This window comes from Sebastes umbrosus, chromosome 2, assembly GCF_015220745.1.
Source record: "Sebastes umbrosus isolate fSebUmb1 chromosome 2, fSebUmb1.pri, whole genome shotgun sequence".
NCBI lineage: Eukaryota > Metazoa > Chordata > Actinopteri > Perciformes > Sebastidae > Sebastes > Sebastes umbrosus.
This window is the reverse complement of record NC_051270.1, coordinates 11,332,915-11,612,914: the sequence shown is the minus strand read 5'-3', so window position 1 is coordinate 11,612,914 and position 280,000 is coordinate 11,332,915. Positions and strand designations below refer to the sequence as shown.

At 42.7% G+C, this 280,000-nt stretch overlaps 2 protein-coding genes and 1 long non-coding RNA gene across 7 annotated transcripts in view; 1 reads left to right on the top strand and 2 right to left on the bottom strand.

The window, feature by feature from the left end:
• LOC119479853 overlaps positions 1-45,452 on the bottom strand; it is a 128,030-nt gene extending 82,578 nt beyond the window's left edge. For both annotated transcript variants that reach the window (XR_005204765.1, XR_005204766.1), the window contains exons 1-2: positions 45,400-45,452; positions 44,681-44,841 (exon numbers count right to left, since the gene is read on the bottom strand). This is a non-coding gene — a long non-coding RNA (uncharacterized LOC119479853). The remainder of the gene's footprint in view (positions 1-44,680; positions 44,842-45,399) is intronic.
• irx3a (iroquois homeobox 3a) lies at positions 13,410-16,959 on the top strand. Of its 2 annotated transcripts, XM_037755814.1 has the most exons (3): positions 13,410-13,951; positions 14,585-15,650; positions 16,600-16,959. In XM_037755814.1, the coding sequence occupies exons 1-3, from the start codon at positions 13,733-13,735 to the stop codon at positions 16,608-16,610; spliced, it is 1,296 nt and encodes a 431-aa protein (XP_037611742.1). In that variant the 5' UTR covers positions 13,410-13,732; the 3' UTR covers positions 16,611-16,959. The 2 variants fall into 2 exon arrangements, with proteins under 2 accessions (XP_037611742.1, XP_037611734.1); XM_037755806.1 differs by having other exon boundaries at positions 13,411-13,951; positions 14,585-16,959.
• Positions 45,453-65,973: 20,521 nt separating the features above from the next.
• On the bottom strand, positions 65,974-236,311 carry fto (FTO alpha-ketoglutarate dependent dioxygenase). Of its 3 annotated transcripts, none has more exons than XR_005203673.1 (10): positions 236,107-236,311; positions 185,426-185,503; positions 184,282-185,317; positions 181,080-181,205; positions 176,527-176,606; positions 174,278-174,421; positions 166,338-166,457; positions 144,939-145,066; positions 69,628-69,838; positions 65,974-67,404 (listed from the first exon to the last, which is right to left on the bottom strand). XR_005203673.1 is itself a non-coding variant. In XM_037747127.1 (10 exons), the coding sequence occupies exons 1-10, from the start codon at positions 210,551-210,553 to the stop codon at positions 67,398-67,400; spliced, it is 1,938 nt and encodes a 645-aa protein (XP_037603055.1). In that variant the 5' UTR covers positions 210,554-210,715; the 3' UTR covers positions 65,974-67,397. The 3 variants fall into 3 exon arrangements, 1 of the variants encoding a protein (XP_037603055.1); XR_005203672.1 differs by lacking the exon at positions 236,107-236,311 and adding an exon at positions 210,476-210,718; XM_037747127.1 differs by lacking the exon at positions 236,107-236,311 and adding an exon at positions 210,476-210,715 and having other exon boundaries at positions 69,698-69,838.
• Positions 236,312-280,000: the final 43,689 nt, after the last annotated feature.

The following is a 280,000-nucleotide window of genomic DNA, read 5'->3' as shown; positions in this document are numbered from 1 at the left end:
TCACCTTAAATGAAACAAATAAGAGACGAAGCCTGGATACACAATGTGATCTCGTTCGCGGAACACTGAAAACAAGATGGGAAAAATGGGTGACAGGGGGAGGGAGAGTTAATGATTGTGCTTTTATCTTCGTGAGGAGACTTAATCCACACTTTTCCCTTACATTGACTCTAATAGGATTATTGATAGGAGCGTCTTTGTTTTTCTCAGCTACATAGCACACGATACAACAATGTCTCCCCTCGTTTGTAATATTTTAAATATGTTTTTGCATATTTACCAACTTCTTATCAATACATAACATTGGATAAATAAATAATAAAATACTATACAAATGTTTCACTGCTAATATTTATAGAATATTTTCCTTAGCGTGGCAGCATGTCCGCCAGCTTGTGGCATTTCTACATGGCACATACTGTAGTTCATTTTTGTTTCTGCTCCGGTGGTTGCTAACAATTTATCCCGGCGACTCAGCCACCATTTAGCATTAACCCAGCTGGGGCAACAAAACGGAGCACAATCGATGTTGGATCAATGCGGAAGGCGAATCAATCACATGGTTTTCTTCTCCAAATATTTAATTAAACATGGTGGCAAATAACTTCAGGATTTATTGTTTGATGCTAAGAGCATTAGTGATTTTCCTCTTCCGCCTTCCCACACGGGGCCTGAATGCTTTGCCGGTCAGGAGGCTTAAAGGGACCTGGGGAATAGCATGCAGACACTTTTCCAATATATAATCATGTGTATATATACATGAATATATACTCTCTTGCCTGTGTTCCTAATCCACTGCTGCTCTGGGGCGCTCATTTCATTAGACGTGGGCAGGCAAGGCTGACAGGCTACGAGGCCTCTTTAATATATGCTCTAATGGCTACCCAATCCCACCAAATGATGCCGATGAGCGATGTGCATATTGTTTAAGTCTGCTAATGTGGCTGCTCGAGAAGTGTGTTGGAGAAGGCTGACGTATGCTGAACTCTGTGTCCTTTTGAGTCATGGATTATTAAAAAAAAAGAAAGCCAGGGAGTTCAACGTAACTCTCTTCACGATTTACGCCAACTTAACTGCGTGGGAGCGTCGTTTGAAGAGTTTTGTGCTTTATAAAAATCTGCAGACCATATGTATTGATTGGTATATAATCTGCCAGCGCCAGAAGGGCTTGAATCATTCTGGGTCTGGAGAGAGAATGTCGGGCCAGTGGTGCTCATTGGAAAAATCTGACAGATACACAAAGATTAGCAGATATCCACACACACACACAGCGAGAGAGATGGGGTCTGGCGGGCCCTCAGAGGGCTGATAAGAGTAGGCTTGGGCGATGATGAGGCCCACTCATGGATGCATTGTTCTCCTAAAAGGGGCGGATCTCCCCTGCGTTGGTGGTTATGAAGCAGGAATTGAGGAGCAGGGAGAGGGTAATCATTATTGGTTGTGACAGCGGTGGCCTGACAGCTGGGTCCAGTCTTGCTCCAGTGCTTGTTGTACAACAGACAGGCTAACACACACACACACACACACACACACACTCGAAAGCACACACATACACATGTCTGTGAGCACATGTGTGTTTGACTGTGCATGTGCTTACACAAATACGAAAGCCAAACAAGACTAAAAGACATGTTTGTTCGGGATTGTTTCTCTTTGGGAGGATATAGTGTTCATTACACCTGGAAATATGAAACTATTGGACTGAGAGAACGCCAGGCTGACAATTTAGATGTTCTTAGAGTTTTCGAGCCAGAGGTGGGGCTAAAAATGTAGTCTATCCTGAGGGGGGCGGGGGGTGCTAGAGGAAAACCCATGACATTAAAATCAAAAGGAATTATCCTATCAGGTACAGGAATGTGCTTAAATCATTTCATGGCAATTAGATTAGATTATGTATCATTTTGTCCTAAGGTAAAGCTTATGGGGTTTCCAAAATGGAAATATATGGATTCATCCTCTGGGGGCTTTAAATATCAACATCAAATTTAGGCTACATCCACACTAATTTGTTTTTGTTTTAAAACGGAAACGATCTCCGTACACACAAGCGTTTTAGCACTGATTTAGAAATAATATCAATCCATACTAACACACCTGAAAATGCCTATTACATGACTATTCTGCGGTGATTGCTTAACTGCACATGCAGGCTATAGTAGCATTATAAAATGCAGAATTTAATTGCACAACAGCTGGTAGCATGTAATTCGTTATCAATGTTGAATTAAACATTGGCAGTCAGATAGTCGCTGAAATCATTTATTTTCTTCCGGAAAAGTGTCACGTGTTAGGGGCGTGAAGAATCAGGGAAGGACAAGTCATGACTGATAAGACCCAATTGAGAAGTGAACGTGGGTGTCTGCGTCATCGTTTTCAAAAGGTCTCCGTTTCTGCCCGTCCAGACTAAAACGCAACCCCAGAGTTTTAAAACTAAAACTGGCTCAGCAGCGCTTTCAAACGTCTCAGTTTTAGAGGCTCGAAAAGGCCGCAGTAGTGTGGACGCAAGACATAAATGTAGCAAAAGTTTTAAAACGAAAATGCAATTAGTGTGGATGAAGCCTTAGTAAAAATGCCGCCTATACATTTTTTTGGATACAAACTTTGGGCTGCAGACAGACCCTATGTGGACATGGGCAGATGACGACATTTAGGTCACACGGACCAAAGTTGACCTCTCGCAGACATGCGGACGCAGAAAGTATGAACTGGCCTTTATGAGGTACATACTTACACCTTGACCAAGCGGTGGTGCTAAACAAAAGGTCAGGGGGTCCAACATCACCATGATCCATCCTCTGGGAACCATGAATGTTCATGTTAATGCTCAATCCATTGGATAGATACTGAGATATCCTTCTCTGGACGAGTGTTGGAAGAACCAGCAGATGAAGGAACAAAAAGCGCACCAATCCACAGACACCTGCACACACCCAAAAGAAGAAAAAAAAAAAAACACATACTGGAAAAAAAATAGCTAGCGTATGCTCTTTTTCACTTGTCACTTGGTGCTTCCTAAAACTACAGACAATTACTGTTGGATGCAAATAAAAAGGAAGCAGCGCAGGCCAAACAGACAGCTTAAAAAAGCTGAGTTGGCCGATCTGCTGAGGTGTTACCCAGGCTTTGTTTCCATGTTTTTGATTAAACAGGTACAGCTTTGCCAACTATAGCTTTTGTTTACAGTGGTAACATGTATGCATCGTGCATGGTGAGAGCGGCACTTTGTCTTCACCATTAATGTCTATTTCCCACATAGGCTTATTAGTTGGTGCTTTAAGCATAATAGGCTAATAATAACAAAGTGTGTTTCAAGTGCCAAGACAACGCCTGTATGTGGGCGTGCACATACACAAGACACGGACACATAATGTGCTCACAGGTATTCACTGTGTCACTCACTGCTTGGCACCATCTTCATTAATAAGTGCAGTGTTTGGTTGGGTAAATCCGTATCAAAGCTGCCCTGCTGAGGTTTAAGTGTTTGCTTGTAAAGTCTCCTCTGACCTCAGTCCGTTGGCATGCTGAGCCACTCAATAGGGCTGATTATAAAAGCAAGGTCCGCAGCCTCCGACCTCCATAACATACCATCACAGGATCTGATGCCACTCATGAAAATGGAGTGCTAGATTGTGAAATACAAGGTGACGGAGATACCGGTGAGGAAAAAAAATATTTTCTCATGATGCCATTGTTAAAGCTGCTCATCCGTCACAAGGTAATGTTTCCAGGAAGTATTTTCACATTTTTCCATCTTCCCCAATAGCTCTCTCTTTGCAATAATTGCTTAACTTCACCACAGAGACTTGCTGGGTTTTTTTCTGTATGGGAAGCGAAGTCTGTCACAACCTTGCAGTTCTCCCAAGGTGATTGAATCCTATTTGAATCCTAAAAAGAACAAAGCAGAACCGTTTGGTAAATAATTAATAAGGAAATGCTAATTATAAAACCAAGACAAATGAGTTGAAAGTTTACACTGGGGTAAAATCATGATGCAGATGGATATATATAGACCTAGAAATCAAATATGACTATTGACTTCCCATCTAAACAGTGCCTACGTTTACATGCACAAAATATTTTGTTTTTTGCCATTTTGCCAAAAACGACAATATTCCTAATAAGCTGTTTATATGACTGATGAAAATGAATATTCCACTAATATTCCCATTTACATGCAGCAGTGTATACTCTGATTAACGTAACCAGTGGTGTACTTGTTCAACTGTGCAAACACAGCCTCCTTCTTTCATTCCTTCAACCACCTTCTTGAAAAGGTTGATGTTGCGATATTTCAGCAAATCCAAAAACCTGTAGATACCCAAGTCTTTCATAATGTTTAAAAATAGGTGTGTTTCTCCTTCCAACCAGAAATGTGGGCTTTTCTTGTGGGCATGCATCTCTATCCCAGCCTTGCAAGCTATCGGCTAGTGGGTTTGTGTACAACGCACAGAGCTGGCCATAACCGGGCAAGAGGCCATGTGTCACAAACTGCCGTAAAAATCTCAATTGAGGCGCAATTACGCTGTATATGTCCAAAGAATGCTACTAAAACCTGAATAAAATCGGCATATTCCACGTTTCTTAATCGGAAAATGCTCCATTCAGTATTAGGCCTAATTCAGAATATCCAAACGAAATATGCTGTTTACATGACCCATATCAAATTCGTAATTATTGTCATATTCGGAATAATAGTGGAATATTAGTGCACATGTAAACGTTGTCAGTGTTGTTGTTTCCTGTTGGTTGATGTTATTGTTGACCCTCAAACTGATCTGGCTTCTTGACAAACCATGCTGATGATGGCTTCTAGCTGAAACACGTTCGGTTGTGCCCACAATAAATAAGATGACCCTTTATCTGTGTGTGCCGGGGTTTTGTTTCTTTGATTCTTGACAAACCACATCATCAATATGGATTTTTACCGTGACTAAAACAGACTGATTCGGAATGGTATTAATACGGCAATTATATATAGTGACAAGTTGTTTGACAATAAGGCTGCAACTAACGATTATTTTCATTGCCGATTAAACTGTTGATTATTTTCTTGATTAATCAAACACTTTTTTGGTCTATAAAATGTCAGAAAATTGTGAAAAATGTTGATCAATGTTTCACAAATCCCAAGACGACGTCCTCAAATGTCTTGTTTTGTCCACAACTCAAAGATATTCAGTTTACTGTCATAGAGGAGTAAAGAAACCGGAAAATATTCACATTTAAGAAGCTGGAATCAGAAAATGTTGACTCTTTTTTTCCAAAAAAAAATCATCAATTGATTAACAAAATAGTTGCCGATTAATTTGATAATTGATAACTAATTGATTAATCATTGCAGCTCTATTTGACAACACTGACACTGTAAATTTTAAGAGTGTAAAATGAACATGTGCAACCACACAGAAGACAGACATACTGTAGATAATTCCTATGCTTCAAAAGAATGGCCAAAACACTTCCTGCAACTCCTGTAATGTAATACTCTCTGAACACTTTACTATCATGGCTTACGTATGTGAGAGATGGCGTCAGTCCAATCTCAGCACTGTTGTTACAGTCAAGTCAACTTTTCCAGACTTGTAATGCAACCAAATAGTCACTTCAATGTCTTCTATGGCTATCCATCTTTGATTATGTGTGGTCTGTAGCATCATGGAAAGAGTCGGTTTCATAGCAGCTGATGTCCCGATTTTGAATCCCTCCTTGGCTTCATCACCGTGCCACCTACTATCTACCCTGCACCCCCTGCAAAGTCCAGGCCAGCACACGGATGAGGAGGCTCTGCTCACCCGTGTTGGTACAGCTGCCTCTTCTCCGGCCTCAAACCAGCAGCAGCAACAGCTGGAAAGACTGAGGCTTTGTCTGGCTCAGTAGGCCAAAAGTGCTGGGAAACTGATATTTGTCTGGCCGCAGTGTTGAGCTATGGGGCCACGAAAGGGCATCATTGGCTACCACTGGATCAAGACACTCCATAATAGACAAACCATGTTATGCTTTCTTGAGCGAAACAGATCATGGGTTGCGATAGGCCTTTTGTTGGATAGCCGTGGTAAATAGCTGGTGTTTCCTAGAGAGGATGTGCCACTTTGTGAATGGATGGATGGTGGTTTGGCTCCACGGACCGTTAAGTGCAAATCTGGGAAAGTATAGTAGAATAGTATGAATGCTCTGGGATACTATATAACTGTACAGCTTATAGACTGTGTTCTGTGTGACCCATACTAGAAATGTAAACAGTAAAAGAATCAAGAAAAATGTTTGAGTGACCTGCTGAAATCAATGGACAATTAAAAAATAAATAAATAAAAGAATTTTCAAAAATATCTTCATTTTAATTTCTTCATCTAGAGGCAACATCATTCATCAATATCATCTGCTTACTATGATGTCAGGGGGACTATAATGGGATATTGGTGAGTTATTCCTTTCAAATAAATAGGCCAGCCAAATCATAGATTGGGTCAATTTAAAGGGATACCTAAATTAAGAATTCCAATATGTTATTTCAATGGCCTAGTAAAGTTCAATCAATATTTTGATTGAACTTATACTTATACATACTCTCTCTCAAAGCCAGAAAGCAGAGAAGTAAGTCTTAAACTTGTGATGTCATCGGGTATAAAGTCTGGAGCTGCTCCATAGACAATGAATGGGAGACATTGAATGTTTGTTTTCTTTTTTATACCCAAATGAGCTTTATTCTATTGTAGTGTTGTCAGTTGTGAAACAGAAAATGTTCCCATATATACTCAGATCATTCCCCTGGATGCTCTCAGTGTCATCTATAACATCTCTCCCCATTCATTGTCTATGGAGCAGTTCCAGACTTTATACCCGATGACATCACAAGTTTGAGTTTTATCACTCCAATTTCTGGATTTGGGAGAGAGTTGTTTATGTTTAATAATATTTTTTTAGACTATATTAGACCATAAGAATAACATATGAATTTTGGAAATTTTGAAAACTTCCCTTTAAATCAGATTTAGACAGAAAAAACAGTTTCTAGATTTCAAACTAAAATATTTCAGATTGAAAGTGACTTGACTGCAACCTGGCCACAACAGTGTACGCCTATAGGCAGGACATAGAGTATGACTGTGCAGGAGTGATATTAGACAGTATTTGGGGATGCAAGCTAAACCTCATAATCATTGATTGTAAGGTCACAGTTTCACAATATAATGTAATTTGTGGTTTTGTTAAGAAAAGATTAGCTACTCCGAGGACACCCCAGCTATCACTGTCATTATCATCATTAACATCCTCACTACATCGTCATCACTGTGTGCAGGGAACTCTCTTTGGCCACCAGCTCGTAGTCTTTCTCTCTCCCCCCTCTCTCTCTCTCTCTCTCTCTCTGCCTTTCCCCTCTCCCTCCCTCTTCTTCCCTCTCCCCTGCTGTCACCTCTCACAGAGACTGGCAGCATCAAGCCAGCTTGCATTTTAATTTGGCCCTGAAGTTACTTATTTCATTATCGATCATCCGTAATGCTGAATCAATGTTCATCTTGTTACGTGGGCCATACCCGTGTAATACAGTGATAGTGGGGCCCAGAGTTACTCATTCCCTTTACAAAGTGACTTTACCGTAAAATCAATGCCTTGTGTTACTGATACAGGGGGGAAACTGCAGCAGATGGAGTGAGGGTGAGTGGGCAGAGAGGAAACAAAAAAAAACAACTCACCTTCAATGCAGCATTGTTAAAGGCACTCACAAAGCATAGCAAATCTCTACAGCGGGAGTATTGTGTTATAATACAGTAGTTTAAGCCGTGATTCCTTGCTAAGGTGCTATTAATAATATGAATGATAGTGATAACATATTCATATTCAGCTGATATCAGTTGGATTAGATGTTTATGAATAATGTGTGCTGCAGACTGTCGCTGGGAAAATGTAGCCTATGCATTAATGACATTTTACATGTTTTGCACAGGCATGTGTTGGAAAAAAAATACTAATTTAGTTCAGTTCCATCCAGATTTGTTAGCTTAATAATGACAGTTTAAAGTGACTTTATACTAGGAAGTATACTGTAGGAATCCCTCAGGGCAGTATGCATGATTTCTATGTCCATATGACAGCACTGGGAGTAAAACAATGCTGAGAAAGGAATAAGACTCTGTGCTATTATGGCCTGTCCAGTCAGTTTTGGTAACCAAACTAGAAAATAATACCAGAATGATTCTTTGCATGGGTTTTGTCCTTCAATTGTTTACCACTTCTCCCCCAGTCTCCCAGTGCAAAATGAACTAGTATCCCAGTAATATGTTTTGTAGGGTATTTGAATATAGGCAAAGTGTAAACTATATCTAATATTCAACAAAGACATTAAAGGAACATTATAGTCGGAAATTGAAGGGTAATATAATGCTATAACCCTACTACTGAGTAAAATGGGCCCACAAAGTCTATATAACAATATAAGATTTTGTGATGGGGCAGATATTCATTCGTGGATACTATATAGACAAATATTAAAGGCCTATAAGCAACTAGCTATGGATGCAGTATTTTGAAGCACATATAGTCTATAATCTCAGTTGTTCATATAATTGTTAACACCCTGCCCAGGTCTATAGAAACAGTATTTAGGTTAATACGCCTATATGCACATTGTATAAAACTAATAAGCTGCTTGGTTAAAGCTCTGTTCAAGGCCTAAATCTAAAATGGATCTCCCACTGAATCCATGTGCATAGCTTTGAATGACTGACTGTTTAAATTTAGTAGTAGCCTACAACCTGAAGTTAACAAGTTAATGTAAAACATTTGCGAGGCAACGCGTTAATTCACGCTTTGATCCGCTGTCATAACCCACTTTAATAAGTTGCAGTCCATTGACTATTAATTTGTTTCCAAATGGTGTGAGCAGGAGGAACGGTTCCAAAATGCTTTACTTTGCCACTAATGCAAATCAAAGTTAGCCTATCTATTTAATATGCATGATTGGTTGGTGTAATGTAATTAAAATCATACCATTTAAATTATCCTAACAGTAAAAAAAAAATTAAACTTTAAATGTATTTCAAAGTACACTTGCTTCTGCTGCTAAGAACAATTAATTTTAGAAACTAATTCATTTATTGGATTAAGCTCCACTGTTCTTTAAACACTGCAAGATTTATTGGACCTTTATTTCACCCTAATGGGACATGAGTTTGAAAGAGCTTATTTGGAGATTGAATGTGTTGCACAGTTAGTTTTTTAGGTTACCCGCAGATTTAAGTTTGAACCCGCTGAGGAACATTTCTGATTAACAACAACAGTATGTATATTCCCAACAGCTTAGAATAATTGCTTGGTAATAAGATAGGATAATACCAATAGTCACTTTTATGAATCACACTGGGACTTTTTTCCTATATGTTTTGTCATTTAGTTTCATTATTCGGACAGATGTCAAATATATTGTAGCTTATATATTTGGCTTCAGCTGACTGGTAGTTTTTCTTGATCACATCGAAGAAGCTGTAAATCACTCCACTTCACTATATAACATTTACAGCAGCAGTTCCTGCTTGTGAAACTGAAGATGCCAATTTCTGGTGAGTAACAAACTCTGCAAATACTACTGTACTGCATTTTGGCTCTGGTTCCCTTTCAAGAACTGCTTAGCAAAATGAGAGCTGGTTTGTCAAGCAAGTAGAGAAATCTCAAATCTCTCTCTCCTTCTTTCCCACACCCACGCACACCCACGCACACACACACACACACACACACACACACACACACACACACACACACACACACACACACACACACACACACACACACACTTCAAACTACCAAAAGCATCCAACGGTCATTAATTGCGTTTTCTTTTCAAATCCCCATTCGTCACTGTAATTAATTGATCAGCAAGGGCTCCCTTAAAATTGATTCCATGTGTGATAAGAGATGTTTTTTTTTCTTCTTCTGTCACCGGAGCGTTGTATGGGAAAGATCTAAATGTGTAATTTGAAGTGCCTCTGTTTGAAGCCTTTGATCTCGCCTGTTTTTGCACAGCCTCGGTTCATCATTTGAGACGTGTCGCTGGTGCCCTGTGTATTGCATAAGGAACTACTGTTGAGCGATAGGCCGTGTATGTTTGCTTATGAGAATGTGAAATTGTGTCATCTGCATAATTACCGTCAAAGAGCTGCTCTCTACAAAACAGCCCTCAAGTCACTCTGTGTGTGTGTGCGTGTGTGTGTGTGTGTGTGATTGCCCTCTTTTTACAGCACCTACAAATTAAATTGGCTCCAGCGTGCTCCCCAGCATGCTTCCACAAGAATTAAGAAAAGTTAGGCTATATAAAGTAGGTATAAGAAATACAAAAATAATAATAATAAATAAAATAATAAAAATAATATTAATAATAATAATAATAGGTTACTAATATAATAATAATAATAATAATAATAATAGGTTATTAATATAAATATTAATAATATATTACTAATATAATAATCATAATAATAGGTTACTAATATAATAATAATCATAATAATAGGTTACTAATAATATGATTTGCAGCAAATAAATAAAAAATAATTGTCTTTTGTTCTCTTGCTGTGTTGAATTTTGGCCTATTCTAGTGTGTGTGTGTGTGTGTGTGTGTGTGTGTGTGTGTGTGTGTATACGGAAGTCAAGCAGAGGTTAGTTTACTGTTTACTGAGACTCTCTTTAGGAGAGAAAGAGAGAGAGAGAGAGAGAGAGAGAGAGAGAGGGGAGCGGCGTCTTAATGCTTTTATGGCTACGCCAGTTTCCCGGGTCGGTGTGAAAGTGTTAAGTTAGTGCGTGGTGCGTTTGATTGGAGGCAATAAATCAGACGCAGTGTTTGGCCGTGGGTGGAGTGGAGAGGAGAGGAGAGGAGAGGAGGAGGAGGTGTCCGAGCGACGTGGTCCCGAGGATGAGACACGTGTCCATCCGGACTAGGAGCGCTGCTTAGCGGACACCAACAGACAGACACCTCGCTGGACTTCCAGATTTATACTCTCACTTCTAACGCGTATCTCTCTCTCTCTCTCTCTCTGTCTCTCTCTCTCTCTCTCTCTTTCTCTTTCTCTATCTCTCTCTCTCTCTCTACCTCTCTCTCTCTCTCTACCCCTCTCTCTCTTTCTCTATCTCTCTCTCTCTCTCTACCTCTCTCTCTCATAAACTTCTCTTTCTAATAACTTATTTGTTGATTTCATTTATTATTACTCTCGTATTTTTGTACTATTATTGTTTTTTTGTGTGTTTTTTTTGTTCTCTTTCTTTTTGTCATTATTAGTATTGTTATTTCTTTTCTTGGTTTTGAATGTTGAGGTTGTTTTCTCTATAGTGTACTTGATAAGGTTTGTCTGTAAGCTTATCTGACTTAAAAGTTGGTTTATAAACTGTTGTAATTACAAACAGTGGATTGTATATATATGAAAACAGCCTTGAAAAAAGGGAAAAAATAAAGTATTAAAAAAAACAAAAAAAACTTCTCTTTCTTCTTTACACTTATTATGCTGCTGTGTATCTAAATGTCAACTAACATCCACTTATCTTTAACCACCCTTCACTTCACTGTCTGGACCCCCTCAGTTTGCAGGTCGATCTGATGTGTGTGTGCGTGCGTGTGTGTGTGTGTGTGTGTGTGTGTGTGCGTGTGTGTGTGTATGTGTGTGTGCTATTGACTGCTATGTAGTGATTACCATTCCGGTCGGATGGCACCAGCAAGCCGCTGTAATTAATAACCCCATAATCCGGGTTGGTTGGGGTGGATGTCGGAGAAGAACACACACACAGATCCAGGACAGAGAGTTGTACAGAAACAAGGCGGATCCTTATGGGTAGCAGCTCCATATAAGAAATTATAGCTGCTATTATCCCTCCCAGACAATGATAACTATCTGCTCCCAAAAAGAAGATTAAAGGTTTAAACAAGTTCTTGGAAACCTGGATCGCATTATGAAAAAACTGAGACTGATGAGATTTTCATCTCCCATGTCAATAATACATTATATTCAAATAATAAAGTGCGTGGAATAATAATAATTCAACCTCTGGAGTTTGTTTTGCAAACGATTAACAAAACAGATGCTGGTACAAAATCGGGTTGCAATGCGATTATCGTTGTCCCCTTATATACACACTTTTATGTATTGATTCGTGGAATTTCAATTCTGACTCCCTTGTTTTGTTTTTAATCCGTATTATTTACAAGAAACATCAGGTTGCATCTAAATTATCAAATGGATTTATTAAAGTGCAGTCTGTCCGGATGATCGTTTTGTTTTGTAGTGGATTAAGAAAGAGAATTTATTAAAAAAAAACACTAAAATATTTGTTGATTTAAGATTTTCTGTTTAAGATCTGTTTATTTACCCGGTATTACAATTATTATTATTTGTATTATCATTATTTTTTATTATTGTTGTTATCCTTGTGGTTATTTTTAATAATAATAATGTTGATTTGTATTTATTATTTTTTTTACTCGTGCTTATTGAAGTCAGAGTGTTGTTTCCCAGAATATACATCCCAATCCACAAAAAATGTTTATTCCTAAGCATTGTTGGTACTTTGCACTTAGTCTTCATTAATGCGCCTATCATCATCAGCTCTCTCTCTCTGATGTCAAGTGGCTACATGCGACCCGTTTGATGTCTCAAATTAAAGACTGAATTGACTCCGAGTCGCCTGCCACCAAGAGCCCATAACACCTCAGAACCGGTGTAAGAAAACACAGCTTGCACCCAGTGATGTGGCGATAAATAAAAAAGGTGTGTATAGCCTGTGATCCGAGGTCATTACAAGGCATGACCACCGTCGGTAGTTAGAAAACCATTAATTATTCATTTATTTATTTTTGCTTGTGATTTTGCCCCACACATTTTTTGACACCGTCCATTTAGATATTTTAAAAAATATATATTATAGAAGTCAATATATATATGTCAATTCAAAAAGGTGTGCGTAAACTCTTGTGCGTAAAAAATGGCTTTAAAAAGTAAAAGTGGCTTTAATTGATCATAAAGGTAACCTTTGCTTTCCGATTTTACTTTTTTTTTAACCTATATCCTCTTATAGGCCAGTTTCAAAGTTTCTTCTGCATTTGTGTATTAAAAAGGAAACCGCACACAAAAAAAAGTTAATCAGTCACTGACACCAAAAATGCTTACTGTTGTGCAAATTGGCAAAAATTGTGAATTAACACAAAAAAATGTGGTATAGGACAGACGCGGACAAATATAACAAATGAAATAGATTGGCGAGCCATAAAATGAGATTTGAAACTCCCATTCAAATAAGAGCTGGCGACGTCAATGCACTTAGAGAGAGAGAGAGAGAGAAAGAGAGAGAGAAAGAGAGAGAGAGAGAGGGAGGTGGAGTGAGAGAAAGAGAGAGAGGCTGTTTGGTGTGCTTGGTGTATGAGAAGGGGTGAGATTTGAGAAATAGGAGGGGCTTCTAAACGACTAGAAATGTCAATCTGAGCAAGGGAGTCCCAATAATCTAAAGCAATCTGTAAGGACCTGACCTTAGTCCATCCAGATCAATAGGGAAGTGAGGCTGGAAAGAAGAAGAAGAAGAAGAAGAGGGAGAAATAACCGGATCGTTTCCACTGGAGGAAATATAGACTTCCCTTCTTGCTTTGCACCCTTTTGTTGCTCACATGCTCACACTGTAAAGAAGTGGATATCGAGGCAATTCCCCTTTGCTTTGTGTGGTTGCAGCAGCAGACTTTTTCCCCCTTCCTTTTTCCTATACCACCATGTCTTTCCCTCAGCTGGGATATCAGTACATCCGACCGATATACCCTCCGGAGCGCCAGGGGATCGCCAGCAATGCCCGGGCCGGAGCAGAGCTCAGTCCGTCCGGCGCGCTCTCCAACGTCCTCTCCACTATGTATGGATCTCCTTTCGCCGCAGCAGCGCAGGGCTATGGAGCGTTTCTGCCCTACTCAAACGATATATCCATTTTCAATCAATTGGTGAGTCACTCTCTCTTAACTCATCCATAACTTTCAGGTGAAAAAAAGAAAAGAAATAAGCCTTTAAGGAGAGAGGTTTATTGGCACTTTTTTTTAAGAGAAAACTTTTGGTGGAGGCTGTGTGTGTCGCTGAATCTTTTGTGAAATTTGGTTAAAAGTGGTTAAAAAGTAACACATTAACAAGCTTTTAAGCTTATTGTTAGCACATCATTTCCTGAAACTGATATCCCAAAGAGTTGATACAATTCTGTGATGTGGGAGGTTTACATGTAAAGTGGGGAATAAGTGCGTAAAAGTATAAAGTCTTCTCTGCAAGTGTTTGGCTTTAAATATAAATGAAAAAATAGCTGATTTTTTTCATTCATAAATTTGAGTTGTGACAAAAATACAATAATCCTTTTGTTTGTTTACACTTTAATAACAGGCCTAACCTTATTTTTATTACTGTAAATCTCGCATATCATATACTGTGAGGCATGATTCTATTTATCATGAAGATTCCAGATTCCAGATTCTAGATTCTATTTATCATGAAGAAGGATTCTAGAACTTTAAATCCAGATTCCAGATTCCAGATTTTAAATCCAATAAAAATCCCTTCTGACTCTTTTGATTCTTTGTGTCTTTCTGCAGGGTGCTCAGTATGAACTGAAAGACAGTCCCGGTGTCCAGCACCCAGGTTTCGCCCACCATCACCCTGCTTTTTACCCATATGGCCAATACCAGTTCGGTGACCCGTCCAGACCCAAAAACGCCACCAGGGAGAGCACCAGCACCCTGAAGGCCTGGCTCAGCGAGCACCGCAAGAACCCCTACCCGACCAAGGGCGAGAAGATCATGCTGGCCATCATCACCAAGATGACCCTCACCCAGGTGTCCACCTGGTTCGCCAACGCCAGGAGGAGGCTAAAGAAGGAGAACAAGATGACCTGGGCTCCTCGGAACCGCACCGACGAAGAGGGGAATGTGTACGAGGGTGAGGAGGAGGACGAGGAGAGGGACAAGAGGGAGGACGAGGAGGAGATCGACCTGGAGAACATCGACACGGAGAATATCGAGAACAAGGACGACTTGGACGACCAGGACGACCTGCATTCAGATATTAAACTAGACGGGAGGAGTGACTCGGAGATTTCGGACGGCTATGAGGATTTACAAGACCAGAGGTTTCTAAAAGTGGTGAGCAAAGAGGGCAAAGGAGAATCGGAGAGAGTTGGAGAGCACTTCCACACTCCTCATCATCATCATCTCCATCACTCTTTGGACACCAAACCGTCCCAAGTAAACCCGGTGTCCGTGAGCTCGCCTCCCTCAGAGAACAACCCTGCACCTGCACCACAAAAGCCAAAGATCTGGTCTTTGGCAGAGACAGCCACTGCGCCAGACAATCCGCGCAAATCGCCGCACATGAACGGCAGCAGCAGCGGCGGCGGCGGTCACTCTGCAGGGACGGCAGCCGCGCACCAGCAGACCCAATTAATCGCAGCTCCTCACAGACTCATCTCTTCTTCTTGTCCAGTTGGGAAAATCCAGAACTGGACGAACCGAGCCTTCTCGGCCCATCAGCTGGCTTTACTGAACTCCAATCACTATCTGGGACTGGCAAACCATCAGGCCACTGCTGTCACCGGCCTGGCTCTCTACAGCAGCAGCAGGCAACAGGACAACAAGAGTCATAGTTCAGAGACTTCAGTCACAGGTACATGTCCCCGACACTGAGACGCAGCATGTATATAAAATAACTACAAAAGACAAAACAAAAAAGACACTAGTCCATTGCCCGTCATTCATTTCTATTATTTTTAGACCTCTTTTTGCCTTCTTATGGATTTTTATTTCCCACCCTCCTCTCTCTCTCTATAGGCCACACAGATGAACAGTGTTACAATGTTAAAGCTTACAGTGTGTGTGATGTATGCGAGTGTGTGTGTGTGTGTCTGCTTTGAAAAAAAATGTCCTCCTCAGAAAGCATTTAAGAAAAATGTTGAATTGGGTGAAAACTTGTTCTTAATTTTTTCCCCCGTTCTTCTTTTTTTTATTTGTATTGTTATGATATTGTATTCAATGGTTTACATAAATCCCCTCAAATAGTTTGCAACACTAAATTCTGCTTCTGAGACCCAGGATGGGCTCTGAAAATAAGCAGTTCAATATTAATAACGCATTTTTTCTTTTTAATTTTCATTAAAACACTTTCAGAGAGATCTAGTGCCTTGGATGCAGAGATAAAAAAAAAAAGTTGTTAAAAACAGCTTTCCACCCAGTTCAAAGATAGCGAGGCTGTCAATTAATGACATTTGGGAATTTTCTTTTTTGATGCCATATCATTTTCTTTCTTTTTTTAAAAAAACAAACCCTCATATTTACCCAAATTAGCTTTTATTCTAAGATTTGTTTTTTTTTATCCTTGTGTGTGTGTGAGCGCTTGTGTTATTTCGTCAAGGCCTATGTTACACTTACTTGTTTGGTCATGCAAATGAGCTCAATGCAAATTCACTACAGGCTCGTATTTGAAAGGCAATTGTCACTTTTATATCACTTTGTTTTTTTAGCTCTTCCTGAGGCTATTATTAGTAGGATTTATTTTATTATTTTTTTTTAAGATCACTACATTTTTTTTTCTGTTATACTACCCCTGTGTATTTCAGGCCTCAACTAGAAGCAGCGGTGGTTCTTTTCGGCTCTCTCTCTCTCTCTCCTCTCCATTATCTCTCACACATCCTCTTTATTCTTTTTTTATTTTAATTTGAATATGGAATGTAAAATAAGAATAATACATCTCTGTATACTTACATTGTAAGCATGTCCTGTGTAAAACTGCTAATGTAATAATGTATGAACCTGTAGTCTGTGAGTTTTTTTTTCTTTTCTTTTTTGTAAGTTCTGTGAGGATTTGATGTTTCAAATGTTTTTTTGTATATAAAGTTAAGAATATGTACATACTTGTGAACCAAATTGTACAAGAAAAGTCTATATTTTGGCTAATAAATGAACTGCTGCAACTTTAATAAGGAATCGTTGCTTTTTGGGCCGAGGTATATTTTGACAGCTGCTTTTGATGGTGGCTGTTATTGTGCATTGCAGCTTGGATTGCTTTTGGTTTGTTTTTTTTCTTTTCTGTATGTGTGTTAGTGGACAGCCTGAGGCGCAGACTTCATCCTCCGTGGCAGTGATAAGTAAATATTCGAGAGGGATTTATCACACTTTTGTAGTGGAGGGACTTAAGGCTAATTAGCCAGTATTGCGGCATACATTTGGATATTAATGTTGTGGGATTATCCTTATATAGAGGCGTATAGCGGTCGTATTAAAATGAATACTTCTTTCATTAATTTCCCTCTGAAATTGTATGGTCTATAAAGAGACTTTAGGTAATGAATGGCTGTTATAGATGATAGTTGGTATTTTGGTGAGTGCTTAAGCTGATCCTAAAGATGGATTTTTGTCTTCGCAGTGCAACTCCTGCAGATATCTCATCATGCTCAATTTCTAATGCTTTTTGCTCTTCACTATACATCATACATTTTTCCCTCAACTAACTGCTGCTCTTTGGTGTAATTGTAATATATGGTCGCTGTACAACTAATAATAACATCATTTATTTTCTTTGCCCCCGTTGATGTGATCATTTGCATGTGTGAGCTCCTTATCAGAGGAAGTTTATGTAAACTTAGTGTTGGAGCTCCCTCTACAGTCACATGCGCTCGGCCATGTTCACATACACACACACACACAACCTGCTCATCAGTCGTCATCTCGGTTGTTTTTTTGGTCCCATTCTTAATTTATTTATCAGTTGTTGATACAAGATTCGATAGTAACATTTTTGCTCTTAGAAATATGTCACAATATCATTCTTTTTAAGGTGTTTTCAGGCCTTTAGTGTTGTGATTTGATGATGTACAAACGCAGTGCATGTGTCCAAATGAATCAGTAGAGTTGTTTTTAATGCGCCAACAAATAAGCATATATTTGTTTTTAAAAGGCATGTAAAAATATATTTAATGTTAATTTTGGCCTAAATGATCAAAAAATATTTTATCAAAAAACCAAAGAGGTGTTTTCAGTTGGTGTCACATGCAACAATTAGGCTTAAATATTGTGCAAATATTTACCAAAAAGGCGCAATAATAAAGCAAAACTGGTAACATATAACAAGTAGATCAAATTGAGCTTTTTTTTTTACACTCGCCAATTGCTGAACAATCTTTCATGGCTGCCATGCTGCATAACTTAAGGATTACAGGACTTCTCAGTTATCCTTGAAAGCGCATCCAGTCGTTTGATTTCTTTTTTTAAAAAAATCAGGTATGAGATAAAAGATTTTTAAAAAATTAAGGTAAAAAGGGAAGAAAGAAAAACAAGAAAGGGAAAAGAAATGCCGTCAATATTAAAATTTTGCCGATTATAAAAAAATCTCCAGTCTCAGATGAGACATGAAAGTCTTAGTAATGCAAATTATTATGTTTTATCAATTTTATTTAACAGCTGAAAAAAATATAAATGTTTAAAACATTTAAAAAATGTATTTTGGAAGACAAACTCGATTTCTTCATTTATCCTACTCTAAACGAAAAGCACCCATTTTCGTTTCTATTTTAATTATTTATTAATTTCAGATTTGTATTTCTTTCCTTAGTTAAAATTTTAAAGGACTTTATGATTTGCATTTATATTTAAAAATAAAAACTCAAAAACAGAACCGTCGCACATTCCTCGACTGTATAGACTCAGATGGTCAACGAGGACAATATCTTTTAATGTCTGTCTTCCATTGAGGAAAGGAAGAGGCAGATGAAAAGCGCTGATTCGCTGGAGCCGTATCCTCTCTAGGTTTTAGGATGTGCTTTAAAACAAACCCCAAGTCAGCCGAGGGAAAGACTCCGGAGCCTTTTGGAGCTCCTCTCACCATGTTGCCTTCCTGTCTAATCAATTATCTTCCTTGAGAGCCCCATCTAACTGCGCGATGCATATTCATAAGTGGCGTCAGCCAGCTGATTGATACAATAGGTTTTTTTTTGTAGACATTCTTGCCCACTTCCTTTTGTTAAAGGAAGTGGCTTTTGAATGACCAGCATCACACTAACCCTGAAAATTCATTATTAAAAACAATACAAAGGAAAATTAGGTGCTCCTATGAAATGTTAACACTCAAATCAGAATAAAAAAAACAAACATTATAAACCCTTTATAAATTTAAAAGCACCAGTTTGAAATGACTTACCTTGCTATGTATTATAAATCTGTGTTATAAAGATTTATGTCAGCTTAAAAAAACTACTCTATAAATAAAAAAGGTGGGCTGTAAAGCTGCATGTGAGCACAGTGAACTTTATAAATAATGATGCTTATTTCCTCACTGTTCCTGCTCCTGAGGGGCCCAGAACAAGCCCCCTCTTGATCATGAGGATCCAATTGAAATGCTACTGAAGGGCCAGTGATCATGTCTAGAGGCTCAGGGCCTCTCCTCTGATCAGTGCATGAAATTAGGGATTAAAATGCCTCGGCAGAAACAAAGTAATCATGGCTGCTTATGTCGCCATACGTGTCCAACCTGCTCCCGGTTACAAAGAGCAAATGGAATGCATTAGCTAACATTTCGCTCTGAGCTACATGGGGACCATTTCCAGTGGGGCATGGTGTGTCACTCGTTTCCTCGCACGTTAAGTGGATGTTCTCCTGGCTAATGAGCAATAATCAACATTGACTCCTCTTCTTATTTCTGAGGTCCATGCTGCGTTAAATGCTCAGAGTCTGCGGGGCACACTGTAGCACTCGACCGCCTAAAAAAAGCACAGGGTAATCTACTCCACATGAGAAGTAAAGCAGTTAAGATGGAATTAAAAATATTAGGGAGTACTAGCTAGAGGCTTAACAACAGCTACAAAACAAACAGAATGTGACATCATGGATTTTTCACATTCAGATATCCCACATTATAAAGCAATAGATCCTCAATTATACTCACTGTCTTGTAATTATTTACAAATGAAATGGATGGAAGAGTGTGGGAAAGCGTTTGACATAGTTGAAATTAGTTATACTTCATTTCAAATCACATTGCTTATGTTGTCCTGTTGCTCCCTTTTTGCCCTCAATACTCTGAGACATACAGCTAAAAAGCAATGTGCTGTTAAACAGCCATTCAGATGGGGGAAAAAATCTGAGAAAGATGGAATCATTAAAAGGAAATCTAATCTGTCTTTCCAAGTGTTCATTGATCTGGGAAGAAGGTGGACGACGGTACCGGGCGGCTGAAAGGGTCTGGCCAATGGAGCCATCAGAGGTTCATGTGTGAATGGAGAGAAACCATGGAGTAAATAAACACTGAAGCAGCCCATTGGAGAAGGCCAGAGGTGCCCTGTGAAAGAGGAGGCCGCTGCAAATAAAGGGGGTCAGTCTTGTGTTTTCACCTCATCCTCCCCTTCTGTCATTGTAGCCCCACCACCAGTGCCACCTCCTCCTCCTCCTATACCCCAGGCTGGCCCGTCCTGCCACACCCCCTCCTGCCACCGAGACAGACAAATGTCACCTCCTTTGTGGACCTAGTCAGGCTTAGAAGCGGCCCACTGTCTTTGTGCGGTGGACTAATCCTTTTATGAGCCACTGTCGACCGCGCCCCCCACCCAGGGCTTCGCCCGGGCCAAGAGAGGGGCTGCCCTTTTGCAAGCGCTAGGCCTGTGTGTTAGCTGACCGCAGGAGCTGCTCTCTGGAACACATGTCCCACACTCCGCCACATACCTTCATACACAGGCTTACAGGGCCGCGGCACTCCACGGCAACTTGTTATAGTGCTCGCACTCTGGAGCCGAAAGAAGAGAAGGTGGAAAGCTCAGCTTTGCCCTCCGTCGAAGATATGTGACTTCTGTGTCTCCTGCATGTTTTACGGCACATTCATTATTGAGAATGTGAGTGAAAGTGCAGCAGCAACACGTTAAAGAATAGCCAGGGAGCAAGGAGAGAGGGGTTGTTGTGCTTCCCTGGGCCGAGCAAAGGACAAAAGGCCCAGAAGGAGTGACATTCTCTGGGGCCGAAGCGGGAGAGAGGGAGGGCACTGATTTCATGCCTTTTGTTGATGGAGGTTAGAGAGAGGAATTCTTTCACTGAATCCGAAAGGCAACAAGTGGGGAAGGGGGCGACAGGCCGACAGGCCAGAGGGAGAGGCGTTGGGGCTTTTGCCGTTCACCCAGCTGAAAGATTGTGCTTTTCTCAGCCCCCTTCAGATCCCTCAGACAGGCCAGAGTTACAGGGCAATTATGGAAATGCAGCTTTGAAGCCAAGCATAGCCGTCTTTCAGCTCTTCCTCAGGACAAAGCAAAGGCAATAAGGGCTTTTTATGCACCCTCCTCTATAAAACATGTTTCAGCCCCTGTATATGTTCCCAACTTTTCTTCTCTAACTCACACAATATTGTAGTGTTGATATTTGTGATTATGTTTTTTTTGTAAAAGAAAATAATAGGAACTTTGACTTTATTTAGGAACATTTTCACATGTTTCTGGTGCATTCCCTCATCTCTTTACAATGTCAATTTGCCTGTAAAGCATTTACCAAGGAGATGAGCAGCACAGGGGCTGGGTTTATAAAAAAAAAAACGCCTGGCCTCATAGCTGCTTCCAACAGCTGCACGCTTTTACCAGCCTGATGTCCCCTCTCCGCACCCTCTCCGCTCACACGTCACTAACAGAGGCCCAGCAAACCATCAGCCCTGCGCTTTCTCAGCTTTGTACATTAGTCAGCGGTGTAGCACAGAATTTCACCACCTCGCGTGAACTAATAAGACACATTTTCTCCGGCTTTTGAGAGGATCGCAGGAGAGTGATGTCTCGACATCACCCGACACAGCGGAGGCCTTGTACGACAGTGCCTTTACACTCCGAGCATATCTGAGAAATGCCAATACTCTGGCTTTCGCTCATCACTGTTAATGAGAGGACATATTTTGGACGTTTCCAATATTTGTACAGACTTCATACATTATGAAGGCTCTTTTATTCGCAGTACCAGGCGGAGAGGACAAGGGTGAGGTAGGGTGGGGGTGGGGGTGGGGGGGGGTGTATTCATGACTCCTCAGGATTGGCTGACTGGTGGAGGGAACTTAATAAATTCTTCCTCCTTGGAACACTGTCAAACAAGTCCTTTCTTACATCTCCCATGAATACATTACCAGCGAGCTTGATTGATTAGAGACCCTCACAAGAGGGTGAACCGATGAACCGACTCCCCCGGTGTGATTAATAGACTTTATTAAGAGAGTCCTCTCCTTTTTAATAATGGTAATGTAAAGGAAGGCGTCGTGGGGGTGGGGGGGTGCGCAGGAAGTCTAACGATGATCACTGGCGCTGTCCCTCTCTTTGATCCACATCCCCTTTTAGTTTGAGTTCATTTTCTCAACCTCCAACTGGCTATATCCATCACCTCCCTATCAGTGCCACACGCCGCAGATATGAGCTTCCTTTTATATACTGTTTTCACTTTTGTGCCTGCACACTGCCAATATGAAACTCTTTAAAAAGTCTCCCCTGGGTAATGGGAGAGGCGGGATTGATTTGGATTCCAACTCGCAGTTTACAGCTAAATGAAATTGGCTCGGTATCCATGAAACATTTTTAATAGACCTTAGATCAGAAACTAAGTGATGACTGTATAACTCGGCACCTGATGCCTGTATCGTGGTAGAGTAGTGGATTTGACAGTATGCTTTTTAAAGCATGTGTATCTCTACTTTTTTATGTTCAAAGGGAATGAAAAAAGAAAAGAAAGCACTTCTCAACCAATTCCTCTTATTTTTATCCATCTTACATAATCATTCTAAAGTCTAGGGGTACTATGACCCTTGACCTCCTTACGCTTGGTTGCTTGTAAAGTTATTGATTTAGGAATTGAGCAATACTCTGTTTTGTACTAATTTTAAGTTGTTGAGGATAAGACATTTAAATTAGGGCTGTCAAAGTTAACGCAATAATAACACGTTAAGGCAAATTCATTTTAACGCCACTAATTTCTTTAACGCGTTAACTTGTGATTTTTAGGTTGTAGCGGGCTCAGTTTTATAGAGTAAAGATACTGGTTTCATATGAAACTAAAAAACCTAAGGAATCCAGCCATCCATGTCATACTAGCTTGTCGTGAAGGAGGCTAAATAACGCTCCAAACGTGTGCTAAATGGCATGGCCACTTTCAAAGGGGTCCCTTGACCTCTGACCTCGAGATATGTAAATGAAAATGGGTTCTATGGGTACCCACGAGTCTCCCCTTTACAGACATGCCCACTTTATGATAATCACATGCAGTTTGGGGCAAGTCAAAGTCAAGTCAGCACACTGACACACTGGCAGCTGTTGTTGCCTGTTGTGCTTGAGTTTGCCATGTTATGATTTGAGCATATTTTTTATGCTAAATGCAGTACCTGTGAGGGTTTCTGGACAATAGTTTTAATTGTTTTGTGTTGTTAATTGATTTCTAATAATAAATATATACATACATTTGCATAAAGTAAACATATTTACCCACTCCCATGTTGATAAGAGTATTAAATACTAGAAAAATCGCCCTTTAAGTTACATTTTGAACAGATAAAAAATGTATGATTAATTTGTGATTAATCAACTATGGACAATCATGCGATTAATCACGATTAAATATTTTAATTGATTGACAGCCCTAATTTACATATAAATGTATACCAAATATCAAATATATATATACATTCCTATGTGTGCATGTGTGTTTAAGTCGAAGCTTCCATGTGGTCGGTGTGTGTATCCAAACCGCTCGCTGGCTAATCATTGTTCTTGAGAGCTAGCGTGGTGTTAGGTAGGGGGGGTAAACCATGTACAGGAAATTGTTTAGCCACCCAGAGCTGAGCCTGCTTATCAGCACAACACAGGAACAACAGAGACTTTACCAGCACTGGACACAGCAGCTCCAACTTATCATCATGCCGTATTTTGCAACACACCACCACAAGTGATTTATTCAAACACGGATACCACAGATAGGGCTATTCACGTCCCGGCGCATTACTGCATGACCCAGACAGGTTCTGTTTGCTTTGCTGCTACAAACCAGACTCTCGCACACACACACACAACCGTATATGACATCACCAGACAAGCCAAGTGTTGCTCACTGCTGCTGCTGTAAACCTGAGAGGGAGGTCGATAACAGCAGGTGAGAGGGCTTCGCTGTGTAATGATGATGCCTACCAGTGTCTAAGTTGTAAAAACCCTGCTATTGATTCTCCTCAGTTCAGCCAATAGTCTCCGCAATCTTCCATGCCGGAAAGTCTGCAGTAATGTGTCTGCATAGAATCCAATATCCGCCACTATTAATGAATACTGACAAGCAGCTCAACCTCTGTATTTTTTATTTTTTATCTAACCAAGTTAGTCCCACTGAGAGCTCATATCCTGTTTCCAAAGAAAGACCTAGGCAAGACCGCAGCAGCACATTTAGTTGCAGTAATTTACAGAAGCGTTAATAAAAATAAACACATTTTATATTAAGAAAAAAAAATAGAGGTTGATTGAGAAACCTAACACAGACTAAGAAAGGCACAGTATTAAAACAGTAAATATATGTCTATACTAAGTGTTTACTACAGGTTTTACCATAATGGATTTGCCAGTCTATCACCCAGGATGAGGCTGGGTGACATGCTTCCTCGTACTCCACGGGGAGTTTTAAAAGTATACATGTATATGTTAAAGCCAGAGAGGAAAAGAGGAGGCAGAGAATGTACTCCATTCTTCTCAACTTTTCTTTGTGCTTAGATAAACTTGTTGTCAGGCACATTGTCAGCCACTCCAGCGTGACACCTCGCAGCCAGATAATGGCATTGCCATGCAAATGAGAGATGGTGAGAGCTATACCACCAGTGTGTGTGTGTGTGTGTATGTGCATGTGTGTGCATTCATGCATGCGACTGTTTTGTTAGTGTTTATTAGAGAATGAAAGGGTAGGCGACAGAGTGATTCAGTGGCGGCATGAGGATAGATTGGTGCCTTGTCTATAATAAGGAAACTAAATGCATGCTGAAGGAGGATTGTTGAGCCAAATTCAGTTCTGTTCCAACTCTCTCATCTACTCCTGGGAAATCTCCCTCATCTAGTCAAGACAAGTTGCCTTAAGACATCACAGAGAGAAATTAAAGATGACAGGTTGTCACAACCAGAGTCGCCTAAATTGCCAAGTAGAATAAGTGTGCAATAATATGTCCTGCAAGAGTTTAGATTATAGAATCAAACAAGACAAGTTTACAAGACAACAGGACTTCACTACGGTGTAAAGGGACCGTGAAAGCATGCTGTGGACACCAAACAATATGTTGGTAATTTAAAATACACCATGCAATTACAGAAAAAGAAGAAAGCCACTGACGTGTGTGGTCAGGGAGGAATAATTATTGGTATTTTAAGTTAATAATTAGCAATTACAAGCAATCATTGCACCATCCAGAGAAGACTCAATCTAGACAATATGAAGTAACACTGTCCCGTCTCTTGTCAGAGACAGGACGGGAAGTAGGAAGTTCCTTCTTGCGAGACACAGGGCACAAAAGTGCTTGAACAAGCCAAGCATTCAGTATGAATGCTCCCTGCCATCTCCAGCTGTGTAGGCCCTCTAGGTTTTGTCCCTTAGTGGCGACTGGGCACAATGAAGTGGCGCTCTCACAAACAGAGAGGGGTGGGCGCTGTGTCAGGAGGGCCAGTACAGCCCGCCCCCTCCTGTTGTCATGCTAAGACAGCAGCGCTCACTGGAACTGTACCCCTATTCACACGTCAACCTCAAATCCACGCCGACCCAGGGCAGCCACGTTCGGATTCCTCCTAGTAGCATCCTCTGAAAGACAAAAACCCACGCGATTCTTGAAGAAATCAACATCCTTCGGATCTGTGAATACGCTCAGTTAGCTGATGACTTTTAAGGGCAGGGAGTGTGGACCCCGAGCTCCCGCGGGCCTCATCACCGAGAAGCACAGCCTTAATCTGTAAAAGACCATGAGAACAGGCATGTCTAATGTCATTTTACAGGTAGATAGAGCGGGAGATTGGGGAGTAATTGGAAGTAATAACAGATAGCTCTCTTTCAATCCCACAGGACTTCTCTCCTCCTACGCGCCCCCCCCCCCCCCACCAAAATTCCCAGAAGACTCCTCGGTATATTTGCTGTCGTTGGAAAAGAAATATACTGCAGATGAACTGTGACCTTTGTTCCCCTTCCATGAAGGTCACCTGTCCACTTTACATACACAGATGAGGTCCTCTTCGCCGGAAATGATAAGACAAACAGCGGAGAAGAGGTAAGGTCAGCAAGTTAAACCAACAGCTAGAATGACAGTTAATTGGCCGGAGGGTAGTGTAACTGTCATCCATTTCCCCTGGGCTGACTTGGGAAGACTCCCCCCGGCTGCCTCCGCTCGCTCTCCAGAGACCTCCACTCCGCACAAGAACGCTCACTTATCAGCTGTCTCCCACAGGTTCAACCAGTGGACATTGGCGCGTGGGAAAACAGAAATGATTATATTGCCTCCGTTTTGATTATTACTTCATCATTATTGTTTGTATTGTGGTAATACACAATAAAGACTGTGACAAGTGAGGAGATGAAATGTCAAACTGAATTACAGGCATATGCAGAAACTGGCCGCAAATCAGCTGGCAGAGCTAAAAGGTCTCTCTTGCTAATTGCTCATATCCTACCAGCAGTGAGAGAGGCGTCCAGCCGCTGTGCAAATAGGCTGGCTGACTGAGAGCAGACAGATAAGACTATGTGTATGGATGATTCGACCCATGCTCTAATGACTTGTTTAGTCCTGTGTGTCAGAAGCAGTGACACATAGAGGGTGGCACGGGGAGCTCTTGGGCCTTCTGCGCATCTGTGTGTATGTGTGTGTGTGTGTGTGTATGTGTGTGTGTGTGTGTGTGTGTGTGTGCAAAGACAAGGGCAGAAAAAGGAAAATAACTCCCGGCACAGCACTTAGAATAAGTGTGTGTGCGGGAGGAGACCACATGCATGTATAAGGAGGAGTGATGGTTTTAGCAGAATCTGTCTGCCTGATTTCGCAGGGCCAGGGTTTGGGGTGTGAAAGGCGAGAGAGAGAGAGAGAGAGAGTGTGTGTGCATGTGGGAGATAATAGGCCTTTCTCCACGCCACTCAGCGTTCCACTGGCACACAGCTGGCACACAGCTGGCCATCCAACTAAACTGTCCCAGCCCCTTATTCCCCTTCTGCACCCTCCGCCTCCTCCTACAGCACCATCACACAGCCCCCCTACAGAATGCCAGACACGCAGGGTAAGGGAATACGAGGGGGAAGAGGCTTTAAGATAGAAAAAAAAAAACATTAGCGTTAATGGGGAGGAGGAAGGAGGAAGTTATGATGGGGCCCACGGCTCCTAAGATCCATCTGGGGCTTGGCAGGAGGGGATCCGTCAGTGACAGACAGGTGTTCCTCAGCAGTCACACTAATCCCCGTCCAGCCCCTCTGCTCTGAGGCCCGCCGGGGCTCAACTCCTGCTTCCACTGCTCCTCCTGTCCTGATATAGCAGCTACTCTTTCTGTCCCTGCTCAGAGTCACTTTAACTGTCAGGTACAATGTACAAAGAAGAAAGCTGTCCTGATAGATCAATACAAAAAGGAAAAGAGTCACACAGCATCTTCATATCTTACACTAAAGGTGATTTTGCTGTAATGGCCAACTGAACACAATTTACTGACATTGAGCTGGGGGGAAATCTGGAAAATTGGAGGCGTAATTGAGCAAAATCACAGTGTGCCTTTAACTTATCTCACAAATGTATTATTTGCTTGGTCTCACAACTGGATAGACTGAAATATAAACACCTGACTAAGTGCTCAAAACAGCTTCTGTGTTAGTTCCCGCTAGAGTAAGGTGTCTGCAGGACCGCATTCTGCCATGATGACACACACACGACTCACAAGGTGAAAACAATACCAGTGAGGTAACTACCATGTATTTCCATTGTCAAAGTAATGATTGATGACATAGTCACATTAATAACTGCAATAAAGTTTTGCACCTCTTGCCAACTGATACATAACACAACCGTTTCAGCCCATTAAATCATGAGTCACAAAGGCTTTTACATCGGCTCTTGTCAACGCCTGGTGATGGGTGGAGCTTTCCGAGGAAACATCCTCAGGTGTAAAGGATGTTTTAGGTTCCCAGCATTAGCAACAACAATTTACAATTGTGCTATACAAAACAGAGAGGTACCAAAAGGGGCACCAGCATCTGTTTTGCTTGAGGGAACTGGCCTATTTCCACATTGACTAAACCATGATGACCTTATTTTATTTTATTGAATCAATCTTTTCTTTTTCTTTGGTGTCATGGTTTGGAAATTAATCTTTAAAGAACAGAAATGATCTGAATCAGATTGTAAAATGGTCTAGTAGGTTGATTGGTGAATCACAGCTTAACCCAGGGTCCCTGTACAACAGAAAGTTACAGCGGATAACCGGCTCTATTTTAAATGATGACTCCCACCCTTTGCACAGTTGTAGCAACACTGTACAGATGTTATAGAAGCAACGCTTGCTTACTTATTTATTTCATATTTATTCATTGTATTTTGGTGGTTTTAGTGATCAGTGGAGCTTTGAATTTTTTTTTTATAATGTTTGTCTATTGTCTGTGTTTGTAAAATGTGTGGACGCAATGGATACCTTGTCTTTTTAATTGCAAACCAAATTTACCTGTGGGTACAAATAAAGAAACCTGAACCTGAACTTGAACCTGTACCTACAGAAATGTAACCTTCCATATCATGAAAAAAGGCATCACAGCGCGAGACACATGGCTTCATTGTCAAAGGACAAAGTAAAAGAAAGAAAAAAAGCAACATTTATGTCTCAAGCGCATATCTGCCTGCATACATGCAGTCCGTATAATAATTTTCTTCCCTTTATAAAGGTTACAATGTAAAGAAAAAAGGAGTAAACTGTAAAAAAGACAAGTTGCTCTCATGCCTTATATGTATGTAGCTTTCCAAAGCATCCGGCATAGTTTTTTTAATGCAGTATAAATGTGGTATTTTCGCCAATTCTAAAATGGTGAGTTTGAATATTTCTGTTTACTGGGGTCCCTAAACAGTCCTGGAATTTCATAAATTGGTTATGACTGGAGATGAGTCCAACTGTGTTCAGCAGGTGGGTTTTAAGGGGTTAACTATGTAAAAGTTAAAAGAATATTCAATTAGGGGAACTTGGGATCCTAGTACCATTTTGCATTTTATCTTATTTTGCAGCTTTTGGTCCATGGTCCACCAGTTTTGGCCCTCCAAAGGAAAAAGTTTGGGCAACCCTGGTCTAGACGGCAGGTAACCAACCATCACTTTGAGGTGCTGCTTAGCGCTAACAATCTTTTTGGCTGGTAAAAAGCAAAAATGCAAAAATAGTGTTGTCTTGTTCAAATAGTGGGCAACATATCCTTTGACCAATACAAATGACTACTTACTTCTTGTCTTGAATATCAGTTGATATTTTTCAATGTATAGTATAATACATAAACAAGAAATAAGTTAAGAGACTTTAAAGGAATAGAAAAGAAACTGTCACTCATACCAAGTGAGACATGGTGTGTATCTAAAATTGTGGAGGTGTTACCTGTCTGTCACCTGTCAACCTGTTTCCACTCAACCTGTATACTCCAGGTTTTGGAGTGTGTGAAAAGGGCAATTCAGAAATCCTCAGATGTCCCTCTCTCATCACTAAACTGATTTACGGTGCAAGCAAGAAGCTCATAACATTCCAGTTTGTCCATCTAGTGCCGTCAGCAATTGTGAGATAAAATGCAGAACAGAAAATATCTGGTTGAATCTATCACTAAAAAGTAGCAGGGTTAAGTAAACACTTAATATCTTAGCACTTAGCATCTTTTATTACAAAGTGCAAAGAGAACGAGCGCTATAATGTCAGTATGCATACATTCATGTATTTGCATGCGGGTGTTTACTTGTAAGCTGTAATGTACACTAATGTTGTAGACACTGTTATACTATTAATACACAGAGTCGTGCCTATCGGCACCTATTTTGATAACAAGTTAACAGACAACTGAGGAATCAAAGTTATCACAAAGCTTTGCATATGTACTTCCACCTGTGCTATCAATAGTATGCAAAAGACGGGGAATATAATGTATAATTACAACTCTGCAAACAAATGGCCCACTTTGCTGTTTTTGTCATTGGGCAAAGTAGACGAACCACATGATCGTGAGGTTGTGGGTTGGGATGTAGATAAGGAGTGTGCTCTGTTGAGGACAGCAAAGCACATCCAGATGACTGGGACACAGCGCTGTTACACAATGTAACCCTTATAGACGACACTGAGCAGCACGGTTTACACAGGGCTATAATCTAAAATGAGATGACTCCATGCAGAGCTACAAATTAAATAAAGCCAAAATCTGGATTCCATTATCATGTCTCCCAATGCCTACATTTTTGTAACATTTAAATGGCAAAATAAATACGAGCGTTGCCGTATCAAACAGAGCTCTAACCAGTATTTGTTTTGTGGGAACGCTCTGAGAAATGAAAAGCTAGCACGGTAAACACAGCCCTTTCTGCCTAAAAAATTGCGAGTGGCACCAAATGTTTCTGGGTGTAGTAATTGCTGGCAGATTTGTAGATGTGTGTTTTAATTAGCCTCGACAGGCTGCTGATGGCATTACACAAGTTGTTCCCGTCAAACAGGCCCCAGAGATGGAAAACCAACAGAGATCAACCGTGTGGACACGGCACAGTGGATGCGAATAAGCCCAGAGTGAATACTTACAACCAACACCTATATGACCACACATCTGAACAGCTGCCCAAATGTTGTTAATAAGGTCATTCTTAAAGGTTCTGAAATAAAAATCTGAAAGCAACAGTTCTCAAAATGTTTCTTGAATTAAAATATCAACTTTTTGTATTTTACTTTTCTTCATTTAAAGTGGCAGGAGGCAGAATGTTTTTTGCATCACTGGGCAACAATTCCATAATAACCTTTCAGCATATTGTAATTCAAGTCTTCTGAGAGATAACTAGACTTCTGCACCTCTTCATGGCTCTGTTTTCAGGCTTTGAAAAATCTGAAAAAAGACTTTGGCCAATCAGAGGTCATTTCAGAGACAGAGCGTTCCTATTGGCTGTGCTCCGGCTGGTGGGCGGTGCTTGGTATTTCCTCAACTGATCTCAACATGGCGGTCGGATCACAAACTTTTGCATTTTACTGCAAACTTTCTAATTTTACAGCTAAACAATACACTACAAGATGTTTCTGAAAACATTTGAGGCGAGAAATAGGCATTACAGTAACATAATATTGATTAATATTTGATCAGCGCTGCCTAGTTTGACCGTTTGATCGGAGTTTGTAAGTGATTGACGGCAGCTTAGAGACGGCAGACTCCAGCTCGGCTCTGATTGGTTGTTTTCTTCCGGTCTGTGAAATCTTGCAGATGCCATTAGGAGCCCCGGAGGACACAGAGGAACATGATTTTCTTCAGATTACCTGTCTCATGCACTACTGTCAGGATATAGTGTTTTATAAAAATAACTTCTTTTAATCATATTTCCTCCAGTTCTACCAACTGCTTCTTTAAAGTGACTTGGGACTCTCTTCATTCTGAAATGAGCAATCATCTCCATGCCTTTGAAATTGTAGATCATAATAGACCTCTGTTATCTGAACACAAATCTCAAGAGCTCCTCGCCTTGCGCACACACGCACTCGACATTAGAGTTATCACTCCCTATAATCCGCGAGCACTTTTTAGGCCTTGTACGCTCCCGCCGACTCCCCTCGCACCTCATCTACCCCGTGCTAACACAAACCTCCTCTTATGTGGCTTCCCCTTTTCCCCAGCGCGGGATCCACATCACTGAGACGGCAGCCGTCTCGGAGGGCCTTTTTCCACTTCTGCAGCCAGGTTCGGCCAAGATTTATTCGACTCTTCAACCAAAATGTAATTTTCACCATGTTGGTTTTTGAGAGTGAGGGGAGAGGGGAAGGGTTTTTTGGTGCTTTGAGAGTCTACTCAGCTGGGACAGCTCGCTCCAACACCAATACCCCAAACCCACAGAGACAGCTAAGTGATTTATTGGCCTCTTTTTATTGAGAGGGCCGGAGAGAGAATGAGAGAGAAACATAAGTAAGAATAACAGTGTAATTGAGCCCGTCTACAATGTTGCACAGCACAAAGGTAACACAGGTGGAGGCATTTAAACGGGTTTTAGGTTTTATGGCAAATTAAAGGAAAGAACTTTTGTTGTCTAACAGGATTTCCTGTGGCTTATCAAAACATGTCCTTTAATTTCTTTCATAGAGTTACTTGCTTGGTTGTTACGCTTTCATTGAACCACTTTTAAACCATTTAGATTATAACAGAATGTCATTTCATGATGGATTTCTATTTTGTGGAAGTGGACTTACTGCAGTTTATCTCTGAGAAATAGTAAGTATGGCACTTTTGTCTTATCATGATATTACAATTCAAACAACTCTGGAAAGGATTTTGACTTTTATATTAATCCAAGTTTCAAAATATTACCCGGAGACAAACTTTGCAGCCTAATCTTGGCACATTCCCACGCCAGATAATGGTTTCCATGAACAGGGCCGTGGTGCAAGAGACAGATACTCTGAACTCTGGCTATAGAAGAGAACAGTCTTCACCGTTGTAGAGTTGAGTAAATGTACCTTATAAAACCCAAGAAAATTACATGTAATAGAAGTGATGTACCATTCTGTGGTTGTGCTCAGGAGACACACAGACTTCAAGGAGACAGCTCACACAGATCACCGCCAGTGAATCATAACATTTCAAAGAAAAGGCAGGATAGACAGATGCAGAAAAGAAGAAAGAGACAGACAGAGTGAATGACGGAGAGATAAGGCAAATTGGATAGAAAGACGGGAGCAAAGGGAAGGCGAGAGGGTCGAGATAAAAATCACACGCTGAATCTCGTTCCCTTTGCCAAGACAGATGTCTATAGTGAATAAATAATGAATGGTAACAGTTTCACAACATCATGTTATTGCCAGTTCTAAACCGGGGCTCTGACTGCTCCTGCCTGTTCTCTGGCTATGACTCAGGTCGCCCTCTGCCCCAGGGGAACCTTCCAGACCCGTCACTTCACGTCTCCACGAAAATCAAGCCCAAAGGATAGGCCTGGCGAACACATGGGGATGTGTGACTCTCGGTGGCTGAGTTACGTGTGTCGCACCACTCTGAGAAGTTGTGTCCCTCCCTCATGACTGACCGGGCTAAATATACACACTTCAGCAAGCACTTGCACACCGTTTCCTCTCTTGGTCGAGCATCAGTGTTGTGTTACTGGATTTGAGGTAATAGTGCGGACTCTGTAGCTTAGCTTAGCATAGTTTAGCTCAGCTTAGATTTAGCAGGGCCATGTGGAGGAGGGCCAGCCCGGCCAGTTGTGTTCACAGTTTAATTTCATAATACTAAAATGCATTATGAACATGTTACTCAAAACTTCCTGATATCACAGCCCGTTCTCATTCCCAGAGGGTCAAATACCGAGGCTTTGTCACGGCCTTCAGCGTTCGGTACCGGCGGACAAGGCAACCTTTAACACCAGTATGAGGCGCACCGGGCTTTCCACTAACTAGACTGTAAACCCATCCACAGCAACAGTAAAACCTCAGAGAAAGTGCGCCAGAAGTGACAGTGGTGACGTAGTTTAAAGAGTGAAAAGACACACTATGGGGCTGATCACATTGAGACGTGATGCTATAAATGCGTCGTTCAAAACAGCTGATGCGCCTGTGGAGCGGGACCGTGAGCTTAATCAGGTGAGCAAATGTGATTGATGAACGATAAAAATCACTCTCGCTCAAATACAGTAGCCTACATGAAACTATCATGACATGAGATTTGAATTCCCTCTTCCATCTCACAGTCCAACAGCTAACTAGCCCTACCATATCTACCGGCATCAACACAGGAAGGAAGTGACATTGACGCGGTGCGACTATGTGCCTGGCGATGAAAGATTGAGAAAATTTCAACTTTTATGCGCGTCTAAAAAACGCAAAAAAACACAATGCACGGCACTAGAGAGGAGCACACAGCAGGCGCGCCGTACCATAGCAAAACAATGGTTTTGTGGCCGACACATTAATAGCGTTTCCTCAGTGTGATCAGGAACAAAGGGTGGGAGGAAGGTGAGGTGGATGGGCCCAACAAACACGAGGCTTTCATCCAAGAGACCGCTGCTCATGTCCTGTGCGTAAAGTTTCACTTTTACGTTACAATCAGCTGTTCGTTCGTGTCCCCTAATACAACGTTCAGTTTCACTTTACAAATGTAGTAGTTTTAATGCCAAACATGTATTTTTTTCCCTAAACCTAACTAAGTGGTTTTGTTGCCTAAACCTAAAGTGACGCCAAGGGGTGTAACAAAGGCGTGACAGTATGTGACGAGTTGGGATGAGAACGTGTTGGATACCGTCTATATATACACACAGTATGTGAAGAATACCACTATAGGGACAATTGGCGTATGACAAGCCAAGCTGTCAATATTGCTACAAGTTTTACTGTCCAATTACACTGTCATAACAAATAAAAAGGTAGATGTAAAAGAAGTTTTCATAATTTGCCATTTGTGAAAGAGCATCCAAGGCTTATAATCCAAAGAGGAATGAAATAGAAAAGCTTTGGCCTAACGTCCCAGCTCTGCTGTCAACACCACTTCACCAAACTTCAGTAGTGTTATTGTGAGAGGGAGCTTTTAAGTGACTGTAAGTGCACTGTACATCCCTTTAAAGTGAGCGGAATGACTCAGAAACTTGCTCCTGTGCAGTATACCTCTAAGAAAGAGTGAAGGGACTTGAAAGTTTACACACATACACACTTAAATGCACACACACACACAACTTCGCAAACATGCATATACACTCCTGCAGACATGTGCTCCGTCTTCTTATTTGTGCAAACTCAATCAAATGATTTTCTGAATAGCAATAAAGCAGTCTTTATTTTGCTTGGCTGGGCGTCCCTCCCGTGCCCCCCCCCCTCCACTCCACCACTCCCCCTCCTAGCCCTCCAACCGCACCACAGCAGGATCAGTTTTCCCCCCAGAATCCCACTGAAGCGCTGCCATGTCGGCTGGAGACAATCAGCTGAAATGCTCCTTAGATATTCCTGCTCCTTTTCAAAAAGCCCCAAATTCAATTTATGGACACATTTATTACCATGTCTGTCAGTGACTAAAGGGGGAGTTTCATAATCAGGAGCACACATCTGATCTGGTCACAGCAGGCCGCCTCGCTTGGCCAATATGCGCTCTATTACACGGTCAGAGCCAGCCGATCCACAGAGGAAAAGGAAAACATGAGCAAACAAAAGACTAGGTAGTTAGACATGGGATGGGGGCCCTTTAGATGTAGCATTTTGAAAAAAGCTGATCTGATTTAGGAGCGGGGCCGTAGGGAGAAAATCCTTTAACTCAGTACCAGAGCAGGGGCCTTGACCATGTGATGAGAGATCACATACCACCCTCCCAAAACTACACAGTATTCCCACTTTGCCTTTCTGGTGTTATTGAAAACATAAATGGGATATTTTTGTTGTCTAATGATGTTTCTGTCAGTCTCTAAGTAGCAGAGGGCTTGGAAACCTAAAGGGCTTCTTTGAAAGATTGAACAAGTTTTCATCATGTTGCGGTCTTGTCTCTTACACCAATAGTTTCCATTGTTTGTCATATTTTTTCAAAGTTGCCAAAAACTACATGAAATCCACTTTTAAACTCCAATAAAGTAGACAGAGAGTGGCTTGTTGGGGCCAGCTATAACAACACTGAGGCTTGAACGATTTACTATCCCTGCTCTGCTTGTGAAACATAGATTCTAATGAGTGCTCTGCAGGCAGCGCGTCACTCAACTCTGGAAGACGGGGGCATGGACTGGACCAAGACCCAGTGATTGAGGGCTTTAGCCCGTCTGTGGTGTGTGTGTGTGTGTGTGTATGAGACACACACACACACCACAGACCGCAGACTCCAATCAGTGGTTCTTGGTCCGGTGGTTGGACAGAGTGTCAGTGATGTCTGAGAGCCACTGTTCACACACGCTTGTGTCCAGGCGGGCTGAATACCCCTGGAGAGATGCACACCTCAGGCCCGGGCCATAAATCAGTTTACTCACAAAGCTCCACCTAAACTCTTGCCAGTGCTCACTGCAGTAAAAACAGGAAAAAAAGTAGGCTAAGCTCCCCCTAGAGGCCGAAACTGGAGGGTGATTCAGTTAAGGAAACGAAGCGTGTCCTTCATTAGCTGAAAGATCACATTTTTACCACAGGAGCAACACATTTACTGGTGCGGAGGGCTCTGTGAAATCTCAACGAAAAAGATTCTCTGTTTGCCTTCCAGGGTAATTAGGGAGGCTATCACCTGACACTCACGCAGGTAATGTCCTGGATTCGAGCCAGAGCCGAGTTTCATCATGGTCAGCCCGACTGCAGCACCCTTGGAAAATATGTGCAGAAACTGAAAACCGCATTTCCAAAAATTGCCTGCTTGTCCCCTGTGTTGGTTTTGGATGAGGACTCTGGGCTGGAGCTTAGGGGTTCCTGGAGCCCGTGCCAGGATCCTTAAAAACTAGTAACTGATATCTCCTTTTTTTCTCCCCCCCACACGGCCTGAAATGCTCTGTTATTAAAATGGGAGCAAATCCCACTGGAATGTTTTACACGTTTACTAGGTGTATGTCGAGGTGAGAGACAACACTAGTGAATTATGGGTTGGATTTGGACCTGGGGAATTAAGGCTAGGGGCAGGCTGAAAGCAAGAGAGACTGGGGAGGTATTACTGAGGGTGACAGTTCTGACTGCCAGGATATAAATCTACCCCCCCCCTCACCCCCCAGCATGTTGCACAGAAACCACAGTGCCCCCTACAGTTAAAACCCACACATGTCAAACTTTATTGGCCTTAATAGTAAATGCCAGAATGATAAATAAAACAGTATCAAGAGTCCTGCTGGGGGGAGTTTAGTATGAAAGATCAATGAGTGGCTGTCTACAGGGAGTAGGCTAAAAGCATCCGTGCCATCTGCGGAAGCAGTGGGTTGACATGGCACACTAATCTCTTCTGGTTTGTGTGTTTGGGGTCCAGGACGTCCAACAGGCTCAGTGACAGCTGCGCGTAGAAGCAAATTTGAAGCATGCTTGCGAACAGAGCAACTGCAAACCGATGACAAACGCTTTGTTTGGGTAAAAGAATTTTTTTCTTCTCTTGCCTGTTTTAGTGGGATCACAAGTCTGGATGTACTAATGGGAGAAAAAGAGCACCAATTAGGGATGTAGACCACGCTGGCCTCAGTTATTTCCAAACCACTTAAAATGTGTAATAAATGATCAAATGAGACAACTCCGTTTTAAGCTCACAGTCGGATTTTGTTTTCCTCAAAAGCACATTGGCTCTAATAACAGAGCGGGCCTTTGATTTAGCTCTCAGTAACAGGCAAGTGGGCTGCAGACACAAAACTTTCTGCTGCTTGCGGTGGTTAATCAGAGAGTTGGAGGCATGTGGGTGGATCCCCCTCCTTGGCTTGAGGCTGCTGGCTGGTGTGAGGTGGGTTGTAGCTGGCAGACGGATCACCTTGATCCCCGAAACTGCTCACTTTTATGATTTATGTCCCAAACTTGGACACTAGAATTTGCTCAGTCTGTGACTGTGAGACATGAAGTAGATATGGTATGAAAAAAGTCACTCATCCATCACTGCACTGGGGCTGTATGCATGTGGTTATGGCAAATTCCCAGAATCCACTGCAGCTACCGAGGGCGCCTCCTGCAGAAATGTGCAGAGAGGAGAAGGGATAAGGAAACATGTGTCCTATGTCAAGGCTTGAGACAAATCTCTGTGTATTAGGATCAAAAACAGTGTCTACTTCTAGCCCTATGTCTTTACATAATTTGATACTTTGACCACAGCCAAACATGGAAAGTGGACCAATTTGGTTATCTATTGGCATAAAGACTGAAAAAATCCCTCCTGGGTCAATGCTATGTTGGGCTCTGATAACAGCTCATCCAGCATGACCTTCTCCCACCACTCCCGTTCCCTCAAGAAATCACCATCAGTTCCACGCCTGACTTTCGCATGCTGTGACCGAGTTTTACAAACAGCAACAGACGGGCACATGCAGGACGGTCTGGAAAGCAGAATGGATGGGAGGTATAATGGGATAAAAAGGTAAAAGTGGAAAGACTGAAGAAAGTACAGAAGTTGTATGGTTCTACCAAGGGCCTCTGCATGGTTCTTGAGCAGGTCTTAGCACGCTCACATGCTCACCCACAAGCCTCCGCATTTATGTAACTGCGGCTGGTGTGCAGACTCGGCGCGTGCCTCTTGAAATCTGAAACATTGGGGTCCGTGGTTTCGCCAACAGTGCGCAGCTTCTCTTTGATGATTGGTTTCTGCTTTTTGTGACCAACAGTTGTAATCAGCCGGTGGTCACACAGTGTTCTTTTGTCTTGGGGGGGAAAAAAAAACGTTGTTTTATTTAAATGGCACAAAAGGATGAGCACTGTATAAAAACAATTCCTGGTTATACACATGTTTTTTTTTCACTTTGCGGTTAGTCTCCCAGTCCGTTTGCTGTAGATTTGTCCACAGCGCAAACTAGAGTGCCAAACTGCAATACTAACTTCTGCACATACAAAAGTACAAGGACGTCTATATATCAGTGGTTGCAAACAGTGTGCACATTGTCGTAGATGAGATGGCATGTGGATTTGCTTGAAGACCATGCTGAGCCCTTAAAGGGATAGTTTGGGGGTTTTTTTTCAGTGGGGACATGATGTACTTATCCACAGTCAGTGTATTACCTACAGTAGATGATGGTCGGCACACCCCCAGGTTAGAGAAGCATACAGGAGTTACCACACGGGAGCAAAGCGACGGGGAACTGAAGCTGTTATCTATGCTCTCACCAAGACAACCAGACTTCATTGAAAAAAACAGTAATTTTACCTTGCAGAATATAGAGGTTGCTGGTCTACCGCTGCCTTGATCGATTAGTTTGTTTGTGCTATTGTGTGACTTTGGTGAATCCAAACTAACCAAAGCAAGGTAAAACTACAGTTTTTTTCAATGGAGTCTGGTTGCTTTGGCGAGAGCATAGGTGGATACAAAGAAAGCGCTGTCTGACGGCAAGGTAAACCAACAAAAATATTGTAAATATAGCATACACTTAAACTGATATTGATTTTTTTAGGTGAGCCTTTCTTTTAGGAGCTAAAATACGTTTTGCTGCTGGCTCCGTCCACACAAGTACATTACTTTGGTTCTGTGCAATAACTCCTGTCGGTTTCTCCAAACTGGGGGCGTTCCGACCGCCATCTACTCTAGGTAATACACCGACTATGGATAAGTACATCATACTACCCCACTTCAAAACACCCAAACTATCCCTTTAAGATGTGTCCTGTAGTCAAGTCTGCTACTAATTGGTTAGGATCCCTATTCCAACTAGGAGAAATTAATGTGTTTTTGGAATGACAGTATTCACCAAAAGACGTGATTTTTTTTCTCATCTCTTTACAGAGTCCAAATGAGATTCCTCATATCCTTCAAGCCCACCCTCTTAAGTCCAACCTCCATATACCATACCCCCACTCTTGACTCCTCATGGCATCCATCCTGAGGACAAGCACATGGTTCTACTTTCTCCCGTCTAGATCAGCCAATTCATGTGTGTGTTTCCAAACAGAGGACGTCACCACCGCAGATCACTTTACAGGGATCACAGGGACATCTGTTAGGAAAATGGAATAACAAAACTGAACCAGGTTTTTACATGTTCGCCGGAATTCAATTAAAATCTGATTAGCGGGAGTATTAGAGGGACAGCTTGGTCCACCATTGCACGGTTGGTTACCACTATTCTCTGGCCTGGTCAGGTTACGGTGGGGATTACCCCTAACAGGATGACCTCTGACCTCTAGACAGGTGCCAGTGGGAAGGATGGGATGGCGTTCATGTCACCATACCAAGTGGGATTCACAGGCCCAGTGGCAGACAGGGGTCTCCCCATGCCATTCCACAGGACATTCCCGCTTTGTAATTGCACATGCAAGCACGCACATACTCCAATTACTCAAAAATAATAGATTGCATGTACTGGGAAAACAATAACCTGATTAGAAATTTCAGTTATTCAAATGTAATATAAATTCTTATCAAGTCCGTCACAGTTTGCAAATACTAAACATAAAAAAACCTGTGTCTTTCCATAAAAAAAGGTTTAGTTTATAAAATTATATATACTGAACACGAGGATACCAAAATTAAATATAATGAACACTTCAACTTCACACTTTAACAATTAGATTATGTTTATGACTTCAATTTTACGCATGTCAACACTAATCAGGACCAGATCACCATGTGAAAACAACCGTTCCAACCGGTATGACATGCAGGGCATAGATGGTAGAAACAACGCATCGATGTCCTAATCCTGCGAAAAAGCAATATAATTTATTGATTCTCAACATGTTGGAATCATCATGCTTGGAAACTTGTGCGTACACTAACTGTAACCATTTACATAATGGCATTCCCGCAAAGTGGAGTCCGACCGAGTTTACACATGTGGTAAAGCTCAAAGATCAAACTACAATTCTGTCATTATATGTTGCGGTGAACACAAAACAGTATGTATGGAGAAAAAAAGTGCTTTCATTGTAATATTCTCCATCACCAGAATAAAAAGAGTCTGGTCTGTTCTTACTTGATCATCACAGAAAATCCATTATATTCCCCAGCCCAGAGTGATGGTGTAGAAACAGGAGCATTTAACTAAAAAAAAAAAGAAAACATGAAAACAAAAATCCCCAGCTGCTTCCATTCTGCTCTGTTTACCATGGTTTTCCCCACCAGACTAAATAGGCCTGTGTTTGTCTTCACCATGCGCTACACAGCCGCTCCAACCCCAAGACCTCTACTTAGGCAGCGTGTGGAATAAACAGCTTTCCTCTGAGGGCCCGAGAGTGGAACCGGTGGTGGATTCGCTAGGCGACGGGAGAGGTGAGCGGAGGTCTTATTGGATGAGCCGTTATCACAGCCCAACACAGCACAGATGCTGGAACACTTCTTGTTTTTATTTATATATATATTTTCTTTCTGTTGCGACATTATTGGATAATCGCAGTGGTCTACTTTCCATGCCTGGCTGCAGCTCACATTACAAAATTATGTAAAGACATAGGGAAAGAAGTAGACACTGTTTTTGATCCTAATACACAGAGATTTGGTTCAAGCCTTGAGGTAGGACATACGTGGAAGCGTTTCCAAACAGCATCAGCACCACCGGCTCTTTGCTGAGGCCATTTGCCGCGGAGCATGCCGTGGCGAGAGGGTGGGGGAGCTGCAGAAATGTAGAAAAACAAAGTCAATCTGTACTTTCCAGCAGTTTGGAAATGCTTCTGAAGGACGGTAGATACGCCATGGCAAATACACTGGAGTGAAATTCCCTCATTTAGGGATCATGACCTGTTCTCACAAGTGCATTATCTCTGGAAGAAAGCCTCCGTGCTGCAGAATCAATTAAAAACAACGAGACAGAATGGAAGGATTAAAAAAAACACAACTGCGAGTGCACGGCTGATAAGAGTGTTTGAAATCCTCATTTATCAGATAAAATGATTATCCTCGAAAGGAGTTGATGTGGCCATTAAAAACAATGGAGCCAGATTATGGGTGTCTTTTAAAGTTTACAGTCAAATGCCAAACCTTATCGATTGCCGCAGTTGAAGCCCACATATGCTAAATGAAAAAAAACTGACTGAGAAGTCTAGTTATGTTCGATGGAGTTTTTGTTGTCTAACAAACTTAACATTTGTGTGTTTTCTGTCCCTTTTGTTCCATGCATTGCTGGCTCAAAGCTGTGCAGCATCAAGGACAATTGTAGATTATTTGAATGAGTGGAAAAAAAAAACTGCGAAGCAATCATCCGTAGCCCTCTTCAAGGAAGTGAAATATCCATATAATAAGAAGCAGATTATGTTTTAGTCTTTATCAACACAAACAGACACACTCGGGCTCAGCGGAAAATCTATATTCTCTGTACAGTACACAGTTTGATATCCCAGCCATCGTGTCCTTTTGAATCCATTAATCACTTACTGACAAGGCGGGCGAGTGTAACTCCACTCTGAAAGAGGCATCACAGATAAAGTCTCATCAGTCAGACTTTTGCTGTGTGACAGCAGATCACAGCTGAAAAGCGTCACACTTTACAAAGTCTTGATGCATGAGCAGGTTCTGTAATGCGCTGTGGAGATCGACGTGTCACATTATGCTTTCATTTTTGGCAAAGAATATATCATCAGCGTTCAGCGAGAGAATAAAGTCGCATTGGATCATTTTCTCCTCAGTCATGCGGCTTCACAGTGACCCTTCAGATTGCATTAGAGGGAAACAGGCTGACTAATGGGAGGGAGTTTTCCAGCTGTGATCTGCTAACAGGAGGTTGTAGTAAATATGACTGTAGATCTGGTGATTTTAGTGCAGCCTGGTAGAGCTCTGACCAAAGACATATGATTGTACATCATATATCTAATCTAAATCACATTAAACTAAGTCAGATGAAACAAGCCCTTTCAAATATGTCATTGATTTTTTTACTTTTTATTCTGGAAACAATGTGATACCAACATCATAACTATCCAACGTATTCTCATACAGCGGTTCGTATGATATCTTACGAAAAAAATATTCCTCCTTTTTCAGTCGTTTTCCTACAAATGTCCAGCTACGTGTCAATTTCCGCTTGTTACATGCATGCAGGCAGTCTTTTTTAAATAAACTTCCGTCTTCACAGGAAACAAGTTCATTAGGTTTAGGCAAGAAAATGACTTAGTTAGGTTTAGGAAAAGATTGTAGTGTGTCAATTACGTGACAAATATATCAACGCTGACTTCTGGTTTCACACAGGTTACAAACAGCGGTGTCCTGGGCAAAAGTCCGGTATTTTTTGACCCACCCATCCACCCCAATCTCCTCCCTACGCGGCATTCATTGCTCTTTATACTTCCTGGTTCCTGAATACGTGAATTACACACAAATTGATTTTGTGGGAAATATGCAAATCACAGTGCATTACTTTTCATAGCTACAAACAGTGTATGAGAACAGCCTGAATTATCATATGATACCCTAAGTAATAATAACAATATTTTAAGGCATGAAAGCAAAGCACATTTACATTTCCTGTAGTCAAAGAAGTGGAAGCTATGCTACACAGCAAGTTGGTTTGAACACTCTTTGTAGCTTGTACACTATACAGCACAGTGTTACTGCAACATGCCACTGCAACAAAAAACACTGAAGGAAAAAAAAAAGAAGCCAAATCTCTTTTCTCCACAGTGCAGGCTGACCAGGCCCATCACTCTATTCCATTCATTTAATTCACTCTGGGATACTATACTGTGGTACAGACATGTGGCCATCTGACATCTGACCTCCCTCACATAACAGACCCTTTGATTTAAGAGCAGCAATTGAAAACAGAAAAATATCCCATTTTCAAACATGTGCCACAACACAGAGTTTTGCTTGTGATGCGTAAAATATTGAATAATGACATTTGAAAAAACTCAACAGCTACGCCTATTACCACCAACAGCGTCCCTATAAATTAGGATAATCCACAAACCACACTGTCAACAGTTTAGATCGGGACTATTTCCTCTGTAGAAAGTAGCACCATTAAAATTGATGAGAGCAATGTGTCTGTGGATTATCTTGTGGATTACTGTTGCAGCTGTATTGGACAGTTGACAGATATACTGTACAGTAGATTTTTAGTCCTAACAATGTATTTCTGTGTTAAGAAATCTCGAAAAAAGGACTCCGTGTTGGTGCTGATTGACGATCATCCCATTACCTGAAATAACCTGAACATCAGCTATATCACTATGTTATTTTACCCCCAGGAGAAGATGCCAACTAAGTGTCTGTCCCAACACCTAGTTGAAGCTTATGCGATTTAAAAGTTGTGTTGCGCACACACATAATATCAACACCTGTCTTGATACCTTTGGACAGCATCCAGAAAACTTGCATGGGCTTGCATCAAGCAGGCGGTTATACACGCACATGGAGAGAAACACAGATGCAGTGAAAGCAACATCAAAAGAGGATCTGTTTTTGTTTTAAGTTATTGGGAGCAACTGCTGATTTTTCCAATAGGAAAGGCCTATTCTAATTTAATGTGATGTCACCTGACATCAATGTTTGCCATTTTCCCAAAGGAACAAGAAAACATATCAAATAGAAATAAGTTTTGGAAACACAGTTACCCATTCCTGGGTAAGTACACCTCGCTCTAGGTTCGGAAGGAGCCACATTTTGAATGCAATAACCATAAACACAACACAAGTGCATTCAGTTAACTGCAACTTTAGTTTAGCAAAGCAAATGCAACATTTACATGGATATGAAAACTTAAAACATGGTGCCCTTTAAACCAAATTGTCCTTTAAAAAAAGCTTGGTTTGGTGGCGATCACCTTAAATCATTATGCGTATTTGTCCTTATGTGGGATTTATCCACAGTATAACTTCCAAGTCAGTGTCGGCTGACCATATAGAAAATTATCAACTTTGTTTGAGTTCAGATCATATGGAGGTCTGATGAGTCAGAGTGCACTCAAAGTATATTGTATGTTGGAGCTGGTACCTGTCCGGGTGACTGGCAGGATCCCACCACAAAGCTGATGCGATTCTTTCAGTGGCAATGTAGATCTGGGGGTTCCTGGAAATCAAGCTCAGAGGCTCGTCATCGACTGGAATCGTTGGATCTTCTTCACCGAATCTCCTCATTTCGATAAAAGACCTGACCTGCATTCACAAACAGGCTTATAGTCTCTATTCTGTTTTCAAAGTAAGCGCTGACTGAATGCAAATCTTTAACATATTGAAAGTTATGTGTTACTCTCTAGTTCAAATCCCAAATTATCAAATGCTATTAGACTTATTTTGTTCTAAGAAAATATGCTTAACATTAAACAATACAAATATTAGACATGAAAAAAAGAATTAAACTTTTTCAGCTTGGCCAATATTTGAGCAAGCAATAAAACACATCTTACACATTAAACCTACAAACCTTACTCTCTAGCTCTCTAAGAAACACAGCAAACAAACACAATCATGTTGACAAATACTCTTAGCAGCAAGAGCAAAACAGAAGTGAGAAGCTAACGTTAGTTTACCTGTTGGACAGGTGAGTGAAGAGCAACTAATTGAGATTAAACTGGCACTTCCGGCGGTCTCGTGGCTCCTGCGGGCAAACCTTTTCACTGTCATCAGATAATTGACTTAAATAACTGTTTTGACTTGTAGTTCCTGCCGTTTCTTAACGTTTGTGAAGCTCACATTGTGACATGGAACATCTACTTCCAGCTTAACATGGAGACTTGGGATGCACCCGGAGACAACACGGATTTCCGACTTCCTGTTGTGCTCGCAAATGCACCATGCACTGCAAAACTTCCGGTTCATTTTAGTTAGGGATGGGAATTAAAAAAAAAATATTTTATTATTAATTTTTAATTTATCACTACTGTAGTGTCTAATAATAACCAACAGAAATAAAAGCATTAAGTTAAAATTTTAATTTTAATTAATAGAAACATCTGTCTTTCTGATATATTTACCGATCAGCACTGGGTAACATTTTTCCAAAACAGATAGGCTACACAGCACATTGGAACAAAGCTCTTCCTAAAACTATACATTTTTTATAACGGTGGATGTTGGCATTGTGATCATCTTTTGACGTTCATCTTAGTTTACCCACCTTTTGATTTACCACTGCATCAGCTGGCCGTCAGGGAGCTGATGTGGGCCAGAGAGGTGAGGGGCTGCTTTGTTCTGAGGCGAGGCTGACAGCCTCTTTATCTCCTCCTGTCAGACAGAATACTGTTTGATCTGCAGCTTCTCCGTGTCTTCCATCTCTGGTCAAATGACCTCAGCCCACTAGCAGAGGCTGCTTTAACAGCCCCAACACTCCCAGGCTCGCTGAAAGTGTGAGGAAAGTGTGGTAGCGTTCTAAGTCCATCATGTGGTTGTATTGGCTTAGAGTGTATGTTTAATGCATGGTCCAACATACACGCACATACAGTTTCTTTGCCTTTGCTTGCATCGTACATTGTGTTCAAAGACACACACAATATACAGTATACACACACTGCGCTTGAAGTTTGGCCTTGGCCCTTGCTATAGAACTAGCAAGTGCCGAAGTGAATGTATTTCACTGCCTTTCTCTGTCTCCGTCTCCTGCTCTTTTTACAGGATGGGTGTCTTTTAGCAGCTCACATCACAGAGCCCTACAAACGGCAATTAAAACGGATGTGCTACACTGGCTCTGTATGGGGAGAGAGAGTACAGAGAGAAAGAAAAGAGAAATGAGAGGGGACATGAGCGAGGGAGACGGAGAGAAAGAAAGAAAGAGAGGAAGTATGCGAGGGAAAATGTACAGCACCACCTCTCCTTCAAAACCATGACTGATACCGTGTCTATTGATCTTTATTACAATAGCAGCAAGCTGTAAAATGTTTGATGGTTTTGTACAGATCTTAGTCCCCCTCATTCATAATTACTGCTACACATGTAGAACCAAGGGCAACTTCAGAAGGGGCGCTGTTTGAAAAGCTGCTGCCAGACTGTGGGGATGATGGGAAATCTCGGCGGGGCCTCACCGTAGCTCCGAGCCCTAAGGCTATCATTCCTCCTGCCGAACACCTGCAGCAACTTAAGTTTTACAAAGATCAAATTATGGAGCTGATTTCAAATACGAAATGAGAGCAACCTCGCCCCTTTACCCACAAAGTAACTCTGCTTTATTTTGATTTTCCGACTTTGGCGCTGAGGGTTTCTGAGAAAACTTAGTAGCGCTCATTTTGCAGAAATTCAACAACTGATATTTTGTGCAAAGTGACCTAAAATCATACAAGTTTAAAGAGGACCTGTTGTGCTTTTTTCACATACATACTTGTATTTTGGGTTTCTACTAGAACTTGTTTACATGCTTAAATGTAGAATAGGCTTAATTTTTCTCAAACTAGCTGTGCTGCAGCATGTCTTTTCTGTCTGAAATGCTCCGTTTTAGCACCTGCCCCCAGCTCCCGAAAAGCCCAGTCTGCTCTGATTGGTCAGCTGGCCCACTCTGTTGTGATTGGTCAACCGGACCAAACTCTTCAGACTCCGCTCCAGCTCCGCTCTAACAACACTTTGTTTGAGGGCGTGCCAAACTAGCCACTAGGCAGGTATTATGCAAATGTATTACTTGGTGACATCACCACGTTACAGAAGAAAAGGTGGGACTTCAATCAAGGCATTTCAGACAGTTCAGGAGCAGTGTTTCTGTGGGGGAGAGAACTCCCTTTTGCGTGGACTTTGGGCTTTGTAACTTTGCAGACCTTTTACATGCACAAAAAACGATATAACACACTAAAGGAAAGGGCACAAAAGTATAATAGGTCCTCTCTAAGTTAGGCATTTAATGTTGACAAATGCAAATCTGAGTTTCTTTGCATGTATTATATCTGCATATGTGGACGTTCTCTCCCTCGTCCCCTTGCCTTGCTTTGTCAATTGTGTGTCCCTGCACTCAAAACTACACTGAGAAGAAGTTTGAGCTGAATGCTACAGCAGTAACTATTCTAACTCATAATGTTGGCCTGGAGAAACAGTCTCACTCCAGCCTAAACAAACAAGCAGCCCAGAGTCTTCACAACTTGTCATCCCATGCTCTGTTTTCTGGGACAAAAGTGTGCAGCAGTACACCAGGACCCCCAGGCTGGCCCTGGCTCTCTCTGTCTTCCCTCTCTGCTCAAATTTTAATGTCTTTTCTTGAGTGGGTACCAGGGGAGATACAGAACAGAGGGCCAGGAGACAACAGGCCCAGAATACAAGAAAATATATTTGGATCTCCCGGTGACAGTTCACGTCAACAAGAAACAGAAGCAAAGAGGCTAAATTATGGGACGGCGGTTTGAGTTTAAAGAGATGACAAGAGATGTGTGAGAGGTAGAGAGACGCAACAATGAACAGCCGAGTGCAAGACGGCGGCCAAGGTCAACATCAATAAAAACTTTCACAAAGTGAAATAATCAAAGCGTTTTATAACACAGGCCATTGGATCAACAGGCACCAAAAAGTGTGATAGAATTATGCATGCATACTGTATAGGACAGAGAGATGAAAAAGTAATTCCACGAGGCATTTGGATAAACACCAAGGATGAAAAATCACCATGATGCAACGGAGGTTAAGAGAGGCAAAGACAACAGCCAGAGAGAGGTGAGGACAGAGGGTTTACAGACAGAGAACAGTGTCCTAGCCAGATGATTGTTGCTTCCAGCAGTCGAGAACAGGGAGAACAGTCTAGCCTGGCACACCCTGAATAATGCATCACCCTCTCTGTAGCCGGGCAGATATATGGGCGAGGGGAGCACTGATTTTTTTGCCCTCTGGCATTGTTAGAGATATGAATAATGGATAGGTTAAATGCTTGTGTTAAGAATGAATTAGTATAGGGTCTGTTCAGTAGCTGTATTTATGTAATCATGTGGTTTGGACTCTACAAAGGGAACAAAGATAAGATGCAGTGTATATTCTAGTTGATCTCACTGTGGTCCATGAACATCTGCGGCAGCCCAACATCATCCCAGATGAGATCCGGCCGACCTGCAGTACACCACCAGAAGCTGGAGCCTCTCGTGTCACCCTGCTGCCTGCCACTGATTAACATTTTACAACCAGGGAATACTTTGTCACTGAAAAGAAAAGCAAACTTTGAGCTCTTGAAAGCAACGGTAGAGAGGGAGGGAGGAAGGGGGTTAAAGAAGAAATAGGGGGAGGAGGGGAGAAAAGAGCATGATACACAGTACACAGGAAGCATTTTCACATAGCACGTCATGTATACTTCATGAAGTCCTGACAGAGCAGCGCGCACAGTTCCCATTCCCTTTGGCTGTCTCCGGCCGGCAGTCCGCGCAAGCCGGGATGAACAAGTTGTTCCGGGCCTTTCTCTCTGTCCTTCCTTCTCTTTCCCTCTTTCTGTCTCTCCAGGCTCTGGCACTGCTCCCGCGGGCTAGAGGTTATGGTGATGGAAAAGGGGGGGAGGGCTTAAGGCAGGCAGCCCGGGCCGCGTCCAGCGCCGCAGCCGAGCTGGGCCGCCCTGCTGGTTGCGCTGGTGGAGCTGGCTGTCTGCTCGGTGCCCACTGCTCCAGAGCAGTGCATTACAGTGGGCCTTGTGTTTAGACAGTCTGACAGATCTCAACCTGAACACCCCGAGAACCCGGGGAATCGGCACTCCACGCATACATCACCCAGCCAACATCTACATCCTCTCTCTCTCTCTCTCTACTTGTCTGTTTTGCGAAGCTATCTTGGTTTGTGTCTCTTCATCCTTTCCCCGCTTGGAACCTCTTTCCTGACTCTCTCTCTCGCCTCCCTCTTTCTCCCCCAGTCCCCCTTCAACTCTGCTCTCTCTTATTCTCTCATGTTTCTCTCTCTGTCTCTCCCTCCCTCTCCTTTTGAGATTCAATAAGAGCCCTGGAGGCAGGAGAGAGAAAACAGGGGGGTGTAAAAACATCTATGGCTTTATTTACAAAGGGCCCAGGTATTGCCCGGCGTTAAATCCGGGGGAAATGATTTATTTTCCGCCCATGTGTGGCACTGATCCCCGAGGCGTATAACTCAACGGTGGACCGGCTTCGTGCTTGCAATTTACGGTGGCTGCAGAGGCTCATAAAGGAAGAATGGATTAATCTGGAACACGACATAAACAATATGACTCTGACAGCCCTATTAAAACCTGTGCTACTCAGCATCAATTCTCTTTTGCGCTCTCTCGCTCTATCTTTCTCTCTCCGGGTCTCCGCAGCCTGCTGCTGGTGGGAGGCCGACTGGTAGCTCTGGAAAACTGACCAGAGCTCACAGCCTTGTTATTGTGATTCCCAGAGTATCAGATTCAGAGCAAGAAGAGGGGGGGGTGTTGCGCATCTACATATAGCAACCGGACCTTTTAACTGTTTAGCCTTTGGACATCATCGGGGGTATCGGATGTACCGGGTCCGGAGTGGAGGCTCCCACAGTGCTCGTTAGGGCCGGGCCGAGAAGGCTTCCTGTCCCAGCGCCGGTGGCCTCTCATTTTCCACGAGCTGGGCTTCTTTTGGGAATGTGCTGCGCTCACTTCTGTTGGCGTGGGCCTCCGTCTTTGGATGTGCGCACAAATTTGTGGGGAAAACATGTCGTGCATGTGATACATGATATGCATTAGTAGTGGATGCACATGCGATACACATACATGCACACACAAACAGTTGTCAGCTGCTCCCTGACCCCCCTCGGGAAGAGGTCACTCAGCATCTTCAATGACCCCCAATGGCCGATGGCACACACACACACTCACACACACACACACACAGCTTGTCATTTGGTTAGCTCCATCTCTGTCAAGGACAGGTGTATGCTAAGCCACACAGAAAACACCCAGACAGAGACAGCATCCATCTAACCACAGAAGCTTTTAACACATTTAAAAACAGCATTTCCAAGATAGCAACCTGTCTCCGAGAAACAATCCAAGCGAGCGAGCGAAAGAGACGAGCAAAAAAAAAAAGTCCCCGAACAAGAGACAGAGTTACTAATTTATGTCCAGAAATGGATGAAAGCTTCAGAAAGCGTCAGGCGAGGAGAAAGCAGCCCTGAAATTGAAATCAATAAGTTCATTAGACTGCAGAGCCTGTTCGTGCTGCACCCTCCACTTCCCCTGCAGACAAACACAACAACACGTGAAAAAAAAAAAAAAAAACTGGGGCGAAACAAGGCTTGACCTATGTCCACTAGCCAAGCATTCCATTTATTTAGCCCTTATCGCAGGCCTGATCTGAAGAGGCAGCTACACACTGATAACGCCCCAGGATAATAGCAAGACCAGACAGGGTCTGACCAAAGAAAAGACAGCCAAAAGAAAAGGGAAAGAGAAATAAAGAAAAATGCATTTGGGATCTTCCTGACATTCTTTTTTTTCTTCGTGTACACACACACACAATGCTGAAATGTGAGGGGCTCGTAGGAAACTTTTACAAGGGTTGTTTTCTGCAGCCGCCTCTCTTGTTTGAGCCTGTAATTTAGAGGATCCCCATCAATAAGTGAGGGAATAGCTTTGTGGATGCTCGGCCTGACAGCTAACAAGACCCAGGCCCTATCTGCAACAAACAGACAGAATAACAAACGCCGTTGTCTGCGTGCGCACATTGAGCGAACCGTGAATGCGGCTCATCGCTCATGCAGCGGTATACAGTATTGTCAAAGCGTATACTGTACAAAAGCGATTGTGTGTGGCACAGGCACGCCGAAGAAGAAAAAGTTTTCACCATGTGAGTGACCTGAATGGTGTTTCTTCTTGTTCAGTAGTAATCTCCAGAGCCCTGCAGGGTAGTAAAGATCAGTGCAGCTGATGTCTTCCTCCGACTGAAACAGGGCCCGTTATAGCCCCAGTCCATATCAGCAGGGCCCTGCAGCCTGTGTCACACCATTTCCTATTGCTGATTTATGGCTACAAGGCTCAAGGGTGTTAGCATACTGCATATTCTCACAGTAACACACACACTTAGGCACACACAAAATCAACGAGGCGCAAATTGCTCGTGACCTGCTGCACCAGAGGAAGCCAAACCTGTCTTCAAGGGTGCCTTTATCACAGTCCCCCTTTTCCACCTGCAGATTAGCGCACGAGGCTAAATGGCCTGGCTAGACCGAGACCATATCTCCATTCACACACAAATGAAATACAAATGGACTTTTATGTATCTACAAAAGAAAATCTTCATTCCAATCCCTCTTATCCTAATACCTTCGCTGCTCTGTATGACATTTCTTTTGCCTTTTTTTTCTCCTTTCATTCAAAGTGTTCGCCCCTCCATCCCGGAAGCTCGGGGAGTCACCATCCCAGGGGGTTTCTGGGAACCCAAACACACTGCTACTGTTGGCAAGCCCGCCGTTCGCTAAATAGTTCAACAGAAGCCAAAACATTTGTTACGGACTCATTTCATTTCCTGGTAGAAGTGTCCAACACTGCGAGGCAAATGTGAGAACACGCGTTTACATAGGAAAGCTCAAAGGAAACCAAGCGTCAAGCTTTTCCCTTAACAGAAACAAGAGCGGCTTTGGAGCTTTTGGGGAAAAGGGTTGGGGGGCGGGTGAAAAGAAGAGGGGAGGGGTAAATGGTCAGCTAAGATTATTGGAATGCAAAGGAAAGCACAGCATATGGCGACACTGTTAAACCTGCAGTACGCAGAATATTTTTGGCATCATTGGACAAAAAATCCATAATAACCTTTCAGCATATTATGATTTAAGTGTTCTGAGAGATAACTAGACTTCTGCACCTCCTCTTGGCTCTGTTTTCACTTTGGCCAATCACAGGTCATTTCAAGGAGAGCGTTCTTATTGGCTGTTCATTCAATGGAGGCAGCTGTCAATCACTCCGGCTGGATTGCGCGGTGCTTGGTATTTCCTCAACTGATCTCAACATGGCTGCCAGGTCACAAACTTTCTCATTTTACAGCTAAACAGTACACTACAAGATGTTTTTGAAAGCATTTGAAGTTAGAAATAGGCATTACAGTAACAGAATATTAATTCATATTTGATCAGCGATGCCTAGATGGACTGTTTAATCGGAGTTTGCGAGTGATTGACAGCTGCTCAGAGACGGCAAGGCTCCAGCTCGGCTCTGATTGGTTGTTTTTTCCAGTCTGTGAAATCTTGCAGATGCCATTAGGAGCACCGGAGGACACAGAGGCACATCTTTTTTTTTTTTTCAGATTACCTGTCTCATGCACTACTGTCAGGATATAGTGACTGTCATATTTGCTCTTATCTCACCTACTGCTGTTTTAACTGGTGGTTAGGCTGATTGTAAACAAAGGTTCAATCGTCTTGATGAGTCAGTGTATCCATTAACAACTATTTTTACGGTGGAAATGACAAACAGTGGACACTGAATGTCTGCCCTCCGGATACAAGCATACAATCTGAATGTAAAGAAAACTAATATTACTCATTGCACACCCAACAACCTTGCATTTCCCAAGATGGCATAAAGATTTAACATTTTCTATTCGAGGTCTCTCGACGTGTGTACGGCTGAGCTTTATCCAACATTATACTGACTACATAGGAGCGTGTCCAGAGGTGTTTCACAGCTTATCCATATTTAAGGCCTGGAACTCACTGGCAGGGCTTAGCCCCGGGCACCCGAACAGCTCAGCCCATATATATACAGGAGGCAGGGCAGTCGAAGAGGCCACTGTTGACCATTTATTTATGAAGTCAAAGCTCTGCGGCAACAAGCTATCCACTCTTGAAACAACTTGAAGCGCTTATGCCCGAGCTGAATATTTCATCTCTGGATCGCTACTCCTTTTGAGTCCTTTTTCGAGGTAGGAAGCGGCACGGGGCGAGCAAGAGCACAGAAAGAAAGAGAGGACACTGCAGGTGATGCAAGACCCCTCTCTAACCCAGTCAAAGTAAACAGGTGGGGCTGGCAAAGCAAGAGTAGGAGGAAGGGAGGGAGGGAGAGGAGGGGAGGGAGAGTGGGTGCCGCTTACAGGCCTCTTCAAGGTCAGAAGAAGGAGAAGCTTAGTATTCTCTCTCTCTCTCTCTGTCTGTCTTGTCTTGAGGTTGCGCCGGCTCATTCTTTCGTCTCCCGCTCTTCCCTCCTTTCCCAGCACAACCATCTCGGAAACTAAACCAGCACCTTTTATGTGCCGAGTACAAAAAACGAAATGCTTAGGGCGAAAAAAAAAAAAGGTGGGCCTCAGAAAACAAAACGTTGTTGGGCACAGATTTGACAACATCCAGGGAATCTTTCCATCTTTTGAAAGGACTCGGTCTGTTATGAAGCCAGGATACAGAGCAGAGAGCCTCGGCTCACTGAAAATGTAAATGCACACTAGGCAGGCAGAGTCTCCTTCTCCCTTTCTCTCATTCCACCTCCTCCTCCTCCTCCTCCTCCTCCTCCTACTCCTCCGCCTTCACTTTGCTCTCTTTCATTTTGATCTGTCTATCCATGGTCTGTGTGCGAGAGGAGAGGCGGCTGGCAGGTGGCTGTGTGCACAGGTATTGAGGCCTATGAAATATTTACCAAAGCAATAATGACTCCCTGGACGGAGTGAGTGGAGGAAGAAGGCGAGGAGAGGAGAGGGGGGAAAAAAGAGTGAAGAGTGCCTGTCTTCTTTTTCGTCAGAAGCAAGGATGAACAAAGATGAAAGAAGCAGACCTGAGACTTTCAAACTTTAGTTGTTCTCTGAATGAAGAATAAAGATTAGTGGTGTCACACTATAGTGCTTAAAAATGTCAAAGTGCAGACGGCAGTGATAACAAAATAAACTGCAGTGGTGATATTTATCCCCTTTTTATGACTTTTGACGACAAAAAATAAAAAAGTTAAATACAAAACCCTGCAGCAATCTGCTCCAAAACATCATTTCTAGTAAAACCATGCATAAATAAGCCTTCATTGGAATTTTATACAGTGAACATTTTAAAGTGGTAGTCATTGGTTCAAGTTTTTTTTTTGTTATTTTAATAATCAATCATTGCTGTGGTGTCCAGTTCTTCTTCTGTGCTCCTGGTGGAAACAAGCACACCATTTTATGTGTCAGATGATTTCCTCCAGGATCACCTTGATGAGGGAATGTGCTTCTGTGACTTGGTATCATCTATAGATAGAGTAGCATATTGGATAAATAAATGAAAAAACTAAACTTAAAGCAGGGGTAAGCAGAATGTTTTTGGCATCACTGAGGAAAAAACTCCATAATAACCTTTCATATTTTCCATATTTTATATTTCCTTTCATATTGTAATTCAACTACTCCGAGAAAAAAACACTAGACTTCTGCAGCAACTCCTCATGACATGTTTTCAGGCTTTAAAAAATCTACATCTTTGGCCAATCACAGGTCATTTTAGAGAGAGAGAGCATTCCTATTGGCTGTTCATTCAATGGAAGCAGCTGTCAATCACTCGTGAACTCCAATCAAACAGTCAAACTAGGCACTAACCAAATATTAATTAATATTCTTTCACTGTAATGCCTATTTCTCATCTAAAATGTTTCAGAAACATCTAGTAGTGTACCGTTTAACTGTAAAATTAGAAAGTTTGCTCCAGCTGGTGGGCGGTGCTTGGCATTTCATCAAGTTATCTCAACATGGCGACTGGGTCACAGCTAAACAGTACACTAAAAAATGTTTCTAAAAACATTTGAGGTGAGAAATAGGCATTAGAGTAACAGAATATTGATTCATATTTCATTTTTTTCAGATTACCTGTCTCATGCACTCTTTTTTTAATCATATTTGCTCCAATTCTTCCCACCGCAGCTTTAAAAAGAAGAGCCTTTAGCGCACACTCAGGTGCATACACACGCATGAACTCTCCTTGTAATACTACCCTCTCCAGGGCTGCTGGAGAGTAAAACTTGGAGAGTAGGACGCGTTTCCCCCCGTGACGAGTCTTTAATGCACGGGCCTCCTCTTGTTTGCAGACACGACTCAGCACCACACTGTTGGGCTGGTTTGATCCGGACAACCAGCAGAGCCTGCTTGAGATGAGACAGGGGAAGGAAACTCCACTGCGGTGCTGCTGTTTTCCCTTCATAGCACTACCAGGATGCTGGGTCGACTCAGAACAACAGTGAGCTCTCTAACCCAAGACTCTGGGTGAAGGATGGAAGGAAGGACGGCCTCAGCATGGCGGAGGCAGGGGGTCCGTTTGGATGTGTCTACAATGGGAGTGAGCCGCAGATAGAGAGCAAGGGTTGGGACAAACAAACATGAACCTTTGCACTGTTTGACTCCGTATGAGACCGCCACAGATGGGAGAAGATATATGAATACTCTTAGTAGAAATGCTCTTCAGTTTGAGTTTGAGTGAGAGTTTTTTCGTCTAGAAAAGTAAAATAGAATTAATTAAATCAAATTAGACAAAAGAAAGTAAGAGTAGCTTGCTAAAAATACAAAATGTACCAAATTTCAAGAATTTATTTTAATCAAATCAAAGATCATATTAGTTATAGCAGGTTTCTGGTTGTATTTGTTTAATTCAAAGCATTTTACAGTAGTGTAGTAGCGAGTACACATGCATTTTCAGTTGTCTCAGTGGCAACTAAACCATTAATTCCTGCAGTAATATTAATTATGATCTGCCCTCTGAGCCGCAAACACCAATCAGCACTAAAAGTCCAATAATCAGCTCTTGCACAGTCACTTTGAGTAGTTGCTACTGGCATCTTCCCACCACTTTCCTGCAGCGCACTGACTTAGCTGGGAGCTCCGCCGCATGTAAGCACGGAAGATTTATGTCAGGCTGCGGGTATGTGTCCAAAACATGACACTCCCTGTGTACTCCCCGAAGCGAGAGGCTACACTTCCTGATCAGCAAGCCTGACACACTGGACAGCTGACCTTTGACCCCCTCATTTCACCTGAGTTGCACAGCGACCCCGCCGGCCCATTCTCTGGCTCCTGCGGGGTCGCCGGGGTCACAGTTGACACAGCAGTACTGTGTTATGCTGAGCTATGAGAGCAGCACCACCCCTTCACTCAGGAAATCAGTGTCAAGCCAAATGGACTATACGTCCATGTGTGTGTGTGTAAATGTTTTGTTTTACTTCTTCTTCTGAATCTTCTTCAAATAATAATAATTATGATGCTGTTAATGATGATTGTATGTCAGTGTGTGTATTAAGCTTTTCCCACCTTCACATGAGGAATTTCCTTCAATCCAAATATTGATTTTTCCCCTCCTCCACATATATTTATTAAAGCTTCAAGTGTTCTGAGAGATAACTAGACATCTGCAGCTCCTCATGGCTCTGTTTTCAGACTTCAGAAATCCAATCACAGGTCATTTCAGAGAGAGAGCGTTCCTGTTGGCTGTGCTCCGGCTGGTGGGCGGTGCTTGGCATTTCCTCAACAGATCTCAACATGTGTACCAGGTCACAAACTTTCTCATTTTACAGCTAAACAGTACACTATAAGATGTTTCTGAAAACATTTGAGGCGAGAAATAGGCATTACAGTAACAGAATATTGATTCATATTTGATCAGCGCTGCCTAGTTTGACCGTTTGATCGGAGTTCGCGAGTGATTGACAGCTGCTGAGAGACGGCAGGCTCCAGCTCGGCTCTGATTGGTTGTCTGTGAAATCTTGCAGATGCCATTAGGAGCACCGGAGAACACAGAGGCGCATAATTTTTTTCAGATTACCTGTCTCATGCACTACTGTCAAGATATAGTGACCGTTTTTAATCATATTTGCTTCATTTCTACCCACTGCTGCTTTAATACCAATACTTTCTCTCTATGTAGATATTGCAAAACTAAGAGGAATGGGAGGTGAACAGAAAAAAGATTGAGCGCCTTCTAGAACATATGCGTCATGGGGGCCATTCCAAACAAGCCCATCTGTATGATCCATAATTGATCAGCGTGACGGAGTGTAGCGCGGCGGCGCTCATGGGCCGCATCTGACAAACGACTAGACATGACCTTAAGAGCTGACCTACACACAACTATAGGAGACGGGGGGAGAAAGAAAACAGAATGAACATACAAGAAAGCCTAGGAGAAAAAAATCTATGCAGCTGAAGTGAAACCGCATTTCGTCTGATGAGCGATGTTAAACAACAACTGGACCGGCGGGCAATTACCATGATTGGAGTGCTGTGCCTTGCGAGAGCCATCGAGACAGAGACGGAGAGATGGAGTTAGTGGAGAGGTGGAGTATCCCCACCTCCGTTGGCCACAGAGGCCCAGTGCTCATTAGCATGCATGCTTTTACAGGCCTGGCCAAAGCAGTCGATGCTCTCCACTTTATTTATTAGTAAATAGAGACAGATGGCGATGAGGAGGTGGTATCGACTACCCATAGCCTTTTAAACAAGAATCAATGGCAGGGGTGGAGCACTGAGATGGGGGGCATTAACTCGCTAATATAGCCTTATGAAATGAGCCGGGGTTGTGTTGTGGCTTCTGAGGCTCTCAGTCTGCAAAGCCCATATACAGTACAGTATACAGCTTTTTGTTATGTCAGGGGAAAAAGATGACTTTACCGGTGACTTACAGGACCTGACAGCTGTCAACGCATTTACAAGCGGATACAATACGCCGTTGATCCCATTGATTAGCCGAGCAGCAGTGTTGCGGGTTTTATTTCAGTGGCAGAAAAGCATTAGGGCTTGGATCTTGGATCGAAGCACGCATGTGTTGTGGTTGCGTGTGACAAGTTGAGAGGGTCTTGTAGCCGTCAGACTGACTGATGCACGCACGCTGTTGCAGTTTATCCAGATACAGGGGGGGGGAGTCAGACACTGCAGATGTCCACATTTACATTTACAGCGTGTACAGTTTAAATTCATCCCACTAGTGGGTATTGATTGTGGGCGTGTGGCTGCAGTAAATGTACCAGTGTTTTAAGGAATGGAGCGAGAAAGTGCAGAAAGAGGACAGGGAACGAAGTAATTGAGAGGTGGTAGTGTTAGAGGATAGATAGATAGTAATGCGTTAACGCAAATTAGTTTTAACGCCACTCATTTCTTTAACGCATTAACGCAATCCATCTATCGGCAGTTGTTGCGGGCTCAGTTTTAAAGCTAGAGTGAAGATACTAGCATCACTTAAAACTACAAAACCTAAGGAATCCATTGGTACCAACCATCTCACACTGGCTTGTTGCAAAGACAAAAATAACGCTCCAAACTTGCACTAAGTTTTTTGCTAGGAAAAACTGGCGTGGCCATTTTCAAAGGGGTCCCTTGACCTCTGACCTCAAGATCTGTGAATGAAAATGGGTTCTATGGGTACCCACGAGTCTCCCCTTTACAGACATGCCCACTTTATGATAATCATATGCAGTTTTGGGCAAGTCATAGTCAAGTCAGCACACTGACACACTGACAGCTGTTGTTGCCTGTTGGGCTGCAGTTTGCCATGTTATGATTTGAGCATATTTGTTATGCTAAATGCAGTAACTGTGAGGGTTTCTGGACAATATTTGTCATTGTTTTGTGTTGTTAATTGACCTATAGATAGACAGATAGATAGACAGATAGATAGATAGATAGATAGATAGATAGACAGATAGATAGATAGATAGATAGATAGATAGATAGATAGATAGATAGACAGATAGATAGATAGATAGATAGATAAATAGATAGATAGATAGATAGATAGATAGATAGATAGATAGATAGATAGATAGATAGAGACAGAGGTGTGGGGGCACACAGAGATCATGTCTCGTCTCCTAACGTGCTGCGGAGGCTCGCTGTAGAGCTGCTGTCAGAGGTCATCTCCATCATCTATATTAATAAGTCTTTATCATCTCTCAGCACTGTCTGCCAGCAGCGCACACCAGCCACAATCCAACACAGAACAACTCACCCTACCCAATAACCCCGCAGCCCCCTGCACAGGGACCGGCTGAGCTGCAGTGAGCCGGCGCCTTACACCACCCACCGCCGAGGCAATTAAGAGTTTAACCTGGATGCAGCCCGGGGAATCCAGAGAGAGACTCCAGTCAAATAGAGCGAGGCTCTGCAGAAAGAGCGGGAGGGATGGAGAGAAAAGGCAGGTGAGAGAGGAAAGGAGAAGAGAAGGGAAGGATGATGCAAGAAAGGAAAGAATGGATGGGAAGTGACAGGAGAGCAGGGAAAAAGAGGGAAGGAAACATGTCTGAGTACATAAATAGACCGGAGAAAGGCAGAGAGGCTGGTCGAGGCAGAGCGAGAGCGAATCTCAGCACAGTGTACACAACCCTCTCCTCCACGAGAAGAAGGTCACCGGCTCTCTCCGAGGACTCCCTTAAATAAAGTCCCTTAACCTGCACTTCTCTGGGCAAACAACCTCCTCTGCTCTTTATTAACTAAATATGAGGAGGACTTTGACCGGGGGACAAAAATTCAATATTTTTCCCCCACCAAATATTTAAACCAAGCAAATAAACAGACAAATAAATAGATCTCTCCTCTGCCAGGGGAAGAGGGGGCCAGTCGGTCCCCTGGATGTAATTTGACGGCCCACTTACTTGGAAGGCCAGAGCCCAGTGCTACTCAGACACTCATTTGAAGAGCTGTCAATCACGGGGCAGCAGAGTTGGCGTCAGGGATATGTATATGTGTGTGTGTTTGTGTGTGTGTGTGTGTGTGTGTGTGTGTGTGTGTGTTTGGGAGAGCTGGCCAGCAATTCATCCTCAAGGTTGGAGCAGATAAGGTGAGCGTCTCTCCTGATGAATACATCACACACTCCTGCTCTCCTTACCACCTCCTTTAAACTATCCCTCCGCCCTCCTCATATCCATCCACCTCTACCCTGCCCATCATATCACCTAATATTCACCTTTTTTTCATCTTGTCTGTCTCCTGGTGATGCATTAAACATGGCGGCGGTGTAGGAGTAGAAAGATGCAGTTGTTTGTTCCCTGCTAATCCTGTGCGACTGATTAAGATTTAAGCTGCTGTGTGAAGGCTCCTCACTCTAATTGTTACACCTTTGCTCCTTCTGTTTAAAGCAGCAGTAGGTGGAATTGGAGCAAATGTGATTAAATTAAGTTATTTTTTATAAAACGGTCACTATATCCTGTAGTGCATGAGACAGGTAATCTGAGGACAACCATGTGTCTCTGTGTCCTCCGGTGCTCCTAATGGTATCTGCAAGAGATTCACAGACCGGAGGAAAACAACCAATCAGAGCCGAGCTGGATCCTTGCCGTCTCTGAGCAGCTGTCATCACTCGCGAACTGTGATCAAATGCTCAAACTAGGCAGTGCTGATCAAATATTACACTATGCTGGGAGGTTTTTATGGGATTTTTGCCCAATGATGCCAACAACTTTCTGCCTACCATCACTTTAACTTTCTTTTCTTTTGTAATATTTTAGTTTTTTGTTCCACAGCACTTTTACATTGGGCAAATTTAAGGATTAGTCTTTGTGTCTATGTTTTTTCTTTTGTCCATTTCAAAGAGATTTGGACAAACACATGCATGACACCACTCCAGAACTGAAAGAAGAAAGTTGACACTTTGTCCATTATGGCCTCAAGGTGGAATGCATCACTTGTGGGGTATTTACTGCTGCTTTGTTCTCCCTCTTCTCATCTTGTGCTACCATGCAAAAAGAAACTGCCCTCTCCAGAAAAACAAAAGCATTGGTTGTTTGTGCAAACAGCTTAAAACCATGTTAACGGTCAGTGACAAAGCAGGAAATAGTGTCATGTTCTTTGTAGCACAGAGTAAAGTTACAAGGTAGCTGAAATTAGTAGTTTTATTTGCTCAAACTAAATCACCTGTGCTGATCTGTTTTCCTTTGTTCCTACTGGTTAATCTCTTGTGTTGTCATTCCACAAGTAGCGATGGCTCACAAGGTATTTTTGACTTCTTCTTCTCCTCCCTCTCCTCTTGGTCTGTCTTTCTAGAATGAAGTGATGCTCGCCTAAGCCTCCTCTCCCTCCTGCTGGGTTAGGGAGTGGGGAGGGGCGTGAGCCTGGCGATATCAAAAAGTCCTTTCATCCATTTTAGATGAGATGCAGATGACTCAATTATGCTTGGCCGGACATCAAGACCACTTGGCGGAGAAGCTGCTAACGCTGGAAAACGATCCATTTAATCCCACTGATATGAATGGCAGCGTGCTAACAGGGCTCGCAACTGTAAGAGAGTGAGACAGGTATGAGCAGAGATGCAACAGCGCTCAGTGGATGCGAAGGGTGGGAAAATGGGGAGGGGGGATGAGGCCTTGGTAGCAGAGGAGAAACAGGAGGGAAGAGATGGATTTAAAGATGCTTGGTGCTGTATTTTAGTTTCATAAAATTGAGACCATGATGATAAAACTGATTTTTGTCACTGATAACAGCAGAGAGAGCTGAAATTATGCTAGAATAATGGAAGGGACATAAAGTTGAGCATTATCTGACTAGCAAAACAGACAAATTGGCAGTTTAACTGACAAATCGGCAGTTTAGCCAGCCTGTCTGTCTAACCAGAAATGATTTAATTACCTATATTTATGTGAAAATGCTACTAATGTGACTTTTTAAAGGAGCTCCTTTTGATTGGACTGTAACTGAAGATGGAAAATTTGACCAGAGGTGTGCAAAAATGGGTCAGCCACTTCAGACTGGACTGTGAGAGGGAAAGAGATAAAAAGAGCGAGGTCCTGCAGGACCGATGATATCGGGGCCGCCGCTGGTCACCAGAGCCAGGGCCACAGCGACGACCCACAAACATGCTCTACATTTGATCAGGCGGCTGTTTGATCTGCAAGGCCTCTCTCCCACAAGACCCCCTCTGCACTCTTCAACCACACACTCATCACGCCATATATCCTCTACTCATCAAGGCTGCTCAGCTGCCAGGCTTCCTGACAGCTTCAACATCGGCGTCAGGACTTCACCATCACTTCACTTTCACTCTAATACTAAGTGAACTGGGGGCAGTGAGCACGTCAGCGGTGATCAGCCTGCTAGCAGAGAGGACAGCTGGTTTAGAGGAAGAGATGCTTCAGATTTTAGCAGCTCCAGTGACCCTGGGTTTGGTCTGGCCAAGGCCTGAGGAGAGGAGAGGAGAGGAGAGGAGATGAAAGGAGAGGAGAGAAGAAGAGGAGAGAAGGAGAGGAGAGGAGACAAGAGAAGAGGAGATGAGAGTCATATTGCAGTGTGAAGTGATTATCAGTAATATGCACTAAAAATATTTTTTTAAATATTGGATTGCCTTATAATATATATCAGATGTATTGAGATATAACTGCACAATGTTACTGTATAATAATCTTACTTAATTAGATTTTATTTAACACACTTCATCAAAGTACCTTCATTGATAAATCTAAATCAAACATGGGTTAACACTCACAGTATTACTAAATCAAGCAGAGTGATAAAGATAGCATTCAAAAACATGATTAAAAATATGAATTGTATATTTTGTATGTAAGACAGATAGGAGGAAAATGTTTTAGCATTAAAGAAAAAATGCTATCTTTACATTGTCCATAGCCATAATGTCTGCGTGACCTTTACTGTCACTGTAAATACTGCCTTGTATTTACACTGACGCGAACCTCCTGCGCTCTGCCTGTTTTATGACCTTTAGCGCAATTAACAGTTGCAAAACATTAGGGCTGGTGTTGCTTCACATGTAGTCAATCAAGTCAGTGTTTTGTCGGCGCTGAGTGCTGTTTGTCTGTGTTTGGTGACAAATGAGTGCGGCCCGTCCCACCGCTGACAGCCGCCCCAGAGCTGCGATGCTATCTTCAGCTCCTCAGCCTCCCTCCTTCTACAATTACCACTGCCTCTCTGGCCCCGGGGCCTCCAACACCAGCCTGCACTCTGGAACCTGGGACACATACACACACACAGATACATTACACACACATCTATTCATTTGTACAAACAGGCTCACGGAGAACTTTACACATGTATTCACTCTCGTAGACACACAACACAAATACTGTTGCGTTATTATACAAACACAGAAGAATCAAGCCTGGTACAAAACACAAGTACAGTTTATGCAATCTTAACATTCGGGTTGAGGTCAGCTTTCCTCCATTCTATACATAAAATAAAATTTACTGACATTGATAGTCATTATTCACCCAAATAACCTAATAAATATGTTATGTTTCTTCACCCTTCTTTACAAATTGGATATAAAAACAATTTGGATCCATTTCCTGATTTCATTAAACTGCACTACAATCAAGCCAGGCCTTATAGCCACACACCGGAACATTTGACTGGGATGTGACCCCAAACCGATACCTTTCCCCACCACACACCTGGTTATTTTATCTCTCCCTGCACCTATTGTTGGCCTAATTGAGGGTGGCTCGGCTGGTTGGCTGGCGGCTGACCCCGGTCAGGACAATGCATACCTGTGGCTCTCACCAGCGCTGTGTAATTGTCTCTTCAAGTGGGGCCCTTTTTCCAGTCGGCCCCCGAGGGGAGAGCGCTCCACGCTCATCCATCACTCAGTCACTCAGCCACTACAGGAAGTGGTTAACATGGGCGACCTCTGGGGCGGCGGTCCGCTGTTGGTAGGGGGTGTGGAGTTGAGGTTTTGGAGACACATACAGAACATTAGCCATCACTTCATCACTGGGAGTGACATCACTCAATCAATCAATCCATCAATCAATCTGTCATAGAAGCCGTTTGCTCTGCTAATCCAGCCGCTTCCTTTGAAGTTTAGAGAAAACAGAAACCTGGCAGCTGGACAAAAACAAAACAAGACCAGATGCAAAGGCTTCCTTGTTGAATAGAGCAGATGTAGGCTACGTATGTATTAAACAGACTCTTAAAAGGTTTGTCTTTAATGCCGAAGTCCACAATTCATTCAACAGTGGGTTTTTTTTCAAATTCCGGCAATTATGGCACTTTTTAGACGGACGTTATACTGGCGTCCGGTATGCTGTCAGTCCAAAATGGCGGAAGCGTAGCTTAGCTGCTGGGCGCAGATGTTGCAATGGAACAAACATTTGACTTGGCAATATCCGTTCTTTGGTCTAGAGACATGCTCGCAGCTCTGTGCGGCTGTAGCATACTTTGATACAGCAGTGCTTAGATCCAAATGCTAACATTAGCATGCTAACATACTCACGATAACAATGCTATAGTTGATGCTGCAGGTAGGCCTATAACGTTCAACATATTTAGTTTAGTGTGTTAGTATGCTAACATTTAGCACCCAACACAAAGGGAATGCCATTAGTTTTGCAAGTATTTAGTCAACGTATTTGAGAAATGAAATCATTGACCTTATGATGGTGCTAAATGAAAAGTTAAAGATAGGGTCGGTAATCTCGACAAAATAGCAAGAGTAGCCTACGCTAGATTTAAGATATTATCCAACTGGCAGTTGGCAGTGTTGCCAAACCCAGCCCAGTGTTGGGCTGGGTTTGCCAACACTGCCAACTCTTTTCCAACAACTAGCTCCAAAAGTCCATAAATCTAGCGAGATAGTCGCCAAGTCAGTGACACTGGTTGACAGCTTGTTCCTTCTGGCCTCCCTCCAAAGCCACTCCACCAAAATGATCATTATGAACGTAAACATAACGAACATGGCTATTGTTAGAGCTCACAGCTGTCAAACTAGCAGCTTGTGGAAGATTCCGGTGACTCACAATGAGTGCACGGGCAGAGTGTGCGCAGGCAGGTAACAAATATAACTAAGAATGTTTTTGAAGATGATTACCAACCCTAGCTTTAAGGGATCACCCAGTTATAATAATTCGTCCTGCGGGGGGACATGAATGTGTGTGCCAAATATTATGGCAATCCCTCTTGTGATTGTTGAGACATTTCACTCAAAACCACAATGTGAACCTCATAATTACACAATTAGGATACATCATCCAGAAACCATCGACCAATCCGTATTGTAAATGTTGTTTCTAATATTTATTTGCTTTGGTTTAAATCTCCTTGGAAAACCAAATGTTTCTTGCCCCATGGGAAATTAATCAACTTCATGCAAATATTAGGAATTATTTATAGACCTACTGTGCATGTAAGCACGACTTGACCTTGGTCTGGTGTGGATATATTTGAGCTAATTGTCCTGCCAGAGAGCTGCAGCACTAAATAAGGGATCTTTGTCCACTGATGTCCTCTTTATCTTGAGGGGAGACAGATTCTAGGGAGAGGCTACTTCAGAGCTCAGTAACTCACCTTCACCACAGTGGGAGAGTAATGAGACACATAGCATGGCTCGTCTAGGTTTAAGGTCAGGTCAAAAAATATTAGTAGAAATACAGTCAGGCACCATGTAAACTGAAACACACACACACATGCATGTATGAAGAAATGTTTGCACCTGTCATACATGTGTTATCCATAAAAAGTAATAATGGACAAAAGCACACAGAGAACAGTGTGACGCAGGTCGTTGGATAAAACACTGTTTTTTTTATTTACTGCCATTCCTATTGCTTCAGACAGACAAGCTGTGGCGCAGGGAGCACAGAGTGATTCAAACAAGTCAACGCTACTGCCGATCTACAAACAAATCTCTGACAACAACAAACAAGAGAGGCGCAGCAAAAAGAAGAAGCAAGAAGAACAGCGTTTGGCAACCATTAACATCTTGGAAAAAACCTCAGAAGTAAAAAAAGGAGTGCATTCTGCATTTTTAATAGTAAACAGCGTCTCTACTTCATCATGAACTAGATAGAGAAAAAGGAATCAAACGAGGAGGGCTGCTACACTGCTTTGACGTCGGCCCCCTTTTTTCCAACCCTTCTTAGCTGTTTTGAAAGTGGATTTTGTCAGAAGCGCCGGATCTTTCTCTCGCTCTCTCGGATGGCCCGCAGCATTACAGGGGAACGTGGTGCTCTACACACTTTAAGAGTAATTAAAAGCGATTGAACAGCTGTAATTATGAGAAACGGCGGTTGTGTTCCGGGTCATTCCATCAGTGCTGCCTTTCTTCAGAGCAGAGGCGCAGGGGCCCTGCTGCTAGTCTCTGTTTCTCCATATGCATATCTTCAATAACAAACAACTGGCAGGCTGCCTACAGGCTCACACACACACACACACACACTATCATATTCACACACGCGCGCCTTCATGTAGACGTGTGGGAGAGCGACACAAACACACAGGCCGACGACTGATTACGTGTATATTCACACGGCTAAATGCTCACACACATACATACCTCCATATGGCACAAGCACACTATAAACACTAAACAACACATTCTTCTTGTTCTCCATTGGGTGACATTCATAACTTTCTTATGTTATTCTTTCTTTGGTCACTTCAGGCTCATTTCCATTTCCGAACACAATAAAAGGGGGATTACACTATACACAAGTGAAGAATGCAATACCATGTGAGCAAAGATTAACCATTCTATACTGTATTATAACACTGTGTGACAAATAGAAAGCATATATGTATGTACTGTACTGTGACTACTGAGAATGAGAGTCAATCTATTGATAAAAGCATGTCTGGGTTACATGAGATTAACAGAATACGCTGAAATAATAAATAGTTACACAATGTATGCTAACACTGAAATGCAGGTTCCACTCAGGTTTCGTTAGACCGTTGTGACACTAGTAGCTTGTCGCTAAGCTTTGCGTTGTTGGCATGTTACTGAAGCACTATTCTGGTTCTATTATGGTGGTCTGGGGTGGCTGAGATGCCGGGGTCAGTGGAGCAGGGTTGGGGGTGTAGATGGACCAATCAAAAGGAAATCAATCTTGATGGGATCACAACGAAGGTGTCTTCAGTGGTCTGTTCGCTCAGCTGAAGCGGGGGCCATTCAGAAAAGCTGGTGGGTTTTTTCCCTCTATCCATCCATTACATCCTGTTGGACAAGAAAAAAAATAGGCAGTAGTCAAAATGTATGTATTATGTTATGATTGGCCTCCTGTGAAATGACCCTGACCTTTAAATGTAATTGTGATCTTAATATAGATATAAAAGCTCATTTGAGTTTGTATATTGGCCATTCAAAGATTTGCTATGTGACAACAAGTGGTTGAAATGCCTTAAAGGGTAACTTCGCAATTTTTTAACTAGAGGCCTGTACTACGAAGCAGGATTTGTTAGCGAGGTAACATCAGGATTAACCCGGCATTTTCAGTCCTACGATGGTGGTTCACTTCTTACCGGGGTAGATCGCCATGGTAACTTATGCTGAACACCTAACCTGCTCCGTAGCAGGTTATGTTCCAGATAAGAGATCAACTCGTATAAAAGCACCTCCTACTGACTAATCAAAGCTCAGTGAGCAGATCAAATATGAAGAAGTTACAGTCATAATCCAGGCTAAAAGCAAAAAGGAAGGACAGCTGGCTGTATGCTGTGGGTACTTACCGCTTTGAATCATGTTTTTATATACAGTATATATATTTTTTTACTTGGTCTCAAGTCCGTTTCACACCGCCGTAGTCGGGGATGCAGCTGAAATAAGGCTGAAATAGTCACACACGCTACATTGTTATCAAAGGGCATAATGTAGACTTCTGTAATGTATTCATCCATTCTATTATGAAAGCTATTTATAATATCACTGCCCCATCGAGACGACTGTATCTGATTTTTGAGTATTCCTTTAAATGAATAAATCTGTTAATTTATGCATTCACACATTTTTTTTCTTTTGCCAGCTGTCCTTCCAGCATTCAGCAGCTTCAACTGTGTTACTTTTGATCTGGATTATGTTTAACTTCTTCGTAATTGTCTAATATTACAGTTTGCTCTTCCTTTGTAAAATATTCCGCTCTGCTGACAGTAGACATGTCCAGCTAAGCCAGATAACGAGAAGATACCCTGTGTATGTTGAACTTGCTTCTTAGTACAGGCCTTTGGACCCTATTTTCCCATGTTTTTGTGTCTATTATATTCTATTATGGGGACAACAATTTCTGAAATTGGTCCAGTATTGAGGGATAACGCTTTAACTTGCTGCCGTGAAACGAACGACATTATGGCGACATAACGACAAAAGTTTTTTTTTCCTGCCTTTCTCTTGATCTGGTCTGTTTGTTATTGTGTCCAAGTCCCGCTCAAGGAGAAGTCTCATTGTGAAGTCTGAATATCTGTATACTCTGGCTCAAATAAATATGGGAGGCCGTCGAATTCACAGACCTCATCCACATTGTCGAAATCATCTAAATATACAGCGATGACATTGAAAATATTTTAGATACCACTAAGCTTTCTGTACTGCCCGGCTGGCACTCGCAGTGTTTCCACCATGGATGTATTCCACTATTCCACCGTTGTCTTCCGGCAACACGTCACCTTAACCAGATTTCACAACGAGACTTCTCCTTGAGCGAGACTCTTTCCATAATGTCAGAATAACAGTCATGTCAAAAACCAGCATTTTTAGTGGATGTAAATGATAGCGCCTGCTTGCCCCAATAGCACCACAATTTCAGAAACTGTTGTCGCTATCAGTCAGTTGGACACAAAAACATGGGAAAATAGGGTCCAGGTTGAAGAAGGATACACACTGTACTATGATTGGCCAATAGGGAAGCACACACTGTCTTACTTCACTTAGTGGAATGTATTTGCCACTCCAAATGCCAACACTAATGATTTACTATACATGTACTATTAGAGTCTGTGACAAGACTTGCTGAGCAACTAGGTGGAGTGTGTACTATATGTAAAATATGTGTGACAGCAGGTGTGGGTGTGTTCTGTGCATCTGTACATGATGTCAACAAGGACAGAACAAACTTTTTCAGAGACTTTGAGCAGCTCCCAAAGCTGTAAAAGTGGCTGACAAAGCCATTTGCAATTATTTATTTATCTTTTATATTCCTCTGAGGCCCTAAGTGGCCATTTAGTTTGCTCATATCTGGGCCAGTTTTTCAGCATATGTCACATGGAATACACAACATGCAAAATACTATCCACATTTCTTATTTGACCCTTCATTAACTCTGGAATCACGCATTGGTCTGTAAATAATAACACCATTATCCATGTGTGAATTTATGTGAGAATAAAGACATTATTCAATACTAATAAACTGTCCATTAAAATCATGTGTGAGTAATGAATAAACAACCTGTGACTGGTTGCATGAGTATGTTTATGTACAGAAACAGATTTCCACACTTCAACATCTCCGGGCCCACCTCCAGAGCAGCGACTCCACTCTGTTGATGATGTCGGCCAGATCAAAGGGCAGCGGCATGCCGGGGTCATCCACACCCCAGAAGGGCCGGTCCACCGGGGCCTCCTCGGGGGGTAATGTCTGGGCCAGACTTGAGTGGCACCTGAGGCGACAGGACACAGGAAACAAGAGCACCCATTAACTCCTCCCCTTCCATCAAAACCAACTGGTAGCCACTCGTCAGCATTAGGGCACACGTCTCAGGTCGGTCACTAGACTTTCTACCATTTTTCTTCACCCTTTCTATAACAGCAATAAAAAAAAAATGCAGGATATTCCCTTTAATGCCCAGGAACTAGTGCTAGTTAGCAACAGAGGGATTGTAGATAAATAGAAATCTTTCTTTCTGTATTGACTCATGGGGGCTTTCAAGGGGTCAGTACCAGAAATGTCAAGTTGTTAAGTCAATGATGTGTGTGTGTGTGTGTGTTAACTTGTCCCTAAACACACAGTGGGTAATGTGTGTTTGACCAGGAGGCATTCGGCTTGTGTGTTTCCTCTCCTTTTTATGACTCCTAATAACACTGTGCTCAATTAGAACCTCCAGGATGTGAAGTGTGTCTGTGTGATGTGTGGACAAAGGAGACTGTAATCTCTTCGTTCAAATGCTTCAGATAAAAGTGCCTTTCCCTTACATATTGTTAATGATATTTAAATTATTGATCTTGTACTTCCTTTTTTGTGGCATTTCCGTTTTAAAACCTTCAAGCCTGTGAGCTAAATGGAGCTGAGAGAGTGGGAGAAAGTGATGCATCAGGAAAGTGTTTCCAAACACATAAATGGCAGAAACAGTGACGAGAAACCGTGACATCATGTATCATGATTAATGCCCCATTCGTCTTACACACACACAGCATGGATGCTTTCACGAGAACATCCCTCTCCGTTGTCGCGATCACGCCGGAGCCGTGAGATATCCAGCTTTGCGTGATTTTCCTGTGATTAATAATCTGGGGTTAGTTGTAATTTCTTACAGTGTATGGAACCCCCACAGACCTTCGCCACATCTTTTGTCAGACCAGTGTAAATATTTACTGCGGTGACTTGGTGTTGCTCTCCGCTGTCATTGTAAATCTGCCCTCCCTCTGCCTCTTGACAGATGAGAGTGACCCCTGACCCTGGAGGTGCAAGAGGGAGAGGAGGAGGATGGCATTTGTGTGTTGTGTGTTGTGTGTGTAGTGTGTGTGTGTGTGTGTGTGTGAGTGGTGGCCTAAGATTCCCTTCTAGAGCCACAAGGCCAGTTCTACTCCCCACTCAGTCATTATGCCAGGGTCTGTCCTATCATATCCCTTCATATACACACCCTAAAAAACCTCAAACACACACACACGACCACCACCACCTTGTGGCCGGCGACTAAAGAAGGGGATGGAGAGGACACGGAGAGCTGAAGAGAAGGATATGAGGGCCGGTTATGGATGAGATGAGGGGATGTTAAAGTTGTCAGGGGACAGCCGGGGGCTGCCACAATTTGTGGGTTATATATTTTCACCGGAGCCACTTAATGTTCGACTGGCTCTCGGCCTAAGTGCTGCATTTTGGTGCGGTTAGCCCTTTAAAGAGCCGCTGCATTACGGCGGTGAGGAGCGGCATTAACATCCACTGTTCCAATATATCTTCTGCGCTCCGGATCAGGGCCTGATAATAGCATCTGTTAACATGCACTAAGTACCATTATGTAGCACATCACTTCATAAATAATACGATTAGGCGACCTTGGGGCTTTGCGACGAGCCGTGTGTTTAAATGTTCTCATCATTTATTTAGGGTGCGAATTAAAGGAAGCGCCACTTCAGAGAAGGAGGAGGAGGAGGAGGACATGGCTGGCATACATATCTAGAGTGTGCAAGAAAGAGAGAGAGTGCAAACTGACCTAGACAGCACACACACACACACACACACACACTGTGTGGTTCTGCTGACATCAGCTTGAGGACACCACAGGCCAAGGGAACCCAGGCCTTTGATTTGGTGTGATTAAGTATTCATTCAGTAGAGCTATGAGAGAAAACACTTGCCTCTTTTCTGCCGCCCTGACTCATTCTGAAAGGCTACACACACATCGTAAAAAAAAAAAAAAACACCCTGACCAGCCGCCTTCAACAGAGCTGCTGCATTTATCTGACAAGGGATCTTGCAACATTAGCTTGCAAATAGAAGGCTCCTGGGTTACCAGAGATATAAAAGATATCAAGACTGGACGACTATCAAAGATAATGTAGTGGAGGTAATTCAGCACACACTCTTTTACACAATCTACCACTGTTCACAGAGTAGCGTCCCTTGACTGCTAAAATGGAACCAAACAAAAAGTCAATATCAAGCGAGGGTGCCTTAAGCTCTCCAGGGCTCTTGCTAGAAATTCAGTGTGAGCCACAGCGGTGGCGTACAAACAAGGCTCACCAAAAGACTTTCCCATGGCAGAGCAGCCCACCTTAAAGTTAAGGTCAAAGACAAAGAGGTTTGTAAGGGCGGGGGGGAGGCAGTGAATGTGTTTGTGAGTCCAGGCTGTTCCAATGGATTAACCCCAGACAGATATGGGCCTAACTATCCCATCTGGCGCTCGGTCAAGAGAGATTGGCAACACAATCACTCATTTCAATTTGCCCTGAAACCTTATAGCCTGGCAGGCCCGCGCTCAAATGGTATGCTAATGTGAAAGGTATCTAGGATTCTATCGCCTCTTATTCCACAGAGGCCCTTTCCCTCCGCGCAGCACAGTGCACTTGAACTGCGGCTGGGGCGGCAGCTCCGCGGCCCTCGCTGCAATAAGGGCCGGAGACCCCTTTGCGCTCAAACTAACCACTTTAGCTAAAGTGAGTGTTAATTATGGACAGGCAAAGCAGTCAATAAAAGGTTAATGTAAAAGTCAAAGGATAAATTCCTTTAAGCATTGCATCATTCCACCATCTCCGCGACCAACACACTGCTCGCAGGTCTCCTAATCAATACGTTTTACTGTAATGCGCTCCCCATCGATTTCCGCCCCCTCCCTGCACCGCCCTGCTCCACGGTCCGGGCTCCATCACTTGGTAACAGAAAGAAAAGGGAGAGATGGGGGAAAGAGAGAGAGAGAAAAACGAGTAAATAAAATGATTAACCTCGGTTTCACTTTGTTGTTTCACTCTCTGAAAGGCTTGTTAGAAGAGTGCAGGGTGGTCCAATATCATCATCGCCATCACAACCATCCCGATCATCAGCATCATCAGCCCACTCAATCTCTGGCCGGTGCGTAATTGTGTAGCAGTTCACTCAAGCGGGGCCATACATTAAAAGGCCCTCTGCTCTTAACAGGATGGAAATCCGCCTAATAGACAACATCAGTGCTTCCAACTCTTGCAATTACACTGATAAATGCACAATTGTGTCAGGCCAAGTGAAAAAGAACCCAGAGAACGCAGATAGGAGACAACGCTTATTGCATTATCGCTACAGGAGGTCATTTGTAACCACATGGGACTAGACAGCTCGGGCTGCTTGACTCAGGACATCGTTTTAGGACAAGGGTGGAGTCGCGCCACACTGATGGGAATGCTTTTTGGAAGGAATTTACAGAGGCTCAGATATCTTTTATAAACTTGATGTGGTTCAATCGTTTTATATGAGAGGAGCCATGCAAATGACCTTTCTGTTGGTGCATTATCTTTGAATGTTGTGTATGAAATATCACCATGGCACTTTAAACAATAGTATTGTGACGTTTTGTGTTTAATGGCATTTTATCCAATCTAGTCCGGTAAAAATATCCACTCAATGGACCTCACAAAGTTACCTTTTAAAAATGTGATAGGCTAAACTCAAAGACTAAAACTTTCACTTGATAGATATTTATATTTGTTGCTACGACTACCTATAAACTTTATGTACACTAGGAAATGGATGTAGTCACCATGACGTCACCCATTGGTTTGTGGACTAGCCTACGGTTTTGAAGCCTCGAGTTTGACTTTTTGGCTGTCGCCATCTTGGTTATTTCCAACCAGAAGTGACACGAGAGGGTGGAGCTAAGTACAACTGAACGCTGAATAAAGCCTTTGTAGGCAACCAAAGTGTTATAATGAACTTTCGTGAACTGACAACACACTGTGAAAGAGTTTAAGTTGTAAGACGAAAACACGGACAACTCCCAGATGCTGTGCAAGCGACCTGTCAATCACAAGGTAGCCACACCCTAAAGCATTCCCTGCTTCATGATCTATTTGACTATAAATGGGACCATAGTTTACTAAATGAACATCATGCTGTATTGAAGAAGACTTGAAACTAGAGATTGAGACCATCAACTCATGTTTACAATGTTTGCTGAGGTAATAAATCAAGTGAGAAATAGGGGCATTTTCTCATAGACTTCTATATAATCAAACTTCTTTTTGCAACCAGAGAAGAAAAGAATGCAAGTTTAAGGCACTTCAGCATTGGGCTTCACTTTTCAGACCCGGCGGTTGCCCTCTGGTTTGGTCTGAATGTTTTGTACATTGTTCTTTGCTAATAAAAAAAGAGAGACGATAAAAACATTCATTAGACACGGTTCTTGTTTATGATATAACACATGTAATGAGAATCATCTACAAAATATGTGCCATGCCCTACGCATTAGCTACACTGGCCCAAAAAATAAAAGCCTGTGTTAAAGTGAGATGACACGGAACATCAATCAATCATCCGCGTCAATGTTGAGCTGTATTATACGTCTGTGTTGATCAAGGGAAGCAAAACACATCAGATCACCTGCTTCCTCATGCTCTGCCTGCACTCCATCTGACTCTATAGCAAACCTGTGCAGGTGTGAATTTTTATGATCTTGGCAACCTGAGTGCCCGATAGCTGAGAATGCAATCAAACAAGTCATGAAAAAACAGGCATGTGTCTCATAAATCAGCCTGCCCCTGAAGGTAAGGCATGCTATCACGTTGCAAGGAGAGAGAAGAAAGAAAGAAGTATATTATCCATGTACTGTGCGTTCTGTGTCTGTGCAATGTTGAGTAAGGAATGAGCGATTGAGCACATCTGTCTTTGTATGTCATGCAGTTATATATGGGTGAGCGAGAGGCACACAGATAGCGTTTATCTACATACTTATCTTCCTGCCGTGTTGTGCAAGATATTAGTGATGTCATGCGGAGGGCAATATAACAGGGAGACATTAACAACAAGGCCCAACCTGTGAAGTGTCGAGCTTTGGATCTCAACTCTGCACCACCCAAGACTCCAAGGGTCCTGTGAACTCTCAGGGCTGTCCTCATTAGAGCCTGAACAGAGCCTCAGATCCCCACCCACCGTCCCCAGCTCCCATTATCCCAATCGCTGCCACATTCAGCGTTAAATATAAAGTGGTGCAGAATGTGAGCCAGCCAGCCAGCCAGAAAGCGTGGGCAGGGCCGCGTCTTAACCGTTTCCTCAGGATCAATCAAATGCTATTGTGTCTGCAGACAGCTGCTGACTGTACACTTTGTGAGTATGTGAGGTGGGCAATTGTGGAGAGAGAAACAGAGAGAAGGAGGAGGGGGGGGGGGCGTCATCAAATGCATGACATATGTTCCTTTCATTTTGATTCTCTCTAAGGAGCCTGGGCTAATAAAACTAACATCTGATGCACTCTTTTCCCTTTAATTAATGGCTGTGGAAACCACGCAAAAATGCATTAGCAAGAGGGGAGGGTGTAGGAGGAGAGGCGGTGGGTGCTGCTGCTGCGTGGTGCTTTCAACGCTCTCCCCCACGTGCCCGCCACGGCTCTGCTGCTGCTGGGAACAATGATTCTGCCAGGGAGCGTGGGTACCTTTGGGTGGGCCTGTGAGGTGTCCCTCTCGCCAGCTGCAGTCTAGGCTGCTCATTAAACCACATGAAACAAATAAGGCTCATTATTGGCATCTCCAGCCAGTCGGGGGAACACAAGTCTTTGAGTTTGCTTGCGCTGCACGCGGAGTTAGTCGGAATCTACGGCAGGAACGGAGAGAGGGTGCGTCGTACCTGCACAGCCCCGGCCTGCTTCACGCCCTTGAGTGTTTGATGTGGCCTGGCTGGCTGCCCCGTCTAGAGCAGGGTGAACCAGATGTAACAGAAAAACACACACAAAGCTAGGTAGCCTCCAAATAGCCTTCATAATTGGAGGCAATAAAACACTATTGCAGTCTGGAAGTGCAAAGGGGAGGCAAGCCCCTGAACTGCAGCTACTGCTCTCAAAAACCAGGTGGACGTCCATTAGGTGCTTAACAGCGTAACAAATTACCGAACACCCTGGCCTGCTCCTTCTCCTCCTTCAGGCAACAGGATGGAATGTGGCCCTAATGTCAACACAGGCGCAAAATTTACGAGCAGACAACTATTGTTCAAATGCAATCAGGTTCTAATAAAAAAAGAGGCAGGAAAAGGACAAACAAGATAGGGCCCTCCTGGCCGTTTACTCTTCCGACAAGGGGCGGAGAGACAGATCACCCCCTGAGGCTTTGGATCTGTGTGTGCTAGTGTGTGTGTTTGAGAGAGAGAAAGAGTCAGAGAGAGAGTGAGAGAGCATGTATGAAAGAAAGTTTGTGTGTGTGTGTGTGCTCCAGGCTGACTGGGGAGGAATGAGGGCTGCTGCGGCTTTTGGCCTACTAGCCACCTGCGCCAGGCTACAGGCTAGCTCAACAGAAGCAGCTGGCTTGAAGGAAAGAAAAAAAAAAAACTAAAAACAAACGTTTACTCTGGGCCCTGCCAGTAACACCCCAAAGACAACACTAAGCAGGGACGGACGCCCAGCTCAACAAAACAACCCTCTCCATCACCGCCCCAAATGAGCCACACGTGGCCAAATACCACAGTGAAACATTTTGATATATACAGGCAAAACTAATTAGAGCTGGTTCTAAAGAGACACTGAAGTTTTTTCCTGATGACGCTGTTTATTTATAAAGCCCAGGAGAGAAAATGGAGCAATAAGAGGGCTTGATGGCGAGGGGTAAAGAGGTTACGAGCCTGCGAGTGATTGCTCTCTTTCGCAGCTCGGCGTTCGAAAGGCTGTAAATCTGCTGTTGGGGAATCAGGAAGAGGGTTACTGTGGCGTTGGGAGCACTAACTCTTAGTTTTCCAGGGCAATGGCGCACCGTTGCTGTGAAAACTTGTTCCGAGAGTGTTCTTGTAAAACGATCATTTTTTAACCCTCCGTCGCATGCCCCCCCTCCCTTCCCCTCCCTCCCGGCCAAGCGTCAGAGCCTTGTGGGCATCATCTGAACGGTGCAATAAAGCCGGTGATGGATGAGGCTACACAGCCGAGCTCATTGGACGACACCTGACCCTGGTCACACGATAAGGTCGATCCAACGTGGGCATAATTCCCACCTGTCTTCAGGTGACAATGGCGGGGTCAAGCTGGCCCAGCTAATTATAGTCTATTGTAACTTCAATTGCACTGGTTACAAGTCATCCTCTCCTATAGCTCCGGGGCATGTGGTGTTAAGTTCTGAAGCCTTTGTGTAAAGTGAAACTGTGAGATAGAAGCTTTAAACTGTTGCACAACAGATACTGGGTTTCAGTAACATGTTTTACAAAAGAAGAGAGAGACACTGAATTTTGCTGTTCAATTTAAACAAAGCACGGAAACAAACAACAGGTGTTATTCTCTGAATAAATATGACATAGTTTGTTGTTCAAACTGCATACAAAAAGAAAACTCATTGTTGGCATCACTTGTCATGATGAGATTACATAATAGGCCTCAGCAAGCCACTGATAGTAAACACGCCCTAGTGAAACAGTCATAAATCTTAAACCCCATAAATTTGACAGGTGCAGGCGTAGTTTATAATATGACCATCAACACAGGCAAGACAGTCTTGTAAAAACAAATAGCAAAAAACCCTGAACATCTGATCACATGTTAATCAAGAGAATTTTGTAATTTTATGTGCACGCTTGATAAAAGATAAGGGCACAACTGGAGGAGAGACAGGGTATACTCTTCTGACAGGTCACCAGTCTAATCACTAAAGCTTTTGGTGACCCCTTGACCTTTACTCTAATGCCATCATCAGACAAACGTTTGCACCTTTAGGCAAGAAATATAAAGTCAAAATCAAATGTGCCACGATTGTTGTTTTTGGCAGGACTGGTTTCTTTTTTTAGTTAACCTTCAAATGGACAAACACAGGAGTGGCACACAGCAGAAGATGTTCACATTCCCACATGGGCATCCGCAATAAGTCAACAACCAAAACTACCGCTCTATTTACAGAAGAGAATGATCTCATTCTGAAAATGTCAGGCTGGGTATACAGTAACTTATGAGTCGCACTGTCCCAGATACATTTTTTTTTTTTTTTTTCTTCTTCCAGTAAACAAACAAAAGAAAAAAGTCCCAAACTCGCTGAAGCTTCTCCTCCGAGCCTGAGAGAGGCCTATAGTATTTGTAACGCAGCAATGCGAGCGTGTGTGTGCACTCGAGCGTAAACATCTGCACGCTATGCGTCCATGCCAGAGGAGTGCTTTCCGCCAGGTGTTTGAACTTCTGCATCACCTGGTGCTCCTGCTGCGTGAACATGAGTTTTGTTTCACCCTATTAAGTAAATAGTGTAATTAAAGGGCCTCGGCATTTAAAACGCTGTGAACAGCCAGCAATTTGTTTGGAAGAGCAGCCAGGCTGGGCCCTGAGGGCGCTGCACCAAACAGGATGCAAAGAGCGCACACAGCGAGCCAGGGAACGCAGCATAATGGTGTGTGTGGGTGTGTGTGTGTGTAAGAGTACATATGTACCTGCCTATGAAGATCAGTCTGTTTGTGTAGGTGTGTGTGCAAATCACTCACTTGAAAGTTGTCTTGGGTGTTGAAAGAGTAGCTGTTTGTGGTCTAACTGGTACTTAATAGCGTTCTGTTTGTAGTGACAATATCAGGACTCAGATGTAATAACCGTATTACCGGCATAACAAAACCCTTTGTCTGTAGTTTCACAGGCGTTGCTCACATACCGACGTGAGTCAAAAATGTGTCATAGAAAAAGGTGACACCGACTTAGCTTGTCTGCCACAAAGGACAACAATACGACACCAGCCACAAGCAGAGCTTGGCACAGTATAACAGAGGGATTACAACTGAAGTTGTAACAGAGATCAACTCTTCATTAGTTTCCTCTCTTAATGATTTTTCCACTGCACAAACGTCCCCGCTCTGCACTACCTACCCCGGCGAGGATGCTTCTTATACTAAAGTCTCTGCCGTCGCTGCTGATCCAGGGTCAGCTGTGGGGAGTAAGAGAGGGATAACCTCTTTCTGAGCCCCACAGAAGCCCAGATGGCTGCACGGAAGCGCCGATCCAAAAACTAGCTTACGACTCAATCGCTGTGGCCACATCTCCAAGTCCACAGTTTAACCCCCTCCGATGTCAGCCAAGGTCACAGATGCACACTTGAGAGGCGAAAGAGAGCCAGGAGTGAAGTGCTGCCAGAGTCGGAGGAATTAGATCCGGGCTGAGTGGCCCTCATCTGGCTAAGCCTGGTAAGTAGCAAGACTAACAGGCTGAGGCACGGTGGTTTGGGTTCGCAGACACACACATACACACACACACCCATGCTTGTAAGCCATGCACGCAAACGGACACACACATAAATAAGGAGGCAAACACACACTTGCATAGTCACACACACACACGGAAGGACTCCGAGGGCTACAGATGGTGTGCCCTGGGCCTGGTGACTGGGGCTCTGAATGAGCTAGTTTTAGATCCAGTGTGGAGGCTGTCACGACGCACAGGGCTCAGGGGTTGGGGCGGAAGACAAAGAACAGCGGAAGGAGTGCATGAGGGGGAAGAGAGGAGCGGGCGGGGCCTTCCCCTGCGTGGGGGCTCCTAAGATTTTTAGTACAACATCAACATGTCACTGTCCATCCGTCCCCTTGCCCCTCTTGCCCATGTCCTACCCCCGTGTCTCCCAACAGCAACACGCCTTACAGTACAAGCACACACCCCAAAAAATACACAAACACACTCTGGAAGCCGGCGGCCACTTCAGCCATAATTCCGCCTGACTTCCGCTGTCTGACTGGCAGGAGACAGGGAGGGTGAGGACAACAAGCTGTGAATACGGGAAGAGACAGAAAATCATTGAGAACCTTGCCTTTATGAATCTTTGATGAGAGAGAGTGGGGGTTGGCGGGTGCTTTGCCTCTGGTTAAATCAGAGCATAGCGTGTGTGGTGTGTGTATGACTGCCAACAGAGGTTGAGATAAACAGGGCCTGGACCGGGCCCAGACAACTGCACACCCCGCAGTTGGGAACATTTGTCCCTGCAATTAGTCCCTGTCCTCCCCGTTCATGTTGCAGGTAAGTGGTATTGGTAGCTAGCGAAACAGCCATAGCCACGCGTGCCTAGGAGGCCGGCGAGGGGTGGGATGTTGAGATTTAGCAGGAGGTCTTTGTGTGCACGTCTAAGGCATCCTCCACATTTAATTATGCAGCAGGCAACACCTTGGTTTACCACATATTAATCAATCAATCAATCACTCTACAGCAGGTAGAAAAAATAACATAAACACAAAAAGGTCACATAAGGTTGCATGAATAGACTGTATATAAGAAGTGGACGTAGTCATCGTTACATCACCCATTGGTTTGTGGACTGCCGTTTTGAAGCCTAGAGTTCTTGTTTTTTTGCAACCAGAAGTGACACGAGAGGGTAGAGCCATGTACAACCAAATGCTGAATAAGACATTTTTAGGGGACCAAAATGTTACAACTAACTTTCATGAAGTGAAAACGCACTGAGGAAAGGTTATCATGCTGTACTGAAGAAGACTTGAATCTAGCGATTGAAACCATAAACTCATGTTTTCAATGTTTACTGAAGTAATAAATCAAGTGAGAAGTAGGCTCATTTTCTCATAGACTTCTATGCAATCAAACTTCTTTTTGCAACCAGAGGAGTCGCCCTCTGAATGCCATTTCACAATATTTTCCAATATGCTTCAACTGTACAGGTTTATCATATCCCTGTTGGTTAGTTGGAACTTGTCACTGCTGTTCTTCTTTCATTTGATTCTGTTTATCTGTGTCTGTTTTTAATTACCGCACCCTTGACATATTAATCATTTTGTTGATGCACCTGCACTTGGGCACAGTTGATGTTGCTTTTATTACGTCAGTCAGAGGAACTTACGTCAAGGACTATTTATAGCGAATGGGTATACAGTTGGATTTGGTTTCGTAAAAGGCTCCGCTGTTTGAAGGAGCTCTCAAATGCATCCAAGCAGCGACGAGGATTCTGCTGGGAGTTAATCCCTCTTAATAAACACCAACATTAAATTGTAGTTAAATCAACAACACTTCAAGATTCTACTAGTTATATGAATGTTTTTTTGTTGCAAAACTATCCACTGCTGATGGCATTTGACCCCTGCTTTGGTTACGTCTTGACATGCAATTGCGATCTGATGTGAAACATAAGATGGCTCATGGTACGCTGCACTCAGAAAGTTAGTAAAAAGTAAAATGTAATACTTTTTAATATGTCACTGCACTGCAGGAATGCTTGAAGTCTGAAATATGACCATTCAAAGATATTGATATCTTTTAGTCCCATTCAGTCAACCTTTACAGGTAGCTCTCAGCCAGGAAATCATTTTGTTCCTTGTAGCTGACATTACTGGTAATAGCCTCCATTTCTCATACACGAGAAGACCAGTTTAACACACGCTAACAAATCTGGCTTTCTGCCATGATAAACGACATGTGACTCTGTACGAGAAGAAAGAAAAACAAATAATATGACGCGCTGGTATTATGCTGTCCTACACTGCAATTTGCTAATTAACAATGATAAAGTATGTTGCAACGTCTTGTAAGGACATACTTGCTTGCAACCAAAGCGTGGGAAGTTGTAATGCACCCACACCCTTGCGGTGTTCCTTCTTTCACTGCTCATTGTCTTACCTTCACACCTGTTCTGATGTCGGCCACATGAAACGCTGACGTGACTCAGAGGAGGTTGTTTTAATTAATAATACAAGGCAAGTTACAACAAACCCTCCTTCAAATCTCAGAAACGGGTTCTTAATAGGTGTCAAGCAGGTGCCAATTTCCTCCTCAACATGAGTTGGGTTATGTTACGAAACAAGCAGAGCAGCATAGTAGCTTTATCTCATCTGCCACCTGTGACAGCTCAGAATTCGGAGTCCTCCAGGAAGCTCGGCTCATGTTAATGTGTCACCAATGAGGCCTTTTGAAGCCTCAATTCAACCGCCTGTCAGCCGGCGCGGGGGTATCGCCGACTGACTTTTCCGATCACATAAGAGCTTGGCAATGAGATGAACTGTCTTAAGCTGATCAAGAGTTGCTTTGGCTTCCATCTACATCTGTCAGGTTCAAACTTTACACTTCGCTACACATGTTGATCACATACTGCAAAGTACAGGCACACGTTCAAGCTGCTGTTTGGACTAATCCACTTTAGGCTTGATTTAACACAGAATTTTCGACTTCCTGGGATCCGGAGATGAAGGCGGTGGATTGATTGACACCTAAAGTGCCTTTTCTCACAGCTTGTAGAGCTGCCATAGCTGTGAACTCATTGCTTCCTATACAGCCTCAGGAGTAGACAATGAAAAACTATGCCAGGTTTGGGTTGGGTCCTTTTGTAGGGCAAGAGTGAGTCTAACAGTGCCCCCTGATGGTTCATACAAATGCCTTGTGCCAGGGAGGGAGGGCGGGTAGTAGCGGTGGCTCGAAAAAGTAATGCCAAGGAAACAACATCACCTGACACATCAAATGCAGCCTTTGTTTGCAGGCAAAGGGGAGGTGAAAAGAGCAGTACTTAGCAGAGCAGCTAACCTGTGGTCATATCTGCCGGACAAATCAATAGAAGTGTCTGAGAGCAGAGCAGAGTGTGCTGTGGGGGAGCTGGAGGGGCTACCCCTGGCCCGCAGCCCCCCGGGCCCCTCCTGGGGGGTACCTGCCTGTCTCTTCGCCCTCCATCTCTTCTGCCTCAGTGCTCCCATCCCACGACTACACACACACACACACATGCATGCAACAAGCCCACATATACAGGCGTCCTGTGACATCGTGTAGCACCATCTGTACTGTGAAGGGCACCAGGGGATCAGCATTGTCTAAAATGTACACTGCAAATGCAGACTTATAAAAGGTATATAAGAGCATATACAAGCAAACCTGTGTATGTCCTCACACACACACACACACACACACACACACTGTTTGTCCCCCTGACACCGTATAGTACATGGACTACAATATGGACAAGCTTCAAATGGCTTCCCATTGTAGTGGTGTTTCACACAAGAGGACAGAAGAAGCCGTACCTAATGCACAACAGAACACCTCCCCCCCAGCTGACCCTAAAGCCCCGGAGAACAGTCCGGCCCAATAACAACAGCACTACCTCCAAACTACAGGAATCCAAGTCTCCAAAAAGCAGAGACCCTTCCCCTCGTCTCTCTCCTCTCACTCGCTGCTGCCTACTTACTTTCAATCACAGTTAACATCACAGAACAAGAAGTGGAGGGATGGGAGGAGGCGAAACACACAATGCACTTGTCTGGCAGCTGCTCGCTCTGACATTTGAGGCCATGGGGACCTTGTTGAAAGAGCAGATGCTCACTGATGTACAGGCGCAGGAACATGGCAACTACACAAGTGGCTGGAACAGAAAAAAAAAAAAACTGCACAAACATATGACAGAACAGAACAAGGGGAAAAAGCTGAAGATGGCAGGCTCACGCAGAGATAGTGTAGAAACACGACCACGAATGCACAGCAGAGCAGAGTGGACATGGCCAACGCTGTCATGCACATAGATGGAAGAAGACACCATGCAAACGGCGAAACGGTTGATGTACCTTAACGACAACAATCAAATGAGTATTTGCACACTAACGAGCACGATTTATGCAAACTATACATATTTTGAATAAAGACGTGTACACACATGCACGCAATGAAACGCACACTTCCTCACAAAGACTATAAAAACAAATCTTCGTGACACACACTCCCACTATCCCAATGGATAGGTAGAGTACAAGCTGCCTAGCCTATGCTCATTAATACAAAAAACACACAAACCAACCTTTATGCAACTTTTATACTGACCTAAATGCTGAGTGCACCTTGTAAGCACCACCATGGGATATGTTGTAAATATGCCAACAATCTTGTTACACCATGAGTGACAACGTGTTCCTGGAATACGTTCAACAATCACTGATGTGAATTAACAGGAAAAGACATACAATGGTGAGGGATGGAAGAAAGCCAAGGAAAGATGAGTGTAGAGGGATAAAAATAATGGAGGCAGAGCAAATAAAGAGTGATGGAAAGATGAGATGGGAGGAAAACAGATGGAAACAAAAGAGAGAAATGCAAGACACAGAATGCAAAGTGAGATGGGTAAAGAGAGCAGGCGGCATCATGGTGCATCTCCGGCAGAGAGAAATTAGTTTCCGCAGAGGACCGCAGGCGGCGTTATGGAAATGGGTAGCTGGCAGCTTCTTTGGCTGACTGTAAACAGGATCTTGGTAAGGCATATAGCCTCTGGTGAGGCCCACGGAGCCTGGCATCATCGCGGTGCCGCGCTGAGCTGCAGCACTCCCACGGTCCCTCCTTCTATCTGTCTGGTTCCTCTGCTCCAACCTGCCCGAACTCCACTCGTGAGTAATTTATGAAGCGGTGGTGGGGGCGGGTTTTGCGGAAGCGGTACGCGCACATCCTGACACCAAATACATGACATGTTCCACATGTCTTCCCACGAAACTACAAAGAGCCCTTTTGTCTCTACAAAGAAAACGAAACACCAAAAAAGTAGTTGAGGCGTTCGGGGATTGCTCTCATCACTTTGTGAACTGCTATGAACTAGGTAGTTAAGGGCAACCCCCGGTTAAGAGGCTAAACCAGAAGTAAAGTTGCTCTCTGTGCCATTGGTTAGCTTAAGCCCTAATTAAACTGTTCATTCAAGGAGTATGACAGTCTCTGGCAGCATTGTGTTGGTTATCTGGCAGCATTCTCCTCTGGTTATGCCAGGGTACAGATGTGATAAACTGCCAAGTGATTAGAAGAAAAACAGGCCAAACGACAATCGGCGCAATTAGAAATATTTTTCCAATATTAATATGGTGCCAGATTTATGCAAATTAGTGTTCAAACAGAACAACAAATTCCACTTTGCACATGTTCCCATCACTATTTCACTATCTCTTACCTCTTAAATCCTTTAAATTCAACCTCCAAGTGTCACATTTTCTGTGTGTCCGCTTGATATACGCAAGTGTAAGTGTGTCCACCTCAGTAGCTGCATGGCGCAGGCCTCTCTCTTTCCTCTTCCTAACAGCAGTAGCTTGCACAATCACAGTAGGCCCCGCATTATCTTTGCCATGCTGCAAAACAAAGTGCAGTGGCGTAATGCGAGGTCTTACACAAAAGTAAACAACTTCATCTTGTGTCTGAAATATGTGTCACTGCGATTGTGCAAAGCTGCCCATCGACACAGCCGTGTCGGGTTGAAGGAGCGTCTCCTAATTAATGAGAGAGAGAGAGAGAGTCAAAGAGAGAGAGAAACTCTCTCTTCCACAGTTCTCCTTCAAACAAACACTTCCTACGGGACCCCATTGTTTGGACTGAGGCATCATGGGTAGCCTTATTTACAGATTTTAATTGCTCTGGTGATCTGCGGGTAAAACACCCTGTCGTAATCACCCCACAATAGAATTGCTACTCTTTCTGACAACTGTAATAAAATGCTCTACAGCATCCGGGGGAAAACGAGGAGGAGGAAACGGAGAAGGGCAGAGAAAAAAGAGACAGAGACGGTAGACGATGTAAAGAAACGAAAACAGGAGAGAAAAAAAATGGAGAAAAAATAAATAAGGAGAAAATATTTTGGATGCAAATCTTCTCAGCGAGAGGAACTAATCCGAGCGGGCGGGGAGCAGGGATGAGGATGGGACTGTTGTCCAAGGAAATGATTGCTCTCCCACCTCAAAGTGACAACCATGAGAAGCTCACCGTTCCTGGACCTCCGAAGCGGAACCGCAGAGGAGACATGCGCTGCAACCATCACACACACCTACACACACAGGCAGATTGGGGATGAGGAGGTAGGTCACCTACAGGAAGAGATTAGTGTCACCAGGCAGAGGTATGAACATGGGACTGTCAACTGCAGCTGTCCCTGATCTGGAAGGAGCTGGCACCACTAGCTCTCGTGTACTTTCATACTGCCTTCAAAGAGAGGGTAAAACACAGTTTATGCTGGAGAACGGATGATTCCCAAAATTAGAAATTAAACATAATGTTTAGGGATAAAATTTCAAATAGGCATCTATACCTTTTTACATACAATAACTCGCCAGAAAAATAGAATCACCTGCAATGGAATAGAATGGAGTACAACCGCCACGTAATAAACACTACCTCACTTGAAATGTTAAATTTTTGTTGAGACAACTGCTGCAACCCGATCTCACGGGAAGGCGTATAAATACTACGACATTACACGTACATTCCTTGTGTCATGAGAGCGCATTGTAGCCTTTTTGCATGTCATTTGTACACCACGCAACCAAACGACGGTAACATCCATCAACAAAACCACTGAGTTGTGGTTGCGCTTCAAAGAAATAAACTAAGTAAAATAGGTATTGGACACAACATAACATAACTACGGCAAACATGTGACAAACGTCACTAAACAACATGTGACAAACATCGCTAACGTAACTTCCAAAACAAAACACCGGTCTCATGGTTAAAAGTCGTGTGTTTGTTGGACACATTCTCCTCCCCAACCGCCAGTCATAAGCATTTTTTCTCGCTTATTATTCTACGTCACCAGCTCTGAGCGTAGCATATTTATGTGAATGCATTTACATTGGACTCAGTACAGACTACATTGCGTACAAATGAAACGTCGAAAAGCAAGAAAGGCGATCGTTTTGCACGTTAAATGCCTTGCACATTATTGTGGAATTCACGTGCCTTTTCGTGCGAACGGGCTGGACTACCTTTGCAGTTTGCAACGTTACAATCTGAGGCTGTACTTTTTGGTCACGTTCTGTTAGATGACACTGCATACATAAACTGAAAGGTGTTTCTAATATGTTGCTCACTTCATTTACATATATTGAAGAACAAAAATATTAGAAACACCATCAACTACAATCCAATAAAAAACTACACTGTCAAAGCTTTCTGTATAGTTTAATCAACAACTGTCTAACATGCTGCCAAAACATGAGAAAACGTATTTAAGTTTACTTTTAATATTACAATATTCTATGTGCATTAATGTACTTTATGTTTGTATTTCCCTGGTCAATCTTTCTGTGGGACCTACATGTGGACACATTGACCTTTTCTTTGATTGTAATTCATTAGCTAACGTTTCAAAATGATGGTGCATCATTGTGCACAGCACTGAAGAGAAACACTGCGGTCTGTTAGTTTCTGCTGAGATGAAGAGTAGCAGCTCCTCCGCTCTGTGAAGAAGCCTGTTTTACTTAAGTGTGTCAAACTCTATCCCATTATTATGCCTGCTGATAAAGGTAATACAAACACCCTGTGCATCAAAGGTCCATGAAAAATTAAACAGCCAATCAGCTGGCAATTATTCTCTTTAATCTCCTGGAGGCAGCCAATGGGGATGTGCCTCCGGTGGTGGCGGTGGCCTGGAAGGGATTCACGCCTTCGCTTCGGCACATTCCACAATCCAAACACTTACTTTGCATTATGCTCAGCTCAGGCTAAAAGAAAGTACGGGGCCAAACTTTCTAAACTGTTTTACTTTTTCCTTATTTGTGAAAATACACCATCTGGAGTATTGATATATTAAAGCGAGATAAGTCAATTTGCCTTCGTTCCTCCTGGACTATTGATCGTTTAAAGACATTTCAACTGGACATGAAGACGCCCTGTTCATGTTCCAAAAGAGCTGATCAATTGCTCATTTAAAGCAGCAGGATGTGGAGCCGTGGTGTTTAGAAGAGGTGATGTTTATTGTGTTACCATCAGAGCTTAAGACTGTGTGCCGTCGATCTCCAGTTGTCAATGCTCTCCGTTAAAATGTATTGAATACTGTGTTATGGAGTACAACAGATGCAGATCAGCAGCTACAAACTTGCTTATTACAGCTGCAACGTGAAAATAGGAAATTGATGATCTTAACAGCCTGGTGCTTCCAAGGTCAAAGGCGCCATATTTGGAAAACCAAACGCAGCTCTCTCTTATTTGGCAAGTCACCTGCTCCACGATATGATAGGAAACTTCCGATAGGTGCCAAATTGCACCTGAGATGAGGTCAAACGGCCCATTTTACTTGATCAGGTATCGCTGTGGCTCGACCCACCCGTTTGATTCCTGTCACTTCCTGTCCACACTATCCTCACAAACCCCGACTCCCCTCCCCGTCCAATCGATGGGCGCGCGGAGCCGCTCAATGCCAACGATTCTCCCCTGATCTTAATTAGAGAAACACATCAGATACAAACGACATCTCAAATCAATCGACAAGTGCTGGGTGAGGGGACCGGGGTCGTACACAAAGACAACTTTCAGTCTCTTTTTCCGCAGCACGAATGAAAGAATCCTAAAGTCCTACATTTTAACTACTCTGAGGCCTCATCTGAGATGTAGGCAGCTCCATGCTAAGGGTCTCTCTGGATCGCAAATTAGTCAGAATCTTGCACAACACAATTAGCAAAGAAATGTTCCTAAATGTGCCGATAAAATACAGATGGAGAGAGATGCTACCCGGTCCACCTCTGACTGTTCCTTCCTTTACTCTTCATCTCCATTTTCCACTCCATCTCTTCCCCACTCTGTCATCGTAGATGGATGAACGGTGGCGTAAAAAGGCAGAAACAGGCTGACAGGCTCCTTAGCCGCATGGCTGAGTGTATAACTAGCGACATTAGTGAACACCTACGCCCAAGGAGCCCATCGAAGACGAGGCTATTTAGTGGGGCGTCTAGGGAAATGCACGCGCGCAAACACACAAAGAGACACACCTGCGTGCCGTATGCTAGTACACACATGTTCATTTTATGGGCACACATGTGCACGTTGACATTGATGTACTCAAATATGTAAGCATGTATGTTCGCACACTGATATGTTGCAAAGGTACACACACACACACACACACACACACTACTGAGGGAGTCAATAGTGCTGATTTTCCTTGTCAGCTCCTCGGCAGGCACTGGTTTAAAGAGACATCAATCTGTGATGTCAGCACTTACCTAATGAACCCTCTCAGATCGATGGAAGCACTGGTCCGCTACACAGCCTGCCCTCGCTGCCTGGCCTGCTTTTATGTATACTCTTGACTCTTTTGGGATCTACACTGGACTGCAACGTGTCCAGGTGTGTGTGTGTGTGTGTGTGCGTGTGTGCAAGAAGCTGCCTGAATGGATAAACGTGTGCTGCTGATGTATCCATTTTTTTTGCGTGTGTCTGTGTGTTTACAAAAGTACTGTCACTGTGTACATCCCCAATGACACTAATAGAGCGTTTGTGTGTTTATGTAATTGCACAGCTATGCAAACCTACGTAATAGTGCGATTGTTTGAGCACTTGCTGTGCACTCCTTGTTTGCGTTTCTGCCATACTTGACATACAATCATGCAGGAGCGTGTGTGTAACTCTGTGTGTATATATGAATGTGTATTTACTTATGTTTGAGCGTGTGAACATGAACAGTAGGCCTAAATGTGGTTGTGAATACAAGTTGTGTTTATGCAGCGTATCTATGGTGAGGGTAATTATGTGTTGGTGTATGCGTGTTGTTGTAGGTGAAGGTCTAAATGTGCTTTAACACCTGAGCATGTGTTTGTGTGAGTGAAGGGGTTGCATTGTGAATACATGTTCAACAATAGGGGTCTAAGAAAATATTGATACACATGAGTATCGCGATATTATTGTGATACTGTATCGATTCTCCAAAACACTTTATATCGATCTTTCAGAGGCTTTAGTGGGCTCAATTTTAAAGCTAGCTAAAGCTTGGTACCAACCATGTCATACTAGTTAGTTGCGAAGGAGATTAAATAACGCTCCAATGTTACGCTAAATTTTGCAGAGGAAAAACTGTCATGGCCATTTTCAAAGGGGTCCCTTGACCTCTGACCTCAAGATATGTGAATGAAAAAGGGTTCTATGGGTACCCACGAGTCTCCCCTTTACAGACATGTCCACTTTATGATAATCACATGCAGTTTGGGGCAAAAACAATGCAGTTTGCCTCCTCTAAAATGGTGTATTTTTCCTAAGTTTTCCTAAAATTAGATTTAAAAAATCACAATATAAGGTTTACAGTATCCCAATATATCCCAATATATTGAATTGTTACCCCTGTATCTTAATATGTATCGTATCACCAGATTTTTACCAGTACACAGCTCTATTCTACAACTGTCTGTATCTGTTTTTATACATGTGCCAGTCCAACAAAACAGCACCTGGCCATCTCTGTACCTGTAAACCTGCACTGATGTCCCCTTCCTTTCTCCCAAAATGCATCAGTTTATAGGCTGACTGGTGATGGCGATGGAGGCGGCAGCAGCGTGCAGATGCTGCGCAATTAGATTAGTTCCATTTCCTTTGATCGGCCTCACCCCGTCCCATCTCGCATGTGACACTTCAAATGCAGGAGCCTCCCTGCGCCACTTAATTGACCAGAATAAACATATTATATTGCGATAAGTGTCGCGATTGTAACAAATTGTACGGCGTGACTGACACAAATCACGGCATTAGCCTTGCCTCTCTTATCGGCGGCCCTCCTTGTGCCTTTTCAATAAACAATCTGGTAGACGGAAAGAGAGAGAGAAAGGCAGAGTGAGGGTGGGAGGGAAAAGAGAGAGAGAGAGAGAGGGGAGGGATTGATGGCGGGCGAGGCGAGGCGAACGGGAGCGCTGCGGCCTGCGATCTACCGTTTACCCACTTAACCATTCAAAAAGTCATCTTCTTCCATCAGCGCCTCACCCGGCGCTGCATGAGAAACATTATCTTTCCGCGGGAGCCATCATTCACAGATGGCTTCCCCCCTTCTCAGCAACCTGCCACCATGCATTTCCAACACTGGATGTTGTGTCTTTCAGTGTGTATATGAGTATGGGCATGTGAATGATGTGGAAAAGTTCGGAGAAGAAAGAAAAGAAAGGGGAAAAGGATATGTTTGTGTATATTGATTTTTTGTGTAGCTATGAGCGTAGCGGTTTGAAGTGAAAGAGGGAAGGGATGGAGAGAGCTGCTGGAGGCACAGGGGGGAGGATGTGTGTGTGTGAGGGAGGCTGACGTGTTAATCAGTGAATCAGCGTCCATCCACTAATGTCTGCCAGTGTAAATAAGGCCCTCATCTCCTGCCGTCACATACGCTGGCTTTCCAGCCCATTAGGCCCGAGCTGGCTGGCTGAGGCGGCCCGCCGCTCGCTGGAGACTCATTTACGTGTCTATAGGCATCTGTGGCTGGTGATAGGGAGCCCACGTGAAATTAATGGGACTATGGGTGCTGCCAGCCAGCCAGCCAGCCAGCCAGCTCTCCTGCGCCCACACACACACACACACACACACTCTTTACCCACACCAATCACCCGCATGTACGCTTGAACGCATGAGCTCGCACACCTACATGTGCATGCACACACACACAGGACGCACACACATGCAGCGCTTTTTATGCATGCTGGGTAAACTAACCTTTGCAGTAAAGATTTAGCAGCTTTATTAGTTTAGGAAATGGCGGTAATTAAGGATAATTCATAATGGCTGCTTCTCCCCTCTCTGTGGTATTAAAAGGGGGCTGGCCTAATTTAGACTGCGTGTGTTTGTGCGCTAAGGCAGTAAAACGGGTGGGGTAAGGGGAAATACATAGACATGGAGAGCGAGAGGGAGGCCTCTGCAAGGTTCAGATATACTGTATGGTCAACAGGCCAGCTGAGGATTATTGCCTAATGGTATTTACACATCCTTCATAAAAGTTTCCAAAATTAATAGAATATAAAATCAGAATATAAAATACTAAAAGCAGGGAAATTTCCTCATGTCCATTAAGAATATGGTTATGGACTTAAACCTACAACGCACTGTGTGATACTTTACAAAAATCCACCTCAGTTCATTTTTTCATTTAACAATAGCAATAGAAGACAGGTCTCGTGTGATCACAGATGTCTAAAGCATAGCGAGACAGGGCCCTCCAATCCACAACAATGAGACACTAATGTCTCAGTGCCAGGTGGCCGAGCAGCCAGGGCAGAGAAACAGGGGGCTGGGCGGCCACGTTCCCTAGGCTCCGGAGAAAGAAGTGTGCGTCTGGGTTGAGCCCACCTCCTTTTCACCTCCCCCACCGGAGGTGAGGCACGAAACCAGAGGACAGGATCGATAAGTCCACAGATGCTGCCGGCTCCTTTCACTCATTACCACTGATGAATAATAGAGGACAGCTCCCCCCCGACCTCCTCAAGATTCTTGTCCTCTCTGAATGTGCACACATACAGAGACACAAATGAAAACACACAGGAAACTAGAGACCATCTTGGGATGACACCAGCCGCGATGCCAAATCAAGCCAGGGGGCAATGGCCCTTTCTCTACTTCCTACCCCCCCTACTTCCAGTGCCATTTTTTAAAGATTATTTTTAGGGCTTTTGGCCTTTATTTGATAGGACAGTGGATGGACTGGACAGTGGATAGACTGGAAAGGGGGAGAGAGAGAGAGGGAGATATGCAGCAAAGGGCCATGGGCCGGATTCGAACCCAGGGCGCTGTGGTAAGGACTCAGCCTTGGTATATGGGTGCCCGCTCTATCAGGTGAGCTTCTGGGGCGCTCTCGGCCTTCATTTTGATCTCAACTACACATCTGTAAATTTTCGTATTTCGTTTCCAACGCAGTGACAAAATCTGTCCACAGACAGACATATAAACACCTGGCTAAGTAGTTCAAAACTGCTTCTGTGGTAGTTCCCGCTACAGTAGGTGTCTCCAAACCACATTTGGCCATGATGACTCACACACAGACTCACAAGGTGAAAACAACACCAGCCACACTTTCACGGCAAGGAAGCTAACGCAGGAATATGAGGACAGGAGTCAGATCAAGTTCAATCTCATGTGTCTTAAATGCGTTCTAGCACCGACCTCCTACGGTGATGAACAACAACTACCGTTAGTGTTGCATCTAACAGGAGATATATGAGATGCTGGAGCATTTTGTACAACATGCCAAACTCACACAGCCCACGGAAAAGCAAATCAGTCTCCTCGCCATCTCAATGGAAAACAAAAAACAACAAGCTGCCCAGTTCTGTAAGGCAGAAAAATCACACACTGAAGACGCCTCAATTTTGGCTTAACACCATCTTCTACAGTACACCTTTCACCTTCTTCTTCTGTGCTAGAGGTGTGAGCAGAAGTGCGGCACTGACCATCAAGTTAAAGAAGAAAAAAAAACAGCAGCAGCTTAAAGCTACACCCAATCAATTATGGAGTAGCAACCTGTCCAAAATGTGATTTCCACACTGTCCGCCGCATCTTTCACACCATTATCGATTACCTTCGCTTGTAACGTTTTCTGTTAATTCTGTTCACCCACACAAAATCTATATGTGTGCATTTCAAAGCAGGCATCTGAGCAGAGCCGAGGCTGCCTCAGCTCTGCAGGCCAGACAATCACTGTCAATCTACCTAATGACCAAGTGTCTGCTGATGCATGCTAGTGAAGTGGGGGAGAGTCCCCGGGTGCAACTTGAAGCAGAATGGAGAGCATCCCCAGCTTCTCAAAGTGTTGAAAGGGCATAAACCCCCCTGCTGGAGTTTTCCCAATGCTTCGCACTTTCCTCTGTAACTTTAGCTAGATCAAAGAGAATGGGGCCCTTAAGTAGAAGTAGTACAGATCAACTAGGGTTGGGGTGAGTCACATAAGGATGCAGAGGGAAAGTTGAATCATAGAGTATTCTGTCAGAGTGCGATTCCTCGGCTTATAACGAAAGTGTGCTTTAACAATGTATGGCGCAAGAAAAGCCTCACTGAAGGTTTAGGTTCGGCGAGGAAAGAGCAAAGGATGAGTGGAGAGCAGGAAGTTGCGAGACAAGGGGGCCTGATGTTCCCACTGTAAAACCCCTGCCCCCTCTTCGTTCCTGTGAGCGCTATATCGCACAAGGCGGTGGCTCTGTCCGGTACATCAGCCCAAGGATGTAGGAGATTGAATCAGACCTGCCGGTTCGCCGGCCGTTTCAGCAGCAAAATAAATGACAAGGCAAGTGCTGGGGGAAATAGAGAGCGAGGGCAGCCCAAAGGTGTGACCCCGCTGATGAGATGAGAGGCAGTCCAGACCTGCCAGACGCACTATTAGAATCTGAGACCGAGATGGGAGATGGAGAGAGAGAGGAAGAGATAGCGGGGGCCCGGTGTCACTTTATCAAATTCCTCCCTGGCACATGGTAACAGAGGTCAGGGGAAGAAAAGCATGGGGGCAGAGTGTAAAGCTGAGTGAAAACACAGCGCTGCTCTAATACCTTTCATAAAGAGAAAAGCCTCCTCATCCGCCAGCCGTGATTAAATATAACCTGAGTGCTGAGAAACTAACCCCCGCTACCCCGCCCAGGCCTAACTTTGTGTGTGCATGTGAGCGCGCGTGTACACTCGCGGGGTGAGGAGGGTAAAAGCAATTTGTGGAGGACTTGTTGGGTGAGTGGAGTGTGTTTTTCGTGGCACCGGCAGGGAGGGAGCGGCGGGGGAGAGGAATGGGTGCTGGATGTGCACATCCTGGCCCGCAGCTCTCTGACACCGGCCGGGCAACAGTTAATGTGTCAGACTGCTGGTCGCCTGGAATTAATGCTGTCATCAGCAGCTGGTAGACAAAGAGTTAGAGCGAGACTATGTAACTTCTGCTGAAAAGCGGCCACCGTGGTCACATGTGGCAATTACAAGATGATACCCTTCATTTTCATTTCCTTTGCTTTAAAGACATCATTAGATGACCCGAGGCCCGTTTCACCAATTTTTGATTAACATGCAAGCTGTGATTTGCAACATGTTTTAATTTCCGCTCCTGTTAATTTTGACATTGTTTCTTTAATCAAAACAAATTTGCCACCTGTGCACGATCATGCGAACGCCCTGCACAAATGCATCTGCAATTTGTGTGGGACAGTCATTTGCAATCTGCATGTTAATAATAGTCCCTGGATGAGCGCAAGTAGAAGACCCACCAGCAGGAAACAACAAGCACGTCTCTTGTGAGGAGTAGTGTGTTTACTTTGTGCTTTACTTTTGTGAAAAAATGATTGAAACGTTGCTAAATAATAGTGTAACAGTGGCACCAGTAAAAACGAGTCATAAAGTTGTCAGTGACCTGCCACCTACATATCAGTATTTAGCTTATGTTTGCTAATGATAGCTAGCATTAGCCACTATGAGCTACTGGTCACACCCATAGACTGTATAAAAGAAGTTGACCTAGTAACCGTGATGTCGCATTTGGTTTGTCGACTGCCGTTTTGAAGCCTCAAGTTCAGTATTTTGGCCTTTGCCATCTTGTTTTTTGGCCATTGGCATCTTGGCTTTTTGCAACCAGAAGTGACACAAGACAGTGGGGCTAAGTACAACCGAACGGCGAATAAGACATTTTTAGGCGACCAAAATGTTACAATTAACTTTCATGAACTGAAAAAATTGTGAAAGGGTAAAAATTCTAAGACGAAAACACAGACAACTCCCAGACCAGACAACGCCGTGGTAGCGAACTGTCAATCACAATGTAGCCACGCCCTAAAGTATACCCTGCTTTATGGTCTATTTGACTCTAAATGGGACTATAATTTACTAAATGAACATCATGCTGTATTGAAGAGGACTTGAAACTAGAGATTGAGACCATAAACTCATGTTTACAATGTGTGCTGAGGTAATAAATCAAGTGATAAGTAGATAATCTGTAATAAATCTGACTTCTTTTTGCAACAAGAGGAGTCGCCCCCTATTGGCAATTAGAGAGAATGCAGGTTTAAGGCACCTCCACATTGACTTCCCTTCTCAGACCCAAAGGTTGCCCACCGGTCATACCAGACCAAGTAAGACTGGGAGCTAATTGGAGCTACAGTACAAAGGGCATGTTGTTTAAATAGGAACTGTCTCAAAATTCAGTGACCGCACATTCATTGTCCACAAAGCCAATATGTACATCCATACTTGCCCCTGAGTGCCACATGTCATATGACCCCACCACGGAAATACATGTTTGTACATGGATAATTAGGTATTTTCTTCTATGTGCAATGCGGCAAAAGAAGAGCTTGCAAATATACCATAGGAAGACTACACCATTGACACTCAGATGTGAGGAGCCAATATAAACAATAACCTTATTTTATATATGCCTATGTGGTCCTCAGAGATGGAGAGAAATTGGGCCATCAGTGTCACTCAGAGCCCCAGTGTGGAGGCTTGTTTTCTTGATCTAATAGAAGGTAATGATCCAGAGAGCAGGGCTGGGCTTCCTCTACCACGGAGCAGGCCTCCGGGGGCTACTCCACCCCTGACAGCGGCAGTGGTCGTGGCAGTGCAATAAGAATAAACACATGCAGGCGGGGAGTCTATTTGGCTGAGAGTGATGGCTAGCTTGTTGCTTATCCCAGCCCAATAAATCTCCATACAGGGCCGAGAGATGAGCGGCGCTTATCTCATCAGCCTCGCGACTGATGCCTCTGACCGAGTGCTGCCGCTCAGACCCCTGATTTATCATGAACAGGGGAGGGGAGAAGTTCTTCACTGTAGTAAAGCTGAAATAGAGAGAGAGAGGATGGGAGAGGGATACAGCGGGAGATGCAAAGGAAGGGAGGGCGGGAGGGAGAAAATGAAATAAAAAGGGGGGAGAAAAATAGACATATTGAAAAGCAGAGGGCAAAGGCAGATAATGCAGAAATATAGAGAGCAAACAGAAAGGTTTTCAAGGGAAAACATGGAGGCTTTGGCGTGAGGCGACGCAATAAACTAAAAATAAAAACTCCCAAACCTGAGGAGGCGGAGAGCGGGGTGTGGGGGTAAATGTCACCATCTCCATGTCAGGGGGTGGTGGTGAGGGGAATTGCACTTGACGGCTGGATTCTGTGGGATTCAGCAGTTTTTTTTCAAGGCAGGGAAGAAGGATGGAGAGGGACACCGCGCTGTTATATTTGAAGGGAACCGAATGCACTCTGCCTTATAGGAAAACATGCCCTTTTCCTGACTGATGCTGGTAGAACACATACTGTACTCAAGGGCTCATTATAAAAAGTTTTGTGTAATACATTAAATCTGCTATAAATGCTCCATGAAGCAAAGCTATTTTTTTGTATTTAGGATTTAAGATCATGGATGGCATCCTACATTAATACATGGCTTTATCGAATACTCGATTCTGATCGGTCAATCACAGCGTTCTACAGTCTGTTATTGCTTTATAGCAAACCGTTGCTATGTATAACAGATTGTTGCTATGGGCGCAGGTCTGATGTCGGACTCTGGCGGACCGTTTTTGTGTCAAATTATTGATTTCTTAAGTAAGTAGCCGTGTAATAAGCGGGCAAATGCACAGCTATAGCGGGTCATTGTTGTGAAATAAACCCCGACAGGGCGGTGCAGAGGGGTCTGGCGTAGCCCTGAAGGGGGTGCTGTACGTTATCCCTTACATAACACACAGATGGAGTATCAGCATTGTAGCCTCCGTAACCCATTTGTACCCCAATACTCTATTTAGTATGATAAGTTCTGATTGGTCAAAAGTCTTGAAATTTGGTATGGCCATACTTTGGGCCAGTATCTAACTTTGACATTTTTAGATCACATGAAAAATCACACTTTAATTAATAGTCAAAGTCAGGATTTTTGAAAAATGGAAAAACTGAAAAAAGGAAAAGGAAAAACAGACAAACGCCAGACTTTTAACCAGGAGACCCGTGTTTGAGACCGTTGTTGCCTCGTGTTTTGTTTTATAAGTTACGTTAGATACATTTGTCACGTGATTTTTATTGACGTTTGTGGCGTGTTTTCTGTAGTTGGGTTATGTTGTTTCCGTATGTATTATACTTAGTTTACGTACTTACTTTAATCCCAACTATGACGTTTTCCCTTACCCTAACTAAGTGTTTTTCTAGCCTGAACCTAACTTTGTTGTTTTCTTGCCTAAACCTAACTGTGGACGTTTGTGTGCCGTGTACAAATGACACGCAAAAAGGTTGAAATACGTACTTCTGACACGCGGAATGTCCGTGTAATGACGTGGTATTTATACGCCTTCCTGTGAGACCGGGTTATAATCTCAGTTGCAGGCAGACATGGGTTAATGTCTTCACTCAGCCTCCACAATCACGAGTTTCAGTGTGACAAAACTTCAACAAGGACACCGTGCCCCCATCTGCCCACCAGCTCACCAATGTGATGAATAGTTTAGCCCGGTAACACCAGCAGATTAACCCAATAAGAGGTTTCTAGTGGTGTGAGATCCGAGGGCCAGAGGATGAAGAGAGCGTGCATGTGTCGGTGGCAGGAGTTGGCAGCGGTGGCGGAGGTGTTGGTTTAGGGTGGGAGGGACAACAAAGAGGAGCGAGGGGGACCGGGAGAATTATGTCAGTGTGGTTGTCAATCACGGGTGGCGGGGAGAAGGCAAAAGTCAAAGACGGCTGCTCTCTCTCTCTCATTTCACCTCGCTCGCTCGCTCTTTCTCCATCTCGTGGCCATATGAATTAGTGTGGTGAGGGGAGAGAATGAAGAAGGTGGGAGGGGAGGATGGGGAGTGACGGGAAACAGACGGGTATAATATTCTCATCACTCTTCACTCTGCAGTCGTTGGTGGGGAGCGTGGCCCAGGGCACTCAGCGGCCCAGCCAGCCGCCTCGCAGACCCCGCAAATATTCCTAAACCTCAATTTTTCATATTTCCCTGTATGCATAAGGAGATGAAAAATCATCCGATCATTTGTATTGTCTGACTGAGGTTATACACAAATATTAGTTTATCTACCGCACCTAAGATTGCCTCCCTAAGCAAGACGGATTGGTCTTTTGGAGAGGGCAATATTCCCCGGGAACATATTCAGTCCATCTTTTATGTGCTGCAATTCACCAGAGCAGCAGGTATGAGCTCCATCTCCAGACAGGCTCGATAAAGCTAAACACCCAGTAGAGACGCGCTTATTATACACAATACGCTTTAATTGCTAGACAATTTGCAGGCGGGTAAAATTTATAGTTTTCAAAACTGATCATGCAAACAGGCCCGACACCTAATATTCATATTCGTTTTCTGCACATTTACTGAACACCTAACCTAAAAATGATTATTAAAGCAAAACAAGCAAAGGAATCAATTTGACTTGAGAGAGGGGAGAAAAGAGGGCAAAAAAACCCTCTTCAAATCACAGTCTCAATTGATTTCCGTTACCTCTTCTGTGAACTACCGAGTGTCTGGTCCTCTGCTCCGAGAGAGTGAGGAAAAAATGAGAGGAGGAGGAGGGGGTGTGAAGAAGAGTTCTGGGTCAGAAATCGCTGGGTGATTATTCACCACTCAGCCATGTGTAAAACTCATTAGACAATGCATAATGCCTTTAATCAAATCAATGGCACAAGCAACTCCAAACTGATAGCTCCCATCAAAACTTCCATAAAGCATGGCAAATTTCTCATTTACTTATAAAAACAAGTGAAGACGGGGGAATTATCCCCAAAATGGGCCTAATTGGTCTCTGTCTTCAAATCAATACTGTGGTGGGAAATAAATAAATAAACAGATGAATAACAAAAGTTAAGTGTGAGAAGAACAACGCGGAAAGAGGGCTGAAAGGGGGCGAGAGAGTGAGTGAATATATTTTATATAATCTCCTTTATTATATAAAAGGTTCTCCGATAAGTCAGATAGCACATTTCAACTGCTATGTAAAATCAATTAGGAGATACAAAATGCTCACTTAGTCATCTCTGAAGCAGGAAAAATTAAAAATGGAAAAAAAAAAAATACAATAGTGTACGGTGAAACTGTAAATCTCTTCTCACCTACTCTTTTTCCTGCTCCTCTCCGGCGAGCTTTGAGGTGGTGACAGACTAGGAAGCGGTTGGGCAAGGGTGTTGTGGGTAATTAGGCGGCTGGAGGTACAGATGTTGAGCTGTGGAGGACCCTTACCGGGACACTGAGAAGCACCGGAGCATAAATAACCCTGCATCTGCCTCCCTCTGCCAGCTCTAAGTACCTTTCTTTGTTAGGGTATGGGTCTTCATTTTTTACTGTTGACAGGCAATGTTATTTCAGTTATTTGGTGGCATCTGGTTAGGCTGGGTGTGAGAGAAAGGGAGTAAAAAAAAAAAAAACTGCTAACACACACACACACAGGACGCACTTTAATTAATTGCGGGGAGATTACATGGTCTTCCAACCGTGTAGTTTGTCATCAGAGCCCATTACACACTTCTATTAGATGTTTCTTCACAGTGTCAAGTGTAATTTGAAGGAGAGTCTTGGTGGAGGATCTCTAAGTACAGTGAGAGGCCTAATCGGGGCGACTGAGGTTCATCTCGACTCAGGCGAAAATAACAAACTCTGCCGCGCCTCAATTAGCAGAAAGCAATGTGTAAACAAATAAGTCTTATTGGAGCGCTGCCTATTTCATGGCGTGTCACTCACTCACTCACTCATATGCTGGTGGTGACGCGGTTGTCTCCAGGCCTGGCGCTGCATGGTCCGCCTCTGTTGCCCCGGTGCCATTGCTCTTCATTTCAGCGGGAGAAGCTTTATTTTCATTGCCAAGCAATGAAGTGTCTTTGTATGACTGCGGAGCACGCCGCAATCAATCTTACACCAGCGGAGTTAACAGGACAGAAACCAATGCAGCCGTTACTCGGCACAGAACATTACCAGTGTATGGACTCATTATTCATCAGAGGCTCCATTAGACACCGCTCACTACGCTGCCACGCTGGATATGAGGCAGACAGGCAGCAAGTCAATGCTGTGTCACACACAACACTGCCCACAGTGGAGCAACACAGTGGAGGAATCATGCACAGGATACTATTGTGCAGCGGCAACACCAGAAAACTCACAATTCATATGTTTGTTTTTGTGGTTAAATTGAGGGTTTTGTACAATTCCTGAGCAAATTTCATGACTCTTTCCTATGACAAAACATTCAACAATGTATATTTTTAAAATGCAAGGAGCCAATATAAAAAGCAAAATTGATGAACTTGCTATTTTCTTTTAATTAGATGGCAACCGTATAATGCGGTTCCTGGTTTACTCTACTAAAATCCCAGAGAATACTGTCACCGTTTTGCAGGCACATTCCTGTGTCCCATGCTTCGTACCCGCAGAGGAATGTGCATGACAGACTGTGTGCCTTCCTGTGCCGCCACCGCAGTCGGTAAAGTAACTAATGACACAGCAGTTAATGGTCAACATTAGGGAAGAAGGAATAATAGACTATAATCCATACATCAGCCTCATAACCCCAGCTCTAATTGGCCACACACACTGTGTAAACCGGGAGGAACGCACACGACTTCAGTCGCAGCGTCACATACAAGGTTTTTACAACATCAGACAGCGGTTAAAAAGTGGCGGTGGGGGGACAGACGGGGAGAGCTGGCTGCTGAGCAGAACCGAGGTGGCAGCACACAACACATGAGGAGTGCCTTATAAGCCTGTCTGCTTCTTCTTCCTCCTCCTCCTCTTCCTCGCTGTCACCGCCGCAACCGTAACCATCCCCTGCCATCACTGCCAACGGGGCCTGGGACAGCTGCTCACCAGAACAACCCCGACACACACACACACACACACTTCCCAACCTACAACTACAACCAGGCACTGGGACCCCGTGGTAATTGGGCTTTCTCACTCCAGCAGCCAACAACAAGCAATGGCACATTCCTGTCTTGCCACAATGGCAGTTAAAAAATGGCATAATAAAAGACAGCGCAAACAAACATCCCAGAGGACCCTCGGCTGCAACATTCAGACGGTTGCAAACCGGGGCGATAAACACCAGCTCGGGAACAGACGACCAGAACATGGTCAGGAAAACAGGAAGCACTCCCGCAAACAGGAAGTCCCCTCTCATCTGGATCCTTTATAGCTCAATAACGTGTGTGTGTGGGGGGAAATAAAAAGAAAAGCTAATGAGAACAGCAAAGACATAGGTACGGCTGTTTACAAGTGTCTGCCTTCAATTTGAGAGGGAACTGAAATGGAAATTGAGGACAAACAATCAATGCCTCATTATAATCTCACATCATGTACGCAGACTTGTTTTTATACCCCTGTCAGTTTATTGTGAGAGACTAATTTTGGCTCGTGTTTGTTATTCTACCGCTATTACGGGCTGATGTGTCCTCATTCTTAATTTCTGTCCCAGTTACTTTTTTTTCTTGTTTATATTCTGCTCAAATGTTTCCCGTCGTACTTTGAATCTACTTTGCATCTTCAGCCGGATCCATGTGAGTCGCCCCAACAGTGAAATAGTTAAGTGGATGAGATAGCTCTCTGGTGCTTTATCGGCAACATTATCTTTTTATTCTCATTTTCCTCCCAAGGCAGGGGGAGTGTTGATGTCTGCTAACTCGACTCCTACTCTCAGTCAAACCTGCAATTACCGCTGTGTCTATCTCTACCTTAAACATTGCTTAACAAGAAAAATATGCCAATACGCCGCAAACGCTTTCATTTGGGGCTGTGGAATTAAACAAGCTGCTCGGAGCCATGTTATAAATTACCCTGAGGAATGTCCAACCGGGCACAGACACAGAGAGCACATCACACACGCTCCCTCCATAGCTAGAGCACTTATAATTTGTAACATTTTTAGAGATATTTATTATTTTTCAACCTGTTCTTTTGTCCCAGTGGCCCTCTTTGGCCTGGGGGTTGAGCTCTTATCTGATTAGTGTGTCATGTCGGAGATTTGTCACAAAGCCATAACATACACTTTGGCTTTTCCGAAGGAGCAGAGGCGCTTCCTTGGCATGTGAAGACACGGCCACATATAGCCGTTAATACGCAGAGGAGCTCAACTGTTTAGCGTCTGCCTGTCTCTCAGTGGCACAAGTACGATGACATCATTAATAGTGCTCCACATATGTGAATGTGTGTCTATTAAAGGTCTAATTGATAAAAAAAATGTATGTAGATACCAGGATATTTCAAAAAGTGCTTTTAGAAAGGTGCCAAACAAAAGTATGGCTTTTCCTAAAAAAAATTATTATGATTTTGAATGAATTATTTTAAAAACTTTGACGGGTCCGAAATGAATGTTCTGTTTATCTCTGTGCAAGATATCTGACGTTCGGTTCCCACTTCTAACAAGGCTTGTGAGTCAATAGTAGAACAATGTTGGTATCATATGGTGTCTCTGTGTCGTCAGCGATCAAGTTGCTAGTGAGTGTGGAAAAAAAACTCGCCGTGTTTGATGGTAAGTGCCTGGCAGAGGGTCAGAGGTCAAGAGACCCCTTTGAAAATGACCATGACAGTTTTTCCTCGCCAAAATTTAGCGCAAGCTTGGAGCGTTATTCAGCCTCCTTTGCAACAAGCTAGTATGACATGGTTGGTACCAATGTATTCCTTAGGTTTTTTAGTTTCATCTGATACCAGTATCTTCAATCTAGCTTTAAAACTACAACCTCCAAAAGATCGATTGCATTAATGCGTTCAAGAAATTAGTGGCATTAAAAAAAAAATTGCGTTAATGCGTTACCATTCTATTTTCTTTTCAAATTATATTAACATACAAATACATTTAAAAAATGTATAAATGTAACATATCTAAATAAAGTATTATTATTATTATTATTATTAATATTATTATTATTATTGTTATTATTATTATTATTATTATTATTATTATTATTATTATTATTATTATTAAGTATTCTTATTTTCATTGTACTATAGAATGAATAACTTCAGAGATGAATAGTGAATGGAATAAAACTTTGACTTTGAAAATAAAACAGTGTCTTGGTGAAACACCTGGCAGCATTTTTGCACCATGCCACTCGTCCAATTCATGTTTCCCACACCTCTGATGCGCATAGTGCGCTGCACATTTATAACCGAATAGCAGGTGTGCTTAGACACAGCTTGAACACATGGTTTGGCACTTTGTGATGGACACTGCAATTAGATTCAGCCTCCGCAAGGTTGGCCAGTAACTTGACAACACTCACCCGCCACAATTAATTTGAACCCACATTTGGTGAGTTGGTGGGTGTTCATTTTAAGTCCTGTGTGCACTCATGACCACTAGCACCTGAGGGCAGGACCGGGCCCTAAACAGGCCTTAATACCTGGCTCGCTGTCCCGCCCGAGGCTGCTGTCAGAGCATGACGGATCAGACACACCTGATGGCTCTATCTCTAACAAGCATCTCTGAATCCTCATCAGAGCACTTACTGAATTGTGATTAATTCCCTCCAACACTGCTGACAGACAAGGTGCTTCATCTGTCGCTGTTCACTCGCCTTGGCTGAGGCCCCGAGCGAAAACAGACAGGCGGAATGGAGCGATGCAGACAGAGAGAGAAAAAGAAGGTGTGATGCAGTTTAGCTGCTGGTAAAACAAACAATATTGAGAGCAGCGTACTGTAAAGGAGGAAGAACAAAGAGAGCGAGTGATCTATTGGCAAACCTTTCATTTAACAAAGGCAGTACTGTGAGACCAGTAGAGGAGAGAGAAAGACGTAGCGCAAAGAGAGAAAGAAAGATGGAGCGGTAAAGAAGAATGACAAGAACAGAGCAGGAGGCAAAATAAAGAAAATGGCAGGCAAACAACAAAGGGATTACTGGAGAGACATGACGAGACGGGGAGATGTTCGTTACGCAGTAAGCGAGGGAGACAAAGACGATCAGCTTCTGACACCTTTACACTTTAATTGCCAAAATAAGAAATTAGTGCAGGCTCTTTGTGTTATCTCTCGAGATAGAGGCCCTAGACAATGAGCAGTCACAGGCAAAAACACGCATATCATGAGGAGGACATGTGATGGGATGTCAAAGTGGAGGCCTCTATCTCAAGTCTTATGCGCCATACGCACAGTCTATGTACGGATATTGTCAGAGAGCAACCACCCCTTTGTCAGAAGCCATAAATGCAAATCCCTCTAATCTTAACTATCAACTGGTTTGAAACCCTACAAAATAAAACAGAGGAAGACCCTCCACTCATCGTATCCTCATTCGTATGATATCTTATGAAAACTTATTCCTCATTTTTCCTGGAAAAGATCAACTTGGTTACTACTGTACTTAGGTTTAGGAAAAGATCAACTTGGTTACGTTTAGGCAACAAAACTACTTAGTTATGTTTAGGAAAAGATCATGGTTTTGGTTAAAATAACTCTGGAAGTTGCGTAACTTAAGTACGGAAGTCACGTGACAAATAAATCAACATTGGCCTCTGGTTTCACACGTGGTACGAACACCGGTCTCCTGGGTAAAAGTCAGGTATTTTCAGACCCACCCATCTCCCCGACCTCCTCCCTACGCTGTGTTTGTCGCTCTTTATATTTCCTGGTTCACAATTATGTGCATTATTTACGAATTGATTTTGTGGGATATATACGAATTACAGTGCATTACTTTTCGTAGGTATAGCTACGAACGGTGTATGAGAACAGCCTGCTCCACTCTATTGCACAAATAGCACTTCACACAGCTTTAAATATCAGGATCAACTCTTACGGTAAGTTTGCATATTAGTGGCTATAACGGGTTAGCGCTTACTAATCGTTTCCAGGTAGTGACGTGCATGTTGAGCTCGATTAGAAGGAGGGATGTTGGGAGTATCTGCTGCTTTGGTGGTTGGTCTCCAAGGCTGAAATGGAGTAAAGCCGAATCAATGCTAGCTGCTTTACCCCTGTCATCACTGATATCATAAGAAAGTGCTAATTAACTTACTGCAACCCCTGGAACGGCTCTGACCAGAGGGCTAATGTAGCCTAATCGCGTGTGGGGCCCTGTGCTTACTTCCCCAGGACTTTCTCCCTTCCCAGTCAGAGTTAATCGATTGTAAACTGCAGCTGGGGTCACGGCAGTCCACAACTTCCCCTGCTGACCCTTCCACACCCCCGGGCAGGACCTTAATGGAGCCATGCTCCCCCAGAAATCAATACTCAAACTGGGCATGGATCACTATATGAGACCCCCTCCTGATGGGATCTGACATTAGGGCTGAGGTTTGAATGTCTAAATACAAGAAGCAGAATTTATAGGCTGCTGCCTTAAATTATTTCCCCCCCTCTAACGACTTTGTAAAGCCATTCCAGAAAAGCATAAATGGAGCTGCAGTGAATATGAAAAGCAAAAAATTAGATGCCACATTTTCTCCTCTGATTCGATTTGCTATTTTCTTTTCCAATCCAGGAGCTTCCCTCCAATTCGTGTCCCGATACGACGCGTGCAGAGGAACACATGTCATCTACAGGCCGATGTGGTCTATGGAGACGCCCATAAGCCCGTGCGCTAAGTGGGGAATGACCTAAAAGACAACAGCAGCAATAACCAATAAGGAAAGCACATTAATTCCTCCTCACCTTGGGAGGACCTGTTTGAGTGGCTGTGTCCCGTTAAGATTAATTCCCGCCTAATACTAATTGGTCCTTTGGCTGGGAGGGCCCTGGGGGAACGGTTCCCTTCGGTCCACTCTCGCTGGGGCTCGCCACCATTGGAGGGGTGCTGATGAGCTGGCGTTTTTATCAGCCGCAGCATTCCGCCAGAGCTCCCTCAGGGCTCTGCACAAGCTATAATTAAGTCTCACACAATCCATAATTGCTGTGTTTACAATTACTGTAGAAGAGGAACACAGAGGCAAAGCAAGAAGAAGAAGATAGGAGAGCCTGCACAAGGAAATGGAATAAAAGAGAAAGGACGAAACTGAGAAAAAAACTAGCCTGGCTACATTAAAAGGTGCAAAATTCATATTAAAATCTCTTTTTATGTTGCCCCATCTCCCTTCACTTGGCCTTAATAAGCTCTCAGGACTGTTTGGCAGTGGTAAAGCCCATCACTTATTTACTTTTTCCCAGATAGCCCTATTAATTTTCCCCAGGCCTGGAGTGCTCCGGCAGACAGAGATGTGGACTGGATCTGCCGTCCCTCGGGTGCTCCTCGAGGAAGAGCCGTAAATGACCCAAATAAAGGGTACTTTTGAAGGCTGCGGAGAGGCGCCGGCACCATTAAAACTAAATGAAGTGTTTATTAGCCATGCCGACAGCACTCTAAACACTGCCAGATCAAGGGCAGTTACAGTTAATGTGTCTCTCCGAAGCCTTGGCTGTTTGTTTAGCCTCGCCAATGGGCCTGAAAAGAACCAAAGGACAGACTTTTTCATGCTATTTTTTCATGCATTTCTCTCCCTTTCTCACACCTGATCTTCCCTCGTCTTCTATCTCTTACTTTTGTCCCACCCCCAAGCAAACCCTTTTCCCGTCTTTCCAGCGGGAGAAAGCCTGTATGTTGTGGTTTCCTCTTGGATCTGGAAGCCACACAGCGAGGTTAATGTAAGGGAGGTGTGACAGCAGCAAAGCACACCCGTTGAAGGTAGAATAAAAACAGTAAGACGTTGTGCGTCTCCGTGGAAAGGGGGCCCGTTACACTCTGTGTACTGTCTGTGGCTGGGCAGGAGACTCTCTGATGGGGGACCAAAAGCTGCTTTTAAGGCTCTGATTGCTCGGCATTCTGAAATTCCCCCTTAAAAGTTTCCCTTCCCTCTAATTACATTCTTCGTTTCATTTCGGCTTTTAGACAAACTGCCAGGGAAGCTTTTGGAGAAGGCAAAAAAAAAGAGAAGCTGGGCTCAATTTCACTTTATTTTTTTATAAGGTTTGAGTTTGTAATGAAAAAAATGTGCTGAAATTGGATAAAATGGGGAATAAACTGTCCATTTATCTTCTTTATATTTTCCCCTCTAATAGGCAGAGTTATTACGCACGTGACATAAAACAGACACTTACATTTACAGAAACACATTTCATAGCAGATACTGCACCTGAAATGGCTCTGTGGCAGTTTTCGATGACGCCTCAAAATCAGCTGGTGAGCGTTATATTCTCATTAACTCATATTTAACATTTTAATGTGATATTTTTTTCCGAGCTCTCGTATATTTTTTCCTCCACAATAACACCACGTGTGAGTGAGAATAATGACACTCATTTAGAGCGGAATTAAAAGTTCAAACAATGAAAGCTGTGAACTTTCATATGCCACCTCAAAACACACATTTCTTTTTTTCTTTCCACACAGATCTCTCTAATTATTTTTCATAACCTCAAGCAGTGTACATTAATATCACGGCTTCCTGTTCGAACTTGCCTGTCTATGGCTGACATCATTTAAAAGCAACCCCTCCACCCGTTCTGCCCCCTTAACACTTCACTTCTCTCCTTAAAAATGAGCCGGAGTTGGAGACTCAACAACAAATGAAGTTCTTCTCTAAATTGCGGCGGTTTTTCCGTATGAAGATTGATGTTGGGACACAGTACACTTCTGAAGTCGGAGGCTGAAATTACAATCCGGAGTGATTATCCTTGCCCATTAATAGCAGCAGATAGCATGTCACAATCAGGGATGTGCATAATTAATCAGTGGTTACTCTTTGCGCCCCCTCCTCTCCCTCCTCTCACCCCTTTTCCTCTGGGCTATTTCCAATGTAAAACAGGGTTACGGACAATTCCCAGCAGTGTAACTAAACGCACCGCCCAAAGCTTACAAGATGATGTGAGTCCTGCTATTGACAAAACATCACTGACTAGTAATGAACACAGTGAGTGCTCTTACTAATTCCTGATTCCTTCATTTATCATCCCACCACATTATCACACACCTTCGCGCAAGATCATTAGAAAAACACACTCCACTTGAGCACAAGAAGTCGTTATTTATGTTCTCTCCCTTTGTTGATGTTTGTGTGTGCCCTTTTTAATGAGAACAGCCTGATTTTGTAATCCAGCATTGTTTTTCTCATTTTCTTTTTGATATCGAAATAAAGCCCTTCAGGCAAGGCAAAAGACGGGGAGGAAATTCACACAAATTCAGCTCCCTTTTATATTTTTTTCATATCTTCACCTGTCCTGGTCTAACACGCTGTTTGTAGATCACTATCAAAGCGTTCCTCTCTCCATATTTGACCTTCTTCCCCAGAAGAAAACCTCCCTTCGCAAAAACAAAACAACACTGTCAAACCTAAAGCCCGCTGACTTTCAAACTTTCCCTCGGCGTACGCAAGACTTTCTGCTCACCGGTTCCTCTGGAGAACCAGGCCTTCCATCAATGCCAAGCCCGAACCGTGGAGCTCCAGCTCAGTCACTGTGATTTATATAAGTTATTATAGCCCATTACAGAACAAAAACAGGACAAAAACCCACTTCACAACAGAAGCGGGGCCAAACAATGGTGAGCGCCGGCGTACGGGCGGGTGAAGTCCAGCACATGCCTGAGCCGCCACTCACCACACATTGTCTTTAATCTAATTCTACACATGGTTTCGTTTCAATCCGAATCAAAAGCTCCCATGTTAACAAACCATAACAGATCTCCCTTAATCCGCCTGGCAACAAAAGATGGATGCAAGAGACACTCCGCCTCTCCGTCCATGAAATCACACCTCATTTGCATACAAAACACTTGCTGGAGGTAAGGGCATATATTAAAGCCATTATTTTTCACGTTGTTCTCGTGGAGGAAGAAAAAAAAGTTTGCATAATTGTGTTTAGCATTATGTGGGATGGAGGCTCAGTTATCCAAGAGCAACTTAGCAAATCCTTCCTGTTGCTGCTGGCCATCCATACTCCTGCGTTCTCTTGATAATGCAGGAGTAGACAAATAGGGACATGTCTCTCTCACAGTAACCAAATTGCTTCAAAGGCTTGCATGCTGCAGTGTTTCTATGCGTGACCTTCTTAAGAGTGTGTCCTCCATAAAATTATTAAAACAGCTGCACAGAAAGCCTCATGAAAAACTGTACTTTATGTGACACACGTTCTTTAGAAATGGAGCATATAATAATGATTGAAGAAGAAAAACGACATGACTAAATATCTTTACACATCAGCAGTGTTTTTTTGTGCAATTAAATTTTCACATCAATATTTTTCTTTGAACTATTGTTTTTGTTATGAGTACTTCATATATCATGCAGTGAAAAAGCGTATTTCTTTTTTGGGAATGAGGTAGATTTTTTTAAGCTTTTGCACCGCGAATGGCGGCTCTGTAATCCAAACCGAGATGGCAAACACTATTATTCCTTTCAACCCTGACAAAGGCGGCACATACCAGATCCACTCCTTCCGTTCTTACCTTTCACAATAAAAGCCCTTGACACAGTATTCGCAGGTGAGTATTTCAAATTTGTGTGTTGTTTATTCGTCACGCCCCCGGTGTGCAAGCACCTTGGATAAAAAGAGGAAAGCGGCACGGCTGCCGTTTTATCACGTGTTTTTAGACGCAGCATGCGTATGGCCCCTAAAGGCTTTAGGCTGCTTTTGCATTAAATCAGGAAAAATGCGGCGAAAACAGCAGTTCTCCCATTCATTTGAATGTGGGTAGTGTGTTGCAGAAGAATAACGCAGCGGCCTGCAGCGGAAAGTTTGAACCGCATCAATTTTTGGAGAAAAGCAACCTGACCTGCATGTAACCGGTGATATAGTACAGCCCTGCCATGAGGGAACAAATCGTTGTGCAGTCGTTTGGCATTAAGTGGGCTATTGATAAGAGACACTCCCACACCGTCACACAACACCTGGTTTGGTGTGGATGCAGCGTTACTGCTGTATAAACATCAGCTGAAATGGAAATTACTCTATAAATACAGAGATAAACCATCAAATATGAGTCAGCATAGTCATCTGTCCACTATTAACTTAAAAGAGAACACTAACTCTTTTGTTCTGTGCATGTATGACAACATGTCAAGATTTTCCAAAAATTCAAACAAACAGCCACAAAAAAAACAATGACTAGTTCTTCCTCATGCCAAACACAGATACCAGTCCTGTGATTGACAAACTGGTAAGGGCCCAACTGATGCCTCTTCTTAAGATAACCATGTGGGGAAGAGGAGGGGGGCAGATTGAAAGACTTATCTCAACTCTTACAATCATAGTGTGACAGCGGGCCTCAAGAACGTGCGCTGTTTCCAAAAGCCACAGCCAAGGGAATTAGTCAGTGCTAATGTGGCCACTTTGCTAGATCAAACGGTGGAGAGGTTAGTCACTGGCAACAGGACCGGGTAATAAGCATCCAACGGCATGTCGGTGCAGGAGGTCTGATTTGCACAATCTTCATACTCCAACGCAAACAGTAATGATGAGAACCTGACTTGTACATCTGTTCATGACAGCCACCTCAGGCGAAATATGCAAGGGCTGAATCAAAAACATAATTCATTATGTTGATATGATGCTTTTTATATTTTTACAACCTCTCCACCCCCTCCTTCCACACACACACACCTTGTCTTTCAGGTGATGTGACGTTTGTGTTGATCTCTATCACTGGGATACGCAGTAACTCACCCAGCCTGACTTGCCGGGCCCTGTTCTGTCCCGGGTGCCTCCAGGGCTTTTACCGCACACCTGTGTGTGTTGAGCAGGACGTGAGCTGTCCTGAGCGGCAGTTTTCAATGTTGTCCCTGCCTCCTGGTGGCTCGGAGCAGCAGCACTATACGCATGAAAAAGGTCTCTTCAAACGCAAACATGAAGGCCTCGGTGGAGGCTTTTATCATGTTGCACATTAGCCCTACCCCGTTCATACATGTGAGTGCATTCCCTCAAAGGTGTGCTCATATCATACGTGTGCAGCCCTGTCATCTGCATAGAAGCGTGCACACACACACACACACTCAAAAACACATACACATTAGCATGTTGTCATGGGTGTGTGAGCGGCAGCTGGGTGTAAATTGCACACGGGTCTAGCGTAATGAGGACTGATGGCTTATGCCTGCTGTATATTCCAGGAGGGTGTCTTCTGACAGCTTTGGGAGCCGATAAAGTAATAACTAATAATGTGCAGATAGCGGCGCCGCAGTGTGACAACTATGCTAACGCTGGGAGAGTGCGAGGTTGTGTGTGAGTGAGTGAGGGAGAGAGAGAAAGAAAAAGAAAGAGGGGGGGATGAGAGAGAGGGAGGGGGCCTGTGCTACGGGGGCTTCCTTTCAAGTTTCAAACACAACCTCCGGTGATGGTTTCAAACCTAATTCACTACCTCCAATAAACACACAGGCAGAAAGAGAATACATAAACTGTTTAACAATCACTCACTTTGAAAAAAAGAGAGAGAAGAGAACAGAGGGGGGAAAAAAAGAGAAGGTATCCATCCGGCATTGCTTTTTTATAATCCGTCAAAACTATAAACAGAAATTGAAATAAGAAGAGCTAAGATAGGTGTGTAAGAGAAGCACCAGGGACAGAGGAGACTGCTCTCTCTTCCTGCAGCAGCGAGTGATCCTGCTCAGGTTCTTACAACATGGAGCCTCCTCCATAAATCATAGTCCCCACTGCAAGAAGACTGAGGGGTGTCTGGCAGTGACAGAAGACTCTCTGTGCATACTGCTCTCCGTCTCTTCTTCTTCTTCTTCTTCTCCATCCTCTCTTCTACTACGGCTTTACAGGAGTCAAAGCCACCGTCTTACTGACAGGGTCTTGTGACTCGGTAGCGCACAGCAGACAACCTCCATATAGCAAGAGTTCTGGGAACATTGGAGGAGGGAAGAGTTGAGGAGAACCATGGGGGTTAGCAGGAGTTGGGATCAATACTGTAGCTACCGCACCGTTCAGCAAAATGCATCGCAATCAGAACCATTTGAGCTAAGTAAAGTGTACATGTGTTTCTCTCGATAGGCAATGGGTTGACATTCACAGTGCAAAGGATTAGCCTAAAGATGTGTTCAGACTGACAGCAAGGTGAATTTTAAGAGGTGTTGATCAATATAAAGACACGTCTGTTCAAGTGGAAAATGCAGCAAAAGTGCCCTCTTGGATGACAGTGACGTAATGGTAGATGAAACATGACAAAATGACCTCTAGGGTGCCCTTCCAGCAAAGAAAACATGATAAAGTGCCCTCTATGGTGCCCTTCAAGTAGAGAAAATGTGATGCAGTGCCCTCTAGGGTGCCCTTCCAGTGGAGAAAACGTGATGAAGTGCATCTAGGGTGGCCTTAAAATTGAGAAAACGCGATGAAGTGCCATCACTGCCTACATGCTAGAAAACTTTCTGCGTGCTGGTTCCCCATAACGTGCAGCCTGTGCCCTTTTTATTTTTTTCGCCCCTGCCCCTCAGACATTCTGATTCCACCACTGCCAAACTGGCTCTGATTCATGACACACACCAACGAGGGGGAAATGGAGAGTCTGAGGGAAAATACAAGACAGAACCGGAGTTCCTGGTAAGTTTTGAAATCTGTCTGAGTCATAGCTATAGCATATATTCTATATATAGGGACACAGTCAGTACATTTTGCAAGCTGAGTACTATACAGCTTATATCTGTATTGTCACTGACCCCACCAGCAGTCAAAGTTGTGAAAAAAATCAGAGGGAAAAAAATCTTGTCATATGTATCATTGCTCATATTAAAAAGTTTGTAACGTGGGCGAGCTGAAGGCGGAATAAGTAAAACACTTATCTAAATTGGCCTCAGCCTTAATGACAGTGTGGGAAACAACTTTTATGGTATGAGGGCACTCCCAGTATTACATTTTTTCTTTCTTCTACAGTAAAACACCTGAAACACCATTAGTATCTCCCTGCGTTGACATTCAAGGTGTAATTAGCAGTACATATGCTCTAAATACACATATTCTGCTTAGGTTTACATTTAACAGTCACGGTCTGCGGCTGTAGAGGAAAACCTCTCCACCAATATGAGATGAAACTAAGTATTCCAGCACCATGCATGCAATCCGCGCGAGCTGTCAAGCCAGATTTTGGCCCTAGTGTTAATCTATTTATTCACAGATCTGTGCGGAACAGTGCAGCTGCACAATCAACTCCGATCAAGTTGGGTTGTAAAAGAGAAGAGTCATGACAGGAGGTGGAGCGAACGACAGAGTGGAAGAAAGAGAAATAGGGGGAAAAAGAGAGAACGACGGAGTGTGGTTATGTTTCAAGAGGTAAACCACAGGTTGGGTCTGGTGTAGCAGGACTGATCCGTCTTTTCCCTCTGTGTGATTGGGTCTCTCATTAGGAGCCAGGCCCTGAAACCGGAGCCCGGCCTAATGCCTTGCCGTGTTTAGAGAAGCACAGAAACCATTTGGCTATAATAGCAACCTTTTCAAAAACAAACCTCTGAAATGAAAGGCGGCCAGACTTGCAAAAACCGACAGCCGATTATTTTGAAAAGGAGGCAGGGGAGACATGACCATGAAAAATCGCGAACTGCAATTGAAAATAAAGCCAGGCACGCTGTACGAACCACCCACTCCCCTCCTGCCTTCCTTCTTATTTCCCTCTCCGCCTCGCTTCTTTCCACGGCTGTTCATCTGCGCGTCTTTCTGTGTGTTTCGCTCACCTTCACCCTCACCATGAGACGTGTCAAAGGGTTAACTCGCACACACACAAGGCCTTCATTCCACACTGATGCTGTCACACGATAAGCTGCTCTCTCTGTCACTTATCAGTAATTTACTGCTACTTCTTTTTCCCCTTCTGTCTCTCTCTCTTTCACACAAAATGAGCTTGTTTCGCCTGAAGCCATCCCACTGCCGTGGAAGACAAGCACATATCCCCAACACTCTGACACGAGGTTTACTGACATCAACAATCGTTACCTTGGAATTTTCCATATGAACACAGTAGAGATGAGTAGTCTAAAGCACTGATGTCTTCCTGCCTCGACTTGCACCAATCACCCAAATGAGCATGAAGCTGTACGGGTTTTCATGTTAATCACCCAGGATGCTTATGGTGGACATGCCTGTTCCCATGACTTAAGGTGATAGCAAAGTCAAGGGGTAACTGGGTTTGGGGTCAGGGGTGCTGGGTGCGGACGCGTCTTGAGTTCAGAGCTCCACGCTCGGGGGGACAGGCCATCAAAGAAGAGAAGGCCACCCTGTTTAGAGCAGCAGCCTGGGCCTCAAGGGCCCCCACCAGTGACAGCTCCCATGTCACAGCCAGCCCTGTGGAACACAGGTAATGTACCCTGGGGGCCTGCTGAGAGATAAAAACGCACCGGGACACCTGCGTCTGAAGCTGTAATTTGTCTTCTCTCATGTTCAAGGTGTTTTATGAGAGCAAAAGGACAAGGTGAAACAGCGAACAAAACAAGCAAGCCCCACGTACTCCTCCGGAAATCCTCCCTCTCTGTCTGTTGCAAGCCGCACAGGGAGTATTCTCAAATGAGCCTCGGCACAAATAGAAAGATGTGCGGCACGCTGTTCATCAAACTGAGTGAGGACTTAAATAATATGAATAACTCCAGTATTTGGGGAGAGTAAAATTAGTTATTGCACCGTCTAGCTCGAGCGACTTACAGATCCATCAACTAGTAGGCAACATAAGTAAGAGTCAAAAAGTTTACCCAAAGTACTTTTCTGTTGTTGTCTAAATAAGTGGGTGTGTACACGTCTATGTGTGTGTGTATGTCTGGGGGTGACTGGTGATCCCTGCCTCTTCCTGTATATCTTATGCCGGGGTATTAGAGAGGGTCCCTCCCAGAGGCAGTGACTACACAGGCTCTTCCGAGAAGGCGCTCATCAACGCCCCTGCTTTCAAAGGCAGCTTTAGCCAGCGCCATTCAAAGCAATCAGCCCAGTCAGGGTCTGCCCATCCAGCCCAAATCCCTTCATGGCTATCAGAAGAACTCTGAGCTGGGCCTGCTGGGGGCAAGGCAGGGATGGGGGGGCGGGATTTGCTCATAAGGGATTGTGAAAAGGCCGTGACACGCGCTTATTCATGCCCCAATAACCCCCAACAAATATATATATACTGTTCAAGAAATAAATAATTTAAAAAAAGATAGGAGTTAAGGGATACCCTGCTGGAGAAGTAATGGAGCCCGTCTTGAAAATTGCACATATTTATGTACACGTACGCAAACGAGCACTCGTACACACGTGCATGCAGTCGAGCTGCTTTCTGCCACGGTGGATGACTTAACCTTCAACATTATTCAGATGCCATAGGACATTGCTTTGGTGTTGGGGAAGGATGGCTGGCACAGGATGTGTGCCAAAAAAGTGACTACTGAGAGGCCAGCGAAGCCTACGTCTGTATCAAAGTTGGCAATTGATGTAGCTGGAGATTAGCTGGAGGACATAAATGAGAGGTCAGCAGCTTGTCTCTAAGACTCTCTAAGGCGGGCTACTCACTCTCCCACCGAAGCTATTGATTAACTTACATGTCTAACCTGGTAACCCACGACATCTGTACAGGAACTGGCTCATCATTTTGCATTCCAAGGCTACTTACTGATTACTTTGCACGGCAGCTGGATTCTCGCAATATCACAAGAGAATCACGGGATCACAGATCACATGAGAATCCACCTCGTCAGGCTTCAAGTAATGCGTTTATGTCTGGCAAGCCAGATCACGATCAATCAGCGTCCTGTGAGGAGCTACTGGCAGCTACGGGCGTGGCTTCGGTGCGTTCGATGACACAACGAAGCGACGGTTCGTTCTAACCAACAATGGCAGCTCCTAAAGAGGCTAGCGTAGCTGCTACATTGGCATCAGTTATGGAACTGGAGAGAATTTCTTCATTGAAAGAAGAGCAAAGAACGGCACTGAATGGTTTCCTTGATGGAAAAGATCTTTTCACTCTTCTCCCGACTGGCTTCGGCAAGAGTTTGATTGACAGATGGTTCATCCAATCACCTGCCAAGTATTTTCTAAAAGTGCCTGCCCTTTTCCAAACAGTTTCCAATGACAGTTTCTCAGATGGTTCAGTGTAAGCAAACCATATGGCCCATCAGGTCAATTTACTTTGGGGCACTTGTGGCTCAGAGGTAATTGGTAGAGCGGGTCGTCCACCAATCGGAAGGTCGGCGGTTCGATCCCCGGCTCCTCCAGTCCACATGCTGAAGTATCCTTGGGCAGGATACTAAACCCCAAATTGCTCCCAAAGGCTGTGCCATCGGTGTGTGAATGAGTATTTAGATTAGATCTAGATTAGTGTAAAGCGCTTTGAGTGGTCGGAAGACTAGAAAGGCGCTACATAAATGCAAGGACATTCACCATTTACTGTCTCCTTGGCTGACAATTCACAATTGTTGCAGTTGAGTCTTTTTAACATGGGATATTTGGGACATTGTGGCATATACGATGTACGTAAATCCACAAATGTTTTGCTTACTAATGGTGCATAATTATTTACACGTACACAGTTTTTTGTGGAACATGCAACAGTAGCTCCACAGTCTCTACAGTAAAGTCTTTCTACTTGTTTATACAACGAGACTTTCCTCTCTGCGACTCTAATCCACAGCATCAACAGGGCATCAATCATTTTTTAAAGATGGATGCACAGAGAAATAATGAAAGCAAACAGAAAAGTTAGAAATAGTCAGTTGGAAAAACACCCATTATAGTCCTTTGTTTCCATGCTACTGTCTTAGATTATAAATGTAAGCAAAGATCTAAATATGCAACCAGCTGTGATCTTTTAACTGTATTTACTATACAATATTTGATGTGTGTGAAAGAAAAATGGATTGCTGTGGACTGGTTTTGGTTATGTGTGTGTGTACGTGTGTGTGGAGGGGGTTCACAGGGAATAACACTGGGCAGAATTTACCAATGAGAGACAACAAAAGATGCCTCAGAAGTATGTCAGAGTGCCCTCATATCTCAGCGGTGAGGGCAGCGAGGGTACAGAGTGCTGGGAAGGGTCAGCCAATTTTAGAGAGCGTCTTGTTTTCTATCTGCATCTAAATCCAGCGGCTGTCTTTGGGCAGCTGCAGTGAAATACATAACAAAAGCTCTCCTTGAGAAACACAGAGCCAATCAAAACAGGCATCAGGAGCGAGATGCAGTAAATATGAGCCAGTTATTTGAAGTTTGAGGTTTTTCTCCTACCAAACAAGCTCATTTACTTTTCAAGGTTTATGACAATTTCCCATAAAAGAGCAGAAAAATAAATGCAGAAAAGTATTGTTTGGGTTTTGGACCCAGATCATGATACATTTCAAATATGTATGAAACACAAACAGATGAGAAACGACTTAAACAGATACAGCACAGCTAGGCTTCAGTTCAATAAAAATGCAAGCTGAGGGGTTTGACTGACATGGGTTTATGACTGTGAATACCACCACCGAAATTAAGCCATCAACAAGCAATACTTTTGCCAATAGTCAATCTGTTTTTTTTCCCTTTGTCAGGGATTGTTTAGGTGTTTTGAAGTGGGGTTGTATGAGGTACTTTTCCATATTCAGTGTATTACTTACAGTAGATGACGGTCGGCACGCACCCAGTTTGGAGAAGCAGACAGGAGTACCAGCACGGGAGCAAAGCAATGCAGTGCTGTGGCAGCAAAACATATTTTAGCCACCTAAAAAAAAGCCAATCTAAAATAATCTATATCAGTTTAAGTGTACGCTATATCTAGAATATTTTCACCGGTTAACCTTGGCGTTAGACAGCCCTTTCCAACGGGGAACTGAAGCCGTTGTATCCATCTATGCTCTCTCCAAGCCACCAGACTCCATTGAAAAAACATGTAATTTTACCTCGCAGAACACAGGGGTTACTGGTGTACTGCTGCCTTGATCAATTAGTTTGTTTGTGCTATTGTGTGACTTTGGTGAATCCAAACTAACAAAAGTCACACAATAACACAGACAAAGTAACCGATTAAGGCAGCGGTAGACCAGCAACTTCTGTGTTGTGCGAGGTAAAATTAAAACATTTTTCAATGGAGTCTGGGTGCTTTGGCGAGAGCATAGATAACAGCTTCAGTTCCCTGTCGGAAACATAGACTGTACAACTGTATCAAGGCAAGGTAAACCGGCAAACATATTCTAAATATAGCGTACACTTAAACTGATATTGTTTTTTTTTAAGGTGGCTAAAATACTTTTTGCTGCCGGCCCCGTCCACAGCACTACATTACTTTGTTTCCGTGTGTTAACTTCTGTCTGCTTCTCCAAGCTGGGGGCGTGCCGACCGTCATCTACTGTAGGTAATACACTGACTATGGATAAGTAGCTCATACAACCCCACTTCAAAACACCCAAACTAAACCCTTTAAGTCCTAAGCTCAGTGTTTGTCATCAAATATTATGCTTGTTTGGGAAGAAAAGTGCCCGACACAGTAATCCATCATGTGATATTTCCACTCTGGGATAAATCACTCACTTTAATTGAAGAATCAATTCACCAAAATGTTACTGAACAGTAAAGTGATTTGACAATGTATTGCTAAGTTCAATATACAGTCTGTAAATCATCCGCTGTCCAACTGTCTTTACATGGATAAATAAAGTTGTTCAGAGGGAAAACTATTATAATAATAACATACTTTATTCATCATTCAGACAAGAGACAAATTGACTTATCAAGGAAACCTTTGCATACTTCAACAAAACAGTCATGACCTGAGAGATTGTTGTGATGATGGGGGTCTTGGGTGCGCTAGACCATGTATGCTCTGCGCAATTAGCTGCAGCTTTCTGGGGTTGATCCACCGGTATGGAACCAGGGCCCAAGCCTCATCCTGCATCTGGCAACCCACAACTCTCAGCATAATTACCCCAGCAACTGTGCTCCTCCTCTGAGCCTCGCTAATCTGTGGAGGCCGTGGCCCTGCCGTCAGCTCCACGCGGCTGAAAGGGAGGTAAGGAGGCACAGTGTTGTACCACGTACACCCTTTGCTGCTATGACTCATAATGCATAAACAGAGCAAAAAGAACAGAGGACATCTTGACCTAAGACAGGATGAGGGACAAGGGAAAGGGCAAACACAGGAAGGAGGTTATTGGCCCAAACTTTGAAAACAACTATCTGCGGAGGAGTCTAAGGAGGGCTAAAAATTCACCTACTGAGAGTTGAGAGCCCTGGTGCTTTCAAGCCCATGGACAGTGGGGATATTAGGAAGGTAAAGGGCCTATTGAGTGCCAAGCTATCTTGCCCTGGCACTTAATCAAAGGGATTAAAGCTTGGGAAGCCAAGCCCACAGGTTATCCTCCAGGAAGCATACCAAGTAGTTATCAAAAACACCAAAGTTCAAAGCAGCTCAATTTTCCTATATTAGAAGTGTTTTGGTCAGAGCCCTCAGGCTTGTTTCAAGGTAAAAGAACTGTGTTCGAAATGTTTGTGCTTGCATGCTTGGAAGGCGAGAGGAGTGGGCGGGTGCTTGTACTTCAGTGAGTCCATCAAGCTCAACGCAGTGCAATCAATCACTCCCAGACCCTGCCTCAGTCCACAGAAAACCTGATCCGACTGTGTCTCACATTCGCACAAAGTGTCTCCTGCAGACAGAGCAGGGCTGGGCAGGGAATTTGTCACAATTACCCTAAACACTTTCGGACAGCTGTCAGTCAGCATGGTATATCATTACCTGTTAGATAAGCCTGTTTACTGTTGCGCAATTCCGGCAGCCATTGCATCTAAAACAGGAGTTAGCAAGTACCAAAAAAGCACTCACTTTGTTCCTACTGACTACTGTATTGTAGCAGCCCAGGAAGGAACAAGATCAGACTACTCTAAAATAGCATACATGGTTGTGGCCAAGCTGTTTACACACATGCACTGTGCATAAGGGATCAGTGTGAGATTGGGAGATTTTCTTTGACATGTATAATTGGGCAAGCATAGGGTCAGTGGTTTGAAGGAGTTTGAAAGTGAAAGCATGTGACAAATCCCATGACTCCTCAAAAAGTTGTAAAGTACTGTGGCCTTTACAGTGGCCCAGTGCAGCTCAACCAGAATCAGGATTGCATGTCCCACAAAATACAAACCAACATTGTCAGCTTTAGTGGTTAGGGGCCCGATTAGGACTGGGGCTTCTTGTGCTGAAAACACGTGCCTTCATAGTACTCTGAAGTGTTGTGCAAAAAACATGCAAACGAGGAAATAAATTGCTGTTCATGAGTTACAGCCATAGACTGTATATAAGAAGTCAACGTAATCACCGTGATGTCACCCAGTGGTTTGTGTACTGCTGTTTTGAAGCCTTGAGTTTGGTGTTTTAGCACTCGCCGTCTTGGTTCTTTGAAACCAGAAGAGACATGAGAGGGTGGAGCGAAGTACAACCGAACGCTGAATAAGACATTTTCAGGCAACCAAAAAGGTTATAATTAACTTTCATGAACTGAAAACACACTGCGAAAGGGTTAAAGTTCTAAGACGAAAACATGGACAACTCCAAGACTGGACAATGCCATGGTAGCGTCAATCACAAGGTAGCCACGCCTTAAAGGATACCCTGCTTTATGGTCTACTTTACTCTAAATGAGACCATAATTTACTAAATGAACATCATGATCTATTGAAGAAGACTTGAAACTACATTAAGCATTCCTCACTTTGTATTGTTGTGTTTTCAAAAACTGTCACTGTGCACTACTTCAGATCTTCACATCTTGGTTTGTCAACAATAAAACTAACAGCAGTCTCATGAGACTTGGCATGAGTGAGAAGAGTCCCGAATACAACTGAAACTTACACCACCAGGGGCGAAAACCTATAAACAGAAGTCCTGTATTTTTCTCGGACTTACGCCAAGCCTAAAGTGCGACGGCTTAACTTTGGGAAAAAGAATATTTACCCATTCTAGCCCATGCAAGCCTTGTTATGATGAAATCAGCCTGGTCGCATATTTAGCATGTTCATTACTGAAGCATCCAACCTGCCAGGATCCTGGTATGGCTTCAATAGACAGACCCCATCTGTCTGACGTTAGGACCATTGGAAACAGATGGGCCTTTAATTGTATTTTTGTCCAAATTGCAAAATAGCTACTTGGGAAAGAAGCTAAAATAACATACAAACAACAGCAACTATGATAACAACTGCGCCTGGAATGACATGAGTACAGTAAGAGATCAAAAACATAAGGCGTACGAATTCAGCTCTGCTCTTTGAAAGGGGATCCCCCCCCCCCAACTAACATTATACTGGCCCAGTATTGATTTACTCTGCAATTTCGTATTTTCTCTCCCCACGCCAGCTCCACAATCTCTGTCGAGCAGGAAGTCCGGCAAATAGCACTCATCAGATTTTTCCAAAACATAAAAGATTGATACCTTGCTTCTTTTCAGACAAAAGAATAATTGAGGAAGGGTTGAAATTGGTGTTTGGAGAAAGAAGCACTGAAACCGAAAGTAGATCGCCAGGCCCCAGAGTTAGTTTAATAAACCATAATGGGAAAATGTTGCAGAGAGGGCACTTGTGTGATGGAAAATCTGTACTTTGTAAAAAAGACCCAGTCTTACATATTAGATCCTTCAGATATAATGCCACGGTTCTTTGGATTCCTGCAACGGCATCGGGTTTGAACGCCGAACAGCGATGACAGGAAAAATGGGTAAATAGCTAACAATGTGATGAAAACTTTAACAATAATACTTGTTGAGTCATTTTCTACCAGCTTCAGACACTAAAACAAAACAAAAAATATTTCCTTTTTTTCCCAAACACTGCCAGCAGTGCAGTGTATCTGTATAGCCTCCCTCTCCTAAACCCTGCAATTTCCAGCCATGGACGAAAGGGAAAGAACAGATAAACAGGCTTTTTTTTTTTTATATATTTCACTCCAAATCACATCAAGGTATAAACAGTGAGCCCAGAGCACATCTCCTATTCTTTTTCAAAGTAAGTCCTGCTGTTCCATTTCAAATACCTCAGGGTTATGGGTCATAATGCTGCTTTCCAGCTTCTGAACACGTTTATTCAGGCATCCTACTGTAAATAGGGGGAGATTCAACATCAAATATCTCTATTCCCCATGCTGGCCCTTTCGTCTGTTCTGACTGGATGTGTGCTTTTGGCTAACAAAGTAATGGTTTCTCCTCTCCTCTTACCAGACTCTGAATACCAAGTGGCAAAAATAATTGAGGCAAGTGTTGAATATAGTTCTCTTTGGTGTCACAATGCGGTTCAGTGAGACCCCTGAATAAGACATAAGGTGCGAAATCAATCAAGATGGCAAAATAACCAAAACCTAAAGATAACATAAAGCCAATATATGTCAGGAAAATTAAATTAGTGTTAGCTTATGTTATGGCTCGCAGCTCCTCGGCCATTAAAGGGGGTAATAAATGTGTTATAAAGCTCTTACAAGCCCCTAAGGCCATTAAGGGCTGAGCTGCAGAGCTGTTTACGAGATTGTTTATTACAGGCTAGGCTTATCATCATTTACCACGCAGAGGTGGCTAAAACGAACTCTATAAATAGAAGATTCACCGGTGCTAAGTCAAGCTAAACAAGGCTGCTACGACAGGAATATATGAATTGTCACAAATCCATCCAGTGGCAAGGTGAGGCAAAGAGAAGAGGAGTGGAAGAGAGGGGAGGAGAGGGCAGGGTGACTAGCAGGTGGCTTCATATTGTCTCTATCCGCCACATATGTCCCGTCCACTGCCGAGCTGACAGGTAGGGACACAATGTGTTGACCCGAGGGCCTGTTAGAGACCGGCAAGTGGATAAATATAGAGCAGTGGGAGAGCATAGGTGTCTTAAATGACATATCTAATTATGCTCATCCTCTGCCGTCTATTCCCTTAGTCCAGGAGAGGCTTACGGGAACACAACCGCTGTCGCGCAGGCAAAGCCACGGCTCTAACTGCTCGTTCTTTGAAGTAAACATTGATAGCGGCGCAATTGTTTCTTTTATTGTATCTTTCATGTGCTTCGACCAACACCATTCCATCCTCTTCTAGCTGTCGCATGCGTAACGTAAACATAAACAGCCCTATGCCTCATTTGGATTTGCAGCGAACGGGTGGAGATTGCAGCTGTGTGTGCGAGTGTGTGTTCCATTTGCATATGAGAAAACAGTTTCAGAAGGCTTGTCTATAATGCATAAGAGCCTTTTAGGCTGTCTTTACGGCAACACTCTATTCCTCCCACTGACAATCCATGCACGGGTTTGCGTCATTTTGTGAGACATGCCAGTTTTGAATTATTCAGTCACTCAACTCTGCCACAGCGCCGCATTTAACAAACACACGTGCACGTATAAAAAGACGGAGTGGTCTACAAGGATGCTACAACAGCACCTCAGTCAGTCCCTTTGGAGAGGTGGGAATCCTATTACCTAGCTGTCAGAACCTGTCGGACGCCTTTCCCTGTGCCAGGCCGCCTTTGTTAGAGGGGAGTACGATGTACACCGCCAGTCCATTTAGAGGCTGTGTGCTTTAATGGGCCCTGGGCCTTGAGCGTCATGAGCAGAAGAAAAACACAGTTCAATTTCCCTTCACGAGTGCATAAAACAAGCACCTCCACTGTACCAGCCCCATGCATAATTCACCGTCGGTGATGTGCGTCTTAAACGCTGCTGAAATATACATGGCGGCATATGCAAATTTGGCAGCGCTCTCACATGCTGTACTTGCTAAACAGACAACAAGAGACTAGCGTGCCATGCAGACGGCCCCTTCTGGACACAGACAGTATGTAGTACAGTATGTAGCTGTAGGTGTGCGTGTTGAGGGAGTGTTAGTCGTACATAATAGGTCTTGCATGTGTAGAGAAACATGCGACAATGCTCGCTGTACCCTTAGATGTCCTCCAAGCCCACCGAGGTATTCAAATCATATGTAGGGGTTTACACACTGATGTGGAAAAACACAGAAGTAGCATCTGTGAACGTGTATATAAGTTTCTGAAGGTTTCTGGAAGGATGCTGTGAAGCCATAGTGTGTGAAGCTATAGGGTGTTGCCATATATATATATATAATGAAAAACTTATTGTTGAAATTGCTACCAAGTTAGGTGTAAAATTAACTATCAAGACAATACATTCAACAAATATTCATTTGACTGTATTTTGAGGGAGAAATTGACGGATTTGAAAGGAATCCTGTGAAGTTTTTTTCCCGAGCCAGCATCTACTGGTCATTAGAGGGACTGCAGCTTAAGACTCTGGACTGCAGCTTGGGCTTTCACTGTATGTACACCAGTGTGTGTGTGTGTGTGTGTGTGTGTTTGTGTGTGTCTGAGAGTGTGTCTGTGATCTTTGTGAAGGGATGTTGATGAGGGAGGAGGAGAGGGCAGACTGGTGGTGTCAGATGTTATAAATGAGGGAGGAAATGTCTTTATCCCAGGTTTTGGACACCCCCACCACTTTCCTCACCAATCCCTCCTTGTGTGTGTGTGTGTGTGTGTATGTGTGTGTAATCATGTGTGTGCGTTCGTGTGAGTGGTTTGGACCAGGCGCTGGCTCAGTCCGATTCCCAGCAGTGTATCTTTAACAGGGCCTTCCCGCCGGGCTGCCAGCCTGTTTCCCCCCTGACGGGACAACAGCCCAGCTGACGCCCCCACAGCCCTGCCAACACAACCCACACCTTCGACACACAATCTGCTGCCCTGATCCTGACGGAGGGAGGGAGGGAGGGACGGTGGGGAGTGATTAAAAAGAGAAGAGAGCTAAGACAATAAGGAAAGAAACAGAAGGTGTCCTAGGATCTTACACAAAGCAGGTAAAGTGCAGGCCAATGAGTGAGTATGTGATTCCCTATAAGATACTGTATATTTTAGTGGAGCGTTCCTTTAAGGGATATATGAGTGGTAAACATATGATAAAAATGGATTTATTGCATTCTGATGGACTTATGTTCACAGGGAGCTCAAGTTTATCTCAGCGCACATTGAGCAAGACATGGGGTATATCCCATGTGCAAACCACTGAGCCACCGTGCCGCCCAGGATCAAATATGCACAGATATATTAAAGTAAGGTTGTGTCTGTGTGTAGCGAGGAAATTTAATCAGACTGTATTCCATAGAAAACTCTCTGACGGCAGACAAAGAATGAGAGCTCCTCAAAAAAAGTACAGGTCAGCTGTACTAAGGTAGTAAAAAAAAGTATCCAATTAGACAATGAAACACAGGACCGCTAATAAAAGAACGCAATAACTGAATGTCTTATAACATATAAAATAATGCAATATCTGACCAAACAAAGAGAGCCTGCAGTAGAGAGGGAAGTTGCAAGCGTGTGGTCATTAAACTTGAACTTGACATTCACTGAGCTGCTAATGTACTGTGGATATGCTTTGACATTTATATTGCGGCGGCTTAAGTTTTTTTATAAGCAATATTTTCTCTTGTGATCCTTCTTTTTTCATTTTCTTATAAGTTTATTTAATGACTCCTGTTTCAACCTTCCTATAAATGAAGATAATTATTACAATTTTAGTAGCAGACATCACGATTTCCTTTCTGAAATCCCGCTGCTGAACTGCACATTTTTTGAGTTATCCTTCTTTCCCAGAATATGGCAAGATACAGTTGCTGCTTTTGTAAATCAGACTTAAAGCAAGCACAAATAGAATGAAAGTGCGTACTTTTGTTTGTGCCGTCACATACGTACCAGTAAACCTGGCTCTCGGTGCACATGTGCAGCTGCCAGAGCTGTGGTGTCACTGGTGTTCACTGGTGTTGAACAGTGTGTTAACAGGATGTGTAATGCGGTGTGTGCTGGTCCTGTGCTGCAGCCAGGGCTGGGTGGCAGCAGCACTGTAGGCTACAGTAGGGCGGTTATCATGAAGCAGTTATGTAGCTGCTCTGCTGGGCCAGTCTAATTACAGGAGAACAGCGTGCACCAGTCTGGGCCTCCAAATGGCACCATATGTTTTCCCAGACTAACCGGCTGAATAAATGCCATTTACCCATTCAGGATGCACTGTGCTCTGTGTCTGGGAATCAGTCACTCACGCTCATATAAAACCATTCGCACCCCCCAAACACCCTACCGCCCGCCTCTCCCATATAAAACTCAGCTGTCGGTGATTTACCCTGCTCACCCCACCGTGCATCCTCACACGGCTTCCTGTTCAGTTTAACCATTTACAAATCCTATTGTAAGTCGGTCTTATGTGTCTCTAACACACACGGACTCGCATAATGATGTTGTTGATTGTGCTGTAACCAGTTTAGTTAACTGAAGAGGTTTGGTTAATCAGAAACAGCGTTTTCCAAAAAGCCAGGGTGTGGTCGGGTCCATCTGTCTTTTCTTCGGTGACATGCGGTGAGTGGCCCGTGCAGCGAACATGATCGGTAACTTGACAAAGGTCACCACTGGTAAACTGGTCATGGGGTCAGTGACCCAAGAGGAACAAGAAACAAAAGAGTATAGAAATATGTTCCAGCGAAGTTGTAAGTCTTTCAAACATGATATTTCAAGGCACACATGGATATTGGTCACATCTGCTGTCTGGGCACTGCAGTTTTGCTTTCTAGCAAATCTGGCTGTTAGCTGCTTGTGCTACTGGTATTGGTTTTTGAAAGTCAATACAAATACTGTACCTCAGAAACAGTATTAAGTCAGAGGTTTACAAACGTTTCAGCTTGTGCCCATATAAAATGAAGCAATAGGAACTTGAACAGTATAAGCAAGGAGTGAAACATTCCTGGAAAGCTTCATTTTAAAGGGGTAGTTCGGGTGTTTTGAAGTGGGGTTGTATGAGGTACTTATCCATGGTCAGTGCATTACCTACCGTAGATGACATCATCTACTATATGCTATATGAAATATTTCGAATATTTCGAATATTTTCGGCGATTTACCCTTGCTACTAGACTGTATAGCTGTCTAACGGCACGGTAAACCAACGAAAATATTCAAAATATAGCGTACACTTAAACTAACATTCATTTTTTTAGGTGAGCCTTTCTTTTAGGTGGCTAAAATACATTTCGCTACCAGCCCAGTCCACAGCAGTATATTGCTTTGCTTCAATGCAGTAACTCCTGTCTGCTTCTCCAAACTGGGGGCGTGCCGGAGGCCGTCTACTGTAGGTAATACACTATGAATAAGTAGCTCATACAACCCCACTTCAAAACACCCGAACTATGCCTTTAAATTTCCAAAGAGGAAAACTATAATGTTTTCTAGAGGGAAAAAATAAAGCTTAGAAATTTAAAATAAATACATTTTGTGTAGCTTTTTTTCTTCCTTTCTTCTTCTTTTCTTTCTTGTTCTCACACCCCTACCTCAAGTTGGGAAGCAGTGACTTAGCTTATCATGGGGCAATAATGCAATTTAATAAGTTTCTGTTACAAGTTAATGTTAATGCCTTCTTCCATTTGGCTTTGATTAGAACATGGAGTATTTCCCCCCACCAACACTCACTGGCAAAATTACAATCACAGCGTCACTGATAACAAGAGCATAATTCTTTGTGGTTGCAAAAAGCTGACAACATTTGTATCATGACCTCTTTTTTTTTTGGAAAAGCTCCCCGTATCATCACTAGATAGACCTATCACACATCATCAGTTTGTTAATGAGAACAGCCCAGGCAGAGGCGCTCGCAGATGCCTATCGAGGGCAGAAAACAAAAAGAGAATGTAAGTAAATATGGACTGTAATTAGTATGACAAGGTTGAAAAAACAGATAACACACCGCAGCAGCCCGAAGGCCTGCTCTTTCACACATACACATGCACGCGTATGCTCACATGTGCACGGGACACACACAGGCACTCGACTGTACGCTCACACACACACTGGGAACAAATCAAATGTTTTAATCAGCTTGCTACAGCACATAATGAGGATCCACTAAGCCCCAGCTATCAGCTGCCATCGGCCACTTACTTGTGCCTTCAAAGAGCTGATTTTTCACTTCTTCTACAACCAGCTTAACACAGTAGCTATCGAGAGCGAACACAGTCTGTGCTTGTGCAATAAAACCTGAAAAGTGTAAGTGATGTTTCAGCAAGTGTATGCAGTAAAACCAAGGAAGCAATCATTAGGGCTGGGACGATACATCTATCTCCTGATTCGATACTATCACGGTACTTAGGTGCCCAATGGATATGTAATGCAATTTGTAAGTATTGCGATTCTACAAGTATTTTGATTCAATATTACGATTTATTGCGATTTTTATTAACTTTATAAACACTGGACAATGGGAAAAAGTTTAATCATATACTTCTCGGGACTTCGACTTTGGAAAATCTCTAAATTGATAAAGTAAAAATGTGTTATTTTCAGCATGTATGTAGTCAGAGATGTCCTGAAGTCAAATATATCAGTCATTGTCAGGCATTTTCTATTAAATTGTTTTTCCAGCAACACAAAAATCAAAGAATAAAGACATTTCCTTCACAAATTATTGGTATTTTCTTTTAAATTTATAAAGGACATGTAATGTTTTATACTTCTGGTGAATACAATACAATCAATCATATTTCCATATATGTATATTGTACATATAGTTCCCTTTGTTAACACCTTATTTTGAAAACCGGTTGTAGTGACACGTGAATACTTCCGCTAATTTAGCCAAGTCTGTCGCTAGCTCTGCCGTCAGCTCCGTTCTCTTTATACATCCATGGTCAGCTCCATCAGGGCCGTTTAAATGGATTTGACATAAATGTCAGTATATGTGTGCTCTACAGTTGTAGCGTCGGCCGATTTGACCACAGAAATCCGAGTGACGGCTGGCTTGACCGCACGTTACCGCAATACGATAACGTAACCTGTCTGTGTTACAGAGTTAGCAAGTATCTTTAGCCGTGATGTCTAGCTCTGCTTTTCCTGGCAATGTGTGAAACCCAAAGTGTTCCCATACTTTACTGTACAGTATGTGTAGTGTTTACCACTTTGGTTTTGAAACGTGAGGGTGCAGGTCGTATCCCTGCGGACCCTCCGCTGTTTTCTGCTTTGTTGTTTCGGCTAAAATGCGATTTGTTTTGGTTGACGGAACGGATATGACGTCACGTTACTCAGACTACAACAATAAAAGCAGTAACTTCCTAGACTGAAATGAAGCAAATATATCGATTAGTTGGCATTAAAAAAATCTATTTAAAAATCGGAAAAAACAAATTGCGATACATACTGTAGGTGAACTGAATTCTTTTTCCCCCTAGCAACTATGTGCAATTAGACTAAACTGTTTTGTAACCTGTGGGGAAACATGTTCTATTTGTCACCACTGTGATTTACAGCATGGGAATTCTGGTTGTCTAATGTCTTGGTTGGAGATCACATGAAAGAATAGGACATTCCACGGCACAGCCCGCAAACCTGACAACACATGCAATGACGGCGCATACCCTGCATAACCCGACTCACTCCTACACTAACAAGATACTGTATCAGATTCACCTCTCGCCTTCAGTTTAACACACCTTGTGGTGCAGAACGCCGTGCACCTGGCCTGGCCACACCTGCTGCAAAGCACAAGGCAATCACATGAATCAGTCAAGTCGGTTACAGACTAGTTTCCACAGAACAGGAGGTATGTCAGGATTCTTACTCAACCATCCAGGTGTGTGTGTAAGTTGTGTGGGAGAGAGAGAGGTGAACATGTGTAGATGTGCATGATGTGTGCAGGTGGGCCTCCTGGTGCAGTTTTTGGCCTCCTGGCATTATAGCTCTGACCTCTGTGAGGTGGGCTTACAGCTCCAGCCCTCCAGCTGGAGAAGTGATGACCTGAGAACTGAACTAACTGAGAGACTCGTCCTCCCGTCCTTGTCTCCTTAACTTCCTGCCTGCCTGCCTGCTGCAGTGTGTCCTGAGTGGGGGACATGCAGAGGTGGGTCAGCCTGCCTTAAGACATCAGGCTGGATGACTCTGTGTCCTCCTTTAAATCACTTCTTCAAACTTTATTTCTTAGCGAGATTTTTTTTACTGATTTTCTTAGCTATGCTATTTTGATATATTGTCTACGTTCTTTTATTTTATTCTTCATCATCTGTATCAAATGTATATATGTTTATATGTGTTAGAGTAAATATTAATATTATTCCTATGAGTGTGTATGTGTGCATGTACAGCATGGAAATATTGGAAAACTGTCTGTCAACTATAGTATTATTATTGTTATTATTATTATCTCAATCACAAATTCAAACAAACAGTTGAGTGGATGAACTACTTATTTATCTCCTTCAGTTTAACATCAGAATCAGAAATACAGATATATTGATCCCCGGGGGATACAGGGGTGTACAGTTGCTCTTCAATAAACATAATGAAATGTAAGAAAATAGAAATAAAGGAGTAATTAACATGTAAATTATGTACATAATGCTACAATATAAACTAGGGCAAAGTTAACGCGATATTAATGCGTTAACGCAAATTCGTTTAAACGCCACTTATTTCTTTAACGCATTAACGCAATTGATCTTTCAGAGGTGGTAGCGGGCTCAGTTTTAAAGCTAGAGTGATAATACTGGTATCGTATGAAACTAAAAAAGCTAAGAAATCCATGGCCAACCATGTCATACTGGCTTGTCGTGAAGGAGGTTAAATAATGCTCCAAACATACGTAACATTTTGGCAAGGAAAAACAAAGCAAAGAGTAACAACAGTATTAAATACTTGACAAATCTCCCTTTAAGGTACATTTTGAACAGATAAAAAACGTGCGATTAATTTGTGAATATTTTATATTTTTGCAAAATATTTTAATTGAGTGACAGCCCTAATTTAAACACAACATATGTAAAGAAATATAAGTAAGTACTAAAATTGAAAATAAGAAAATATGAAATATATGAAATATGTACAAATAATTGCACGTGCAAAGTGCATAGGGATGTCACAATGTCAGATTTTCACCACAAGATTATTGTGGCCAAAAAGAATTCACAATAATGATATTATCGCAATATCTATAGAAAAAAAAAAACTTTGTTTATTGTGCGTTTTGTCTCCTTTTTGGCAAATGAATTACACTTAAAACATGAGTGTTGGGAGGTGGAGAGAGAGTCTGTAACCATAACTACATATAAAATGATTTAAGAGGTGCCAGATCATTAACACAATATTATCATATGTGTATTATTAACATGATATCAATGTTTCATTCTAAAATATCATGCTTATCGTCAATACCAGTATATCACAACACCGCAAGTTTAACATTTTAAAAAAGAAAGGCTTTTGATTTAAAGTTTGAATTTAAGTTACACAAAATGAATAACTAAATTTTTTTGTACTGTACACCTGCGTCAAATAGAAACAGTATACCCCCCAAACAGACCGAGAGAAGCTGTCCCATCTGTGCCATGTATGTTGCCATACATGTCAAACCTAAAGCGAGCTAACTCGGGCCTCTGTAGCAACATCCGGCGCAGCCTGCTGTAAAATAAATGACGTTGTTAGCTGCAGTCTCGCAGGTGAAATGTGCCGCTGCTACAATTATTCTAATGCCAGCATGCCAGAATGCCAGTGCTACCAAATGCTGCTGTCAACCCAGGGGTTTAATTAGTTTGGCACGTGTGCCACTTATAATCACCTGCCATTACCAGTTCTGGCTGCATCTGCTTACACGTCTGTCAGTGCCGGGCAGCCTGTGTATGTGTGTGTAGGTCTGTGGGTGTGTCGGACAGTAGGTCGGTGAGTGGATATTTTTGGCAACAGAATGCAGTCATCAACCAATGTGAAATCTAGACACAAAGGGTTCATTACCATTATATTTACAATATACACATACAGTATTTATGGAGAGAGACAGAAACGAATCAAACACAGGTCTCCTTTTTTTAAGTGTGTAGTCAAAGTAGCTGTCGACTACGGCCAGGACAATTGTATTAGTGGTACACGCTTGTCAGCAGTCCGTCTGTACAGATGCATTGTGAAAGCAGAAGGGGAGCAGGGCTTCGTAGTGTCAAACTGCATTGTGAATAGAGCTACACCTCAGGCTGAATACATCACATTGTGATTTCATGAGAGCTGGAAGAGGTGGAAGAAGAAGAAGAAAAAAAAAACGGCTAGTGAATCTCGACCCAAAACATGAGAAATGGAAGTTAAAAGTGAATCGTTCACTCCCCCTGGCGTAGCAGTGGCTACCTCTGGGGCTGGGATAGGAGGAGGAGGTGGAGGAGAAGGAGGAGGAGGAGGAAGAACAGGAGGAGAAGAGGAGCCCCCCCTGGCTCTCACAGTCATGTGACGACTGAGCTCAATAGCTGAAGGATGGACCTCAGGCTGTGTATTTAGCTATCAGGTCATGAGCTTAAGCGTGTGCGTGTAAATGTGGCTCCATACATATGTGTGTACTGTAGGTGCGTTGTGCAGCAGAACACTTTCCCACTGACAAAACAGCGGCTCAGTTCTCCAGATTCACCTATGTCTGCCGCGATACAATAGCTCTAACTATCCCTATTCTTCGCAGAAAGTTCCCACTTAGCACTAAAACAAGGCTCCAATATTGTGCCGCCTCAAAAACATCTGTCGGGGACTTGTGTGGCTACACTAATTACAAATATCTGCAGTAATCCGGCGCCGATAAGAGAGTCATTACTCCAGCAGACATTTATCACTATGGGATTGATGACCCATTTCAGAGGCAGCCTTTGTACAGGGAAGTGAAATCGCTGATATCCCTTTTATCCTACATCGCCGCTGAAGCCATCCATTCGTCAGGAGGCAAGCTAGTTAGAATTGTAATTAACAGCTATGGACTTTGGCCCTAATAGAATTTTTGCAGGAAACTGCAGATTGACGTAGGAGGACGGGACGAGAAGGCGGGGGGGGGGGGATTTTACTGTGTTTTTCTTTTCTTACTAATTGCCACTCGGAGTGGCTGTCTGTCGAGAGGAGCTTCTCCGCGCTCTGTCAAGAAAGTGCCACAGCAGCACTCCAGTTTCTCCAAATGCAGAACTTCTGTACATTTGTAAATATGTAAGCATAGCCATTAAGAGGATGTGCCTGCACAGGCACATTGCTTCCATGCAATAATCTGTCAAAGACACAAACGCACACTCATAGGTCAAACATAAAATATGCACTTCCCTGCTCGAATACATAAGTTATGGCTTTTCCTCTGACTCGTTTTCAGTCTCAAACACGCTTGTACACCCACCCACCCACACAGACGCACAGAGTGGAGCAGCAGATGATCACAGTAGGTAAGGACTAAAGGTCTGGCCACCTGCCGGCCACGTCCCGTCTCTGTAGCGGTAATGAACAGAGACAGCTTGGGGACCGCCCTGCGAGCTTGTCCCCCCCTCCCGGTCTCCCTGCTTCGGGGGCAGAGCTGGGGGGCCCCGGGGTGACAGGGACGCCAGAGATGTTCCACACACTGACAGGCAGGTCTTACCTGGCCAACCCTCTGTACACACCGGCACAGCGACACACACAGGAACACGCACATGCACACGGGGACAAATGTGGAGATGCACAAAGACCTGCGTGCGTGAGTGCCGTACATACGCGCACACTGTTCACATGTGTTCGCGTACCTACGCATTATGCACAAACTGACGAACACACACACGCACATACACACAAACGCTGACCCGGTGTAATTCCTTCAGCACACGGCTGGTGACAGGAGCAGCTGCGGCCGCTACGGCAGACAGATGAAATTTTCATAACTATCTCCTCCAACTTCCATCCTCACCTTCAGGATAATTTATGACCCGCCTGCCAGCCTTGAAGAGACAATATGCTTGATATGAAATGAAGTGTTCCAGCGGTGTAGGTTATAATTAACAGAGGAGGGGAGAAAGATGTGTGTGTGGATATAGAGTGGAGGGGGGGTGGAGGTGTGTGTGTGTGTGTAGGAAGGAAGCGCCCAGGTGGGGTGGTTGTGGTAGATGAGGTGGAGAAAAAGGGAATGGATGGAGCATGTGGCGTGCATGCATGTATAATGTAAATGTGTGTTTAAACACGGCATACATTCCTCCAGTTAATTCTGTGATATAGACATTAACGACCAGCACAGGCATTTTTTACTTTCAACTGGCTGAAACAAATATACAAAACACAATGTGAAACTTTACAAGGATCTGATGTGCAGATTGTTTGTATGTTTACTGAGGCCTACACATTATAATTTACATAATTCTCTGTCATGGTTCTCTTTGTGCTCATATATTTAGCTCACTTACCACTCACATAGGGATGTTAAGATAGCAGAAATTAAGTAGTCGATACCAATACCAGTGAAAGTCCACGATTCTTGACATCAATTTGATACCACGGTAAAAAACAAAAGCAAAACAATAAATCTCACTTCAACATCCACTCCTTTATTACCTTTTTCATACTGTTTTTTGTTAAGAAGTTAAACAGGTCATAATTCTCTCTCTATTATCTATTTTATATTGCTGTGAAAACATCTCCTTCAAACAACTGTGTTTAGTCAAATTTCTCGCCAAAAAAAGGATTTTACAAGATTACATTTGAACACATCATGATAACGTAAAGTAAGAATTTACAGAATTTACCGAATTTACTGAATAGAGCCTGAACGCATCATAATGTAAATCAATGGCGCCTCCAGTTAACTTTAGCTGTTAGCTTCATGTAGAACTGTGCTGCTTACCGGCTGCTCACAGCTAACGTAAACTAGCTCTCGTCCTGTCGATTTCAAAACGGATTTGTTGTTCACAATGTGGCATTATCAGGGAAAAAATAGGTTGCGTCTCCTGGGTGCATCAATAGTGAGTTTACTGCGCCCCAAACACATTTTCTATCTTCCCCGGGATGATGGGACGACGTTAGTCTCGAGCCCTGATGGGTACCTGCCTTACTGTAGAAAAACGAGCATCGTCACGTTTTCAGAATTTTGGCATCAACTTTGTGCCGAAGTATCGTCCTCGTGACATTCCTTCACTCACAAACATTTTTTTTCACATGTACTATATTTCAGCATAGAAAACCTAAATTGGTACCATTTCCAACCTGCTATGCAACCAAGAACAAACAAGATTTAGATGAGATAAACTGTAATGACAGTGTTTTTGGTGAGCACACCCTCCACCAACCCATAATGCTATGCTCTTGCCGTTTGTTTCACATGCCTGCTGCCACACATCCTCACCCAATCATGCTCTATCAGCTCTCTGGGATGTCGGGTTTGACCAGAAAGAATGTCCTGGTTTTCGTGACTACCAGTAAAATGGGCCCAAAACCCATACCCTCCCCCTCCCTCCTCACCACATTGTCTTTTCCAAACACAAATCTTGTTTCCATATTAAAAAAGGCAGCATTTAATGGGCAAACGTCTCTGCAACAAGTGTGTTTAAACGTCTGTGGCACTTTTAATGACATTTTCTTTACTCTCTCTTTTTCCCTTTCTGTGCCACATCGTGTTGCCAAGCTCTTATACTGTGAACTGCGTAATTATGAAATGACTGTTTCCATTAAAAGCTGTGAGCAATTTAATGCAGTTGTGACTCAGTCGAGGATAAGCAGAGAAAATTAACAAAGAGAGAGCGTGATACTGATCCCTGCCAGTTGCAAGCCTTCCATTCCCACACCTAACCACAGAACGAGAGAAAGCATGTACTTCAATAGCCAATTACTGACTTGTGTGAGAACAAGGCAAGACAGAGGTAAGTGCATATTTACACGGGTAGACCTTGTACAGTAAGTAGAAGGTAAAGGAATTGCATCGGCAGTCGTCTTATTAAAGGTACATTCCTGCAAGAATAAGACATACCCTGAAGTAGTTTCCAGCCTGGGAGCTAACTGAGATGGGAGTACGACTGCAACGGCAGCAGCAGCTGTGAGGTTCTGCTGAGGTCAGGACATGTCATGCATAACTGACTGATTGCTAAACAAGGGCGGGTGCATGAGAGAAGAATTCATAATTTACAATCAAGCACACACACCTCGCAAACACACAGGCCACAGGCGATCTCGCGGCACGCATGTAACCGGTATAAGGGACCACACAGACATGTTTTAGATAAAGACAGACAAATTAGACGACAGCGTCTTAGGCTAACCACCGCGCTTGCACTAATTACAGGCTGGCCGGCGATGAAAGAGACAGATGACATGCACTTATTTGTTTTCTCCTCGAGTGCCCTGAACCGAGTAAACACAGCAACGCCGATGACGGAAAAAGTAGGTGGTACAAAGGAAAACACCGAGATGAAGAACACGGTTGTGGGATGGGAGTTCCACCCGCCGCACACAGGTGTCTGCCCACCATTGCAGCGATCAAAACCCCTGAGGTAAAGAGAAACAATGGCGCAGCCAGCAAAACTTTTGGCTGGCGACTCATGCCAAGGAAAACAGACTGAGCTCGCCTTGTCTCTTCTGCTTGGAAAACAAGACCGCTGTTGTTGGGGGTGATGTAGAGGCAAATGTGGGGCTGCTGCCTGGGAGATCTGATTAACCTGTCACCTCGGGTTGTAACTTACATCACACAGGCCTGGTTGACAACATGCCCGGACCGACCTGCCGCCAACCAGAACTTTGGTTTATGACGCCAAACAACACCATCAACCTCGCTAATTAAACCTCCTTATTGACAGGAGGATGTAAAAGGGCGTCCTGGTAGCTCACCTGGGAGAGCGAGCACCCCATGTACCAAGGCTGAGTCCTTACCGCAACGGCCCAGGTTCGAATCCAACCTGTGGCCGTTTGCTGCATGTCGCTCTCTCTCTCTCTCTCCACCTTTCCTATCTATCACTCTGTCCTGTCCAATAAAGACAAAAAAAGCCCCAAAAATTATCTTAAAAAAATTTTGTATTGCGGTATTATGTTGTGCAATACTGTTTCGATTCTCTAAAACACTTTATTGATTTGAATTAACCTCTTAAAAATCCAATGGCCCGCCGTCGAGCCCGGCCGCTTTTCGATCTTTCAGAGCTCTTAGCTGGATTTTAAAGCTAGAGTGATACTGGCATCATATTAAACTAGAAAACCTAAGGAATCCAGTGGTACCACCCATGTCATACTAACTTTTCGCGAAGGAGGTTAAATAACGCTCCAAATTTCTGCAAAATTTTGGTAGGGAAAAACATTTTCAAAGGGCTCCCTTGACCTCTGAAAATGGGTTCTATGGGTACCCACGAGTCTCCCCTTTTCAGACATGCCCACTTTATTCTACTCCCCAGTTTTTACATGCAGTATAAATGTGTTATTTTTGCCTATTCTAAAAATGGTGTATTTATCGCAATATATTGAATCGTTACCCCAGTATCATGATACATATTGTATCGCCAGATTCTTGTCAATACACAGCCCTACTCTTAACCGTACCACACAAACCCTGTTTCTCAAACCCATCCACGTAATAGCCAGCTTCCTCTCATTGAAACACAGTCACGGTAGGACACATTGCCTTCATTCTAAAATTTCAGAAACCCCACCCAATCACTTGTTCAATGACAGCTGGACAGATGACGGCTTTGCTAGAGGTCGATGGGAACCTGCGCACACTAAACCCTTGAGTGTATAAAGAGAGTGAGTTGTTTATAACATTAGAGTAATCCCCGCAGTATGGCGTCTCCATTTCTAGGGCTTTAAAGAGGTCATTGGCCACATTAGACAAGGCTGTGGTCTGTCCATCTTTATTGTAGGCACGACACTGACAATCTTTCCAACTCCCATCTGGGACAGGGGACCTCCATTGTCTCCTAACTCCCTGTCCCACCCCAGTGCAGGAATCGAGGCGGGGTCCGTCAAGGACAACACAAAAGAAATGTCACCACTCCTGGAATGAAGTGCCAGCCAACGGAGGTCTCTCTCCTCCTTTTTCTCTGCCTCTATGCGTCTCCACAGGGGTGCAACTGGTAGCTGACATCACCGGCGGGGTCATCCCCGGCTGGGCACAGCTTCAGCCTCGGCTCTCTGGCCCCCGCTGGCCCCCGGTGACCCCTGGTTTTGATGACAGACTCGGCCTTTTGTGAGGCAGCGCCCTGTCCAGGTGAGGACAAGAGAGGATGACAATAGCAGGAAACATAAAGCCGACGGAGGCTGGGAGACGGCCCTACAGGTCATGGGTCAAGCTGGACAGCTGAGTGATGAGTGCAGCTGTGGACACGTGGACCTCCTTCTCTGTCCTTTAGCTCGGCTTGCCATGTCAGCTGATGTTGCCTTTTGTCTCGGGATAAAGACCTCACTAACTCCCAACAAGTGGGAGAAAAGTAATAAACACAGGCGACAGATGTACTACGCCACAGATTCTGAGTGTACAGCTAATATAGTGACACCCAAATTTGTACGGTGGGTCAACTCCTTGTCTTTTCAAAAGGCGACTGGAGGACATTTGCCTTTTCAGTTCTTAAAATAATCAAAAATAAACACAAATGTAAAAACTACAGAGAAATAAAAGAAACTAGATGCTCTCTCATAACTTTAACTGTAGGAAACACTTGCATTTAAAAAAAGAAAGAAAAGAAAAACGGAAAATATGCAATGCCTTACAAATAGCCATCCTTGCAAAGCAAGAAAAAGCCCTCACATAAGTTTATTAGTGCAGTCCAATATCAAGTATGTCTCAATGATACAGATAAATATGATGTATTTATATGGGTGTAAATCACAGGAGTCATCACGATATATTATATTAATTCTTAATTAATTAATTAGTTCTTAAAAATGATTTGAAAATGTTATTACTGAGCTCTTTCAGATGTTTAAATGAAAAACAATCTATTCTTTTTAATAAAAAGTATAAATATAAAGTGGAAATTTCAAAATAAAGGCGGATATTAAAGATGATGATATGTATTGGTATTTTCAATTCGCATCGACGATATTGGATCAATGATCATTGAATCGATATATCGATCCAGATCAATGTATCGTTAGCAAAATTGCAGCAGTTTAACTCTTTTCAGTTACAAACGTCTTTGCGCTTGCCATATTTCTCCCACCTCTCTAATCTGATGAGGAGCTATTTCAAGCCTTGTTATGTATTACCACCCAAGCCTATTAAACACAGAACACCTCCAAACTACAGCGATTCACACACCCTGAGCTGTCCAACTGTTTCCGAAGCCAAAGGTCAATGGCTGCCTACTCTCCTACCGGCCCACACTGAGAGATGGGAGGACAGGGTTTGCCAAGTCATGCACAAACCCTGCTCTGGGTCATAAACACCTCCGCCTGTCTCCCGTCTTTCTTTTTCTCCTCCACAGAGGTGAGTTGGGTATGCACTCTGTTAATCTTTCACTTCGGACCCGCTTGCTTTTACACTGGCCCGCCGGAGAACAGAGGAGGGGAATGAAAGAGGGGTAGTAAAGGACGAGAGTGGATAAAAGAGCAGGAAGAAAAAGCCATAGAGAGGGCCAGATGGGCACCTTCACAGTCCATTTATCAAACCCAATGTGGCCCTCCCCCTCCCCTCCCCGCTGCTCTCATGTCCTAAACCCCCATGTAATTCTGTAATGATTTTCATTATCATATAATGACCTTACAAAGCCTACAGCAGTTTGCATGGTCAGTACAAAACTCGCAGCTGTTCCCTTCAGTGTTTGCTCGCCGGCTGTGACAAAGCTTTTCTTTATGTTTTTTTTTTTGTTGGTCAGAGCATTGACCTCTAGGCACCGGAAGGTCAGCATGGGGTCACCTCATCCAGGAGGTTTAAAGGTAGTCATACTGTAATCATACAGATTCAAGATAACATCACACAGAGTATCTACTGTAAGGAAGTTCAACAAAAACAAAAACTAAAAATAATTTAGCCACCTAAAAGAAAAGCCCACTTAAAAAAATGTATATCAGTTTCAGTGTACGCTATATTTAGAATATTTTTGCCGGTTTACCTTGCCGTGAGACAACCCTTTCCGATTGGGAACTGAAGCCGTTGTATCCGTCTATGTTTTCCCCAAAGCCACTACACTCTTTTGAAAAAAACTGTATTATACTTCGCAGAACACGGGGGCTGCCTGTCTACCACTGCCTCTATCGGTTAGTTTGTTTGTACTAGTGTGTGACTTTGGTGAATCTGAACTAACCAAAGTCACACAATAACACAAACTAACTAACCAGTCAAGGCAGTGGTAGAGCATCAACTCCTGTGATCTGCGAGGTTAACATTTTTTCCAATGGAGTCTGGTTGCTTTGGCGAGAGAATAGATAACGGCTTCAGTTCCCCCTCGGAAACATAGACTTGAATATCGTTGGATTTTGTATGTACGTACTTCCAGCATTTGTAACGATGAATTTATTTTGTATTTGCGTAGATGTGAAACAAAATCTATGCATTTTCAAAACCTAATAATTCCAGTATCAAGTGTTTTGAATCTCTATAGTTCTGGTGCCGCTGAGACGTGCCATTTCTATCCTAATAGGCCTGTTACCTGGGGGGAGTTGTGCCTGGCTCGCTCTTCAGTCTGCATACTTTCTGTGTGGCACATTCAACTCCTCTCCTACAGTACAGCCACCCACCCACATAATAATCCATCTATTTCCAGGGCACTCACGGGGCATTTACCAAAGGGACACGGAGGGCAGCATCTATCAAAGAATTCGCCGTGTGCATCGGGAAAACCCGGTTACCAGAAAAGCTCATAAGAATAAAAAAGCTCTCATAACTTTGTTGGCTCCGAGTGAATGAATGGACTGCTCCTGCTAGCGGGGCGAGCCGAGGCATCACTCACTCTGAGTGCCTATAAGTCACTCGTGAAGAAGCACTGGTCACCAGGTCCAATTTCTCTTTCTTTGCTTTCTTGGTAGTGCTAAAAATGCCCCGGAGGCAGAAAATGGCAGCGAGCGGGCCCACGTTCAGAGTGCTGCTTTAACTGGTGTTTAAGAAACAAAAGTCAGCGAGAAACTTAATCAATCAGTGCTGGTTGTTTATGTTTATGTGCCTCTAGCAAGAGTCATCAATCATCCTTTTTTTTCTTTTTTTCCATCCTTTTGCAAGCATTATGCGCTGAATGGAAACTATGGAAACAAAAGGCGGTATTATGATAAAAGCCTGCCTGTTGCATATTGTGTGGAAACCTAATTAGGATGCCAGATATAAAAGGGGGAAAAAAACAGCAAAAAGAATAAGCAAATTAATTTCAAAAGTCCTATTTTGGTGAGTGCTTTTATGAAAATAAATGAAGGTTTAAATACATCTGAATGAAGTAAACTAAATTCCCTCACTGTGTGTCTGCTTCTGTAAAATACTGTAATTGAAAACAATGACTTTGTCTCTTAGTAGCACGCATAAAGAAATCTTTTTCTAGTTTTCTAGCGAGGTGATCCTTAACCCTCATCAGCCGCGAATCTCTAATCAGTACCAGTGCGTCCCACTTAACATTGCACATAGCCATGTGTTTAGTTTTGTGTAAATGAGATCTGTTGACAGCCACTTGACAGGATGACCCCTGGCTTTTTTGTAAGTAGGGGGCGGTGGGGGTTAGGGATACACATTTAATGTGTGTAAAGGGGAGAGGAGGTATCAGGAGCAGCTGGAGTTCAAACACATTGTGTGGGACGCTTGCCCTCCTCCAAAACTAATCTAATCAGTCTTTCACTGCTGATAGAGTAAACGTCTGTCTGCCCCGCCGACGAGGACGGAGCATTTCCTGTCCTGGTCTGTGATACTGGTTGTCAAGATCTCTGGGGTTAGACGTGACTAAAAGGTGGCAACATTGCATTGTGGGTGGGTGGGGGACATCGCTGATGTTAGGTTGGGGGTGGCGAGATGGTTTCTAGCTTTCAGCACCTGCAGCTGGAATGCACTATCAGAGCCGGCCCTACATCAGAGTTGTGAGGCGGTGGGCGTCGACACGGCAAAGCAAGGTGTTTGGAAACAGCCTGTTTACAAGGCTCATCTGGATGGGGCATAGCGAAGGGTCAACTAAGGGGGACAACTCAAAACAGAGGGGCGCCACGAGGGCAGCAACACTGCAGGAAGTCGACATATATCATTCAAAAGAAAAGATGTTGCCTTCAGGAACTTCTAGTCTGATGGATTCTGCCCCTGGCACTTTTGCTTTCTTTAGGCTCTGGATCATGTCTGGTCCAAAGTGTGTGTGTGTGTGTTTGTGTGTGTGTGTGTGACAGTGAGGTCAAATCTGTTGATAGAGACAATAAGCATTGAGACATATTTGAATGCAGATCTAGAGTATACATGCATGCCAGTGTGTGTGTGTGTGTCCTTGCTAGTGCTGATGGGGAGAGTGACTGAGAGAAGGAACAGCTAAAATAACAGTGTGTTGTGTGTGGTGTGTGTGTGAGGCCCGTCTTTATCTGAATGAATGGCCAGTGTTCTAATCCGTGAGCTCTCTGCCCTTATCTCGAAGGAAGGAAGTGACTGGGCTTATCCAAGACACACGTGTCGTTGTGATAGCTGTGATAGCTGCCAAGCCCAAGGACCACAAGCAAACACCGACTACAACACAACATATCTCTGGAATTCACATCAGCTCTGGATGAAAGCAGGACCAAGGCGATGATTCACAATTATTTTTGCTTGATGATACGATCACAATAGTTAACCTGACGAGTCCCCACTGTGAGGCTTGCAAATGAACCAATTGGACTCACTTGCTATAATTCAACATGTCAATAGGTCCTTCCAAGCAAAATGAGTCATCACGCATCACCACAAAACTCTCCTTTTGCGTTGTTGTGTGCGTCAAAGTTTTGGTTGTGTCCAAATTTTCCTTAAAGCTGCAGTTAGTAACTTTGAGCAAATATGATAAAAAGTTATTTTTATAAAATTGTCACCATATCCTGACAGTAGTGCATGAGACAAATAATCTGTGGAAAAATCATGTGCCTCTGTGTCCTCCTAGTCCTCTTAATGGCATTTGCAATATTTTACACACGCCCGAAGGAAAATAACCAATCAGAGCCGAGCAGTCTCTGGACAGCTGTCAATCACTGCTCGTGATTCGTGAGACTCGCAAACTCCGATCAAACGGTCAAAGGCAGCGCGGAATATGAATCAAGATTCTGTTACTGTTATGCCTATTTCTCTCCTCAAATGTTTTCAGAGACATATTTTAGTGTACTGTTTAGCTGTCAAATGAAAACGTTTGTGACTCGGCTGCCATGTTGAAAACAGTCAAGCAAAAATCAAGCACCGGTCACCGCCGGACCAAACTTTCTGGGGGTCTGTGGCACTCTGTCAAGGAGTCTGTGAAATAATTAGTTATGAATTATAAAATTGTGCTATATCATTAAAAAGTACACATCTCTAGATGGGGACCATTTGCGGCAATAAAACAAGCATATTCTGTCCATTACTCCGACCCATGTTAGCTTTGTGCCAATAGAAACTCTGATGATTGTGGCACATCACGTCAATCTGTCATGAATCAATCACTTCTCTCAAGGTGCAACGAACCGTTCCTGCCGCTGCTGCTTAGCTTATTAGCCTGCTAGCTAGCTGGCAAACATGGAGAAATATTTGAGTCAGTCCTTTTTTTCAAGTGACGCTAAGCCCAAACTAGCTAAATGAAGAAAATGTGTCATGTGTCTTAAGGTGCCAGCGAACGAAGTCATGACCAAGCTAAAGCGACATCTGATTACAAAGCACTAAGAATATCAGGGCAAAACAAAGTGGTATTAACATGATTCAAATTGAAATGTCTTTCTGTTTAGAAAGGTCTTAACAGGACTTAAGTATTTAGGTTGAAAAGTTTTAGAATACAAATAGTTCCAATGGCATCTAAGAGTATAAATGGTAGTAAGCATTATGCATAATTGGTGTCGTTGGTAAATTTCCTGCCCGTTAAGGGGTCCCTGGCCCCAAAATGTTTAAGAACCCCTGAACTAAAATATGTTTCTGAAAACATTTGATATAGTGACAGTTTTATAAAAATAACTTTTTTTTTATCATATTTGCTCAAAGTTACCGACTTCAGCTTTAATGAAAATATTTACCTCTGTTGTTTATTGGTTATGATGCTCATGTAAACTATTCACATCCTGGGTGTTGACCCTTGACCCCAATGTTTTGCGTGTGTTATTGGTTGTGAGTCAGTTGTAACCCCATAGTTTCATTAACTGAGAGGGTTAATAATCACCATTAGTGTTAATGGTTTCACAAACAACATGTTCTCGCTCAGTTTTGGTCAGTTTAACTGTAATGGATATTTCCGAGATTCCCTGCTCGCAACATAGCCTATATTCTATGACCTTGTTTTGGGGGAATCAAGGCAACTAAAATAGAAATATGTAACTATTCTGAGCAGCCCACTGCAAAACATGTTCTCTTTGTGTAAAAAAAACAAAACAAGGTCATTTAACATAAAGTTTGAAATATGAAGCAGAATAGCTCATTTCAAAAATGAGTTTGGAGTGATTTTTCTCATATTTGTGTGTGATGGTGTTCCCATTTTGAATATGAGACAGCGCTCATACTTCATAGAGTGTCCTACTTTACCTGTCTCACACATCCGTCAGAGATGTGTTTTTTCGAGGACCGGTGGAAAGAACAAAGTTGGTGGTACATTGTGTTACCTGTCTCTCCATGTCTGTCTTTGCTGGTGTCTGTCTGTCAAGGCAGACAGCAGGGTTTCCGCCATCTCCCTCCTTCCCTCTCCTCCCTGGTCCTGCTCCCCCTCCACCGTATCCAGGAAGAGCCTCGTCTGGAAAAGAGAAGCAGACGTAGAAACTAAATGAAAAGATGTGTGAATGACAGTATGACCTTGACCACTGGAAAAAAAACACCATTCCATTTACTGTAATGTCCATTTTCAATACAAAATAAAATGGTCTTCTTCACACAGAGGCTAAAATGACATTGGTTGGTTTACCACCCACTACATCAGAATCAGAAACAGAAATACTTTATTGATCCCCGGGGGGCGTTACGGTTGCTCTTATATAAACATAAAGAAATGTAAGAAAATAGAAATAACGGAGTATGTAACGTGTAGATTATGAACACAATGCTACAATATATAACAAAATATATATAGAGAAATATAAGTAAATAGTAAAAATAAAAATAAGAAATGAGAATATAAGAAATATGTACACCTATTTGTATTAAGACATGCAATATTTAACATATTACCACAGTGCAAATAAGTAAATACAAAATGCTGATAAGTGGGATCTATTAAGTGTGTTAAATATAAATGCATGAAAGGTATAAATAAGAATTAGATAAGAATATTTCTTGAAATGTACAGTATAAATTAAGATTTAAGGAATTATTGCACAAATTATTGTACAGTTAAGTTAAGTCAGTATTGTATATAGCTGACAGGTGATATAAATCCAGGATATATAGCAGCTGACGGGGGTGATATAAGTCCAGGAAATCCATGATTAAGACAACTATTTGGCCGTATTAAATTTTCCCCTAAATATTAAACTGCATTGAATCGAGTGGAACGACTACCTGAAACAAGTCCTGCCATCCATGAGCTTCTATCCTCAGTTTAGAAATTACACAGCTCTGAGCCAAGACTCCATTATAACATCCCTGGGACGGCGACATACAGTAAGTCTAGTATAAAGTCAGTTTCACATCAGAGGATGGGCAAATTACACCCAATATTAGAGTGTGAGTCAATTAATCACGTCCTGCACAGCACAGTGTAATGTGTGAGTATCCCCCTGTTGAACATGAATTACAGGCCGGCTTAAAGTGTGACGTGGCACATCAGTGCTAATCTGAGACATCCTGGCAAACCTTCGCCTCCAAGTCCTCCGCAGCCTCTAAGCTGGTTGAGAGGGAGTCAAATGAAAAAGGATCTGGCAGCCCAAATTAAATGCAGTGCTGTCAGCCACACTCAAATCCCTCTTTCTCCCTCTTCTTCTCTACCCTTCACAGACTCTCTCCCTCTCTGAATATCCTTAAATGTCTCCCCCCCTCATCCTTCTCCCAGCCTCTGAGAAGTGATGGATCTGTAACTCTGACTGACTCTGACGCCTTGTTAAGAACAGTCTCTTCCTGTCACATCCGCCAGTAAAGCACGTTCATTTCTTCCCATTAACAGTCACTCGCCTCCCCAGTCATCCGACCCTCTTTTCAAAAAACCCACAATGTAAGGGAACCTTCATTTCTTCCCCTCTCCCTCTTTTTTAATCCCTTTCTGACAATCCACCTGTCTGTCTTAATTCACGTGAAGATAGGTTTGATTGTCTGTGTGTGTATTTCCAAAGGAAAGGAGTGTGATTTGCAGCAGAGTAATATGCTTACTTCCTCCACACTGCACAGGACAGGTGTCAAAACATGTGGCGGTGTGTGACTGATTACACCTGACTCAGAGGAGACACCAAAGATTACGGTGACCAGGAGGAAGCGGGGCCGGCTGTACTCCCTACGGAAATTGTACTTTTCGGTTTGGATCAAACCCCGTCCTCCCGGGATGAGTGTCAGGCTAAGAAAGTGCCAGAAAGTGCATTCAGACTGTATCACCATCTCAGCTAGTAGACATCACATTGCCATGCTGGCCGTGTAGCACAGTTTCAGTGTCTCAAGCACAGCGCTGATGAGTAAGTGATTCATAGTTGATCTGAAACCTGCTCTGATGTGCTTCTGAGCTTGCTTCAGCGATTCCCAAAGCTGGTCTGGGGACAGAATGAGTAGCAACAAAGGAAAGACAGCACAGTCCAATGAGCTTATTTTAAAGGTGCTAAATCAAAATAAAAATACAGCCAGTAAAAGACAAATTCCGCTTGGGGTGGTGGTCGGGGACAATTGATGGGTCAAACAAACACAAAACTTTCACCCAGGAGAGCGGCGTTCGTGTCCCGTGTGAATCCAAAAGTCAACTTCCTTGACTTATTTTTAGTTACATAAAGTAGCGTAGTTAGGTAGGTTACGTAGCGTTAATACGGTGCGTACATAACGTAGCCTTCTTAACTACGTAACAAACATACATATCTAAACCCAAACCACAATCTTTTCCTAAACCTAACCAAGTTTATTTTGAAAAGACAGTGTATGCATGGAACATATCCTCATACAATGTTTTGTATGATATGTTACAAAAAGTTATTCCTCATTTTGTGCACATTTTCCTACCGATGTCCAGCAACACGTGTCAATTTCTGCTCGTTAAATGCATACAGTCTTTTCAAAATAAACTTCTGTTTTCACAGGAAACAACTTGGTTAGGTTTAGGCAACAAAACCACTTAGTTATGTCGTGGCTTGGGCGCAACTTACGTACGGAACTTATGTGACAAATAAATCAATGTTGACTTGACTTGGTATCACACGGGATAGGGACACCGGTCTCCTGGGCAAAAGTCTGTTTTTTTTTCCATTTTTTTGTTTTCTTTATACTTTCTGGTTCACGACTACATGGATTACATACAAATTGATTTTGCGGGATATATACGAATAACAGCACATTATTTTTCGTAGGTATAGCTAGAACGGTGTATGAGAACATCCTGATGCATGTAACGAGCAAATAATTACACCTGGAAAATTGACAAATGCAAAACTGACACTAGAGGGGTAAGTAGAGTATCATAGTTTGACGCGTAGGGCCACTGACCAAGCTGCCGTATTTGACAAGTTGGGAGTTAGAACGGGTTGATAATAAATTGAAGGCCAAAAGCTTTTTGTCCCAATTCAATGATGATGATGACAGAAGTCACTAAAATAGACCCCCACGCCCGCCAACACACTGAAGTCTGCTCACCTCTTCCATTAAACACACCGGTGACAACTTTTGCTTTGTGTGTGTTCATTTGTGGGTGTGTATGCGAAAGCCTCTTTTTATGTTTGTTCTCAGCTAGTTTTTGTGAGTATAGGTGTGCCTCTGATAGTGTGAATGTGTGTCACCAAGCCTTCCACTTGTGAAATGTGTGGACGTGTGTTTGCGTGCCAGAGTGTGTGTGTGCGTATGATCTTGTGTTTAGAAGACCCGGTGCTGAGAGAGGCCTTCAGGTTTAGCCACAGGCTGATCCCCAGGCCATTTACACACCCCACTGGTTGTTTACTGGTCAAGCCCGGCCTCAGTCAGCCACAGCAAGACCACAGCCCTTTATCTCCGGGCCTGTGTTAGCACTAATCAGCCCCCTCTTTCCTTCTATTTACCCCATGATGACAGTAGCTATCCTCAGCCTCCACCTCTCTCGGCCTGATGCTGACCACAGATGTCCCCCTGACCCAGGCCGCATCTCGAGGTGAACAAGAGGACAAGGAAGGACCTGGGTGCCTCCATCCCTGGTCCCCAGATCCCAAACTCAACCCTGTCTATTTTACTACAGATAGGTATAAACATTTCCGGCCCTGTGCAGAAGCAAGGTAGGTAAACAAACACGCGGCCAGGCTGAGGTGATATTTTGGTTGGTGGGGAGCTGGAGAGATGATAACGTTCCAAGCGAAGGCTGGCTGGAGGGCAGCCTGGGGCGGCTCACTAACACCTCGAGCCAGGACTGTATCTTAACACCAACAAGCATCTGTCTATTCCATCACATAACAACGTGTCACTCATTCTACACAGAATAATAGAACGGGAAGATTGTTTGTTGCTGCACACGGTGCAATATGGCGTACATCCCTTATAAACTTCACAGAATAGCTGTTACGGGTCACGTAATAGCTCAAAGGTAGGAGGGTTTAAAAAAAAAGATGCATGCAGAGCTGAAGGTTTACACGCCATAAAACAGAGCTACTAGCTAGAGAAACTGTTAACACCCCATGAAATGACTTAGCTGACTTTAGACCAGGACTTTCAGGGGACCCAGAGCACTATTAAGCTCACTGGCACTCTCTTATATTGGAAACCTTTTTATGTCTACAGGCTACAAACGCTTCAAAATCTCCAAATTTACCTCCTTTTTTAACTATTTAAACAGACATGGGTGATTTGTACACCAGAATAGACCATCCAAATGATGGGTGATTACCTAAAAAGGTAAGGCAGTAAACAAAATCACCAGTAACACCATACATTCCCCAGATTTTGGCTGGTCTTACTTAGCCACCATGGTGCCTAACACTCCTAAGTGCACCTCTGTCTGTCAGCCTGGCAACTTCCACGCCTGTCTCTCTGCCACTACCATATGTAACAGGCCCAGCAACAGGCCAGTAGACCTCCCTGTCTCTCTGTGTGCCAACAATCATGTCTGTGTGCCCATATGGAGGCAGGCATGGCCCTAGCCAGTAATCCATCCTCCTATTTATGACTGTTGAGCCACCACTGGGGGCTTTAACTCATAGTGATGGCATGCAAGCAACACAGAAAGCAGTTCTATATAAAAAAAAATAACATTTACTGCATTATGGTGGCAATCTAATCAAGACTGACTTACTCTAGACGTGTTTTGGGAAAAATCAACCTTTTATCTGCTGATCTACTGATAATCTTCTGGCCATGGACCAATTGTGTGGCTGATTTTGAGGAATTACATAGTATCTGGAGCTCAAATGGAGTTCACTCTGCAGTACAGTATGTTTGTTTTGGTTTAAATCCGCCAATGACAACCTTTCTTTTTATAATCTCTGTCATGGCAAATGTATCTTCTATAAAGCAATTATCTCGTGATGAAACGAAGGAAATGTTTGGTCATTAAGACGACGACTAATGCTGTATTCACACCACAAGCGACACAGCACTAGGCTAAAAGTCATTTTCACTGGAAGCTGGTGACATGAAGCTACAAACTGACGCCTGACATTTGTCGCTGCATGACGGGCTACAAATGATGTTGAGCTGGTTTCAACCTTTCAACACTCCAATGACGCAGTGAAGCATTAACCAATCAACCAATATCGTATTTATATTTAACAACATAAGTACGTCAACGAGCGTTTGAGCAACACTGCAACAGCGTTTCGGCGACAATGTAGCTGTCCGCGCTTGTCGTTTTGTTGCTCGTAGTGTAAACATAGCTTCAGGCCCTGTTCACATCTGGTATTAACGTGTGTCTTGGGTGGATGTGGCCATATGCGGCTCAGACCACCTCACAATGTGGTCTGAGCGATCAGATCTCAATGAGTCCTCAATGCATCTTGGGTGTATTCACCCCTGTACTGTACAGGACCCGTCCACTTGCGATCGGATCACCAAAGACGCATGTTAATGCCAGGTCTGAACAGGGCCTCAGAGCTCTGCTGGTTTTAATTTTAGCCATCCACTAAAAGACAGATTTATACTTGAGGATAACACAAGGTGAATAATTTTGAGCAACACTCTAACATCCAGGACAGAGAACCACATTTTCAGACCATAGCAATGACATGAGATTTGTAAAATGATATTACCTTTTCTAAAACCTCTGTTACCAGTTCTGCTTTTGCTGTAATATCTCCTGAACTTGACTTCCTCTTGCTCACCAACATGGCTCGCACTTCAACAAGGTATCTCAAGTTCAACCCCTTTCTCCAAATTTTCAGACACTCCACTGACTTCTGCCACAGTTTAAGCTCAGCTGCTGTTCTGACATCTGATTTCATAGGCCTTGGGAGTGGGAGTTTGGCAGACTCCATCTCCCTCTCCCCTCTAATACAAGAAACCAATATCACTTTGACCGCTGGTGGAAAAAGGCATCAGGCACCTTGCTCGGGGTAATGGATAGCTTCTGCTCACTGATATATAAACAACTGGGGAGCTGTGATCCTGCCAGGACCAGTTCCAGTCTGGACAAGGGATCCATGTGTATTTGCTGCATGCCACCGTCTAGTTACTTTGCTCTTGAGGGGAACTCTCCACCGGTGGAAAAATTATATTAGCCCGGGAAGAAATAACCCAGACCACATTCACTTTTCTGTGACATCACACTTGAAGTCATAAAAAGTGTCTGTGTGTGGGATTTTTTTCCTGCCGTCTGCCTTCTGTCACATGATTACAGATGGTTCAAAATTGAAGCATATCTGAAATTAAATTTGTTCAGTTTCCATTACGTAAGATTGGTTGATAAACACACAGGTGTGTGCATGTCTGTGTGTGTGTGTGTGTAGGGGAAGAGTGAAGGATGTCAACATTGCTGGTCAGGGTTGTCTTCCAGTCTTTGAAGCTCCACAACCTTTGATATAATCAAAGAAGAAACAGTAAAGAAAATGAGGGAAGCCAGTTCTATAAAAATGTTCCCTCAAAGATGATTCAAGAAAGTCTTTTCTTTGTGTGTGCCTTTTGAATTATCTCTGCAACTTTGAGCAGTTCTCACAACTGAAACTCACAGTTTCAGCACTGACTTTCAAAAAGGTTTGTTGCAACACTTCTTTGCCGTTTGTCCAAATAAATCATTACAACATTTAAGACATGTTAAAAGGCAGACAGTGTCCACTTTATTAGGTGCACCTGTACAGTGTAATGCAATCCAATGCAACCATTCTGCTATAAAGTCGACTTTTATGATGCCTATAATGTTCAGTTTCTGTTGACACACTCATAGAGGTGTAAATTTAATTAAATGTTTTCACATTGAGGTCATAGTTAGTGATGGTGATGTACTGGACTGCTTTATATTCAGAGGTTGTTCTAACATTCTGGACTAAAGATTTAATACACCTCTCAATATAATGCAGTCCAGTAAAACACCACCGTTCTCAATAATAAACATATAATTTAATTTTCTTTTTTAATTTTTATTTATTTATTATTACTATTATTATTATTATTATTATTATTATTATTATTAGTAGTAGTAGTATTAATGTTATTATTTGTATTTAATTTATTCATTAATATTTTATTTTTTTATTTTTTTGTATTATTTAACTATTTTTTTCAATTATTGTTTTTTTTGCTGTTGTTAATCAAATGCATATCTTTAAAACCAATAAAATTAGATCATAAAAAAAAAATAGATGTTATGGCATGGCGGTTGTATTGGATTGCATTAGATTGTACAGGTGTAACTGATAAAGTGGCCACAATAGTACTACCCATTAGTGATAAAACTCAACTCTAAAATCTAGATTTTATAATTTCTGGAAAGATCTCTAAAACAAAGCCCATCTAGATGTTTGTACGACAAAACAACATACTTCAAATTTCTTAGGAGGACATCTAGAGATCCCTAATTTTACTCAGCGCATGTGTGTCTGTGTGTTCGTGTGTTCTCGCAATCTCCATGGTGATAGAAACCAAGACCCTTCTGCCAGATTGACCCTTGCAAGGTCGCGGGCACCATCAATTATGTCAGCCAGTAAAATGGGCTTTGCTTCACACAGCAGATTATATGGAGTGTAAAACATTAGAAAAATGTGTCTGAACCACCAGAGCAACATGTTTGAAGTGACAATGGGTTGGGGTGGGTGGGGGGGGGTAGAGACACTCCCAAGAAAGGGAAGACCCCTGACAAGTGATTTTGTTTGAAGGCATTGTAACACACTCAAGTGGGCAGGGATGCTTTCTATGGCCCCAACGGCACTCCATCTTCCGGGCAGAATACAAGCGGGATGGAAGGACATATGCTTTCCACAGGGTCAAATGAAGCAGAACTCACAGGCTTTTGTGGCGCTCCCTTTCTGGTGGCGAGAAGAAAAGGCAAATCTGTTGTTGGGTTGTAGTCCAATGGGCCCACAAATATCGCATAAAAATTCACCGGCCTGTTTCTTGCGAGGCTTTTGTCTCGGGCCTCATGATGAGGAGTGTGGATCCAGTTGGCCTTAATGGCTAAACCACATAGTTCTTAGTCTGAATGAGCTGTCCAGCAGGCTGGGACAGGGCACACACACACACACACACACACAGACACACACTCCTCACTGGCCTGGCAAGAATGCCTCATCCATCCATCACAAGAAAGCTCTGAGAGGCGCTTTGACTAATTCGGGACAATGAAGACAGAGCTGGACAGAGATGTTTGCGATGAGCGTGACACTCAAGCACCTTCTGCTCTGTTAAAACCCTCTTACTCTCTTTCACTATATGAAAGCTGAGTCGAGATTCTAGCTAGATAGCAGATTGCGATCAGCACCTCGCTCTCCTGCCAGTAAAAAGCTTTTTGCTGACTGGGGTCAAAGCCAGCCTTTTCCTAAAGCCCCGGAGTTACAGTGTAACACACACTGCGCCATACTTCAGGTCTTCAAAAAATGCTAAACCAATAAAAAAAGGGTTTCCATCCATCTAGACACGCATACAGGTTGTTTCTTTTTTTTTTTTTTTTTTCAAAGGGGGGAATATGTCTGCAGGGGCTGAAATGTGCTGCTAACAAAGTTTTGATTGACTACAAGAAGTCTGAAGTGATTCTTCAGTTTTTTGCATCTGGCTGAAAACTATGGAGCGAAACTAAACAGGCCTTCTTATATGTCTAGTCTGACATCAATTGTGAATTACCTAGAGAGGTACAGTTAAAAAAGAAAGACTATGTCTAAAGTAGACCAGATTAGGATCTGCAGGTTCCCTACCATAAAAACACTGTCCAATGCTGTTCAAAGCACTATACATTATGTGACAAAAACAAAACTAGAGTGTGTTTAATCTGCTGCTTCCCTATAGCTCCGTTGTGATTAGACTGGCAGCCTTGTTGCCTTGAACAATTCTCCCTACACTACGCGGCTACACAGTAATAGACAATGGCACACACCATGAAGCAGTTACATATAACTGGATTATGGACCCACATACTCTATATACGATGCTGTCCACTTCAATCTGGCAAAGAAGTCAAAGACACTCCAGCAGTTTTTACATTTAATACAGTGTGTTCAACACAAATACTCATATATGCTCTAAAAACCAGCCCTCCACTGTGGAGTGTATTGATCTAATTAATCAAAGGGAATTATATTACATCATGTACCTAATTATTACAATGAATCAAAAATCTATATTACATTGTATCTTGGCATCATAACGCAGTCAAGTTCAAACTTATTTTCATGTCATTTATGTCTGCTGATCGTTTGTACTCCCGGGTTTAATCTTTCGACAAAATACACCCTAATTGTAATGCTGTTCTGCAGCCAACTCTTGCTGTAAAGTGTTGAAACTCTTGATCAGTATTTGAACAAAACGCCTGAAGACTTTTCAATCAATATGTACTTTCAAATGCATTACCATAGCAAAAAATAAATAAAGACGTAACTATTTCAATTGACGGTACTGAAAGGAACAAAAAAACACTGGATGCAGGGAAGAAAGGAAAAATATATTTAATCTAATATGTATATTCTGTGATAAATTAACAGCAGTAACATGTACAGTTTACACACAAATACCTCCTCCACTCCTTGAGGGTAATGACAGAGGCTGTAGCAGGCTCAGTTGTAGAGCTAGAGTGAAGGTACTGGAATCATATGAAAGTAGACCAACCATGCCATGCTAGCATGTTGGGAAGAACACTAAAGAACGCTACAAAGTTACGCTAAATTTTGGAGAGGTAAAAACTGGCATGTCGATTTTGAAAGGGTTCCCTTGACCTCTGACCTCAAGATATGTGAATGAAAATGGGTTCTATGGGTACCCACGAGTCTCCCCTTTACAGACATGCCCACTTTATGATAATCACATGCAGATTTTTGCATGCAGTACAAATGTCTTATCTTCGCCTATTCTAAAATGGTGCTGATGCATATTTCTGCATACTGGGGCCCCTAAACAGTCTTGGAAATGCATAAATTGGGTATGACTGGGAAGCTGAGACTCTCGTGGAATCAATGAGCCCAATTGTATTTATGTGTGATGATGTTAGTCCCCATAGTAGCCGTTTCATTGTAGTGAGACCATTTTTTTTAATTTGACCTCACTGTATAAAATGACCTGTGGTGACCTCTAGGATAATAACAGCCTCATCAAACTTTACAACCAAAAACTAGAGACCTAAGACATTCAGAGGATGGCTTTCCTAGGTAGATTGACAATAAGGGGGTTTCTGAGCAGTTTCCAGAACAGAAGTGCTCGCCATCCAATCACCGAAAAATGTCTCTTGATACCAAATCACAGCATGGCTTTTTCTATGGTGTTCCTCAAGGTCTTGGTGTCTTAAAGTGCTATTTTGGAGGGATTTATTGATCATTTTTAAAAATTATAAAATGGTTGAATTTAGCATGAAATCTGTGTAACAAATGGTCTCAACCCAAAAATTGCTGCAACAACTTATGAGACATAATTGCCCAAGCATGGGAATGGCCATCCCATACTTCCATCATAATGTTCTAAACCCTTATACACTTTTACAATTTATTTTGAATAATTCATGAATGAATTAATATTTTGTTATTTATGATTTACGACCAGAACAACTTGAAACACACTTCTGAGCTGCATCTCAAATTAATCTTCAGGTTTCCAGCTTTCAGATGATGTACACCACTTCTATGTGACATCTACTGTTGACCTGCTATCTCCCCCTAAAAAAGACAAAAATGGTTCTATAAAAAAGAGGAGTGGAGTGGACGAGATTAAATGTTAAAAATTCATTTAAAAACTGTTTAACAAGTGATGCTGATATGGTGTTGCTACTAGCTATCTGCTGGTTATCTCTACTACTACTACTACTTATTAATAGAAAAGGGATTACGTTAGAGTTACTCAAGTGTTTCTAAACACACCTGTTTTTCCACACATTTACACAGTATACTTTGTCCCCCACCACTGTGTTATGTGTGTACGTGTGATTGCTCCCCACCAAGGGAGGCTGATGAGAGTAGCTAAAGGGTGTTTATGAGACTGTTAGCCAGGAGAGGATGCCGCCCTGCAGCTCTCGCCCAAATAAAAGAGCCATTTATTACATCCAACATGACCCTCTCATTACACACAAATAGGAATTAATGAGCGCTATATCGGGCGCTCCCAGCGGAGCGAGGCGGGGCCCGCTAAAGGACCGGCGTTAATTACATTGTCCTACATCTCACCCATTTAACACCACCCATCAGATCGCTCTATCTGCAGAAGGAGAGGAGAGTGGAAGAGATTCGCTACCTGGAAGGATGGCCGCTCGCAGCTTCAACGGTGTGGTAGAGCCCGAAAATGAGCTGTGTTGCCTTCCTGTCTGCTACTGCACTCTGACATCTGATGCATATATGTGACTCATTTCTATTTGCTATGTGTCAAATTAAATTGCTCAAAATAAATATCAAAATATATCATCATATCATGGTGGGGTTTCTTCTGTTTTTGTGACTGCCTGGTTCTTATTTTCATCACTTTCATCAGTTTTACCCATCATTCCCTTTGGTTATGAACACAGGCTATATATAAGAAGTGGACGTAGTCACCATGACGTCACCCATTGGTTTGTGGACTACCTTTTTTTACCAGTCAGATATAGAAATACAGCAACACTGGTAGGCACGGCATCTATGTATGTGAGTGATCAGACAAGTCCAGTGAAAACAAAGTCATTAACCCAAACAGTCCGTTGTAAAACTCAATTAGATCTTGCACAACAACTTCTTGGTTCAACTTTGAATTACCATAATTGCCGTGGTTCTGCATGCACACAGTTTAACAATGCGATGGATTATAACGGACACTTTGGGTGTGTACGCTTCTGGTTTTAAAAGTAATTTAAACACCCATAGTTAAATACTTAGGGATCTGTCGGAACACCGACGTTTCTTGTCCAACAGTGCTCCATTGTAAAGGTGTAGCTACCAGTGTTGGGATCTCAGCAGTGAGATTGGAGGGTAAAAACGTAACTGATAGGATTGATGGTCAAAACTACAAAAACAGACCCCGGGTTGTGAAAAAAAAAAAAGGGATTTTCCTTTCAGGCTTCACATGGGAGAGAATCTGCTTTACCAGAAAACACACATCTTAGGTTTGATCTCTGTTGGGTTATCCTCTTCATACTGTACATGCCATGTTTTGAAAGGTGCACAGACAAAAAAAAAACGAGGCATCAAACTTCCCAGAATGCTCCCAGGACTTGTACTTCCTCCTGACTGTACTGGCATCCCCTTACAGCATCTACAGCATCAGCTTTTCATCTCTTTCTGGTTTACTTTCTCTCGCACGCTTCCAACTTAAATCTTTACCGTTATCTCTCTCTTCCCTTCACCTCTGACAACGCCACACCCTCCCTCACTTATTTTTTTTCCTCCTGTTCCACCTCCCTAAACATCCTCCACTTCTCCCCCAAAAATGATACAATTATCATCCGCAATCTCTTCCCATATTTCTTCCTTTTCTTTGCATTTCTTCAAGCGAGTCAGACAATTTTACACTGCCTTCACATCAGGATTGGCCCATTCTCTGCACTCATTGTTTTCACAGGAGGCTTTATGTACTTAAAAACCCAAACACGATAGCTGCTCCGGTGATTCTGAAGAATTAGAGAGGTACTAAGTGGTTAGTATTTTGCTATAAGAGATGCAACACTCGAACAAAAAGCTGATTAAGGATCAAATTCTCACCACATTGGAGACCTTATGGAAACAGTTTCCTCAATGGAAAGTTCATATTTTTTGCTTAGTTTTTGTACAGCCTTGTTTTTTTACTCTAAGATTTTTTATCTCACCTGTGTGTAATAATTCCAGAAAATTGCTTGCATTTATCCTCCCTGTATGTTCTATTTTTGTCCCTAATTAGGTTTTTTAGGGTGGGATTTTTTTATTGTTCACTTTGAGGATCTATAGTTGGGGTGGGCTGTTTTCATTTTCATTAATCTGTTTTAATTTATTGTTTCGCTATGTGTGGGGGATATGAAAGTCCTCTGAGACTGTGACTGTGATTAGGGGCTGCACAAATAAACACTAAATTAATTCAAGTTGACACGCAGATAAACAACAGTGAGGATATCAACCACAGGACCCGATGAGGATCCAGATTCGAATGGTTTTAATAAAAGTGCGTGAGTTCAGAGTATGAATTCCTATTTTTGCTCTCTCAGCTCAACATCTCTATGTGTGTATTATCATCTCAGAATACAATAAATATTGACAAGTAATATGACAAGCTCTGGCCATGTATTCAATATGATTAATATTCCACTAAAACGGCATAAATTGAACAAGACTTTAAGTTATTTTCTTTGCTTTTAGTGACAAATCAGAGTGTTTTCTTGCGTCTGTGGTAATTTTCTTGTTACTCCACCACTTTGACACGATTGCCTGCGAGAGTAAACAATTACACCTGGATCAAAGTGCTGGAATAATTATATATCAAGAGGCGCTGGTTAGTGGTAATGTCTCTAGTCAGCTATAAGAGGGGCGGGCTTTGCTATGAGATGCTCTGAAATCTCTCTTTCATCTTTTTATACTTTTTTTCCCCCCATCAAGGCACTTTTCAACACACAAACACACACACACACACTCCTTCCTTGCATCTCCCTCTCTGTTGGTATGACACAGGAAAAAGCCGGGCCCTGCAGCCAACCCCGCCGTCCGCACTGAATGCGATTAAGCTGAGCAGTGATTAATCTGGGCTGCCCCATAATTCCTCTTTACCACTTTAATGGATGTTATCTCCCCTCCTCTGAAGGCTTATCTTGCTGATCGGGGCCAAGGATGAGGAAGAGGGAGAGGAAGAAGAGGGGGTGGCTATGGGTAGAGGGGAGGGGGAGAGACTATCAAACTAAATCCATACAGGGGTAAGTAAATGAATAAGTAAGTAAATAAGTAAGTAAATAAATAAATGCAGGGGATTGAGGAAGCTGCTAAGCGGATAAGGCAGATCAGTCTCTGTAAAGTGCTCATTTGTTTTCTAAGAAGACGAGACGAGCCGCCTTCAAAGCCTGCTGATGCAGTAAAAACACTGTCAACATCACAATTCACAGACAAACAAAATAAATTATCCAAACCGCTGTCAATAAAACTCCCCCACCCCCTCATTGTAAAGACGAGGTGTACGCCATACTGTAGCTGACAGTCATGGGTACAAAGACAAACATACATTTTCGATGAGCTCATTTTATTTCACAAATCGCGGTTACGCAAATCGATGGTATTTGTTTCAGTTGCGGTTTCAAAGTTGTCAAAGTTCCTCTGATACACTTCAAATCCAGTCATCCACAACCCCCGAAACAAGTTTGCTCATGTCTATTGTAACAACTCTCCCCACCTTACAGTAGCTTCCAGGACAATCAGCTACATCCTGTTATTGAGAAATAATTACACAAGTATGAGGAATGGTTTTAATCATGTTACATGAGAAAGTGCTCCCTGAAGAAGAGAGGATGAGCTGGTGTAAGGTGTTGTTTCTCTAACAGACATTATTACACGGCTTTGGTGAATACTTGATTCTGATTGGTCAATCACGGCGTTCTACGGTCTGTTATTTCTTTATAGCAGACCGTTGCTATGTATAACAGACCGTTACTATGGTCACAGTTCTGATGTCGGACTCTGGCGGACCGTTTTTGTGTCAAATTATTGATTTCTTAAGTAAGTAGCTGTGTAATAAGTAGGATAATGTACAGCTAGCGGGTCATTGTTGTGAAATAAACCCCTTCAGAGCGATGCAAGACCCCTCGGGGTTACAGCATCACCGTGTCGGGTGTTTATTTCACTACAATGACCCGCTAGCTGTACATTATCCCTTACGTAATACACACCATGAACTTTACCTTTATATACTTAACATACTGTTTTACAAAATGTTACACCTCTGTGTATCGATACAGATCTCTTACTTCTCTATACATACTACATTCCTGTTTACACCTCTGTGTACATATATTACTTCTCATCATGCATATCCAGTACATACTACATCCTGTTTGCATTCAGGTTTCCCATCTGAAATAGTCTTCCGCAAAATTACAAATTTACATTTACATTACTATCTTATATTTACTTACTATGTTTATATTGAAACCCTATATTTTAACTGCACTTTTATGCCTTAGATTATTATTTTGCTTTTACATTTACTTGTGTGATTTCCCCTTTTATATATACATATCTTATGAGCATTGTTGAAGGAACCTGAGACCAAAGATTTTCATTGCCAATGACTGCTTTGCTGGAATTGACAAATGACAAATAAAGAACCTTGAACTCTGACACAAAAGAGCAATTATGATTGGCAACTGAGTGTGCAAGTCGTCTCTTTTCTTCTACTGTGTAACATTGAAAAAATATTGTACTAATGCAATATAGCTTCAACATATAGCTTCAACATAAATCCATGAAAGGAGAGTGAAAAAAAAAAGTTCAACTCCAGCAATACTCTTCATCTCAAACTTCTTTTAAACTTCACTAAATGGATACCACTGCTCGTTGCTGTGTCTGTCCCAGTGTTTTTGTCCTTCCATCTCTGTGTCCTTGTATATAAATGCACATGTGAGCCGCCAGCCGAGAAGTGACAGGGTTAAATCTGTTCGTAGCTCTTTTCTTTCCCCCCGCTTCGGCTCACGGCGATGTTGCAGCGAGATTCTGTCATAGACAAACCTCTGTGGGATTCCATTCACTACTAGTGTACATCTTTAGGTACAAAGCTGCGGGCTGCATTGGCTCCAGGTAACATAAACGCTCCCTTCAAGCCACCGCGTATCTGCCCATGAAAATTCTCTAAAGGGGTTTAAGCATTTACGCAGAACACTATCAGGCACCGCCGAAAAATTCAGCTTACCCTGTTGAATAGGGACTTCAAAGAGAATTGCAAATACCTTTGCACCGCTACATTTTCTCCCCTCTCTCTCTCTTCCTCGCTCTCTCTCTCTGTCTCTTCCTGCTCCTTTTCATTTTATATTTCCAAACACAAGCCGCTGCGTGATGTAAAATGTATTATCAGCCATATATTTCCTCTTTAAATGAATAATAACAATAATCTTTGAGTAATTTCTTTTTTATGTGGCTCCGTCTAAATAGGGCAAAGCAAGCGAGCTAATATAGAGCCGCGGGTAAACAAGGCCGTGCAATAATGAGCGCGTGGATTAGGCCTCTAGTCTATGTTGTGCGATAAGGAAAGAACAGCTGCGACTATCCAGGTAACGGCACGTATTGACTGTCAATGAAGGATAAACTACTGTGCAGCTGCACATTTACTTCTTTCATTCACACTGTGGACACACTGCGCACACACATGGACACAAACACATACAGACATGCGTTCACACACACATACTGTATATAAGAACCACAAAGAATTGGGATATAATAAATGCATAAGCCTATTTGCACAGTACAGAGCTTAAAATGCAAAACAATATGATGCATAAACACAGTGCGATTTAATGTAAGAGATAATAAATGGCTTCATAATGAGCAATATAAATGGTCTTTAAACACTTTACTGCTTAGTTCACACTTGTAATTAATCTGGGTTCCATGTGTGCATATAAAGTGGGTATAAAACTCGGCCCGACTGTGTGAGTAAAACGAAGCGATAGAGAAAAATGACTGCTGGTAAACATCTGCGACACGATTCAGCTGTGGCCTCTAGCTTTTCGAAATATGCTGCCTTTTTTCCCCTCAGCAGGACCGGCACGGCGAGCTCTCCAAATAATGCATTAAAAAAAAGAAATGCTCCCTGAAATTATTTACGGTAAAACGCACAACAGAAACCATAACATTTATAATGTTTTACAAAGCCATCAAATAAGTGGAGAGGGGATTAATTGCCCCGGCCCGACCTTAAAATAATTATTTTGAGCGGTGCAACTCTAAACTCCAATGAAATTGATACACTTTGATAATTAGATTCTTGGCACTGACCCGCTGAAGTCAATAAAGGTTATTAAGGCCAATTGCTGTCTAAACGCATTACGGGCAGAGTAAACTGTCCATCGGAGGCCCCCGCTACTCCAGCGCCAATATGATAATCCATTCTCCGTCCTGGGGGTTTCTTCCCCAGCGCCTGTGTCTCTCCACTCTGCCATACAAAACCAGATTGGATTCGCTTAACCTTTCCAGGACTTTGATCAAATGAGCTCACACAGCAATAACATTTACATTGACCCCCCAGCCCTCCTCCCCAACACACACATACCTCCTCCCCCTCTCTGTGTGTCTGTCTCTACAGACTCTCCCTACCGCCCTCCCTCCCCGACCACTCCTCAGCGCCGACCCTCCACACGCTAGGTCAATAACCTAATCAGCTATCGATGGCGACCGGGGCCAGGCCGCGTGTGATTGCAGTGCAACCCTCCTCAGCGGCCCAGATTGTTTCCGAACACACTTATTAAAGCGAGGGGAGAAGATGATATGGTCACTAAGCGCACATTCATTCACACATGCAAAAGTCAGCCTCTGTTACAAATCAGAGGAGGTAAATTTTGTCACACAATGAGGGAGAAAAAAAAGAGTGTACAGCATATATGTGTGTGTGACCAAACCGTCTGAAAACAGGGAGTGACAGGCTGGGTGAACGGAGTAGAGGAAGACATGGCCCCGATACCACTTCCTGTTTTGTACATCTTGAAGTATACAAATGTATTCAACTGAGTGGATCCCATTTATTATGAAAGTGGATTAATTTCCTTGATATGTGTTGAAAAGATTTCCATCTACAAGGCTCGTTCTCCTGTCAAATGAGGGAGAAAGTGTGAGAAAGAGACAGAGAGATGTGGCGAGATAGCGGGGAGCGAGAGAGGGAGAGAGAGAACAAGGGAAAGAAAGAACATAAAGAGGGAGAGAGAGGGAGAGAAAGAGAGAGAGAGAGGGAGATGGAGTGCATTGAAATCTCTTTGCTTCGGCGGTGGCTTTTGAAGTTGCGAGATGAGCAGCCACAGAAGTCAGGAAAGTGACAAATTAGGGAAAAAGCTGTACTGTGCAAGCAGAGCTGCTAAATCAATTAAAGTCATGCCAAGTGCATACATTAACATCAATGGCACACACACACACACTCTCACACAAACACACAGGACAGGGAGAAAAAAAGGGGAGATGTGCTCGTGGGCTCGTCGCTGTCGCTTCTCCCCCACAGTGAAAAGAGGATAGATAAAGAAAAGAAATGCCACACCGGTATTTAAAATATTCTGCATAAAGCCAAGACTCTCTGTCTATTGTCAGTCAGACGGAAGCTATTCATTGTTGCTAGTTTAAGGAAATGTCAGTATTGTATGATAGCCATGATAGCAGAGTCCTCCTGAGGGAACGTAAAGCTGCGAGCGAGGCGGGTCTAAATGGACTTCAGCACCCTGGATCACATGGGAATGTAAAAACCTTTAAGTTAATGTCCTTTTTTCTCCAGAAACAACCTTTACCTTATATCTCACACACACGCACACACACACACACACACACACTCATACACACACGTTATACGCTTGCTGTACATTCACATACCTCCACTTGAAGTTTATTCAGCGGCGCGTCTCTTTGTTTCTATCAAGAAACCCACATGAGGTACCAAAAGGAGGCGAGCAAGCAAGTGGACTTGTTTTGTGTATCGCTTCTTTACTTATTTATTTATTTATTTATTTATTTATTTATGTATTTTATCAGAATGTCATTCAAATGGAAGGATGAGCATTTGCATGACAACAGGCTGAGGAGCAGAGAGGGAGCCCCAGGGAGAGACAGTATCCATAAACAGGAGCTAGTCCCCCCCATATTGCAATATTCTTCATACAGACTAACAAACGCATACATAGCGCCAGCGCATCCCACAACACCGTGTGCTAAATATGACAATAAAGAGAGGAAGGCTGGCTGTTTGTATTGCTATTTTAGCGGGATAAAACAATAGGCTGTTTTATTGCTACAGCACGGAGTATAAAACAACACAGTGTCAATTTATAAACCCTATTTAAAGAGACATATATTTGTTATTTTAAAATACCCGTGGTGATATCAGATTTGACAAAAATAATGCTGTATTAAAATATACTCTGCAGGCAAGAACAGCAAAAAAATCCAAATAAATAAATGGCAAACAGCATCCGCACACAGTAGGTCACTCGCATTTCACTAAATTACACTATACTGTCAATTGCCAGCTTCAAAATGTAAAATATACGCAATAAAGGAATGCAAGGGGCGAACCCACGTAATCTAAATAACTCAAAGTAATTTAGAGGAATGCGTTTTAATCTAACTGCAGGAAAGCCACACAGCTATCAAAACCTCCAAAAGGAAAATCTATAAGTCACATCTATAGAGTGCTTTTCATCAGCAGCATATCAGAGGTCGATGCATGTATGTAAATATTGCTTGGGAGAGCAATAATGTTGTCTTTCATTGCAATAGTGAGTGATTACATTTATGCATTCGCCGGTGTGTTATTTTTGCGAAGGTTCAATATGCATCTATGCAAAAGATATACTTGCTTTTCCGTGATTTGACACTATGTGATTAAATGAAAGAATTTAAACTGTATAATAAACACACATCAGAGTAATCTGAGATGTGAAAAAATATATATAATACAAAATATTTAAAAATAAGACAAGAAATACTACATATTTTATTTTCAAACATATATTAATACAGACTTTTTCTTTTTTTTTTACTAAAAAAGTGGCTCACATTTTCTTTGCTGTATTGCGTAAAGTTTCTACTGCATGACAGAAATCCACATGAGTGACACACACGTAAACACACACAGTGGATATGGTTTGGAGGGACGGAGACACAGCAACAGAGAAAGAGAGAGAAAGACCTCACATTTCACTGATGCCCTTTTCTAAATACAGGTCCAAATCACACACTTCATCTGGGCCCGGAGGTGGAGCTCTAGATGAGTTTAGCCCCTGTCTACTAACCCCTCCACCCACCCACCCTCTGCCAGGCTGTTCCACTAAGTGAGAGAGAGGGAGAGAGAGGGAGACTACGACTAGAGCCGAGCGGCGTCGGCAGCAGCAGTACTGTTCTCCTCCAGCCCCTGTCTTTATCCCCGCCTGAGCATTAGATGTGATTACTGCTCAGCGCTCGACACTGACAGAGACAGAGAGCTCCCAGAGACAGCAGGAGAGGGCGAGAGACATACAGAGACACAGAGAGAGAGAGATGGAGCAGAGAGGGAAAAGAGGAGCACAGCTCTTTCGCTCCCTCCGCTGCTGCTACAGTGATACAAGAGTGCCCCCTGCTGCTTCTGCTGTCTGGGTATTAAACACACACACGCTCATACATGAACACACACACACACACACACTCTTTGAAATCTAGCTATGAGCGACGGACTGCATAGAACCTGCAGGGAGGAAGAGAAAGCGAGACCAAGCATGTATCTGTGTGTGTTTGTGAGCTGCATATCGGTGCCGTGTGTGTGTGTGCGGCACATATGCACTGTGACTAAGGTAACTTAATTATGAGTCTGACATTACTAAGTGATTCCTTTACAGTGGTGTCTAACTAATAGCTGCGTGCCCACGTTCCTCTCTAATAAAACTTCTGCGAGGCTACAATTAAACACATGACACATCCTTAATAATGCAGCGCGGTGAGAAGTTAGACAATCCATCATGTAATTTTAAACACACCCTCCCATGTGAGGCGCATTATTGGACAGCAGATCACTTATGTAGTTTGTTTAAGAAGCACAAGCGGAGGCATGTTGAGCATTTAGAGAGGTAGGAACCCTTATTATGAAATGACAGAGTGCCTACACTAGTCATGGAGCTGCTCATATTTGGGGGATTTTTTTTTAATTCTTAGAATTTGTTTCTTTTCTATTTTTGTTATTATTATTATTAATATTCACTTTTAAGAATATTATCCACATAATTTTTTGTATTGATAACCTTCCAATATATTATTAAAATTAGGGTCAATAAATGTGGCTTATGTGGATTTATATTCTCATATGAAACAAGTTTTGTATACTAAAAAATCTATTTATTTCTATATTAAAAAAGTTGTTTATTTGTAAATTGAAAAAACTATTTAATGTTTTTCTTTTCTTCCATTTTCTAAAACAGGAATGGCATCACTGTAACGCCTAGGACTGAGGATAGTGAGTGTGTGAACCTGAACTGAAAGGAAATACTTTCCTGTTCAAGAAGCAGCCTGCACATTGAAATGGAAATGCATTTAATTTAACCACTGAAAGATAAAGTAGTAAAGTAATGTGAGTGAGTTCAGTAAACTATAAGCAGACGGAGGAGAGGCCAGACAGCGAGGCTGCCATGTGACCAGCAATGTGTGTGTGTGTGTGTATCTGAGCGGCCTTACCATCGTCTCCATGAGCTTCCAGTCCTTCTCCAGCTGCTCCATCGGTCTGCTCCACCAGCTGCAGAAGCGAGCGAAGCGCTGGCCCTGAAACCAGTACTGCCGCAGCCACTCGAACTCCACCTGCAGACACACACGAACACATGCAAACAGCATAAAACAGCTGGTTCACACAGCTCACAAAGTCTTTCATGGCTTTATCTAATTTAAATATTTAATCTGTCACTGCTCCTCGGGAAAAACATTCAACATTACAGCATATTTTATTTAATGTAGAGGAAAAACATGTTTATATATTACTGTAAATTATCACTTGAAACAACATATGGAACTTTATCATGTCATATACATATCTACAAACAAATAAATTGAGAATTGCTTTTTAGCCCTATTTGACATTTTTATTCTAAAATGGTCTGTCAACTTTGAACAATTATCAAGTAAAAAACATATTAAACACACAAAAATAAAAATACAAATTATACATTTATATAATAACTTGAGAATGCAATCTGTAGAACAAGCACACCCTTTCCTGTAAAAATACCATCACATATTTTATTTTTGCAATGAGTAATTTTCTTAGAGTAGCGTTCAGTTCACTTTGCAACTGGTAAATATCAAATTTTTGTATGAAATATTTCAGTCTACACTGTTATACTTAAATATACAATATTGGCCTTTATTTGTCTAAGTAAATTTCTATATTTTATTAGAAATAAATTAATTTAATACATATAAAAACTGCTTATAAAAATGTTTTGAAATGTGAAAATTTTCTATGTGAGAAATTAAACTTGTTCATGATTCATTTTCCCTTGGAAATGTATTAATTTCAAGTACAAGTACATTAAGTCATTCTTATGATCTCTCTGAACGGAACAACACAGTAAAAAAGACACATTTTTGAATTACTTGAGTGAAATATTATCCTTCCGCAAATAGTAAAAACATTGGTCATCTATGTGAGTACAATTACACCCTTATCAAACACAAACAGACACAGAGTACATCACACACAAATAATATGAATATGTCTGTGCACACACACACACACACACACACACACACACACACACACACACACACACACACACACACACACACCTTCCATTCAGCACACCTGAAAACTCCGCCCTCGTCCTCCTCTCCTCATTCTCCTCCCTCCTTCCCCTCCTCTCCCATTCCCTCGCTCCGTCTGGAGATGACAGTCTCGGCTGCCGAGCCGCTCCCCTCTCCTCCGCCGGGAGTGTTTTTGTTTCCTGCTCTTTTGAAGTGCTGATTTAATCCTCGCAAGGATGCTTCATGTAGCCAGGTGTAGCCTATCTATTTCTAAGTGTGTCTTTTCCGTGTGCGTGTTTGTGTGTTTGTACCTGCAGCATCAGTGTGTATCTGTCTACATAGGTGTGTGAGTGGCTTTGTTAACGTCTGTGCATGCAATTGCCAATGTGAGTGTCAAAGATTGCCCCAATTGCCGCCAACGTAAACACGAGGCGCTGCGAGTTGCCCTCCCCCAAAACGTCCTACAAAGCATCATCCACCCAAAACAATGCACGCTCCATTTCATTTTGACGCCGACACACTGTATGACACAAAAAGTCGTTGCATGCAAAGGAGTCGCATATCAAATGGGACATAGAGAGCTATTGTTCCTTTTCTGAAAACTATTTTGTTTATTGTTCTTCTAACACAGCATTAGCCAATGTATACAACAGACTCGTTTAGAGCTGCTGAACTCATAAATAGTCGCAACAAGGTTTAATAAGCGGGTGAGTTCTACCCAAAGAACGTCCCCATTCAAATAGCACAGATGTTTGTGTAAACCAGTCATCTTCTCCCCTACAAATGATGCTCATATACAACTAATTTGCACAAGTTTATACGTTTTGGAGGACCATGAAACTTATCACTTCTTGGTTTTGAGGTCTTGGTTAAGTATTGAAAAGTCACTGCTGTCAGTGACAGGGAAGGGACATGAACTCTGGTCTCTATTGTTGATGTCAAGTGCTTAGCGTGGCATCCATCCTCACATCCTCCCTAGAACATTTTGCTGCAGTTCAAGAACGTGAAAAATCCTGCATTGGAATAAAAGATTACCAGCAAAAATAGTTTGGGTGGCATGAAGTTTCGTGCCAAAATATATTAGAAAATGCAATTTAATAGGGGTGGGGGAAAAATCAATAGAGATTATCGCAATATTTTGCGTGGCAATATTGTATCGCAACATGGACATCAAGTATCGATCGTTCGTTATTCTGTCTTTCAGAGGTTGTAGCGATCTCAGTCTTCATATGATATTTAGAAAACCTAAAGAATCGATTGCTACCATGTCATGTAAGCTTGTCGGGAAGAACGCTCCACAGTTATGCAAAATTTTGGCGAGGAAAAACTGGCTTGGCCTTTTTCAAAGAGGTCCCTTGACCTCTGACCTCAAGATATGTGAATGAAAACTCTGAGATGAACAGGGTGAAAACTGTATCTTATAAGATAAAACAGATGTTGACAAACTGCATAATTTGCAGATGAAAAAAGGTAATAGGGTATCGCAATATATCGCAATCAATGTTGTCGCAATAATCAGCATATCGCAAAATGTTTAAAAAATCGCAATAGGAGCGTATCATGACTTAAGTATTGTGATAATATCGTATCGTGGGGCCTCTGGTGATTGCATTGTATTGTATTGTATGTGTTTGTCTCTTTATTATGAAACCCGCAAGTCTACCTTCAACCTTAACTGGCCAGTATACTGAGTCAGACCTGCTTGTCGGACGGTCAAATAGCTTCGGAACTTCGAGTCTTTGCAAAGTGACTTTAGTGGTTGAGGTATGACACTGTAGTTTTGAACTCAAATCAAGTCCCCAACATCATGATTCTTGCTAATAAAAGTACCGTGGAAAAAGTATTGCTGAAGCAAGTCACCTACCATCCCGCACCCCAAGCAAGTTAAAACAAAGGGCAAGAATTATTTGCACAAACAACTTGAGTGAGGCCTGCCTTGGGTGGAAGCTGTGCACAGAATCATCCTGCCATTTGCTTTCAAAAGGCTCTGATCACAGCGGGGATGACATGCAAGGACTGGGGCATGTCAGGGAGAATACACAGCCAGTGGCACTGCTCAGCAGCCTCTCAGTCACTCCATACAACCCACCCTTCAAAGAAATGTCATCCTTTATGGGTCCCCTCAACACTCTCCAAATCCACTCCCCTTCGATCACTACAGCTCAAACACACAACAAAGCCGCCGAGCGCCGATATCGGACGTCCTTTTCTCTCTGTCAGTCCCTCCTTCCATCTCTCTGATTGTCTGCCTGTCCTTTAGTGAGAAGAAACCGACCTGTGTCTCCACTTTGAGCTGACATGGCTGCCTGTCCCCCACTGCGCGGGCCAGTGGCAGCCACAAAGCACGCCATCTGAAGCTACTGAGGAGCGCCGGCTATGTGGCATTTGGAGTCCAGCCACCCAGCTGAGAGTTACCAAGAGGGGAACTCGGACTAAATGCCACCTATCCAGGCAGACAGATCGAAAGTGTGCGCGAAAGAGAGAGTGGTTGTTAGGGCTAGTTTTTCTCTGAGACGGCGTGGGGGAGCGAGAGGGGAGCTAGTGGCTCCCCTGCGGCAGTCGCTGTCATCTCTCCAGGTGATGGACACACTAACTACACATTAGCCCCACATTAGTCGACTGGCCGCCCACCATGGCAACTCCGGAGTTAAAGCCAAGTAGCCCCCTTTTTCTCCCATTTAATGAGGCACGTTTTTTTTTTTCCACACCTTCACGGTATTCCCATAGCGGGTCCAATCAATTTCCGGGCCATGGCCCTGAGGTGGGAGCTGATGAGAGTGGGATCGATCCCACTCTGCCGTCCTCTGTTTACCTTTCCCGGCCTCCTCCTCACGCATCAGCCAGGAGAACTGGTCCCCCCCAGCTCTCTGTGAGCAACCAGGCACGCAATTTACACTCATCACGCACTTGCCAGAGTGGTCATACACAAGCTAGGTCATACTGTACACGCACAGATAGCATTTCCATTTCTTTCTATATCCATAAAATAGTAGAAGATTCAAGTCTTTTTTTAGCTAAAAGTGGATCTTCCTGTCTTAGCTGGTTGCCATGTCAATATGACTCATGTCAGTAAACTTAAAAAAACAACAGGAAACTTTGGCCTATTCGTGATTTAGCAGAGCTCAGAAAGGGTGAAACACAGTCACTTTAAGAACATTTTATCTAGGGCTGTCAAACACGATAATAACGTAAATTTGTTTTAACGCCACTAATTTCTTTAACACATTAACACAACTTGCGATTTTTAGGTTGTAGCGGGCTCCGTTTTAAAGCTAGAGTGAAGATACTGGCATCATATGAAACTAGAAAAACCTAAGGAATCCATTGGTACCAACCATGTCATACATACTTGGCGCGAAGGAGGTTAAATAACGCTACAAGGATACGCTCAATTTTGGCAAGGAAAAACTGGCATGGACATTTTCAAAGCGGTCCCTTGACCTCTGACCTCAAGAAATGTGAATGAAAATGGGTTCTATGGGTACCAACGAGTCTCCCCTTTACAGACATGCCCACTTTATGATAATCACATTCAGTTTTAGGGCAGGTCATAGTCAAGTCAGCACAATGACACACTGACAGCTGTTGTTGCCTGTTGGGCTTGAGTTTGCCATGTTATGATTTGAGCATATTTATTACGCTATATACAGTACCTGTGAGGGTTTCTGGACAATATTTGTCATTGTTTTGTGTTGTTAATTGATTTCCAATAATACATGTACTGTATACATACATTTGCCCACTCCCATGTTGATACGTGTATCAAATACCTGACAAATCTCCCTTTAAGGTACATTTGGAACAGGCAAAAATGTGTGATTAATTTGCGATTAATCGCGATTAACTATGGACAATCATGCGATTAATCGTGATTAAATATTTTAATCGATTGACAGCCCTAATTTTATCCTTTGTGATCTTCACAGACATTAAAAAACCCAATAAATAAACCCTTAAAATGAGCAGTAAAAATGTCTCACACAGTGTTAAATGGTAATAAAACTGGTAAATACAACAGGAGTACAAACCACATGCTGCACAGATATGCTGGGAAAAAAATGTGTTTTGAGAGGTGATTTATAAGATTACAATGATATTGCCGGCATAAGGCCCTAAGGAAAGGTGTTTCAAAGCCAAGCAAAGACCTGAGAGCCTGGGGAGGCATTTTGGCCTGAAAACAGGACATTGGAAGGTCACACACACCTGCTTTCACACAGTTTACTTTCTGCCAGAACATGTGGGAAAACCTTGTCCCTCCCTCCAATATTTACTGTGGGGGGGACTAGCATCATTAGAGGGGGTCCCTCAGGGCACTCTGTCACACACCCACCTGGGAAGTGACACAGTGGCTTTAAATGAGACAAGACGTTTGCATCTGGGATTAGCATTTCAAAGCCAAACATGCACACGGGGGCCGTGTGGCGTTGCTATGTTAGACTACCCCCCCCCGCCCCGCCCCGCCACCTAAGACAGGGGGAAAGATTAAAAAGAGACAGTGAGAGGGGCCGCGCTTAACAAACAGGTGGGAACTTCAGTTTTCTTCATTTCTGTCTCCCATCAGTCCCTGCTTCAACTCGACATCCCGCCCCATCCCTGAACACTCATACTCAGATGGCAGACGCTCTGCTTCATCATCGTCAGACCCGCCCACGTCTTCTGACAAGTGTCAACCTCCACTCCCCCCCATTGCACCACATTGCACAATATATCCGTGGCACACGTCAGCCGGAGGTAGCTTGCTGTTTAGCACTTTTTAAGAAAAAAGGCCCATAAGGCACTGCTCGGGTCAGGCTGCCTGCGTGTCTCAGGCTTGTTCGCTCCTCGGTCGTCCATGTCAAACACGACCTACGCAATATGCACCCGCCAAGCACCAAAGTGGGCCGGCATCATAAATAACCCCACCAACAATACATCATTTAAGTGGGTGTTCTGCTCTCGTGGGCAACTCCAAACAAATGGCCACATCTATCATTGTGAGTGCCAGGTAGGGTTGGGTTGAGCCCCCGAGAGCTACCCCCCTTACTTAAACATTCACATTCACATATACACACCTGCTCTCTTATAAATAGCATCCTGTTTTCCTAAATAAACCTGCTTTGCCCTCCTGGCGGGGGCCTATGCTTGGTAATCCTGTGGCGCTATGCGGCAAACTAGCAGGTGTTGCTAGCTCGACTAGCGCGGCGCTCCTCCTCACACAGACAGCCCTATTGTTTGGCGGTGCTGAATAATTAATATTGTCTCCAACCTTTAAACAACCTTACGTCAGACTCATCTGTCATGGCGTCCCGCTGAGGGGCCTGGGTGCTAGCATCGGCTAGGATGTGCGCTTTGAGCCCAGGGGTGTAATGGGGGGAGAGGTGAAGTGCTATATTAACTGTTGGCCCGCAGCAAAGCTAGCACAGGGGGCTGGCGGCTCCGCAGGCGGCCCCTCGCGTCCCTTCTTTTTTTGACCTCGCTCTATCCTTCAATACCCCGAGCCAGCATCACTCCTTGTGTGTGAATAGGGGTTAGCGAGGGGGAGCGGGGCATGACTCCATCTTTAGATAACATATGGAGAGGCTACTGCCTCGCGATCCATCACAGGCCCGGGACAAATGAGAACAACCTGGATTTCATATTGGAGGCATTTCCCTGAGTGGAAACAACCAGGTGAGAAGGTAGAAAGCTGGAGAGCTCCCATTCTGCCGTTTACAGATTTAACCTGCTGTCGGCGGACTGCCAGTACGGTCTGTAAGTCCCATGAAGCAGAGGGAAAGAAAAGGCATATCAAACCAGGATTAAATAGTATCCTGCATGTTTCTGCAGATCCTTTGACTATGTTTGGCCATACTGTACAGCATAGTTTCAATTACCAAACTGTTGTTAGTGTATTTGTTTGTCAAGTAGATTATTGTACAAGTCTGTGATAATACTTTGTCTAGGTAATCCAGCACCTCCAACATGGGATGGTGTTGACTTGATTGATATAGAAACTGTTGACTAGGCCAATGGTTCCCAACCTTATTCCTTAGGGGACCCTTTTCTATCAGTGAGTAAACTGAAGGGACTTATTTTATGGACATTTCATATTATATTCAATGCATAACAATAACAGTACAGAACAACTGATAAACTGTACAATTAACCCAAACAGTGAATGCAATAACTGAAGGAAGTTTGTGTAAAATGAGCGATTTGGATGAATTTTGAGCAGATTATTTCTTGTGAATATTGCATCGGAGATGAGGTTTCCTGTTATTTTTAGAGACTAATACAATAAACTGAATCGTGTATTTTTATTTTTTATTTTTAACAATCATTCATACTTAATAGGCTTCTTCTATATTTATCCATATTACTCATATGCCTAAATTCTCTATATCCGATGACAATTTTCTAATATCTTCTGTGATCCTGTCCTGATGAAATCCTGTCATGTCTGCAGATGGTTGTTAGCCATCTTTAACCTCCTTGGAGTAACAGATGGTCGAGGACTACAGCATCAGAAGAATTCAGATAGTGTAAATTGTATTAAAACTTTCAAAGACTGGCATGCTATTGTCTAAACTTTATTGGCACATGTTCTGTTGTCCTATGTGGCAAGCCTCACAGATCCGCTTTACTTCGAGCAGGCCAAAACTAATTTCAAATACTTTGAAATGCTGTTTGATTCATGCCCGCTGCATAAGTAGTAATAAGGGCAACAACGAGGTTTCTACAAGTTAAAAAATAACACTTGTACAAACTTAACAGTGCCAATACAAATATATGTCTACAGACAACACAAACACACACATGAAACAGTGTGAAAATCACAGACGTGTGCAATCATGCAAAACAGACACATATACAGACGCATGTATACACACACATATATGAGCACGTGAACACCATGTCCCCACCTCATTGTGAATCTCCTCACAGTGCTGTAGCGTTGTCGACAGCAGGGCCAGCAGGCTGTGGGAGCCTGTCTCCGGGTCAGTGTGCAGGTTGGACAGGGCCTCTTGACACCGCGACTGGATGTAGGTCAGGGTCCCACTGGAACACTGGTAGAGAGGGACAGACCCAGTGTTATACACAGAACTGCCAATCAGAGTTTGTCAATGGGTGACTTCAGTATTTTTCAGCGTGGACCCTATTTTCCCATGTTTTTGTGTCCAACTGACTATTAGGGACAACAATTTGTGAAACTGGTCCAGTATTGTGGAAGAGCGCTGTAGACCGCAGCTGCTCACGGGCTGCAATATGGTGCAATTGGGGCAAGCTGGCACCGTCATTTACGTCCACTAAAAGTGTTTGATTTTGCCATGACAGGCTCTGATTGTTATTATTAGTGTCTGACATTATGGAAAGAGTCCCGCTCAAGGAGAAGTCTCGTTCTGAAATCTCGCGAGGTGTTGCTGGAAGACAACGGTGGAATAGTGGAATACATCCATGATGGAAACGCGAGAGCCACCCAGGCGAGTTTGTTGTGTTGGAGTACAGAAAGTGTAGCTTAGTGTTATCTAAAAGATTTTAAATGTCATGGCTGAATATTTATATGATTTCGACAATCTTTGAATCTGATGGACGCCCGTATTTATTTGAGCCAAGAGTATACGGATATTCAGATTTCATAACGGGACTTCTCCTTGAGCGGGACACAATAACAAACAGGCCAGATCAAGCGAAAGGTAAGAAAAACGTTTTTTTTTTTCTTTCCTTTCCATAATGTTGCCAGATACTTATAATAACAATCTGAGCCTATCAGTCAAAAACAAGCACTTTTAGTGGCCGTAACGTTACACATTGACGCTGCTCACTTGCCCTCGCAGCTCGTTTCATGGCTGCCGATTACAGGGTTATCCCTCAATACTGGACCAATTTCAGTGTTGTCTCCATTGGTCACTTAGACACAAAAACATGGGAAATAGGGTCCAGGTTGAAAAATACAGAAGTACAGAAGTGTCCCGCCAATCAAAAGAAAAAACATAAGTAGTAGTAAGTAGTAAGTTTAATACATTTTTAAAGTATATATGTTTGTTTTTGAACATGCATACATACTCTACTTAATTCATGGACGGAGGCCATGAGGGCCATGGCCGCCGTGCCCCTTCAGTTTGGCCTTCTGTCCCTCAAAAAATGATATGCTCTGCGGCCACAGTGGCCTTGATGCCCCGCCCGATCTGCCTCAAATGATTTCGCCTTTTTCTCCTCTTTCTCTTTCTTGTTAATTTTGTTGTGATTCTGAATTCGGGCAACATCAAGTGAAACACTGCACATATAACCAGTGGTGGGTCCAATTTCGAGCCTGGTATGAACCGGCTATTTATGTTGATATTTTGACACCCCTTTTTTGTTAACCCTGGATTTCACCACAGGCTGCCAGAGCTGATCACGGCCGCTCCAGACAATGCTTGTTTCCACCAGACTTACGGCAGTGCTTTTCAGAAGCGTCTCTCTGCTCTGCTCCGCTGAAAAATATGTGCCCATAGTCTTTTTTTGACAGAGCCGCAGTGCAATATACAGAGTGTCTCCTTCGCTGGTTGAGGGGATGCACCCAAAACTGGCTCCTTCTCCTTCTATCCCCCCTCATTCATAACTAGACTTTTAACAGTATCATCTGTCTGTAGGCTACAGCACAACAAAGTAGGAAATAACAACAATAAACACAAATAAAACAGACAAAAAGGAAACCATGTAACAACGTCTACTTTGCCTACTTAGGCTATTATAGAAGCACAAAAATCAAGGAAAAATGACCAAATCAACAAAATCTTCAAGTCAACAAAATTGGGCAGGCTAAACGCTTGGCTTCAGAAACATAAATACCAAAAAATTATTTTGTGAAATAAACAGCTTTTTATTTATTTATTTCACTGAGTTATAACATGTATTAAAAATAAAATCATATCCGTGGATTTCAATCATTGTTTGATGGCCTTGTTGCCCTGGCATTTGGCCTTTGTGCCCTAAAAAATTTACAACACCAAAGGCCTGCATCAAAAGCTACTGCAGATGCCATTCATTTATCAGTTTTATTTCTCAGTTAATGGTGTCAGTGGACCAGTGGCCTTACAGAAACCAAAGGGTACTGTTGGCACGCTATACAGCGTTCTCACGACAAATTCGTAACACTGTGTTTTCCCTTTTAGGACTGCTGGCTTCTCACCTCGGCCACTCTGTGTGTGGAGCTGAAGCGTGCGGACTCTCCAGCCAGGACGCAGTGCTGGTGGGTGCTGTTCAGGTCATCTGGTGGATACAGGGGAAGAAAAATCTATCAAAACAATACCACCAATGATCATCAAACAGAGCAGCAGAGAAGAGTACACAAGAAAAAAGACCAGAAATAACTATTTAATAAAACACTGTAGAGCACAAAAGCACAGCAGATTGGAATAAGAGTTAAGATTTCACATTTTGATCTTGTGTTTTTAATTAATTATAATGAAAAGAAGTGATTACAATAGAAAAACAGATGAAAAGCAGGGCGTGAGGGAACATGACAACTAAATCATCTTGTACGCTCAGACAGATTGCGCTCGGTCCAGCGCCGAACCAAATAGAATGAGCAGCATTGTACTATAATTTTAATTACCAAACAAAACCAGATCGCGCTCAATCTGTCAAGATGGAAGAGCCATACCAACAAACATTTGTCCAATATCGCAGGAGCTTTGCGGAGAGGCCTTACTGCTGTTTCCTGCGTATCCCTCCATGTGTTTCTCTGTGTGTATAGATGTTTCTCAGCTCTGCCATTATTTGCCTCGTACCAATAATTAATTTAGCCACGACAGAGCTGTCATTCACAGCACATGTGCATATTTACACCCGCCTTGAGCGAGAGTACACTGGCTAATGCCTGTGATTTGAAAGTCAAACAGCCAAATGCTTTGGGAGGAAGATATTATTGTTTGGTGGGAGAGGGAAAAAAAGATGGTGACAAACAAAACAACTTGCCGGTGTTTTCTTCACCCTGATGAGATTGTGAGGGATTAGGTCTCTGGGCAGAATTACTCTGCGTCTTTAAAACTGTTTATATCCAATAACAAATTATCTCCATCAATCTGCTCTTTTCTTGGCGCGTCTGACGCGTCGGTGGGGATCAGGAGGGAGTCGAGGCAAACTCGATAACTGTAATAAATATTTATCTTTCTTTCAACCCCTGCGCCTGCTGCCACTTGTCCTCCTTTTCCAGGAAGCAGGCTTTTAAATATATTGGGTCAACTCTTTTCTCCGGTCCCCCCTGTGCATTGGGAGCTGGAAATCTGATTATTGAACAGGCCCGGTGTCAAGACTTGCATTGTTCTTTTTTAACCACTGAAATTCCATTTGGGTGGAAATGATGGTGATTCAATTTGCCTCCAGCAGCTCAGACATTAGCAGTTCAAAGGGGCCAGCCGGCGACAAATGGTGCTGAAAAGACATTATGGTGTCTGTGGTTATACAACGTTGTAGTTTTCTTTTAATACCACAAAACTATCTATCATATGGTGTATGTCACTAAAACACTGGTACAATATATTTGAACACATGGTTTAGTGGTGGCTGCGCGGACATGTGTGTGTGTGTGTGTTTGAAACAGGTCCTTCCTCCAATAAGCATGTGCGTTTTTGAGCATGTGTGCAAATTTATAGGTGCGTGCATATGTCGGTGCATTGTGCCAAGTATTTAATTCAGGTACAGGCCGACAAAGCGACAGACAGTCAAGGACTGTGTGAGAGCCGCTATCGTTGTGCAGCAGTTGGCCTCTCAAGGGCGTACTCACCAAGCGGAGCATAAATCCCCACTGATCCGCGACAGTCAAGTCCCATTAGAATGGTCTGCACAACAGCCCATCACTCTATTATCATGGCTGGCCTGAAACTGACTGTTCTATTGTAAATCTTATCCAGCTAAAGGAGGTCGGCTTCAAGCCCTGTCAGGCTGAATATTAGGTACAGACATCGCTGCTCTCGGATGAAAACACGGCAGCTTCAAAAGAGTCAACTTCAGGAATTCATTAAAACCTACTTACTTGTAAAAAGATTCAGATCGGCAAACATTTTAAGTTAATGTAGCTACAGTAGATAGTAGATTGAGATTAGATTGTACAAGTAAAGCAGCTTCCTGTGTAACATGTTCAGAATTTATGCTAAAAAAAACAGCAGTTTCTCACCTGCTGTAGTCATGCTGATTCATCCAGAATGCAGCGACTTGTAATGCAGAATTTGGGTGCTGCTTTTATGGTAAATGTCAAACAGACTTGCATTTATATAGCACCTTTCTAGTCTTCCGACCACTCAATACATGTTAGCATTCACCCATTCACACACACATTCATACACTGATGGCAGAAGCTGCCATGCAAGTGCCAACCTGCCCATCAGGATCTAATCTAAATACTCATTCACACACCGATGGCGCAGCCTTCGGGAGCAATTGGGGGTTAAGTATCTTGCTGAAGGATACGTTGACATGTGGACAGGAAGAGCTGGGCCACAGCAGTCCACATTTGATGTTGTAAACTTTGATAGGCACCAGGTACTCTACCTGTGCAGCATCTGGACAGTCCATGTTTTTTTTGCACCTACGATACTGTAGCTATAATAAAAAAGGAACCAGTTCCCTTCATGTTTTGGTTCAATTCTGCCTTTGGACTATAAATTACCAGCACAATTTCCCATTGAATTGAATTGACACTGAATTAACTTGTGGACGCCAACACATGGAAGAATAAAGCATTGTGCTGTTCAGTGAAATATGGGGTAAATATTGTATACAGTACATTAACAGTACAGGTTCAAATCTCACTGCCCAAAACCTCTTCTGGAGTAAATGTACATTTTGTAGTTTGGTTATATGTTTTGTATTTGTAGAATGGGCCTTGTGTGATGTAGGGCTAAAAAGCCTAAAATGAAACTTAACAAAAACATCAAAGAAATACACCAAAAAAAAATCTTAAAATAAAGCGTATCTCCTCCAAAAAACTGTGTTTGATGTAGACCTGCGGATCAGTTACATCCCCCCCGACTCCAAACTCTGCTCTCAGCTGTTGTAAATCTTAGCAGTGTATTTATGATTTTGACATTTATGCAGAGTGCACAGGTAGCGGTTCAGTGTCTTCATAAAACAGCACATGTGATCGTACACTAGATGAATATACATGTTTGCTGTTGGGAGGGATCAAAACAGTAATCTTTTAATCACAAGAAAGTCTCTCTAATCACTAGGTCAAATACATATATTATCACATATGTAGAGAGCTAACAGATTGGATAATAACATGTGGAAAATAAGGATATAAAAGAAAATACATTTGACATATTGATTTCTATATAAGCAAGCAGTTAGAAAGACTGCATTAGAAAGGATTTAGTCAATCCAAGTTGGGAAAAAAAAGTAAGTGGCAGACGATACGCACCACCAGACAGTTTTTACCACCGGGCCATCAGGCTTCTCAACTCATAAAACGACTTACCTGCTGTCTGCACTTTTTATTTTTACTTTTACAAAAGATTGCACTACAGTACATCATCATACTGCTGTTACTGAGCCACTATCTGTATATGGTGCTATATTTTTTATTTATTCATCTATCTACTTATCTCATTCCTCTTTCTCATTACATTTGTGCAATACTGTTGGAGATGCTGTCACTTACTTGCACACACAACCCTCATTTCCATATGTATGTAGTACTGCGTTTCTTATGATTTACGTCATCACTTTTTTTATCTGTCACTTATTATTTTATCTTATCTTATATATTGTTTTTAGTGCTGAGCTGACCCGTTGACTCATTGTACTGTTGACCCTGTGTTAACCTGCACAAATAAAACAGAAGCTTGAGCTAACTAACTAAATAAATAAATATGCTTTGGTATGTAAACATGGGTTAACTAAAATATGACAAAGGTATATAACTATGAGTGCTAAGGGTAAATAAAATTCATGTGCAATAGATATTATTTTCTTCATATATATCATGGATGTATATGGTGTTCAGGCTGTACTATTGAGCTGTTAAAATATCTATGTAGTTTATTTTTGGCTTACAAATGACAAGAATCCATCACTGATTTCAAAAACAATACAGTAATTCATTGAGCAAATGACTCAACATTGTACTGTAGGGTATGTCTATCCCTAAATACTTATAAAAGCAGAGTGCCTTTAAAAAATGATAAATCCCCCACTCATCCGAACTAGGGGCCCTAACTTCTTGTACATATGAACACGAGCTTCCGCTGTGATAGGGATAAATGTCCTCACACTCAGAAAATACGAGAGAGCCTGGAAGGGCCCACGGGGCCAAAGACAGGAGGGTGGAGGTGTCTGCTGCAGCCAAAAGCATTAAGCTGTGATTTACGCCCCTGTGGCTCGCTGTCTGTCCTCTCCATAGAGACGTAGCCAGCACCGGGTCACAGGACTTCAAAAAATAACATTTGGTTTTCCTAACCTCTCTAATGCACACAATTTCATGGAACCTTAAAGCTCTGTGTTCGGGCCAAGTCCCACACACACACACACACACACACACGCCTCAGCTCCACTTCTCCTGCGGAGAGGGTTAGAAGAAGAGAATGGAGCGTGAGAGTGAAGTGCATCCTGCTGGGTCATTTGGGACAAGGAACACTAAAACGCAAGGTAATAATTCCTTCCTCCAAAGTCAGACATAGCAGTGAATGTGGCTGAGCAACGTGTTTACATGCGCATGTGTGTTTATAGAAGACGATGTTGTACCTCTCATGTAATAGCAGTCTCCAGACTCCAGCGGCAGCATCAGGCCAGGTGTGTGGATGTCCCAGGCTACCTTGAGCCCGATCCTCCAGATAGCCTTCTCGCCGCTGCCTCCCTCGCTGCTCTCACCTGTCAGTCACACACAGCCCGACTCACTGTTAACATTTGCATTTTACATTTATATTCACATTTCAGGCTTTTGGTTTGACAGTTTCACCCAGCGTGACTTAAACTGAGTGTAAAAAGTGCAATTCCTCACATTTTCACAGGAAAACGTGCGGTTTATCACCATATAATGTCGGCTATTTAACACAATATTCATTTTAACCACTGTTTTTCACAACATATTTTGAAAATACAAGTGATATCTAGGTAATGCAGTGCTAAAACGCTACAACAATGCCTTAAGATGCGGCCAAAAAAATAAATAAAATGAAATAGTCAGGAGTGCAGTGATTAAATCCACACCACCCAAACAATGGATGTAAGATGTAAGCCTTTGTCTCCAGAATCACTTAACAGCAGAGCAAAGCTGATATGTGTTGCTGTGATCATATTGGCTGTTAGCACAGGATCTTTATGCCATCATTATGCTGTGCAAGAGGAAATAGTTGGATAAAAGCCCTTGATGTTGTTTAGTGAGTGTGTGAGAGTGTGTTATTGGACCGCAGGTATCCTATGATATCCCTGTTTCTGAAACCGTCCACTGTAACCGCCTCCCCCTGTTCTTCTCTCTCCTTCCATTCTTACACGGCATACTGAAGAAAACAAGATTTGGCTCGGGCTGGCCAACACCCTTCAACAAAATCAATACTAAAGTCTTTCTGGGCCTCTCTGCCCCGCAGCTGCCTTTTCCTTTGCTCAGCACGGATAAATAGTAACTTAATTTCCAGCCATTGTGCTCTGAGAGCCAGCTAATGACAGCACTCCCCAAGGCCTCGGGAATGGTGGAATATCATCCTCCGTGCCGGAAAACGCTCAGTCGTGGCAGATTCCTTTGGATCAGCGCAGTTGGGAAAAACACTTTCCTGGCTAAAGCAAAAAAAACAAGGTGAGGCTGCTCAAAGAGGAAAAAAGGCCTATCAAAGGAAGCAGGTGTCATGCAAAACATCTATCTGTACATCTAATATCTAATATGCTTTGCTTCTTTCTTCTCAGGGACAATATAAGAACTTGTTATGAAAGTGCAACACTCCCCAAGGTAACACTTTCATTAGCCTGGTTCTGGGAGTCCTCAGTGGGATATATAGCTCCATCAGACTTTCCTCTCTAAAGTCTGGAGCTGTGGGGTCATTCAGGACTAGAAGAGACGCAGCTGCTAAGCACTGCAAGGTGTTATGCCACGGTGTTTGAAGCCCGTGTTCACAGGGTCAGAGTTGAAATGGCCTAGAACAAATCATTGAAACAGGCCGACGTAGCAGGTGTTTCTGGTTAAGAAAGCCCAATGAAGAAAGCCCAGCTGTGAAGTGGGTTGGGATGTCAGAGCAGTTGGCATTTTCACCTGTTTCATGCTGTAAAATTACTGTTTCAAGACGCAGACTGTGTAGAGCTCCCACTGTTAGCAGTACAGTACATGTACTGTTATGTTTGCTGACCTACAGCTGCACCTTTATCTCCCTCCACAACAGGAAATCATGTTTTTCTCTCCTTCCAGCCTTTGGAAGGTGCGTGGAATGATCTGGTGAGTGGCTGCTCAAGGGACATTAGACTTTTCTATTAGAATCCTTTCATTGGGTTTGATGGCAAATGGTTAATGCAAAGAGTGATGCACAAAGAGGAGCTTCATTAATCATGTGTCAAGTGTTATAAAAGCATAAAAATTAAGGATGTATTTTTTATTGTATTCAATGCAAACTTTGTTTGAAATTGAAAACACGACATAAATTACAAGGAGCCGTATTTGATGGTGGTACTGTCTTCTACAGCTGCTTTGCATATGCTCTAGAAAGCAAAGTTCTTCTCTCGCTGAGATTATCTATCAGCTCAATCAGCGAGCACTATCAGCTCTTGAAAGAGTGCACGTTCCATAATTAGGAGACATCGTATTATCCATACAGTACAGTCTAGGAACACTTATCAAAGCAGGGCTCATTATTCCATATCAGATAATTGCACATCGATCATTTCTTGGGGGAAATGATTTAGATGAGATGCGGCAGGCGCGATAAGGCCTGTTTGTTAGACGGCGCCATTGAGCCGCACGTTAAGAGCTCAGATCCAAGCGTCTGTGATCTCCCGACGCACGGTCGCCGATAAGGCCGTCAGCGGCGAGCTGGTGATGACATTTGATAATGCCCTGACACTATCACATAGATGGATCTGATGGTTGCCTCACCAGAGGCCATGTCTACAGCTGCTACAGCGCTGCTGTAGGGCCATAATACACAAGGTTAGCTGTATCTGATCCGCCATAAAGCAGCTGAGATAAGTTAATGGGATATTGAAGTGAAAGAGAAAAAAGGAATCTTAATTTCAGAATGCCTAAGCAGACTAGCATGATATACTTTGGATTTAAAGGGACTGTACTTTTTTCCACGTATAATAATAATCCAATAAACCAAATAATCCAATATAATAATCCAATGGATGTGACGTCATGTGTGCTCGCGAGTGCCTTTACTCACTTCAGCTCCGCTACAGGGCTGACAGTGTGCAATGATAGCTAACGTTCAGTTAGAAATGGAATCCACCAACACCAACAAACGACCAGCCCCCACCACAACTCAGACTCCAACACAAACAAAGTTATATATAGTGAAGCGCATCTTGCAAAACAGGAATGTGACCGACGTCAGGGGGGGGGAACTAGGACCAACATCGGCCAGGCCTTCGATTCACGGAGGGACCTTTGTTTGGTTTTGGGTATCGAATCGGACCCCGAGCTGGTAAAATTTCTATTGGACAGGTAAGCTAACATTACTGCCAATCATATGGAATATATAGTGATATTGTGATTTTAGCTGGCTGATGTTGATGTTAATCAACATGATGCCTGTTAATCACGTTCAGTTTTGTGTATCGCCTCATTGTTTCGAACAAAGCTCGCTTGTGTCTTCATAGTGCGAGCACAAGCACGAGAGCGAGCAACAGGATGCTGATTGTCACTGACGTAACGGCCACACGTGTCACTGTTAACAAGCCATTTCTGTGTGTTAAATTTACAGATCTAACTGTTATCCAATTACATTTTAGCTTTGACCCTTACCTTTGTCATTGTGACAGGTATAGCTGTAAACAGCCACTGGAGAATGACTGATGAGGTTCTCATCGTGGTGCCACCCTACCGCCATTTTCCCCATGCCATAGTAAGGCTCCTCTTTGAGCTGGCTCATAGCTGCCGGGTCCATGTAGTTGAGTAAGGTGACGTTGAACTTGACCGGACCGGTGTATACCTGCGGAGGACTCGGCTTGGAACACCCTTGCCCGCTTGCCTGTTCCTCCCTGTCCTCAATGTGGTAATCTGACAAGCTGTGCTTGAGTTGGGCCACAGGCTGCTCCTGGGCCCCAAGTCCCACAGGTTTAGTCTCTGAGCCACTGATGGCCTTAGGCGCCCAGCCGGGGTATTTTCCTTCGCTGTGCTCCGAACCCGCCGCGACAACCGTTCCACTTGGTTTGACCTGGGAGGACTCTCCCTCCTCGCTGCTGTGTTTGGACTCCGTCTCCCATTCTCCTTCCTGTCTTGACCCAGAGCAGCCTTCCTCGCTGTGTTTCGACTCAATGTCCCACTCCTCGCTGTGCTTGGACTCCGTGTCCCCCTCCTCGCTTTGACGGGACTCCGAGTCCCCTCCTTCACTGTTCTTGGAGTCTTCGCTGTGTTTAGACCCCGTGTCCCCCTCTTCGCCCTGCTTGGCCTCCGCCTCCCCCTTCGCACATTGCGTCAGCCTGTCTCCTTCCTTCAGCTGTGACACGTCAGAGCAGAAATAGGTGTTAAGCTCCCACAACGCTTTGCAAGCGGCCCTCAAGTCAGGGTCGCAACAGTTCTGTCCTTTGACATCGGCGTCCTCGCTGTGCCAGGGGATGGCAAAGAGCCGTGTGTCCAGATAGCGGTAGGTGTGGCCCGGCTCGCCCAGCAGAGTTCGCGAAACGGTGGTGAACACGTCTCGGTCGCGGACGCGAACCAGATCCCTCAGGAGGCAGCCTTTCCTTCTCAGGGTGAGCAGAGCCGCCTGCACCCGGCCATGGAGCTCAGTGGGCAGTGAGCAGGATCTCCTCAGGACCAGGCCGGAGTAACTGGAGTCCCACTGGGACACACAAGACATTCTTATCAGGATGATCATGACATATATAAACAAAAGTGAATTACAATCTTGTTTCTCTCTCAGCATTATGGGAAAGTCTGGCTGGCTCACCAGTTGCTGATAGCCCCGATCAGAAGGTCTCATAAAGGGGATCTTCTGGTCCCCCAACTCCTGCAGTAGCTTCCGCCTCTGTGGGACACAACACAGTAAAAAAGGGCTGATAAGTAGCAGCAGGGACCTTTTGCACGTAGCTATTGTGTATTTTTTACGTACTCACTTTGGCGTCTAAGTTATCAATTACCTCTATTCAAACATACTCAGTGTATAACCTTTGGGGAATTTGGGTGCAGAGATGGTGTGAGGGTGATGAAAACTACTGTACGTAGACCTTGAAACATCCACCTTCTAACTAGGACTGGGCAATATATCAATATTATATCGCTATCATGATGAGACTAGATATCATCTTAGATTTTGGATATCGTAATATTGTAATATGGCATAAGTGTCGTCTTTCCCTGGTTTTAAAGGCTGCATTACGGTAAAGTGATGTACTTTTCTGACCTTACTTACAGACTGTTGTAGCTGTTCTATTATTTGTCTTTACCCACTTAACCCAATCACTGAAGATTATTTATCAAAAAGCTCATTGTGTAAATATTTAGTAAAAGCACCGTTTGGTCAACACTACAATAGCGTCGCAATATTGATATCAAGGTATTTCATCAAAGATATCATTTATTGATTTTCTCCATATCACCCAGCCCTACTTCTAACACCAAAGTGCTGTAATTGGGCACTAAAATGACTAAATCCTCCCACTGCTTCCTGGTATAAGAATATGTACAAAAACATAGAGAGTGTGAGACACAAATCTCTTATGGCCCTGTATGGCCTACATAAGTCAGAGTCTGGCTCTACTGCCACTTCCACTGTGGCACTTTATTTTAAAGTACTGGAAACACAATCTTTGAATACCTTTGACTGCCTTTTTCCGAGCGGGAACATAGCATTTGCTGACGTGAATACATTTCCAACCATAGTACCCTGCCTCACTATAAATATATTCTTTAGAAACAAACAGTGTGAAATGTACAACAACATCACATACCGGAGTACAGGGACTAACAAGAAGAAACTCAAAATCAAATCAAATCATACAAACTGATTCTATGTGGGGATCAAATCAATAAATTAATTTTAACAGATGATGCACTCAAACAGGGTTGAGAGATAGATAGCTCTGGAACCCGCTCATTTTCATTGACGTCTCACATTTTTATGATTTTGTGAGGGCTGCCGTGGGGTTCCTCACAACCTTATAAAAGATGCCCTGTGCCATACGGAGCTCCCTAATAAAGCTGTCAACCTGGTGGAGGGATCAAAGTGCTTTTCATTGGGACGCATTCCTTTCTGACCTGTAAATCCAACGGCAACTGGCATAAAAACTATACGCCCAAATAAATTTCACAACTATTTCCCCACCCTGCCTCCCGCATGTGCTTGTGCGAAGGTATGTGTAGGTGGAGACATTGTATGTATGTGTGTATCCTCATATTCATTCCCCACAGGTGCGCACACACACACACAGCCTCTGCATGGTGTCTCAGCAGCAAGGGAAGGAGAAATGTCACCGACACGCCACTGTCTTTTTACATCTTACATCAAGTTTTGCATGAATGGCCTGCGCATCAGCCACCACGCCGGTTTAAGGAGAACCGACCCCGTGTATATTTCCGAGACATTTACAACAGGCGTCTCACATTTCTTCTGCCCTAATAATGCCAAAGACCTCATGTGGCACACTGCAGGGAATTATGGGAACCGGCTGCCAAAACATGTCCTGACTTTTAGAGAGAAATAAAATGTCTTGTTAATAACATTAAAGTGCAGGTATAAAGAAAGATGTGTGTCCTGACTCCTAAAAGGAGGGGGGGGGCTGGATCAAAAAGAGGGCAAGCGGTGAAAGTATGTGCATTAAAGACAGGAGGGAGGAGAACAGATCCAAATAACGGAGGCGGAAGAAATGGGAGGGCATCGGATCAGAAAGCAGTTTGGCGAATTTACCTTCAGGGCTGAATCTTTACCTTAGGCTAAACAACACAACACCTGCTGGAAGTTTTCTTAAAGGATGCACATGAGCATACAGGCCTTTCCAAGTTATTCTGGAACAAACAAAAACAGACTCGCAGACAGTTGGAATCTAAAAAACAAAACAACATGCACTATTCATGGCCAGGCTGCATTCAAAGGCTGTTGGAAGAAATTGACAACCTGACACACATTCATTGGGTGTCAAATCCTAACTCATGACAGAAGCTCAAGATATCAAGGTGAGGCTCTGGGCGAGTGTTATGTATGTGTATGCGTCTGTGTGTGTGTGTTTTTATCTGTGTGCTGCTGTGAGCCTGTACAGATCCATATCCTGGCATCCATCTACTGTAGATGTGGGCACATAAGTAAGATCCTTACAGTCTGCTTTAGTCACATCACTACTGTGTACACAGGCACCAAAGTGTGCCTTCACGCTGTATGTGTGTGTGTAAGGCGGCTCCACCAGATGCACACACATACATGCCCATCCTGAATAAACGCGCAGCCGGGGTAGCGAGCATGATGCCTCAACGCCAATCGCACACAACCAGGGCTGTCACGCACGTGTCAGAAACATCAAGCTGTTCAGAAATTCCACAGAAAAAAGGAAAGACAAGAAGTTACCGGAGCCCTCTGAAGCAGATGGACTCTCTCAGTATCAGAGGGCCGTTGTGTCTGTCTTCCTGCACCTGATTCAAGAAGGAAAGCCACGAGGCGCAAAAAAAAGGTCTGCGTTTTCCACTCAGACCCAGGAAACGAGATTACCAATCCCATAATAACACGGATGCTTCACGGTAGCCGTGCCAACCGTCTGCGCTGAGTGATATATCTGATGCTTTTTTTTTTTTTTTTAATCTCTCTCTTCCTTGATGGGATTATTCCCTCAGCCGGACTGTTTATCACAGAAAAACATATTAGGTAGAATAGGACTCAATTGGTTCGCTTTGATCTTGGCCTATAAGATATATCAAACTGTGTACCATATATTTATTAATTTCATTTATTTCCCCATCTGTGACACTTCAACGGACACTTTCTTCAAAGCGTTTCTTTGCAGAGTAGATTAATGTCCGGCGCTTAGCATCAATAGCTCAAAAGAGCCAGATAACTCCACCGCTGCGGGGATAAAAACGCTTCCAGTCTAACTTGTGTCTGCCCCAGAGGGTGCATTGGAACGTACTGTACAGTATGTGACACGACTGCTTAAGGAGGACACATGAGTCCCACTGGACTTGGCTGATGCAACATAAACTGTAGATAAGAGCTACAATATAGAGTAAGAAGATGGTTTGATATGTAGAAGTGTCACCCCATGTGAAAGCACTTTTTGTGCTTTCCAGTATACACTTTTTGGCTAATAATGTTTAGTAAGACAGACTTTATTTTTTACATCTTGGCTGATATCTATATTTTCTTCTTATGTGAGGCAATAGGGGAGACAACGGTCTCCAAAAAATCTTGTGGGAATCTGAATTACGTCAACCAAAGCTGGATGCCTCCCCACTTCAGAACTCATTCCGACGTTGCTGGCAATAGGTATGCCATATTTTCTTCAAGACCTCCAACCAAAGGAGGGCAGCAGTTTCTCTTTTTCGATGCAGGAGCCTCAGACAGACGGAAAACTTTGGATCTCAAACAGGCCTTGGGGATGACGTGATGAGAGATAGATGTGTAATGGAGCTCCGTGTTGAAACAGCAAGCCATTGGTACTTGTGTGACACCCATTTCAGAGCTGGTCCTCTCCTGCAAAAGTGATGGTGAATCAACAGTTTTGACAAGTCGGCTGTAAAACGTCGGACTCAAACAGACAGACTACCCGTGTACATCAAAGGTGCTTCCGTCCCGGTCCATTTGGCACCGGATCGCAGAATGTCGGGAGCTGGTGTGAAGTGACACAGGGCGTTGAAAAGAGCAGGGGAGTGCCCACCCTACCAGAACATTTGTGTTTGCATGTGTGATGCATAGAAAGAAATAACATCTGCAGGAGCCTTGAATTCAGCTTTGATCTTAGAAACTAACTGAGGAAAAACATGGAGAGCACTTGAATCAAAAACGCAAGGCTCTTCAGCTAGCAGTAGTGAAGTTTGTTCCATAAAGGTCTCCATAGTTCAGGGTCTACCTCATCTTCAGGGTATGCCACTAACTTGAACTATGGTGAGATTATGGTGAGATAACACAGCACCTAGGTGTCGCAAGCACACACATACACGACCACACATGCAGAAGGAGGTTCCACTTTTGTTGCAGTACTTCTTGCTTGTAACAACTATTTTTTTAAGAATATACATCTAAAACTGTGTTTTAACCTGAAACACAAACTGAAAAACAGTAGCTCCAGCACTAGTTACAATGTTGTAAATGACCTTTTTCATTTCATGCATGCCATGCTAAAAGAAAAAACATTCTGGGCAAAAATTAACCATTTCTCACTTCTGACGTTTTGTTTACAGCCACTTGTGGCATTCATTTATTTTAAGAATACCAGCTAGAAGTTTGGTGACTCAGTGTGACGGCTAACTGAGCCGACTGGTCAATGGCTAACTGGAATGTGCTGGAGTTGACCTCAGAGCAGGGTCGTCGGTATAATGTGTAACCCTGTGTCTCCGCACTCCTGCTCAGGACCAGCCCATGAATATGAATTGGACTGTGAGAGCCAGAGGTCAATCAGGAAGTTGTTGCCAGAAATGTCTAAAAACAATTGACAATCAGCTACTAGCTTTATGTTGATAAATTTTTCTTCTGGATAATCTGTATTATCCTGAGATGTATTTACAGATTCAATTTGGCATGTAGGTCGAGCCTACATTCACAAATTACGTTTAATGAAAGGTCGTCCGTCCGAGGTCATGCAAATAACACGGATCAGATGTTTATGTTATTAAGAACATAATCCTCATCATGTTTCTAGTATAGACCATAGAGTGTATATAAGAAGTGGACGTAGTCACTGTGACGTCACCCATTGGTTTGTGGACTACGGTTTTGAAGCCTTGTGTTCGGAATTTTTGGCCGTCACCAACTTGGTATTTGACCGTCGCCATATAGTTTTTTTGCAACCAGAAGTGACACGAGAGGGTGGAGCTAAGTTCAATTGAATGCTGATCAAGATATTCTTGGTGACCAAAATGCTACGATTAACTTTCATGAGCAGAAAACACACCGTGAAAGTGTTTAAGTTACAAGATAAAAACACGGACGACTCCCAGAGCAGACAATGCCATGGTAGCGACCTGTCAATCACAAGGTAGCCGCGCCCTAAAGCATACCCTGCTTTATGGTCTATTTTACTCTAAATGGGACCATAATTAACTAAATGAACATCATGCTTTATTGAAGAAGTCTTGAAACTAGCGATTTAGATCATAAACTCATGTTTACAATGTTTACTGAGGTAATAAATTAAGTGAGAAGTAGGGTCATGTTCTCATAGACTTCTATACAATCAGACTTCTTTTTGCAAGTTTAAGGCACTTCAGCTTTGGCTTTTTCAGAACCCGAGGTTGCTCACTGGTATAGACACATACTGCATATAAATTACAAGGAATAGGTCACATTTTCAATAGATCTACTTTTCCATTTAAAATTGGAAACAAAAAGTGGAAGAAAAAAATATACCTAGAAATAACTGCAGCTGAATGATATGCCATTAACCACTGCATATTTTTTTTCAAATCAATGAAGCTAACATTGTGTATATATTGACAGACACGTTCAGCATGTGTTGTGCAGCATGTGCGATGACAAATGGCAGACAGGCCCGCTCTGGCCCGTTAATTGTTGTTGCAGGCTGAAGGCTGCGTCGCTCATTTCACCTCGCGACAGGTCGGCGGGGGACGCGATCATTAATATTAGAACATTTCCATCCATCTACCTGAACAAGAGGCCAGTCATTTAAAGGGCTGGCGCTGGGCAGACCTTTCACGCCCTGTTTATAACACTGATCCAAGCACATTACCAGAGCTGTGGGGGACCAATGCCAGTCATTAATTACATCCACACACACACACACACACACAACCTTTATTGGCGCCCGGTCACATTTGAAAAATGTCACACGTACGAGATAAGGTACACTAACACACATCCGGTGTGCCATTTTAACTAAACATCAAACAGTCCTGTCAAATTCTCTCTTTGTGAGCCATGTGTGGCACTTTCTCACACGCACACTTCCTTAAAGCTAGTCATCCCAGGGTACGTATAATTCTGTCAGGTGGAGAGTATGCGTGTGCATGCGTGTGAGAAGAAAAAAGTACTGGACCTCATCTGTTTTTTGATCTCTCTCACTGCACCTGACAGGCTTACGGAGTGACCCGGGTCTCCAGATCAATCATTCAAAAGTATTTACAAATGCACAAAGCCCAGACACAGACAGGTTGGCACATGGCCACTCTGTTTAAGTGCTTTTCAATGTGTCTGCGGTGTCAACATCTATTTCACACTTATCTACACCTCAAAGGGGGAAAAAAAGATGTTTCTGTGACCTTTAGCAAGTGTCAAATCTGGAGAGGAGAAGAGAAAAGAGAGAAGGGCGATTTAAGAGATCTGTCGATGTATGCCTTACATAACCTTTTTATTTATCCGGGGGAGATTGACTGAGCATGCTCTTTATCAGAAACATACTAGCGGCTTCACACTCACATACTTGCGCAATTTCACACCCATCAGGAGCAGAACGGTACATCTAAAGATTTCTGGTAGACAATAAAAAGTTCTTTGCCGGAGGAACTTGGGGTTGAACGTCTTGTTCAAGGGCACATCTTGAGCTGTGCAGGATTCAAACCAGCAGCCTTGTCGTCACGAGAGCCGCACGAACTCTTGGCTACAGCCGCCGATAAGCAGGGGCCATTTGCCATTTTGCCTTAATTGTTAGTTTGTGGCCGGGGCCATAATGTTTCCATTAAGATTATGTCGATCGAGAAAAGCTTTTTAGTTTTCACCTTCGAATTACAACATGCTTTCATGAGGTCAGCTGTTTTCCATGTGGAATGGCCCGTTTTAATGCAGACGCAGTCCCTTGGTATTCAGGCAGGGTCCAGTTCAGCGCGGGGTAAGTCGGGGGAAAGAGTGAGAAAGGGAGAGGGATGGAGGGGACGAAAGAGAAGAGAGGAAAGGAGAGCGTTGATTGAAAGACTGTGATTAGCAGTTTTCAGCAGGGCACCAGGGCCACTGAGTTGTTCTAACAGGGTTGTCGCGTCTCGAGGTGCAGTCAAGGAGAAGTCAGTGCTTTAGAAAGCTCCCTCAATTTTTCCATTTCCCCCTCCCTCCCGCTTTCATTCGCTCTCACCACCCAGCCACACTTTTCCTGCCCCTCCAAAAAATCAATATGGTTGTGTAAAGTGCAGCTTGGCCCAGGGGGGAGGGCCGGCTAGCTGTATAGGGGCTAGATGCAGAGCTTACAGGGGAGGACAAGAGGCGTCCTCCAGGCCTGTCCCACAGGCAGTGTCAAGGACAGACCTGAGTATCAGAGGACTGAGGCCACCAGATTGCCCTTCCCCTCTGCATCTCGCCTTCTCTCTCTCTCTCTCTCTCTGCTGGCCGGGCTTGGCTGGCTCAGCGGGGCAGAAGAGATCGATAAGCAGGTGAAGCGTTTAAAATCCTCCAGCTCTGGAGGCTGACGTTACGCTCCTCGGAGCCCAGCGGACCAACACATCGCTCAGGGAGGAGCAGCTGGATGGATGGATGGATGAGTGGGTGTATGGTGGTCGCACCTAGTCATTGAAAGGTTTGTGATTTGTGACAATAAACAATTCAATAGCACTTAGCCATACACAGTGTCCGAGGGGTGTAGAGCCAGACTCTTCGCGCACACTGCCATTGTCTCAACATGTCACAGATCAGTAGCATTCAGGCAGGTCAGGCAGCAACACACCCTGCTACGCACCCTGTATCTCACTGTAAGTCAGTACCTGTGTTGCTGCGCCGCTATAGAATAAAGCATGAAAAATGCCACAAAAAAGAGAAAAAACTGGCATGTACTATCATTGTCAACAGCAGTGTTCCTCATTTCCATACAGTAGGCTTGACGAAGACGCCTGTACATGATGTGGATGAAGTGCGCAAGGAGGATTTCAGTCCTGCCGCATGTCTCCTTGTGTGAGTGACTGATCACAGTGGAAGTGGCTTGTGTCTCTAATCCGGTACCACTGTTAGACTGCGCAAAGACCCGGCTCTGTGTACCGCGGCACGGGTTGATCAAACCCATCATGTGACAGGCAACCTCTTCAAATGACGATGATTTCCCAGCTCTGTGTCCTTTCGGCTCCATATTAGATCATCTTTCTGACACCACCGAGTCTGGTACTTCATCTGGGATAAAGATGATGCGCGAGCCGACCGGAGGGGCTGGGAGTCAAGGGTAAACGAGGGGCTGAGACGTGGGGGTACTCCGCCGGATTGGCTGACAGCTGTGACAATTATCATGTGGTATATTATAACCTTATGCTAAACATGAGATTTGATAAAGTGTGTCGCTTGACAAACCACTTCAAGGGTGTTTTACCATCAACTCGGCGGCATGTCACACCCGCACACAACACGTAAAACGAGCCATATTTGAGGGGGAAAAATAGCAGATCATACAACATATCGAAAAAAGAGAGGATACTGTCGGCTTCAATTTATGAAAATGTGACTAGTTGTTCTACTTTTCTGCTATCAATATCTTATTTTTTTCTAAAGACAACTAGACAGTCAAGCTCTTGAATTATTTGTTGAGACCTATTTGTTTGAACATTTTTTTTGAATATGAATTAAGAATTTTATTAACAAGCTAGAGCAAGTTCAAATGCTGACAATGACCTAAGCCACTAGAAAGACATATGGCACAAAACAGATGTGGACTGAACATCTAGGACAGGTCTAATTCTATCTCATGTAGTCTTTGACCCAGATAAACTGGCATTATGATGTGACCTCAGATTAATATTGAATTAAGGGCCGAATATCATTTGTGGCTGTTTACACGGCCGTCAGCCCCGTCTTCCTGGAATCCCGAAGCAGATAAGTTTGCTATAATGGCATTAGCCAAATCCTGAAGTATAGCAGACGGCACTTGTCTTGCTTGAGAAGCCACCTCATTTCTTTATTTATTTTTCCTTCACTCATTCTGAACAAAGGGAAATATTCTACCAGGAATTGAATAGCTTAATCCTCTTTTCACTCTTCCCAGTAGCTTGAATGGTGACAGATTAACATCCTGGAGGTTTACAAACCCAGCCATTTGAAAATGTAATTGCTGGTGCCACACTGCATGCATGTGTTTAAGTTGAGGGTTAATATTAAAGCTTAAAATACACACATGCACTGGAGTGAGGGGGGTTGTGTGTGGGCCAGGTTGGGCCGGACCCAAGTCGCCAAAGGCCCGGGCAGGACGGACCAGTCTGTCACGTACATATAAAGGAGTCGCAAGCTGTCCCAAACCCTCGCTAGGCGCCATAGTTACTGTTCACTTCTGCTAATTATTACAGCCAATCAGAGGGGTTAACGGGGCGGAGCCTGGCCAGACCATGTTCTGGGGCATTTAACAGCTGGCAGGAACGGAGGTGAATGCATTACACACTGCCCTCATCCAATAAAAATAAAACACCCTGACATCTGAGGTGTACTTAGCACAGAGGGAAGGGGAGGAAGTGAGGGAGGCAAGAAAGGAGGGTGGGGAAGAGGAGGGTGAGGCGGGGTGAAGGAAGGGGAGAGAGCATCTGATAACATGATGTCCAAGTGCCACCTAGTGACAGCTTCCCAGCGTCTCTGGTCCTTGAGGCTCCAGAGCATCAGGGGTGAGGGGAGGGTGGGGGGGGGGGGGGGACAGATGAAGCAACCGAGGACAGCGGGATTGGATATCGGTAGCGTATTGTTTTATTCTTTCAAAGCGGGCACCAACCCTTTTCCAAAGAAAATCCCTTCAAGTTTCAAATCAAATTACAACATACAGTACGACGACGTTCAAAAATTATGTAGATATTAATCACTTTACATCTTGTTTCCAAAACCCAATCAAGCAAAAACTCCTCAAGCCTTCCTCAAGTGACCCCGCTGTCTGTTCAGTTGGGGGAGCGGAGCCCGTAACACTGCACTGGTATGCCGTTGGACCCGGGCTCCTAGGTCCCCTCCCCTCATTAACCCAGGTATAAATCACACTCTGCCAATGCCCAGAGGTGAGAGGGATGAGAGTGGAGGTGAGCTTGAAATAATGCTTATGTCACGGCGGGTCAGCCCTCCATTATGGCCGTTTCAAAAACTATTAATCTTGCTTGTAGTCAGTGGCCTAGAAATAATTACTTCATCTAACCCATGTAATACAGCATGACCAACAGTCGAGCCTGGTCAATTTGAGGCTGGGGAGGCAGGAAGGGAGCGGGGCGGGGGGGGGGGGTAGATGGGTTGTGGAGAGACAGGGAGGGGGAGAGAGAGGGGAGAGCCACAAATTACCAGGCCCTGTCTCCTGCTACTGGGTGACTGATGTCCTGCTCACTTCAGCTGTGGCCTTTTACACTCTCAACACTGATTTAGATAGATACACACACACATGCGTGCTCTGAGAGGCAGATCATGTACAAGCACACATATGTACGCACATTAATCCATGATTAAATACACACACACGTTGAGGGGGGAACACACAAATCACATCATTTTAAACAAGGGTTCAAAACCCTTTCAAAATTAGATCTCAGAAACTGATAACACAACTAAATTTGCTTTAGTTAGCATGCAAAACTGACTCTCCCGATAAAATTAGATCATCCAGCGGCAACGACTAAACATCATTTGATACTAAGCTACATAAAATTGAGCAATCAAGTTTTTATATTTTCCATCTAAATGCCATAATTGTGCAAATTCATTTGATATGACAGGTTGTGCCACCTGCTATCCCTAAGTGAACTTAGCATTTATTTAAAGTGTAAACATTTTTAATGCAGCAACAAATTGTTCAAAACTTAAACAGGAATTAAAATTCCAGTATATAATGTATATGGTATATAAACAAAGAATTTAGTTGAATAGATCGGCTCCATCGTCACAGATATCCGATCCAGCTACTGTATATGAGTCAGTATCGGCCCGATATTCAATGCAGTATCGGCATCGGTGCATCCATAAAAGGAGAGCAATGTTCAATTAAAAATTTCATATATGTTACAATAACGCCACCAAAATATGCAAATGAAAATATTTTCTTTAGTTATCAGTAGGGCTGCCCCCCTCTTAGTCGATTAGTCGACTAATTGGTCATTTTGATCTTAATTGACTAAGATCTATTTGGTCGATTAGTCGTTTTTTATGTTTTTTTCATGCTGAATGACTTATTTCTAAGAGACATATGAGCACATCTCTGATAAACACAAGATTTAAAGTAGTGCTTTTGTGTGATTCTATGTGGAGAAACTCAGTTTTACAGATCCGTCAATCAAATCAACTAATCGATTAGTCGACAAAATCATATGTATTAGTCTACTAAGAATATCTTTAGTCAAGGACAGCCCAGTTATCAGTCAGATGCAATTTTGAAAGCAATGCTATTACACACAGGACTTTAAAAAAACAACACTGTGGGTAAACACAGGGAGCTACTGCAAACTCAGCCTCCATGAACGTCACAGGAACTATGTATGGAGTGACATAAATAAATGCAGCCCTCCAGTGGCTGTCACAGCTGGCATTGCAGGTGCAAATTTAATTAGTCAAGGTGAAGTCTCCCTTGTTGTCTGAGAAAGGGGGGGGTCCTCGCCATGCGCGGCTGTAAACACGCACTATATCCTAATCAGGTGTCACCGCCGCGTTTGATCAGCCCGCGAAAACTTGTCACGAATCCCCGGCAGAGAGTGGGCCGAGGGGGGAGAACAAAGGAGAAGAGCTGTCATGAGAGAACAGGGTGGTGGTAGTGATGGCAGTGGCAGTGGATGAAGAGAGTTTGCCCATTAGCAGTCTCTGTCGCCTATCTCTCTCCTACTCCCCTTAACGTCTCTCCTCCCCTTGTTTTCCTTTCTTTCTCTATGTGGCTACCTACAGTACACACCTTACTGCATCCCGTCGCAGTCTGTACTTCCACTCTGAGGAAATCTCAACCACAGCTGTCACACTCGTGCTTCACAACCGCCAACAAAGCTTCCAAAAAGAAAAACCCCAAAGTAGTACACTACTTTTGTTTACCTCCCCAAAAAAAAACCCACACATGTACAGAGATACAAGCTGCGCTCGTTTTGTTTCTATCAAGCGCCGTTCTAAGTAGTTGGGTCCTCCTGAAAAGCCGGGAGAACTAGAGGCAGACATGCTGTTCTCCTCCCGCCCAGCCGGCGCCTCCAGGCTGCATCGAGGCAGCGCAGGAGTACACGCGCCATTAGATACTGTTTACCTTTCAGTTTGGGTGATATTGAATACATTAGCCGATTGAACCTCATAAGAAACACAGGCGAGTGACAAGGCCCAATCGTCTTTGCGACTACCATGGTAACTGAGATTACAGGCTAACAAAGAGCAGACAGGGGGAGAAAATATTTAAAACCCGAATAGTGATACATAAATTAATTAAAGGACAAAAAAACAAGTGGAGAATTAAAGTTGGAACATCTGTCAGCGACTTAGCTTCCCAACGTAATACCAGTGTTAGAACATTTATACCCTTGAAGTTAATGATCCCCTCTTTAATTGACAGTCAAGGAAAACCGGCTGCGGCAGCATCCTGCCGAGACACCGATAAGAGGCCCCCTTACCCCCCCCCCTCCCTTCCCAAAAATAAAATAAAAAAAAACAGTTTAAAGAACCTTGGCACTAATCCCTATTGTCATCCCAGCGCAGCAGAAGGACTTACAAACACAGATAACTCCGGCGAAGCTGTCTATTTCTCAGGAGTTATGGGGACAGCCGAGCCGCCGCGCGCCTCGAATCAGTCACTCAGATTAGCCCAATCCCTCTGTGCTGTCAGTCAGCCGAGACAGTAGCCTGTCACCGCATTTACATGAGTCCATCTCATACGTGACAATGCCCCCTATATGTGACAATGGCTGCGAGGAAGGGGTCCACTCGCTCGGCAGATAGCGGGTGTACAGTATGGCAGACGGGCTGTTGTTGGATTAAGCTCATGGCGCGCGCTGTGCTTCGCTGACACTCCAACAACAAGTTTAAGGAGTCTTAAACCATCGCTGCTCTTTTTTTTTTCCATAGTGGAGTGAATGTGGGAGATGTACGTCAGATGAAACACACATACACCTACACTGACACACACAGGGATAAACTTCAAAAAACTTGGAAGTACAGAACGACTGCCTAGTTTATGTCTTTCCCAAAGTTGGCTTCAAGCATGACTTTAATCCACCTACTTCGCTTAACACGATGAAGCTCAAAGAACAAAAGGGAAAACAACGTAAAATTAAGTACGCCCTATAGAAAACATCTGGATCAGTCTCCATCTTGAATAAACATATGATGGAGATTAAAAAGCCAACACTAAAACAAATCTAAAAAAAAAAAGTATAAAACACAAACTTTGGGTTGTCAAATCATTAAGGGATTAGTTCCTGCAGAGTATGTACTTTTAAATGAATGTGTGTTGCTCGGCAGCGGCACCTGAGAGCTCGCAGTGTGCCGACTGCTTTTTTTTTATGCTTCTGCGGCTCACTCCACTTCAAACAGTCCTGCAACAAATGACAGTGGATGCCCTCTACATAACAGGGCCAGGGCAAGCATGACACAGGGGTTGACAACTGAACCCTCAAACTCCCTAACCCCTACCCCTGCCATGGCACACGCACACACGCACACACAAATAGCCCCGAAAACAGCCCTGACATGACCGCTCAGCAGCCCCTTCTAACCCCTCCTTGTGTTTTTTTTTGCTCTCTCCATCTCACTGGAGACAACCCTCGATTCAGGACCGTTTTAGCCAGGCGAGTGGATGTGACCCGCTGCCCCCCAGTCAGGCTCATCTGAATAAACAGAGCTGAGGAAACAGGCAGAGGAGGGAAAAATCTGCCTACATTATGATAGGAAGAGAGAAGATGGGATTCAGCCAAGGGGCTCCTTTCTTTATGCACGTTTGATCAAGTGCTTGACAGCGCCGGTGGATGGAATTACGGACTGTTGAACAAAAAGTTGTGGTATGTGTGTTCGGTCTGGACAGCTGGGTTTCCGTGGCCTGACAGTGTTGGGCTTGTGACAAGCCTGCCGCGCCACACCACCACCACATACAAAGCGCAACCCGCCCACCAGTCTTTCGCAGTCCATCACTCAGGACGGCCGAGGGAAGTGCCGTGAGAAGAGGTCAGACGTGGAGGAAAAGCGGGTGGGAGGAGAGAGGAGAAGAGGATGAGGAGGAAGAGGAAGGAGGGAGGGCTGGTCAGGGGTTAAGTGTAGAGAAGACAGCGATGAAAGGCAACTGTCATGCACCAGTGCTCGCCCAGGAGCACCTGTCTCGAGGAGAACATGCAAAGTGTGCCGGTCACGTCCTGACAATACCCCCACTTTTCTACACACACTCACACACACATACAAGCTCACAGGAAAGGGCTGATGCTCCACCGTTGGAAAGGCATCGCCCGTCTGACAGCATGCCAGTCAAGCTGTCGTTGGCTCCTTCGCATATGCAAGGAAAAGTTAGGCTGATGAAGAAAAAACACACGGGGGCTCAGAGGAAAAATCACTGAGACATGAACAGACTACCTGAAGTGAGGAGACACTTCTCAAAGACTTGATGCAGAGTAAATGCTGGAACGAACGGTACAAAAAAAAAGCTCCATGAAAGCAAATCCAGGATAACCAGGACACCTACTCCAGACTGGAAGTTGGCGTGGTTACTAAAGTCCTCAGGTGGAAGCAGTTATACAAAGTGTCTGATGCCACAGGGACAAAAAATGTTTTGTGTTCCATTAAATAGTATTAGACAGGTATTATATTAATTGCTAATGTTGTATTTGAGTGTTTTTGTTAAGCTTTTTTGCAATTTTAACCTTGAACATGTTAACTTCCTTGCTAATTGAACGATCCTGAGTCCAGTCCCCATTGGTTACTGTTGCTAGGTCGGACAAGCTTGACAAAAAAAAACATGGTTACGCCGGTTCCGTTTAGCCGGGTGTGTATTATTAATAGATAGTTTCTGGGTGGCAATATAGTGTTGACTGCAAGAACTACAGTATGCGATGGCAGGATATATTCATGGTGATAAACTTTACTCAGGTAATTATTCCCGTTGGGATGCTAGACGTTGTGTATATCAAAATAAATGACACCAAAAGTTAGGTCGGGGCGGCACTTAGCAGAGATAATATACACAAAAGAATTAAATCAAACGAAATCATGCATGTTCACCAGAAAATTCTTCAGCTCAGACTCCAGTGGGGCCTCCGGCAGCAACCTGGATATGGAGAGCTCTGCACCAAGCAGCTCCTCCTCCAGCCAGGAGCAAGGCTTCACCTCACTGCCCCGCCAGTCCCAGCTGGGAGACAATGCTGGCCGTATCGCTGTGCCCACTGGAGGGAAGGGAAGCACGGGAGAACTAGAACCAGGATGGCGTGGGGCAAACTGTTAGACCGTGCTGCAGTAAAATGAGAGCTTTTCTAAAGGGAATCTGGTGCTCGGAAACACTACCGCTTGTCCACAGGGACCACTAAAATGTAGCTAGTAACAGTGACAATATACAATGTAATGTGTCCGTTAAGATTGTGACACCAATGTGATATGACTTACATAGTAATGTTACTTTTGAACAGACGTAGTATATCTCAGTATAACCCAACAGGAAAGGGAAAAGGTGATCGAGGTTCTGCCGGACTCCTTGCTCAACTGTTATTGGAGCCCAGAGTGAAAAGGGGTGGAACTTAGGGTCAATTGAACAACATACAAAATTGAACTTCTGACATAATTATAATGTCCTTCCAAAAAAGTGACACAGTACTATTTTTCAACATAGCATAATGGTTGGTTTGACAAGTAGAGACTACCCGTGGTATTTTTTGTTGATGGCGGTTAGCAGGGGAAGCCGAGTGTACCTCCAGCTGGCTAAGCTAATTGCAGAGCTAAAACCTGGCACTGGCTAAAAGGAGGCACCTCGTATGTTCAGCCTCTACAAAGCAATGAGCTAAGCGCCAGGTATTTTAACACACTTTCATTGCTCATGTTTATGGAAAAGAGCTTATGATGTACAAATTAACAGTTACTATTTACAGTGCCTTGTGAACCTGGTCTCCTGCAGCTTTTGTGAATGAAGGGTTTTGGACTTTCCATTGAAACCAGATGTTGGGCAACACCGTGGCAGTAGGCACTTTTACTTTATTGGAAAGGTGAGTCATTACAAAGGAAAATAAATTCACAAATAAACAGCACGAAGACTGTTCTGTCTTATGCAGGTGGCTTTGCATAGTGAAATCATTTTGTTAGAGTTAGCTAAAATTAGCAACAACCAGGGCAGCTATGACAGCTGATCAGACTGTTATCAGGTTATTAAATGTGCTTTATCAGTGGTTATCAGCCTCATAGATGTGGGTCAGTAGGGCCCTGCTACACCCAGTAGGTTTTGTCATCTATTCACATGGTTGCCGTCGCTAGAAACTCCATATGGGATGAAAACGGCTCACTTCTCCAATTTGCTGAACCCGCCTATTAAATAGCAATGCGCCAATGTGCACCTGGCTTTAAAGGGAATGGGAGATGACACATTAAGAGACTATATACAACCCCTTTGCCCTTTTGCGCTACTTTGAGTCCAGATTATGCGCCGCATAACTAGCAAAAGTGGAGATGGACACGCCCTAAATGCACTTGCACCATGCACTTTAGACCATGTGCTATAGATCGTTAAAATAGGGCCCTTTATGTTCACAACCGTTCAGTTTCACTTTCAGTTTTGAGTCACTTTAAGCCAAAACCCAATGTTTTTCCCCTAAACCTAACTAAGTAGTTTTGTTGCTTTGTTGTTTTTTTTCAAAACATAACGCTTCCTGCAGTTTTACGTGTTAGAACGTGTTACATTTAAGTTTCGCTTTCACTTTTACAACGTAGTAGATATAGTAGGCCCCTACTGACTCACATGTATGATACTTATAGCGAGTGATAACACACATTTAATGTCCTGATAACAAGAAAGAATCGAGTGGCTATGAAGTATTCGGAGTAGCATCAATTATTACTGACATTTTTGCTTTGGCGCCTGAGACATAAGTCTGGTGTAATATTACCTCTGTAATTGTTAATCTTTCCAATTTCCATGGAGCTAAACAAACTTACTGAAGATTGTTATCACTTATGTTCTCTTAGCATTCACACAAACAGCAGCCTCGTATAGAGAAGAGCGTGTGCATACACACACACAACCATGCATTCAAAGACACCCATACCTCACACTTACACCCGTCAACCTACACGAAACCCCACACACACATACACACACACACACACACACACACACACACACACCACCAGAATGCCAAACAAACAGAACTGGAAAATAACGACTCGCCCGGATCATAGCCTCGAGTGGCTAATGAACCCCCTGGAGACTCTAGCCTCTGTGTAAGAGTTGAGAGGGTCATTCCCATGTTTATTCAGCACCAGTCCAATGAGCCACCACCATCTATTGATTGAACTGATTATTCTATGTCTCTCTTGTGACGGGACACATGCATGACAGATGAACCCTACTTGGGCGGGTCACATTCGATGTAATCTCATTGAATCTGACGGCTGATCTCGTCGGCCGGTTTGCATGATCCACATCGCGGCCTTGTTTGCGAGTACGCTGACATCTGTGGCTAATGCCTCAACACTAATATGAGGTGCTCGGTAGGGGCTGTCAGACACGTAAGCTGTCAAGGGCTGTTTGGACAATCCTAGTGACTGCTTCCATAGGAGAAACCCTCCGGGTAGTAGCAATATAGGCTACTAAAGTGCTGGTACCTAAGGTGGCAGAATATATCTTAATGTTTTTAAACAATCAAGCTTCAAGATAGTATTTTGGAATTTGGGAAGAATGAAGGCTGCTAAAGGAAATCAAATTAAGCAGACTTGCATGGGTGTAAGACATGATTTCTGTGGAAATATGTTTGATGTTGCCTTTGGCAGATCTCTTTTTCAATTTTGCACCTTCCTTCATGCTATATAGTAGCCAACCAGACAGAGGTAAGTAGATGGCAGCCGCTGCTTGGAGGAAACCTCTGCAGATGTTCCTTTTAGTTACAGTATGACTCATGATGGTGTTCAATCCCAAAGTTACAGCAAACTGTAATGCCTAGCATAAGGTTATCTCTGGTTTTCCATTTAAATGTTTAGTAAGATCACAGGTCCCTTTCAAGCCCATATGGGAGTCCGTGACGGGCCATCTTAGCCCTGTACCCTGAGACAATGCAGGCGGGGCTGTAAAAGTTGATATCCTTCCAGATGCAAACCAAATGTAGACATCATGCACCTCTGAAATGTTAGGTATTCAACTCAGACCGCCATAAAAAAGGTGGCGAGGCAACAATGTGCAGGGTTATTCATATTGATCATGAGAAGCCAACCCAACACTTATAGGCTGATAACCAATGTCATTAACAGAGAACCATCTCATAGGTAAAAAACAATAAGTAGGTACATGATATTACTTCAAAGAAACAGCTCGCTTATGTTTAAATATCACTATTTGTAGGGCTTATAACCAGTGAATTTAATAATTACATCACAGATAAAGTGAAGCAAAACATACAACAATCAATCCCATCCATCCATCTCTGACATCCTTAAAACAAAGACCTGCCCTCTATTTATTATTAGAAATCAATTAACAACACAGAACAATGACAAATATTGTCCAGAAACCCTCACAGGTACTGCACTTACCATAAAAATATGCTCAAATCATAACATGGCAAACTGCAGCCCAACAGGCAACAACAGCTGTCAGAGTGTCAGTGTGCTGACTTGACGATGACTTGCCGCAAACTGCATGTTATTATCATAAAGTGGACATGTCTGTAAAGGGGAGAATCGTGGGTACCCATAGAACCCATTTTCATTCACATATCTTGAGGTCAGAGGTCAGGGGATCCCTTTAAAAATGGCCATGACAGTTTTTCCTTGCCAAAATTTAGCATAAGTGTGGAGCATTTTTTAGCCTCATTTGCGACAAGCTAGTATGACATGGTTGGCACCAATGGATTTCGAAGGTTTTCTAGTTTCATATGATGTCTTTACTCTAGCTTTAAAACTGAGCCCGCTACAACCTAAAAATCACAAGTTGCGTTAATGCGTTAAAAACAATGTGGCGTTAAAACGCGTTATTATCGCGCTAACTTTGACAGCCCTATAAAATACACTTAAAAAAAAATGTAATTCCTCTGAAACTAAACAATAAAATAAAAGCAATATTCTAAAAATGCAAACACATTGCATGTCATATCACCTTAATTTCACTCTAATACAAGTTATTATGACATTCTTGTGCCAAGTTGGGCAAGAAAATGTTGGCTGAATTAGTTTAAAGAGAGGCTTGACTAACCACGTTGATCTGTAAACACCTCAGTCCAAATATATGAGCCAAAGATCAAACAGGCAAGACAAGGTAAAGACATGTAGAGGGAAAGCTCAGCAGCAGACTAATCAGCCCCCCCCAACGCTCTCATAGCAGATCAATGAAAGACCCGGGGCCTTGGGCCCGCGCTATATTACACACCAACACTTCATATTCATTCATTGATTTTACTTTTCGGAATAGTATATCATTGAACTCCAATGGGAGCGAAAAATAGAGGCCGGGGCTGAGGTCAACCCTCGCGTGGACGGATGTTTGCACAATATTGATGGCGCACGCAGAAAGAAATGACTAAATATCTGGATCAATAGCTAGTTTCCCTAGCCACGACAGGTTGTTCCAGATGGAAATGTATAAATACTTCTTTATGGCTGCTGCAGTGGCCCTAACGAACAGGGCTAAATGCCCCCCTTAAGGTAAACTCTTTGATTAGCCAAGGCCAGAGGTGACAAGAGGGGTCTGCTGATGCTACAACGCCACGCTTCCAATGGCCTGAGGATGCTAATGCACACAGGGGCCCAGTAAAGGGGCCAAGGATATGACAGGTCACAAGCCCTGGGCAAAGTGCTCTGTGCTACCTGACCCTCCTATTCATTTGTAATGATGATGGGCCCAGGCAACACCATTCTCGGTCATGTTCAAATAATGCATGAATAATTTAGAAAATCTTTTCTTCCGTTTTCACATGAAGCCACATTTCAGCTCTGATTACCTGGAACATGGGAGGTCCACTATAGTTAGGCCTAAAGAAACAAATTTGAATGTAGAATTCTCCAATTTTCAGCCAAATGAAGCAAGAATGAAGTTAAATATGTAGAGCATTTAGTAATCGACTCAGGCCAACGGCGTGGTGAAAATCTTACATCCTGCTGCTGCTGCTGGCACAAGAGCTGCCTGTTCTTATTTACAGCAAAACACAATTACTGCGAACAACACCCAACCTCACAGCTTCCCCCTGCTCCATAGCGGCCAACGGGGCCATAAAGAGGGAGGAACCACATCATTGCCTGCTCCTTAATTAAATGAAAGCTATAAGGTTCATTTGCCTCCTTTTTTTTACACATTGAACTGGCCGGCCCACTGCTGAAGACCTCCCAGACGCCATCCCTGCTTGGCCCTAAATCATGACTGGATCAACTGCCCGGTGGGTCCCTGCTGGACACACAGCGGCCGCCCAGCGGCAAGGCCAGAGCGGGGCACGTGGCGGATCGACACCTAGCCGGCGATAAGTAATTCTGTAGAGGATTAGCAGCATGATAGCCTGATCAATACTGTGTGCTCAGGCCATTAGGAATGCAGCGAGGAAATGACCCCCTCCGGTAATAAAGCAGGGCATCTGGGTTCTCCTTCATTTGCCAGCTCCATTAGTGTAATGGTATCATTATCTGCCACAGCCGTATTTTTCTGAGCTCTGGCTTTTCCACAGCTCGGCCGGCGGGGGTCTGATGAAGCTGTGAGAGCCCCCATGCAGAGTGTTCCCTTCTCTACCATTCTACACCGAGCCTAGGTGTAAATCTAGCTCTGTTGGAGCTTATGTGCTACCCTGCCTTAGGTATCCATACCCATGTTTTATGTCATCACCCAACACTATTTCTCCATTATTGGCTCATTAATAGAGCAAGCAGCATGTAGCTGGGGTTAAAAGGGAGGAAAAAGATGGCCGGCAGAGCGCAAAGCTGCTGAATGTGCTGAATCTGACACCCCCCTCTTGCTAAAACACCGGGGCCGACATGACAGGACGTCGGCATTAGTCGCCATAAATCGTTTTCCTTTACACTAATTCACCAGCTAACATTTTGTGCGGGGGGGAATTGATTAACCATGTCTGGATGTGTGGCCACATAATCAGCTTTTACCTCGGTAGTTGTTAATTTAACAGAATTGCCAAGGGAAACACAAACCATTTTAATGAGTGTTCAGAAATTAAATACCCTAAACAGCTTGCACTGGGTGCCACAACCAGAGCAAGCCAATGAGGCTGATCTAAGCAATGGGCTGGGCCGAGCCCGGGACCTCACAACATCTGGTGACCCTGTGTGATCATTACTTAGCCCGCCGCTCACACACACACACACACACACACTTCCTGTTTCGACACAGCACTTTATACTTGTCATCACTGTCCAAATGGCGAGCTCGCATCAAAGACGGCATTAGAACATCGGGTTAAGGGGCAGGGTCAGAGCCGTTTTCACACTTGCCAAGGCATGAGTGAAATTTCATTCCTGTGATGACAATACTGATAAAACATAATGAGATGTTTTCAATTCATTAGGGTGCAAGGCGAGAGGACTGTTGCTATGGGGAGGAGACTCAAGAAAATGTAGCTATTTGAGAACCTAAGGTGATGCACAAACTTACAAATGGTCTGCAATGTCTGTAGTTGAAACAACAAACAAAACCGTTAGTGTGTCAAATAACGTGGATCTATCCTCTAATCTAAATAAAAAAGTAGAATTATTTCAGTATTTTGAATTCAAATAAATGTGAAATAATGTGGATGGGGTGTGATTAATTCTCCGTGGGCAGTTAGGCAAACGTCCTATAGAGTGCTACAGGAATGAGTCCTAAAACCTGGAAATGAGTTAGCATTTTAGCACTTCCGGTTCCCGAGTCTGGAAGTCAATGGGTTTTTTTAATGTTTTTTTTAGATGCCTGAAATAAGGTCTATGGTTACGATATATAAAATACATCAATAAATACCCCAATCGTGAATTTTGAAGCCTTAATGTGTTTTAAAAAGGCGTTTGCTAACAAGTGGCTGAATGAGACCACTAAACGTCATCTCGCCGACTCGTCTGCCTTTACAGTTTTGTTGTGTATACTCATGTGGTGTAGTTTGTCTATAGCCTAACGTTAACTTTTTACTTCAGGCGATTGCATTCACACTTAAAAAATCATAAAATTGGTGTTCGTTTATGAAGATTATCTTGCTAAACAAAACGTGTAAGTATCATAAACGTGTGTTTGCCACAGAGCTTATTTTCCACAATAATCCAAAATCCAATGGAACAATCCCATCGGCTTTTTGTTGAGGGAACCAGGGCGATGCTAACTTCCTGGTTGGCCTACAAAAATACGGCATCCCTGGAGCACTCTATTCTATATCATTAAAGAGCATATATAGACTATGGCATCCCACCTGTCAGTATGCTATGCTGACTTGCTGTGGTGGGATTTTCTAGGGAGATTGTGTATTCATTTGGCACTAATGTGTTGGTGCTTGCATTCCCTAACTCAGAATGACAGTGGACCCATCATAGTGCATCTCTCACATTGTGCAACATTGCAGACACGCTCACTGGATAAGAAAACCACCATATTCAAGTTATTAGTTATCATAATATCTGGATCATTATGCAACCACTGATATTATAAAAAAAACAAAGTGACCATAATGCACGCAGCTCCTTCCTTGGCTGCTCTACAGTCATACAGTCATTTTACAGTTACACTTGCTCATCCTCTTATTTATCTAAAGAGAAAGGAAGCTAAGCCATTAGGTCTGTGCAATGCTGCTGCCTGACTGCCTGAGGGCCAGCTGGAATGAGTTCCCCCTCTCTGAGCCGCTCATCTGGCCACCATGGCTGCTTTCATAAACAGGAGGAACCACGTCTTACATAGTTTCACTGCTGTCTGACATGATCCAAACATATGTGCCACAGCAGACGGCGTCCAAGTCAAGGAGATAAGAGGAGGAACAGACAGAGAGGCAGACAGACAGACACTATGACTATAGGGCGAAAAACACATCCCAGGATGGCTGCACACCAGAGCTCCCTTTTCCTTCCTTTTCCTTTAGTATCTCAACAAAACCGCAGAGTTACGGATATACAGCAAAGCCTGATTAAGCCCAGGTCAGCACGAAACACATGCTTAACGCACCAGCACACACATCCCGTCCCAGGTTATAGATGCACCCATCTCTGTTCATGTTATGCGCAAAATAATCCTGCTCACACCTCACTTTTATCAACAAGATATTAGTTATCATAATATCTGGATCATTATACAACCACTAATATTATAAAAAACAAAGTGGCCAAAATGCACGCAGCTCCTTCCTTGGCTGCTATACAGTCATAGAGTCATTTTACAATTACACTTGCTCATCCTCTTATTTATCTAAAGAGAATGGAAGCTAAGAAAGGAAGCAAGCTGGCATATTTACAGAGGGTATTATTATAAGAACAGTAATCACAACATTAGCTAATCATTTCTACTGTACATCAGAGCACCAGTTATTACCCCCTGTATCTATAGTAAAGCCTGAAGCAGCTGTGGGCTGCTGGCTTGGCACCTTGCCAAATGTGATATACCCCAACACACACTAAACTTTTTTTAACCATTTGTTTTTACTGTGTTGCACTGGGCTGTTGTGCATGGCAGCATGCTAACAATTGATTCATTGTTCATTCCATCACACCACAATGACATCCCCAAAATTAAAGTTGCCTTTTTGTTTGTTTGCTTTTTTTTATTAATTGTTTTATAACTATAACCTATAGGATTGTTTACTATTTTCTCACAAACACCCTACAGACTGTGACTCATATCCTGTGTTTTCCAGTTAACATCATCACAACCAGCACACACATCCCATCCCAGGTTATAGATGCACCCATCTCTCTGTTCATGTCATTTGCAAAATAATCCTGCTCACACCTCACTTTTATATCCTGCAGCAAGTTATTAGTTATCATAATATCTGCATCATTATGCAATATTGTAAAAAACAAAGTGGCCAAAATTTACGCAGCTCTTTCCTTGGCTGCTCTACAGTCATATAGTCATTTTACAATTACACTTGCTCATCCTCTTATTTATCTAAAGAGAAAGGAAGCAAGCTGGCATATTTACAGAGGGTATTATTTAAGAACAATAATCACAACATTAGCTAATCATTTCTACTGTACATCAGAGCACCAGTTACTACCCACTGTATATCTATAGTAAAGCCTGAAGCAGCTGTGGGCTGCTGGCCTGGCACCTTGCCAAATGTGATATACCCCAACACACACTTAACTTTTTTTAACCATTTGTTTTTACTGTGTTGCACTGGGCTGCTGTGCATGGCAGCATGCTTAACAATTGATTCATTGTTCATTCTTCACACCAGAATGACATCCCCAAAATGAAGCCTTTTTGTTTGTTTGCTTTTTTATTAATTGTTTTATAACTATAACCTATAGAATTGTTTACTATTTCCTCAAAAAAACACCCTGCAGACTGTGACTCATATCCTGTGTTTTTCTAGTTGATATGGGACGTTGCCATGACATTTTTTCTGCAAAGCTCCAGCTTCTTCTCAGCCAGCAGTGTATTTAGGTGATAAAACGCCTGTTATAATGTAATAACTGTAATTCTTCATTGTGGAAGAGTGAGTGGGGGAGAAAAATGGAAAACACAATAAAGGAAACAAGGCAAGGTGAGGTATGCGCTGTCCGTTCAAGGCTTTCTAGCCTTCAAAACGCAGCCAGCAGCATCACATCAGGAGCATTAGACATTCAACCAGCGACAGGGCTTAGAAATATGCCAGACCTAATGGAGAAAAACGCTATCAATACCTTTCTTCTCTTCTCCCCCTCACTGTCACCCGATCTTTTCATGTTCCGGACTGTGTGTTTACACTGCCTCGCTTTCATTAGAGGCGACGGTGGTTGTTGTAGTGCACGACTAAACGGTATTTCAGTTTATTCCTATATTAGAAAGGGAACACGCAAGTGCAGTTGTTCGTGTTATTTCAGTAAAAGCCCAGTCGTCAAGTTTTTCTGCGTAAAATGCATTTCGGTGGAGAGTTTTTGGAGAGAGAAACTAACGGCGTAGCAACGAGAACTGCAATTCCCAGAGTGCACCTGTGCTCGCGGCGGAAGTAGCTTCGGCTACGCTCTAGAATGTTGCACTGCGCAGCCGCAGCGCAGGTTCAGATCTACAAATAGCAGATCAGCTGGTCAAGATGGTTTTAAATCTGTTTTATTTAAGTTTTACAGATCTTAAAATGGCTGCAAAAAGAAAACATATGTTAAAGAAAAAGGGGTTATTATTTTATTTATTTTATTTATTTTATTTATTTTATTTATTTTATTTATTTTATTCATTTTATTTTACTTATTTTTTTTGTGGTAGTAGTACTGCAGTTCAGCAGTATTTGGTAGTAGTTTTACAGCCCTTAAAATGGCTTCGACATAGAAAAACATATGTTAAAGAAAAAGGGTTTATTTATTTATTTTATTTATTTTATTTTATTTATTTTATTTATTTTATTTATTTTATTTATTTTATTTAATTTATTTTATTTTACTTATTTTACTTATTTTATTATTTTTTTGGTGGTAGTAGTACGTCAGTTCAGCAGTATTTTGTAGTAGTTTTACAGCCCTTAAAATGTATGTGACATGAAAAAGAAAAACATGTAAAAGCAAAAGCAACTTTTATTATTATTATTATTATTATTATTATTATTATTATTATTATTATTATTATTATTATTATTAATAATAATATTATCATTATTATTATTGTTATTATTATTATTATTATTATTATTATTTATTTATTTTTTGGTAGTGGTAAAAGTTCTGCAGTTCAGCAGTATTTTGTAGTAATTTTACAGCCCTTAAAATGGAAGTGACGTAAAAAAAAAAAAAAGAAAAACATGTTAAAGAAAAAGGGGTTATTATTTTATTTATTTTATTTATTTTATTTATTTTATTTATTTTATTTATTTTATTAATTTTATTTTACTTATTTTACTTATTTCTTTTGTGGTAGTAGTACTGCAGTTCAGCAGTATTTGGTAGTAGTTTTACAGCCCTTAAAATGGCTTCGACGTAGAAAAACATATGTTAAAGAAAAAGGGTTTATTTATTTATTTTATTTATTTTATTTTATTTATTTTATTTATTTTATTTATTTTATTTATTTTATTTTATTTATTTTATTTATTTTATTTATTTTATTTATTTTATTTATTTTATTTTACTTATTTTACTTATTTTATTATTTTTTTGGTGGTAGTAGTACGTCAGTTCAGCAGTATTTTGTAGTAGTTTTACAGCCCTTAAAATGTATGTGACATGAAAAAGAAAAACATGTAAAAGCAAAAGCAACTTTTATTATTATTATTATTATTATTATTATTATTATTAATAATAATATTATCATTATTATTATTGTTATTATTATTATTATTATTATTATTATTTATTTATTTTTTGGTAGTGGTAAAAGTTCTGCATTTCAGCAGTATTTTGTAGTAATTTTACAGCCCTTAAAATGGAAGTGACGTAAAAAAAAAAAAAAAAGAAAAACATGTTAAAGAAAAAGGGGTTATTATTTTATTTATTTTATTTATTTTATTTATTTTATTTATTTTATTTATTTTATTTATTTTATTTATTTTATTAATTTTATTTTACTTATTTTACTTATTTCTTTTGTGGTAGTAGTACTGCAGTTCAGCAGTATTTGGTAGTAGTTTTACAGCCCTTAAAATGGCTTCGACGTAGAAAAACATATGTTAAAGAAAAAGGGTTTATTTATTTATTTTATTTATTTTATTTATTTTATTTTATTTATTTTATTTATTTTATTTATTTTATTTATTTTATTTATTTTATTTTATTTATTTTATTTTACTTATTTTACTTATTTTATTATTTTTTTGGTGGTAGTAGTACATCAGTTCAGCAGTATTTTGTAGTAGTTTTACAGCCCTTAAAATGTATGTGACATGAAAAAGAAAAACATGTAAAAGCAAAAGCAACTTTTATTATTATTATTATTATTATTATTATTATTATTATTGTTATTATTATTATTATTATTATTTATTTATTTTTTGGTAATGGTAAAAGTTCTGCAGTTCAGCAGTATTTTGTAGTAGTTTTACAGCCTTTAAAATTGATGTGACATGAAAAAGAAAAACATGTAAAAGCAAAAGCAACTTTTATTATTATTATTATTATTATTATTATTATTATTATTTATTTATTTATTTATTTATTTCTTCATTTATTTATTTATTTTTTGGTGGTAGTAGTGCTGCAGTTCAGCAGTATTTTGATGTTGATGTCAAATATTTTCTTTAAGATATCCTGGTCTTCAACATGGATATTCCATATGCTTCCCCCTTTTTGTAATCAGAAGCAGTTCCACTTTCATCTTAGACTACGTGTAAAAATAGCAATCATGCTTTGAACGTGTTCCAGTTCAAGTCCCGCCAACCTTCTTTCAACTCTTCCATGCATCTCAAAATCCAGGTGCCTTTCTGCCGGTGTGGGCTTCAACCACGTCAGCCCCTTTTTCAACTCACTACCGATCATGAAAGTGCACCGTAAACGCACAGCGGCCATGTGGCTGCCTTTATGTATCACCCCGCAGTTGAAGTATACCCTCCAAGAGTTCATCCACATTGCTCATAACATGTTTTGAATAGTGCTGAAATGTGTTCTGTCCATTGTTCCTCTATCAAAGCACATGTGAAATACATGAGTTTCATGGATGGTGGTGGTGGGAGGGTGGTGCAGGGGCGGATTGCTGGGTTCTGAAACACCTGCTACATATTACCATTACAGACTTTGATCAGTGTCTTCATTAGTTTCCTTTGTAATCTCTTTTCTTTTATGGTAGAGCTGACCCAAGTGAGCCGGGTACAATGATTTAACACACATGTTTCTTTCACCTGTCTTGTAAAATGCTCAAAAAGCTCTCCCACTTTCAAAGATGTCGGTGTCTCTGGCATCCCTTACTAATAAACGGAGGGGGTTCTTTTGATTCCTATTTATAACCTACATTTCCTCTCCTCTGTTCTGGTCTTCCAAGGGAAGACTATGTTTGAAAAATATCCTTGGAATCATTTTGTGAAAACTAGATCCATGTGCAAGCATGTATAGGTTTTTTCCACATTAACATATGTCAGCCTATAGTGTCTTTCTGGAGCTACTATCACGGAAAAAAACCTTATGATGTTGTAAATAATTTCTTTTTTATCTTATAATGTCAAAATCTGCCTTCATCCAACCTCCATCACCCCAATCCATCATTACACCGTGTTCCTTTTATGCGTCAAACTATCATTCACATATTCCCACTGTCAATCATCTTTATGGTTAACATTTCAAGGAACAGAGGGTTCCTCCTCTGACTTTTTTTGGCTGTCGGATCTGGGGCTCTTTGAGTGAACATAATGTATAGGGCCTTTAATGGCAGACAGGCCACATACCTTGTCTGACAAACCCTGCAGTAGCTTGGTTTTTAATCCCATCGCTGGTGGCCCATCAGTGGGATGGTGTGGAAATCCTCACAACCCCCATGGCTGAAGAATCATATGTGCACAGTGGGCCCTATTAAATTATTCACAAAGTATATAAACCATTCAAATCATGTTTAGTTCTCAGTAACAGGGGTTTGAGGAATCCTTTCAGAGCCAGGGTTGAGGGAATTGATTTGATCGTAATTAGGTGCATTGCTTTAAAAATAAATTTTAATGCACTTATAAGTTTTATTAAAACTGTAATGCAATTTATCAGACAGAAAATCGAATTGCTTTATAGTCATATTTACACATTTTGATACCATTCAGTATCAATCTTCTCATCTACTGTAACTCTCAGCAAGAAAACAAAGAACATATATTATTTCCCAAAATACCAAGTTATTCATTTTAGTTATTTTCAGATTACTGTCATTTATTTTATTGTTTTTTTGGCTGTCAAAATCTTTTTCTAAAGGTACAGTGTGTAGGATTTAGTGGCACCTAGTGGTGTGGTTGCAGATTGCAACCAACTGAGCACCCGTCCGCTCACTGTTCCCTTTCCAAGACTGCGGTAACATGAGCCGCTGAGTGCAAAACCGTGGTAACGCTCCTACCATAATACCACTACTTTAGGAGAAATAGAAGTCAGATGGCGACTGTTACCGCAGTTTCACAAGCGTGTCAGAGAACGCTGTGTCAGAGAACGCTGTGTCAGAGAACGCTGTGTCAGAGAATGCTGTCTTGTCTGTTCTTGGCTACTGTAGAAACATGGCAGACCAAAATGGTGGACTCTGCGAAGAGCACCCACTCCAAAGAACGTATTATTACCAAGAAGTGAAAGTCGAATGTTCATTCCATTGCAACATCAGCGCCTAGCAGCAAAGCTACTCTTCCACCATTTTGGACTGAAAGCAACTGCCAGACGCCAGTAAAACGTCCACCAAAACAGTGCCGTGCAAAAGTAATCAAAATATTTTATATTCAATTGTCATATTCTACCGAAATGGTCTGCATTGAACAATAAAATATTCTAAATATAATAAGCGCTTTCAGTCCAAAATGGCGGCAGCGGCTGTTGTCAAAAAAACAGTTTTGTCTCTTTGCTTCTATACTCTTTGCCCGCTCCCTGTGTAGGGCTCTTTCTGACGAAAACACAACGATTCTTAGTTTCAGGTGATTATACACTAATGAAAACATATGAATATTATATTGAATTTCTGCTAGTAGATCCCCTGAAATGTGACACCCTGTTCCTTTAAATCCACACCACTCCATTCAAACCTTAAACACAATCCATCATTACAGTATGTTACTGTCGGCTACACGCCCAACTATCATTCATGTGTTCTCACTGTCAGTCATCATGATGGGGAACATGTCAAAGAGGAGAAAGTTCTGTGGATCTTTTTTTCGCTCGCTGGTCAGAAACGAGGCTCTGTTAACAATCAAATAACGTACAGGCTCTTTACATGGAGACAAGCCAATTACCTTCTTCAACAATGCCTGTCATTTGTCCTACAGCGAATCAGGCTCTAAAACAGGCACCTCTCCTCTCATGTCCGACCTGTGGGGTTCAGCATACAGCAAGGTCAACCCTGTTCACACTCTAATGTGGTATCATATGGGATGGAGGTGGAAAAAAAATCACTTTGAACTTCTTCTATCATCCTATAGAACCCTCTACTGGTCTGGCCAATGTGTTTGCGCTCACGATGGAGGTATGTTTTCTGTTATTGTGCATTGCATCAGATCCGGGTGACCCTTTGACAAGGCTCCTTTTTTGTGATATAATGAGCGTCTAAAAAAAGGCTGGTGAAGAATAAAAGATGAGAAGCGTACGGTGCCAGAACGTACTAAAGCACAGTAAAGGAAGACAGAGACCATTGTGTTATGTCTGTATTAAAACCAGAGCCCACAGCCCTGCAATCATCTCTCCCCCGCATGCTTCAAACTATTGTATGACCTGAGAAATCAGAAATACAAGAGACAGGCCTCTTTGTGAATAATAATATCTTTCCGATGCAGGAGTTCTTGTTGGGCCACCTAGATTTTATTATTACTTTATCAAGTTAAGCTGTGGTTTCTGTATGAAAGAGGGGAAGTAAACTACTGGGAAAACTGAAAACAATACAGTCAAGCTTTGTCCTGTACCGCACGGGACCTCTGGTGAAGGTACCATAAAGAGCCGTAAACAACATTTTTCCTCACCACAACTTCGGCCAGGGACCATCCTCAGCGTAATGTGCTGCCTCCTCGAAGACAAGCTCTTTTTTAGATTTTTATTTATATCGAATGAGCATATGGAGAAAGTATGTGCTTTCTAACCTTCAATGCTTAGCCCATAGGAAACTGTTATTTGTCAGTCCTATAAAGCAGATTGCTGCCCAGTGGTTTCAATTAACATCAAAGGGCTTTTCGCAGGCAGTAATAGTTATATCAAAACCTGAAATGTATTATTTAGGTTCCTCCAAACGATTATGTCCTCGTTCAGAAGAGGGGTTTTCTTTTCTTGCTGACTCTTTCCATTCCATGTACTCCGCCGTCTTCGCCTTGTTTCTTTGAAGCACCCCCACATCACTCCTGTAGAGTCTCTTTGTAGCACCAGGGTACCTGTGTGGCTCACACCCGGTGGCCTATTAGTTACAGGACATAAAAAGTGGCACTACAATAGTGATGGAGAAGATTAAAAGTCCTGTGCGTAGCTAAGTGGGTAGATTTTGACAGATTTTGGGAATTGTCCCAAGTTTCTCCTGTTCATTTCTCACTGGAGACACATATAATGTATCCACTGATGGTCCTGGTACTTGTGTTATATTAACACGTGCAAAATGTGTTAAAGGCGAAAAGTTGAGAATAGGCATTCTGAGTTAGAGGAGAGTTGCCTCTTTGAATCACGACAGTCTTTAATCTAACTGTGACACCACATATAAATTTAATTACCTTGGTCTTTCTATGCAACATATTGTACAAAACAAGATGATACGTTATATTTTTGGTTGCAAAGAAGAGCCCATTTAAAGGTGCTAAATGCGAGACTGGGAGCACTTTTATTGCCTCGACACGGCTCTCAACATGGCAACGGCAGAGCTGGCGGCTTGCAGTTAACGGTGCTAGCAGTGAAAACTACGGAAACAATTCTGACAGAGCTAACAGTGTTAACCTGGGAGGGAACCGGAGGGCTTCTGCAACGGCGCCGTTGGTCAGGACGGGGTTATCAGCTGTAATTGCAGTTCAGAGTGGTAGCTGAGAGCTAGCCAATGGGGCACACTCACATGCACTAACATGCACTAAAAGGCACGAGCGGCCGGCCCGACATTACTCCTCTATATCTTTACATAGCTAATAGTTGTTTGCTGCTAAACCAATGCTCTGGATATCGTATAGTGCACCTTTGAGTATAGGACATTTTAAATCATTAAGTATTTAGCAGCAAGTCATGTGTATAAATGCCTAAATGGTCATGCACCAGACTATTAACAGGTGTTTGAGCAACAAGCATAGTCAATGTTCAGTTAAAAATCACAGATATGGTTGATTTGGATCTAAATCCTTTCAATGTGTGGGGGTCAGCTTCAATAAGTTTACCTGAAGACGTCAGAATCTCCCAAAAACAGGTGTAAACTAGAAGGGCACTCTGAGAGCGCAGACCTCCGCCCTGCAAGGCCTGATGCCCTATCTTGAGATGTTAACAAAAGTAAAACATGATTTGTGTAGCCGCCCCGTGATTCAGATCCGCTTCAAAATGTAATGGGTTCTTGTTTGGCCCATGCTACCCTTCTACCAAGTTTCATGAAAATTGGGCCTGTAGTTTTTCTGTAATCCTACTGACAAACCTTGGCGGAGGAAAAAAGTGTTTTAATTGAACGAGGAAAGGTGGGAAAAAGAAATTAATATTTAAGTAAATATGCACAATTTATAAATGAGTATTTGCAATAATTAAATTGTCTTGTCACAATTTAGCAGAGGCACGGTAATGTTTGCTGTTATCATGATTTGGGTCTCAGCTTGGAAAGAAGTTATACTAATGGCTACTTTTTTTGTGTCACGCTCAGGTTTCATGCTTAACACCTTTTTATGTTACATGCTATTTACAGCTTGTTTGATGTTCCATGTTGGATAGAATCTGTGCATTTGATCTTTCTTGTTTTGTTAATATTTGGATATGTGCGTTATGTGTATGTTTTTTTATGACAGAATAGAATCAAAATGAAACTCAAATCACATGAATATAATCATCATTGATTGGTGTGTTTTCTGCCAGTATAATGCAGAATGATGCCAGTATTGTTGTGGTCAATGCATGCTGCTTTTGACCAGTTAAAACAAGTTGCTTTCTTTTTACATTTCCGCAGTATCATACCTGTGACTGTGTTTGACTAATCAGGGTCGTTAACAGCGAGGCCCAGACTGGATCAGTGCTGCAAATTATCTCAAACTTCAGTTTGTGGTCCTACAGGGACAGAAGTGCCAGACCTGAGTAGCACCTGCTGTCTAGCTAATATAACTATTAATCCTCAGTGAAAAGAATTGTTTCTTGCCACACTGAAAGCCCTTCAGGGACAGAAGTTATTTATTGCCTCTCGCCCTTAGCTGGAATATCGTTAAAAACCTTGCAACCCCGTGACCGAGGCTTAAAATGCACAGAGGGGCCTTTAAAATGGCTCAAAATCGTACATACACCGTTGAATACATGTTGATTAAGCCTCAATAAATGAGTGTATAGCACCACAGGAAGGAGCCCTTTGGTTAGCGAACAGAAAGCGCGTGCAGCCTTAAGTCTAAGATGTGGTACACCTCCTCGCCCGGGATCACTTCCAGACACCGAAAACGAGGAAGCGCTTTGCTATTGCTGTGATCTGAATACCATGATCACTGAGCACTTTTATAAGAAACCCATTAAAAGTGAGGTTTGGACATACAAAAGAGCCCCTTTTTAAATCTCACGCACAATGTCAGGCTGAAAGGCGTTATAAAAGTCTGTACGGAAGCATACATCCTCTGTGTGTGTCCTCGCCTCGCGCACCATCGGGAGGGAATATCTTTTGTGGAGGCAGAGATGACCTGTTTCCTGCAGAGGCCTGCGTCCTATCGCTCAGCACCACGCTGCAGATTAATCGCACATTTGTTCAGCGTGATACAATCAGCCAGGACCGGACTTAACTTTTAACAAAGACGTCTGTCTGAAATATGCTGATTTGTCAAACTACTCCATGATCTAAGAAAATAAGTCGTTCTGAATGGGACCAGCTGAGGTGGACACGATGGCCCAGTGTGACCCCTCGCTCCACCTGCTCTTGACAGTGTTTATAAAGTGCCAACTCCTCTCATTAGCGCTCCTATTACCCCGGAGTTATAGCAGCGCCGCAGATCAAACGCAGCCCGAGTGAACGAACAATGGCTGAAATGGCATTAATATTATATTTAAGAGTTCAACAAATATTGGGAGGGAGCTCTTTGATGGGGACTGTTTTACATTAGAGGCTTTTTTTTACTAGGGCTTTTCTGGTCTTTAATGTGCATGTTTTCCCCTTGAGTCAGTGTTACCATGTTTAGGTCTTGTTGTGTGACCAGCCGGTGAATTCAGTAGAGGACGCACATACGGCGCACATACGACAGTGATTGTTAGTACACCACTCAGGATGTATATTGGTAGTACTTTAGGAAAATAACAGTCAGGGGTCTTTTGATGCTCAAATCAAAAACAAAATCCCCCAAATTTTCTATATTCTGCTATTTTCATTGATGCCACACACACATTCATTGGGTTAATCTGTTACTAATAAATGTTAAAAGTGAACGCTGATGAATGTGAAACTGATTCAAGTTTGGCAAGTGATCAAGAATTCATCTGACAGCCCCAAACTGTATACCCAAACCCACCAGTCTGACCACTGACATGAACACTGAAGCGTGTTTATTTATCCACGCACATTTCTCCTCATTTCCAAATTAGCTGACATTACGGAGCGTGCCGATGGTGACAGGTACATTTAACACTGGCTGAAAAGTTTAAATCACACCCAAATTCCCATATACAGAGCTTTTGACATTCTCTCGGAGGCCGCCTTCACGTCTGATTACTGTACAGTCAACTGAATGGCAGGTTGGGACATACATTTGGACAGTTTACACTCCTCTCTCCAGCCCACCCTCAAAGGGTTTAAATTGAGAATTTGGTAGAAAAGGGTGTAACATAAAGTCTGTCTTTTAGTTATCTGGCCATTAAACAGCCATTATCTGTCACCATAAGCACTAGGGGTGTAAGAAAATAGCGGAAAAATAGAATATCCCAGTATTATAATTTGTGATACTGTATCGATTCTCAGTTTAGTTTACATGCAAAGATTAACTCAGTCAGTACTTTATTTCATTGGCAAAAAGATGCACCCTCTCAGTGTATGTGCGCTCTCAGAGTAGTGCTATGATGTTGGATATTACAGGGAATGTTATAAATGCAAATGCAGATCCAACTGTTCTGATTGCATAAAAAAGTTCAGATTTTATGCATATGGCAGTGTGTTCTTTATACTATGACAGTTTTCCTAACACTAGATTAAAAAAATCGCAATATATTTAATCGTAACCTATGTATCATGATATGTATCGTATCGCCAGATTCTTGCCAATATACGGGGATATACTTTTGTTAAGTATATCTCTGATAAGTACATAAAAAGTAAACTGAAAGTCTATCTCTTATTTCAAGTTTAAAAGAAGTTTACTAGCGCACTTTAATAAACTTCTTTTTTGGTAAGGGTATCTATCATCACCACAAAATAGATGAAATGTTTTCATTCAGCAATAAAAATGTTTCAACTGCAACAACCCCCTAGTTACACTCGGTCAAGTCATTTTTCCATTCAGTTAAATGTCCCGAACCGAGACGTCCCTTGCCGTCGTTATATGTTCGTGAAAGACGGGGACTCAGATTCGTAGTAATGTAGCAATAATTCTCTGAGCAGTATTGAAAATCTTCTGGACGCAGTGCCACATGTGTTTGCATGTCTGTTTGCTTTGGCCAGAAACTGACAGCAGCTTCTGGTTATCCAGAACCCATTAGATGCTTTGATCCCAAATAGGCCTTGTTTCCATTTGCTGAAAATATAGTGTTCTGTATTTGTGCTGCGGTACATGGGTCGGACCTCTGTGATTTGTTCCTACGTGTTGAATATGATGTCTCGCTATGTCATTGTAAGACACACATGGATTGCTGTCATCTTCATCATCCCACTCCGTGTTCTTGTTCTCATTATTACCATCATCAATAACTGATCCCACTGCGGAAATACGATAAATAACGATTAGCTGTTTTGGGAACATTGGTCTCGTAGGGAGTTTCTGAGGATAATTCATAATGCCTGTCAGTTGATCATCTCTCTGAGACAGATCCACCGCGCTGTGTGTAATTGCTGATGTTTTGGTGATGTCACAGTGTCAGACTAACATCCTGACCTCTGGAAATCTGTGTACCATTCATCACAGAGAGTACCACACACCTAGAGGTAATACTTTCCATGCACCTCTGACAGAAAGAGCAGCCTCCAGCCGAAGTTTGAAGCCATTGAACAATTCTGCAAATTATGTTGTTTTGTGGTATATGGTTAGGGCAGATTAATAAAGAATGTGGCGTGCCTCGCTATAGGCTGAGGACAAGCAACTGGCAAAAATAAAGCACCACAGCTTTTTTACACATGTAGATCATATATGTCACGGAGCCAAGTCCCCATTTCAACAGCGTGTCAAAGGCGTCTCTGGACCGCATCCCGAGCTCTTTGCTTGTTTGTCTTTTGTAAAAAAGGACAACTACCCCGGCAGTGCCAAAGCACCCCAGGCTCTTTGATATGTGAAAGCCTAACAGTGGGACTGCTCCCTGCTCAGCTGGTACGCAGATGTGTGTGTGTGAGCGAGTGTGTAGGGGGAGCCCGCTGTCTGAACCGAACACAGATTAGTGACTCCTTTTTTTTATTCCTAATAAATAAACCCCAGTGCATGCTGGGGTATGTGCGAGGGGAAAATAACATGCCACTAGCCAATCAGAAGCAGGTGGTAGGGCTTGGTGGCTTCAGACCCTGCAGCTCTTATCATAAAACAACTGCACTTTTAACTTTAATTGTACTTGTGGATAGATTTTGAGGTTTGGGTTAGAAGTGTTTTATTACTTCGGACTGGAATCAAAGCAACAGAAATGTAATTATGTTAAAAGCAGGCAACAATTTTGTTGTAATGGACGGAGGCCAAGATTCAGGCTCAGCTCACTGATAAGGGTACTTCCACACAAAAAAAGGGGGAAACATTAGGTTTACTATATGGCATACATTTACTCAAGTACTGTACTTCACAACAATTCTGAGGTACACTATTTGAGTATTTTCAGTATGCCAATTTATAGTTGTACTCCACTACATTTACCTGGCACACAAAGTTACTACTTTTATTGCAGATTTTTTTTTTACATTTAAAACACAAGACAAGTTTATAACATATGTTTCAGTGTTTCTAGATTAAACAGCCCAACAGAATCTAGTTCAAATTAGTTCCATCTTGACATCTAATAGTTAAACGCTGTTCACATATTGAAGCATCAATAATGATAATCCAACAATATAATATCCAGTACTATAACACTGCATGAGGAGAACTTTTACTTTTCATACTCTAATTTTGCTGATAATACCTCTGTAATATTTCTTAAGTGAAATAGTGTACTTTTAATGGAGTATTTCTACACTGTGGTAGTGATACTTGTACTTAAAGCTATGGTTGGTAATCTTGAGAAGCTAGCGAGAGTATGCTAAATTAAAAAAATTATCCGACCGAAAACTCTTGCCAACTCTTTTTCAATGAAAGTAGCGAGCAGCACTTGCTCCAAAAGTCCCTGAATCTAGTGAGAAAGTCACCAAGTCGACAACACTGACAGTCTGTCGCTTCAGGCCTCCCCCAATGCCACTCCCCCCAAATTATCATTATGAATGTAAACAATGAACAAGGCTATTGTTAGTACTCACAGCTGTCGAGCTAGCAGCTTGTGGAAGACTGGTGACAAGCAAAGAGTGCACGGACACAGTGCACGCAGGCCGGCAGGTAGTCCGTCCAATCATTACATTCGGTCCAAATGAAATGATTGGACGGGCTTATTAAAGTCCTGCGTCAGCCACTGATATCAGATTTATTTCTTTTTTTTGTCAGAGCATTTGATTTATCGATTGCTGTCGGGATGTAATGAAATTTCAACAAATATAACAAAACAATTGAAGAAGATTACCAACCCTAGCTTTAAGTAAAGGATCTAAATACTTATTCTCTGCAGTTGTATGATTAAGGCAAAACTGAAATTTTAGCGGCAAACAAAATCTGTTTTATAACATTTTAGTATAAACCTTAATTTTTTTAAAACCAGTCATCAACACAACATTTTTAAAATTTTAATGTTTCTAAAAACAGACCAGAATAGAGTTCAAATTCCCATTTCAGGTGGACTTCACATTAAATTATTATTATTTTATTTTTTTTCCATTTACAGTAAAGAGTTTTAAATTCATCTGAACTTGTAGTTAATGGATATGATGCACAAATATTTCCAGATCGTGCAACAACTATTTGGTGTGCTTTTAGCATTTGAGTGTGTGCGTCCGTGTATGCAACATGTCTGTCGTCAGTTGGCGCACTAAATAACAGCTGCACGGCAGGTGACACTCCTGTTAGAGCGGTCAGAAACACACATGTACATAGACACGCAGTTACTTCCACTGCTGTACATTTGACTTCCTTTACACTCCATCTTTAAGACGGTGGCTGTTAATCTATAAGCTGTGTGTATAGTGAACTGTTGAAATAGGCCATAGGTAGATCTCTGTGTGATGTTCTGGGCTAATGGCCTCCAGTGGGCTTTTTTTCCTCTGAACGTAGTGGGGGAGATTATGATGAAAGGAGCAGAGAATGAGATGACACACCCTGTCTCCATAATTCGCTGCTTCATCATGAACAGAGGCATTAAGCGCCCCCCTTTTCTTCCTCTCCGGAGAATCGTACATGTCACACTGCACAGTGCCTCTATATGAGTCAGTCACCTCAGGTGTTTCGCACGCACATCAACGGCGGCATGGCGTGTCGTCAGATTACTTCATCCACGGCATCTCAGATCACAGAGGGAAAAAAATATGATTGATAAAGTGCCGAGCAATGATGCTTCACTTCGCCGTGGAGTTTCCCTCACTGCTAAAAAAAGTGGTACTGCGCCTTGAGGATGTTCCAACCGACAATTTCATTTTTGAAGATTTCAATGGAGAGTTTTAGCGTTTCTTTGTTTCAGAAGCTTTTCCACCCGGCCAGGAATCAAATTCTTGGGAAGAACTGATGCTATATGCTATATTTAGTCTCAATTTACACTAATGTAAAGTCTAAGAGCCATGCTAAAGGTGCAATCTGGCCCACAAGGCTCAAATTCACGCCCAAACAAACAGTATGTTGTTAGACTGGTGGTGAATTTATTTTATTCGTTTTTGGTAGTTAATCTGTCTTTATTTCATTTATATAAATGATTTAATTATATGTCTGCCCCTACCGATGACATACGGCTTAATGGGAATGACTTTTGCTCTGCTAACAAGCTCTGTGTCACATGTCTTGCAAAGTTGTTGTACCCTGCAGGTATAGAACAGAAAAGTTGTATCCGATAAATATGTATTTCTTCAATTTGATGTATTTTTGTACATGCACACTTTGTATATGTTCATTGCTTGTGCAAAATTCAACGTTCTCTCTGATATAAAAAAAAAGTTGTCCCTATTTCGACCTATCTCACATCTGACCCCAGTTTCACACACTGTAAATCGACAGACAATTAAAAAAAAAGCACCAGAAAAGCATGCAATCCAAATGCTGAACCACAAAAACATCAGACTGCCATTTTGGGGCCTTTCCCATAACCCTTAGCTCTTGGTAATTAGTCAGCAATTGGAGATAAAGCGTGTGATTGGGAGTGAAAACAACGTGGGGATCTGCAGACTGCGGTTTGGAATGGCAAATTCCTCGGGGAGACACAAGTCTGTCACAGAAGGAAACGCTTGATTTAAAGGCGTTGATTCAGTAAATTACGCGCTCTGAGAGGCAGGCAGCACAGGAGTTTTTAATTGCAAACATTAAATTACAGACTGAGAAATTGTGGCGTGTATACTGGTACAGTATGTATTTAGACAGACTTGCAGCTGTTGCTTTGGTCCTGATATGTGTCAGCGTCATCAAGACATCTACATGTTATTCATGATGTGTGTTATCCGAATGTGTAGGGTAGACAGTTTCTAAGTCTATTTCATTTGCAACAAAAAAAAACAAATGTTAATTTCAGCTAATATGTTTGTCTTTTGCATAAATCATTCAGGTAAATGTTACGTGAATTAACCAGCTTTTTAAAACCTGTAATTTCTTGAGAAATCTTCAGGTTGCTTAAAGGTACAGTGTGTTGCATTTAGTGGGATCTATTGGCAGAAATGGAATATAATATTAATAGGTATGTTTTCTTCAGTGTATAATCACCTAAAAATAAGAATCATTGTGTTGTTGTTACCTTAGAATGAGTTGTTTATATCTACATACAGAGCGGGTCCTCTTCATAGAAAGGTCAAGTCCCTCTCCTTTCGGTGGACGCCATGGGACTTTATTTCCGAAAAAAATATGTACGGTAGTCAATGATGAGAGACATTATTTATATATTTTTTTGAAGGGGCTGGACTTTGTTTCTCTTTGGAGCCGTCTGCCATGTTTCTACAGTAGCCCAAAACAAACAAACCAAACACTGGCTCTAGATAGGGCCATTTGTGTTTTCACATTTGCTCCTATACGTTTGGCAGACCGGAGAAGCTTCAGTTGGTTGCAATCTGGAACCTCACCGCTATAGATCCTACACACTGCACCTTTAAGATATCATAATACTTTAAATTAAAATGTACAATATCTTTGTGTTTATGTGTATCACCTGCTTTATCTTTTGCTGGTCGCACCCTTTGTTGATGTGTTTTACATGTTACTGATCCTATTTTTAAGGAAAGTTTCTTTTTTCCCAGGAATAATAAAGATCATTTCCACATTTGGCAGCTGTAATATTGTTAAATTATCACGCTAAACCATTTCGGTTTACTCCGTATCTGGCACCTATTAGCTAGTGGTAACTCATTTGTATTGTACTGTTAGCATGTGGCATATAAGTGACTCACTTGTCCTTTCACCGCGCTGAATTTTCTCTCACATATGTACAAGTTGTGATATCCGCTCCACCAAAATGTCTACATGGTGTTTTTTGGTTTTTCAGTGTGGTTGTACTAATCTCCCAGTGGCACCGAACAGATTTGTGTGTCTATATCGGGGCTCGGCGACGGTTACCGCTCAAATATGTTGATCGCTTTTGTGGAAAGATGTGTGTGAACTTTGTGTGTGTGGGTGTAAAAAACCTGCCTGTAGCATATGTGTGTGTGTGTGTGTGTATATTGTGCACATGCAACACGGGTGCGAATGACTTGGTCTTGATTGTACGCGTCTGGACGAGTGTGCGTGTGACAAGCGTGTTGTGTGGGGGGGGGGGAGAGCTGTGTAATGTCAACAAACAGCAGCAACAACAACAACAACAACAGTTACGCTGGCTGCCACTGAGCCTCAGCTATGTCGTAATTAGAAGTGGATGAAAATGTGGGACAACAGTGCCTTTAACCATAACCAAACATTTCTCCCGGGCGGAGGATTACAGACAGAAACTGAACGCGGTCTGCTCTCCCCCTCTGCGTGCCACATGTCACCGCTCCTCTCTGGCCACTGATCCCGGTCCTCTCCTCTGCCACCGGCCATTCGGGTCTGCACCCCAGATGTGTGATCTGGTCACCTTCAACCACTCCAGTGACTCACCCTTTTGTGTATACATGCACGCAAGTGTGTGTGCTGCAAATGCTATTATCCTCCAGTCTGTGCTGCCTCCCACTGGTTGGGCATGATACTGACAGTGACACTTCAAACTACTACTTGAAAAACAAATAAATGCAAGTAATTCATTTTGCATTTTGTGCCGACCTGCTCGGAGTTAACGGCATCAACACAATTGAACTGCAATAAATCACTTTTGCATACTTCACATACTCAACCAGCTGGAACTCCAAGAAGAAGTTAAATAAATGCTAACGAGGAGGTGCAAATCCAATGTTGCCTCACATCTGTGTTTTCCGCTGTCGAAAAGTGAATGATTTTTTTTTTTTTTTCACTGAAGCTCGGTTTAAAACAAGACCACCGCATGCGTGAATGACTTTCAGGCTCTTGAGCTCTCTACCACCATGTCCTGGCATGGGGAGCACATCTGAGAAAACTTGTAAACAGTCAACCATAATCATATGTACCCTGAACGGAGACATGATTAATCTAATCCCTGCCTGTCTGAAAACGCCAGAAAACGTCTCTCTTCTGGAAAGCAATCAAGATGGGCTCGCCCCGTGGATATACATTGATATGGCTGTGAAAAGATAGAGGCAAAAAAGAGTTTTATCCAATTTGCTAAGTTGATCAGGTTACAGTGGAAGGCACCCTGCGTTTAACCCAGTGTAGTGGGGATTATTGAGACCTGTTAACTGTTCTCTGTTTCCCATGCACATCTCAGGTTGACCTTTAGTGCATCCTCTTGAAGATAGATATTGAGTTTAATTGGCTGCAATAAAGCAACACAAAGCCTGCTTTGTTTTCCAAACACTCAGTCCAAATAAGAGAGAGTTTGCTGCCAGCATCCTCAGCCCAGCATGGGACTGGATCTCAGCAGGGAAGTAGTTCAACTTTGGGCCTGACCTTCCACATTCCTGTTCCCCGTGTTCGCCCTCCTCAGCCTCCTCTGGGGTTCAGTCAGGTGGGAGCGAGTCCCTCGCTACAGCAGCAGCAGCGAGCGAGAGGGGGGGGGGGTTTGAATGCGGACAGAACGGTTTGCTCAGCAGCCTGTTGCTTCGGTTTGTTTGGAGCTGCGGTCCTCGCTGGAATATGTAACCAAATTCCTTTCCCTGTCCCACAATCGGAGTTTGCTGCCAGCTTCCTTGGCAATGAGGCCCTGAATTAGGGCCAGTCCTCCTGCTCATCCCACAAAGCCTTTCATGTTCCCAAACCGCAGCCTGAGCGAGGCGCCTCGGTTTCAACAGCAGCAGACCAGCATATGTTTGCCTAATTCCTGAGACATGATGACAGTGGTCTCCCAGCCACGAAAAGACAGCTTCAGTTTTTTTTCTCTCTTCATCCTGCACTTTAATTATTATTTTCTGTTGTTGATGACTTCCAATAGTTACACACCACATGTTTTCTCATTACACATGTTTTTATTCTCTCTCTTTTTTTATGGCCAACCCCCCAACCCACACTCCTTCCTCCCCCCTCCTCCTCCTCCTCCTCCACCTCGGTCACCCGTCTCTTCCCCACAATGCTTTGCTAGCGCATGACCCTGCAACTGGAAAAAACCAAAGAGCAGCGGGGGAGGCTTTTTCATTGCCCAGCAGGAGATGGAATTATGGTTGGTTATTACCCACAACTGCTAGGTGTAAGAAAGGATCACAGAGCTGAGAGGTGGACGCAGTCTTCCTGCCGCAGGTCACAGCAGATTTACCCAGAACCAGGCCTGATCTCGTAAAGACAGGGCGTCGGAGAGCAACACCCAGCGCTGCGCCCAGCGATGCCCTCTTGAACTCGCGTTCACACGTACTGGCGCCTACTATCAGAGCCTCTGTTTTTTTGCTGTCTGGAGAGTTTCACTGATTTAATATTTTGTTATGAAATGTAGAGCACTTTAATAATCACAGAATGCAATCAGGAATATGAATTCTCACCACAGCGGCTGGAAGCGGCAGCCAGTTGGAACAGGTAGCTGTTCATTGAATCTCTCCGCTGAATGAATTGGAATCAAACTTGCAACCTTGTAAGTGTTTGCGCCCAGTCTCGAGGCGTGATTGTCATAAAAACAAGAGCAACACCCAGCGACATTGCCACGATCCCTTCTTGACCTTCTCTTCACATTTAACTGGCGCCTGCAGAAGCGCACGGCGTTAGAGATTTTGTCTTTGGTGTCAGAGGAGGCTTTATTGATGGCGAGACGCTCATAAAACCCACGAGAAGCTTAATGCCCACACAATCTGCAGTGTAATCTCCAACCTCCGAGTTATTAAGCACAGAGTCTATTTGCCGGAGAGGTGAAACACAGGGCCACAAATCTGTTACAGAGCCAGAGGAGAGCTCCGCACAGCCAAGAGAAATAAGCACTAGAATTGCACTGAAAATAATCAGAATTTAGTGGCGCATAATGGTTCGCTTTGAAGGGGAAGGTATTCATATTCTCTGCTCTTTATTCCACTTATCAGTAGCCCCGCTCTCTCCCCCCTCGGGCCAGTCTTTTGGGAGCTAAGACTCCTTGGCGCACATCAACCGCCTGTGGCTGTCATTGCATGTGTTTAGTTTCACCGCTGGTTTCCTACGGCTTACTGTGGCCCTGCTATCCTCTCAGATGGCGTGTGACACACACTTATCCCGGGCAAATCTGCGCGTCCCCTCCTGCCAAGTCAAACACAACTCTCTGTATATTGCTGACGTCTAACTCAATATCTTTGGACTTTTAAAGACGGGTGCTCTTTTTTTCTGCCTTTTTCATGTACAAATCTGACCATAGTTTCAAATACTCAATCATTAAATTCTCAGCGCTGCTTGCTGAAACATCCAGAGTTTATTTTATTCCTGCATGTACAGACAGCCGCAATACATTTTTAGCAGCCGCGGCAGGAGCCGTGTGTATTTTAACGCGCTGGCCATATGTGGCACCCTGACCTCTTTCATAAACAGAACAGTCTGCAGTGCACCATGGGTCTGCTTCGCCAGTTTGGGAGAGGAAGAGAAAGGGGGTGGTATAGAGGGGCGCGTTGGGAGGGGTTCTGTCGGGGTAGTTTTGAATGGAAGTCATGTTGGAGCCGTTCCTCTTTGAGGGAAGATGGGCAGCACTTGAAACTCCGCATTTAACTGAGGTCCAGCTCATTCTTGTATTAGTTAAGCCAAATGCTTCATCCGTCTGTTTACCAGAAGGTTGACAGAATTAACTTGAAAGGGATCCCCTGTTCTTAAACTGTCAGGCAACATCCAATCCTTCAGGCAAGTCCAAATATACTGGACTATTTCAAATCCAAATCCTTTGTGCTTTGTAGTACAGTCTTGGATGCAGAACAGTGGCAAGGTAGAACAATTAGCTCTCCATGAATAAACAGCTCTTTCTCTCTAAAACAGATGATCAGTCTCTGTGTTATGGGGTCTTTGATTGATGTGGGTGGCCAGAGTTGAGGGCTAGTTACTCTAAAGCGAGCCCTCGGGCCCTGGAGCCCTATCATTGCAAAGGCCCCCCTGTGGCGCTCTACCTGCCGGTATCAGGTGTTGTGGGAGCTTTCGCGTGGGGTGGGGTGGGGCGAGGGCGGGGTGTAATTACACATGCATGTGAGGGAAAGGCCTCTGAGGGTAATGAGGTTTGGAGGATGCGGCCATCTCGGCGGGTGGTCCCTCCCTCCAGTCCTGACACCGATCCCCCTGCCTCTCTGTCTGCGGCCGCTCACGCGAGTCGGCCCCGGTCCCCTCCTCTCCCCACGCTTGGACAATCGGATGGGCTCCAGTGGGGGCCTGGAAGTGGCGCCCACCCCGGTTGCTCCAGCCAAGCGGGCTCCCAGAGCTGCTTCCAGGCATTTCATCACATTACATCAGATCAAAAGCAATAAGCTAATTACAAACGACTGTGGGCACGCAAGCAGTAAATACAGAATCAACATAATTGATTTAATCCTCTCAATGCTGAGTGAAAAACTTATCAATGCCGGGGCCAAAATTACAGCCCTGTTTTCCAGGGCAACAGCGACAATTGGATGAATTAAAAGATCACATGGAGTTCATTCAACCAGAGTAAACTCTAGTGACGCCACCGCGATTCATACAGAAACGCTGGGCTAAATGGGAAGGGAGAGACGTGTAATTTTAGGCCTCGGCGTTGCGCCTAGGACACATTTAGACTCCCTTGTTTTGTTTGTTCATCTGTTTTCTTTTTGCCGCGGAGACGGTTTTGTGAGTTTCCTCCATCATTCATCGAGGCTGCAGCGAGGTGAGGGGGAGAAAGAGGATGTTTTATGCATGCCTCAATATGCATCTTAAAAGCAAAAGCATTAGGAATGATAGTGGAAATGCAAAGGGTTTTCATCGACGTTTACTTATTCATGACGCTCCGAGAAAAGCAACGTATTTTAGAGCAAATCCATGTTATCATTGGAGAAGCTCCCCCACAGAAGAAGTCATTTTCCACCTGAGGACATGCGCTTTAATGACAGTTTGAGGTGGTGCCGCTGGAACAGAGATACAGACTCCATGTTCACAACACTTGCAATATCAAAGCAGAGAGGAGGAGGAGGGGAGTTCTCCATATACAACTTGTGCTGTATGATAAGGTTACGATTCCTCTCTATCTTATCCTCTTTTTAATCATCATTCTGGGATGAACATACAAAACTGATTTTTTGAGGGGGGGGAATTTTCCACTTTACTAGCCATGCGTTGCTCTTCTACTTTCCTCTATTTGTCCTGCAGGACTGCTCTGGCTTAAACACACATTCTTCACTCTTCTTAAAGGTGCTACTGTAAATGCGAGATTGGGAGCATTTCTATTGCTTCTGCACGGCTCTCAACATGGCGACGGCTGAGCCGGCGGCTCACAGTTAACAGTGCTAACAGCGTTAACAGTGAAAACAAAGGCAACACTGCTGACAGAGATAACCTGGGGGGAAAGCGGAGGGTGAGTGCTACGCTTCTGTGATGCCATTGGTCGGGACGTAGTTATCAGCTGTAACCGTCGTATGAAAGCAGTGCACTAACTAACATGCACTAACATGCACTACAAGGCACGCGCGGCCAGCCCGGCTACATCAATAAACAACCCGGTCTCATCGTGTGTCATGTACACCACGCAACTGTCACCCGTTAGGTTTAGGCTAGAAAACGACTAACTTAGGTTCGGGCAACAAAACCACTTAATTAGGTTAAGGAAAAACATCATGGTTTGGCTTAATATAAGTAAGTAAACTAATTAAAATATGTAAGGAAACAACGTAACACAACTACGGAAACACGTCACAAACGTCACTAAAAAACATTTGACAATCGTCACATGACAAAAGAAACATAACTTACAAAACAAAACATCGGCCTCGAACACCAGTCGCCTTTTAGTTAAGTACGGAAATTAAGAAAGGCGTACTAATCGCACACTAAACCGCATTATCGTGACATTCATGCACCTTTTCGTGCAAACGGGCTGCATTAAAGCACAGAGAAGCTCGGATTACAACACACTCAGAGGGAGTGAGACTTCATTCTCTGCTCAGGTAGACATTACTCTTCTGTATCTTTACATAGCAAATAGTTGATTGCGGCTATAATAATGCTCTGGATATCATATAGAGCACCTTTAATGCACTTCTTTTTAAAGATAAACTAAAGAGTATGAGTATTATGATTAAAGATCCAGATTTCTTTGACAAATACAATTGTAAATTCAGTGCTTTACAATCTCTATTGATTATTGCAGTAGGCTACTGCACACATTGTGTGTATGGCGTACAGTGAACATGTGAGTGCTAGAGTGTGTGTGTGTGTGTGTGTGTCTGTGTGTGTGTGAGAGAGGGAGAGCAATAATGTGTGTCAAATTGGCTTGCCCCCTTCCCTGTCTTTTGGCTCCTGCTCTGCGGTGGCAGCCCTCTCTCTGACCTCTCATATGTCACACAGCGCTCTTATCCAGCATTGTTTTCCTGGAAGATGTCGACCGTGGCCTGATCGTGAACTATGAGCCCTCAACCTCACCACCAATACGCTGGGAGTTTGTAGTACAAGTAAGCCATCTAATGGACAACAATGGAAACAATTTCTAGTGTCAAGCTTACTTTACTATCTATCTATCTGTCTATCTATATCTATCTATCTATATATCTATCTACTGTATCTACAGTGTATATCTAGGGTTTATGGAGTTTATAGGGTTTATAGGGTTTATAAAGATTAGTGCTCTGGAGTGGAGTAATTGCAGCGAATGAATGTCCAAACAGCAACCAGTGTCCTCTGTGTTGCTGTCTGGGGCTCGTTATTTTCTTATTTATCCTGCATAAATAACCTCAAATTATCCATAAAAACATAATGTCTTAGAATTCTTCCCACTTCATCTGGCTCTGATTAATGTTTTTACAGCATGGAATTAAATGTGCTGGAGACACGACCCGTGCATGTATGGGCCCCAGAGGAGGAGGAGAGCTGTGACTCCTTGAGAGAAGGAAAAAAAATTCTCTTTGTTTTCTGTAAAGGGACACGTCGTTCTTAACTGCTTCCATGTGGCCTCCGTCAGCGTGGATCTGAGGAGTGAGGTGGCAACAGATAATAACGCAAATAAAACGCATGGCAGTTTAAAGCGAGTATACCAGCTGTGCTGTTTGAAACGGCTCGTCGTCACTCAGCCGGTTGCGTGGGCGTGTGATTGCCGGAATGGGACAAGAGCGGAGTGTGATAAACTTACAGTCTCACTTATGGAAATGTTTGCATGAGCTCTTGACGGATGAGCGGCGCTTGTGTTTGCTAAAAGAGTTCCCTATCTGTGCCTACCAAGACCACAGTAGCAGGTGTCTAATGTGACCAGTTTGGTTATTCAACACATGAGTCCATTATGACCGCTGAGCCGTGAGAAGAATGGGGGGGAGGAGGTGGGCTGCTCCTTTAAATGGAATCTTTAATTTCACAGGCCTCTTGATATCCCGCCGCAGTTGCGATTGTGTAACAGAAAAGAGGAATCAAGGCTTTTGAAAGCACATTAAACAGAAAGCAATTAACCAACACACAGTAGTTAATTTTTGTATTAATACTTCAACAGCTGGTGCAGATTGCTTCCTCATTTTTATCTCCGCTCCAGCTGTTCCTCCACCGACAAGAACATTAAAGAGGATTTGTCCGTAATAAAGTGGCTCCATATATAGATACCTCGCTGAGAAACGGGAACCCGTGGGGAACGTGGATTTACATATAGAAAAAAGTTGGGGGAAACTGACATCTTTTCAATAGCACCGCTGGTCTTCCTTTCAGCGAGCACCTCCGATGGGAACTGTTTCAAAGCGCCCTTTTCTTGTCTGCCGAGTGTTGGCGTTGGTGTACATTTCAAAGTCCTTTATTGACATCCTCTACAGATGTGCTGCTTGGAGGAACATTTGTTATATTGTGAATTGGGCACTAAAGGCAAGGCCCAGGAACATTTGATTAATGCTCATACATATGGTGTGCTAGTCTGAGTATTTCCGTTCTATTCTAAAAAAGCCAGAAGGCAAGGGGGATAAAAATAATAAAATAAATCCAAATTAAATGACTTTTTTTTATACGTTTCTCTGGGCAACAGCTTTCCATATTTGAAGGATAATGTGGCTTCTATTTCTGTATCCGAAAAACCAAATGTATTATGTTTTTGGATCAGCCGGGGCGACGAGGGCCTGCCCATGGGGTCTTAGCAGACTGTCAAAACAAACATACCAGGAACAAGTTGAGACAGGCTGCCACTAGTGCCACATCCATCCTGTCTTAAACCAGCGTAAACCACAAGACATGTACTTATGCACCCAAGCAGTCGCCACACCATGCCACATGCCTGCCTGATTAAGTGAGTGCTGGGTACGGCTGAGCGACAAGCCTCGGGCTGGGGATGAACTCCTCTGCTCTGCTCTCCTTGTCCCGTTCATTCTGCTCTCTCAGATGTCAGGTCCTTGGAATAAAGAGGTAAAGTGGTGCTGATTGTCAAGTGGTTTGATCGTGGACAGGAGAGACTATGAGAAAGGGCTCATTTGACGGGGGAAATTCTCTTTTACAGCATTACGTCATGACAAGAACAGAACTGTTATAATAGAGAGATTTGGAGGATTTATGTGGCGCTCTGTAATTGAACATAATTGAGAAAGTGCTTGACACTTGATATGGATTTATAGTGCCACTCATGGAGAAATGTTTTTCTGTTGGCTGGTTTTCAAACGCTAGTCTCAAGTGAGATTTTGGTGATTTGTGTATAAAGATTCACAACACTGATCATAACAATATTGCTTGGGCAACTGTGTCTTTGTTGGATCATTTAATCCCCTTTACAGAAAAATGGTTTAAAAAGGGGAAACTTTTTTGCAATCTCAACACACGAACCATATTTGCTTTGTTGCTTAGATACGTTAAGTGTTAATAAGAGCGACGCACGGGAGAGAAAAAAAAGTGCACTGTTGCCACTTTTTGCAGCGCAGAATTAGTGGCAAACATTATGAGAGTGCAAGCCATTAAAGTAAGGAATAAGTCTTAATTCATAGCTCGGGCCTGTTTGTCATTTGGCTTGGCTACTGCTTTGTTGCATAAGCATGTGTGGAATAATTACGGACACAGCGAGATGGGATTTATAATGGGGTTGAGGATGATGAGGACCGTGCAGGAGGAGGAGGAGGAGAAGGAGGAGGGGACCGCGGCCCTCTGCGGCAGCGCCTCCAGATGTGCAACCCTGTGTGGTTCCACTTTAAACGTAGTGGGAGAGGAACACGGGCCTGTGAAGTTGATGCGCCAAGTCCAGCGTTGCTCGCATGTGTGTGTGTGTGTGTGTGTGTGTGATGGTACGACCTTCCTGATCAAATATTTCAACTTGCGTGTCATATGTGTTTCGTGTTGGCTGGACTTTTTCTTCTTGTGGCTGATAGTTTTACAGCAACAGCCAGAGAAAGATAGGCTGTCTGTACAGCATGTGTTAATATACAAAGATTTATTAGTGACAGGTTACCTGGTTTCACCCTTCTAGCCTTCACACGCAATTAAAACACATTCTTCTCACTCACAGACACGCACACACACATTTTCCCATGTTCCCCCAACTCTCACCTCGATGTTTAAATGTCATTGCTAAGTGCCTCTTGCCTCAGATCATCTGCTCAGCTGTTGTTCTGGTTACTTAAACATCTTTCATGGTGCAGCTGAGCGCCGCAAGGGCCGCTCCGAGTGGCATTGCATGTGCTATCCCTGTAGGGGCCTCAAACGGGGCTCCGGGGAACCAGGTGTTACTTCCTCCAGCTCTTTCTCTTCTTCTCCAGGACGATGGAGGCTACACTACTGGCCGGAGGGATGGAAGGAATTAAGGGCCAGCTACAACCTCCTCCACATCAACTCTTTTGCCCAGCTGCTCGACACAAGAGCACGGCATGAAACGGGAAATCGGAAGTCACATCAAAAGCATAGCAGAACATTTATTAGCTCATGTCCTTTGTCAAAAAGGAGCCACATACTGGTAGTGCAGCCTGGTGTCCTAAAAATAACGTTCCCATACAACGAAAATGCATTGTCAATAAAGTTTCAAGGGAAACATATCTTCTGCCAGATTACGTTTGTTTTTGACGTATCACAAATCAGGCTGCTCTCATACACCGTTCAAAACTATACCTACGAAAAGTGATGCACTGTAATTTGTATCCCACGAAATCAATTTGTATGTAATCCACATAATAGTGAACCAGGAAGTATAAAGAGCGACAAACTCCACATAGGGAAGTAGTCAGGGTGGGTAAAAAAAAACTGTACTTTCACCTGAGACTGGTGTTCGTACTCCGTGTGAAACCAGAAGTCAACAATGAATTATTCACATAACTTCCGTACTTAAGTTACGCCACTTCCGGTGTTATTTTAACCCAAACTACAATCTTCTCCTAAACCTAACTACGTTTTGTTGCCTAAACATAACCAAGTCAATCTTTTCCTAAACCTAACCAAGTTGTTTCCTGTGAAGATTGAAGTCCATTTTGATGGAAGACTGGTGCGGAAATTGATACGTGCGTCATTTGCTGCTAGATATTTGTAGGAAAAAGCATGAAAAATGAGTAGTAACTTTTCGTAAGATATCATATGAACCATTGTATGAGAATACAAGGCACAAATACGCTTCTTATCATAGTCCATAGAAGTCCATTGATGAATGGGTCAAACACAGGATTTTCACCCAGGAGACATACGTTGTTTCAATTTACAACGTTAACCACGTGTTTAAAACTGCAACTGAAATCCGGGAGATAATATGTTTCGAGGGAAAGGTATTTTGAGAATGCAGTTTTGTATGGGAACATCATTTGTAGGAGACAGGGCTGCATAGTCAGTTTCCACTGAAGCAGTCTGGCTGGGAGCATAAAAGCCCTGTTTGGATCAAGGTTGCTGTTCCTTGTTAGGAGGGGCGACAAAATTATATTGTGGCTAAAGCTGGCACTCCTCCAAAAGTGCCACCTTTTGGTTGTTTTATTTTTGGTACATTTTAAATAATTTTATTGGGTTTCTTATACCAGCTGCTGTTCTCACATGTTAGCTCGGCTGTTGGTAATAATAGAAATTCATTTAGCGTGTTGTCTGCCTCTGGGAAATGTCTTTGACACTGGTTACAAAGCCGGCGACTGCACACAAACACCCGAGCATGTTGGCTATTGACGGTACCGTGACTGTATATTTCTGTGACTGGCTCTGAAAAGCATGCCGGATAAATCCAATGTCAGTGTGGGTGCTGTCGCCACTGTTTCAGCCACCCACACAGCTGTGGACAGCTGTTAGGACATGGCGGCCCTCTGCCTCTAACTCTAGGCCTTACACCGACTTTTTTCCATAACTCCCAAGTGTTGTATTAAGGCTTTATTGCCCTATATACACATATATGTGAGCATAGGCTTTACATGCCAAAACAATCTGCCCTCTTTGTACTCTGTCAGCAGCTCAGACTCTACTTTTCCTAGACTGCTTTTATTCACAGAGCATGTCTCCCGATTTCCCTGTGATCACCTGTGATATAGTAATCGAGCACAGAGCCTTTGATGGCCCCAACCAACAGCTGAAATTATGATTATGTACCATGCCTGGTCATGAAGAGACGGCAAGAAAGTTCACATTTTGTTCTAAAAAGCTTTCCTTTGATTTTTCCATTTCAAAGTCTGGTATCATACAAATATGCCGGGCAGAGATTATGCCACCCCTCCCCTTCCCTCCCCATTTTATACATGCTGCTCTCATCACCGAGAACGGAGTGTATCCATAATAACTTGCACATGTCCCACTTTTGTCTTTGCGGTTTTCATTCGGCTATAAATTGAAGGTAGACACTTTTTTTCTGCGCCTCTTTGGGTGATGTGTAAGACAGGTTTAAATGGATGTAATTTCACTTTGAAGCAATTGTGTGACTCATTAAATGGTGCCAGTTTGCGCGTACATTGCCGGTGGTTTTTGGAGCAGCGCGAGGGCCCTCCGAGTCACCGTGCTTCAGGTCCTCAGCTCGGGAAAAAAGAAAAAGACATCTGGCACCCATTCGGGTGAGAAGGCGAGTGCCAACACGAAAACATTAGGCGACGGACCAAATTCTCTCAACCCCAGTCTAACACGGAGCGCATGACAACCAAAATCCAAACCTTTCGGCGAGCTTCAGCATTTGTACATCATCCTGCGTTGTGTTGCTCTATAGATTTCCCTCCTCTGACTCCTGCGCTCTCTGTAGTGAAACCGATCCTTATTGAATTATGAAGCGAGCATTGCACAACGGTGTAGCCCAGCCACTCTCAAATCCGCTGTGGTCGGCATAAAGGGGATGGTTAATTTTTACATTAGAGGGACGATAGATGATTTGGTGAGTGGCATGTTGTCACTACTCCCCAAATGACCCCTAAACCTTCTGGTTCCTATTGGTACATCACATCCCGCCCCGTCACAGCTTATTCGACTGGCCACATATTCCAGAAACACAAGAAACATGTTTTCGACAAAGCAGATAAAAGTCGTATCTACTAATATTCCCAGCAGCAACACTTAGTTCCTTTTCTTTTTTGCAATCCCTGTTAGCTTGCAAAAGTTATTAGTCACTCTTAAGGGGAATTTATATTGCTTTTGTGTTTTTTCCCTTTTTTTTGTGGGTCATAAAGTATTTTGTGCATGTAAAAGATCAGCAAAGTTACAAAGCCTAAAATCCACGGAAACACAGCTCCTGAACTGCCTGAAACGCCTTGCTTGAAGTCTCACCTTTTCTTCTGTAACGTGGTGATGAAACCTGCCTAGCGGTTGGATGCGCACGCCCTCAAACAAAGCTAGTTAGAGTGGAGCTGGAGCGGAGTCCAAAGAGTTTGGTTTGCCTACTACGTTGTAAAAGTGAATGAAACGTCACGTTTTGAACACAAACAAAAAGGCTTCTTTAGGTTTAGGCAAAAAAACAAAAAAACATTTGGTTAAGTTTAAAAAAAACATTGTATTTTGGGTTGAAATAAACTACAAACACAACTTCACATTGTTGGTTTCACACGGGATGCAAACTCCGGTCTCCTGGGTAAAAGTCCTTTGTTTTGTGTCCCATCCATCCTCCCCGACCTCCACCCAGTTTCACACTGTCTATACTACAGCGCCTGACTGCCACCTGACTACCGTGTGAATAGATGATAAAACCTACTATTGGGTGTAGTAGGCCCCTATTGACCCACATCTATGGGGCTTATAGTGACTGATAACCTATTTAATAGCCTGACAACAGTCTAATTAGCCTGGAAAAGTAGTGTTTTTTTAACATTAAAGCACAAGTATGCACCTGAAAATAAGCACAATAGGTCATCTTTAATATTTACATAAGTTTTGGTTTTCAGTTTTCCCATCATGATACACATCCAGTACTTCCAAGAACTGCTTGTGGTTTGAATTTTGCAATGTATGTGAACATTGTTATAATCCTCATAAAAGCTCCAAATACCCCCTTTCCATTTTATAGCATTTAAAATACACTATTAAAATGCTTTTTTATGCAACTTTAAATTTAGTGAATGAGAGGCAATTAGTCATTTTTGGTACATGTCTTCAAGTTTGGGTCAAGAGTGTCTAATTAAGACACTACACAAACATGGCTCGTGTCCATTTTTCCTTCATCGCCAATCCTTTCAGGCAGCGTCAAACTTGCTAAAATTGATGCATCAAAACTTCTCCCCAAACAATTTTATGAATCCTTTCTGTCAGCCAGGTTAGTGTGGTATTTGAATTGATATGCTCTCTGGAATCCCTTCACCCAGCAGATTTATAGCACATCAGATGAATCAGTGGGGCCGGGTGTAGCTGTGCCAATAACGGCCTGGAAAAGTAACCATGCTGATTTTCAGTTATTTTGCAAAAAGTGTTGAAGAAATACCCTTTGAAGTCTTGGGGTGATAAGTTGTAAATCAGTGGGAAATATATACTCTTAACCTGGGATCTATTACATTTGAAAGCAAGGTCACGAAAAGGGAATAATAGATATCATATCTTGGAAAAAATCAGTGTTACAATCCAAAACTCTGTGTTATTTTTGAATGCGAATAAAAGTTACCCGCTATCATACCATATTGTCTTGATATTTTTCTTTGTAATCAGTCCTTTCCTAAGACATCCATCCACCCCATGCAGAGACGCAGGCATTCAAATAAGAGATATCTCATTTCAGGATGAAACTGCAACATCTTGAACGCGACTCTTTACGGAAAACTCTGGAACGATGGTCCATATCTGACCTTGAGGGATATGCTAACGCTGTGGCTTCGCAGAGATTTAACAGTTGTCATGAAAACATTAAATTGAGACCGCTGCATCTGGCAGTCAGACAACAACGCCGGTACATCACAGTGCAGCTTTTTAGTGCCAAGGAGCGGTGACTCATTTCTGATAAACATCTGCATCATAAAATAAAAGCGTGGCCTTGCTTGTGTCTCGGTAATGGTACAGTGAATATCAGTTATGCGAGCAAGCAATATTTTTTTTTTCACCGAATTATAGTTTATTCAAAGCATACATCTGCATCTGATACAAATATTGGGCACAGATTGAGTGAACTCTGTCATGGTTTCCACGTTTTACATGCAATGATTAGTAAATTATCAGTATAATTACAGTATTTCTCTGTTACGCAGTTCCATAAACACTGCTGCCATTGTCTACAATAGAAATGAATATGCTTGGATTTTTATGATGTACTTCATTTCTTCCAAACATCTGATCAACATTTCTTCCTACAAAACAAAATAAGTTGTTGATCATAAAGCTGATCAGCATCTGTCCTTAGTCAGTGCATAGACTGTAGATAATATTCTTGATACTGTTGTTTGGAGGAGGTTTTAAAGTTGCATGTCTCATATACGTATATATATATATGTTCACCTCTCACAATAGGCGGTCCAGTTGAAGTTCAGTTTACTCATCAAGTAGTAGCCTACTTCTGCTGCGAGACATTGTCCGGTCTGGGAGTTGTCTGTCTTTTACTTTAACCCTTTCACAGTGTGTTTTCAGTTCATGAAAGTTAATTATAACCTTTTTGGTCACCTAAAAAATGGCTTATTCAGCGTTCTATTGTACCCTCTCGTGTCACTTCGGGTTGCAAAAAACCAAGATGGCGATGGCCAAAATGCCGAAGTCGAGGCTTCAAAACAGCAGTCAACAAACCAATGGCTGACGTTATGATGACTACGTCCATTTCTTATATACTGTCTATGGCTGGGAATAGTAATACTGTAATAAAAGAAGTTTTTAACAGAAAACCTGCAGAGTGTGGGGTTTGAAAGTATTTGGAATTTAGGAGGCAAGGAAAGACGCTGTTAAGCATTATGGGAAATGTATGATCCTGTGTTCTTGGAGCTTGATCCATATTAAGAACTAAAGGTCAGGATATCTTCTCTCCTCTTCTCAGCCTCTGCTGCTTCATCTTTTGCGAGTCCTCCAGTTTCTTGAAAGTGCAATACTAAATTGCTGGAGTATCCCTTTAAGTTTGGATAGTTACAGAATTGCTTTGAATGTCAATTTAGCACACTCACTTTACATTGCATATTCTAAACTTTGTATAATCTACTCGTTCTTTACTGGAAGAGGCTGCGGAAAGCTGCAACAGAAAGTATTCTATAGTATTCACATCACTATTAAATAAACCTATGTATAATATTCAGTAATTCATTATAACTACACACACAATACATACTTGGTAATAATTTTGGAGTTAGCTTCATTATGGGCATAGCAAAGTACAAATAAATCTCCATTTCATTTGATGTAAAAGGACAAAGACGGATTTCCCAGTGGAAATTAATGTGGCTTAGAGCATTAAAGGGACCCCTGGTGATTTTTTTCCAAATCAATCCTGGCTACAAAAAAGTTAACTTAGATTGAGTGCATCTGCAGGAGTCAATAAGATCACTTAAACACTGCTTGCTAGATGACGACTGAGCTGCAGAAGACATGAACTTAATCTCAAGTTGTCCCTCCTCGCGCCAATGTCTGCTCCGTTAAGTGGTAGACACAATTTAAAAATCTCTGCAAGCCAAGTGACAATCAATAGCTTTCTCTCTCGCTGTTTAATCACACGGCGATATTTTTAATTTGTTTGTTTGTTTGCTGCTCAGATACATGGCTGCATCTAGGATATTTATTTGCCCCAGAGGTTTCTCTTGCTTTGGTTTGAGTCAGCAGTTAGCAGTCCCTGAGGAATTCTCTAATGACAGTCCCAATTTGGAGCTTTAATTCAGCGCTGAGCAGAAAACACTCCTCTCTTCAGCTGGCTGGTACGAAAAGCTGCCTCCAAAGCTGGCCAAAGCCATTGTTTTACAAGTGGAAACCCCAACGACAATTATGCCTCGCTGGTTACGGTTTGGCCGAGTGAGATCGCAAAAGCCTTCTCCTCATCCTTCTCTCCGAATGTGGCTTTCCACAGTTAAGGCGTAACAAACAAACAAACAAAGAGACCAACAGTTGAACAAACCAGAGGGGATAACAACGCTGAAGACACAGCGACACGCCTGAGAGTTTCCAGAGCTGTCACTCCAGCGAGTTCTAGGGACCCGATAATACACATAAATGGAGGATTAGTGGTCAACCTTGGAAACACATGTGCTGAAAGCAAAGGAAGTGGAGCAGAGAAGGAAGTTTGGCACGTGCAGCAGCTGTGGGGTTGTAGACACTGCAGGGTTCTTTGATCTTCTGTACTCAGGTGTGACAGGGCTTTGGCAGGCAGCGAGCCTGGTGCAGGCTGAGGCTGAGGCTGGACGGGCCCATATGGTCTCAGTGAGAGCGTGAGAAAGGGCACCTGCCATGGAGCAAAGAACAACTCAACAAAGTGCTGAAACATTTCCCCAAAAACTTCTGAGGCAGTGTTAGAGCACAGACGTGGTCAGCTAGGGTCTGAAAATAGTTTTTGTCTGGAGCTTCTTTGTGCTCCAGATGGATTGAATTGACAACCAGTGGGTTGCCTCCGGGTCTGTAAAGTGAAGCCAATGAGGAAGTGTTTTAAACATGCATTCTTTCTAATAGCCAGCAGGGGGCGACTCCTCTGGTTGCAAAAAGAAGTCTGATTATATAGAAGTCTATGAGAAAATTACCCTACTTCTCACTTGATTTATTACCGCAGTAAACATTGTAAACATGAGTTATGGTCTCAATCGTTTCAAGTCTTCTTCAATCAGGGTTTACTTTAGCCGACATATGACGACTTTTTGCCGGTATCACGTGCGGTTGTCGGGAAGATTAAATCATCAATGGCCAAAATGTCCATTGGGAGATATGCCAAATAAATTAATTCATTAATAGCATATTAAATAATATTGTAAGATATGTTGCCATGACAACTTAAATATAAACTTATATTATACAAAAGTGTGATTGCCTCCGCTCTGCTGTGCTTCTAATCCAATAATACGCTTTTTGCCAATATCAATAATATATTTTGTGAATATCTCCTCATAGCTGTCCGATTTGTGTGTGAAAAAAGCTGGTCTTCTTACACAGCCAGCTGACTGTGTAAATGCCAAACAAACAAGATGGCTCGGACCACGCCACTACGGTGATGATATAAATAATGATTACATCTATGCTTCTTCAATAAATTTTGACTTTTGGACTTCAGGCTGAGACAATGACAGAGACGAGGAGTACGGTGCAGCGCTGCTCGCTGTGAGTGAGTGCATGCTTGAGAGAGAGAGAGAGAGAAAGGAGAAGAGAAGGTGGACTGAACACAATGTTTCGGTAAGATATTTAAATAATTTGAATGTCAATGTTATGAATACAGCTTCAAACTATTCAGTAGGCTACTGCCCTACGAGCCACACAACACTATTTTTAATTTGACTAACGCGGAAATCGGACAGCCTATTATTTTATTTTTTAAATCGCTTCTCCATTTAACTTATTTTCAATTTATGTCAAATTTAGTCTATTATATATGAATATTTAAAACATATGTCCAGTATTTGTTCTATATGGCCGTAATCCCAGAATATTAATGGCCATATTGGCCGTCAAAAAACAGTCTAGCGTAAACCCTGTCTTCAATACAGCATGATGTTCATTTAGTAAATTATGGTCCCATTTAGAGTCAAATAGACCATAAAGCAGGGGATGCTTTAGGGCGTGGCTACCTTGTGACTGACAGTTCGCTACCACGGAGTTGTCCAGTCTGTTAATTGTAACATTTTGGTCACATAACAATGTCTTATTAAACATTCGGTTGTACTTAGCTTCACGCGTATCGTGTCACTTCTGGTTGCAAAAACCCAGAAACAAAGATTGCGACAGCTAAAATGTCGAACTCGAGGCTTCAAAACGGCAGTACACAAACCAATGGGTGACGTCACGAGGACTTTGTCCACTTCTTATATACAGGCTATGTCGATAACACAGGACAGCACAAAGACAATCTGGAAGTTAATGGAGAATACTGCATGCAGGATTGACGACACCACTGACACTATGTTAATTATCCTGATGTGGTGAGCTCCACCCATGGCTTGTCAAAGTTGATTGCATTCACAATAATCCTGTGTTGCTGTGTACATCTTTTATAAAGCGGTACCACTATAAAGGATGATTACCCCAGCATTAATGGTCCCAGGGCTGATTGCATCTCATATACCAACTGTCATTGTGTTGACCCTTTCATCAGCAGTGATCAGCTAAGCTCCAAAGGAGCCAAATAGGCTGTGGTATATAAAAAACATGGTGCCATCATCAACTCAGCAAATTCACAGTTCGTCTGGTAACCCGTCTTTAAGGTCTTTCAATAAATCAGTCCAAGTAAGGATTTATGAAAATGACTGAGTGAACCCAGAGGTCACAGGCGGTTTAATTTGATACTTGGCAGTAAATCCTCTAATTGTTTTTCAATGCGCCTTTACAGTTGTACAATAATACCACAAGAGGACCAGCTTGCATATCTGGATACATAAAAGGAAACAAAATATCATTTTTTATGTGCTGTCTGCTGGACACACCTATGTTTAATAAAAACGTTGCATTGGATTTTGCCCTATAAACGTTGTCTGCAAAATAGGAAATTAGCCTGTTACCCCGATGCTTAATGAGTTGCATGTTTTTTAGGAATCCAAGTGAACCGTTACCGCCATTTTGTCATGATTTGGCGTGCTGTGTTTCAGTCCTGGGCTCTATTATTTCTTATGGGCTAATTAAGACATTAGCCATTATAGAAATTCCTCCGCACTCTTTATGGAGTCAAACCGTAGTCTTTCGACTTGTTCCAACTCCCCTGGTGCCTGGGCCCAGCTCAGGCCTGAGGTTTCCTCCCTCCGCAGCTGTGATTTCTGGAGCAGAGACAGGAGTTAGCGACCACTCTGACCTTTCTGACCCTGTCAGCGCCCATCGAACGCGAGCAACCTGAGGATTCAGACGGATAAAACGTAAATGTATCTCGAGCAAGCAAGGCCCTCTCCCTCCTTTCCCAGCTTCCACTGCGCCCCGACTGGAGTTTGTTAACTCTGTCATTTGCAGGGAGACTTTACAAAGGTCACTGTCTGTGTATTTTTCATTAACAACCCGGCGGCGCTCACTCCTCAGCTGGATAATGAGAACCATCGCCTCGGCAGATCTGGAGAAACATTTTTGGTGTCAGCAAATGTCGCAGCTTGATGGCATATAAATGTAATTTATCAGCGTGTTTATGTTGCCGATTTAGTAGGACATTTTTATGCCCCACTGGAACAGGGATGCTGCGTCAGTGCATAATGACAATGTCACTTGCAATAACAGACAGATTTGGTATTTGTGGCGTCATCTCATAAAGAGGCTCTGCACAGTTTGTGAACTGTGACAACTTTATGGTTGTATTCTTACTCTCTTTAGGATAACTTTTCAATATGAACATTGCACCCCGTCACATGGGAGAGAATAAACTGGACTTTGGACAAGACTAGAATACCCTTTTGTTCTTTAACTACTCTTGTAATGTATGTATATACTATCCTCATGTGGAAACAACGCATAAAAATCCTAATTTAAACAGTACCAACATGGAATGTGTTGGCCCAAAATTCACAGGAGGCTGGTTCAAGTACCATTGGTTGTTTTAATATGAAGGCTACAGCTCTGTTACTGCACATGCACGTTCGCTACATGCCCATAAAGATACTGTAATCTTCAAACAACACGAGGGATTGAACTTCTCCAGCTCTCACATCATGTCTGCAAGGGAAGGGACACTTTTATGGCAGCACTAAAAGAAGCTGGCTGAACTTCTATGTTTGATCCTCCCAGGGAGTAGAAAAAAAGGGTAACACTTTAATCAGTTCAATACCTTGTGTTTTTGTTTTTTTTGTGCATGGACTTAACGGCACCGTCACGAAGTAATTGTCAGACTAATTTTGCCTTTTAACCCAATTCCCTCGCAGATGCAGAATTTTCCAAAGCCTTGTCTTCATCACATTTTGTAGGCATCTCCCGAGTGTCACTGGGCCAAACTGCGCCGTCAATGACAATTACACCGACTGACGGCTACAAAGAGGCTCCTTAATAACTTGTAAACAAGTTGCAAGATGGAAAAGAATAGTACAAGCTTCAGTTTCAGGCCCATGACGCTGCCGTGCTGTAGTATTGGTTATTACTGATCAAAGGGTTTTCGCTATTGGATGGCGGCCATGCTAGCAGTCCAGCCATTGGCAAGCCACCACGGAGGAGCTTGATAACAGAGCTCATTTGAATGTAGCCCTCTTGCTGCAGAGGTTTGGCATGCCGGCTTATTCATGAGGTGCGCATTCTCCGTTGCTGCTGTCATTGCTGGTGAGGTGGACTCCATACGGATGACTGCCACTATATCAGAACCAGACCAGTCTGACAATTATCACTTTCTCAGACTGATGGCTGCTTTCTTTCAACTGAAACGCACCATATAGTAAAAAAAAAAGAACAAAAACTGGACAATAAAAATCCCCCAAAAAAGGAAAACCATGAACCCAGACACAGAGAGTGTGCAATGGCAGGCAGACGAATCATAAATCTTTGGTTTGAGTCTAATCAACAAGGCTCTTTTATTTTTTTCATTTACTTTCCGTTGCCAGATTTGATTGATAGGTCGTCCACTTTTTCATGGATCATTTCGCTTCCAGTAAATATGTGCACAATCACGCTGCCTCACTGAAACGAGAAAAAGAAACACGATTTCTTTTTGTTGTCAATCTTGTAAACCACAACATTTGTATGTTGTCCAGTAATGACAGTGTCAGACAGAACGAGCCCCAGAGGGCTTTCTGGGCTTGAGTTCTGAAGGCCACAAGGCTGACGGATACATGTAAGGAGAACAAGGCGGAGAGGAAGCCTCATCATGGCTTTGTGCAACCACCACCCGTGCCCCTCGTAGCCAAGACTTCTTCAGTGACCGGGATAGCGTAACCTCAAGTGGATGACATATTCTGATGGCAGACGCTCACAGAAAAACAATGTTTTTGTTCGAGGGTGTAACTGCTATTTTTTATCGCCGGCTATTCCACAGTGACTACAATCTATCAAGCTCTAAATCTTTGCTGTGAGTTCAACTTGATGATGTATGGTGAAATGCATAACCATGTGTCTGCTGTTTGAGTTGGATTTAAGGATTACTGTTAAATGGTCATTTGAGTCTAGCTACCATTACTTAAAGGGCGGGTCCATTATTTCGGGGTTTATTGAGAGTTTTTTTTATATCATTCTGGAGCTTCACATTGGTGTTCCTTATGAATTAAAATCATAATAATAAAATGTTGGTCAAAGTATGTATGTTTTAGCATTAAAAGACTATTTTCCCAAGTCTTTTTAAAAATAAATTTCCACATGACCTGACATAGATTTCTGCATGATGGCGCTGCTACATATACAATATATACAGTACACTTAAACTCATTTTTAGGTGATTAAAATATGTTTTTACACTTTACCTCGCCATCAGACACCCCTTTCAGACGGGTAACTGAAGCCGTTATAACACTCTCTTCAAAGCCACCAGACTACATTCACAAAAGCAGTCATTTTACCTTGCAGAACACAGGAGTATACATACTGTACAACCCCACTTCAAAAAAAACAAACTAACCCTCTCAGTTCTTTCCAAACTTCCAAACCTTTTACGAAGCTTTTATGATTTAAAGCATGCATTTACATGTTGATGCCTGAATATGTGTGTTAGTGGTTGTTGGATTTGTATTAAGTCCTTGTTGAACTTAGTCGTCTGAAATGTGGTAACCAATACAGGCCTCATGTAAGATTTAAATTTCCACCTTGATTGACGTTTTACAAATCCCCTTGTTTTTAGCCAAGCTAGCTGTGTGTGGCTCCAAGGATGGAAATGTCTGTCGGTCAGTCAGTTGATCGTTGGCCCACCATTTTGGTCCAGACTTAAATATTTCAACAACAACTTAATTAATTGCCAGGACATTTTTCTCCTCTCACTTTTCCACTAACGCTACCATGAGTTTGATATTTTTGTTTTTTGGCAAACTATTTAAAATACTATTGGATGGATTGCAATGAAATTTAGTACACACATTCATGTGACCGTCTAATAATGACACGGGTGGATTTATATTGGTTGGTATGACAAAATACCTGCAAAACTAAGGACATTCTGATCGACCTAAGCTGTACTTTGTGTGTATTGCTAATTTGCGAAAGTTAGCATGGTAACATGCTAAAATAAGACGGTGAACATGATTAACATTATACCTGCTAAACATCAGCATGTCACTATGAGCATGTTGCTGATATTAGCATTTAGCTCGAAGCACCACTGTGCCCAAGTTCTAGGTTCTAGGTTCTAGGTTCTAGGCTAGCATGGATGTAGACTCGTTCATACTATTATTTTATTAACATGAAAAAGAAACAAAATACTCCCTCGTGTCTTTGCTTTTGCCATGTTCTGAAAGGCATAGATTGATATGAAACACATGGCTGTTTTAAAGTATCAACGTTAATATTAGTGATATTGATTTCTTACATTCACAATGACAGACTGCATTACATTTATATTTAATATATATGCAAAGTTGGGAAAAAAAAGTGAAGTTGAAAGAAAATGTCAAATATCTGCGATAATGGTGTGAGGCAAGGTGGCTCGGTGGTTAGTGATGTTCACATCACAGCAATAGAGCTCCGGGCTCTGGGCTTAAACCTGATCTGGATGTCCAGAACCTTTCTGTTCGGAGTTTAAATCTTGTTGCCAAGTCTGCAACAACAAGACAGAAGTGGAAAGAAAGAGACAAAGGAAGGAGTCAGCCAACAACAACTTCCTCACTTCAAAGCTGTTTGATACCACACGCTATACAATATATTAGTGTGGAAGAATGTGATAGTTCCCGGAGTAGACTATCAAGTGGGGAGCGATGTGAGTCCATCTGTAACAGTATGAAGTGCAGATGCACATGAATTGACTGAGACAGGTTGAAAATGTCCTGAAATGAGTGTAATGAAAAAGAAAGTATATCCTCCATTTGAAAAAGTGACATTTACTCCGATAAGTTGCTGCTGCATTATTAAGTAAAGCTCAATACTATTTGAATATTTTAGCATAACTGCCAATTTGGAGTCTTTTTATACATTTGTCTCTTGAAATAAACGCACAGACTAGAAGTATTGAGAACTGTCAAAGTTTCCTCCGAGACTTCGAGAAAACACTCCGGCCCGGTGCGGATTATACCTGTGTCAAAATGCTCGACACATCTTCACAAGCCCTTCACAAGTGCAGGCTCTGCATAACAGTGAGATTTCAAAGAGTTACACCGAGAGCTGTGATAGTACACACGACTGCCTGTGTAAGTGATGAATCCTTACAAAGAGGCCCTCGGCGTCCCAGGAGATGTCCTCGTGTTGGTGGAGAGAGGTAACGCAGAGGACAAAACCGTCGCGGATACTGCAACAATCCCTCTAATGTATATTTATAGCGCTTCACTTGCATTTAAAAAGTTTAAAAACCTATCTAACAATGCTAAATATCTTTGATCTCCTCCTGAGCATAATGCAAATGGATAATTGTGTTTACTTTTTTCTGCCTATTGATATATACACAGTTTTCCTTATGAATAGAACAAACAGGATCAAAGATAAGTCTGTTCATACAAGGACACTTTGTGACTGCTCTCTAGTCTGCGATTTGTCAGTGTGATATTTATATTTGCTTTCATATCTCCACGTGCACTAATGGCTCGTGGTCCGATAAACAAGAAAAAGAAAACTCCTATATGAATTCATCTATGGGTTTTGCTATTTATTTCCTTTTCTCTTATAATAATGGTTGGAAATGGTCCACAGGTGGGTTCACATCAAGGTTAGCTCGCCTTATTGAACTCAAAGCAGTGAACGATTGATCCATTAACACTTTAAATACAAAGCTTTCAGGTTTCAGCAGCCCTCAGTGGTGCTGCCACTCCGTCTGTCTCCTCGCTTTACCTCTGACAGCTGATCAGTCGCGCCCCTTCTCCGGAGTTTGATCCGCTCTCCGCTGCATGCTAGTCAATCATCGGGAACAATAAACCGAAGTTGCTGCAGGCGTGACGGCGTGGAGAGCGGAGAGGAGCGTGGCGGCTACTCGTCAGACTAATTAACCATACAGACAGGGCCCGGCGCCATAACCCAAGACAATTCCAATCTGAGGGGCTGTAATTGAAGTGACAAGTTAATTACAGGCTGATATTATCGTGCGTTCCTTGTAACACCCCTCTCTAACCCCCCTCCCCGCTTCTCCCTTTCCTCCCGTCTCGGTCTCTTTCCCGTTCTCTCTAACTTCCATCCTCCGATGTGTTAATTAACAACGGTAGCCCAACAGGTTTGGAGCCGGCGCGCATGCCCTCCTATACCCCTGACCTTTTCACCTGCGCTGGATGTATAATTAAACGGAAATAAGTCCACTTTGTCTCATTTTCATTTACAACATTTATGAGCTGCACTTTGTAGACTCGAAACTCCCACCAGCCACCGCCGCCCGCCACCGCCACAGGCCCCTCGGCTCAGCCCTCTCCACCCGATCCCACCCAGCACCTCTGTGCACCTCTGTAATTAGCGTTAGCATCTTCTTTAAACAAGCTACATAAAGTTTAGTGGCAGGATTAAATCAGATCATTACCATAATATGGCTGTGCAATTTGCCCCTATCTCTCCGCTTTTCCGCCACATCAAAGCCCGGCGGAGCACTGGTGTAATTGGGCCATGCCGCCTTGTCAAGATGATTCAGCCTGATGGCTGCTCCTCTCCCTGAAAAACCTCCTGGGCATGATAATTAATGGAGAAGAAAGTCAAGTCAACTGGAAGAGAAGAAGAAGCAGGAGAGAAAAGGAATAGAAGAAAAAAAAAACTTTGGACAGCTCCACATGAATATTTCACACCTCTGACTTATTCAAAATTAACATGATCAATTTGATGTATAATGGATATTAACTTTGTCAACGCTGTTTCCTTTTAATCCAGCTATGTTTTTCATGATGTTCCTCAATCTGATTCCTCACGCCGTGACCTTATGAGTGGCTCTAATGATGTAAGCGGAGTGAAATCAAAGTTTGTTTGGCTCATTGCATCCCTCTTCAGATCAACGCTGTCATTTCTGACGAGGTGTCGACATGGGGACAGCTGCCATTCAATGAGTTCACATGATTTTGAAGCTGATTTCCCTTTGGAGTTAAGGTAACAAACAGCACCTCGTGTATCTATTATAATTCCCTTTTCAAATAGTCTCGTGAGACCAACGCCAATGGCATTACAACAACCTCGGCGTCTTACACAAAATCAGCTTTCTTTGATAATTTACATCATTATGTCACCTTGTAGGAAGAATGCAAATTATAGGCCTGCTGTGCCTTTGTTGACACTCTTTGCCAACACACTTTGGTAATGAATAAGGCAAGGCTTCAAACGCAGACAGGTGCTGGGCGCCGAGTAACTCTCTCTATGAATATCCGGAGTGGAAAGTCAGCCCGGGTCACCGTTGATTTGTTGCAAATTAGCACCATATGTTTTATCTCTGCGTTTACATATGAATGACTCAAAACAGAGAAAAGGGAGGCTGGAGGTGGGCGAGGGGATGAATATCGATGATTCCTCTGTATGCTGGGTTCGGGGGGGCAGTGTGGGCGCCTGCCATTCAAGTGTCCGTCATCTGTTCAGCCAGTGAGGGAGGAGAGACAATGCTGGTGACAGTTGGTGACAGAGACAGCTGGTTGTCCCACTAGCCCCTGCCTGTGATCCGCTGTGAGGTGACACCTCGCTCCAAAAAAAACAGAAAAGAAAAGTGGGGAAAAAAATCCATCTTTGACTAATCAAAACAGCAGGCCAGACGCCCTGCCTGCGCCAACAGGAGACCAATGCCACGAAGACGCCCGGCTGGCATGTCACACAATACCTCCTCTGTCACGGCGTCCCCACTACTCCTTCTTCCTCCTTCCATCTGCCCTTCCTCGAGTCTTCACCCATCGGCGTCGGGGGCACTGGGGGTTGTCAGCTAAACCAAGTAACCTTTTCCGCTCTTTCATTTCTTCCACCCCAAATTTGAATATGAAAAGGGACTCTCTCTTACCCAGTCAAAGACCATCACTTTAATGACATTTGGCAGTCATTTGATTTATTAGGTTTTTAGAGGGAGGGGAGAAAGAAATCCACTAAATATTTCATATGCCATGCTAATCCTTGTAATATTGCCGGCTGAAGCCATGTACCTGCGCCGCTAAGACGGGAGGCACATGGATTTCTCGCAGTCAGAATGGCTGGAAATGCATGTGAGTCTACTGAATAATAAAATAGCTGCATTGAAATATTTAGACTTTGATTCCCATTAAAGGAATCTTTAAAACATGAGATTTACGTTTTCAGGGGGTGAAGAAAAGAATTGTGATAGTAGAGACAGCAATCACAACACACTCATATACAGAACAACCTTCAGCCGGTCTGGATAACAGCGTCTGTACTCCCTCGCAAAAAAGTAGATTTGGGGGAGAAACAGGCGGCTCAGGTTCAAACAAAGAGCACGCCGCCACGGCAGAACAAATGGCTCACAAGAAGCCGTTTGCGTGATAGCATGTGTTGTGTTTCTACGGTTGATGTCGGGTGGAAAGCACAAGTGACGGGAGATAGGGCCTACACATATATAAAAACGTTCTGTAGCTTCAGAACTGGGAATGAAAGGAAATGAGGTGTCAGCAGTTTCGCTCCGCTCGCGACACTTCTCTCATCTCGGCCCCGTTTGACATTTCCACAGCTGCTCCGAGCAAGTAAGCGTCGCGCTGAGGATACCAATGCTCCCTTTGTTCGCGGAGCACTTTGTCCATTTGACTACGTTCCAGATAGGCTGAGAGAAAGAGACAAAGAGTGACAGAGACATAAACGGAAGCATGTGGTTTACGATCTGCATCCCCGGACCTCGAGGCCTGACAGCATATAGGCCTGAGCGCGTAGGCGAATGTGCCACATGGTGCCTCTCTTGCCTCCCATCTCAGGACACTTCTGGTTAAATTATTCTCTCTCCCCCACAAGTCCTTGGCAGCCACTTCTCCCTCTTTCATATTTGACATTGACCTCGCCGTGACATCACCCCCTCTGGGCACTGTGGCATCACGGGGAGATATGATGAAAGCATCCGAAGGCAGGCCACCATGACTACACACAAAACAGACACCACTTTGAACTCTCTGTCTCCTTTTGTTTTTCGCTGCAGTTTAAAGAGCGGGGGTGGTCAGAGGCGCAGCGCAGCTCGCCGTAATGTGCGGCTCACATGTGGCCAGAGCCTGAGTAATGCTGCCTCTTTGGTCGGGGCCATGTCGAGAGACGCGCCACAAATATCCACAGACTGAAATAACAACAACTGTACGACAGTAAACGCTACAGATCTAACATTTCATTTTTAACCAACCGAAACCAGCGTGTTTTTTTTTTTTTTTTCTATTCTGTTCCACATTGCTGCGCTGCTGCTGTAGGCTATTTGCAATATGCAATACCCAAAGGCTTTGGGAGCTGGTAGGATGAGAATTCACTCTGTTGACTATAGAGAAGAAACTGTGATCTTCTGTTCCCAGCAGATTCTTTTACTTTGGGAATATGTGTCATAATGTCACATAATAGTATTGTTTGTAAGTGTGATATCGATGCTCAACTGCGTTGCCTCTAAGAGGAGATGATGCGCCTTAGATGTGATGCAAAATATGTACATGTTGTACATAGCTTGTCACTTATTAGCTGATAGCTGATCAGCTCATTGTGGGCCACTAGAAAGCTTAAAGGAGATGAAAACCCAGAGGAGACTCTGTTCTGCAGGTTGTGTGTATCTGTGTACCTGAATGCACGTGCGCACTCTACGTATGCATGCTGAAGATGCTAGTTATACATGCTAATCACAGCTACTGGGTGTGTAATTGGACATAACAGGCGTCACTCGGGTGGGGTGGGCGGGAAGAGGCAACGTGCACTCCTTGAAGGCCAGGCTCTAGCTAATTTGCACACAGTGATATTCCCGCGTTGACAACTGGAGGCAAATAAATGAGCCGGGAAAAAGGCAGCCAGACGATATGCCATCGCGCACCCGCTGCTTGATTTGCCACCAGGGCTTCTGCGCCCAGGTAGCACAATTACTGCCCATCCTCTCTCCCTAAATTGTGAAGCGGAAGAGAAGTGACACCCATAAGGCGTGCATCACTGTAATCGAATCTAAATGAAGGCTGTGCATAACCAGAGCTCCCCACCTGAGACAGTGGGAGAGATGTGACCGCGCCAGCCTGTCAACACCGTGTCAACACACCCGTTCACAGCCCCGTCCGCATGCATAATCACACCGATCATTACAGTGTCAATGATGATAATGTAAATATAAAGAGTGGAGGCAGGAGAGAAGAGGAAGAGGAAGAGGAGCGTAGTGCGGAACGCATGGGCGAAGCCTCAATTTAGAGAGGAGAAATAGTGACTGTGAGCACGAACAATGTAGCAACGGGGAGGAAAAATGTTCAGTTTAATTTTGATCGGTTACACTGAGGTTACTTTACATCAGGTGGTAGGAAGAGCACACACATCACACCTGTACCAAGGACAAGATCACACTTTAAGTTAGGTGTTAACTTTTAGCAAACATGTCAGCATCAGATGATGGCTACAGTCGGTTAGATAACAGGAATACAGTGAATTAGAGCAGCAACGATTAAACGATTAGTTACGGACTATTGAATGAAACGGCAGCTATTTTGATAATCGATTAATCGGTTTCAGTAATTTTTTAAGAAAAAAAGATAAACTTCTCTGATTCCAGCTTCTTAAGTGTGAATATTTTCTGGTTTCTTTAATTCTCTACGACAGTAAACTGAATATCTTTGAGTTGTTGACAAAACAAGATATTTGAGGACATCATCTTGGGCTTTGGGAATCACTTATCACTGCCATTTTTCACAATTTTTGGACATTTTATAGACCAAATAACTAATCGATTAATCGCGAAAATAATCAACAAATTAATCAACAATGAAAATGATCGTTAGTTGCATCTTTTCTTGGGTGCTCCTTCTCATTCTTTCTGCAAATAATCAGTGATGCCAATAGGCGACAGCCATGTTGAGAGTTCAAAATATCATCCTCAATAAATCAATGTATTACATTTACAATTACCGTTAAGCTAATATTAGCAACAGTACTATACGGCCTAGGCGATGTTCAATAATTGACAGAAAAAGTAGCTTATAATACGTTCACAGCTTATTGATGTGCACTGTGACAGCCCGATGTTGAATTGTAATTGGACTTTTTTTTAAAACACACCACTGGATTGTATGTTACAATCTGAAATAATGAGCTATGTGCATAAAATGTGTCTGACTCCTAGTTTGACATGCTTAGACTGTGGCATGTGTAGCACAGGTCATTGCACATGGTTGTATCTAATAGCTGGTTAGCAAGGTAGCTCAAAAATGCTGCACAAAAAACGGAGGACTGCTGTCACAAAGCCAATTACTCTTATTGAAATCTATCCAAAATAGCCGTCACATTCGTAGCTTCAATATTCTTGCTGTTGGTTACGCTACTGTATGTCAGAGCTAGCTTGCTAGCACTGGGCTAATCGCCACTGCAGTAAGTATTCTATGTATGACAAATTTAGCTGCTAAAAACCTTTTCACACATAGTTTGGCTTGAAACGTTACCCAGTTTCTACACTTTAATAGGTACTCTACTAAAACGCACAACTCCAAGTATACCTTTCTGTAGGTCTATAAGGCAAGAATACTTCATTATCATTTTCTCAAGTAGGCCTATAAGCCAAGTATACTTGTCAGTATGAGCCAAGTATACTTAGATTTTTCAGTATACTTGTCAGTATGAGCAAAGTATACTTAGATTTGTCTGTATACTTGTCAGTATGAGCCAAGTATACTTAGATTTTTCAGTATACTTGTCAGTATGAGCAAAGTATACTTAGATTTGTCTGTATACTTGTCAGTATGAGCCAAGTATACTTAGATTTTTCAGTATACTTGTCAGTATGAGCAAAGTATACTTAGATTTGTCTGTATATTTGTCAGTATGAGCCAAGTATACTTAGATTTTTCAGTATACTTGTTAGTATGAGCCAAGTATACTTAGATTTGTCTGTATACTTGTCAGTATGAGCCAAGTATACTTAGATTTTTCAGTATACTTGTCAGTATGAGCCAAGTATACTTAGATTTTTCAGTATACTTGTTAGTATGAGCCAAGTATACTTAGATTTTTCTGTATACTTGTCAGTATGAGCCAAGTATACTTAGATTTTTCAGTATACTTGTCAGTATGAGCAAAGTATACTTAGATTTGTCTGTATACTTGTCAGTATGAGCCAAGTATACTTAGATTTGTCTGTATACTTGTCAGTATGAGCCAAGTATACTTAGATTTTTCAGTATACTTGTCAGTATGAGCAAAGTATACTTAGATTTGTCTGTATACTTGTCAGTATGAGCCAAGTATACTTAGATTTTTCAGTATACTTGTTAGTATGAGCCAAGTATACTTAGATTTTTCTGTATACTTGTCAGTATGAGCCAAGTATACTTAGATTTTTCTGTATACTTGTCAGTATGAGCCAAGTATACTTAGATTTTTCAGTATACTTGTCAGTATGAGCAGAGTATACTTAGACTTTTCTGTATACTTGTCAGTATGAGCCCAAGTATACTTATGTATACTTATAACTCTGATAAGTACATAAAAAGTAAACTGAAAGTATACTCTCTTAGTTTAAGTTTAAAAGAAGTATACTAATAGCACACTTGAATAAACTTCTTTTTGGCAAGTATTTGGTCTTTGTAATTCTGTATTATCTACTTTTTTCATGGTTTGTGTACAATAAGTCAAGCAATAATAAGAAGTTGGCCTATCAGTGAATCAATTGTAGCATGTAACATTAGTATTGTTTGCGGTGGTATTAGTATGTCCGTGCATGACCCAGGTTTACAGTTGAAAACCATCTTATTGGTTATCCTTGCTCATCTGTTGACGTGCTGTCCTCGTAAAAAAAATAAAGAAGACAATAGGTTATGTGAGGTGCCATTTTGACAGAATAACTGTGTGTGCGTGCCTGTCTGCCTCTGTGTGTGTGTGTGTGTGTGTGTGTGTGTATATGTATGAACTTGCTCACCATTGCAGGAGTTTAAATCATTGCTGATGTCAGAAGGGACACGCTCCATGCCACCCGGCATCATTATCAGCACTTCCTGGTGCCAAAGGGGAAGCATTAAATCCTCTCCCACCACCCCAGCGATTGAGACTGTCACTGTCATTAACCTGAGGTGACGTCGGTGCGGGCCGCTCAGCCTGTTAGCCGCTATCCCCATTGACATCTACACACCGCTAACCTGCCAGGCAGCAACAGAGACGTATGTCTGTATAATGCTCGGGCCTGAAACCAGCCTGTTTCTGTCACTGCCGCAAAACTTTACTCCGTTCCAGTATAAGCCAGAGCCTATAGGAGTTACTACTGATGAGCTCAGTGAGGAAGTAGAAGCTGAAGGTAGGATATAGAGTTTATAGTTATAGTAGCCCAGCGTTTTCCACATATGCATGATCAGGTGTGTCCCTCTTTGTTTTTTGTTTTTTTTACCATTGGATGCTCTGACTAGTGCCAGCTAAATGAATAACATGTAAATTAAAATTTCACTTTGACATCAAGGAAGCTAAAATCTACATGAATTGTTGATTTTGTCAGCCTGTTCGCAGGAAAAGGCATTTATCGCGCAATAAGAACGTCTTTCTTGCTTTTCGCGTGTCATTTGCACGCCATGTAGTCTGTACTGACTGCAATGTAAACGCATCCTCGTAAATATGCTACAATCAGACCTTAGTGATGTAGAAAAAAAGTGAGAAAGAACAATTATGGCAGGCAGTGGATGGGTCCAACAAACACAGGACTTTCAACCAGGAGACAGGCGTTCAAGGCCGCTGTTTTGTTTTGTAAGTTATGTTAGCGACGTTTGTCACGTGTTTTTTAGTGACATTTATTACACGGCTTTGTTGAATACTCAATTCTGATTGGTCAATCATAGCGTTCTACGGTCTGTTATTTCTTTATAGCAGACCGTTGCTATGTATAACAGACTGTTGCTATGTATAACAGACCGTTGCAATGGGCACAGTTCTGATGTTGGACTCTGGCGGACCGTTTTTGTGTCAAATTATTGATTTCTTAAGTAAGTAGCTGTGTAATAAGCGGGATAATGCACAGCTAGTGGGTCATTGTTGTGAATTAAACCCCGACACGGCAATGCAAGACTTTGCGTCGGGGTGCTGCATCACCCTGTCAGGGTTTATTTCACAACAATGGCCGGCTCGCTGTACATTATCCCTTACTTGTGACTTACTGCGGACGTGACCGTAGTTTTGTTGTGTGACGTACAAGTGACATGCGAAAAGTGGCGTACAACTGACTAAAATGCGTGCGGAATGTTGTAATGTCGTACTATTTATACACCTTCCTGTGAAACCTGGTTGATTTTTTACATATATATTCAAAAATGATTACATTTGAAAGGTTTTTGGAATAAAATTTTATATTATGTAGGTTAAATAAACCAGTGAACCTCACTGTTACAGTGTAGAAAATCTTACTTGTCATCTGATAGTATTTTTTTTCTTGACGTCACCCCTGTAGCCCAGCAGCAAGGCGCTTTGGTTTTCAATGTTTTCGTTCCATAATCCCATCATTCTTGTGTTTCAGTCATCCTACTGGTCTAAACAGTCTCCTCAGTGAGCGATTTCCTTCCCTGTCATGAACACCCAGTGGGGGGAGAAAAAAAGCAATCGACATCACGGCTCTGGTTAAAGTGAGGATGGCGACACCCTGTTTAACGACGGTGTGTGTACTTTGTGCTGCAAGTGTAATACGTGATTTACAGTAGATTTTATTTTGAGGGATCCAACTGCCTTCCTGGTCGTTGATGAAGCAGCAGCGCAGGGATATAGGAAGTCGGCCAGTCTCTGGAGGCTTTGACCAGACATGTTTCCCTCTTTCTTTAGCCCACAATTAGAAGCGATAGTCTCCTGCTCCTACGGTGGCTCCCTCTCCTCAGCAGAGATATATTTATCTGAGGATAATTGGCCATTAAATCCTCACTTGACAACTGTGAAAATGCCACCCCAAGAGTAATCTGGCTGCCAGAAAATGACAACGGTTGGCAGAGCTGTCGACTGCTGGGAGCCACATCAGGAATAGATGGATCTATTCCACACACCATACACATGCACGCGAACAGAGCTGGCTGTCCTAATCAAATTCTGTCCCGTTCGCATGCTTGTGATTTTTTTTTTTTTTTATATATATAAAAAGGAAACCCCTCATTATGATCCTTATTAAAAGACAGGTCTCAACACTAAGGATAAAACACCATCCTTTTAAACCCCTCTGTCACTAAAGAGAAATGCACTTTTTAGCTTTATTTATTTTCATTAACTTTGCAAGCTCCCCGCTTTGATCACTTGATCGGGGTACTCTATATTCAATTACGGGTGTCGCACTTCTTTGAAAAGCCCTTATGTAAAATTGGATTCTTCTTAGCGTAGTGTCTGTCTGACTTGAGCTGATCCTTATCATACGGTTCAAAGTATCGGAGCTTACCAGCTTTTTGAGGCTGTCGAGAGCCCGGCCAAGGCAAATGAGAAGACAAGCATTGCGCTATGAATTTCTGTCCTTTTCGTCCAAGTGCCTTGGCTGTCTCTCAGACTGCTAACATGAATCAGACGGAGCAGCAGAAACAGTAAGTGTAATTATTCTCAAAGGATGAAGAAAAGACTTGATGGTGTTACAAATACTGGCCATAGTTAGCCCCCTGGGTGAACATCTTCCTGTGTTTGTGTTTTCATTCTCTCTCGTATCAAATCCATACCAGACCTCTTCTTGCATTTGAAACATTTCCATTTTGAGGTTCAAACATTAACTTTAAAGTTGTGTTTGCATAATGATGAGAACTTCGTGGAAAAGGTGGATCATGTGGATCATGATCAGCGAGGTTAGACTTGGGAGTTGTTGTTCCTGACATCTTGGATCAGCATCCGGCATTTGTGTTTTATTGTCTGGCAAGAAACCGCTGACCATGACAGAGCGGTTGCCATAGGAATGTGAACATTATCTCTCACAGAGGAGGTCGAGGGGGTCTCTTTTTCTTAATCTGGTAAACATGTGTTGGAAATGAAAGGCCGATTGAGTTACTGTATTTGTTCGGGAAGAAGTGCGCGGTTGTGGCAGAGCGACAAGAGCTTTATAAAACTGCCATAAATTCATGCCTGGCCAAAAGAGTCTTTTCCATCCGTGTCCACTGCGTTGAAAAGATTTCTCACTTGATGAGAATGCCGTGTATCCACTCTGCTTCCGATCTAGGCCAGACACTTACAGCACCTGTGTATGGAGATGTCGCGGGCTTTCAGACAAAGGTAGCGGCAGGAGAGAATGGGGAAACCATGCCTTAAGTGTAGCCTGTCTTTTCACATGTCATTTGTGTTGCAGATTCAGGGGTGACTCAAATCACAGCACCCTGCCAGAGCATGTTAGGGGAAACACCCATCTCAGATACCCATCCAGGAAGCTGAGAGCTTTTTCGGATATTACTCAGATGGTGCCGGACAACAGGCCAGAGGATGAAAAGCAATATTACTAATAATACAGCAGGGAAAAAGGGTGGATTCCGCTCTAAAAGCTCCATACTCTGTTGTTTATTAATTCAAAACAGTGTTTCAGTTTCACAATCCGTGTTATCAAAAATTCCCAACATTGTCTTGAGTGCAATCTCATGTCGGAGCGATAATGGGACGGAAAGTACGGCGGAGGTGAAAAGAAGGTACGTAGCATAAACTATTCACCAGAGCGCATTAGACGGGAGGAGAGAAAGCAGTGTTTCTGTATTCCCGTACCTCTACCCACCAGTGACAACACCCAAAACAAGACGCACTCTACGTTTTAACAGTTTGTCGATGAAGCTTTTGTTTGTTCCATTGTGTTTTTTTGCCTCTGTTGTTTTTTTTTTAACACCCCTCCTTCTTTTCACATCAGTCCTTTACTCTGGAGGCTGCCTCGCCGCTCACAAACAACAGCGCTCTCCCAGTCGGCTCTGTTTGATGACCTACATTACATTCTCTTTGCGTGGAGGTACAGCGGGGCTTACATGTTGTGTGTGCACAAACTGCGGTGTAAATGACTCGAACAAAAGGGAGGAGCAGCTGTACGGGGACGGGAATGAAAGTGCGTAGCATTGTACGGGGACACGTTGCATCAAGAGAGCTCAGTGTAGTCTAAACACCGCCGCTGAGGGTTTGTGTCACTAATGATGGGGTGCGCTGGTACGACGTGTGTGTGTGTGTGTGCTCATCATGGGTTCGTCCCTCACACATGAAACACAGCCAACGCTCCTCTGGGACCAACTGGCAGCCACTTCCTTCCCTGGGTTTGACAAGTTATATGTAATAACAATCCGCAGCAGTGCATCTTCTACCTTCGGGGCTGGGTGTGGGAGTCTCAAAACAACATGTAGATGTGATGCACAGCCCAAATGAGTTTCATCTGGCTGGATGGTTGGATGTGCTTTGATCGTAACGCAAGACCCAGCGCCTCACATCATGCTAAAATCATGTACTCCTATTGTGTGTGCAGTGATTGTGCTCAATACCTCTCATAGCAAAACCACACATGTTCAGCATGGATGAAAAGTCAACTCCAACGATGTTCATCCAACAACAGCCCCTTTGATTACGGCGTCTCAAGCACGGGCAATTTCACCATCTGAAACCCCACGTCTCTGCAGCGTCTCGGAGTACACCCGTGGCACTGTCGCGACTTGTGTAATGTGTCGTGTGGACGTCTGTTCGCTTGCAAGTGAAAGCTCAGTTCTGAAAGAGCCATCACACAAATTAAGCCCCTTTCGTTTTCCCCCTCTCCAAAAACTAAAAGTTTCGCTGTTATCCCTGAGAGCAGCACTAAAGCAGAAAGCCAGTTAAGCTCCATTAGGAGCCCGCGCGCTGTGACGATCTCATTGGAAGTGCTGGATGAAAATTGCCCGGATTAATGTGTTAATCCACCTCTTTAAAATGCTAATGTCCATTTTATGCCCATTAAATCTCAGTGTGTGTTTTCTTTGATGCGTGCAATTTCTATCAATTAAACACAGAGGAATGAAACAGGCAGCAGGGAGATTAGTTCCCTTGCTTCAAGCATGAATTTCTCCTTTTGGTTTCATATTTATCTTGAATGCGGAGAGGGGGGGTTGTTTGGAATGGGTTTGTGAAATACAGAAGGAGCAATGTGGTGATATGAAGAATTCTGGGAGCCCTGCGTGCCTTTCACTGAGCTTATAACAAACCTCCAAACATCCACTAGCAAGAGGGAACGTGTAAACATACCACTGACGTGATTTTTCATTCCAAAACTGTATCTTTAAAAAAATGACTTTAAATTTACTTTCTCCTTTTTTATCTGTTCTTCTCTCTTACCTGATCATCTTACATAATCATATGCAGTATTTACCCTGCAGTACTTTATAATATATTGTTTTTTTATATTGTCAGTTGAGTTGAGGGGAAAAAAGTTATTATACTACAGTACTATAATTTATTTTGTAAGCAAGCCGTATATGTATGTTTAAATGCATCATTGTTGACATTTTGAAGTTGTTTGACTATTTACTGCTGCACCATCACTTGAATAACCACCACATAATCCTTTATATGATTTGCACGGTGATTAATTGTCCACCATTTTTAATCAAGTGTGTATAATTCATCAATAGCTTCCACGCACAGCCCTGTGACATGTTTTGCTTATGCTCTCACCCAGTGCAAATTCCAGTATATGCACAATAATCTTTACTGTAATTTCTACATAAACATTACAAGCAAACACTTTACTTAAAGCTGCTCTATTCCAGATTTTTTATAAGAACAATGATCAAATACAATGTGTAACGTGAAATATGTTTCATGTAGTGATGAACCCTCAGAGAATATCACCCGACCCTGCATGTCCATGGACCTTTATAGCGTCTTTCAGCTTATTGTTTTGTTTTTTATGGCCCGCAACTTAGCTGTTTTGGTTCAGTCTCACACTGCTCGTAACAACCTTGTTTCCAGATGCAGCAAGAAGCTGTTTTCAGCGAAAAATCTCAGATGATGCCCTGCACCAAATTGCACACATAGTTAGCAACTAGCTAATGAACACAGTGGAGCATTTAGCAGCTAAAGAGTCAGATACTTCCCTCAGGAGTTGTTGGAGACCAAAACAGAGCTAAAAGGAGAGTAAATGTTGGTTTTACACCCGTTCGGTGGCAAGAAACTCCAAAACGAATGTTAATGTTAGGTTACATCTTGTCTTCTGATGTCTGAATAAGGAACTGTTTGCTAACACATTGCAAACATGTATCAACTTGAGTGTGATGATATGTCACTTTTGTGTTTACAGCTTGATGCACCAACAAAAAAATGGCAAAAAAATATAGGTTTAAAATGTAAGTGATAAGAAAGAAAAACAGAGTAAATAGCATGAGGATAAGAAAGTTTTAGTTTTCACGTCGGCCACAGTAGTTGTCCTAGACACTTTACACACGGGAGAAGTTCAATTAGGTCTCAATTGGTTGCAATCTGCAACCTCACCGCTAGATGCCGCCAGATCCTACACTCTGCACCCTTAATAGGATGCAGATGATGTGAGGTTATTTTCTTTCAGCCCACAGTGAAATAACAACAAGTCATGCAGAGGAAAGTTTATTCCAACATCAACAGAAGAGAGAAGAGAGGAAACTATTGACTTGGACAGTGTCACTAAGTGGCTAGTAGAGGTAAAACCTACATCTTCTCAAATTAAAGTCTTGGAGATTATAAATAATGGGACTGTGAATCGCTGTGGTAAAGCTTGCGAATGTGCAACCTATGCCACGGGATTATACTGTACCCTGTCCAAGTCATTTAGACAGCAAAATGATGAAGTTCACAGTTCACAAGCAGTAGAGTGCCTGAGTCACAATACTATACAATACACACATCAGAGCGTTAGTGATGTGATTCAGAGCTAGTCCTATAACACTGACAAATCCATTTCCGGATTAGTCAGTGTGAAGCTCCAGAAAGCCATGGGTATTGATTATGGACCACAATCACAAATTACCGAGCTGAATCATGTGTCTGCGACAGCCTGCAGATAGAATAAGCAGTTTGGATAGAAACGAATTGCGTGGTGAATCCTGTGGAATCTCTCATCCCACAAATGGCGGGATGACTCGCGGATGCCCTCGCTGTTGTGCAAAGCCTTTTAAGACCAGGAGTGACATAGCTTGTCCAATCACAGAGGCCTCTGCGGCTGACCATGTAAATGCTTCCAGATTTGTCACACGCAGACGCACACACACAGACTCATTGTTCGGAGCTAAAATGCTTCCAGTAAACTCGCATTTATCATGTGAGCACTATTTTTGAGGTAGAACGCAGGGAATGATTTATGGAGGCGTTTCGACTTCTCTCGCGCTCGCCCTCCATCATGAGCAAAATATGCTGCCGTAAAAGTAAAATACACCCTGCGCTACATGGTGAAAATGTACTAACTCATATTTTATTTACTCGTGCACTGTGTGACAAGTCTGCTGTGTGCCAATGGAAGGGCCACTGGCTTTTTGGGAGGTCCAGGAAGCTATGAATATAGTTATTTTGATGTGGAGGTTGTGCAGTCCATTAAGATGACTGGAGATAAAGCCAAAGCCTTAATTGCTCCTGTTTACAAGGACTCTAAAGTCACTAAGCAACTAGGAAGTGCTGACATCCCTTATTTGGGTGGGGGCACCCTCAAGCCAGCCCACTCTCCTCCTTCTCCGCCCTTCATCCCCATCCTTTAATACACATATTAAAACAACTAGGCCTCCCACCGGCTAAACGGCCCCTCCCCCAGCGTAAGCATATGTGGACTATTCAGTGGGATGGGTAATTTATTAAAATCGACCTAATTTTCCGTGATATATCAAATCTCTGCCTCAGTAATCGCAAGCCCCATTTCATTGAGCGAATTAGGTGCCCACTGCTCGGTGAGATCAGAGGCCTGGAAAATGAGGCCCGGTCTGGTATTAGAGAGTGTTCACAGCCTGCTAATGGTCGGGGGAGGAAATAGATTTCCACAACATTCATTACAGTTCAGCGACAAAGTTGAGCAGCCAAATACAAGCACACGCTCAGCACCGTAATTACAGAGGCCTGTTTAAACATACATGACGACGGACGATTTGTGATATGGAGGTCCTGTTGTGGTGGGCTGAGGAGACGCTTATACTGCAACACTGTATGTCGTGCCATAAGATCAGAAACCAGCGTTGGGTTTGATACAATTCATTGAAATCAGTAAGATTTAAAAATGAAAACATTAAAAGAGCTTTTGAATTTCAGGCATTTAGCTTAAATTGTCATTCAGAGAGATGGACAAAACCTATGGTGATTCATTATGTATCACATTGCACGCTGTTCTCATACACAGTTTATAGCTATACCTACAAAAACTAATGCATTGTAATTTGTGTATATGCCACAAAATCAATTTGAATGTGATCCTCGAAATCTTGAACAAGGAAAGAGCGGCAAACGCTGCGTAGCAAGGAGGTCGGGGTGGATGGGTGGGTCAAAAAACATCAGACTCTGGCCCAGGAGAACGCTGTTCGTAACCCGTGTGAAAACAGAAGTCAGCGTTGGGTTATTCATCACGTAACTTCCCGCAATCTTTTCTTAAACCTAACTATCTAAGTAGTTTTGATGCCTAAACCTAACCAAGATGTGTCCTGTGAAGTTTATTTTGAAAAGACTGTATATATGTAATAAGCTTGCAATGTATCCTCATACAACAGTTCGTATAGTATGTTACTAAAAATTCATTCTTCATTTTTCGTGCTTTTTCCTAAATATGTCCCGCAAAATGTGACGCGTGTCAATTTCTGCTCCAGTCTTTTCAAAATAAATGTGTGTCTTCACAGGAAAGTTAGAATAACTCCAGAAGTGGCGTAACTTAAGCATGGAAATTACATTAAAAATAAATCAACGTTGACTTCTGGATTCACACGGGGTACAAGCACTGGTCTCCTGGGTGAAAGTCCAGTGTTTTTTGACCCACCCATCCTCCCCGACCTTCTCCCTACAGCGTTACAGCGCATTGTTTGTTGCTCTGTATACTGCCAGGTTCACAATTACGTGGATTACATCCGAATTGATTTTGTGGGATATATACGAATTACATTGCATTACTTTTTGTATGTAAATTCCCGAACGGTGTATGAGAATGGCCTGAAACTTGATTCTATGCAACATGGAAAGCATTTTGGACTGGCATCCTTCATTGATCTCTTGTAGTATAAATGCGAGGGAAAAGCCACAGACTCTACATCAGGATAAATTTCAAGATATCAACAGCAGAGTACACGGGCAAGAACTGTATCATTTGATACAGCTGGATGGAAAGAATACTGAGAACATCACTCTTTAACATTTGTATTTCTTCCTGTCTTAATAGAGGATGACAGTAATCTTTTCCAGGGTCCTGATCAGCAGCAAAAACACTGGAATCCAGTTAGTAGTGTGGTCTCTCACACCCACCATGGCACCAAACTGAGTGGTTCAGTTTGTACAAGTGACCTAAATGCAAAAAGGTAGAATAAAATGTTTATTTTTTTGGTCATATTGAATGCAATCATTCTAAAAACTGTTCCCAGCCCAGCAGAAAGTGGATAACTACAAGTATAGCTCTCTTCACATCTAGCCAAACCTCAGAGACCATTTTTGCGTGGAAACAGACAAAGCCTGGTCATTGTCATGTTGTTCTGCTTGTTTTGGGGTTGAGGCTAAATTGGTTGCAACTGAGTTTGAGGTCCCAAGACGGCACGCTCCCACGATGTTTGGGCCACCATTTGTCATTATACAATTTGTCTGTGCTGTTTTCAACAAACAGGAAGTCTCTTAAAACTAGCGGAGGACCTGGCAGGGATGTGTCTCCTCCGACAGGCTCATAGACAGAGGACTGATGGGATTGGACAGATTCAAGATGGTACGTTTATATCCGATGGCTGGGACTTTTCCCTCCCAGTTTTTTCTGAGGAAGGAGCCAGCACACTTGGACAGCCTGCCAGCCACAATAGCGCGTGAGAGATCTATCCCACAAAAAAACATTGTCATTCTTGTACTCCTTATGCCTCTGGTTTTTCTCCTGAAACACAAGCATCCATGCGTTCCAATAACTGAGGCAGCATTTTGGTTTTGTACTCCAAGATTTCCATTACTTCCCCTCCCTGTCCTCCAGTGGTTCCAGCTGGTGTTGTTGGATTGCATATTGCAGAATGATCCTCAGGGAAGGCATTGTTATGGAAGTTGGGTCTACTGCACTAGAATCTATTCTGACTTCATTCAACAGCCTCCCTGTCTTAACACCACAGCTGTCAGCAATGTCACTACATGATGAGCCGTGACACCACCGAATCTAGCAACGCTTTGTCACCCTGATACACTTAAGCATTGGTTACAGAGCTCTGGCTCGACAAAGACATGCTGTCAAGTAAGGAAAGACCATTATCTGCAATAGACACAAAAGTACAGGGGATCCCTGCAGACACAGAGATGATTAAGGGCTAAGTGTCATTCTTGCTGTCTTGGTGTACTTTTTTAAAGAGCTCTATCTCTTACTGTCCTTTTTACCGTGCGGCTCAGACTTATTGCCCTATCCCTCATGCGCCTGCTCTGAAGGGACACAGACCCTGACAACCATGTTGGGGTATTATCCCGAGGTACCGGCCCTGGTCATTCACTGCTTCTCCTCGAAAACAACCGAAGACGGGCAGAATATGAGAGTAAATCAATGCGATGAGGATTTACATACATGTTGGAAAGCTATCAGTGATGAGCACAGGGACAGCTAAGTGTGAGTGGGATTTGCAGCGATGGGAAAGTATCTGAGGAATGCACACACAAGAATCAGAGTCTTGGTTCTGGCGGACAAAATAATGTAGCTAAGCCTCGTTGACACGGGTCTGGCTATTGGTGTCTGATTTCCCAATGACGATTCTGCTAGCATGCCACTAAAACTGTCAGATTTAAAAGTGTGATTTCCTCTGGGGCCAGTCATGCTCACACACAGAAGCTCTCGAGGTACTGTGGGACATTTTGAATAAAGGTGACTAATTTGTATGTATTTTTTTTTTAGACATAACCTATTGTATGTTTATCTAGGGAGGCGTTACAATCTGGATTCACACTTTTTCATATGATCACATCTAGAACATGTCCAGAACTATAGCCTAACATTTCGTCATTTTCGCAAAGAGTTAGCCTAGATAAAAAGATAGATCCCACTCTCATGTCTGTCCCGTAAATATGCTACAGGCAGCGGCTGGTTAGCTTAGCTTAGCACAAAGACTGGAAATAGGGGGAAACAGCTAGCCTGGTTCAGCCCTGTCTCATAAGAATTACCTTCCCATACAACTAAAACGCATTCTCAATTACGTTTGATAGGGAACGTATTTTGTCACGGATTACGTTTGTCTTTAACGTATCACAAATATGTTTGCAAGTCCGCGGACGTCCGCAGCGAGTGACGTAGTACAATGAGCGACGTAGTATATGACGTATATATTGCGCGCCCGTGAATGAAAGTTACGTTGAATAATAAAGTTATTGAATAATAACGGGTATAACAAGCGAGAAAGTAATTTTAAGCCAAACCAAACCTACCTAACTAAGTAGTTTTATTGTGTTTTTGTTTTGTTTCAGTGTTGTAGTCATTCTAAGCCAAACTATGGTGTTTTTATACTAAACTTAACCCAGTAGTTTTATTGCCTAAACTTTACTGTTGCGTTAATCACATGTTTAAAACAATTTAAAAACTGTATAAAACTGTGACCGTGATCCGGGAGGAAATTTGTTTCCCTCAAAATGTAATTGAGAATGAACTTGTATGGGAACGTAACTTTGTGGGAGACTGGTTTGCCTGGTTTGGTCTGTAGGTAACAACATCCAACTATCGGCACCTTTAAAGCTCACTAATTAACAAGAAGTGCAAAACTGTCAATTTGCTGGGAGCAGTATAGGCTACATCCTGGAGTCTCTGAAGGTTGCCCAGCAACGACTCTCAGCCAAGAAATAGTCCGGCACATAACACCTTGTAAAATGGATATTTTTGTTTTTACACTTTGGTTTTTGTACAGATTAGCCAAACAACATATAATGTGTTGATAAATGAACTTTAGTGCTGCTGATAGTTGGATTTGGTTACATTAGGAAAGAGCCAGACTAGCTGTTTCCACCCGTTTCCAGTCTTTGTGCCAAGAAGCTAACAAGCTGCTCGTGGTAGCCTTATATTTACAGACACAAGAGAGGTATTGATCGTCTCCTCTAACCCTCCGCCAGAAGGCGAATAAACATATTTCACAAAATGTTGAACAATTCCTTAAAGTGAGAGTTATGATTTGCATAATTTGTTCATTTTTGCATGCCCCAGATCTTGAAGCCAGTTTGAATGAGTGGGAAATGTTTCAGTAACAAGTCTGCTTCTGCAACCTCTAGGCTACCGTGAGCCCATCTAACAGTCTGAAGAGTGGCATTAGTATTCACAGAGACAGACAGACAATCAGGCTCCGGTTTTATCACTCAGCATTTGTAAGAATCAGATCTGAGACACAGCAGCAGTATCAATAAAAGATCTCATTTCCAGCCGCACGCGAACAACTGCGCCTCTTTCAACCTACACTGTGGGTATCAATTGTTCACTGAATAATGAAAAGCAATTATGTAGCTAAACAAAGCCGTGGCGGTAATAGGCTTTTGTTTTATTTTTATCCACAAAATGAAAATAGATTCTGCGGCTGTGTGTGGTTTTCTTTTTCGAGATCCTTGTGGGTCACGCTCAGGACAAGCTCTTCCTAACACCACAGAAATGATGTGATGGAGGTTCCAATCCAGACGAATTAGTCGGCACGTTGAATGTGGGGGGACAGCGGCAGACAATCTGGCTGAAACGAGGAGGAAACAGAAGTCGGCTGCTTAGATTGTGTCTCGATTAATTATTCAACAACCAGATTCTCTATCCAATGACCCCGGTAAAGAAGCACAAATTATTTAGCAAGCTGCCACATCAGCGTTTGGTGTGAGGACATGAAGCATGGGCTCTCACTGAGGTATCATAGGAGGCATGTGAACCTCCCGCTCAGGCTGCTCGCCGCATGACACACGGCCTCGTGGGTATTGATGGCTGTATCAGGGTACAGAGGTACGGTTTCTCTCACCGGTCACCCATCCAGCAGCCGGGCCTGATAAGGAGGGTAAAATGTACGCCCTTGTTACCGACAGTGAACGGTTCAGATGCAACAAATGAAGAAAAAATCAGATCATGTTTGGAAAAGTGACACCAAATGTTATACTTGCTACAAGACAAGTATTTGAAGGGCAATACGGTAATATTTTTGCAGATCTCCTCTATATTTAAAGCTGCAGTCAGTAGAAATGGAGAAGATATGATTATAAAAGTTATTTTTATAAAACGGTCACTATATCCTGACAGCAGTGCATGAGACAGATCATTTGAAAAAAAAAATCATGTGCCTCTGTGTCCTCCGGTGCTCCTAATAGCATCTGAAAGATTTCACAGACCGGAGACAAACAACCAATCAGAGCCGAGCTGGAGCCTGCCGTCTCTGAGCAGCTGTCAATCACACGCGAACTCCGATGAAACGGTCAAACTAGGCGGCGCTGATCAAATATGAATCAATATTCTGTTACTGTAATGCCTATTTCTCACCTCAAATGTTTTCAGATGCATCTTGTAGTGTATTGTTTAGCTATAAAATCAGAAGGTGTGTTTTTTTTAAAGCCTGAAAACAGAGCCATGAGGAGGTGCAGAAGTCTAGTTTTCTCTCAGAACACTTGAATTAAAATATGCTGAAAGGTTATTATTGAATTTTTGCCCAATGATGCCAAAAACATTCTGCCTACTGCAGGTTTAACGGAGGGAATATAATGTGCATTTTTAAATATTTCTTCATAAACGTGCGGCTAAAACCGAAACCCTACTCTGCACGGACGACCATGTCTTTTTTTGGGTGTTAGCTAGTCATGTGACTGCTATCCAAATATAAATGTTTCTTGTACAACAATGAAATATGGTGATGTATTTTTTGCAACAGTGTCACCAAGACAAAGTCATGAACTTAATGACATACAGTGAAATGAGACAGCCACGTCTGACAGCGTGATTGTCACCCTGTTATTTTTGTTGCTCTTAAAAAAGCTATATACTTTCCACAGCCACTCAAAATGTGTTATGATTGCAGAGTGTGCCAGACAGAGAGAGAGGGGTTGGTTGAAGAGAGAGGGGCGACAGACTGTTTGCATACACACATGCAGGTGTATGCGTGTTTGTACACCGTGCATGTGATAGGGAGTTAGCCTTGATCTTGTTAGTGGTGATTGGGGTCTCTGTGAGACCTCACACACTGGGCTGTGGGTGTAATTGCCCCTGGCAGGCCCGGCCTGTAACCATGTGGAAGCTTAGGGGAAGAGGAATGGGGAGGAGAGCGCGGGGCCTTTTGTTTGTGGCAGCCGCCACATGTCTGCCTGTGTGGCAGCGCCGGGCTCCCGGGTGTGGAGGTTTGGCTTTGGGGAGATGATTGTTATAGCACTGGTGTTGGCTTTTAAAAATGCCTTTTTTTTTTTTTTAATGGGAATGCATTTCACAGGCAAGAGCAGCGAGGTCTGGGAAGCCAACATCACAGCGGCGGAGTACAGAAGTTCAGCATGTGCTTGGTGTCGGGAGGCGGTTCATCAGTGGAAACAGCCTGCCATCTGCTGCTGGACACGAGAATGACAGACGGGCTCTTGAAATGCTCGCCAGACTTTTTCAGAGCTCTGCTCTTCTGAAACAAGCATTTTATGACAGACATATGAAATTTCTGCACGTGAAAGAGAGGGAAAAAATCCTTAAATGATATGCAAAATTAACTCAAATGCAGTAACATCTTTTATAGCTTTCTTTTTTTGGAAGTTATTATATTTAATTTAAAATATTTGGGTTAAATCAACTTCGCACACCTTTTTTTCCTCACTTGTCTTTCCACACACTAATTCTGCGTGTAAATAAACATGATGCATATGTCATCAGTCGTGTAACTGTGGTTGTAAAGTAGCTTAATTAAAGATCCATTCAATACATGACCTTTTCCACTTACCTCAAGCACTTTCAATGCTTTTCCTTAATGAACAAATGAATTATGCAGTAACCTAGGCTCCGCCAACAAAAGGCATTTGCTGCCTAATGTGTTTGCCTAAATAGCAGTGAAGAGCAGGCCTACCTTTTAAGTGGATAAGGTACCTCTGTTGGGCTGGCGGTTAAGTGTCTAGTTTAATTTAATTCAATAATCCTGATAAATGAAATAAATCCCTTCTGGGACATCCATTCCTTGAGTAGTGAGATAATATGAAATGAGGTTCACAGAGAAAAAATTAGAACATTATGGTTGATTGAGCTTTTACAAAAAGCAGAAATATTAATACAGAGATCTTCTTTATGTTTATAATTTTGCAATAATGAATGAAGGCATCCATGTGGAAAACAATCAGAGCTCGAAACGGATGACAGTGATTGTGAGGCTTAGTGAGAGAATACATTAGCATTTCCGCACACTCCCAATGCAAATTGTTTCACTTAAACTTTTTAAATACCATTTTGTGTTCTGACTTCATTTTAATAAGTTTGCCGATAAGGAAGCACAAGCATTGGCTTGAAAGGCGGATCGTGAGTCTCTGCAACGCATTCATTCGCCGTTTGATTCATGAGAGGAAAAGGGGAAAATTGAAAAGAATGAAAGAACATGATCTTCTCGGAGAAATAATACATTTTGTGCTGAATTGAGATTATTTAAATATAATAAAAATATCCGTATCAAACATTAATTTGAATTCAACAAGGATGCTTGTATAATTGAATGCGCTACTCTGCACAAATTAAAACGGGCCTTTCTGGAGGCTGGTGCTGCTCATATTGAAAGTGTTATAACACCCATGCAGTTTTGCTTGCGCTGAAATCCATTTAATAAACATGTTTTTGTGCTATATGTATTTATCATATTAAATGGCCAAACTAACTTTGTTTGTGTATGACTCAGCATAGACCCAAGGACATAAATATGATGTATAGTTCCTCAGAATGGGTTTACTTTAATAAAAATATTACCTGCATGCAGGGTGAGTTTAAGTAATAACATGAGTTTGTAGAAGCAATAACTGAAATGGGCTCAAAGCTGCCAAAAACGGCACCACCAAATCGTTTGATCATTTTACAAACGTCAAGGGGATTTCAATTCATTAACTGTGTGTTCTCGTCTTATAGGGAACCTGTCAGTGATCTCACTCTAAATAATGGACCTACTGTTAGTCTAATTCTGCTGTTCTTCTGCTCTACCTGTGTATAACCACAGTGAACAGTTTTTATTTAACCCCTCTTTCCCCCCCACCCGCAGACTTATCACTTGTTTCCGGCGACTGCAGCCTCTTGTAAGTCAAATTGATCGAGTCGTCCTTGAACATCTGTTGTTCAGCCAAGCCTCAAAGGTAATCCCGCTAATGGCCCTCTAAGCTATCCACATAAACACACACATAAATAAAAAATGTTTCCAAAGAGATTTGGTCATTGACTTGCTGCTAATCAATTCCGCAGCCGCATCTGTTGATGAAGGTTTGGGGAAGTACAGAGCAAGATATATGCGGCGATCAATGCCTGGCACTACACTGGCCGGGTAGTGAGTGACAGTCACAGCTCCGCCGGGAGTCAACATTTACACACAGATGGACCGGGCCCGTCGGATGTCTTGGCAAAAGGCTGCTGTACGCACACAACAGTGAAACACAGACCAACAGAATGTTGTCCATCAACGACACAAGAGGGGGAATTACGGGCCTCGTGTGAAGCGGAGTCAGTAAAGTGAAGAAGTAACATACCATAATTTGAGCTCTGGCACAAACTGATATGACTGGTGTTGGATGAACGCCACCTCAGAAAGCCCGTGTTTCAAGATTTTTTTTTTTTTTTTTTAAAGGGAATATGGGGCTTTTCAAATAGCTGGCCAGGTGCATTTATTTATATTTTGTCACTGGCTTGAAACAACTTGTATGGTATTGGGGGTTTCTTACACCTTCAGTTTAACAAGAGGAAAGAAATGATGATTACCAACAGGAACAGCATTATGCCAAACAAAGGCTGAAGTCACACATACAGTACAATAAGAAACCCGATCTTCCCAATGGGAAGGCGTATAAATAGCACATTACAAGGACATTCCATGTGTCATTAAGACGCATTTTAGGCTTTTCGTGTCAAACGTATGCCATACAACAAAACTACGGTAACGTCTGCAATAAGGTTTAGGCAACAAAACCACTTAGTTACTGTAGGTTTAAGAAAAACATCATGGTTGGGCTTGAAATAAGTATGCGTAAGTGAAATATACGTGCGGAAACAACATAACATAAGTACGGAAAACAGGTCACGAACGTCACTAACTTCAAATCAAAACACCCGGTTGAAATCCTGTAATTGTTGGACCCATCCAACTCCCCTCCCGCCCGCCATAAGCGAGTCTTTCCCACTTTTTATTCTACATCACCAGCTCTAAGCGTGGCATATAGACACAGATGTGTTTACATTGGACTCAGTACAGACTACATGGCCAACTCACAAGAAAGCGTATAAATAGCATGAAATTGCACGGCCATTCTGCGTGTCTTGAGTACACATTTTAGCCATTTTCACGTGTCATTGTACGCAACGCAACAAAACCACTTGGTTACGTTTAAGAAAGGGTCATGGTTGGGCTTAAAATACGTACAGAAACTAAGTAAAATATGTATGGAAACAACATAACACAACTACGGAAAACCCATCACAAATATTGCTAACAGACATGTGACAATCGTCACGTGACAAAGTCACTAACATAACATACAAAACAAAACACCGGTCCTGTGTTTGTTGGACCATTCACCTCACCACCCGCCCGCCATAAGTGGTCTTTCCCGCTTTTTATACTAACACTTTTATACTAACTCTTACTGTAACATTTATACGTGGATGCATTTACATTGCAGTTAATACAGGATACATGGCGTTCAAATGACATGCGGAATTCAAGAAAGGTGTTTCTTATTGCATGCTAAATGCCTTGCAAATTATCGTGTCATTCATACACCTTTTCGTGTGACTGAACTGCAATAAGGGCATCAAAATGTTGCACTGTTATCACAGCCCCATTCTGCATTTGATTTGGCCTATTAAGCTTATGATGTGTCGCCATATGGACAATGATAATCACATCATTCAGTGGTGTAGTGGAGGGTCTACGCAGCTCTACAGGATATACCCATGTCTTTTTCTGGTGGTTTACAGTATACCCACCCATCAGCCAAACAGCCATTAGAATACATAGAAGAGTATACCCACTTCCAACTCAGTAACTTACCCAGTACATCCACTTCATCAAGGACCACTACACCACTGACATCATTGTTTTTTTATTTTATCAAAAGCACTTCTGTCCAGTTAGACTGAAGTAGCCCACAGCATGGCTCTCTACTTTTGTACGATGACAAACACAAAAGGACCGAAACATACCTGCTGCCTCAACATGACACTCGTGGAGAGAGGAGGCAGTCGGAAATTTCTCCCCGACACCTGGGCTTACAGCTAGAGAAATATCTGACAGACCAAGCCGGGCTTTTTTGGATCACTCCTGCTGCCAAGCAATATTCATAAATTTAATTTCCAATCTGCTCTCCTTTTATTAGTTTGGGTGTTATTAAATGAGATTGCTTCATCTTAATATAATATATTTCCAGGGCCTGCGAATGTGGCTAGGAGCTGATATTCAAATTCAATAACATGGCCTGTACTTAGTGCATGGCACTAATAAATGCCAATGTATGATGCATATGAAGACGGGGCTCAGCGTTGGAAGTCGCGGCGGGCAATAATAATGCTGTGAATGTCGTTCAGAGGTGAGATATGCCTTTCTCCAGCCCTGTGCTCCGCTGCTCATATGCCTTAAGAAGCCCAGGTGACCTACATACAGAGATAGGCAGGATGGGAGTGCTGGAGAGAGGAGAGGCGGCTGTTCATATTTCCATGTATTTTATTAACTAGACGAGACAAATCCCCGAAGAATGTAGACACTAGCTTTGGTACTGTACATCAGAGAGAGGACTATGTAAATCACAACTATGTGACTGACCTTTGACCTCTCCATTGGACGCTGAAGGAGACTGACCTGTTGGATTCATCTTTGAACAGACATGTGTACTGTTTGGTGTTGGAGAAAGATAAACAAATGATAAAAGAGCAATAGTATTTAGTAGTAGCGCTTGGTTGCAGTGTCTCACCTCTTGGCCTCTGCTGGGTTAAAACTTGACGTCTCTCCCTTTTTCCTATTTTATCGCTGTAACCCGACAACTGCTATTGCAAGGATTGCAGCTTAGGAAGCTTAGCTGCAGCAGCGAGTGACCTTTACTTTTATTATGAATATTTCTATTTCCTCGTTATTATGGAGTGAAATCTATGCATATGATCAGCACAATGGATTTCTTTTTCATTAGTTGTGTAAAATGCCACTCAGTGAACGGAGGGGGCAGCCGGGGCCGCCCGCCAGATTACCCCTCTCCCCCACCGGAGGGATCTGACAATTGGAATTAATATGCGTGGAGCTTTCCCCTCTCCATTTGTTGGCCGAGGTTTTCCAGGAAACTTTATCAGGGGTAACATTATCGAGAGCTTTGCCAAGAGCTTCTTCATCATGCTCACATCCGAGCCTGCCCAACACTTGTCACTGTCAATCACGAGGTGATAATACACAGATGATTCTCTCATTTGGTTTAATAAAATCTCCGGGCTTATTTGAACCGCAGTCATTACAGCAAATAATTGCTGCATTGAGGTTTTAGCCAGGCCGTAGCCTCAGGGATAAGGAAAGACTATTGCTATATGAAGGATTTGGCTGATGTTTTTTTTTTTTTTTTGTATCCTTTACTCCCCAGTTGTTCATATTTCTAAAATGAATATTACATTTGAATCTAGATTTGGCTTTCTTTATTCAAACTAACATTGTTATTACATATTATCTGGACGCGGAGTCATCTTTTTTCGTTCTTTTTATGTCTGCGCTGTCAAGACAGGTTTCGCCAGGGACTGCCAATTGTAATTTTTAACTGTCATTTAAACCAAATTGTAGACCTGAATCAGCGGGCCTAAAATCCTCTGAAGAAATGGACTGACGGAAGGGAACATATTTCATGTTAAATTTGAATTCCAGCTGAAGGCATGTAGCTGGAAAATGCTGCTGAAAAACCGCAATATATAAATCTTTCCGACAGGAAGAATCAGACAATAAAATATCCCATTACATCAGTGATCTACATGGCAAATATAAAGAGGGATCTGATGCCGATATGATGCTTACTATTCAAATGCATGCACTCTAACTCCCAGCTGCACTCGTCAACTCAGATTTTTTTTTTTTTAATCTTTACTATATTTGAATTTAAATAAAACGTAATGCCTCGGAAGGGTATATTATTTGACCTACCCACCGATAGCAGTTGCTGTAAAATTTCCAGAATTAAAGAAAATCCAGCTCCAACGGGTCACATATTCAATTAGTTAATCCAATCTCCCCGTTTTAATTACATTCATTAGTATATTTGTTTGACCAAACAAGGTCACAATAGTTGATTAGACAAAGAATCAATGGCAAAGGCAAAAAACTCATTACAAAAGCAATGGTGTGGATATTTGCACCCTTGTTTGTGTCACACAGTTCATCTCAATGTCGATGAAGGCAAAGCCGGCATAAACTTATTTGTTTTGAGGTGGCCTTTGATTTGTACATGTCAAAAGAGTGATGGTGACCTTGCGTTGTTGTGCTACCCCAATAGAGAGGCAGGACACTAATTACCTTTGTCAGTGAAGTGTACTTGGGACAATATACAATCAGATAACAATAATGGAGTCAATAATTTGTATTTACTCTGAAACTTGGACAATGTCATTTCTCCCAATTAATGCAATCACCCATGCATTAAATTAGTTTTTTTTCCCTACCCAGAAAAATAATTAGGGGTAATTGTTAGGAAATCAATCAATCAGCAGAATGAACTGCCAATGAAGCGTGGTCAAAACTAAAGAAATGTGTGACACAGATGGCTTGGATGCATCTTACCCTCAAGGGACTTTTGCTGTGCAGTACGTCGAAACATTCAAATTAAGTTAATAGAAAAGAGTGTATTATTTTCATGTTTATCAGAGTGCCCTGAAGCACTTTAGGTGGAAATTGAACAGATAATGTATAGGATGAAAAGACAAAAAAGGTCATTGATCAGATCCACTGACTCTGCAGTCCTCTCGTTAAGAAAGCTCTTCTTTTTTTTTTTTTAAACTTTTGGAGAGCATATGTTCTGGAGGCAAGATGCTATATTAATATCATTTTCAACATTAAAAGGTGGATTTCAAAACATGGACTTTAACATGACGTTAAATGTTTTAATTGGTGGCTCTAATAACAATAGTTATTCAACATTTAATGTAGTCCATACAAATGATAAAAAGTGAAATATTTCAAATGTTAATCATCCCAAAGAAACAGCCAGGTAGGAAGGTTTTTTTAAAGAAAAAAAAAATACAATTTTGAGGGAAATTAGCTCTTTAAAAAAAAAAAACACACATATATAGCTACAGACTTTAAATTACAACTTAACTTTTTCTAAGACAATTAATTAAAACATGGTTAAAGTGACAGGGTGGCCACTGGGTGATAGACAATAATCAATAAGTCAAATACCTACTGTTAAAAATGTATATTCCTTTTAAAATAAAATAAAATAAAATAAAATAAATTAAAAAATAAAATAAAATAAAATAAAATGAAATGAAATGAAATAAAATAAAATAAAATAAAATACATATTATTTCTTTCTTTCTTCCACAAAAGAAAAAGAGAGCAAGTGTACACTT

Coding starts and splice junctions, on each gene's coding strand:
- irx3a (XM_037755806.1), top strand. CDS start 13,733: ATGTCTTTCCCTCAGCTGGGATATCAGTACATCCGACCGATATACCCT. Junction 13,952..14,584: donor TATCCATTTTCAATCAATTG/GTGAGTCACTCT, acceptor GTCTTTCTGCAG/GGTGCTCAGTATGAACTGAA.
- fto (XM_037747127.1), bottom strand. CDS start 210,553: ATGAAAGCGAGGCAGTGTAAACACACAGTCCGGAACATGAAAAGATCG. Junction 185,504..210,475: donor AGGGGGAGAAGAGAAGAAAG/GTATTGATAGCG, acceptor TGTGTCCCACAG/AGGCGGAAGCTACTGCAGGA. Junction 69,839..144,938: donor AGACAGACATGGAGAGACAG/GTAACACAATGT, acceptor CTGTCGCCTCAG/GTGCCACTCAAGTCTGGCCC.